This window comes from Mesocricetus auratus, unplaced genomic scaffold (assembly GCF_017639785.1).
Source record: "Mesocricetus auratus isolate SY011 unplaced genomic scaffold, BCM_Maur_2.0 Super-Scaffold_6730, whole genome shotgun sequence".
NCBI classification, from domain to species: domain Eukaryota; kingdom Metazoa; phylum Chordata; class Mammalia; order Rodentia; family Cricetidae; genus Mesocricetus; species Mesocricetus auratus.
The window spans coordinates 111,157,353-111,445,710 of NW_024429184.1; the positions used below are offsets into that span (position 1 = coordinate 111,157,353).

The following is a 288,358-nucleotide window of genomic DNA, read 5'->3' on the forward strand; positions in this document are numbered from 1 at the left end:
GAATGCAGCTCTCCCTGCTGAGAGCTTGGTTAATCACTGCAGAAGAGGAGTCCTGAGCAGCTAGGGCCCAGGCATCCAGAACTCAAGGGCTCCACAGTGAAAAGCTCCCCGGGAGGCACTCACAATTGCTTTGTGTCTCACACAGATGTTTCCATCACCAATGACTGTGCCTTTCAGAAAAATAAAGAGAAGTTTCAAGGGATTTGTGTAAATTAAATTTAAATAGAGAAAGATTGTACCCACCAAAAGACAAAAGGCAGGAGAGTGATTCCAAATTCAACAGGAGTAGTAACCAGTTATTGTAAAACCCTACAAATTCATAGAAATTGAACAATGCGCAATTGCACCATACCTGGGTCAGGGAAGAAATAATAAAAGAAATTAAAGACTTGCTGGGATTCAATGAGAATGAAGACACAACATACTCAAACTTATGGGAAACTTTGAAAGCAGTGCTAAGAGAAAAGTTCATAGCACTAAGTGCCCACATGAAGAAACTAGAGAATAGTTACACTAGAGAATTAACAGCATGAATGAAAGCTCTAGAACAAAAAGAAGCAAACTCACCCAGGAGGAGTAGAAGCCAGAAAATAATCAAACTGAGGGCTGAAATCAACAAAGTAGAAACCAGGAAAACATTGCAAAGAGTCAATGAAACAAAGAGTTGGTTTTTCGAGAAAATAAACAAAATAGAGAAACCTTTATCTAAAATAACCAAAAGACAGAGAGAGAAAGCATGCTAGTTAACAAAATCAGAAATGAAAAGGGGAACATAACAACAGACATTCTCACTAGAGGAGTCTAAAATGGCTGCACGACACTTAAGAAAGTGCTCAACATCCTTAGCCATCAGGGAAATCCAACAACTCTGAGATATCATCGTACTCCTGTCAGAATGGCTAAAATAAAAAACACCAATGACAGTTTATGCTGGAGAGGATGTGGAGAAAGGGGAACACTCCTCCACTGCTGGTGAGAGTGTCAACTCATATAGACACTTTGGAAATCAGTATGGAGATTCCTCAGGAAAATGGGAATCAGTCTACCATAAGACTCAGCAATTCCACTCTTAGGCATATACTCAAAAGATGCAGATTCATACAACAAGGATGTATGTTCCACTATATTCATAGAAGCATTATTTGTAATAGCCACAACCTGGAAGCAACCTAGTTGCCCCTCAACTAAAGAGTGGATAGAGAAAATGTGGTACATTTACACAATGGAGTACTACTCAGCGGAAAAAAAAACAATGAAATCTTGAAATGTGCAGGCAAATGGATGGCACTAAAAGAAACCATCCTGAGTGAGTTAACCCAATCACAAAAAGACAAACATGGTATGTACTCACTCATGTATGCTTTTCTAAACATGAATCAGGGGAGTGCCAGCCTACAATCCCACTGTCAGAGTCTGGGAATCAGGTAGGACCCTAAGAGAAATACGCATGGCACCCCAGATAAGGGGAATGAGCCAAGATCTCCTGAGCAGACATGGAGCATGGGGGGGGGGGGAAGCCTGGAAGAGGAGAGGGGGACGAGGGGAGAGGAGGACATACGGGAGCAGGAAGTTTAAGTCGGGGCAAGGATAGAGGAGAACAAGATGAGAGATACCATAATAAAGGGAGTCATTATTATAAGTTTGGGGAGAGACCTGGCACTAATGAGATTTCCAGAGATTTAGAGGATGACACCAACTGGCAAACTAAGCAATAGTGGAGAGACCAGCTTAAAAGTCCCTCCCTGACAATGAGTTTAATGACTACCTTATACCATCCTAGAGCCTTCATCCAGTGACTGATGGAAGCAGAGGCAGGCACGCACAGCTAAACATTGAACTGAACTCCTGGAACCCAGTGACAGAGACGGAGGAGTAATGAGCAAAAGCGTCAAGATCAGGCTGATGAAACCCAGAGAAATAGCTTACTTGAAGAAAGGGAAGCTCTTGGACCCCCACCTGATGGCTGGCAGACCAGCATGGGACTGATCCAGACCCCCTGAATGTGGGTATCAGTGAGGAGGCCTGAACAATCTGTGGGGCCTTGAGCAGTGGGTCGGTCTTTGTCTCTGGCATACAGATGGACTTTCGGTGTACCTCCCACAGTGAGGGAGGCTCTCTAAACCTGATCTCTTGGGAAAGGACCTGGGACCTGCCCTAGTCAAAATGGCATACTCTGGGGATCCCCCATGGAGGGTCTCACCTCCCTGGGGAATGGAGTGGGGATTGGGGAGGGGCCTGGGAGAGCTGGTGGGGGGCCAGGGGAAGAGGGGAGGGAGAGGGAGCTGGGATTGAAAAGTGAAGAAAGCTTGAAATAAAAAAAATTTAAAAAGGGGGGGAAGCTTACATTGCCATTTTTCATAATGAAATTTGCATGCAATATCTTATTGATTTCTTGTGATAATTAATGAAACTGTTTCAATTTCATAGTCCTTATTTCAGCCCAGATAAATATGACAGACAAAAATTTTAAATTTATGTTGTAGTTCAGATAATGAATGTGTCAAGAAATTTAGGATACTTATTTTCTTTGTAGACAATGATCTACTTAAAATGGTTTGCCTTGCTCATTAAACAGTGTTGTTATAGAGTCAATGCATTCCCGTATAGTCATTCTATTTGTCACTTTTATCACATAACTCTCTATCTACACACACACACACACACACACACACACACACACACAAACTGACTTAGTGCAAATTAATATCGATAGGTCTGGAACCCAGGACAAACTGCTGAAGTGCCTACTTCACATACCAAAGTAGACCTGCCACCCGATTCTCCTAGTCATCAGTCCCTACCATTGCAGGGTGTGGCTCGCATACTCCACCCTCTACCCTGAACTCTCCAGCCCAGGGGCTGGGCTGCCCTACCTCCAGATCTCTTTTCTATATAATCCGGACACTTTGGTTACCCTCCCCTTTTTGTATCTTTGGCCCCCTGGCTGCTGTACCTCCTACCCCTCTCTTCCTTCCTCTTTCCTCCTCCCTCCCTATCTCATGTGGCCCAACTCAGCCTGATTATGTCTTCTCTGGTCTCTCTCAATGTCCCTGTCTCTGCCTGTGCTCTCCCTTTTATCTACTGTAAACCTTCATGACCACCTGCAGACACTGGAAAAACATGTTGAAATGGCAAAATATGTGTTTGACCTTACAATGGTAGTGTTATAATATTTAGAAAAATTTATTGCATTCCCCTACACCTGGCAGTAGGTTTTTGTTTTGTTTTTATTTTATAAATTTTTATTTAAAATAAAAACAATCTTATTTTACATATTTTACGTACCAATCACTGTTCCCTCTCCCTGCCATCCTCCCATGCCCTGCACCAATCACCCAACCCACACCCCATCCACTCCCTAGGAGGGTGAGGCCTTCCATGGGAGATCATCAAAGTCTGTCACATCATTTGGGGCAGGACCTAGGCTGGGCTCCCAAAGCCCATTCCTGCACTACCAGAGGACCCATAACTGCCCAGGCTCCCAACTGACACCCATGATCAGGGGCTTAGATTGGTCCGTCCCATGCTGGTTCCCCAGCTTTATCCCTGGGGTCCATGAGCTCCGACTTGCTCAGGTCAGCTGTTTCTGTGGGTTTCATCAGCCTGGTCTTTTCCCCTTTGATCATCACTCCTCCCTCTCTACAACTGGATTCCAGGAGTTCAGCTCAGTGCTTATCTGTGGATCTCTGCTTCTGCTTCCATCAGCTACTGGATGAAGGCTCTAGGATGGCAGATAAGGTAGTTATCAATCTCATTATCACAGACTTAACAGCCCACCTGAAAGCTCTAGAACAAAAAGAGGCAAATTCATGACAGGAAATAAATACATTGAGTGCTGAAATCAATAAATTAGAAACAAAGAAAACAATACAAAAAATCTCGAAGAAACAAAATGTTGGTTCTTCAAGAAAATCAACAAGATAAATAAACCTTTATCCAAAGTAACAAAAAAGCAGAGAGAGAACATGAAAATAAAAAAATCAGAAATGAAAAAGGGACATAACAACGGGCACTGAGGAAAACCAGAGAACCATCAGGTCATACTTTAAAAACTTGCTTTTTCCTTATACATTGTTCTGAAAATTTCACTTGCCATCAAAGAGACTAAATTCTGTCTGGTGTGGTAACCAAGTTAACAAGCTCCCTGGGATCATTTCAAACAATGTACTCAATCACCTTTTCTATTGTGCACTCAGCCTGTTTAAGTTTAACTTGCCTTTAAGAAAACAATGAAAGCAACCTGACTTTCCATCCAATGTAATCAGCTTCACAATCTAAATTAAATGTGTAGCTTTAATTTCAAACTATATACTCTTCCATGCCCTTTGACCAAAATAATATATGTATGTGTGGTTTGTGGTAATCATTTACTGAAATCAAACAACAGGAAGGAGACAACCATAAAACAAATGTCTGATAAATATCGGAAACAATCTGTGGATATATCTCAGTAGATCAGCCTCCTTGATGCCTGTGATATGCTCATCTCAATGTCTTCACAATTCATTGTCTGTCAAAAACAAGTCTAAGGAAGGAGAAAAACAATCATTTCAACTCCAGTTAGAGTTATGCTTAGAAAAACCCCACTTATGTAAGGGATAGATTGGGGTATATTTCCCACACTCTTTAGCAGTCTTTACAGAGTCAAAAAACATGCTGGAAACAGCAAAGGAAGACATAATAGACTGATAACTACCACCTGATGTGCACACTATTAACAAACATGGGACAGTTGTGAAGGACAAAATGATGACAGAGGGGCCGGACGCATTATATAAAAAGAAAGTCCCATAGACGCAAGGTCCTGGGTGGTATTGTAACCGGGGTATATGGGGGATCCATTAACAGGTTCTCAGATTTGCAGATTAAGAAAATTTAAAAATCTCAAAAGGAAACACTGTATTTTTTTCTGAAAAATGGGTAAATTGTGGTTCTTGGCAACTGCCAGAAGGAGGGCGAAGAATAAAAGGAGAGGAAAGGTTCTAGAAATTAGGCAGGCTAAGCAACAGAAGTCTGTGAGCAGCTGGTGGAGGTAAGTCATCAGAGATACAGAGAATACATGTACACATTCTAAGCCTATTCTGCTACCAAGCAAATACATTTTTATATCATTTTTTATTTTAATTTTAAATAGCTTGTTTTACATGTCAATCCCAGTTCCCTCTCCCTCCCCTCCTCCTGCACTCCCCTCCCCCCAGCCTCCCACCCTGTTGCCAATTCCTTCCACATAGGGGATATCTAGAGTCTGTCATTTCACTCCGGGTAGGGTCCAGACATTCCCCTAAGAGTCCAGGCTGAGAGAGCATCCCTCTTTGTGTTATGGGCACACAATGACTGTTTGTATTCCAGGGATAGACACTGATCCACTGCTCAAGGCCCCATAGGTTGCCCAGGCCTTCTCACTGACACTCACATTTGGGGAGGGTCCAGATCAGTCCCATGTTGGCCTCCCCGCTGTCAGTCTGGGGTCCAAGAGCTCTCCCCTGTTCAGATCAGCTGTCTCTGCTGGTTTTGCCAGCCCATTCTTTGCCAATTTGCTCCTCACTCCTCTCTCTCTGCCACTGGGTTCCTTGGGTTCAGTTCAGTGTTTAACTGTGTGTTTGCCTCTGCTTCCATCAGCCACTGGATGAAGGCTCCCAGATGGTTATAGGCATCAAGTTCACTATCAGGAATGGGCATTCGAGGTGGTCTTTCCACTATTACTTAGCTTGCCAATTGGTGTTATCCCTTTAGATCACTAGAGGTCACTCTGGTGCCTGATCCGTCTTCTAACCTATGATTCCCTCTTCCCCCTATTCTACCCCCACCCACTCAACTTCCTGTTCCCCCATGACCTACTCTAGAAGAGAGGGGGAGAAGAGGAAGACAAAGCAAATACATTTTAATGTGTATCTTGCTGGGGAAATAGTGTCACGCCGCAGCTAAAACAGACTTAGTATTGGAACTCGGCCTGCCTTGATTTCTGCACAGGCTTTCTTCACTGCCTTCAACATGGTGCCACTAAAAGACCATTCCCATCTCAGTCCCATGGGCAATTTCTAACCATGGTAAGTAACCATGTTGTACCATTCAGAATCACAAGATGTCTTGGAATTCACACTGCAGTTAAATGTTTCCCAAGGCACAGGTGAAGACTGGTGAATTATAAATCAGAATAGAATCAAAATCCAAAGCCATAATGAAACTGATTTTTCTTTCCTCATGATTTTGTTTATCAATCCATTATAACATGATTTTTTCCCTACAGATTCAGAGTCAAAATGTGTGAAAATCACTGTCCAGACTCTAAAATCAGCAAGCCTCGATCAGAATGCCTCAACTACTGCTATATTACTTAAATAATGTCTAGGACAAGAGCCCAGACAACTCCCTCCTCCACACTGTGAGACATTCCTTTACTGAGTTGGAACAAAAGAATAATCCTTTTCTGGAGTATGAACTTTCCTTAACAGTGGCTGTTGAAACTTTCTTGCCAGCAATATGGCCACTACACAGTTGGTGAAATGAGATGAGAAGCAAGAGTTTTGCTGATTCAAGAAGTACTTCATGGTGGCAGAAAACATATCCATGTCCTAAGCATGCAAATGAAAGTGTACAGACAGAAGCAAACAATACTTTTATTATATCAAGACTTGAATGAATAAACTGCTAAATGAACCAAGAATGGAATACCCGATTGAAAAGATTGAAAACATATGGATAAACAAGACATAAAACTTTGATCTTTGGAAAAATCAGAATATTTATATGTTACTGAATGTGTATTTTCAGCAAGTATTTATTTCATACCCAACGCTTTGCAGGTACTTTGCTAGGTGCTAAATCAAAATGACCATATGTGTTCCCTAAAAGTTAAAAGATCTTTTCTAGCAGTCTTATAGGGAGGTATACATTTTTAAATTATTTCTTAAATTGGTATGTATGCAAGGTTTTTTTCTGCAGGCATGCATGTCTGTACACCACATGCAGCACTGAAGCAGTCAAGATCAGAAGAAAGCGTCAGAATTGCTATTTCCTGAAGTTATAGATGATAATGAGGAGCAATATGGGTTGTGAGAATCTAACCCATGCCCTTTGAAAGAGCATCAAGTATTCTTAGATTATTAAATTCATCTCTCAAGCACATACAACTAAAATCATTTTAAGTGATATGAAGAATACTATGAAATATATAACCAGAGAAATGAATGTAAATGAAGGATAAAGTTAAGGAGGAGTCAGAGAAACATGAAAGGGAACATTTGATAAGAAAATGCTTATTAATGGGTCTTCAAGTCTGAATGAAGGTGTTTGTGCTTTACTTCTTGTCCAGGGAAAACAAAGAAATTTCCAGCATGGCTGGGAGAGTAAGAAGGATGCCACCCAGAGATAAAGCAAGAGAAGCAGAAAGAAATATAAGTTCATCCAAAAGATGTTGATGAATGAAAAACTGGAGAGAAGTATGATTGTAGTTGCTTTCCGCAGAGACTGTTGCATGGACAGATCTCTGAAGAAACAAGGCATGGAGAAAACACATGGAGGAACTGGTGCCAAGCCACCATGGATGTGGTGGTGTCATCTAAGATGCAATAGCAGACATGAATGCAAGTATTGCATAAGTTTTGGACATAGAACCTAGAGAGAGACAAAGACAGAGACAGAGAGTGGTGAGAAAAAATTTCAGATGTTGGCAATTGGTAATGGAATCGTCAAAATGAATAGTAAGGTTTTGGTTGGAGCAATGGCTTTGAAATAAAAAGAAACAATGAGGAATATAACGAAAAAAATCTAACGGTGCTAAGCGATGAAAACAATAGCACAGGGCATGTTACATTTGAGGTACCTATGGGATGTCCTGAGAAAGCTATCAAACTTTACTTCCCCAAGTTCTCCCATTCACAGAAGTCAGTACCCTGCAGGCTCCTGACTCGGGCTCTACTGTATCCTTCACATCGTGCCCCACTTTTATCTCTCGTTTCCCTCAAAATGGACTGTCATGCTCAACGACGTCGAACACATCAGCTGATTCTGTCTCAGAGCCTAGCCCTGGACTTTCTCTCTGCCTGGGACGGATATTCATAGCTTTGCTCATAGTTCCGTTCCTCTCTTCCTTCCGTTTGGAAGCCACCTAGTCATCCATTCCTTTCCTAGAGGTGTGTAGCGGCTGTGCTAGGTGTCGTCATTTTCCGCTAGCATCTCAATACTCCTCTCCATACATTTGTCATAATCTGATTTTTATAATCTGTTACTCTTGCGTATTGTCTGTCTCCATCAACTGAAAAGTGTGGGCGCTCCATGAAGCATGGTGTTCCATGTCATTTGGTATATCCCAAAAGATGGGTAGTGTTTAACAGTTCTGAAGATGTGGAGAAGGTCTGGGAATTTACGCTACTGGCTAGCCAAAACATTACACAGCCACCATTTGGGGACGTTGACATAAGCCAGGCTCCAACGGTCAGGCAAATGACTTAAAAGACGATGTAAGTAGGACCATATGACATCTACACAGAAAGTGTCCTCGGCTGTGAGAAAAGGACACCAAACTTAAAAAAACGTCCAAGTTGTTTTCAGAGAGCAGTAACTCCACTGTAGTGCTGCTCTGATATATATTCTGTAGTACTCTAGATGGAAAAAAAAACTTACCCTTTGTGGCAAAGGGAGACGTCACTTCATTTGTCAAAACTGCTATTAAAACACCCTGGAAAAGATATTCTGAAACAAAATGATGAATATCTCTACTCACAACACAGGCAGAAGCATGAAAGAAAATAGAAAGTACCACCCAGTAAATACCAGTTAGTGGAGGATCCACCCTGTGAGTTAGTTATTCCTGTTACGCTCATTTTCAAATGCATAAATTGGCTATCAGAAAGTGCATCAATTTCTCTAGAGGTAGGCCACTGCTCTGGTCAGTATACACAGCCTCAGGACAGGGAACTGGGGAGGCAGGGAGAAGGGGAACTGAGCCCTCTTTATCTTTTACCCCGCCCTGCCATCAGCCTATCAAGCCTTGATGTGTGTACACGGTGATGAAAGAGAGAAACAAACGGGGGGATCAAAATGCATGGATGGAAGAGAAGAAGAAAAGGGAGGGATGGAACATGTCTTTGAGCTCTCCACTGTTGCTTATCCACCCAGAACTACAGAGGGCCTTTGCATTTGCCTACAAATAAGAAATCCAGGGCTCAGGAAAAGGGGGAGGATGTCTCAAAACCTAACTAGCTTTTCCTGTCAGAATGTGGGTCCAGCTTTTCCTGCCCTGTTTCCTACCCAGATGACATTTTCCCCAGTCTGGAGGCCTCACAGAGTCAATCAGTAACTAAGGATGTCTATTATACAGCACAGTGGGTGGAGCCTTGCTGCCATCTGTCTATAAGATCACTCAGTTTCTGCAGAGAAGGACAGTGCAGAGCTCTCCTGACCTTTGCAGCCATGAAGGCGGTGATTGTCTTTCTTAGTGCCATGGTCCTGCTCAGTTTAGCAGGTAGGTGTGTTTGCATATTCTCCAAAAGTTAGTAAAAAGTTTCCGTCTGTCGCTTTACTGAATGTATCTCCTGGAAATTTAGATAGTCTAGCGCTAGCTCCCTTGTATCAGTGGGTGGAAATGAAATCAATGGAGAGAATACCAAAAAGAAGAGTTTCTAGTGTGTATTCCAGAAAGAAGTTACTTCTCATATACATGAGAAAAGCATCCCTAGAGATAGTCATGACTTGATCTAAAGACAAGGCTGCTACGTCATTAGGGATGTGGTAGGGCAGAAAGGGTTTCAATCTGCAATCCTCTTCTAACCCTACAAATGGTCACTAGACGATACAAGGGCAACTTACAAGATCGAAATTCTTATGAACTTACATAGCAATGCCTGCCATTTAGTTCGCATAGCGGTCATATTTTTGAGTGATTAAAAGTTTTATGTTTGATCTAGAGGATGTTTAGAAAGAAAACATCATGATTGAACAGATGCAGGCGTCCTCAAACTTAGCATGAGAATGTTGGGAAATGGTTCTGGTTGAGATAGATGAGTTTGGCCTTTTGTAACTGGTATTAATGAACACTTTAACCTCCACCTCTGATAGGGCAGAGTTTTCGACTAGAGCCACATCTGTGCTAAGCTAAGATGTGGAAGGCCACTGCTTATTGTTTTAGATAAATATTTATGGAAGAAAGGAGCCCTTTGTTCCACCTCAAGCCTAATAATGAATACTACTAGATGCCTGTAATGAGCCCCTGCTCATCAACTTTTAGACATGTTTACATTCTGGATCCAAAGGGACCCCAGCAGCCGCATCTTCTCTGATGAATCCTAGAGATCTTTTTCATTCCTTCGGAGATCACTGACTGAAAATTAAGTTTCAGGAACATTTCTCCTTTGGGGGCTATTATATTAGATTCCTTTCCCTGGTAAACTCATCTAGATTCACAGTTACCATCGGCTTTTCTTAAAAATAATTTTTGAGAATACAATTACATAATTTCTCCCTTCCCTTTCCTCCTTACAAACCTTCCCATATACCTCCTTGCTCTCTTTCAAATTCCATTTTATTTCATTGTTGTTACATATATGTATCGTGTATCACGTGCTTTGATGTCAGCGAGACTTGCTTTCTGAAGAATGGAGCCGTTTCTGAACTATGTAAATACACAAAAGACAGTTTGAAACTCTAGTCAGTCACTATAATGCACCTGTGGGAAAAAGCTCTTTGAGAACTGATGGTGAGTTGGCAGAAAGGCCCCATTTTAAACACTATTTACAAAAGAAGCTTAATTACATCCCAAGACCTGATGGCTATTTCCCATACTGCCACCCACACTCACAGTATGGATATTTATGATTCACTGACTGAGATGAAAGTTCTATTGGATGCAGAGAGAACACTGATGGATATCCAGAAGGTATATTAATAACTAGCGCCTAAATGTTTCAAACTCTCAGAATATAATTTCTACTGTCAAGGAAGTGGATCAAATTTTCAGAAATGTCAAACTGAAATGCCTAGTAACAGTCAAAATTTTACTTAGTTCTTTGCATGATCTTAGCAAGAGAGTGGAGAGAACCCATCCAATGTCCTTGAGGGTCCGTGGAAATACAAGGGGCGGGAGGTGGACAGAGGAAACAAAGAAGACTCTATGAAAACTGTAGTTTTTGCTAAGCAAGGATGGATCTGGCCGATTTATTTGGAATCCTCGTTGACATGTTTGATTTATGTTTTCTAGGTAACACTTCAGCTAATTTAGTGGGGAGAAAGGTAAAGAAAATTTTATAATTTCTTTTGATGTATTATTTCTTAATTCTAGAATTTCTTGTGCAAGCTCTTAGAGAAGCGAAGAAAGGTCCCCCAAGTATTGATCCATGAAGAATGGATGAGTGTCAGCAAAAGAGAGCTGGAGGTCAATGTCCTGAAATGGAGAGGTGACATAACACCCAGGAACTGGAATTCAGGGTCCAAAAATCACTATATATATGACTTTAATTCGATCATCACTTCGTGTGACTCTTCCCTTGAGCAAGAGTGGAGTGATAACTTTACAAGAGAGTTATGGGGAGATCAATGAATGGGTAATTGACAGTCACAATTAAGGGGTGAGACTTTCCCATGGAATAATACATAAAAATAGGACAGTGCCCTATTAAAGGTGTTTGATGATAATCATCAAGGAAGACTAACTATCCTGTCGGTCGATGACCCTAAGGAAGTCAGAACAACAGGAAATGTGAGCTTGAAAGTTATCTTCCTCCTCTTATCCGACCTCCCCACAGCATCATGACTGAAGCATCATGACCTGATGTTTTCCCGATTTGCAGATGAAGTGGCTGAGACCAAGGAAAAAATTAGCAGACTAATCACGTTATGTAACTAGGAAATGGCCATAACCTGAGTTTAAATCAGATTTTCTAATTCTAGGGTATGTTGCTTTTATGGTTATTGTTATTGGTTTGTTATGCAGCATCCAGTGTCATAATCCTGATTGAAACAAAAACTAAAAAATGAATATTTCATTAAGATCAAACATTGAGAAATGATAGAAAAGTGACTGTACTTAATTTTACATTTAGGCTAGTTGCAATGATGCTCTTGGGGGATGTCCCAGAATGTATGACCCTGTGTGTGGGATGGACGGAGTTACCTACCCCAATGAATGCACCCTGTGTTCTGAAAACAGGTGAGGATAAAGTCTAATTTATAAGTATTTATTTTAGCTTACTTAGAATTTCACTTATGTTACCCTCTTAAAGCCTTGATCAATAAATAAATCTTTCTTTTCATAAATATGTAATGATAACATGACTTAAAATGGCTTAGATGATAAAACCCCTAATTTTCTTAGCAATACAACTAATAATCTAGATTTTCAAAAATCCTAAATATACAAAATACCTTTACTTTTCAAAACAATCTTGACAATAGTCAAGATTGCATTTTCTAATGTTCTGACATGTTTAAGGTTGGAAACAGGAATCAGACTCAGGACACTGGGACAAACAGATGTGTCACAGTTTTTCTCTTACACTATGACTGAGCATTTACCATGTGCCAGTCATTATGATAGGCCCTCCTTGTTTCCCATGAGCTTCTGACAGAAGCACACAGCAGCAACTAAGTCCACCTCATAGGCATGTGTAAGAGCTCCTTACAAGTCACGATGATTGACAGAAAACAGAGTATAAAGTGTTACACAATCAAAGCAAAGATATAAATATCTCCTAACTGAAAAGATCAATAAAGGCTTAATTAAAAGAATGCCATTTAAATGAGGCTCTGAGTTTCAACCAAACAATAGGGATCCCAGAAGTGACGGGAAACACTTGGATTTTCTAGAACTGACTCCATGTTAAAGACTTAAGCTGAGGCTCAAGTGGCAATAAATTGGCGTTATTCCTCTGCAACAATCTCTTCTCTATAATGTAAACTCTCCTGGGATGACTCTAAATGATTTCAGAAACTTCTCAGAGTTTATCCAGGACTGTAGACATTTCTAACCCTACACACTAGGCATTCAGCTTGACAGTGAGTGTGTTTCCAGTGTGTAAACGGTGCCAGGCGTGACAGCACATGCCTGCTATCCCCGCCCTACAGCCAAGGCACGTGAAACCTGAGTTCTAAGCCAGTCTGTCCTTTCATCTGTCTGCCTGGGCTACAGGTGGAGGCCCTGGCTCAGGGTTTTTGGAAAGAATCCATTTGAAACCATTTGTTAATTTTCTCATGACCTATGTTGTTGACACTAAGGTCAAGCATCATTATTTCCTTCCATGGGGAGGAGGAAAGTCCCATAACACCCTTGAGACTTGTGAAATCTCCAAATGTAAGCTCTAAACTCTAAAGGCCTCTATTTAGAGCAAAGCATTTGGAAAATATGAGCAAAATGCTGACCACGCTCTCCTTTGGCCTTTTCATTTACTGGTTGCAATCTGCTCTTTGTGTTCTTTCAAATACGTGTGAATATAAGAGGCACATTCAGCTGCCTGAAAGTACAATGTCTCACTGTGTTCTGAAATAACACTTAAGTCTACAGACAAGTTTGTCTTCCTCAAATGGAAGAGGTGTTAAAGGGTTTCTATGGTGCCTTTGTTTTGATTACCCATTAAAAGTCACACAAATAAATGGACTCCCCAGGTTGTATCTATTTGTATACACACACACACACACACACACACACACACACACACACTCAATAATAATCAAAGAAAAAGAGGCTATCAGTTTGAAAGCAAATGGGTAATGAAGGAATTTGGGAGGGCTTAAAGAAAGAAAGGGGAAAAGAAAAGTGATGTAATTATATTTTAATTAAAAATGTAATAATTCAAAGTAGCACAAAAGTTACCTGTGTGGTAACTATTACTAAGGCCAGGCTCTGATCCTAACTACTGGGGTTTGAGATGCTCAGAAAGCACCAGAAGTACCTTCTCTATGATAAGTCCCATGTGTAGCAGGTGCCTGCCTGGTATGCTAAGTCAGTACATTATATGTCTTCCGTACTTTCTCAGGGAAGCTGTTAACGATTTTTTTCTATAGGAAAGCAATGACTGCCATAACATTCTATGGTGCTAGAAGCATTTTCTGTCTGTGCTAGCCAATACATAACCACTGGTCAGATGTGCTACTCATTGGCTCTTAAGCTCAGATAGTGTACTAAGAAACTGAAGCTTTAATATTGTTAAACTTTTAAGTATAAATAACCCAACGTGGCTAATGGGCAGAGTGAACCCAAGTGAACAGCACAAGTGTGGATATGTAAGTGACTTTGAAATTGCCACTATGTAAGTTAATGTTAAAGTGAAGAAGCAATGGGTCCAGAAAATGCACGCGTGAAAACAGATGCAATAACAGGGAAATAGAACATTTCTTGTGTGCCAGTCTGTTAAAGGAAACATTGACTAGAAAGATAACTCCAGAAGCAGTCTTGTGGTAACTAAGGATTAAGGGTTGAGGGACAATTGGGTTTTGTGAGAGAAACTGGCTTGGTAATGGTAACATGGGAAGCGCAGAGATTTTCTCCAAAGAGGAAGAATGCTACTATGAAACCCGAGCTGGACTGACAGATTCAAGCCCCCATCTTCCAAGATGAAATGTTAAATACTTAGCAGGTCCCATTGTAGCCTGGGCACCAGTTAAGATTTCCATATGGTGTCTAGGTTTTCAGCATCTGCAGTAAAAGTGGCAGGGGTGAACTTGCGATTAATTTCAAGGGTTCCCAGTAACAACCCATGCGGTCTGTAAACAGTAATGATAGATAATGTTTCTATTCTGTTGTACCCCTTGTGAGTATAATAGAAAGCAACAAATGTTCAATGAATAAGTGAATGAATAAATGAATTGGAGAAAGAGAAAATCGAGTAGATTTATTCTTTTTTTTTAAGGTGCAATTATATTGTTTCATTGCCATTTTCCCATAGTCACTCATTTGGGCCAATAAATGCAAGTTGAACATTATTTATTTTCTTCAATTCTCATACAGGAAACGCCAGGTTCCTGTCCTCATTAAAAACTATGGGCCTTGCTGAAAGTCAAGATTTTGAACTCTCGTTAAGACTACCACGATGCTTGGAGAGCCTTTCTGTTGAATAAACGCCTCTGCATACACCTTGTTCTTCCCAAAGCTTTCTGCTCAAAGGCGTGGGTGAGGGCAGGGAACCCAGGAAAGACCAGGCTAGACTAAATTTCACCAGTGAGTTCATTGTGCCTGTAAAATCATCCGTTGCCGGTAATGACAACGCACAGTTGAGCACGAACATGAGCAATGAGTTGAGTTCTCGTCAGGATGATTAAGATATCCAATGCCATGTCCAGGAAGTGATCTGGTAGGGGGAAAGGGGGTCACCTACCCAAGGAACTGAGTGTGAGCCTTTGTGTAGCTCACAAAACTTCTACACAAGGAACTTTGTGAGCCATCGTTAACGCTGCAGGGTTTTTCTTATCCTGTGAGTAAACGTATAAAAATGAAAGCCTCTCGACTGAACACCACAGCAAGTAAGCTGCAGGGGTTCTCCTTCAGACTTTAAGCCCCGGTCTTGCCTTAAAGTCAGTGCTCATGCCTTGAACCACCGCCACCTCATGTGGGCTATGCCTTGACTTTCTCCAGTGGGAGATCTAAATAATAACCCTTTATTTAAAGATCTTCCGTGTCCATATTCAATAATAATAAATAAAATAGAAACAACGGAGTATTCCCAAGGGTATACACCTACTTAACAAAAATAAAAGAGAAGCAGCTTGAGATTCTGAGTTTACACAAAACTAGTCGAAGACGGAGAGGCAGTGGAGAGCTGACAGAGGCAGTGGAGAGCTGACAGAGGTGGGGCGGCTTCGAGATCTATAGCACACTGGGGAATCTGTTAGCCATTGAGCTGGAAATCACCATGGTGAAGTTCTTTACAATGTGGAAGGGGAGTTGTCTAGTTACTCACTTTTGGTGTTGTGCCAATGTTCCAGCCTGGAAATTGAATTCTGACCACTAGAGGGTGCTATGGTTCGGCAACTGACTCAGCTGAAAAAGCCTGACGCTATTCTGCCTGACAACTCTCACTAAATACTTTGCTAAATTATGGATGCAAGATGGCTTCCAGCATCCTATCTGTGATGCTAGAGGACATTTGAAGGGCACCAAACATTAAAGAAGTCTGTGATGGTAAAATTATTTTAAACATTGAATGTTCTAAGTTGCCATGTCTAGATAGACCAGTCTGTAAGTCCACAAGGAAAAAAATTGATTTGTGTTTTAAAAAAAATATATATATGCATATATATATAATTATAAACTATTCTCAAATCATATATCTTTGATGGCTCTGTTTCCTGGGCCCGTCATAAGGCTCATGGATTCTATGTCCATGTCTGGTGGTTACACTTCAAAAACATATCTAAAAAAGAGAGACTGTGAACTTTGATATGAATATAAAACTTCAACCTATGAAGAGCAATTCAAATAAGGAAAATTGGCTGGAAAGAAACTCCTTAGAACTGGGAGTGTCTTTTCAAACAATTCAAGGGTTAAGAAATATTGACCAGCTCAGGTCTAAACAATACATCTATATCATCCCCTCCAGAGTTTAGGGAACATTGAGGAAGAAGAAGGCAGAAATAATGTGAGAGCCAGAGAAAGAAGAGTTGTGTGAAACGCTATCTGTAGTTACCTACACAAGATCTGTACAAAGTTGCATCCATCAACATCCCATTAGGAATGAGGAAGGGTCTCATGCGGGCCCAACCCTCTCTAAGAAGCTAATGAGTGTGACAGGAAGGTCAACCAGTTGTTTAAACTTATTAGGTCATAAAAGTAAATATAATAGAGGTGTTTGATATAAGTGTTTTTAAAATATAGCATAATTATTAATTCTCTGAGAACATTGTGTATACAGTGTATTTTGATCATAGTCACACATCCCTAGTTCCTCCCTACCAACTCCTTCTGAGTTCCCCTTCACTAAGTATCCCCTTCCAACTTAGTGTCTTTTTGTTTTAATAACTTAAAGTCCAATTAGTGCTGCTCATATACCTAGGAATGTGGCACCACCCACTGGTACTGTTAACCTATCAAAGACCACACCTTTAAAGAAAATTGACTCTCCCTCCCCTGGGAGCTGTCAGCTGTCAATAGCTCATCATTTAGGGGCGGGTACCTCTGCAGCCTCCCATATTTATGCTGGAATGTTGTCTGGCTTGATATTGTGTAGGCAATCATGGATGCTGTGATTTCCTGAGGGCAATAACCCTGTCATGTCCAGAAAACAAGTTTCCTCTAATCTTTCCTGACCTCTGGCTCTTAAGATATTTCCACCCCCTTCTGGAATACTGAGTGTATCAACCTCATTCTAGGGGAGGTCCCATTATCAAGAGCACTTGATCACACATATAGAACTCCATGTATTATAGTGGCTCTTTTTTTATTTTTTTTTGTTGTAGTTGTTATTTTTAAGAGAAAGAAAAAAAAACCATGAAGTTGTGTGGGCATGGGTAGGGGAGGATCTGGGGGGAGTTGGGCATAGGGAAGAATGTAATAAAAATATACTGTACTAAATTCTCCAAGAATAAATAAAAATAAAACTATCCACCTACCCGTCCATGTTTTCTGAGCCTGGGGGAAGGAGGTGCAATATTCATGCCCCATTTATAGCAGAGCATTCCACACAACTTGTTCTCCATGCCTTCATCAGGTGTTAAGTATTTATATCAACTGCACAAACATGCTTCTTTGAGAAGGACTGAGAACTGCACTAATTATGGGTATACGTGTATGGTTTTGGAAATCAGTTTGATACTAGTAGGGTTATCCCTGGGGCCTATAGTTCCTCAAGTGTGCACTTTGGCAAAGTTTACAGTACCAAACATGATTAAGCTTCCTCCTGTAGAACAGGTTTCAGATTTTGTGTAAAGTGGTTGAATACCCCAGCAGCATGTGTGCTACTATTGTTCCTTATCATATCTTACCAGAACAGTAAATTTTCTAATTCCTAGTACTCATAACTGAGGAAGATGTTACCTTTTCTCCCCCAGCATCTGTATAACACTTTCTGGCCTCTAAAAGATAGCTAGCTTGAAAGAAGCTTCTAGGTCAGTTCTAGCCTGATTTCTGTGTGACTAAAATATTTTGTATTTTCTTCCATAGACTCTTACCACAAAGTTATGATGGGCAACCAAGATAAATGGCAAAAATCTGCATTATTTGGAAGGTCTCTTGGATCCTACTAACTGCCAACTTTTTAATTTAGTATCTAACAGACAGAAACATGATTCTTAATATATGGTAATTGAATTTAGAAAATATATGAAGTTTTTGAATAGTGGGTTTCCCTATGGTTTTCCCACAAATTTTATAATGTATGTAATATATATGTCACATTTTTATTTTTATTTTTATTGTTGTTATTATGAGACAGGGTTTCTCTGTATTGTTTTCGAGGCTGTCGGTCCAGCCCAGTCTTGAACTCACAGAGAGATCAGCCTGCCTCTGCCTCCCGAGTGCTGGGAATCAAGGCATGTGCCACCACTGCCCTGCTCACATTTTTATTATTAACTCATCTGTTGATGGACAAGTAGGCTAATTCAAATTATTTTATATAGCAAATAAAGCAAAAAATAAATGTGGGGTACAAATATCTCTATGGTAGGACATGCGGTTCTTTGGGTATATGCCCAGGAGTGAAATAGCTGGGTCATGCTGTATTTCTAATTTTGAGTTTTGAGAAATGTCTAAAATGATTTCCATAATTGCTACATTAATTTACACACCAACAATAGTGAATAAGGGTTCCTTTCTCACCACATCATCTCTAACTTTTGTTATCACACATGCTCATGATAGATAGCTCTCTGACTGGGTCGTATCTCAAAGTAGTCTGATCTCGCATTTCTCTGATGACTAAGAGTATTAAACATAAGTTTGTTGTTGGCCATTTGTACTTCCATTTTAGAAAACTGTCTATTCATTCAATTTACCCATTTATTGGTCTTTTGAAGACTCTCCTGCAAGTAAAGTCAGATTCTTTGCTTTACTGCAGAAAGAATTTCTAGAAGATCCAGTACAAGACAGTATGCTAAAAGATATTTTAATGTATATTTAATCATATCTCCTGCAAGTAAAGTCAGATTCTTTGCTTTACTGCAGAAAGAATTTCTAGAAGATCCAGTACAAGACAGTATGCTAAAAGATATTTTAATGTATATTTAATCATAAGGGTTAAAAGGAAGCACTAGGAAAAAGATAAGAAGCACATAAGCACATGAATGTATACTTCTCAAAGGGGGTAGGAGGGGCACAATCCATTGTTTGTACAACCATCACATAGGGGACATTAGTGACTTTTAAAGTTGTTGTCTTCAAAGAGTGGCTTAAGAACTAAAGTGAGACTACAGAGAAATTCCAGATATACACCCAGAAACAAGGTTATCCTTACTATAAACAAAGCTAATAGTCTACTTTTAGAGATTCCCAGAAAATATGCTGGGCAGGAATGAGGCTATTCCTGAGGTCATGCATGATCTGGCCTTCACCCTGATTTATCAGTATTTCAACATAAAAGAAATATTTTCCCTGTACTGAAATCCTTCAGTTAATTAGAGGCTTCATTCAGACTTTGCCCATGCTCATAATGTTCCCTGTCTTTTTGTCCTGCCTATAGCCAACTCCCAGAAGCAAAACAGGGCTCTTCTAAAGAGAGCTAGATACAATGGACTTAATACAATAATTTCATTCTTACTTGGGGACAACAGAAGTGATAGCCTGAATGAGAATGGCTCCCAAAGTCTCATAGATCTGAATATTTGGTCACCAGAGAGTGATGACACTATTTGAAAGGATTAAGAGGTTTAGCCTCCTTGGAGGAAATAAGTCACCAGGCAGGGGTAGGGGGAGGTTAACTGAGGTTTTTCAATAGATTTGTTCTGCAAACTCAGGCTGATGAGGAAGGCCATCTAGCAGTCGCCTCTTAGTGGATTTCCAACTGACCACAGGTGCCAAAAGGATGTAGCAGACAGGTTGTCCCTGAAAAGTCTGCAACAGTTCCACTGAGTTCTGAGCAAATGAACAAAGCTACACAACAATATATGCGTGAAATTGAAACAAAGATGTTTGCAGCTTTAGCTGGAGTTGTGGTCAGGAGGGCATTGACAAGGAGTCTGTGTTTGAAAAGTAACCTAAGTAATAGCCAGGATAGCCCTGCAGAAATGCATAGAACATATTTCTAGGCAAATGCAAATAAGTTCCTAAGACTGGAAGAAAAAGTAAGACATGCTACTGAAATAAGAACATTATGTATGGAGCAAGATGAGTACAGGGAAAGGCAACATTGGGACAGGAGACCAGGCAGAAGGGCAAGAGAAGCTGTATCATACGGAACCTGGTAAACTGTAGTCTCAACATTGGATTTCATCCTAGGCAAAACAAAAATTTCATGAGAGATTTTAGGAGTAAATAATATAATATTTTAACAAACAAACATTAGTTAAAAGTACAGATCACAGAAAAGATAAATAAAAACTTGGGTTGAGTTATTCTAAGCTACATAATGACTTCACATGGTACTGACTTTGAAAATGAAGGAGACATTTAGATTGTATTTTAGATACAAAAGTTGCAGGACTAAGTGATGATTTGGATGCACCAAATGGCTGAGGAGAGAGAATAATCAAGAATGCCTCTAGGTTTGAGCCAAAATCAGATGGATGAGTCATAAAGGAATACACTAAGAGTAAAAAAGTGGCCACCACGATTAAATTTTGATGATATTTCACTATCTGATATGGAGATGCTGAGAAGGCAATTGGCTATCTGTCTGGATGCAGTGTAGAATACACAGGGAAATAAAATTTCAATCTTTTAGCAGTTGGTGTTGCATAAAACCATGGATGAACATAACAGTACTTAGTGTATATGAATAAAAAGGCTTGATCACATAAAGATGAGATACAAAAAAGTGACCTGATAAAGGTATAAAAAATAACAATGAAATCATGAAGGACACACTAAAGAACATCAGGTTTTCTAAACAATAATGGTATGAATGGTCTGGTGGATATTTTCACAGAGAAGTCACCTGTCACAAAGCCAAGAATAATTTCAAAGAAATAATAAATTAGAAGACTACCATGCGATGAACTGAAGAATGAACAAGAAAGGAAGAACTGAGAACAGACAGCTATTTGAAGAAGTTTTTCTGATAAGGAGATAATTAGGGCTGTCTATGCAGGAAAGTGAAGTCACGGAGGACCATAGGTGATTTCAAAGCTTGTCTCAGTCTCCCATAACTGCAATTACATCCTAACATTTATATTTTGAACAGTCAATAAAAACTGGAATCTTCCATTCCATGTTGGACATTGCTAAAAGTTTTATTTAGTATCTCCTTAGCTGTTGACTTCTGAGATCAAATGGTTTGTGGGCCTTCAGAAATCCTGTCCATCTTTGCAAAAAGACTTCATGTAAAACATATGACACTAACCTCGAACTGTTTCACAGAGTTAGAGTAGTAACTGAAAAAACATGAAAGCTTGCCTAAAGGGATGAGGATAGAAAATTCATCATGCATTGTACAAGGGTCATGCACAGCTGGGAAAGTCACAGAAGATATATAATGAAGTGAATGAGGACAATCTTGCAACAGCCCATGCCTATAAGAGTTTAAACAGCAGAGTTTGAATGAAAATACCCTGCATTAGTGGAAAATATACTCCTAGAGATCAGGTCATAAATTTATTAAAGTAAAAGCATAGTGCCAGTAGTAGGATACCTACCTAGGAATTATTGGCTATAGAGGCCCTTTAGTCACCCCCAAAACAATAAAGCCCTTTGTCACCAATGTTGGTTTCCCATCAGAACTAGGTCTTACTACTGAAAATTGCTGCACAGAACATGGGGAAATTAAGTTGAGACTGAACTGGAGTTTTCTCACTCCTTTCCAGATTTCATAGTGTCAGAAGTTGCTTTGCAAGTTTCTGGGGGGAGGAGGGCATGGAATGAGAAACAGAAGAAGGACATATGAGCATCACTATAGTCTCATGATCTATTAACAATCATCATAGAAACGATAATGGTGGCTTTTGCACATAATTTATCTTGCCTTTTCTGTTACATTTGATGGGCTAATGTATTATTTCTTACTTCTTCTCTTCCTTTTTATAATCTACATTATCCCAGAAATGGGACAGTAGGCAATTTTACAATTTAGTATTTAAACTATAGAGTTTTTACAGTGAGATCATTTTGTCTTATATGCAGATGTGTTCATCTTATTACATTAAAGCATGACATCATTGTTATTGTTACTGAATGAAGTTTATATCAGGATAGAAGGGGGATGGCTGTGCACTGTACACCAAAGGGTGAGCTTTTTTTAGTGTAGTTTTTGTTTATTTAGTTGGTTAGTTTCTTTCCTCTTCTACGAAATTGGCAGAAATATGAACCTGTGAACTATATTTTCCAAGTTGCCTTTACAGTCAAGATTAAAATGGCATAGAATGAAAGGAGGAAGAAGAAAGTCATTTCATTTCTGTTGTCTGTGGTACACCAAGAAACACCATCAGCAGCCATAGGAGTGTAACCTAGATCCCTGACCAGCTGCAGTACTGCATGCCCAGTTGTAGAAAAGACAGCAACAACAGCAGCATCACAGGTTCCTGCAATCCTGTTCAAATGCAAGGATGCACTCTCAGCATCTTCATCAGACAGCTGCCAAGAGCAGCTAGGCTTCAGTCCAGATTCAATAGGAGCTTCTGGTTTTGAGACCCAGCCTTTTCTCTTTTGTTCTCACTTTCTGAGCTTATTGTCTGCACTAAATCCCTTTGACTTGAAGTATCAAGAATGCTGTATAATTTCTGTGGTTGACACCAACAGATACAGATATGAATGCCAGTTTTACAAAATACATAAGAAAACAATTTTCCAAAGCTGGGACCTCTTTGTGGTAAATATTACCTATCTGAAGCTTGAATTGTTTGTGAAACTGGCAGAGTGAAGGAGAAAATATGTGATCTTAGGCAACTTAAATTATTTTCAGGAAAAGCCTTCCTAAAAATAGAATAAAAACATAAGGTTGATGAAATAAAAGAAGCAATCACATAAACTGGAAAACATGATTACAATAATTTGTTTCTGTGAAATATTGAATGATTTCAGGAAACACAAAATCAAAAGGACAGGTGAAGTAATCTGACTACTATAAATGTTTAGAAGTTTCTATACCTCATTCATTACTCTCCCTTCTTCTTTTGCTATTTCTACCTCTGTCTCTACCACTCTACATTATTTTTCAACATTTTAAAAGTTAGCATGAAACTACATCTTCATATCATGTGCTTTGTTCATAGTAATCCTCTAGAACTGGCTCTTGTTTATTTTTTGAAATTGTATCCTTTCTTCTGACAGATAGTACCCCCTTGATTTCATCACACACACACACACACACACAAGAAAGAGAGAGAGACAGACAGACAGACAGACAGAGAGAGAGAGAGACAGAGAGAGAGAGAGAGGAGAGAGAGAGAGAGAGAGAGAGAGAGAGAAGCAAACATGTCATATGTTTCAAACCCTTCAGAAATGAAATGCAAATGTCACTTCACTAACTGGGATACATTTTTGACAGATTATACCAGGATACATTTTTGACAGATCTGGGAACTTCTGAAGAACATGACTAAAGAAAAGCTTGTTCATGAGGGTCCCAACTGAAGAGGAAGTTCTTGTGGTGATAGACGCCAAAATAGGCAAAAGCTACTGTTTCCTCTGTTGAATTAGAATCCTTTTAAGTAAAGATAGCAAGGATGAAAACTAAAGGAGGTGGTGGGTCTGTGAGACAGTACAGGGAGGGATATGCAAAAGCTAGCAGAGGAGGAAAACGCAGACTACACCTTCCCACCATGCAGAAATTTCCCATGCCTACATACAGCTAACGGGGTGTCTTGAAAGTCTTATGGTATATGTGATATATATGACACAGATTCTACACATGACAGCAAACCTGCTAACTTAATCTTTCTGAGTCTGACCCGCATATTAGCCCCTCCAGTCTCCTCTAGGATAACTGTGATAACTGCAGTCACAGCAACAAGTATTGAGTACCTTTGGCTGAGACTACTTACTCATTACAAAAGGAAGAACTTTGAGTTGGACGAAAGGACCACTACCAAGAGTGGAGTTGGGGGAAGGAGTAGTGTGGACACAGCAGTCAAAGGAGGAAGATGTGAGGGATCTGGGACTGGTGCTTTTTGGGGCCTTCTACTTCCAGAATAAGATGTCAATGTCAACAGAGCTTCTGAAAAGTCAGTTTAAAACCCTAGGCATGAGGAAGACCAGCTAAGCATCAGGGCAGATTATCATCAAAGGAAAGAAGAACATTGTTCTTTTGTGATTGATGAACCACTTCTCATATATCCACCATTCTCTCTAGTCTTCCCACATTTGACTATGGTTCTATTGTAAGAGAATCAACTTTGTCTCTAAAAACTAACACAGCTATTCTGCCTCTCCTAGAAGGAAGATATAGTTATCAATATATGGTTTTAGAAACTATGAAGATTTTCCTCTCAAGCATCAAATGTCAGACATCTTATAAAATAATCTATTTTTGAGTAGGTGGGTTAATGGAATAAATTATTTATATAGAATAAGGGCATCCACAATTGTTTTGTAGCTTTGTTCATTGTCATTATAGATAACATCCAGCCAACATAAAAATACTCTACCGATTAATCAATAAAAACTAATAAAAATACTAAGACAGAATTATACTTGCATGAATTCTTCTTACAGGTCACATCTAAGTAAATATGGTCTTAATACTTCAGATTACACTGGTGAAAAAGGAAGTATGAAATTATTTAATCTCATAATTTCTTTTATCTTCTATATCTCACTCACATGCTAAACTATAATTTGTAGTGATGTTAGAATTGCCTTCAACAGTTGATATGACAAGATGTTGTCACTGGTATAAAAGTGTCACAAATGTTATAACGGTAACCAACTGCTTTCTGGTTGGGTCTAAGGGCCACTTCATGAGATGGAACCATAACTGATACTACTGTTGGAATTAAAATGGTCATAGGCCCTAGGGGAGAATCTAATATTATGGACATAGTATCAAAACAATCCTTGGAGACTTATTGTTATATCCACAAATAAGTACATTTCTCAGTCCTCATCAGGGAAGCTTCTCCTTGCAGTCTATGGCAATTAGCAGAGACCCCCCCAACTGGCCAATATGCTGAGAATAGGAGACTGCAGAGCATTCATTTCTAAATGGTGTGTGCTCATCTTACACCTCCCTGAAATGGCCCAGCAATCTTAGTGGAGGAAGAAGTGGATAGATTGCAAAAACCAGGGATGATGGGTAACTTCAAGGAAATAGTGTTTACCAGACACAACATGACAACTGAATATATGAATTCACAGTTATTGTGATAGCATGGATGAGAGCTGTACAAGCTCAAGTCAGGAAAATAACAACAAAAACCTCCCAGCATGGAGGGAGTAGGCAAAAATGTAATGTATTTTCAGTGATATTGTTGAGAGATTTGTACCAAGAATGTTAAATTCCAATAGAGAAAGAGGAATAAGTGCTCCCTTTGAACAATCACTAAGGCAGGAGAGTGGGGAGCTGGGATGGAGTGAGGTTTTCTTAGCATCCAATTAGCACTTGATTTCTGGAGAGACTAGGAATCAGTGTCAGATGACAAACAGGACTAAGGGATAATTTTCACTATGGCAAAAATGCATTTATCAGTGAGGACATTTCTGAGTAGTAGTTAGTCACTTTTCATCTCCGTGACAAAAATACACGAAAAAGACAATTCAAAGAAGGAAAGGTATACTTGAACTCATGTTTTCAGAGTTTGAGTCCATGGTTGGCTGCCTCTATTGCAGAGGCGAGGCAGGAAATCAAGAAGCAGTGATTTGTGACACAGAGGCTGTTCATCTCATAGTGATCAGCAAGCAGACAGACAAAGAAGGGAAGAGATTGGAAGAAAATTATACTCTTCAGAAGTATCCTTCCAGAAACCTACCTCCTCCCATCAAGCCCCACATCCTACAGCACATACCATCTCCCAATAGTTCATGCAATTATGAACTCTTACTTGGATTTTCCCATTGATTATCCAAGTAACCTAATGATTCAATCACTTTTCAAATGCCCAACTTCTGACTGTTGTATTTGGAATCAAAACTTCAACACATGAGTTGAGAGGGATATTTCATATCTAAAGTATGACAGGCAATTTTGAACTGGCCTACAAGGAGTGAACTGACTTCGCAAAACAAAAAGCTAGTGTAACCCTGGAAATCCTTTATTGTCACAGTGGAGCTTCTCTTGGAACCCAGAGTTCTCAGGGGAAACCTTGGTGTTCTGTGTGATGCCTCAAAAGACCTAGACAGCAACCAATCAAATTTCCTTGTAACTTCCTACTCATCATTTCAAATGAAGGAACGTTCATGGATCACTTGTTTTTTCTTCCCATAACAGAGGACAGAGCCTTAAGCACCATATAGAGGTATCTGTTATTCCCAACTTTTTATTTCTACCTTTTGGAAGCCATCAAACTCTTAGATGTTTGTATTCTTTATGAAAAAATGAGATATATAGAATCCCTATTATGCCTTCACAGAGCAGAAGTCAATTAGGCATATTTTCATATAACTACCTTTAGGTGGGCAAAGTTCAATAGGATCAATTGTTCACTCTGAAGTGGGAAAGATCACTTTACACTGAGAAACCAAAAAGAGAGGTGTAAGGGTACTAGGACAAGACTAGCTGAAATACATACATAAGAAATAAGTCATAGGATAAGACAAATTAAGTACTATGATTCTTTGGGCTTAGATCACATGCTAGGTTCCAGGTTAATCTAGGTACTCACTTTTCTGAGTTTCTAAACCCCATCTTTACCTATTTTTCTTCTTTTCTCTCTTTCTTTGGGTGTAAATATCTCTTGTTCGAGTAGAGAAAGAGGGAAGTTATAAATATTTACATCTCTCTCTCCCAATCAACTAAATTTTAGTAGCTATGTCCCCTTGCTGCACATTTTTATCAACACTTTAAGAAAACTGTACTGGTCCAGTTGTCAGATACATCCGTAAGAATTGGTCAGGGAGGACCCCGAGCACGCAAACAATACCAGCTTTAACCAGTTTTCTTCTTTGACTAACAGAACTAGATGAGATGAAGACTGCATTCATGCTACTGTTATTTAACCAAGCTGACATGCTACAATTGCCTTCTAAATATCAATGCTTACATACATGAGCAGTATCTACTCTCATAAAAAGCTTTCTCTGAAGTAAATGGTAGTATGAGATAAAGAAAAAGTAGGCTGGTCCTGAGCCAGAAAGTTCTACCCTGGTGACTAGATTTCAAAGTGGCAGAAGGTAAAATTCTGGCTCCTGCAGAAGGAAAGACATCAATGTTTTACCTAGCTGTGACTCCTATGATAGAACCAATCTTCCAGGTAAGATATATCCACCTTATAAAATGATTTCATGACTGTTATGGAGGTAAGCAACTGTTCCAATTGGATTTGAGTCTTGCTACCTAGGAGGGAGCCCATTCCTAGTATTGCAAGCTCAATTAACAGCCCATACCTAGAAAGGTCCTAGGTCCAAGGAAACAACTTACTACTGTTGTTTTAACTAAGTAATATGGCATAAGATTTTACTATAAGTACGTATGCTTATATTCATAGATGAAAGATATTCTTGGTTTCAATCAGAGAGGCTTCTTTTTGTAGTATTTCGTGGTGAATATAGACTCAAGGTTCTTCAAGAAGCTGAGAATGACTGCTGATTGAGGGCTTAGCTCCATACAAAGCATTAATAGCATATCCCCCAAGGTATAAGAAACTTTGTGGAAGAGAGAGCAGGATGTAAGAGCCACAAAAAAGAGTGAATGGTTATGAAACACAATCCTATAGATGTACTATAATGTCTATAATTAGAAATTGACTGACAACTGCAGTTATGTGTGATGGACCTCCAGAAAACTGACCCTGTGAACAGTTTGTGCAAGGAGGAGCTTATGGAACTTACCCGTTACTCCTGGACTACTGGCTTTCAATAGATTCTTGGAACTAGGGAATCATTATCATCAGTTGTGTATTGACTGCGGAGCCTAGCAGGCTTCAAAAGACAGCTCCAAACTGATGGCCACACAGACAGCCTTGGTTAGGTTTGGTCATCACAAAACAAAGTTAATAGACATGAATGTGAGAAAGAGATTTGTAGGGATGGGGAGTAAACAGAGATGAGAGAGAGTCAAATGTGAGGGTGACCAGCATCCTTTATGGATATTTGTGACAATGTAAAATAAAAATACCTACCTAATAAAAATTTGGCAGTTGAAATATGGAAAACTGGACTGGAGTCACTTCTAAGACAGTGTTGTATGTTTATTTGCCCATAATAATTAGGAAATGGCAACTGGTCAACCAGAGTTTTCATTTTATCAAACCAAAGCCTGAAGAGTTTTCCATTGCATGTAAGTACATTGCATGTATTATGTTTCTGTGTGTAGAAAATAAGAAAGACAGTTTATTAGAATGAGAGAGACTTGCTTAGGTGACCTCATTTATTTTCCTTCTAATGTTGGCTGACAAGTGAATTCAGTCTCCAAGTTTTGAAAAGGGTGACATTCAACTATAAAATAAATGCAGCATTGTTAACTTCACGTACTTAAACTAGGGGTATCTAAGAACAGTGAAGCATATAAATATTTAGTTTTTATTACTAATACTAATTACCAGGTCTATGAGATAAGTACATACACAACAGGGAGGTTCTGTTGAAATGTTATTTGAAAGGATTTGCATGAAGTTAACATTTTATTTGTTCACTGGTAATTTCATACATGAATGCGATGCCTATAGATCACATTCACTATCACCTTCTGTGTTCTCCCTCCAACTCCTCCTAGTACCCCTTACTTCCTTACTGACTTCATGTCTTCTTCCCTTTCTCTCTATGCCTACCCCTCTTGTTTGATAACTCACTGAGTGCAATTAATGATGCCCATAGGCACATAGGTATAGGGTACCACCCACTGGAGAAGAGGAAACCTACCACGGGCCACACCTCTACAGAAAACTGACTATCCTCCAAAAGGCACCATCAACTGTCAATAGTTCCTTAGTTATGAGTTGATCCTAGTGATTACCTTCCCTGTCTATGCTGGAGTGCCAACTGGCTTGATCTTGTGCAGGTCTTGTGTCAACAAGCACAGCTTCTGTCAGTTCAGGAGTGCAATGGCTTTGTCATATTCAGAAGGTCTTATTTTACATCCATTTTGTTCAACCACCCACTCAGACCATCTTCCCTCCAATGCTCCCTGAACCTAGTTGGACATGGAATGTGTCAGAGATGTCCCATTTAAGACTGAGCACGCTACAGCCACTTATTCTCTGAAATTTTACCAACTGCCAAGTCTCTGTATTAACCACTACCCATTGCATAAAGATGCTTCTCTGATGTAGGGGAGGGAGGCACTAGCCTATGGGTATAAGAACATATAAAAGGCAGTCTGATGTGATATCTCCCTATAAAAATAGTAGTAGTAGGGACTTGCACAATATTTCCTCTGTGATGCTGTGTAATTAGCATCCTGAGAAAGCCTGTCCTCAGTTTTTACTTGCTCCCACCTCGTCTGCTTGCTTAGCTTTAGTGTTAGCAGTCAATGACAATTTCCTTCTGAAATTCTTAATTGCAGAGAACTCTCTTCCCTATTTAAAGAAACATGTTTTTAATGTTCTCATACTTAGGATATTTCCCTTGCAATGTGGACTAACAGAGAATCCTATCAGTGTCGATGCAGTGAGACTTGTGAGGGGATAAGAAAAGCAGAGTGAACCTATTTTTACAATTCTCTTACATAAGAATAAGTCATACAGAACATTTGAACTATACTTTTTTAAAGAGTAATTGCATTATAAAATTAATCAACATTGACATGACAATTTCTACTGGACCATGAGTGTTAAGCTATACTATAGTCATTCAAATCTTCAGCTCAACTCACTAGTGTGAGATTCACAACCCAAGAATTACATAAGCAGGGAGAATTCTCATTTCCTATCTCTTCTGGATCTTGCTTTCAGTTTCTTGGAACTAAGTGTATTTTTCATTTGTGCTGCTGCATCAAATTACCACAGGCTGAGTTACTGCCTTATAAGCAACAGAATTTGTTTTCATGGTTCAGCAGACTTGGAAACCCAAGGTTACAGTATAAACAAATTTGATATGTAATAAGGACCCCTTATCTACTTTCAAGGTGGTGTCCTGCAGCTCTTACATGGCAGAGGATAAAAAGGCAATTAAGAAGCCATTCTTAAGCCCTTTTAGCTCCCATGAAGGTCACCAGTCCCATACACAAGAGAAGCTCTATGACGTAATCATCTTCTAGAACAATACCTACTACTATTGATTATGCCTAATATTATATGGTTAGTGCTGACTTAGTTTAAGCACATGTATTTGAGACAAACACTTGATCACTTCACTGTGTTAGTGAATTTTATTTACTCACTAACTTATTCATTTTATTCAAGAATTTATTGGATGGCTTCATCATCTTTGAGAGGTCAAAAAGTCAAAGGTCTGAAACACTGAACAGGTGACTGCCCAGTGGTGTTGAGGCCTATATCCTGCAGAGGCTTTGAGAGGCAAAGAAAGGGGACATCAACTATCATGAAGAACATCCTGTATTTTAATCAAGATAAATAGTCACATCATTTAATACCTACAAAGTATCAACATATTTAAAAGTAGTTCAGCCTCTATTCTGGGAAGGTAGTAACAGATGTCTGTGAACAAACACTGTTTTAAATGCTATAATTTTATTTGATTGTACCTTTTAGCACAACCAGGAAGGTCAGAAGAAGTTCCTAGAGAACTGGAAGCCTAATTTCGTCCACAGCGTCAAATCTGAATAGTTCACTGAGGATTGCAAATGAAATATGGTTTATAGCATATGAGAAGAGTCAAGGAAAGACAAAACTAGAATGCTAGAGACCAGAGAAAGAAAAAAGGAGGTATGACTGGCTTTAAAATTGTGATGACTTAACTGAGTTATGAATTTCTAGTTTTAGAATATACATGGCATTAAAGATCATTTTCTAAGAGAAAGAACAAAAGCCAGTATAGTCCAAATATCTTTCTAAAATCAGTTCCTGAGATTCACTTTGGCACCACGCAGACCTACAGAAGGGTGTATTTGCTTTTCGTGAGAGGTGGTGAAAGCTTCTACTTTCACATATAATTGAGTTTCTAGTAGATCATTTGTAAAGGCTATGGGCTATGGTATTCCAGTAGATACAGCTGAATTTGAAGTGTCTATACTTTGCTTTGTTTTATGCCTAACCTGTGATATACTCTCCCCAAATTAATGAAGAATAATTAAGTATAAGATTTGGTTCTGGGGAATCACTAGGAAAACCTCCAGAGAGGGGCTCAAACATGAGTATTTTCTTGAATCCTGTTTCTCCAATCGGTTTTGATTTCTTATATTGGCTTTGAGCCCCAAAGACAGTATCAGTACAGCGTTCAGGAGTTCCAAACGATCTCATAAAATAATATTTTCCTTTCTTTGCTAAGCCTTATCTACAGCACTTCTGGACCACAAATTAGAAACAGAAATAGTAGAGAAGTGTCTGAAACAAAATAGAACCTTTTGCTCTACCTACCAATGATGTCATCTATGCTGAGACTAAAAACCAAGGACCAACTGAAAGCATGTGCATGCATCACATTCTTCTTAACTAAATGTGTTGCTCAGCTGTGACTCCTGGGCACTGGCAAGTTTTTGAAGCTCTCAGAGGGGGCAGTAGGGAAAAACATCACATATATTTGAGGATACAAAGAAAGGAGATGAAGACCTCTTTGTAGTATCATTTCTTACCTGGCCACAAAGGATTTTTTGAGTGAGCTCTATAGGCAAGCGAAACCTGCATAAAATCATCCTTTGCTGGGTTTCTTTAGTCCCTGTGTGAACCCTTTTCCATGAATCCGAGGCTAGGGAAACACTGGAAAATGAGAATGCCTTTCCCTTTTGTTCTTCCCTGGTTCACAGTGGGTAGATAACTTGAACTAGGGTGAGTGATCTGAAAGAATACATAGAAGTTTAGAGCACACATAACGTTCAGCTTCACTTCTTCAGGTTTCAGCTAAACTCTTCTGTGCTTCTGACAGCTGAAAGACTACCTGCCGTCTCATGGGGAAAACGAAGCATTGACTCCAGGATGCTAAATATCAACCACCCCAAAGGAAGTGACAAAATTAAGTAAATTTTAAATTTCTTTGTTTAACTTACAAAACTAGCTAGCTGTGGCTGCTATACCAGAGAACTGGAACACAAATGAAGATTTGTTATACAAAGATGTTTCTGTTTTGTTTTCTATTTATTTGTCATAATGGTGTTCTGAGAGGCTCCTGCTCTGAAGGTATAATTTGCTTCCCTAAGATTCAACAATACGGGCTGGGAAGATGACTCAGCAATTGAGAGTTCTTGCTCCTGGGGCTGGTTAAGAGCTCTGGCTATCCTTCCAGAGGACCAGCTCATAACTGTCTCTAACTCCAGCTCCAGGAGATGTGACACCTTCACAACAAGGTACATAAAATAAAATAAAATTAATTATTTAAAAAACAGCGCTTGCTGCTCTTCTAAAGAGCTCAACTTCAATTCCCTTCTCCAACATTGGGTGAACCACAATTGCCTATTACTACTGTTGTTACTTTGTAAAAGTTAAAAAATTAGAAAAAGAAAAGAAAAGGCAAGAGATGGAAACCTGGACCAGTAGATGAATGGGTTGTCGGCTCGAGAGAAGTATCCCCATGTCTATGGCATCCCAGGTTTCAGCACCAAAACGGTGTTCTTTTGTAAAAGTTCAAAAATTAGAAAAAAGGAAAAAAAAAGTGCGATGGAACCAGGACCCAGTGCGACACAGAACGAGCCATGGAGACTATGAGTCATAGTTTATTACAGCGGCTAGAGCGAGAGGAGGGGGACAGACATGAGAAATGAGAAGGGGTGTAGAGAGAAGAAACAGGAGACACAGTGGAGAGAGGAGAAGACTCAGAGAGTAAGTGGGCAGGGGTCTGTCCTTTTAAGGAGTCCTTCACACTTCCAAGCAGACTGGTTCTCATGGAACTCTGGGCTGGCCAGAGTACTACCTGAGTGCATTCTGCCAGATAACAGGGCAGGCCGCTATTATGCCTGAACCCTTCAACTACTGCTCCAGGGTAACAGATACCTTATTCTGACCTCAGTGGACAACTCCAAACATGTGACATACCTTCAGTCAAACACACACATAAATAAAAACATCTAGCAATTTTTATTCAAATAATAGAAAACTTGGATATGCCCAAGTTGTAATGGAGTCTTCCCAGAAAAATCTGACATGCTAGGGTCTGACTCACAAAGACACCTCGCAAGTAGTTGTTATAGACTTCGGAGGTTTCAAGACACAAAATGCTTTCTTACTTCTCACACACTGTATACCATGGTCATGAGCGCTGAATGCGCAGAAACAGCAAGAAATAAGGGCAACATTTGAGGCAAATGATTCTGTCCTATCTTTTCTAGGTATCCAAACATGTCATTTTGAGAAAAATTAAAGAGACACTTCTGAGGTTACAATGTGAAGTTGTAGTTTTCCTAATTTTGCTTCCCTGAACTGTACTTGTTAAAGCTTGCCTCTATTTTCACAAATTAAATGAAGAATACACTGCGGCTCTTATTTATGATTTATGATGTCCTTTCAGAAAACAGACTATATAAAAAGGAAAGCTTTCCTTAAGGTCAGTGTCTGAGAAATCTGGTTATACTCTTAGGATGGGTGAAATTCCTGTAATGGAAGCATCTGGTATCTAATAAAGTGTGCAGGTGATAATTAAATGGTATCTAATATCCTGTTTTGGAAAAGTTCATATTTGTTTACATAAAGTAGACCCACCACTATTGACTTGAAAACTTTTTGAGTATTTTATAGGAATTTTTAATTGAAAGAACAAAACATAGCATGTTCCCTATAGGATGGAATGAGTTCCTAGAAATTTTGGGCACACAGAGGTCATAGTCTTGCTTACCTTGAAAAAAACATTAGACTTGTTCTGCAAGATTGAATGTCATTGTGGCATAGACACCAGGAAGGTTCCTGTGAGTCTGCAAATGGAGGAGAAAGAGAGAGAGGGAGAGGGAGAGGTAGAGGGAGGGAGGGAGGGAGAGGGAGGGAGAGAGGGACAGGAGAGGGACAGGGAGAGGGAGGGAGACATCTCTCAACTCCAAATCCACTAGTACTCTGACCTGTAATACTAGGATAGATAGAATATGATCCTCTGCTGCTGCTTTGCAGACAGCCTACCCTGCTGATAAAGAACACTAAGAATGACTCATTCCTTGTCAGTTGCTTTTCTCTGAAGGTTCTTGTAAACATCTCTCAGCATCTTCACCAGGTCACAGCAGTTTTTTCCATGGTAGTAGATGGCTGACAATACAGTATAAAGGAACAGGCTAACCCTTACCGTGGCAGACAATCACACTAACTATCCAGTTTTTTTCATCAGTTCAAGTCAATGACACCATGGACAGATGAGAAGCTCACCTTTCTAAGAGACCTGAGTTTAATTCTAGCCACTCCTCCAAGACTCTACGTTTTAACACTTCCAACTCTTCCCATACTCCACCAGTGTTTGGGAGATAATTCTTGGTTTCTTCCTTTTGTGTTCCACATAGCCCTCTTATTTTCCTAACTGTATAACAGCTGTGAAGTACTTCGTTTTAAATTCTTTGTTGAAACAACCATGGTATTCATTCTCAAATGGGTCTATTACATGCTCAGCTTTTCATGTTTCCTCCACAAAGATAGTCTGAGAAGGGGACAGGATAGCTAAAGCAAAACACTATCCCTAGGAAATAAAGAATACTTACTACCTTCTAAGCACCTATCACATGAGGTGTAAGCAGTCACATGTGTATGGAAACCTGATGAGACCAATTAGTTTTGGAACGTAAAAAAATTAATAGTTAAAACACTTGGAGAAAAGAATAAAATCATTTGTACAGAAACATGTAAGATGTTAACTTTTACGCTCTATTAAAATCCAAATTCAATTCATAAATCTCTTAGCTTAATCTTGGACAGAACAGAAAAAAAAACAGCCTTTCTCCATAGCTATTTCTTGAAAGATCCTTGTGTTTTTTTTTCATTTAACAAAGTGTGATATTCGGAATTAATGGTCTGGAAACTAATGTACCATCCCGTATTCTTTTTCTCTCTTGTATCTCACAACCAGCTGACAGCCACACAAACAATTTGTATGTGTTTATTGTTCTGTGAATTCATCATTAGAAGCTGGGTGTTTTATAATCAGAATCTATCTGTGGAGCTTTTCATGGTCAGTCTTACACAGATCTGGGTAGTTGGGAGACAGAGGGTGTATAGGTAGTAAGAGAAAGCATTCTCTTGTGAGGCAGTTTAAGAGTGAAGCTCAGATTTGTGACTTTTACTGCAAGGCAGGGTAGGTGTTTCTGCAACCACTGTTCTTATATTCTATTGCCTATGGAAGACCAAAGAGGAGATGGTACAAACTGAAAAAGGCACATGAATCCCTGCCTCCAAGGATGGTCCTTGAAATTAGATAATGGAGTATTAAGACTCCTGCTAAATTTACAACATGTTCAAGTGGAACTAAATGAAAATATATCATTTCCCCTCACGTAGGAACTATAAAGAAAAACGTGAACACAATTTAAGAAAGGTGAAATCTTGAAAGGTGGGTGTGTGACATGAATGGCTATATTATGGTTCATTGTTCTTCCCTGAATTTTGAAATCTTGGCCAGAAGAAAAATGCTACTAATCTGAGAAAGAGGGTAGGGAGTTATGATCATATTTGTATCAAGAGGGAAAGCCAACTGAGCCAAAGGCCAGTAGTCCTCCTTCTATCATGCCCTTTTACATCTGGGCAGCTACCAGAAGGTTCCATCTACCTTTGGGGTGTCTGCTACCAAAAGGTAAGGCAATCAGCATAATTCTTCAATTGAGGATTCCACTCAGCTGATTTTATTCTGTGGAAGGTGATTTTAAAACCAACCATCACAAGTATCAAATGCAAGAATAAATGTGGGTCAAACACAGAACAAAAAGGTGGGTTAGCTAAAGCTTAAGAAATAGGAGAAAATGCATGCTTGTATGTCCAGCTACATAGGGGCCTGAGGTGAGAGAATCACAGGTTGACTAGACTGGAAAACTTAGCAAAATCACAAACAGCAACTAGAGGACTAGGGATTCAGCTGGTGGTAGAGATCTTCTTTGGCACATATTCAATCTCCAGTGTGAGAGAAGGGAAACAAAGAGGAAAATCACAAGTGGTATTAAGCACACACTTCATTTTTTCTCATCTCAAACTATTTGCTCCTACAGTCCTACTTATAGGATCTTACTAGATTAATCTGAGGGACTGGTATTCAAAAATAACAATTAAATTGTATCCTATTTTTGGTCCCAGTCATTAATAAAAAACTATCCCTGTATAACTTATTTTAAAAGTCTGGCTTTTGACATAGTGTAATTTAGATTTAAAAGGCCATAATTATGGATAAAATATTCATTCTAAACCTAATATGTTAAGCACAGTTCTGGAATATGAAGATGTCCACTTAGGGAAGAACCATGGAACAAATCTCTCATATCTTGCATATCACTACATGCAGTGGTTTGATAGAAAACGGCCCTCAAAGGGAGTGGCACAATTAGGAAGTGTGTTTTGTTGGAGGAGGTGTGTCACTGTGGAGGTGAGCGTTGAGGTCTCATATTTGCTCCAGCTACACCTGGAGAGACAGACAACTTCCTGTGAGTAAAGATATAAGACTCTTAGTTACTTCTCCAGCACCATGTCTGCCTACACACCACCATGAAGATAAAGGATTAAACATCTGAAAATAAGCCACCCTGTTATATGTTTTCCTTTACAAGACTTGCCATGGTCATGGTATCTCTTCACAACAACAGAAACTTTAACTATATAGCCAGATGTAGGCCATTTTTCAGAAAATTCAATGAAACTGGGACAATGTATCATGTAAAGCACTTTTATCCCTTGACATCATCATGATATAATGCCTTGGGGACAAATGATCATTATAATGGAAAATTCCAGACATGGTAATTTGTATCTATGATCATGGTTCTTGGAAGACACAGGCAGGAGGATGGTAGATGGACTCAAGACCAACTTTAGTCATAGAGCAGCCTTAACTATATTGTGGGGTCCTGTAATAAACGACAGAACACAGAGTACCCAGACAAGCAGAGTGCCACAGTATATGGGAGATGCCACAGACATAAGAAGGAGGCAGACTTGGCTGAGATTAAGATTCACAGTTGGGAAGAGTCCCACAGTATGTAGTGGATGTTGTAGAAGCAGGGAGGAAGCCAGAGCTGACCGTGGTGCTTAGGCACAGACAGCTACACTAGACAGCAGCACATGCTGACACCAGCCAGAGTCATGTTGACCTCTGGATGGACAGTTATTGAAGACAGTAGCCGACTCTCAGGGGGCCATTTAGAGATTGAGCCAGCAGTCTCGTATACCCCAGGAAAAAATGTTTACTCAACCCTAACTCTATTTACCCCTGTCCTCAGTGTTATAAAAACCTCTCTTGAAGAAAGAAAGCTGTCTTAAACTGAACAAGGACAGCATCAATGGACATGCTAAAGGTGATAAGGGAAAGCCAACAAGGTCTCAGCTCTATTCACAGAACAAGTCTTCCCCGGGGAAGAGTACACCAACTGGTTATTCAATACCAGAAGAAGAGGAAGAGGAGGAAGCTGCCACTGGCAGAAAAAAAGTTTGCAATAAAATCATAAAAGAAAATAAGTATTTGTATTGTTATCATAGTATGCCAAACCCTGGTTGATTTAGCAATGAATGACCTCTGATCTATTCATATGGACTGGCCACATGGCTCCTTAGTCTATTCCATGACTTCCTTCTACATCTTCAGGTCCAGTAGTTCTTTGAAATTTCCCAAGAGGTTATTATTGGGAATCAATACAGCAGCTGTTGGTCCCCTGCACAAGATGTTACTACCTCTACCATGTAGCCCCAGCTGTTTCTAGATGACCTCACAGAGGCGTCTGCCTCTCCTGTCAGCCTGAAGGAAGTCTAATCTCGGTGGAATATCAGTTGACTAGTTAACTTCAGCTACCAAACGTTTTTAATACTGACAGAAATTCTTAGCCATCTCTCTCAGGGTAGAAATAACCCAGTTAGACCTCTTCCTTGTGATATGTAAGAACTTTGCCTTCTATGTCAAACCTTAGAGAAGAGAAAATTCCTTTTGAGCATGATTTCTTAGGTTTCAGTGTATTGAGCATCATCAGCTTCTCACAGAGCAGACCCTATGCAACACTTATAAAGGAAAACATTTAATTGTGGTAACTTGCTTACAGCTCAAAGGTTTAGTCCATCACCGACATAGCAGGGTATGACAACATGCAGGCAGGCATGGTGCTATAGAAGGAACTGAGAGTACTTACATCCTGACTCAGAGACAACAGGAAATGGTCTGTCTCACTGGGTGTGGTTTGGGTATATATGAGACCTCAGAGCCTGCCTCCACAGTGACATTGACATACTTCCTTGACCAACACCACACCTACTTCAACAAGGCCACACCTCCTAATAGTGCCACTTTATTTGGGGGCAATTTTTTTTCTAACCACCACACACAGCGTGATTGATACCACCACTATGACTGGGTGAAAACTAGCTCAGATTTCAGCATCCTAGTCAGCCTAGGGGGAAAAATATTGTATCAATTCTTTTCTTGTCCTAAATTTTTTGTTATATATCTCTCTAACATACATATACCTTTAAAACTGGAAGACATTGTGAGAAATGAAGCATGGATAAAACACTCATCCCTAATTTGTCTTTGGGCCTGCTGTGAACCACAAAATGATGTTAAAACCAATTGACTAGATAGATCCAAGGAGAGTTTTGATAAAAGGCAGATTTAATTTCTCTGACTTTAGTATCAGGTCACTGTGGTCATAATAGCCTATGTGTAGTATCTCTTAGGAAGAACAAAATATGTTGATATTCACTCCGTCTGCTGATGGAGGTGACAGAAGAAATGACTTTTGTGTAAATGTACCATATTTTCTCTATCCACTCTGCAGTTGAGGGGTATCTAGGTTGCTTCCAGGTTCTGGCTATTACAAATAATTCTGCTATGAACATAGTGGAACAGATATGTACTATTCGGTGGGAAAAAAATGGAATCTTGAAATTTGTAGGCAAATGGATGGCACTAGAATAAATCATCCTCAGTGAGGTAACCCAGTCACAAAAAGAGAAACATGGTATGGAACTCACCTATTTATGGATTTTAGACATGGAGCAGGGGAGTGCCAGCATACAATCCCATTGCCAGAGAGTCTTGGAAACAGAACCTTCATCCAGCGACTGATGAAAGCAGAGAGAGAGATACCCACAGATAAAAACTGAACCGAACTCCTGGAATCCAGTGTCAGAAAGGGAGAACAGATGGGCAAAGGAGCTAAGACTGGGTAGGTTTAACCCACAGAAACAGTTGACCTGAACAAGGGGGAGCTCTTGGACCCCCAATTGATGGCTGTATGGAAAGCATGGGACTGATCCAGACCCCCTGAATGTGGGTGTCAGTGAGGAGGCCTAGGTAATCTATGGGACATTGGGTAGTATTTTTCCCTGGTGTACAAACAGACTTTGAGTGCCCATGCTACAATAAGGGATGCTCTTTCAGCCTGGACTCTTGAAGGAGGGCCTAGACCCTACCCTGTATGACATGACAGACTCTGGAGATCCACAATGGAGGGTCTCACCACTCCATCTCCCCTCCACTCCTCAGGGAAGGTAAGGCCTTCCATGACAGATTTTCAGTCTGTTATATAATCCTGGGCAGGGCTTAAGTCCTCCCCCATGTTTCCAGGCTGAGACAGCATCCCTCCATGTGGAATGGGCTCCCAGAGTCCATTTGTATGCCAGGAATATATACTGATCTATTCTCCAAGGTCCCATAGATTGCTGAGGCCTCTTCTCTGACACCCAGGTTGGGGGGTTATATGGATCAGTCCCATGCTGGCCTCTCAGTCATCAGTCTGGGGCCCATGTGTCCCCCCTTGTTTAGGTCAGCTGCCTCTGTGGGTTTTGCTAGCCTGATCTTGATTCCTTTGCTCATCACTCCTCCTTGTAACTGGGTTCCAGGAGTTCAGTTCTGTTTTCAGCTGTGGGTGTTTGACTCTGTTTCTGTCAACCACTGTGTGAGGGTTCTAGGATGGCATGGCATATAAGGTAGTCATCAATCTCATTATCAGGGGAGGGCATTTAAGGTAGCCTTAATGCCATTTGGTGTCATTTTGTAGATCTGTGAAGATCTCACTAGTGCCAGATCTCTCCTCCAACATATAAAGACTCCCTCTATTATGATATCTCTCATCATTCTCTCCTCTCTTCTTGCCCTGGCTCAACCTTCCAGCTCCCTCTGTGTTCTCCTCTCCCTTCCTCTTCTCTCCCTCTCTTTCTCCCATTTCCCTCTCCCCTGCCCTCCCCCATGCTGCCAATCCAATTAGTGTATCTCCTCCCATAACCCTTCTTCAGGTTACCATGCATATCTTTCTTACAGTCCTCCCTGCTTCCCAGACTCTCTGGCAGTGGGATCGTCGGCTGACACTCCCCCTGGTCCATCTGTAAAATCCATATATGAGTGAGTACATACCATGTTTGTCTTTTGTGACTGGGTTTCCTCACTCAGGATGGTTTATTCTAGTGCATCCATTTGCTTGTAAATTTCAAGAATCAATATTTTTTTCTGCTGAGTAGTACTCCATTGTGTAGATGTACCACATTTTCTCTATCCACTCTTCAGTTGAGGGGCATCTAGGTTGCTTCCAGGTTCTAACTATTACAAATAATGCTGCTATGAACATAGTTGAGCAGATGTCCTTATTGTATGAGTGTACATCTTGGGTATATGCTTACGTGTGGAATTGCTGTATCTTGTGGTAGGCTGATTTCCATTTTTTCTGAGGAATCTCCATACCGATCTCCAAAGTGGCTGCACAAGTTGGCATTTTCACCAGCAGTGGAGGAGTGTTCCCCTCTCTCCCCATCTTCCCCAGCATAAACTGTCATTGGTGTTTTTTATTTTAGCCATTCTAATGGGAGTGAGATGGTATCTCAGAATTTTTTTGATTTGCATTTCCCTGATGGATAAGGATGTTGAGCAGTCTCTCAACGGTTTCTCAGCCATTTTAGACTCCTTTATTGAGACTTCTCTACTTAGTTCTGTAGCTCATTTTTAATTGGATATTTTGGTGTTTTGGAGACTTGCTTCTTGATTTCTTTGTAAATTTTAGAGATCAGTCCTCTGTCAGATGTGGGGTTTGTGAATATCTTTTCCCATTCTGTGGGCTGTCGTTTTGTCTTGTTGCCTTGCAAAAGCTTCTCAGTTTCAGGAGGTTCTATTTATTAATTGTTGATCTCAGTGTCTGTTCTACTGGTGTTATGTTCAGGAAGCAATCTCCTGTACCAATTTGTTCAAGGGTACCACCCACTTTCTCTTCTAAGAAGTTCAGTGTGATTGGATTTATGTTGATGTCTTTGATCCATTTGGACTTAAGTTTTGTGCATGGTGATAGATATGGATCTATCTGCTTTCTTTTACATGCCAGCATCCAGTTACTCAAGCATCATTTGTTGAAGATGCTTTCTTTTTTCCATTGTATAGCTTTAGCTTCTTTGTCAAAGATCAGATGTTCAAAGACGTGTGGGTTGATATCAGGGTGTTCAATTAGATTCCATTGGTCTAACTGTCTGTTTTTGTGCCAATAACAAGCTGTTTTCAGGACTACAGCTCTATAGTAGAGCTTGAAGTCAGGGATGGTGCTGACTCCTGAAGTTCCTTCATTGTACAGGTTTGTTTTGGCTATCCTATGTCTTTCGTTTTTCCATATAAATTTGATTATTTTTCTTTTGAGGTCTGTGAAAAAAATGTGCTGGTATTTTGATATGGATTGCATTGAATCTGTAGATTGCCTTTGACAGGATTGCCATTTTTTACTATGTTGATCCTACCTATCCAAGAGTATGGGAGATATTCCCATTTTCTGGTATCTTGTTTAATTTCTTTCTTTAAAGACTTGAAGTTCTTGTTATGCAGGTCTTTCACCTGCTTGGTTAGAGTTACCACAAGATATTTTATGTTGTTTGTGGCTTTTGTAAAGGGTGATGTTTCTCTGATTTCTTTCTCATCGCCTTTATTGTCTATTTATAGTAGATAGGGCTACTGATTTTTTAAAGGTAATTTTGAATCCTGCCACTTTGCTGAAGGTATTTATCAGCTGTAGGAGTTCCCTGGTAGAATTCTTTGGGTCGCTTACATAGACTATCATATCATCTGCAAATAGTGAAAGTTTGACTTCTTCCTTTCTAATTTGTATCCCCTTGATCTCCTTTTGTTGTGTTATTGCTCTAGCAAAAACTTCAAGTACAATACTGAAGAGATATGGAGAGAGTGGACAGCCTTGTCTTGCTCCTGATTTTAGAGGAATCACATTGAGTTTCTCTCCATTTAGTTTGATGTTGGCTGTCAGTTTGTTGTATTTTTATTATGTTTAGGTATGTTCCTATTATCCCAGATCTCTCCAAGACCTTTATCATGAAGGGGTGCTGGATTTAGTCAAAGGCTTTTATCATGAGTGACATGATCATGTGGATTACATTGATGGATTTTCATGTGTTGAACCATCCCTGCATCCCTGGGATGAAGCCTACTTGATCATGGTGTATGATTTTTCTGATGTGTTCGTGGACTCGATTTGTGAGTATTTTATTGAGTATTTTGCATCAATGTTCATGATGGAGATTGGTCTGCAGACCAATTGTCTGCCTTCCTTGTGTCTTTGTGTGCTTTGGGTAGTAAGGTAGTTGTAGCCTTGTAAAAAGAGTTTGGCAGTTATCCATCTGCTTCTATTGTGTGGAACAATTTGAAGAGTATTCATATTAGCTCTTCCTTGAATTTTTGGTAGAATTCTGCACTGAAGCCATCTGGCCCTGAACTTTTTTTGGTTGGAAGGTTTTTTGTTACTACTTCTGTTTCTTTGGGGGTTATAGATCTGTTTAAATTGTTTTCAGAGTGTCCCATAAGTTTGGGTATGTTGTGTCTTCATTCTCATTGAATTCCAGGAAGTCTTTTATTTCTTTTTTTATTTCTTCCTTTACCCAAGGGTGATGCAATTGAGCATTGTTCAATTTCCATGAGTTTGTGGAGTTTCTGCAATTTGTTTTGATGTTGAATTCTAATTTTGAGCCGTGGTTATCTGACAAGATACAGGGGGTTATTCTAATTTTTTTGTATCTGTTGAGGCTTGCTTTATTGCTAAGTATGTGGTCAATTTTAGAGAAGGTTCCATGTGGTGCTGAGATGAAGGTATATTCTTTTTTGTTTGGATGGAATGTTGTATAGATGTATGTTAAACCCAATTGGGTCATAAATTCTGTTAGTTCCATTGTTTCTTTGTTAAGTTTCTGTGTGGTAGACCTGTTCAGTAGTGAGAGTAGGGTGTTGAAGTCTCCCTCTATAAGTGTGTGGGGTTTAATTTGTGATTTGAGTTCTAGTAATGCTTCTTTTATGAATGTGGGTGCCTTTGTATTTGGGACATATATGTTCACAATTGAGACTTCATCCTGATGGATTTTTCTTATGATGAATATGAAATGACCTTCTTCATCTCTTTTTGATTAATTTTAGTATGAAGTCTATTTTGTTAGATATTAGGATAGTTATACCCACTTGCTTCTTATGTCCATTTGATTGGAAAATCTTTTCCCAACCCTTAACCTTGAGGTAGTATCTGTCTTTGAAATTGAGGTGTGTTTCTTGTATGTAGCAGAAGGATGGATTCTGTCTTCGTATCAATTTTGTTAGCCTATGTCTTTTTATAGGTGAGTTAAGACTGTTGATATTCAGGGATATTAATGATCATCGATTGTTGATTCTTGTTTGCTTTGAATCAATGTGTGGTGGTGGTTTTGTGTGTGACTTTTCCCCTCTTTCTGACTTCTGGTAAAGTAAGATTATCTATTGCCCATGTTATTTTGAGTCAAGTTAACTTCCTTGGGTTGGAGTTTTCCTTCTAGAACTTTCTGTAGGGCTGGATTTGTTGATATGTATTGTGTAAATCTGGTTTTGTCATGGAATATTTTGTTTTCTCCATCTTTAGTGATTAAGAGTTTTTCTGGAAATAGTAGTGTGGGCTGGAATCTGTGATTTCTTAGTGTTTGTAGAGCATCGGTCCAGGACCTTCTGGCTTTCATAGTTTCCATGGAGAAGTCGAGTGTAATTCTGATAGGTTTGCCTTTATATGTTACTTGGCCTTTTGCCTTTGTTGCTCTTAATATTCTTTCTTTATTCTGTATGTTGTTGTTTTGATTATTATGTGGCAAGGGGGCTTTTTTTTTTGGTCCAGTCTATTTGGTGTTCGGTGAGCTTCTTGTACTTTCAGAGGCATTTCCTTCTTCAGGTTGGGAAAGTTTTCTTCTGTGATTTTGTAGAATATGTTTTCTGCACCATTGAGCTGAGCTTCTTCGCCTTCTTCTATACCTATTATTCTTAGGTTTGGTCTTTTCATGGTGTCCCATATTTCCTGGATATTTTGTGTTAAGTATTTGCTGGATTTAAGACTTTCTTTTGTCGACAAATCTATTTCCTCTAGTTTATCTTCAGTGCATAAGATTCTGTCTTCCATCTCTTGTATTCTGTTAGTTATGCTTGCATCTGTGGTTCCTGATTGTTTATTCAGCTTTTCTATTTCCAGAATTATCTCAGCTTGTGTATTTTTTTATTGTTTCCATTTCAGTTTTCAGATCTTGAACTGTTTGAATTGTTTCCTTCATCTGTTTGATTGTTTCTTCTTGGCTTCCTTTTAGAGATTTGTTGATTTCTTGCATTTTTGGTTTGTTTTTCTTCTATTTCTTTAAGGGATTTTCTCATATCCTCTTTGAGGACCTCTATCATTTTCATGAGGTTGTTTTGAAGGTCATTCTTTTCTGTTTTATCTGTGTTGTTATGTTCAGGTCTTGCTGGTGTAGAGTTTCTGGACCCCAGTGTTGTCATACTGGTTCTTCTGGTTTGGGCTGTGTTTTTATATTACTGTCTTCCAGTCCCTTCCTTCAGTGGGAGCTCATCGGGTCTCTTCCTATCCTTATGTGTTTGGGTCTAAGGATCTCTTCCAGTGCGTTCAAGCAGGTCTAATACTCTGATGGGTCTCACGATGTGTGCAGGTGGGTCTGAGAGAGACACTCTCGAGCACAGGTGGAGACCAGAGGGTACTGAAGACTCAGGCTGAGGTCAGCGGCCAGCCGGTGGGGACTAAAGGCTGAGTTGTGGCCTGACTCAGGGTGATCCTTTCCGGTGGGGTAGGTCCTCTTTAGGGGCAGGGCACACCCAGGGAGATGGAAGCAGGAGGATATAGGGAGTTGAGGCCTAGAGCAGAGCCCCCACTCACCTCAAGCACAGGGCAGGGGCTAGAGGGGACTCAAAAAGAAAAAAAATTAATTTGTAGTAAAAGAAGTTAGAAAGAGTTAAAATGTGAGAAGCTACCTTTCTGAAGTTTGACTACCATCTCTAGATTGTGTCTGTGTTTCCTTCATTATTTTTATCATGACCCAAATTCATCAGTCTAGAACAAGCATTTCTAATGTCTGTTAGGGCCTTTAACTTGTAAGAAGTAACTGGGATCATCAGTGAGGAAAGTTAAGGGAACACACACACCTACCTAAAACCCCTCTGTTGTACATTTTCTAACATGGAATTATGGACAAGCTCCAGCTTTCCAATTTCACACTTCAGATCAACAGTAAGAAACAAATCAAATAGTAATAAAGAATAAATTCAGGATATAAATATTTAAAGAAAGCTGGAGCATAAATAAGAGGCAGGGCATGAAATCCATGAGTCTCACATCCTTTTCCAGTTCTACACATGGCTTGGATCTCCCAGGTGTATAAGCACTCAGCTCTTAAGGACGCAAGAAATAATTTTGGAATCTTTACATGGACATTATTAGGGAAAATTTTCTTGAACTTGGGGGAAACTTAAGGAAAAGGCTGGACTTCCAGGAGTTTCACAGGGAAGTCAGAAACTGAATCAAAGAGTCCCAAGTGCCAGCCTTGAGCTCAGATTTTTTTATTTTCACATTTGTTTACTTACATACGGTGTGTATGAATGCATGTGTGTGCATGCCACGGCATATGAATGGAGATGGTAGGACAACTTATGGGGTTGGTTCTCTCTTCCTACTGTAATGTAGGTTCCAGAGACTGACCCCAGGTTGTCAGGTCTAGTGACTGAGATCTCTGTTGGTTTATGTCCTCTCACTGTGACAAATCACCTGAGAAAAGCGGCTAAGGGGAGAAAAGATGTATGTTGGGTTAAAGTTCCAGAAGGAAGGTGTCTCTCAAGGAGAAGGAGACAGGGCACAGTAGAGCAGTCATGGTGGTGGGATCAGGAAGCTGGCAGATGAGCCCCATTTCATCTGCATACAGGAAGTAAGGATGGAGAATGGGAAGTAGGGTATATGACTTCAAGGCCTGCCTCTAGCCGGGTTCCACCTTCTAAACGACCCATAATCTTCACAAAAAAGCAGCACCCATTGACAGTTAAGGATTCAAGCACATGAGTGTGTAGGGGAAATAACAGAAGATCTAGTTAGCAAGCCTCATAGTTATAGGATAATATCAAGTACTACAGAGAAATAAGGCGAGCTAGTTACAGCAGGGAGTGGAATTTTGAGACCTCGGGGAGAGGGAGGCATTTTCTTCTTTGCAACCTACTTTTCAAGGACCTTGGAGTTTTCAGAATTAAAAAAAAGTATCTGGTCTTCCAGGGTCCTCTTACAGTCTTCTCAGCCACATCATTCTCACTGGGGCAGCATAAGCTCAGTGATCATGTTTGCTAACCCTGAATTCTGAAAAGCACTAGACCTGGTGACTTAAGCACAGGAACCTTGAAAGTCAAGTGTTTGAAGCCCAGGGCATCCACCCACTTCCTAAATTCAGCTCTCTGAGTCTTTCACTCAGTGTGAAAGGAATCTTTGATACCTTCCTTACCCTTGACCTGGAAAGCCAGTCCACAGCCAATGCCTCACAATTCCACCTCTGAAACATACACAAAACTCCTCAGTTTTCTTTCCCTGCTCTACCACCACACCGGCCTAGGCATTACCATGCAGACGCAGCCACTTGACATGGGACTTGTTAATTTTCCTTGGGGTCCTCAGTCAAATCTAAACTTCACACCATGGTACATGGCACAGAATATTTATCCCTGCTCACCTTCCTAAATACCTCTCATAATTAATTTGTATTTCATCACTATACCGTGTCTATAATGTACTTTTGAATATGCTTCTTATTTCTGGATTTTTCTTACCCCAGAGTTCATCTTTCAAACCAGATCTCTTTTGTCGGATGTTATATGACAAGTACAAGCCAAATTTCATTTTTTTGACTCCACAATGGATGCCACAGTGTCATTATCACTCTGTCTGCTGTCAGTCCTTATTCCCCTCTTTCTTTCATTGCATCATGGCACATAAAAAACTTTGCCATGTTCTTGGTTATTTTTTCCTTACTCTCCCCCCAGACTGAAAAACTCCACAAGGGCAAGAAGTATGCTTGTTTTTGTTCCCTGTGATATATGTGTACTCATTGTACATCCAGGATTTTGATCTTATGTCTTGCATTGAAAAATGACTTTGAAAGTCTCTAGGCTATACAAATACTATGGAAAAATTGTCACTTCCTATAGATAACGAAAAGATGAAGTAAAATTTGCATATATGCTAGAATTGACCTTGACTGTTTATAGATTTTTATGGTTGCAAATGTTAGAAAAGGTCATTGAAACGGGAATATTCTTATGGCCTTGGTGTCTGTCTTGGGGTTTTTATTGCTTCACTGAAACAGCACGATCCAAAAACAGTTTGGGGAGGAAAGGGCTTACACTTCCACAACGTAGTTCTTTACTGAGGGAAGCCATGATAGGAACTCAAATGTGGCAGGAACCTGGAGGCTGAAGCTGGGGATGATGTTGAGGCCATGGAGGGGTGCTGCTTACTGTCTTGCTCCCCATGGCTTCCTCAGCTTGCTTTATTACAGAACCTAGGGCCACCAGCCTAGGGATGGCGCCATCCACCATGGACTTGGCCCTCCCCCATTGGTCACTAATTGAGAAAATGACCTACAGTTGGATCTCATGGAGGCATTTCCTCAACTGAGGCTTCTTTCTGTCTGATGACTCTAGCTTGTGTCAAGTTGGCACACAAAACAGAGTCTGTGCTGGCTTTAACTTGAAAGAGGATAGAGTGATTTGGGAAGACCAAACTCTAGGTGAGGAAATACCCCCACTAGCTGGCCTGTTGCTAACCTATGGGGCTTTCTTGATTAATGATGGATGTAGGCAGGACCATCTCACTAGGGTTGGTGCCATCCTTGGGTTCATGGTCTTGGATTGTATAAGAAGGAAGGCTGACCAAACCATGGGCAATGGGCCAGTAAGCATATATTCATCCATGGTTTCTGCACCAGCTTCTGCCCCGATTTTTCTGCACTGATTTCCCTAGATGATGACCTTCAAGGCATAGTATGACATAAGCTTCCTCCTCTTCAAGTTGCTGTGGTCATGATCTTTTATCACAGCAATGGAAACACCAACTAAGACAGAGTCCTTGGTTTGGTGGTATTCTAAACCCAAGTGTCATAATCTACCACTGACACCTCTGCAATTGCCCAGGACCTGAAAGGGAAATCTTTTTCTTGTTTCCATATCAGAGCAAAGGTTTGTGTTGTTAAATGCACTTTAAATCTATAATGGCACAGCTGTCTTTGTCCAGGCCCCAGGTCTCCTTTTGCATTGTAAGAAAGATAATCCTTTGATTGCTTTTATTCATTTTTATCCTGACAACATCACAGATTCTTAGATATTGATAACTTTTTATCTTCCAATCAAACTGATTGGGTAAACAGAGGGAAGAAGTTATAGGTGTGTTGAGAGTCACAGTAGACAGTATCTTTCAACAAAATTCAACCGGTGCACAAGTGTCAGGAACCAGGATGATAAAAGATTAGATGAAGACTAAGTAATAGGTGATGCTTTATCCTGCAGGTATGTACACACACACACACACACACACACACACACACACACACACACACACACACACACACCTTTACTTTCTCTGAAACAGCCTGCTCCCTCCAATAATATATCCCCTACTCTCCCAATGGAGATTATAATATTTCCTTATCCATTAGTGGAGCTCCCTGCTCTGTGCATCATTTTTAACTTCCTCATATAATTATCTTTAGACTTTAAGCTACACGGAGTGTTCATGTTACGATTTGTGGGTAGATCCCTGGGACTTAGTGCCAATACTCAGCAGCCGCTAACAGTAACACTTGCTAAAGCAATGCATCGGTAAACAAGTGAGCATTATCCTGACAGTAAAGTGGAAGAGAATAATCAAGAAAGGAAATGCACCATTCACTAACATGAACGCATTTCTTAAGATGTCACAGAGGATGACTTAAGTTGATGCCAGAGTTTGTGTGTATGTGTGTCCCCCTCTGTGATGATGGGGATACACCTGTCCATTTGACCACCTGTAGAGCAATAAAAACTTGCCCTCGACATGTCTTTCTTTGGTTGGGTCTTTGTCTTATTTTTTGAGGATAAAACTTTTACTGATCTTAGAACTATCTGTTAAAGCTAGACTGGCTGGTAAGCAAGGCCCTGGAATCTGAGATCTGTACCATCAACTCCTGCTCTGGATTTACAGATATTGATACCTTTTCCAGCTTTTATATGGTTACTAAGGATCAAGTAAGAGTCCTCACATATATACAGCAAGGACTTTCCTCAGTGAACTACCTCCTATCTCCTGTTGTCAAAGATTTTGTTGCCATTATCTTCTTCTTGTTGTCATTTTAAGATGTATTTGGGTTTTGAATTGTGTTATTCCAGATCAGGATGATTTGGATGTGACCATGTGTATGTTCTCCATGTGTGTGGTATGTGTGGGTGTGCACATGTATGTGAGGGCTTGCTCATATGTACAAACATATGTGAAGGTCAGGGGGTGACAGTGAGGTGTCCTCTTCTTCTCTCCATCTTATTTTTTGAGATAGGATCCCTTGTTGAACCTGGAGGCTGCCATTTCAGCTAGGCTAGCAGCCAGCAAATTCCCATGATCTGACTATCTCTGCCCTTGATGCTGGGATTACAGGTGAGTTCTGTCATATCCAGCTTTTATGTAAGTGCTGGAATCTGAACTCAGTTCTCATGTTTGTGCAGCAAGTATATTACCCACAGAGCCATTTCTCTAGCTGCATTGCTGCTTATACACTTGTTTATTTTGTGTAATGTGAGTTGTGGTTGTGGTGTGTGTGTGTGTGTGTGTTTCCTTGCTATGTCAATGTTATGATGCACATGAGAAGACCACTTGCAGTTGCAGAGGTTGGTTCTCACTTTTTACCATGTAGTCCTAGAGACTAGACTCACCTCATCAGGTTTGGTTACTGTGGTGGTCTGAATGAAAATGCCCCCCCTTATAGGGAGTGGTGCTATTAGGAGGTGTGGCATTGCTGGAAGAAGTGTGTGCAACTCAGGGTGGGCTTGGAGGTTTTAAATGCTCAAGCCATGCCCCTTCAGTTTCATTCTGACTTCCTGCTCATGATGGACTAAGCTGAAACTGTAAGCCAGACCCAGTTAAATGTTTCTATTTGTAAGAGTTGCCTCGGTCATATTGTCTCTTCCCAGTAAGAGAAACCTGAACTAAGATAGAAGTTGGTTATTAAAATTATATGGTAGCTTATATGAGCTATTATGGAATATACTGTAGTAGTTATATTAAACCATATAATATTTTGCAATTTTTATAGCATGCTATGCTATAATTATAAGACATTGCTATAATATATGTTATAGCATATTAAAGTAAAACAATAAGAGGGAGGAGTGACATTAATTTTTCTTTTCTTAATTAAAATAATTATACATTTAATTAAGATATTTCATTAAGAATTGGCCTTCGGATTTATTCTAAGGTGTCAATACTTTCTTTGCTTTTTGTTGTTGTTGTTACTATGCTGTTTGGTTCTTATAGCTAGGTTGGCTCTGAATTAATAATCCTATCTGAACATCTTTTGATGAGTTTGTTGGCTCCAGTGCCAGCATCTTTAGATTTTTAAAAAATTTCTCATGCTCTGTTGAAGTCAGAAACAAATTTCATTGAAAAAAAAAAAACTAATAGATACAAAGTAAAACATAAGTAATGCAAAAATGTTTAAAGCAAACTACTAACAAATAATGATAGCACTGTAGACACAGCAAGCAGGAGGATGGGGGAGAGGGGACTGGGGAGAGGAAGGGAGGTGGTATCTTAGAGTAGTTAAGTTGGAAAGTTGTTCAAACACCAAATATTTCCCAAGGACTCCAGAATCCCTCAGGCCTACCTGGTTAGGTCAGCTCTTGGAGCACATGGTAAGGTGCTCTGTCCATGGTCAAACTCTGCCCTCCATCCCTGTAGTCTTGGCTTTATAGCCAGCAGCTTCTTTCTCTCCATCTCTGAGGGGACAGAAGACAATTAAATGCAGAGGAAACAAAAAGAAACAAAATGTGCACAACCATTCCCGACAGTGGTACTCTACACATGTGTGGATGTTCAGGAATGAGAGCAGACTGTTATTGCTGAGGCTCTAGCAGGAGCTAAGGGTGGCTCCTGCCCAAACCAGGAGATGGGCTCTCCTTGGAGGGGACTCAGATATCAAATGCCAAGAATGAGCTGCACTTTCCCATGGCCACCTGGTCATCTTTAAGTCAGCAATGGAAGAACATGCTTGTGGCAGTAAGGTCTATCCAGGAAAATAAAATCCTCATACATGTTCAAATTCAATCCTATGTATAAGCAGCAATAATTATAAGTAGTATTCAATGCACAGGCACTATGCATTGGGCATTGGGTGTATATTTTGTATACATCAGCTTACTTAGTTCTCACAATTACTCATGAGGATTTGTAGTATTTCCTGAACACAGTTTTAATAAAGATCAGAGATGGAGCCTGGCCTCCTGGTTTCTCGGAGATCTGTGTCAATTCACTTGAACCTGCATGAATTAAACATAAAGATTAGTTTTGTTCTGTGGAGGAATGACAGACAGGCGGACATTGGAGCAAACTGAAATCTTAGAAGTCTCTAGTTTAACTAAAGTTTTCTCATTCATTTTATTGTATGCCAATTTTAAAAATTACATCTACTCTCCAAGATTTGCAGCGTTCTAACTTGTCAAATCTAAGAAAACACTCTTAGAACACTGCCACCATCACCATCACCATCATCAACCATCACAGCTATCATATAGTTAGCAACTTCTCCCCTACCTGGAATTGTTGTATCTTTCCCTTAAAGATTTTAGATTAAGTGGTGTCTACAGTGTACCTTTCTACCATTCTCACTAATAATAGTAAATGTTTACTGTATGCTTACTACAAGCCAAGGGCTTTTAGTGCATTATCTCAATCAATCTTTACAACTCCTGCCCGAGACAAATTCTAGTTCATCTATAATTTATGGTTTGAAGCAGAACGCAACACTGCAAATTCCCTTGCTTTTCTCCTGCCTATCACCCTCACTACCAGCTGGCTTCGGAACTCCTAAAGGGCATCCATGAAAATAGCATGGAATTGCTTGCCTATAACATTTCCTCCAGGAGTCTGAAGCCAGATGGTTTGGAACTGTCCACTATCTAGTGCTGCCGAGAATCTTGGCTGTTCAAAGGTATTTCCGGTTTGTTTTGCTCTAACTTCCTTTTCCTACTGTGTGAGCCCGCGGGCGGTTGGGGGGGGGGTTGCTGGTGGTGTCAACACCATTAGGTCCTTTTCAGGAGACAAGTTGGGAAAATGGTGATACCAAAATGACTTGTGAACAAACTGGCCCACAGTAAAGGAACGCAGCAGGCAACTGGTTTTGTTTTGTTTTAACAACCTTGAGTGGCATTGAGCAAAAGATGCTACCAAGGACGCAGAACTTTGGCGTGATAACAGCCTCCCATCACGCTACATAATCTTCTCATTTTATTTTTTCCAATAGAAAATGTAACATATTTTATCTAAAATTTATAGACAATGCAAGCAAATGTTAAACTCGTCGCTATATTTCAACTTAGATTCAATTTTAGCCGTTCTCTCCTGGTGTAATTTCACCCAGGGCACATCTCAGACTACCTGAAACTTGCCTTAGGAGAGACCAAGAGCACCTCAGAGGCAAAGACTGAGTTTTACTCCAGCCCCTGCAACTTGCTTAGCTCCTCTCCCTTCCCCCTTAGCTTGCCACTTGCAATTGGCCATTGCCATGGCAACCAGCAGCTGCCAGGCCGGCTGCCTCTACCGCAGCAGGGGTGGGGCTGTGGGGGTGGGGAAGGAAAGGAGGAGCCTGAGGAGGTGTCTGCTGCAAGTTCCTGGCTGGTTCTGAGCTCACACCATCCTCCGAGAGGGAGGAGGCTCAAGTGATGCTGCTGCTGCTGCTGCCTCCGCCACCGCCGCTGTTGCCGCCTCTGCTGCTGGTACTCTAGTGGAGCTGGGAAGGGTGGTTCCTATCGCACCATCGCTAACCAGAGAGGGAGGGGAAAAAAATCCCAGCAGCCGCTGCTGATGTTGGCTTCAGAGGCTACATCCGAGTCGGTCACAAGGAAAATGGATTCAGTTTGCAGCTCTCCCTCCTTGCAGCATCGTCTCCTCGTCTCAGCATGGTGAGTAGGAGGTTCTGGGGCTACCTTCTTCATCCAGCTGGTTATTAAATGACTTGTGTATATATTTGTGGCCTAGACTTAAACAATGACTCGCGTCTCTCAGACTAGGAGGGGGGTTGGGGGTGTTGAAACAGAGATGAGGATGGAGAGACAGCAAGGTTGCTGGGGAGAGAAGTGAGAGGCATCCTCTTGTGTTTTAGGAAAAAGATAAATGATGTTTTGATTTTTATCACGAACTGGCTCCGAATACCAACTGAACCACCGGGATTCCTTTTCCCTCAAGCTTAGCAACAAAATCAGGGGGTAGAAAGGACCTAGCAAGAAGAGGGTATAGTTGAAAGCAACCGTTTCATTTGCAGGTCTTACAAAAAGGGTTGGGCCTTCCCTCGAAAACACATTTAGTGTCTCAACCTTGTTGGCCTAATTATAAGGTGATTTTGCTTATTTGTTTCAGTGCTCAGGTAGTCCCAGAATTAGGCATCCCGGTTCACACTTTAACATATTCTTGTTGAAAAACCATTTCTGAGACCCAGAGTTCCTTTTTCAGGATGTGTATTAATGTATATGTGAAAACACACATCGGCATACATACACATTGTATGTGCACATGTTACTTGGCAGGTGTGTTCCATTTGTAGAGTGTATTTATATGCATGGCATGCTTGATTTACTACCGTTTTTATGGTTTATTTATGCCTTTACATTCTTGGAAGTAATTGCATGTTTTAGGCACCATGCTTGTCTTGTGCATGATTTTCATTGGCTTCATTTGGATTAATTTGACATTTATTCTTGTTATTGGCCCTTAGGTTCATTGTGACCAATTAGGACAGATGCTTGTCATTTGCTCCATGTTAGAGAACTAGATGCTAATTCATAGTTTGCTATTTTTGATTGGGTTTGTGGGCTTATGTTAAGGGCCCTGAATTTACAATGATGGGAAAGGGAGGCGGCTTGGAGTATTATTTAGCATATTGCATTTTCTCAAGTAAATGTTGAAACACATTGATTTGCTTGAAATCCTGACCCATCCTTTTCAAAGCGGTGTGGTGTGCCCCAGCCAGCACAGTTGTACTGGTAGAGGAGAGGCATTCGCTTTATTTAATTGTGTTGATATTTGTTGCTCATTCCTTCGGTGCCCACCACCATTTTATAGCTCTCTCTAATGTTCTGTCCTTGTATGTCTCCTGTAAGTGATTCAGTAGGGAAGTAGGATGGTTTTAAAAGCCTAAGTGTTCTCAAGGACCCCAGGCTAGTCTTTCCCGAATTAGCCTGCTCATACAATGAAATGAACAAGAGAGAGCTAAGCTTGCCAGGAGGATGTGGCTTGTCGCTGAAATGGGGGCAATTGTAGTTTATAAATGCTCTCAGATATCTGCCTGACCTTTTCCTGGGCTAAGGCTTTAAGACAGCTCAGGATACTAAAGACGTCTGAGACTGGGACATACAGGGCTCCATTACCACCTAGGATAATGGATTTCATTGAACTAAAGCCAGAAAAAAACCTTTCAGGTAAAAGTGTGTTAGCAATGTTACATGCATCAAATACATGCATTGTATCTTCCAATCTTCCCACCACTGCTGCCATTGAGAATGTATCTTACAATGCAAAATAATAGATCCCTTTCATCTTAATCTTTCATTTTATCTTACACACTTACCTCTAATTTATAATGTTATGTCATTGGGGATTTTAGTTTTATTTTCTTGAGAATTATATTATTTGGTTTGTAGACAGGAATGATGCTTAGTGACTCAATTTACTATGGCCATGCCTTATGTGTATTCACAAGTCTAAACTCTTGCTACCATGTGCCTATTTATAAGAACTATATGGAGTAGGTCAAGGAAGTAGTTATTGGGCTTGTATGTCATTGCAAAAAAAGAATTTATAGCACATTTCACACTGTAGTATTAAATATAAATTTTGACTTCCTAAAATAAAATGTCAAATGTCTACAGTAAACTTTTAAAAGTTAAGTCACGAAATAGCTGGACCTGTTTCATAAATGGAAAGCAAGTAGCCTGGTACTTTGGTTTCTTTCCTTTTTCCTGACTTTGGACATGGTTTTATGGACAAAGCTGGTACAGTCTGAACAGAAGTGCATCACCATTGGTCATGGCTTAGAAAATGCACTGTTGTTAGACTCAGTTATAGTGCCAGATCCTATCTCTGGAGAAGGATGAATAAACTAGTACTATTTAATCTGGAGGAGAGGAAATTGAGACATAGCCATCAATTGTTTCACATAAGCTTCTGCTTTTATATAGGGTATTGACAATTGCTACTTTTTGGAACCTGGAATATGGTCAGTGAGTTTCAGTTTCACAGAAAGAATTAAGATTAGATATGCAAAGCATAGAAGTTCTTGAAAGTGCGTGTAGATAGTTATGTGTGCTTCTCTGTCATCGAGGTTACCAGCTTATGGTCCAGACGTGCACTTTTCTGGGATGGACTATACTTCTTCCTAAAAGCACACACCTAGTTTACTAGAGTAAATTAAATCCTTCAAAGAGTTCAGATTAGCTGTATGGCATTGGATACTTTGACATTTGTTGCTGTAGACTCCATTTCATAATGTGCTCCTAATTGCCAAGTATGATTACTTTAAAATAAAGTGATTGGTCATCTATCTGGAAATTTATTATGTAGTCCTAACAGGGTACAGAGATTCAACTGTGTCTTTGCTTACCAGCAACTTCACAGAGAGTAATGTCAAATAATTGTATTAAAATGATTCTCTATCGTTTGGCAGATTTTGAAAACTGTAGTATTTCCTAGTGGGGTCTACTCTAACACCTAGTGGGGTGTTAGAAAAAAGTGAATGAAGGCTATATATAATTTATTGTTTAAGGTGTGTTTAAAGTAGTATGGAACAGTTAATTGCGTTTTGCTCAAACAATGTCTTGACAATACTGCTCTTTTTGGAATGTTAGAGTAAAATATTTTATTGGTATGTAAGCCATTTTGAATCTTGTAATAATTGAAACACACACTTAACTTACTGCTTTATGATATGATGTTTCCAATCTCTTCAAATGACCTCAGAGTATTCTGTAATTTTGATTTCACACTGTGAGTCTCCTTCTGGGTGGCTGAAAGTTTATATTTGGAAAGTCAAAAATATTTCATGTTATTGTTAATTCATAAAAAGGTCAATGCTTTTTATTCTCTCAAAAAAGAAACTTAAAAGACAATCAAATTTATCTTGGAAGCTTCAATATTAGTTAGTATTGAAATAAACAAACTAGGCTTATACTTGGTTTTCACTCAGAGAAATCAGTTACTTACCCTCCATTTACATATGCCTCTATATTTCCATTAATTAAATCGCCTTTTCAAGCAGAGTGAATTAATCAATTTACTAACAACTATTTGTAGAGCTCTTATCTGATTAGCAGAATCTGTATATACTAGCAACACAAAAATTCCTTGGAGGACATAAGATACACAGATGTAAAGCAGTTAATGATGAAACATTACTATTCAAATTACCATTACACCTTATTTGAATATAATCTCATACTTCTCAAAGTTACTTTAATCTTAAATCCAACAGTTTATTATGTAAAGAAATGTTCTTTTGATGATCATTTTGATTGGTTTTGATTGTTCATAATAAGTGAAAACTGATTCAGGGAAGCTAAACTTTGTCCAAGTTTGTGTTTAAGAAACCACCAACCAGGTGTTACATCCCAAGTCTTATGAGTCAGAATTGCTGCTCTATAGACCAGGCTGGCCTTGAACTCACAGACATCCACCTGCCTCTGCCTCCTAAATTCTGGGACTAAAGGTGTGCACCACCAGTGCCCAGACATATAGGTGATTTTCAAAAGAAAAGAAGAGAAAAGAAAAGAGAAACACACCACTAATATATTTTGGACCAAAATCTGAACTTCTTAATAATTCCCAGAAGCACAGAGGCATTGGCCAAGAGGAAGTCAGACTTTCACTAGACTAATATGCATTTATTTTATAACAAAGTATGGTTTTGGTTTCTAAGAAAATAGAGAATGGGAAGTAACATTGTTTTCCTTGCACCTGGGACCAAATTGAGATTGTCAAGGGTCCTGGATCTTAAGAGCACTTCTGCCATTCTGCCTATGCTTCTTCCTACCTGCTTGTTCTTGAGATAAAAAATGGTAGTCCAAACAAAAATAAGAGATATTAAGTCTGATAAATCTGGCATTTTCTTAGACAAACACTTTTATACATTTCAAAAGTATGCAATGTCAAAAATTTGCCTTAAATATTCTTGTATATGTATGTATATATATATGAATATATGTACATATACATCTGTGCATTTCTCATGAGTTAACCTAGAACTTGCTATACAAGCCTGGCTAGCTTTGAAATTGCTATCCTGAATGCAGGGCTGAATGCAGTTGGTGGGGAAGGGTAATGAAAGGCGACACGAAGCTGGTAGGTTTCCAATTCTGTCATGGGTATTTTGGTTTTGATGGTGGGTGAGTGCATAAAATATATTTAATACCAGAAGTATAAAATTTAGTGTAAATTTCCATAGCCTGTATTCCAATGGCTTATTTTAGCTATGTAAAATTTATTGAGTTGTATAGACTTCAAGTCTTGTTAATAGTAGTATGTGGTATTTTTATTTATTTGCAAGATTATTTAACAATAAAGTTTATAATTTTCTTTAAGTAAGAAATTGCTATCATCCTGGCCCAGTAATCTGGATTTTAAGATTATATAAATCTGCCACAAGACTGACTTCTCTGTTATCATTATTGTTGTTATTATTACTAATAACATGGCATGTGTTTTATGTGACTGTTGGTAATTCAGCTGTAGCCAAGTAGCAAATGGTGCTTCTTAAACTACCATTCCTCTTTGGGGAAAGTGCCCTTTGTATTAAATTATCTGTAATAGAGCTGAGATTATTGCAATGAAGATAGTCTACGTAAGGCACGCTTTATTAATATAGTTAATTTTGTCTTTCCATAATTTTGGTCACCTTAAAATTATATATCCTTATTGCAGAAGGGAAAAATACAGAAACATATAAAAGAAGAATGAAAAAGCATCTGTAATCTTACTATTAAGAAATAATTACTTTTAATGTATGGATATAGCCACTTTCCACTTTTTCCCATGAGTACATAAGCACACACTCAGACATACAATTTCACAAGTGGCCCACACTCTAAGCATTGTTTTATATTTCTTTGACATTATATATGGTAGCCATCTTTTCATGTCACTAAGTGTGTGTTAAATTTTCTATCTTTGTATTTTTGATAATTGGATCTGTCCCTCCTCCCCACTCACACACTCTTAGGAGTCATTACACTTTGCCTTTACATATTTCTTATGTAGGTAGGTCCTGCTTGATTTACAGCATCTGTGAGGCAAGCATTATTCTAGGAAATGCTAGCTCTATATCCTAACTGCCACTGGATCTTACAGTGGTGTTAAATTAAACTTGGTCATCTCTTGTCTGATGCTAATGAATGAATGTCTAAACCCCAGCCAGTGAAATAAATCCCTGCCTGAATCACTAGGAGATCCATGAAGTACAGGCATCAGCAACAATTAGAGAACAAAACGTAGAATATATCTCTTTCAGAACCACATTAATTTTTCAATGTAGCAATGCTACATACTGTAGCTTTAACCTCTCTGACCAGTTTAAGTGTTTTAGGGAAACAGATTAAAAAACACCCATCAGTTGTCACAGAGTTTCCAAAATACACTAGGTTGCATGTTAATCATTTGATTTCACTGCATTCATTAAAAGTATATAAGTTTTCCAATGAAAAATTGGTTATTTGACTCCCACTCTTTACAAAAATTGAGAGATTGAATCTTCCTACACTCACAGTTTAAATGTCAGTGGGCAATTTTTTTCTATACTTTGAGTCTGAACTGTATGTAGATCTGTTTGGACTTTTCCTGGGTATACCCTAGGTTGGTCCCCACACTCTGCTTCCTTTATAGTACAGTACAACCACTATGATTTTAGGAAAACTTGCTTTCCATTCACTTTGCCTTCCTAGGGAAAGGATTAAAATGTCATATTCGCTGATTAGTAATGTAATCTTTATCACTTATGTGCTCAGTAGTGACTGGTTGATTGGCAGACTAAGAAGCTGAGGCACTGGTAGACTTACAGACTGTAGAGTGTCCTGAAAGGTCTTAGGCCTCTCATTTCAGAAGAAATTTCTTCAGAGTCTCATCTAGTTAATGTGACCCTTAGTGCTTGGGATATTGCCCAGTGGGAAGCACCTTGATTGGCATGAATTCATTCTCCAGTATTCCAAATAAATAATCTGTATAAAAAGAATAGAATGTATTCATGTGAGTAGTAGTCTCAGACTTCTGTTAAGATTTTGAAAGAGAAAGTCAAACTGTTAAGTCTACAAAGCAAAACATTTAGAAATCCACCATGAAAGATTATTCATTATGTGCTGTGTGATGTAAAAGGGCCATGAACACTTCTGTGACTCCTTTTATTTCCCTTTGAAAACTGAATTTTAAGTTGAATATGACAGCATTAAGGCTATGCCTTTTAATTTTCTATAATTCACTAAAGTAAGCCAGTAATTTCCATCTACTGGTATGATATACATTCCCATTTCTTCTACTATTCTAGAAAGACACCCAACTAAATTCACTAATTATAAACAAAGTATGTTTCATATTTGTATTCAGAAAACAATTAAAGATAGAAATGTATGTTACAATATAAATACACAAAAGAAGCATTCTGCTTTCATAAAAGTTTTGAAATGAAATATGAGAGTGACCTCCTGGAAGAGATGGCTATAGTTGGCAGACAGAGAGAGACAAACCATCCAGCTATTGGAACTACCCATCTATGTTGGTGGAAACCAGTCAGTACAACAAAACTTAGGAAAAATAAAAGTTCTTTCTTTATGGCTCTTTTCAACATTTAAGGGTCATCTTTGTGATTCTGGAATTGGATGATAGTTAAAACATAAGCAAAAACACAACATCTAACCAAGTTTAGCTGACACTATCGTCATAAAACAACTCATAACTATTATTTTCAAGAACAATGTTTTGCTGAGAGTATTAAGTCTAAAAATACCTGTGAGTATGTGCTTATGGGGAAAAGAAGGTGATATTTGCATCCTGCCTTCTGCTGCAGACTGGAAATATTTCCCCTGGAAACTACTTCTCAGCATGACCACATTGCAAATGTAAACTCAGCAAATGTTTCTCACCCACGATCCTTACCTAGCTTTCCCATGCAGCATTTCATGGAGAGAAACACCTTCCAAAACAACAAAAATAATTTTTATTCTGTAGTCATCACTGACCCATACTCATGGCTATAAAATGAGTGTTAAGGTCAAAGGTAACCAGTTTGAACACACTGTCCAAGACAAAAGAGCATTAGGATTCAAATGTTAGAATGCTAATGGAAACATTTCAACTTTTTTTTTTGGTTTTTCAAGACAGGGTTTCTCTGTATTGTTTGGGAGGCTGTCCTGGCACTTGCTCTGTAGACCAGGCTGGCCTCGAACTCACAGAGATCCACCTACCTCTGCCTCCTGAGTGCTTGGATTAAAGGCGTGAGCCACCAACGCCTGGCTCGAAACATTTCAACTTTTAAAATGAGTGTCACTCTGCAAAATCTAGGCTGTGACTACCAATGAGTCTTTCAAAACAAATCCATCAACGAGTGTGTGTGTGGGGGGGTTATGTTTCAGCCCAGTACTTTATATATGGGAGACCAGTACCTGACCACTGAACTGCATCCCTCCTTGGCCCTTGACAATTACTTTTTATATAATGGTAACAAATGGGGAATTGATTAGAAGTCTATGCAGACTTTTGGATTTAACTATCCATCACTGACAAGAAAGAGGATTTGGATATTTTTTTTAAATGAATAAAATAGACTCCAAACTATATTACTCATGGAGCTCCTAAATATTTCTATTTATGAAAAGGATACTCTGAAATTCCAAGTACTTCACCAAAATCTGTCTTGACATAGTGATCAACTAATAAAACTCCCCCCAAAAAACACTCAACTCCATTGACTTCTGAATCTACTTAGCATAGTTTAAATAATAATTAATAAGCCATGAAGTGGATTTTGTATGTGTGGGGATACTTGGGTGTCTGCTCTAGTTGAAGAGACTTTTAATTTTGACTTTTGTTTGATTTCTTTATTTTATTCAGTGCTTGATGTCAAGCATAGGCCATTTCATGTATTAAATGATATTCTACTAGTGAGCACTAGCTTAAGCCCTGACCTCCACTCACTTCAAAAGAACTTCATTAAGAAGATCACCTATAACATTTAGAATTTGCAGTATTTTGAATCAAATGACCAAATAAATTAAAAACCAAAACCTAGATTTTAAACATGGAGTTATCCAAGAAGCTCCCTCCCTGGTTAATTTTCCATAGAAGGAATGGTTTGCCCCTTGCTGACTTGTTACCTAGATTGTGTGCATTTTACATCTGTGTGGTGCAATGCTACTCTTAGAAATGAGGGGAAGGGGAGTTTCACCATGCAGCAGAGGATACGGATTCTTTGTGACCTTCACGTTTTTATCCTGTTTAGCTTTGGAAGAGCTCATTGTCCAAAGTCAGGTTAGAAACATATCTGGCTCATTCTAAGGTGACTATGTCATTGAGTACACGTTCACTGTATCCTTTTTTGGATGGTGGCAGATGCTTTTCCGCTTTTCTGTTTATAGAGTAGAACACCAAGCCTAGGTGACTTAGCCAAAGACCCTGGAAGGTAGTGAGGAGGCAGGGTGTGTGTTTCCAGTCAGCTGCTACCTTCCTACCTCTTGAACTTTCACTCCTGTCTGGACAGTTTGAAACATGAGTTATCTCGATTTATTTTGTATTAATCCTCTTGCTTTGGAACATCAATCATTGACTGTATAGCCAGCTGCAATCTAAGTGGAATGGATCCATCCTCAGTTTCCGGGGTGCCATTGCAAGCCACATCCTCAATGTGCTTAGATGATGTGTGACTGCAGGAAGAACATTTTGATGTCACTAGTGAGAGCAGAGAGTGCATCCTCAAGGAGATGCGCTTCTTACAAAGATGACCTCTCCCTGACTCTCTGAAGACTGTTTCAGACTCAGTATTGACTCAACTTTTCTCTCTGGAAGAAGAAAGAGATCCATAGTTTAGAAAAATCTGGGTAATTCAAGTAAATCAATTCACTCCAACAACAAGGGAGGGCAGCTGTGGCTCTCTTACTAACAAATATAGCTGGCATGAAGTAACTGTAATCAATACTAACAGGAAAATGACTTCTTTCCCATAAGTTACTTGAATTGGTAGGAAAAGCATTAAATTTGTTGAGTACTTGCTTTGTGATTTTGTGCAGAATGTTTTCTTTTCTCTATTTTTTTCTTTTACTTTTTGCCAATGTATACTTATCAGGTAGGTCTACATGTCTGCAGGACAAAAACTCTGACCTATAACAATGGGAGTTTAGTTCACCCATATAAATATTATGTTGTACAAAAATGAAAATGCTTAGTGATATTTAGGAGACCATGTAAAACATAACTTTTAAATTTAGCATAACTTTTAAATTTAACATAACTTTTAAATTTAAAACTCAATTAAAAATCAAAAGGTAGAATTTAATCCCAATTTCATAACGGAGAAATTACACACACACACACACACACACACACACACACACACACACACTCATACACACACCCCACATTAGAAAGTAAGTAATATAAATAAAAATGTTAACAGGAATTAGTTGATGGTGGTAAGATATTGTTTTCTGTGATTTTTAAATATTATAAAGGAAATATTTTATCATTAAAGTATATAAAATTTGTAAAAAATTGTATATAGCAAATTTTCAGGAATTATGGAAGATGGAAGTATCATAATTCCTAGATCACAGGTTTCCAACCTGGTCCCTAAAGAAAGCCACAGTGTTCTGGCAAGCCACAGAGTTCTGGCAAGCCACAGAGAACAGAGGGCAGGATCCATGTTCTCTATGGTGTTACCACAGGGTGTCATCCTACAGTTTTGAGGAAAAAGATCCCTTCTCCAACATAGTTTTAATTCCAGTGATATAATTTGTATGATACTCTGCATGCCAAAACATTCAACTTCTTTAAAATGAAGTTCTTACTTTTGTTCAGCTTTCAGTTTCCTTTTTATGAGTGTTAGTGTCATGCGTTTTGTTGATAGTAGTTACTAAAACCCTGGGCGTAAAAGTCCCTATGTAACCCCTTAAACCTCAGTTAAAAATCCAATTTTATGGGTTTCTTTACAAGTATTTATTCATTATATGCATCATGTATGTGTGTGTGTTCAAATATTTTGTGTATTTAGCATGTTTTTAATCTGGGAAGCTAGGAATGAACTGCTGGTACAGGGTGAGGGAAAACCTTTTGGAAAGGGGGAATAGTAGAATATAAGTGAAATGGAAGTAGTGATGGAGCATACTGGGGCTCAAACACATAGCAGGTTGATGAAGATGGAGGAGTGAAGAGCCAGGGAAAGGCTCAGCTAAAATGAAGTGTGCATGAAGAGGTTACTTGGAAGCCTGCAATCTTGCGATTTAAGAAATATATACATGTACAAGAGGGTTTGGTAGAACAGAGCGTGACCTGAAAGAACAAGGAGAGAATGCTTACTGGTTAAGTGGGTATGGGGAGAGGGGAAGAATGAGTAACCAAAACTAAGTATGTGTGTCATAAGCCCATCATAAAATTATATAGAGTTTGATCAAAAGTATCCCACATCAGTGAGCCATGCTGTTCCCAGAAGACACAAGTTTATTAAATGAAAATCCCAGTAGCAGTCATGCTTTGCCTCCCTATGAGTCACTGGTCAAGTAGGTCCCAGAGGCATCCCGAAGAATGCAGGCCATTGTCATTGCACTAGGTTGGGCCCCACAGAAAGATGGTAAGACCTTGCAGCCAAAGAGACCATATATTTTGTTTGCAACACACAGAGAAATCAGCCTTTAAGTGACCGGGAAGCCATTCCTTTTGTTTAGACTTTATAGTGTTGGGAGGTGCTATGAAGGCTGAAGGAGGAAGAAGGATATCAGTGGTTTTATTCAGTGCTGGATCCTACATGCTATAATACCCACCTGCCAGGCAAGATGTATCCACTGCTACAATTGTGGCAAGACTTGGTGGGATTAACCCACCACTTCATGCCTGGTACTATAAATATTGTCAAAAAACCATGGCGAGGTAAGCCATATGCCTAAGGGAGAACCTACTGATAGCGTTTTTCTAGATGGTCATGCTTTCAAACTGCCTTCTAAATATTTGTCTCCATACCTGTAGATTTGTGATGTCCCCCGTTTTGGTCAGAGAGGGTAAGGAGAGTGGTTAATGCAGGGATGCACTACTGTTTAAAGCACTGTGTAGAAGCGATCGTGAGTTCTCAGCCCCAGATGGGCCATCTACACCAACCCACCACCATAGGGCTCAGGAAACATGCAGAAGAAGAGGCAGAAAGAGTGCAAGAATGCTGTGATATAATCAGCATCTTTTTACTCTACAACCTCCTAGTAACGTTAATCAATTATGAACAGTATCTGGACATTTTCAGCTAACAGAATTTTAAAATATTCTTTCAACCGAATTCAAATGGGTGTTTCCTAGATCTCTGCTCCTGGTTTATACTACACACAGAAATTGAATCTAAAAACGAAAATGATCCTAGCACCTAGCAATGCGTTCTAAGTTAGGTGTACTTGTGGAGGAGTAAGGAGTAAATGGGGAACCCACAAGGATGACTCAGACTCCAGCATCAAAGTACAACAGACAGAAAGCATTTAGGCACCAAAACTAAGAGACCTGGATTCCTTTACAAGAACACAGGAACATCTGCAAGTCAGGTTAGATATAGAGAATCAAATCACACACAGGGACACATGAGGAGCAGTCATCAAGGCCTGCGAAAAAGGGGCAAATTGAATTTGTGAAGATTCTGTTTACTGGTCTGAATGGGGAGAGGGATTGTAAACTATCTTGCCTTAACATTGAAGCAAGATGGCACAGCTACCCAGAATCAATCACAAATGGCCATTATTCCGGAAACCAGAGCCGAATGTGCCATTTAAAATAGAGTGACACCACAAAAACAGAGCTCTCGGCAGCCTTGGTGACTTGCCATGTTCTGAATTTCAGCATACTTGAAGCTCTGTCACATGGCTATGTTGGGAAACAGGCTGTAGGATTGAGACGAGCCAGACTGTCACATCCTACAAGAAAAACTCTGAAATAAAGTAAGTCCCCCCTTTGAAGCCATACTTGCATAAGAATCTAGTGAGAACACATGAGCAGTAAATATTAGAGGGCACATTAAATGCATTGATTCCAGTCACAGTCAAGGGACTCTTTCATTGTTATTTGTTTTCTTCATTTAACACGGAAAGCCTAACCCAGAAGGTGAGGAAAACCAGAGATCCAGAGGGAAAGAGGTCACGGGGTATTTAATAAGAGTATTGATCCTGACTCTTGCTCTACCTTACTGTTTTTTCTTCTCTAAGTTATGATTGTCAGCTCCCTGACCTCAGTTTTCAGTACTGTGTACCTCTTGCTCTGTATTTCTCCAAATATCCATAATGCAGCAGCCTGTAAAACCAATTACTATTTCTTAAACTCCTCAATCCTGCTTATGCCAAAAAGAAAATGTTGACTTAGTGTAGCTACACAGCTCTTCTAACTGCAAAAGTGTTTACGGCTTTGTAAGTGTCCAGCACAATTTTGGCTGTCCTTTGTCTTAAATAGATCATTCTTATGATCATCAAGTAGCACTAGATTTTTATCTTTCGAAGTGTGTGTGGGGGAGGGGTCTAGAGGGAGAGATAGACAGCAGTGGGGAGGGAGACATGGGGAGGAAAATGGAAGAAGCACAAATGGAGGGGAGAGAGAGAAGGAGGGAGAGAGGGAGAGGGAGGGAGGGAGGAGAGGAGGGAGGGAGGAGAGGAGGGAGGGAGGGAGAAGAGGCAGAAAGAAAGAGAGGATATTGCCATTGTCATTCGTTTGAGCAAACAGGATGTTTAACACACCCAAAATGCAGATTCCAGGCTAACTAGTCAATGCAATACTTCAAAGGAGCTTGAGCTCACTTGTCTCCTTTAACACATATACCACGTCCTTGCGCGTCCTTGTTGGCAGAAGCCTCCTTACGTAGGAGTTTACAGGAGACCATATTTAAGGATTCTTTTCCACTCCACCTTGGGCGCCTGTCATAAATGCAGCCTCAAAGCAAAGTATATTCCCTGCCCTGCAGAATATTTGTGCTTGCACAAAGAGTCACTCCCTAGCTTTTCCCTTTTAGAGGCCAGGTGGGAAGCCAGCTTAGCCATATGTGTGATGTTTTAATCAATGCTGGAGCATCACTCTGCCTGCATGACAACATTCAAGGATATGTTCATCCCCTGCCTTCCCTTGCTTCTCTGGACATGCATTAAGGTCGTATTCAGAATGTCTCTTAGAACCAGAGCCCCTTGACAGGGCTCTGACTTAACAGGGATCCAGTCCCTGTGGCTGTGGCCAAAGTACCAAGTTCTGTCCAGGTGATATTTTTCAGCTGGAGCAATGTGACAGGACAAGGGCACCACGGGGATTCTTTGGTCCTGGGAAGCTGGCTGGGTGGCTTGAGCAGACAGCCTATCTAGTCTGGTCTTTGTTTTTGTTCTGTTTGTTTTTCTTTTTTAATTGTGAAAAGACAGAAATAAATAAAAGATACCCCTTCTTTTTATAAACGTTTCATTTGGAAAGCAAAGAAAGATTTAAAACTGTGCGTGGAGGATGTCCTAATTCCTTGCTTTCAAGCATGTAGGCAGATTGGCTAGGTGACTGAAAGAATCAGAGTTTCCTATGGTAATTTTCCCAATGGCTGTGATTATCTGTGGGGCCAACTTATTCTCCCATTAACCTACAATATCCTCAAAGGAACTGAGGTGGGAGGGTGCAGGAAAAAAGAAGGGGGGCATGCAGTTCTGAGGAAGCTATGAGAGCCAGAAGCTGGTTCAAAAGACACATTGATCTACTCCCTCCATTTGTAATGTGCAGCTGGACGTATCGTGGTGCTTGTGTCAGCGAGACAGCATCGCCGAGGGGTGTGTGCTGTGGACGTCCTAAAGACGTCACTATGCAAATTGTTGGTGGCTGCTAAAAGTGATCAGAATGCCCTGAGTCCAAATGAAGATTCAAAATCACTGTGCTCACTCCGAATGCACTTGTCTATGCAAAGGAGGAGAAACACTCACAGAAAAGAAGAGAATTCAGGTGGTGGAAATACAGTTGAATTTTGTTTTTTGAGGTTGTTTTTCCTTATGACCCGTGCTTCTGACATTGTTCCCAGTGTACATATATTACATGGTTATTGAGGGAAAGAACGGGTCAGAAAGAACTCTTGAAAATGGCTTTAACCAAGCATCCTAGAAAGCTCTACATGGTATTTTTGTTGTTTCTGTTCCTTCAGCCTTTTAAAATTAGGTGTGAATTAACATAATGATCATTCATAAATTTGTCAGTCAAATGAGGTCCAGCAGCAGTGCTGCCCTCTCAGAATTAAAGGTGTGATAATTCTGGAATAAAAACCACATCAAAATCAATAGAAAAGAGCAGACTTTCTTGATGCTCTCCCTGTGAATCACCATGCAGATTACTATTGGGGCCATTTTTTTATTAATTCCTAAAATGAGTTCTGGTAAGCCGCTATTGTCATCTCTTAGCGCATATTCACAATGCAATCCTCCTCAGTCACTCCAGCTATTTTCTGATGCTGCTATTATGAGCACAGATCGCTTTCCCAATAAAGGCCCATTTGAATATCTACTTAGAATGTGTCTGCATATGCAGAGAGAAGAGGAGGTGAATAATCTCGTGTCGTTCTTTTGTATCATTCTCTATGAGGGCCATTTTTGTATATTGGCTCCTCACCCTGTCCTCTCTATGCCTTTTTTCATCTTCTCATCTTCGCCACTTTCTTCTGAGTCACTGTCCCAGACACCTGGTGTCTGTGGCCACACAGTTAGGTGAATGTCTCCCTGGCAGTGCAGTCCAGCCCACTCAGTCGTCCACTAGTCTGAGTTCCTGTGATACTGGGTCACAAGCCCTGCTTTACAGTGCACTGTTGTTCTTCTCACACGTCTTGAAAGGCCATTGAGGAACTGACACTTCTCTTCCTATTTCCAAGGTGGACAGAAACCCATCTGAGTAGTGGTCCCTGGGTGCCACACATGCTGCTATGTGTTCTGTGTATTTTCATTCATTTGTGGTGATGGGAACTCAGAGGGGTTTGATACAGTCCCTACACCACACAGCTGGTTACATCCAGGTATTTCTGTCTTGTTTTCATTCTTCCATGGTATCTGGTGGCTCGGTAACAAGTTTATCTAATTATCTACACTTCTGTGCTCTTGGGTTGCTTCATATAACTGGTGACAACTCAGTGATATTGTTTTTGAGTACCCTTCCTTGTTCAGGCTGAGAGTTCTTCCTTCTCTTGGTACCTCTACTGTGCTATTTTCCCGTTCTTTAAAGGGTCCCATACACATGAATCCTGCCCTGCCCCAGGAACCATGCTAAGTTCTCTCCATTCCTTGGGGGAAGAACCTACTTTTCCTATGTTTCAATTGGAGATTCTCATCCACTTAGAAATTAAAATATGCCCCGAGTTTTGGATACTGAATTCCAACAAAAAGGAAGTGATGGAGTAAGTAATGATGATGCATTTAATTCCCTGTAGTGCCTCAGGGCTACAAAGTAACCTAATGTCAGCAGGAGACAGCACACTAGACTGGTTTGCAGGGCTGCTGGGGATGCTGAGTAGGACCTCACTCACCTGTGTTAGCTTGGAAAAAAAGAACTTTCCTGGCCTCCCAGTCCTTGGTGCTGCCATATTTCTGCTTGTCAGTGTAATGAGCTGGATTTCATTTTCAGGTGGAGTCAACTGAATTTCAGATGATGCAGTGATAGACTGTGATCAGCTGAAAGAAAATAGCTCAGAGTGCAGATAGCAAAGATGTGAAGGAAGGAAAGCATTACCTACACTATTCACCCTGTGCCTTCTTCTCGGAGCTTTTGTTTTCTCTGTGGATTCACACGTAACTCAGGAGCAAACAAACCAGCTGCTATATGCTCAAATGTGTATGCCCCCTTGTCATTGATAGTCACAGCCATGGAGGAATTTCAGCTTAGAGAATTTCTCTATTTGTCTCTCTGTCTCAGTCTCTTTCTGTGTGTTTCTGTCTCTTTCTGTGTCTCTCTGTCTCTTTCTGTGTGTGTCTCTCTCTGTCTCTCTCTCTCTACACACACACACCATGCTTTGAAGAATGTCTGTGTCTTCATTCTCACATGCTATGTCCTAACAGTGTCTATCTTGGGACTGGCTGTGGATATCAAATTGTTTGTTGTTTTCAAAAGGCTTATAGTGATATGCTTATTTGGCCTAGGAATTACCCTGTTATGACTGCACTCCAAGAAAGTAGTTGAGTGAAAATCACTTTATGATTATCGCCCATACGATCTATAGGATCAGAAGGCTGCAAAGATATTGGGAGTCCTGTGAGAAATAATTAAGCCTCATTGAGGGCATAAAGTACTCATCTAGTATGGCAGGTATCATTTCAAGAAGGGGCTCCAGGGATGAGTACACACGTAGAAAGGATCCCATAAGAACTCAGTGAGGAGGACAACCTGTGAAAGTCCATGATGAAGACCACAGGTGAACCTGCTGTCACTTTCATCTTACGTTTAAATTGTTACATTAGTGTTCATAGATGAATACACAATACAACCAAAGGAATAAGTTGCATAGGCTACAATGCAATCTCATGACACAATTATAGGATACAAGGGTCTATATTAGTCAAAGTTTGCTGCATTACAAAAGGAGATGTGTAATGTACATCTTACTTGATAGAGGCGTGTTAGTCCATCAGTGGCCAGCAACACACTGGAGAGATGAACTGGTTCCAAATTCAGAAAGTGGAATGCCTTTGCCATCCAAGTTCAGTGCCCAAAGTGTGGAGGTGCCATGCTATTGACTGCCCATTGACGAGTCGAAGAAAATGTCGGAAAGAGCAGTAATAGCGCAGCTAGTGCTCCCGAATAGAGAGACCATTGCTGTCCCTGTGCTGCAATCGCACTTCACCTTCATTCGGACACCCCACCTATTTGAGAACTCCTCCCACTTTCTAGATCCACATGTCAGTCCTCTCTGGAAACACCCCCCAGATACAGAGTGGTGTGACACCTGTCCTAGGCATCCTTAATTAAATCAAGTTATACCCGAGTCTATCTCTCACAGGCTCTGTACAGTGCTTACTGATATGGGAAGTATTCAGGTATAAATGAGAAAACACAAAAGCACTGTTTGTATCAAGCTCTACGAGCCTATGTGTACAATGCCAAGTTTTGTATTTCAAAACTTTCTTGATCTGATTTTATTGTTGCCACCCTCTGTGCGTGGGTGCGCACTTGAGTGTGTGTGCATGTGTGTGGTGTGGATGCACTTGCCCATGTGGGCTAGTGTGGAAAGAGGAGACTGATGCTTGACATCCTTCATCACTGTCAGTTACCAATCTTCCTTTTTTTGCCTTTGTTCATGAGGCAGGGCTTCTCACTGAACTTGGAATGCCTGATATCTGCTAAACTGTTTGATTAGTAACAGATACACTCACCTCCCAGCAGAGGCTACAGACAGTCACCACAGTGTGCATACAACTGGTACTCATGTGGGTGCTGGAATCCAGATTCAGGTCTTCCTGCTCATCCAGCAAACTTGGATCTTCCTGCCTTTCTTTATAAGTTTGTCTGTAAAGCTTTTTTTTTCTTTAGTGAACGTGAGTTATTTTGGGAAATATCCATATGATGTGTGCATTTTAATCTCATGCTTTAAAATGCATTTGGAATAGAATAATACTTATCCAGATCATGACCTTTTAAAAGCCTGTTGCTACTAGCATCTCAAAACTCACGCCTATAATATCATTAAATAAAGCATCTTCATTATCCTTAGAGGTTAATCTGTTTTAATTCCCACAGTGGAAAAATTCCATTTTGACACCATTTGGCACACAGAACATAGAACCTTCTTACTGTTTCTAAAACTTTTCTTCTTCAAAAAATATTTAATTTTTATTATTTTTAATTATGTGCATGTATGTGTGTCTAGGGTCGTGCTTTTCAACCTGTGAATCACTGCCCCTTCAGCAAACCTCTGCCTCCAAAAATACTGATATTATGATCCGTAAAAGTAGCAAAATTATAGTTACGAAGTAGCAACAGAAATAATTTTACAGTTAGGGCTTACCCCAATATAAGGAACTGCATTAGAGGGTCACAGCTACAGGAAGTTGTAAGCCTCTTGTCATGGGAGCTAGAATATGACCTAGGGTCCTCTCTAAGAGTTGTAAGTACTCTTAACCATTGCATCATCTCTCCTGTGCTGAGAATGCACCCTTGCAGATAAAAACTCCAGATTTCATTACTTCAGAGTCACTGAAGTGTTGGAGAAAGCTTCTTAGCTTTCCTAAGTGTCGCTACTCTTAGCTTACGTAAAAAAAAAGTATTATACTTTTCCTGTAAGGTTGTAGTTACAGTGAAGATATCCTACAGCAGAGTCTAAGCACAAAGATTCTGGGATCAGAGCACCCACTGTCGACTTTGGCTTCCATGTCTGTTGTCTGTGTGTCCAGATATATGACCCAACCTCTGTGTCTCAGATTCCTTGGGAATTAAATGGGGAGAGTGATGGTACCTACACAAAGTAATCTGTGTGATCTTAAATATTCTAATATTTATAAAATTATCATAACAGTATTGACACATTGTAAGTCTGGGTGTTTAAGTATGTATGGATATTAACATAGCAAACGCATAGTATTTACAATCAGGAACACCATACTGTCATAACTGTTTGTTCAGAATTTGGTACACAAGTAGCTGTGAATTTGGTGGCTCTTCTCTTGCTGTACTGGTGGAAAAGCCCTGATTTCACAGATTCTCTGAAAGTATGTAACTTCAAAATGTATTATAAAACAGTTGGTAATGAATCATGAAAGCAGCAATATTCACCCATATTCTCATGCAGTTCTTCAGTGTCTCATATTTCCTTACAGGTTATGTCACATTAGCTGTGACAGCTAACACATGTACACCTTTGTGGATATGCCTCATATTTTCACCATGGGAACATCCCAGGCCAGTGAAGAGCCTGTGGGTTCTGACCCTTCACTCTTAAGTGCTTCTCCCCTGAAATTGCATTTTCATTTTCCCTGAATCACTTTCCTTGTGTCTGGATTATTCATGCCATCTAATAAATATTTACTTTATACCTTTATTAATACTCCCAAGACCTCGGTTCAGTCTTTCATGCTGGAAAAAAACCCTCACAAAACAATAGTACAATCCAAACACATGCATACACACACACACACACACACACTCACACACACACACACACTCATGAAGAAAGGCAAGGATACTTTAAATCAGATCAAAATTTCTTTCCCAAATCATCTAATAAATACAAAATTGTCAACATTTATGAAACCTAATAATTTACCTCATACATTTCTCCATTGTTACTCAAATTTTATCTGCAGTTCTTGTCTGCTCAAATGATAGAATTTAGCCAAGAGTTTAAGCAAAGCAAATTGATGAGAGAACAGGATTGATTTTTTGAGTAGATAGACCTGTTGGGGAAGTCCTGTGTATATGTCAATAAAGCACTGTTGACCAATAGGGAAGCAAGATAGGTGGGACTAGGAGTCCAGGATGATGCTGGGAAGGAGAAACACAGAAAGTCAAGATGTAACTGCAATAGGGATAAGAAGCTCGGAAACTGCTCCTGTAAGAGAAATACTTAGATTAACAATTATGGGGTAAATACTTAAGTCAGAGCTAGCCAGTAAGAAACAAGCAAGGCCAACAGCTTCATAATTAATATAGCCTCCTGTGTGTTTATTTGGGACTGATGTGGCTCTGGAACCAGGCTGGTGAGAAGGCTGCACTCTACATACACCTGACACGGAAGAAGTAGTAACCCATTCAGTTCCGTAATCTAGATTTCTAAAGAAGTGTTTATAGATATTATGATCATGAAGGTAAAGTTATTCTTAAACCCTATCAAGTCATGAACTGGATATCCCTTTTAGGGTATATTTTCCCACGGCCCTCTTGAAAAAGGAGAGGGTGGAAACCATGATACAAACGATGCCATGATGAACCCGGGCACCTTTGAAGCTACAGAGCTTCATTAGCTGTTCTGAGTGGCAGCTGGGAGGAGCCTTCTCATCTTAAGCAACCCTACCCACAGCTTCAAGGATGCGCTCTGACCATTGGTAGATAAGGCGGTAGAGTCCTTGGTCCCTCCTGTCTCATTCCTGCCCACACAAGTCTATGCTTCTCTTGAGTGTGTTGCTCCTCAGACACGCTTTCCTCTTGCTCCTCAGACACGCTTTCCTCTTGCATTCCTCTGTGTTCTCCTCTCTCTCACCTTATCTGGCTGCTTTCTTCTTGTCCTATGTGACTCCCTTCCCCCAGCTCCCCTCAGCTCATCCAGTCTATGGAAGCCGCTGCCCTCTGTTCCCACCGTGTGCCATTGGATGCTTCTCAAACTCTCACTGCCAATGCCTTAGTCTCCCTAAATCTCAGTACCGTGTCCTACAGTGGGCACACAAGTCACTTTAAATTAGTTTTCATGGGACTACAGCGTCCACAAAACTCACTTTAAACATGTGCTATAGCTGATGGACGTCTACTCTGTTAGTCATTCTGGAAATTTCCTTCTTTCTCTCTTCGTTATCTCTCTTGCTTCCATGATCCCCACCTCCATCGTTTCTTCCTTCCTTCATCTTTTATCATTGTTAAACAACATTGAAAAGAACATCTTTATCTATGCATTGAAAAAAAATAACCTTCCTGGTAATTGTCTTCCTGGGTTAATTTACCCAGTAATGGAATTCAGATCAAACAGGGTTATAAGACCCTGAGATTTGTAGCTTCTCTTTTCATCTTTAGAGACCTTTATCACTGAAAATGCAAGGAAGAGGTATAAAGAGAGAGAGCTTTCCAAGAGGGATAGAGCAGACCATACACTTTCCAGTAAGTCAAAGGGATTGAGTGTTTGTTACCAGGTGGGCCAGTGGCAGAGTAACTGTCATGGCATCTTAAACAGTACATCAGGGTTGGAGATGTAGTTCAGTGAGATAGTACTTGCCTAGCTTTTACAGAGCCCTAAGTTGGACCTTCAGCACCACCAAAAAGAACACAAAAATATATGTGAAAGACATATTCCATAGATTACACTCTTAGGACCTTAGGTTTTTCATGGGTTTAGTTTTTGCATTTATAGACTTGCTATCTTCTACAATTTTTAGATTCTATTATATTGAAATTTTTTTTGTGTTCTAGTTTTTCTATTCCTGAGCTAAAATACTGACCAAAACAAATTTGGGGAAGAAAGGGTTGACTTGTATTTCCCCATCATAATCCACCTTTAAAGGAATCCAGGGCAGGAATTCTAGGCAGGGGCATGGAGGCAGGAACTGAAGCAGAGATCATGGAGGAGTGCTGCTTACTGGCTTGCTCCTCAGACTTTCTCAGCCTCCCTTCTTATACAACTCAAGAATACCTGCCCGAGAGTGGCACTACCCATAGGAAGCTGCTGTCCCACATTATCATGTGTCAAGAAAATTCCCCCACAGACATGCCAATCTGATGGGGACAATTTCTTCATTGAGATTCCCTCTTCCCAAATGACTCTAGTTTCTGTCAAGCAGAGAAAACAAACAAGCAAACAAACAAAAAACAACCTAACAAACCCAAAACTAACCAGCACTTATTTACTGTTTCTTCGGTTTCCATGTTTGAAAGTCGTTGTCCCTTCAAAGATCTGGTAATCTGTTGCAACTTGGAGGCATTCTGACATATGGCATCTACTAAAGGTTATTTCAGTTTTTCAGAGTGGTTTTTCTTTTCTTCATTCCATATTAAATTTGTTCTTTCAAAGAAGTTATTTTTACCTCTCCTTAAATTACATTTCATTTACATCTTAGCAATTACTCACTGAGCCTTCCATTACAGATAGAAATTAGATAAATTGTTTAATTGCTATACTGCCAAGAACTATTCTATAATGATTTAGATAAAGTTGTAAAATTGGAAACCAGTGGGTGACATTCTGATTATCCCAGAACTTCTTTGCTTTCATTATTGGTCTAGTAACATCGTAGTTGGAGGGAGTAAGTATCAGGGCCTTTATTCTGAAATCTATAAAGCCGTTTGCTAATATACCCATTTTACCTAAATTCCATTATGAGCAATTTTAATGGATAAATTTACTTTCTTTTTCTTTTTTATTATTTTTATTTTAGAAGCACTCTTATTTACATAACAATGCCCCCATTTCCTCACTCTCCCACACTCCCATGCTCCTCACTGACCCCCTAACTCATCCCCTACCCAGGAAATGGGGGACCATCAAAGTCCTTTACATCATTTGAGGCAGGGCCCAGGCCCTCCTTCCCATATCTGGGTTGCAATGGTTTTGCTCCATAGGGAATGGGCTCCTAAAGTCCATTTGTGCTCTAGGGATAAACACTGGCTCCACTGTTAGAGGTCCCATAGACTGCCCTGACCTTCTAACTGGCACCCACATTGAGAGGGCTTGCTTCTGTCCAATGCTAGTTCCCTGACTTTACGACTAGGCTCTCCATGTTCTCACTAGGACAGGTCAGCTGTGCCTGCGGGTTTCTCCAGCACTGTCTTGGCTCCTTTGCTCATCCCTCCTCCCTCTCTGCAACTGGATTTCAGGAGTATGGCTCAGTGTTTAGCTGTGGGTGCCTGTAAATTTACGTTCTTTTAAGTTAAAAAACACCATGGTATAAATTATCCTTGACTATTAAGAATCCTGAGTGATGTTTCCTACTTAAAAACAAATTAATGTTTGTATTTGTACTTCACATATTTGCAAAAACAAACAGAAGCAGAACCTTTGTACTGAAGCAAATTCCATCGTTTTCAAATTTTCCAATATGTCTTTATTAAAAGTAATGAGATAGCATTAATGTATTTGTTGCTTAAGCTGAGCCTCAGATACAAGTTTATTCCTACCACAGTATTCTAAAAAATTGCGACTAATATAGATGAATGTGTTGAATTCTTACCATCGATCTAGCACATTACTAAGTGTCCCCAATTATCATCTCTTGTGGTTTCTACAGTTTCTCTGGCAGGCAAGTATACTAGACATTAATCAATAACCTCCCTGTAGGTGGAATTTTTCTGTCCCTTCACCCAGTTCCCAAATAACCACACAGAGACTAATTATCAATCATAAATGCTCATCTGATAGCTCAGTTTCTCACTAGCTAGCTCTTATAACTTATTGCTTACCTAGGCTTTGCCACGTGGCTCAGTTCCTTTTCTCAGTAGGGCAAGTTCTTCTCCTGTTGCGTCAGAGTCTCCTCACCACTCCCAAGACTGCACTTCCTTTTTTTATACTATCTTTTTGTCTGACAGTCCTGTCTAACCTCTACCTGTCCAGCGATTGGCCATTTAGCTTCTTTGTTAAATCACTACAGTGATATATACTCACACACTGTAAAGGGATATTCCACACTTCCCAGATGAGCAGTCAGGGTCTGGGGAGCGCACAGCCAGGCTCAGGTTAAGTGTCAGAGCCAGGATTCACACCCAGGCCCATTTGATTCAGTCTGGATACCATCCCTAACTGAGCTTATTTGAACAAGTCTTTTGTTTTGTAAAAACACTTGAATTACTCAAAGGTTTCCTCTAGATTTGTGTGCAAACATCAAGACGAACTTCAGTCCTTTGGGTACAGAGGTGGTCTCCTAACACCACGGAGATGTTCCACTCCTCCAACAGTGATAGAAGGAGCCTCCCTCCTCTCAATAGCACACCTCCCCAGAGGAAAGATCCATGAAGAGTTGCAACTGTTTGTCACAAGTGTGTGTCTGGCTTCTGGGCTCTGCATTTGTGATAGATTCGTGTCTTTCATCCATTCACAGGAACTCTTAGTGCAGAATACCCAGTCTCCTTTAGACAGACAATGTAAATTATGCAAAAGGAAGAAAACAGAACCAAAAAGCTCCAGAGCATTTATTGAGCAGCTACTGAAGAGTATGATGGTATCTAGCAGCTTCTGAGACACAGAAAGTGCAGAGCTTGCTCTGTGACCATATGTTTCCTGGCCTGCCTTCCCCACCTCCTCTCATGTCTTCTGTTTTGTTCACTGTTGCTCACCTGTGTTAACAGATGGTCGATCCAGAGACAATGGCTGCACTCGGGAGGGCAGAGCCCAGGTTATTTATATTCACTCATGTCTGCAGACAAGTGTGTTCAGCCCTGCTGGTCCCTGTTTGGACAGCAGACAATAGGACACCACACAATAGGTGTTTGCTCTCTTTTTCTCCTCCCAGTCTCATTTCCATTTACCTGTCTCCTTCTCCCTTCCCTTGACATGAGTTCCCAAGAACACCCTTCTTACCGAGATTTATTGCACCTTGTTCAGAAAGCTATTTCAAATCCTAAAACAAAGACTACATACAATGTAACATGCTGAGCAATATATTTTCTGCTAAATGTTTACGGACATGAGAGCTTTTTTATAAACAAAGCCCCCTTTTTAATAGCTCAGAAGATAAACATGCAGAGAACCTAGGCTATTTGGTCAGGATGCCCTGATCTATGTGTGCATAAGGGTGGCCCATGGTGGGAACCTCCCTGCCAGTTTTCCTTGGCTTTAACTGACTTGCATGACTTCTTCCTCTAACACAAATCAAACGTGTCTTTGATACAACTTTTTTCTCCCTGATACTTCAGTCATCGTGGAATATAAAAATTTATTTTCAAAGTAGTGTATTTTGAAAAGTAATCATTTCTGACTAGTATAGTTTAATCTGACTCACAACAGCCAAGTGGTAATCACAGTGAGTATACTTTTTATTCAAAATCCATTGAAGCAGGCACATTAGTCTCTTCACACTGATAAACTCACTCTTTATCAGACCTCCCCATGGATATCTGTATGAGCATCCAGTGAAAAGTAACTCACATTCCTTTTGTTAGCACACAGGATACACACACACTCAGACTAAGTTAGATAAACTCAATTTTCGTTCTGAGCCCTCCAAATTAAATAAGTTCAGTTTTCTTGTTGCTCTCATCACAGTCAAAACATTAACTACTGTGGATGTATTAGCTGTGAACACAATTATTGTCTAGATTCAATCAAAAAACAAATATGCTACTTCTTGGGGAGAGTACCAAATACCATAGCAATACCATCCATGCCCAAGATGCCCGGTGCATCTTGGATTTTCATCTCCACACTTCACATGAGTATAGACAATTTTTAAATTTTTTTGTGTTCTACAAATCTCTGTTTTAAAGTCGTGTCTCCATATTGCCAATTATTTTTGCTTTTCTGTTTACCTATCTGAATATTCATTGGGCCTTTTGCTTATGTTTCGAGTTTGCAGCACTCAACCAGTCATTCAACTTATAATCTCCTGCCTTTTGCATTCTTTTGGTTTAGTTTTGGTTTTGAGATGGTGTATAACTATGTAGGCCTAGCTGACCTGAAACTTGTTATGACCTTGAATTTAAAGTGATACTCTTGCCTCTACCTCCCAAGTATAGGAAACACAGGCATGCTTGACTTACTGGATCATTTTGAGAATGTGCTATGTGTCCATGATTAATAATGTCTTGTGACAAACTCTGTGGCTATTGGCTTCTGTCAGCTAGAATGTGCTCTTTCACCCACTTAGGTTCTGCAGCAACTTGAGCCAGCCTTAAAGCAGGAGCAATCCATTGGTGTCCCTTCCCTAGGCCTACACTTCTTCCAGCTCTGCGTTCACAAACTCACTGAGCCGATTCCCCGCACATCCTATAGCCTTTCTGTTATGGCATGTGTCTCCATATATTTATTTATGGGTTATCTCTCAATGGACATCTAGTGCTCATGGGTGGGGACAATGGCCCATTCCCTTTGTTTGCTGGAACACAGCATGGAATCTGGTCTATAATTTAGCACTGAATAATCATTCACCTAACTGGACCATTTCTCCCTTCATTACACTATATAGAGGTTGTTATGTCAAAAGGTAAATCAATAAACCAGCGATAGTGCTTTCTAATTTTCAATTGTTATGAAATGAATTTAAACTCCACCCTCCTAAAATCAAAGGTGGTGGCCAGAATTGAGTTGTATAAAGCGAAGATGGGCCAGTGAGAGAGCAGAGCAGTTGCAGTACAAGCCTGGAGACCCTAGTTCAAGGCCCAGAGCCCACATAAAGGAGGAAGGGAAAAAAAAAAGACTCCACAAAGTTGTCTTCTGACCACTACACACATGCTGTGGCAAGTGTGCTCACATACCCAGAATTCATAGATGTGCCCCCCTCCACACACACACACGCACACACACATGCACGCATGCACGCACACACACGCATGCACAAAACAAAGATGGGAGGAATAGGCAATATTCCTAGCTTGTAATTGTTTGGGAACATAGAGGCATCAGTGTGGTGGCATCCTTGTATTAGGAGTGCAAGCATCCATGAGCCACTTAGACGATATGATTTGATGCTTCACTGAAGCCATTAGTAAGATCTTCAGCCTCAGAGAATGGCTACAGTGTTCTGGACACAAAAGGCAAGTGCTTTCTACTCTTGGCTATTATGAGAAACATCCCCAGCTAACGATACATTTGGCAAAGCATACAGGGCAGTGACTTACACCAGATGTGCTAATATTTTATCAAGATTAATTCAGTTTTCTCCCACTAGAAAGGTGGTTGTTACAGAAACGCACACACACACACATGCACACACGCACATACAGAGTGAATAAAGAATGCTCGGGTCAGATCTTTAAATCTTGCTCAAGAATGCCGTTTTTAAAAATTTTTTTAATTAATAAACTTCATGGTGAACAAACCATATTAAAATTTCTCTTTGGAAAATGAAGGCTGGCAATTCTATATAACTCCACATTCACAAAGAGCAATGCTCAGTGGCCACAAGGGAGAAATTACCTGCGCAAGGAAGGCTACACCACTTCCCTTAGTCAGTAGCTGGTCTACTTCACTATTTATATGCCCTGATTTGACCTTGTAGAGAAAGCATTTGATTCCTTCCTCTAGGTCCAGGTTTCTAAATCTGTCAATTATCAAACCGTGACTGTAGCTAGCACAAGGGACTTGGTAAGAATGAAGTCATGAAATTTAAGTGCCTTACCTAATGTCTGATGCTATAAGTTTTCTGTAAGTGTTGTCAACTTCTTTTGGTCAAACCCAACATTTATTAGGCATCTACTATATGCCAGGTGCTGGAATATGTATGAAGATATGCGGTTGAGAACAAGCGTGGTCTCCTACTTTTAAGAGGTTGTGGGTGAATGTCTGGAAATGTGCTCCTCACAGTGCTCATGTGGCCTTTCTTGACGTTGTGAAGTAACCAGGTTAATGATACCATTGGATTTCTAGGCTGGAGTGTAAAGACAAAAACAGAGAAGCTCTACTGTGGGAAGGAGGAATACTCTCCCAGAGTTGCTTATACCCATCCTTCCCACAGCACTGCTCCTCCCCCAGAGCTCCCCATCTCTGCTCTCAGCAGATGGCTTTGCTATCTGATCAGTTGTTCTCGCCCAAAATACTTTGTCTCCTTTAATCCCCTCCCTTCTACCCCCCAACACAGTTAGTTAACCAGCAGATTCCATCATCCCTTCATGCAAAGCATGTCCTCGATCAGTCCACCTTCCCATATCTGTGCTGTCACAAACCACTGTGCTGCAAGTCCCCACCCCCTTTTATTGAATACCCAACTACATGGCCTTCTGATGGCTTCTGCTCAGTGAGCTTGCTCTGTGAAGGGCCAGACTGTAAATATTTTAGATTTGTGCGCCTCTGTATCACACCACTGAAATATCTCCTTATGGTCTCAAAACAACTATAAGCAGTTCTTAAAGGGCCAGGAGTGCCGATGTCCCAGTATTTATGAAAATAGACTGTAGGCTGGGTTCATGACGACAATCGTTGTGAAAACAGAATTCACACCCAAATCCCATACTTCTCCAGCACTGAGGAGGCACCCCAACCTTCCTGACCTTCTCATCTAGAGCCCCTTCCTGCACCAACCATTTTATCCTTTATCTTGAGATTTGGACCAAACAAGCTAATTCCCTACTAAAGGCTTCTATATTAATTTCCCTGAGTTCTCCTTCCCATGTTAGCTTGGCCAGTGACTTCGCTGAACATATCTCTCCTGAGAGGAATTCCCCATCACAACATGGTCTCCCTCCAAGTCACAATTTAAAGTCACATATCTCTCTATCTTCTCTGTTTTCTGTGCCTACCTTCATCACAAATGACCTCATTGTTAATGGTTTATTTTGTGCTGTGATCTATGTGCAGATCAGATTGAGCACAGGACAAAGACAGAGGCTGCTGTTGTGTGGCTCACCTGCAGGAGTCTCTCGCAGCACCAGGCACAGGGCATGTCTCCCAAAGCACTTTTGGAAAAGAGAAAAGTTCAGCACTGTCAGCCACGAGTCGAGCTCACAGTCTTTAAAGGGTCATGGAATCTCAGCCATCACACCAGACCATGTTTAACTCTGCTCTCTGTAACCAAAAATTGCCAAATATGACTTACCTAAGAATAACCAATGGGAGAAGCCACTGAGTGAAAAATTATTTGGGTTTTAGAAGAAACGGGGGTATTGTCTATCTAACAAAGAGCCTGTTTTACTGCTAAGTACATGGCTGGCTGTGTGGCTGTTCTGTCTCCTATGGCTCTTGTCCAAGTATGATGCCTAGAGGCAGGTACTTAAAGAAGACACTGCTAATAAGGAGAAACTATAAAAGGAAGGTTGGGTGTGTTAATTGACTTTTCTTTTTGTCTACACTACTAAATTACAAAGACCCAAATGGCATCTCTGTCCAGGCTCCTGGACTTTAAAAGGTCTTTCTCTTAGGAACTAGCTTGATTCTTTACTGGAATACATAACTGTTTATTTTTAGGATGGAGAGTAGGTCACTCAACTGCAGTGTGCCCGTCTGCCCAGGGCGCTATAATGCAATTGTACAATGAGCAGCTGCAGCAGCAGGAATGGGTTTCCTCACCGTTGTGAAGGCTGCAAGTGTCATACCAGCTTGGTAGCAGGGGTGGCTCTTCGGAAGAGCTAGCTGGCTGCACACAGCAGCCTTCTCTTTTAGTCCTTGTGTGGCCTCTTCTCTGTGGACTACGGAAGGAATCGCTGATGTGGCTTCCTCTCCTCATAAGAACAGATGTCAGCACCACTGTTCTCACTTCAAAAGTCATAACGGCCAGTTTATTCTGAAGCCGAATATGAGTGGTCATGGCCAATGCACACTGATCTAACTTATTTCAAGTACTTCATTCCATCTCGGTCAGAGTTTCTTGAAGCTTTGTAGTAAACCCGAGAACTATTTGAACATGGCTGTAGAACTTTATGTCAGGCAGGTTGCAGCAAAAATGGACACCTCTTCCATAGGCCTCAGATGCTCTGATGACACTCTTGGTCTTTGTTTGCAGAAACTAGCTGTCTGTTAGTACATTTAAAAACAATTTGCTTTGTAGTCATAAGGATGGATGTTAGGTTAACCCTGAAGGTAGATGGTGGAGGTGGAACTAAAATTACCTCATGATCATTTGTCTCTGGACTGTAACATTTGAGCTCTCCACAATAATTGAAGTTTTAATCAGTCAATTGATCTCTTAGAATCCTTAACACAGCTGAGGTGCTGTTCCTCGGGGAACCCAGTTGACAAGGTTGAGGTCTCATGGTTGTGACCTCCATGTAATCTTAAACTGCTTCTCTTTTGAAATGCATTCATTTAAGTTTATATACAAAATAATGGGTTTCGTTGTAGCCTTGGTTACATTCTTGAAGGACTTGTCTCCAAACACAGTCACACTGGGCATTAGGGATTCACATAAGAATTTGGTGGGAGCACAATCCAGCCCAACAAGGGAGCAACTTTCAAATGCTTCAGCTTCATATATTTTAGGTTTCTTATTGAGAGACAGGGAGGGAGACAGAGAGAGAGAGAGAGAGAGAGAGAGAGAGAGAGAGAGAGAGAGAGAGAGAGAGAGAGAGAGAGAGAGAGACTCTTGGGGAATGTCTGTGCTTACTCTTTTATTTTTCTTATTGGTGCTTCCTTTTCACGAGTTCTACACCTGTAGCTTTTTCCAAATTGGAGATGAAAATTTGTATGGAGTCGATTGCCACATCTGAAATCCACTCCCCTAGTGAGGTGAGAAGGAAGGACAGCCCTTACTGTGAGGCCTTTGCCTTTCTCAGGCTTCTTAACAACACAAAGGTGTCCACTGGGGATCAAGCCCCTTGGGGTAAGAATGAAGCTGTTTACCACAGAATGGCTGTGCTCTCTCTCACTGACTTCTCTCAAACTTGGCCCTTTTGTGACATTTTATGTTACTGCATCATCACTTACGTGTATTTTACAATATTTGTCCCTCACCTTGAGGGAGATCTTAGATGTAGGCAAGATTACTAGAATACTTTAAAACAAAATTTGTAATTATTTAACCTAAAGTTAATGTTTTTGTATATGAGCTCAGCATTACTAAGTCCTCACTGTGGATGTGTAACAAATCTAAGTGGTCTTTATAAATACTTTCACCAAACTCCATCAGCAATTCTATGAAAGGGGGATTTTTAAAAAATTGTGTGTGTGTGTGTGTGTGTGTGTGTGTGTGTGTGTGTGTTTATTTGAATGTATGCCAAATATGCTCAGTGCCATCAGGGGCCAGAAGAGGGCACATCTCCCCTGGAACTAGAATTGCAGGCAGTTGTGAAGCACCCTATATGGGTACTCGGACTTGAACTGAATTTCTCTTCAAGAACCATAGAATTAATTACTGAGCCATCTCTCAGTTGTTATCTTGTATTCATAGATGGAGAAGCTGAGACTTGTAACGGCAGCAAATCAGTAAACCATATGCATGGTACCAACTTAAGCCCAAGTTCACTTTACTTAATGTAAAAGTTTCATGTAATTTTTTAGTTACCTCTGTTTAGCATGAGTATGAACACCCAAGAATTGGCTAGGCATCCCTTGATTTATCATTATCTAACTCCCAGTGTGAAGTTTGTCTATCCAGCACTGACTAGGCGTTTATTGTGTAAAACACTCAGGTGGTGAGTTAGGCAGGCTCCCACTGTTGAAATGGGTTGACAAGTCCATCTGATCCACACGAAACTAAGAAAGTCCCCAGTGACACTGGGATTGCTGCCACTCAGAACCCTGGAAGAGAGCAGCAAGTCACTTCACCTGGGCAGCACCTTTGGACTAGCCCTGCCACATGAGGGAAGCTGTAAACATGTCTGAAACTAGAGTCCCTCCGTTTGTGGTGGTGGTCGCTGCTTGCTATAGCAGCTGTGAGATGTGGGATAATGCAAGATTGGCACTGAGTAGTATGTATGGCACACAGTAAAAAGTCAGCAAATATTAGCCACAATAATTGTTGCTCCTATCGTTTGACCCTCCAGAAAATCAGTAGTTCTAAAACAAAGACTCCAGTGAGGTCACATTACAGAAAATGCCATCCAAGCTTCAGAGCTCACAGCCTTAACATTGTGAATGTTGCATAGTTACTGTGTGAATGTGCACAAGTTTCCAACCTTCCTAAGCCTCAGTGGTCCCATCTCCTGCATGGGAATGATGGTGTCTACTGAACAGCATTCAGTGAGGAATAAACACCAGGGTTTATGTTATACTTGCACTGTCCTGAGAATTCTCAGGAATTGTTTCAAATAATCCTCATAGTAATGTTATCAAATACTGGTCCTGTTATATCACATATAAGCCATCAGCTTTATTAGGTTTTAGCCATCTTATCCCCATTCACAGGAGAACACAAAAGTCCACAGAACATAAATGTCTGTGTACTTGCAGCTAATCTGTGGTGGAGTCAGGATTTGAACCCTGGCATCCTGAAGTCTGGGCATTATACTGTACTCTCTTCCTTTGAAGAAAATCAATGAAATCTACAGCAGAGTGCTCAGGAAAATGCCAGCATTCAGCAAATCTCCTAATTGTTGCTATAAACAAGAAAGTGTGGGGAAATAGTTCCTTGGATGAGGCAACATACAGCTGCACCTTGGGGAAATGTAAGTGTGTAGTTAGAGAAGCCCAGGTGTGAGGAATGTTTTCACATGTAGATGTTCTAGACAGAGCAAATAAGGATGTAAAGACACAGAGGCAGGATAGCAGAGGGCATCTATGGCGAACTGTGAGAACTGAGTATGTTTGGAATGTAACAAGAAGAGAAAATCTGAGACAATAGGATTGCCTTTGGCTTTGGATTCATTTAAATCAAATGGAAGCAGTCTGGCAAGAAGTCTCTTCTGACTTGGAGGAGGAGTTCTCAGACAGCTGTCATGGCACCTCAAGCTGGCATGAGGGGCAGGGAGTCTGCCAAAGGGCAGGCTAGTCAAGGTCTACTATTAACTTCAGAGAGATGATGAACTCCCAAGGCAGGTCCAGCAACCTTGGTACTATTTCGGCAGAAATCCTCCCTCTGCTTAAGTCCACTCTTTTTGTAATTCTCAGTTGTCCACGCTGGATCCCGAGTTCCCAGTTCAGCCATGTCAGTTGTGTCCAGTACTGCAGTTGTGTTCTTTAACCTGTTTAATATACCCTCAGAAAAGAAACTGTGTGTGACTGGGTGTGGCTCCTTGCAAGTGATGTTTTAAGTATTTTTTTCTTGTGAGGATGTTTATATGAGTTTCATTTACAGTCTTTATCCCAGTGAGAATATCCCTCTGCTTTGATTGGCCACCCTTTATTCCGGTTCTAGAACGGCACCGTCTTAGCATAAAGGAACTCTTAGTATCTCTGTGGGGCACAAGATACATGCATGTGATATGTGGGCAACAAGAAGGCATCTACATTTACACATTTCCTCTCATCCTATGAATCCATGCTGCCTGCCTAGCCCTCAGGGAGGCCTGGATGGAGGATCACCTGCTGGTCCTGCTGAAGGCTGTGAGGAGACCAATTCCATCTCTTGCTTTGATACATTCACAGAGAGATACTTGCTTACTTTCTGATATCACTTTTTAGCCTAATCTTCTGTGTGTTTATGTGCATGGGCATATCTGTGTTATTTGTATATAAACACACCACACCTTTAGGTTTAAGTGTTTGGAGCTGTAGCAATCACTACATGAATTATGGTAAAGCAAACTGTTCTACCAGGTAACCAATCATAAAAAAATAGTATGTGAATAACAGTAATTTTTAATCAATTTTTATGGGCATTTCAAAGTCCTAAATATTTTCAGAGAAATGAAAGTGGGTTTAAAATGTTTTTAAACATGTACATGAGTGTGGGTTTGGTCTGTGTGTGTGTGCAGTCTCGTGTATGTGGAGACCAGAGGATGTTCTTAAAGTTATTCTTAGGAAACTACTAAATGTCCTTGAAGCTTAGCCAGGCAGGACCTGCTATATCACAGTAACATAGGCTTTTTTTTAAGTTTGGTGTTTTGAGACAGGATTTCTCTTTTCAAGACAGGTAGTCCTGAAACTACACATTCTGTAGACCAGACTGGCCTCAAACTCACAGAGATCTGCCTGCCTCTGCCTCCCAAGTACTGGGATTTAAGGCATGCACCACCATTGCCTGGCAAAACAGGAAACTTTTAAATGGTCTGCTGTAAAAACAGTATGTGTACTTTTAAATATTCCCATATTGGAGCATCTATATTCAACACTTAACAATTTGATATCAGGTTCACAGAGCTCAGCTCTCCCAAAACTCATCTATCTTGAACGTATCTGTTAATCAAAAGTGATTGTAATTTTAAAATACACACTTATATTAGCTTACGTATTAGTTACTTTTCAACGGCTGTGATAAAATACCGCGACCAAGGCAAATTGGAGAAGAAGGGTTTCAGAGGGTTAGTTGTCCATCATCATCTTAGTGGGAAAGTATAGCAGCAAGCAGGCATGGTGGCTGGAGCTGATTGGTGAGGGTTGAGGGCTCACATCTTGGACCACAAACAGGAAATGGACTCAGAAAGGAAACTAAACAGTACAAGTCTTTAGCCTCTTAAAGCCCACACCCAGTGACATAGGCCACACCTCCTAAGTCTGCCTAAACTGGGAACCAAACATTCAAATGTCCAAAAGTATGTGGGGTATCTATCATTCAAACCACCCCAGCACATGAAATCGTATACACAAGCTACATTCTTACAAAACTTTTTATCTGTTTCTTTTATAATATAAGAGCATATTGCTCCTCACTGAAATGTCATGCAAACTTTTAAGAATGAAAATGAAAAGCAACTTAAGGCTCAGGGAGTATCTGAATGGGCAAAAGTAAGTTCATCAAAGGCAGATAATGATAACATAATGACAGGGCCCTGGGGCTGTTGTGTCTCTCTGTAAAGGACATAATTAACCACTTCTTTAAAACACTTGGAAAATAAAAGTACAGACCAGAGAATGTTAATTATTTTCAGGGTCAAAAGCAGATATCAGAAATACAATCACTAGGAATCGAAGGAAAAATGACTAAAGGTCATGAGAAACCACAAAAGTTGAAACCTTGTTGACTGGGGCAGCATTTCAGGGGTGACAGAAAAAAATTGATGTCCTGTCCTTTGTGGTAGATTCCTCGTGTATAACATGGTCTCAGCAAGTGGAGATCAGGTCATGGGCCATTATCATGATGACACAGAGATGACAAAAGCTTCTCCTTTTGATATTCTCTATGCATTAAACAAGAAGTGGAACATCAAGCAAAATCCAACAACTCGAAAACTGGGAAGCATAAAACAGGTCTTCATAAAAAATAGGTCTTGAGGGACTGGGGGATCTGGTTCGGAGATTAAGACAGTAGTCTATTGCTCCAATTTCAGGCTATCTGACACCCTCTTCTGGCCTCCATGACCATGAGGCACATACATGGTGCTTATATATGAATGCAATAACATACTAATTAACACATGTAAAAAATTAAAGGAAATTTCTTCAGTTTTTAAATCATTTAAAGGTAGTTTTCACTTATTTTCGACAACATTTGTCTTCAGCTGGTGGGCTTCCTCCTTGGGTCATTGGTATCACCATGAGTCTGACTTTTTCCCCCATGGCTTATCTTTGTTTTGTCACAATACTTATATGTAGGAAGTAGCTCACAAAGGGGCTGAGGACCTCTTTCCACAAAGAGCCTCACATGTGAACTGCTGCTGTGTCCTCATAAGGATCAAGGTACCGCCATAGAGATTCTGTGACAGGGTTGAAAGCCATTCCCGATTCTGAGTCGTATGGTATTGACACCATTGTGAGCCTCTACAGCCTACAATGAACTATAATTAGTCCTGTATAGTAAATGCAGTGACAGTATTGGTAAGGAATATTGCTCTTCAGATTTTATATAAAATTGCTAACAACATTTAGATAATTATTTGGGCTCTTTTTCAATTTTAATACAACTAGAATTTCTAAAATTTAAGTGTCTCAGGACTCCTTTTGGACACCTATGCATTTTTTAACATCCAAACACAGTGAATACATTTTAGAGTATTGACATATTCTTAATAATATCATATAAAAGGTCAAGTTGGAAGTTGGTGGTTCCCTGTCATTATGACATCTGACAGGATATGTCAGAGAAGACACTCTTTCTCTTGCCTGGCATGCAGTTTTGTAAAACAATGCATGAGCCATCGTAGATCCTCTTTATCCATCATTTGCAAACAAGCCAATTTATTACGTTAGTCCACGTATATGCTTTGTACACTATACCAAAGATGCCTGCCCTTTCTCCATCAGTTCTAGGTTTGCAAGTGCATATGGCCAGCCGGGACTCTTTTTTTTAAATGTGGGTTTAACCAAACTCAGTTTTCAAGGAAAAACTCTTTATTACTTGAGCTATCTCCCCAGCCCCTGTGCAAAGTTCTGAATACAAACCTAGTGGCTGGAATGTGGACAGAGTCCAATGGTGGAGTACTTGGCCAGTACACCACACTTTGGGCACTGAGAGAGTAGCATTGCATGGTCCAATCAGGCAGGCTTCCCAGCAAGCATTTTGTAGGGTAATTAAGTGATAACCAGAATGAGGAAGAAAACTAATCCAGGTTTCTGTCTCATCCTGTTAATTGTACAGAATACCGAAGGATACCAGGGCCATAAGTTTCCTTTGAGCTCAAACTCTAATGCCTGTATTTTATTGGGAAGGATACACAGATTTGATTCAAATAGGTAATTCCTGCCACAACTACCCACTGAAGCTCCAGTATTCCACCACCATCAACAAGTTTCAAATTCTTTGGTAGGTTAGGCTCCTTCTACATACAAGTCACTTCCAGTTAAATGTGTAGCATTAGGTTCCTTTAGTATGCTTGGGAGTGTTGCCTCAGATCACATGGCCCGGCTCTAAGCTTATCACATCTCCACAGGCTGTGTGATGGGTAGCAGGTCAGGCAACCTGGATAAGCATGCTTCCTTATCTAAACCAACAGCCTGACCACCTGCTTCCCACAGTGTCGGTACAAGGATTCATACAAACACCATATGCAAGGCTAGCATGGTAACTCATGTATTTGGCACACAAGGCCTATAATTGATCACCACCCTCTCTTGACAGGTTTCTCTAGGGAGGAAGGGAAATATCACAAGACAAGATAGGAAGTGGTCTGTGAAATTTTCGAGAATGAACAAAAAATTAATCCTACTTCAGATTCAAAATGCTGTGGGTCAAATCTTCATAGATATGACTATGTGTCAAGCACTGTACTGGGCATCTTTCTAAGCCATTAACACACAAATTTCAATGATTGATGTGTTTCTGACACCCAGATAGTGTAGGAAGAATATGCTACTGGGTGAATTAACATGGAAACATATGGAAAATGATCCAGGCCATCATCATTTTCCTGAGTACACAATGAAGTCAGAGCATGAGACTCTGCAGCTGTTCTCACACATGAGCAAGAGGAATATTTGTGGAGAACCGGCACGCAGATTTCTTGACCATCCTGCTTTCTATTCCCTTATCCTGCATTACCCGTCTTTTAAAACTAAATTGTAATCCAAACTATGCTTTTTACTATTAGGAAAAAACTGGGGTATGTGTGTGGGCATGTGTACCACAGTGCATGTGTCAAGGTTAGAGAAATTGGTTTTCACCTTCAAGCATATAAATCTTGAAGAACGAACTGGAATCAAACTCAGGTCCTGGGGCTTGGAGACCCTTGTTGAGCCTTCTTGCTGGTGCCGTTTTACTCTTATAATAAGTATCATCCATTCTACTGTTTGTTAAACCTGTTACTGTTGTTGTCTTCACTCAGATTATAAGTGCCATGAAATCCAAATTTTGTGAGTCATTCTTACTAAACCAAGCCCATAATCAATGCTCAATGAATATTTTCTGAATATGTTTTGGTGGAGGAAAAGAAGACACACTTTTTAGTATACTGGAGCTCAAAAATCAGTTAAAATATTAGATGGCATGATCCTTGGAGGCCAGTTTGAGAGGAGACTGTCCTACGTCTGGCTGTACTGATATCAGGGACTAGTTTTTATTTCTTATGGTGTGTGTGTGTGTGTGTGTGTGTGTGTGTGTGTGTGTGTGTGTGCGTGTGTGTGTGTATGTGTGTGTAGGAATGTTGTATGTACACCTGCTTGAGTTGAAGTTCACCATGAGAATGCAGGAACCCATAATGGCCAGAGGGTATCAACTCCCCTGGAAATGTACTGTAAGTTTTGTACACCCATTGGTATGAGTGCTAGGAACCAAACCTATGTTCTCTGCAAGAGCAGTGAGCACTCTTAACTGCTGAGCCATCTCTCCAGACCCCTTGGTTGCCTCTTTAGACATGTGATTAGTGTCTCTTACATCCCTATCCTATAATTAGACATTAAATCTTAGTAATACCTGTGTTCCCAATTTGCACAGTACCCCCCCCTTTGAAGAACATAATGGGGTATGTGCAGCAAGTGTATCTTATAGGGGTGTCTGGCTTAAGCCAACCTGGCAGATTTGAAGTGGCATCAGAAGAGTCCTACACAGGCCTGTTATGGGTGAGAGGATGATGTCTAGCAAACAAGATTTTCTAGTTGATTTAAAAGAGCAAGCTTTTCATACCTGTAGTTCCCTTTATTTTGAGCAGGTACAATTTATGAAAAATGAATTTAAATAAGTTTTCCCCTATTGTTTTTGTTAAAATATACATATTAGATGTGAACATCCTGTGACTCTGTATGGAACGTTATCAGGAACCATACCTTTTCTGTTCAATCTAGAAAATCCTCCAGTCTCCTTAAACTATAGGCTTATTTTGGTGACTAGATTGCCTAGTCTCAGAGGATGCTCATGACTCAGACTTGACTTTGTGTGTGTGTGTGTGTATACTTGCATGTGTGTATGTGTATGTGTGTGTGTATACTTGCATGTGTTTATATGTGTGACTTTCTCTGTGTGTGTATTTGTGTGCGTGTCTGTGTGTATATATGTGTGTATATGTATATGTGCACCAGTGTATGTGTGTCTGTGTGTGCATGTGTGCGTGCATGCATTTGTGTGTGTGTCTTTGTCCATGTGTGTCTGTATGTGCTAGTGGACGTGTCTGTGTGTGGGCCAGTGTGTGTGTGTGTGTGTCTGTGTGTGTTTGTGTGTCTGTCTGTCTATGTGTATATATATGTGCATGTCTGTATGTGGGCATCTGTGTGGAGTATATGTTTGTTTGTCTCTGTGTGCATCTGTCTGTGTGTATGTGTGTGTCTGTATGTTTCTCTGTGTGTGTCTGTGTGTATGTAAGATGTAGAGGAACACTGTCTTTTATGTCTCTCTGAAGTCCAGTTACTGGACAATGAGGGCAGCAGTGACAGAGACAGCTTCATGCAGATGGCTCTACTTCCTCTGAGCTGCGTACTTCCTTCTGTCCACTGTCTAGGAGGAGGCACCACTGAGGTCTCCTGCCAGCTGCTGCTCTTGGACAGAAGTGAAAATGCTCCTACCCCAACCTGGGGAATTAAGGAGCAAATGTGACATGTGTTCCTCTGAGAACCTTTCCATGATGCAAACAGTACATCTCTCTCCTTTGAACCTGCAATCACTCATTGTCCTGTAGGAAGTGCTCAGTGGTCATGAAATTGCTTTTGAAAATGTCCATTTTAGTCTGGCATCCCCCTTTGATTTTCAGTATACCTTATACTCAATATTTAGTGCTCATGACTATCATGTAACCTCACTAACCATCAATGCAGTCATGTAAGACAGCTGATACGCTTACTTTTTCAGATATGAATATTAAAATTTAGAATGGAAGCTGGTTCACAGTCACATGTTTGGTAAGTGATCTAGGCAGGATGAGATGTTAAGCATTTCTCACTCCTCATCCCAATCTTTCTGTAGTGGGATGAATGAGAATGGTCCTCATAGGCTCATATATTTGAATGTTTAGTCATAAGGGAATGGAGCTATTTGAAAAGGATTAGAAGGATTAGGAGATGTGGCATTGTTGGAGGAAGTGTGGCACTGGGGGTGGGTTGAGGTTTCAAAAGCCCACAGGAGGCTCTCTCTCTGTCTTTCTGTCGTTCTCTCTCTCTCTCTCTCTCTCTCTCTCTCTCTCTCTCTCTCTCTCTCTCTCTCTTTCTCTTCAATAAATAAGCCACTATTCTTAATTCCTTATCAGCATCATAGGTCTAACATGCATGCTTTCTATTTCTAACATGGTGAATCTAATGTTATATTTGGAGAGTTCTATGGCAGTGACCAAATGGTACGTAAAGCTCTCTGATTAACCAGTATGCTGATTTCCATTCATCGAGTTTTCTATAATTTCTGACCTCTGTAGGGCATTTCAAAAAAGAAAGAGGATGTTCAAATGGCTGCACTACATATCAGATTGACTTGGCCAGTATGCTTATGGAGCCCAACTTCAAAAAAGGGAATGCTAACTGAACAGCATTTAACAGCAATGGGAGAGAATCAGGAAATGAAAGGTGAAGAGATAAATAGAGGAGGGCAATGTTTGTTTGTTTGTTTGTTTGTTGATGCAATGAATAATTTCTGATGTTCCAAGGCATGATAGAGTAAATATAATTAACAATAGTTCATCATGTGTTAAAAATTAGAAGGAAGAAATTTAAATGTGCCTACTATAAATAATGAAAGGGATTTTTAATATGAAACTAAAAGGCATATTATAGTGGAAACTAGAGAACATGGCACAGACTCTGTCTCTAATATATAATCAAGTTATAGAGCCATTTAACTAATTATTTATTTATGCAGTTGATTAAGGGACCTCTAAGAGTCCCTATGCCTTCATAGCTAATGGTCTTTAAATTAAAGTGGATTTCTATTACTGGAATGTTTTTTAGCAATCTCTGAAATAAAATGATAATTTTAATTAAATAGAAAATTAAATTAACTGGAAAATCTCATTTCTTAAAAGCTGTAGATGAAAGTAGTTGTTATATTTACTTTTAAGTCAGGTGAAGGGTGAATGATGGGAGAGAACATTTGTGTATGAAGTATTGTACCATTTAACCTTCCAAGAGTGCTAAGAAGTCAGACTCCATTCTGAGAATACTATAAATTCCTAATTTCCAAACTAACCCAAGCTCAGCCTACTTTTCTGACATTGTTTTCCTCTTGAAATTAAATCAACTCATAGAAGTACTCATGAGAATGTTCAATAGTTGAAAGACATGCATTTGTACATATATGTTTATAAAATATTGAGATGGTCAATTATTAACTAAGGTTAATCGTGAAGACATAATTAATCATTGTGTTCCTGAGGATCTTGGCAAGATGATGCCAATAACAGTAACAACAATGAACAACAAGTGAAATGTCATTTATGATGTGCAAATCACTCTGGTGCTTATGAAACTTTCTGATAAGAGTTTCATATCTCTTGATTTTGTCAGTTGAGGGATGAGGGCAGATGTAGCCATTTGACCAAGGTCACACTATTGGCAGAGGGAGGTCTGGCTGGAGAAAAGCATAATAAAATAGAGAGAGCACCCCTCTCGTGTATGCCCACCCTGTCCCTCTGCATCACCTGATGGTGGAGGTGTTTTCTCTGCATCATTTCTTCTTATGTAGGCATCCACACTGGCCCTCAGTGTGCCCCCTCCACCACTCCCTTAACACAGACTGTTAATCAGACTCTGTATTCACACCCATTAGAAACAGAAGGCCATTTATTAGCACTTATGATCTCAGTATTGTTAGAACATCTTACCCTCAAATCAATATGTGTTGTTCTTATTGGAAAGCAGGTGGTTATGCCAATAACTACATGCAAAGATGCTGAGACAGCAGTGATAGGTGAAGGAGTGGAAAGTTTATGAAGACATACAGGTATACTAGATACACCCAGCAAGTGATCTGTATATATTCCTGCATTCCTATGCATACAGCAACAATAATAAAACAGAGTTCATAATCTGAGATGTATTGAGTGAAGGAACATGGGAGGGCTTGGGGGGAGATGGGGAAGGGCAAAGTGGTGTAATTATATTTTAATTAAAAATTTTAATACAGTTAGAACAAATAGGAACTGGATTAGGTCTTCCAAGACTGCAATGCTAGCATTTAGAGGTGCAAGGATCAGAATTTTAAAGTTATCTTCAGCTACATAGTAAATCTGGGGCTAGCCTGGGTTCCATGAGACCCTGCCCCCCAAAGAAGAAACAAAAGCAAATGAAAAGAGTACAGACAGGCGAGAGCAAAAAGAATATAGATGTGGAGAACACAGGGGAAATGGCTGCATCAGAAGATAATTATTAGAGAAGGAGAGAGGGAAGTAGTACAGTTCCAGTAGACAGGAAGTCTTCTTTATCCATCCCTTCTCTGGCAGGACACAGCCAGGCATGCACTAAAGCTGCCCACTTTAGATTCTCTATGCCTGAACTAGCTGCTCCAAATCTAAGTGAGTGGTATCATAAGGAGTGTTTAAAAACACCTATTCAATAAGCATTACTTGGTGAAAGCTACCTGCAAGTTATTGTGCTCATCAATCAGAACAAGGTAACTGATGTCATCTCTCTACTTAAAAACACAAGGGGGGGGCGGAAAAAGAACCCAAGAGTTCAAGTGATTCTTAAAAATCCCCACCTAACCCACAGTTGCACTACAATGGGAACACGGTAACTGATGTCATCTCTCTACTTAAGAACACAAGGAGGGGGGAAGAAACCAAGAGCTCAAGTGATTCTTCAAAATCCCCACCTAACCCACAGTTGCACTACAAGTCACTTTGTGCAGCCAGCTCTTCTCAATGTAAAACTGTAAGCGCCACAGAGATATTAATCTAAGACGTTTCCCTGAGGGGGGCACACGGGTAGAAGAATTCTAATATGTTATAGTAAAAATCAAATGGCAAGGCAGAGTAGCAGTTGTGACATACTTCTAAAAGGAAGCCTCAGAGCATGGCTGGCGTTTCAAAATTGATCTTACTGGAAAGTATCAGCTGGTAGCACTGGGTATTGGTAGACCTTGGTCTCAAGACTCAGACTGCAGGCTTAACAGTACTTTCCTCACTGGATTTTTGTGGATTGATGATGAGACAGGATCCTCAGCACATGGCAAACACTCCCTGTCACTGTCATTCCTGTCATGTCATCTCCCATTATCTGGAAGAACACAAAAAGCACTGTATTTTCTCCTACCACTCAGGCAAACAGGAAGAAATATTTATATATAAATTTAACACACTTCATAGAGACATCTCTATTTTCTGCATTTATAATTAGTACCTGTGAGTAGAACGCAGCAGCCCCAAGCCATGGGGGAAGGGCAATGGCACCAAATGAAGGCACTAATCATTTTCATAGTTGTTTTGGGATTTATGGGAAACAGACGGAGCCACATGATCTGCTCTTTTCGATGTCGTGTAAGCAAAGCTTTAGACATGCAATTCAATGTGCTAAGAGTTATTCACTAAACATACTCTAGAAACCTAGTGTGGAAGGAATTTGAACATGTGCCAAATTAACCACATCTCTTAGAAGAAAATTAAAGGACGAGGTGGAGACTGCACAAGTAAACAGAACTTAACTTTGGACTGCTCATCGATATTTACTGTTTAGAGCCTGCATAATCCATTGCCTTCCAAGATTTTTTTCATTGTTTTTTTTTTTTTTACATGCAATGCACCTATCCTAATTGAAATGCTGAGTCGTTTGTTTCTCTGAGACTCAAATGCTTGGTACATCTTCTGAATATCAAATATCCAGAACAAAGCTGCAATGTTGGGGACGTGCAGACAGACCAACGTGCTATGAGAGTGATTGCTGTGAAACCAAGAGCAGCTCATTTCAAAACTGTCTTCCGCAGCAGATGGCTTGAAATAAAATAAGTTTGATATCTAGGTGACCTATTTCTCAAAACTATTGTTTGATTACCGCGTGCGTGTGTGTGTGTGTGTGTGTGTGTGTGTGTGTGTGTGTGTGTGTGTGTGTGTGTGTGTGTGTGCAACCTAGAGAAAGGGAAGAAGAGCTATGGCTGTGCTCACTGGAATTTCAAATCCTAAAGTCGTCTTCCTGGCTGAACAGGACCACAGATTTAAATGCATGTTATTTTGGGAAGTGCCACTTTCCCAGCTTCTGGGATGAACTCAGTTCTCTTCAGATAATCTCCCTCTATTCCAAAGGGTCCAGAAATGGAGACCATGTATGGTTCTGAACATGACCGAATTACAGAAGCACAGCAGGAGTGAAGCTGGCTTGTCCAAATGACCCAGAATATCATGATTGCTGTATTCAGGAATCTAATTAACTCATAGCCTAAAGGATTTCCTCTGTCTTTAATAGTCCTTTTTCCTAAAGATGCAAGGCGGTGCCTTTGATGACAAAAGAAATCTTTGTGGCCGCAGTGGATTCTCTTCCCTACTCTAGTGATCCCGGGAAGCATGTGTCTGGTGTGTTTCCATGCTCTGCCATTTAGGAACGCGCAGCACAGGAATGGCAAAAGGACAGGATCTTGCAAAATAAATAATAGAGTGTGAGGCCAATTGCCTTGTATTCTCAAGACTTGGTTCAGTGCTTTACAAATAATAGTAAAAGAGTAATATATTTGATTAGCTTCTTATATTTGTGGTTCTATCATCTGGCTGTGTGTTTGGCACAAAGTGTCAGTTTGAGTGAATGGTCCTTTATAATAAAAGGTATCTCTTCTGGATATTGAATTGAATCTGACTGATGTCTCTTTGGCATGGGAAATTCCTTTTATTAAGGACTGCGGAAGTTCTTGGTCATTCGAACAGTGTCTTCTAGACACCTTAGATATCTTTCCTTTGTGGTTTCAGATTATTTGCCATATTTGGGTTTATGTGGATTTTCTTTCCTTGGAATATAGAGGAAACAACCACAGGTGGACAAGACAGTGTTTTTAAATCTCTATTATAGTCCCTTCCTGCATGTCACTGGATGGTTTATACCTACTGCATAATGAATGAAGAAGGCAGAGAAGTAATTGCTAAAAATAACTGTCAAAGACATAAAAATATATGAAAGAATTATCCTATGAATATTAAGAAGTATCAGCTTTTCACTGTTTAACCAGTGATTTACCTGTTTTAAAAGATTGCCTGTAACAGGAGAAGTGAGGTGTCTCGGTAGATAATAGTGTTTGCTGCCCACCATGCCTGATGACCTGAATTCAAGCCCCTGGACCTACATGGTAGAAAAAGGAAAAATTGCTGCAAATTGTGCTCGGATCTGCCCACATGCTCCTTGATACAAGCACACACACAGACACACACACACACACAGACACACACACACACAATGAATAAAAAATAGATTTTAAATTGCCTATAATTAAACATAAAACAATGAAAGAAAAGGTCTTTGAAAGTTGATCAGCTCCCCTGCTTTAGTATTACCCCCAACTGGAGTTAATGATTCAAAGAGGAAACCATAATAGCACATGCCACTGGATGTGTTAGACTCTACTTATTCCATTTGAATTCTTTTTTAGCTATACAAATGTTTCTTATTTTAGACAGAGTATTTTACAGGATCTCTGTATTAATTTGAAAAGCTTCTAGTTAACACATGTGGGAGGTTACTGATTTGTAGAATTGAATTCTAATTTTTTTCGTTTAAAGATGAAATCTTTTGTTTCAAAGATTAAGTGAAGGAAATTAAAACTATTTTTCTTAGAGATGTATATAAGCTAGAAAGTAGAGGTTAGAATCACAGTCTTATACCAGTTTAGAAATTTTTGCAAGATGCTGGATTGCTAAATGCTGTGTAAATCATCACATTAGCATCACATTATACACATAGGGATATTGGTTCTTTGTGGATGAATATGTAGCAGGGAATATTTTTCTCACTCTAGTCTGATACACAGTACAAATTGATTAGAAATACCAGAACCAGAGGCTGTAAAATATAGTGGCTGTATCCTAAAATTCTCAATATCTCTTTCAATTGAAATAAAATATGATGTCATGCATGGTTGCATTTTTTTCTTTCTCAAAATTCAAAGATGTCATGAAGCACATAATGAGTGTATTTCATGACTCCCCAGATGCCCTTCTGATACCATGAAACAGTAGAGCAAGTTCTCCTAAATAGCAACATGAAACAGAACTGCAAAAAGAAAGAAGAAAAGAGAGTAAAAATAAGAATAAACCACGGCTACCTCCTCTGTGTGGTGTGTGTGTGTGCTGTGTGAGTGTATATTGTGTGACTGTGAGTGATGTGTGTTCATATCTGTGGTGCATTCATATGTATTCACATATGTGTGTGGTGGTGATGTGAGAGATGGAAGCTAACGTCAAGAAGTCTTCCTCAATTATCTTCTACCTCATTCGTTGAGGCAAGGTCTCTTAATTGAACTCAGAACTCTCTAATGACCAGTCTAACCAGCCAGCTTCCTCTAAGATTCCATCTCTGCCTTCCGAGCACTGGAATTACATACATTTGTATGAATTTGGACTGCCCTGGCCACTTGGAGTTTACATGGGTTCTAGAGTTCCAACTTCGGTCCTCACACTCACATACAGCAAGTGGTTTTCTGGCTAAGCTATCTCCCCAACCCTACCTATTATTGTTAAAGTAGATTTTAGAAGTTATCAAGATACTCTTGTTTCAGCAGACAAACCCTGAAACAGGAATTGTTTATATTATGTAGTTTTACCCTTCATTTTACTTTCATTCTTAACGAGACCAAAATATTGTCTCCTTCTGCATATGACTGGTATTGCTTCCATGATGTCCTTTTTCCTTAGCTATGATTTGATGGGGCTGTCCTTATATTTTAAAACCTAGGGGCAAATACACTTTATGTAACTTGACAAAATCAAAGTAAACTAATTCCCTAGTACTGAGAACACCATGAATTTCAGAAACAGGACACAAATGATCCAATGTAGATCTGGGCTAAAACTTCCTTCTTGAGTACTACCAAGTCTTCTAGTACTACTTTCATAATACCAGGAGATGCTATGCAACCTGCCAAGGGAGTGAAGCAACCAATAGTCCTATCCAACTGAGAAGCATGACCACTGTGGCAAGATATCCTAAGAGTACAATACTGCCACTCACATCTTGGCAATAACCAACAATTCTCTAATTGGACATAAGACCTACTCAAAAGGAAAGAAATCAAGTCTAGTGTTAAAAACCTATGAATACCACAAGCTAATGGTGATAGTCTTAAAAGACAAGTTACAATTGCCACTTTTGTAAACCATCATAATTCCCAAGTGCATTCAAACTACTTAACTTACACTCACAGATAAGTTTAGCTTTCACCATTCATCAAAAATGCTTCACTTTGTAGTGGACAGAGACTGGCACTGCTTCCACGATACCTTTCCTTAGCTATTATTTGATAGAAAACCACAACTGACTAAAATGCAGAAAATGAATGATCAAGTGGTACCTATCCCCAATGGATACATCTGTAGCACAGCTCCTGGACCAGAGATTCAGGGAGCATCAAGGAAGAGGGAGCTAGAAGATTGTAAGACCCAGAGAACCAGGAGATATGGGGTAAGATTATATATTCTAGAATTGACAGGGAACCTTCATCCTTAATACCTCAGCAATATGGCTGCCTCATTAAGATAGGAATAAGGACAACACCAATAGACATACTTATAGGAAAGGAGAAAATTTCATAGGACCCTACCCATAGACAAAGAATTACAGGCAATTAAGTAATGCTGAGAGCTAGAGAAAGAGTCTTCTTCAGGAATGATCCCCCCCAATCGGTTATTGAATACCAAGTCCTCTGCTCCATACACATACAAGCAACACAAAATGCACAGAGCAGGTTGTATTCACATACTTATGATTTACACACACATACACACACACACACACACAAGACAATAACAACAAAGAGACCACAGACTTGAGAGGGAGCAAGGGGGGAACACGATGGAGCTGGAAAGAGGAAAGGAAAGGGAAAAATGATGTAATTACATTTTAATAAAAACAAAAATGAATAAATAAATAAAGGTAAAGTAATAAGAAGACATATGACATTTCCAGGCTTAAGTTCTGGATTTTCTTAGTGAAGATGGCCAGTGTAGATGTTCAGGAAATCGTAAACAGGAATTTTCAACAAGAAAATCCCTTTGTGAAAAAATATACAATAAAGCACACAAACTACAGGGAGAGAGCTCAGAGGGGAGAGCAGGGGAGAATGTGAGGAAAGGGTAATAACTAAAAAGAGCAAGGGATAAACCTAGCAACTGCCATAGCAAGCTACATAATCATCCTTACACAGCTGCACAGGCATTTATAAGGGCATCGAGGTGAAAATTGCAGTAAGAAATGTTATGTTAAGGATGTGACTCAGTAGGGTTGGATAGAAAATACCAGCAAGTTCATTTTTTGAAGTGTATATAAGGAGAGACTTTAACAAATCATTTTGTCCCCTGATCAATCTGTCTGTCTGTCTATCTATCTTATGTGATGTTGTGTGGAAATGGAACCCAGGGACTCTGAAAAATTGAGTCAAGTGTTTTGCCATTGAACTGTACACAAGTTAGTTCATTAGCTTCAAAATATTGTTCTAACAAATGTCTTTTATATTATAGAGTACTCATAAAGACCTAAGACAAGCAACAGTGATAACAAGCAGACAGCTAGAACAATGTTCTATGATTACTGTGAAACACTTGTCATTTCTAGGGTGACTGCCTCCAAAGAAGTCCCAGCCCTGAGAAAAAAATCAGATGCCCATTTCCTCAAAACATCATTATGTGAATAAATGAGATCTTAAAATAATAGTAACACTAGAAGTCCTAAGGAGGCTATTTTTTTATTCAAAGACATTTTGTTGTTTCTACTATGATTGTATTTTTCTATTTGACTTCATAATTTAGTCGATCTTTGATTTGTATTTTCTGATGCTGTAGTCATAGATGTATCAACAGATACACAAAAATGTATTACTGATGTATTTCCTTGGGGGAGTTGAATTTCCTTGTTATGAAGTTACTCCCTTTAAATCCACTGAAATGTATTTTTTTCTGGTGTTCACATATCACTATGAGTTCGTTTAAAGTTTGCTTTCATATTACATATGCTAACCAAAGTTGACATGCATATTTTAAAACGATTTAATTTTATGCATTTGTGGGAGAGGCGAGAGGTATTAGCAACTGAGTTCAGGTGCCTCTGGAGACCTGAAGAGGGAATTGAATGAGAATGGTCCACCCAGGCTCATATATATATATATTTTTTTGGTTTTTATGAGACAGGGTTTCTCTGTATTGTTTTGGAGGCTATCGGTCCAGCCCGGCCTCGAACTCACAGAGATCTGCCTGCCTCTGCCTCCCGAGTGCTGCGATTAAAGGCGTGCGCCACCACCACCCGGCGAGGCTCATATATTTGAATGCTTAGTTTCCTGGGAGTGGAACTGTTTGAGAAGGATTAGATTAGAAGATTAGGAGGTGTTGTCTTGTTGGACTAGGTGTGACCTTTTTGGAAATAGTTTGCAATTGGGGTGGGTTTTGAGATTTTAAAAGCCCACACCAGGTCCAGTTTCTCTCTGATGCCTGCAAATCAGGTTGCCAACCTCTTAGCTACTTCTCCAGAGTAGCATGCCCATTTTCCTGCCACCATGCTTCTCATCTTGATGACAATGAACTAGCCCTCAGAAACTGTGAGCAGGTCCCCAATTCAATGATGTCTTTAGTAAGCGTTGCTTTGATCATGGTGTCTCTAAAGAGCAATAGAACAGTAACTAAGACACATTCATTTCCTGTTGCTTTGGGATGTGGCATCCCTCTCCAAACCAAGGACAGTTCGTCTACAGTCCAGCTCTTCCTGTGTCACCCTGTTCATCTGAAAAAAATCATGTCATCTTTTTAGCTGCCTATCCTGAATCAACCAATACCATAAAAGTAAACACCACAAAATCTTTTGTTCTTGGCTGAGAGCTTTAATCACCTCCTAGATCTTAACCTGGGCATTTTTCATAATCTTATTTGCTCTCTAATGTTTTAGAAACTTGCAAGCTTTTTTTTTCCTAGCCTTTTAAACTGGCTTTATTGGGTAGGGTTGACCTGGATCATCCTGTCTGTTGTTATTAAGTAGTGTCCTCAGTGCAGTTAGAATTGTTACTATTTTTTGTTAAGAGAAGCTTTTTCCTTGAGAGAATGCCTTCCCACCAGCCTGGTTCTAGAGCCGCATCATTCCCAAATAAACACACAGGAGGCTATATTCATTATGAAGCTGTTGGCCTTGCTTGTCTCTTACTGGCTAGCTCTGCTTTAAGTAATTACCCCATAATTGTTAATCTAAGTATGTCTCTTACCGGAGAATAGTTCCGGGGTCCTACCTCATGGCGTTACATCTAGACTCTCTTGTGTTTCTCCTACCCAGAATCCTCCTGGATTCCTAGCCCCTCCTATCTAGGTTTTCTATTGGCCAGACAGTACTTTATTGACAAATGCACAGGCAAATAACAGGACTTCCCCAACAATTTTTCCTGTTCTTTTCTCTTATGTAAAAATGGGGATTGCGTATTTGTTTGACTTATTTTAAGTTAATTGATGTACGCAGCTCTTCAAGAGGAATAACAATCATATCATGAATGTTCGTCAAAATGTAATATATGTTAGTTTTCTTAATATTTTTTGTTTACTAAAACGACCTCATGTAAAAAAAATACCTGGGTGGCTGCATCATTAAATTGCTAGAGATAGCAAATGTAAGACATAGCAACATTGATCTTACATGATGTGTTATTAATATGCAGGATTACTGTTCAGCTCAGGTGAGCTTTTATAGTTTTCTTTCCTCTCACTCTTCCTTTACCATATACATTTCCAAATCATTAGCTAGATTGCTTAATGGAATATGGCCTAAGTAGAATCTATTGGGTTTATGAACTCCACATAACTCAATGTATTTGTTTCAATACTTAGCATTCTTGACAGGGTGACTGCTCAGAATTTTTCTTGAAAGGGGGAATGGATGTATTTGTCTGCGAAGGGAAATGTGCATTCGTCCTTATTTTCCTCTTACATTCACAGGCATAACCATTATTTCCACCAGAGTAGAAGGGATGGGTGTTAGATGCTGTGTGGTTAAGATGTCTAAATCAAGATGGATGAAGGAGCAACCAAGTGAAACATCCAATTCCTGGCTGTGTGTGCAGCCTCCTCCTCCCTCCGCTTACTGATATTGGCAAGGCATTTTCTAATGCGAGGAAGACTCACAAAGAGAAGGGAATACACAAAGGACTGTGATGTTTGTTCCTATTGTCCCAATAGATTTCATATACTTTTAGAAGGGTGTCTATTAAGGCTTTAATTACGTTGACGCTAAAATTATTTTTAGAATTCAGAAGCAGAAATTTATGACAATGAAATTTAAGAAGTGTTATGTGATCAAATCTAGTCATTTAATAGATGTATATACTGAGACCCAAGAAACGTGAACTGCTTTGTCACTGACAGAATTGGCTGCATTGATTTCCCGATTCTAGGAGAAACTCGGAGAAGGCCTTGATTCAGTGGTCTGGACAGGGAGGAAATGTGACTTCCCTGTGCAGTAGTCACTTCTGCGAGGTGCAGCTGAGAGGGGAAACTGGAGGCCGAGATGACAGCACAGATGTGTGTCTGGTACGATGTGATACTGAAGACGTGACAGAAAGTCAGCGCCATAGGGGGAGGTTTCACATCTGAAAGCAGTTCAGTTTGCAAGATGGAATCTAGTGTTCTGGCTGGAAGTCATAGATAAAAGCCAAGTTCCTGGTAGGATGTTATAACATGGCATAAGCTCTAAAAAGTGTGTTTAACATGTGCGCAATATTTGCATGTGAGTGTGTGTGTGTGTGTTATGCCTTCTTTATAGTGTGATACAGTGTGCACATATGTTGTGCATGCACGTGAGTGTGAGGGTACACATGTGTGGAGGCCAGAACAGGATGTTGGATGGGAATGACTTCCTCTGCCACCATCTGCATTATTGCTTTGAGATGGGGTCTGCCCTTAGACCAGAAGCTCACTGTTCCAGCTGGGGTGAGGGGTGGGACTTGTCAGATCCCTATGCAGGGGTATCTGCTTCCTTTTAACTTTAAAAGCAACAGGCTGAATCTTGACTGTGTGTTTTCCTAGCCACAAGCACAGGCATCAACGTTTTTGGCCATAATAGTTGTATCTGTGTTTGCCATTGAGCTCATGTCTTCAAGTTATCATGAATTTTTTAAAGTTATTTTCAAGTTAGATCCAATCATGTGCTACTGTTACTAGTTGTTATTTAACATTTTATGTTTTCAATATCAGTCAGTAATATTCAGAAAGATTTAAGAACCTTTGACTTTGGCTTAAGTAAGAAATAGCATAGAGGCTTTCCTCAATTCTGTTCGGTACTGATTTGTTGCTGAGAAATTTCTGCCTCGGAAATCTGCATCAAGATGTAAAATGGTAATACTATGTATTTACATAATGTAATTATGTTTCAGAGTTGTTTTCCATCACATTTATCTTTTTATTTTATGTTTTCCTTTGGCAGAGCCTTTGTGAGCCCTAAATTCATGTTGCCATAATAATATCTAACGGAATACCATTCAAACACTGTTATGGGGATAAAAGTGCACCCTTCCTTTGCTCAGCTCTATATAAGCTGCTTGCTCATATATTATTTTAATATACCTTGCAACAGCATGAGAGAGATAGCACAGTTACCATCACCATAGTTTTGCACACCTGCAAATAAAACCTCAGAGATTACTAATAATTGACTTTTCTCAAGGTTGTTCAGTTTGCATGTAACTAGCCAAGATTAGATTTTGGTTCTCTTGATTTTTACACTTGCATTTTCAAGTTTTTCTTTTCCCTGACATTTTGCTTTATATTACATTTATACCTCTTGATCTTAGGATGCTTATTTGACTTTCCTTTTCTGGTAGCTCCTGCATCTGTTCCAAGGGGCATAAAAGTATACATTGCAGCAGAGTATCGTGTCTCTGTAGTATTATAATGTAACCACAATATTCTCAGGATTTATTTTCACTATTTTTGTTTATGCGTGTAACTCTAGGTGCAGAAGAGTCAGTCCTGGGGGTGGAGTTATAGGTGCATGTGACCTCCTCATGTGGGTGCTGGGAACCAAACTTTGGTCCTGTAGCAGAGCAGTAAATGTGCTCTTAACTGCTAAGCGGCCCCTCTAGTCCTAGAAATATCTTTTAAAGGTATTACAAATATCTCTTATTTTAAAAATAAATAAAGGTTTATTTTTGTGTGTGTGAATATGTATATCTCTGTTTGTGTATGTGGACATGTCTGTATGCATGAGGAGGCCAGAGGAGGGCACTGGATCCCTCAGAGATGGTGCTATTGGCACATGCAGCACACTTGGTGTCGTACTTTTTTTGTTTGTTTGTTTGTTTCCGTGATAAGACACCATGGCCCAGACAACTTGGAGAAGAAGGCATTTAATTTGGAGCTTACTGTTTCAGAAGGTTAAAGTCTATAATCAGGTAGGCATGGTAACACACAGGCAGATATAGTTGTGGATGGATAGTTGGGAGCCACATCTTGATTCATAAGCACAAGCAGAGAGTTCTAGCAGAAAATAGTGTGGACTTAAAAAAAACTCAAAGCCTGCCTCCAGTGCCACACCTCCTTTAACAAGGCCACACCCCCAATCCTTCCCAAACAGTCCCATCAACTAGGATCCAAGCATTAAAATATATGAGATATGGGGGCCATTCTCATTAAAACCACAATACTTAGCTTGTTATATGTGTTCTTGTGTCTGAACTCCAATCCTAATGTTTGCACAAGAGCTCATAACCACTGAGCTTTCTCTTCAACCCTCTGCTGGCTATGGGTAAAGGGCAATTGTTGGTAACATTCATCCTTGGACTAGAGGAAAACTGTTATTTCTCTGAGCCTCATCCAGAGGAAGCATTGCCATTCCCATAGAGCTGAGGCATAAGCCTTCTTGACATGGTCATGCTCTTGTTAACAATACACATTCACTTCATCTGCTCTCCACACAGAAGTCTCAGGGGAAAGTCACCATCATTTTTGAACCTATCTTTAATAAGCTATCCCAGTAATTTATTGCTGAGACTTCCTTTTCAAAAAATATTTTGAGATTTTCCTTTATAACTTGAATTTTAGGGTTTGTTGTTGTTTTTTTTTTTTTGGTTTTGGCTTTGTTTTTTTTTTTTTTTGCCACAGATACTCAATTAGAAATGTTGCCTTATAGGTATTGACAGTTATTTAACCTTCAGGGTTTGTCTATTAGAAACCACTATAAAGGTGAGGTTAGACTTAGTAAAAGATTTTCTCTACATGGGCTGTTATGCCTACAGCATAAATTCCTAAAAGCACCATGTCTAAATAGTTATGGAATATGTTGGCAGATTTCTCTACGTAAACTCATACAAGTTTACACTCCCACCAGAAAGCAGACATGTTTCTTCATATCTGCGCAAAAACAAGACATTTTTAAACACAGGACTTTTTAATTCTGTTTAAAAGTATGCAATTATAGTTTCTAACTGTCAGTCTCCACAGTATGCATATGTAATATACATTCATATATTCTTTTGATTACATACTCATGTATGTACATGCACATGTATACTCTCTTTTTTAATTTTTTAATTTTAATTTTAAATAGCTTGTTTTACATGTCAATCCCAGTTCCCTCTCCCTCCCCTCCTGCCGCTCCCCCCCATTCCCCCCAGCCTCCTATCCTATTGCCAATTCCTTCCACATAGGGGATATCTAGAGTCTGTCATTTCACTCAGGGTAGGGTCCAGGCACTCCTCTAAGAATCCAGGCTGAGAGAGCATCCCTCTTTGTGCTATGGACACACGATGTCTGTTTGTATTCATGGGATAAACACTGATCCACTGCTCAGTGCCCCATAGGTTGCCCAGGCCTCCTCATTGACACTCACATTCGGGGGGTCTGGATGAGTCCCATGCTGGCCTCCCCGCTGTCGGTCTGGGGCCCAAGAGCTCTCCCCTGTTTGGGTCACCTGTCTCTGCTGGTTTTGCCAGCCCATTCTTTGCCAATTAACTCATCGCTCCTCTCTCTCTGTCACTGGGTTCCTTGGGTTCAGTTAAGTGTTTAACTGTGGGTGTTTGCCTCTGCTTCCATCAGTCACTGGTTGAAGGCTCCCGGATGGTTATAGATATCAAGTTCATTATCAGGAATGGGCATTCGAGGTGGTCTCTCCACTATTGCTTAGCCTGCCAATTGGTGTCATCCCTTTAGATCACTAGAGGTCACACCTAATCTGTATTCTAACCTATGATTCCCTCTCCCCCCCATCCTACCCCCAACTCAACCTTCCTGTTCCCCCATGACCTACTCTCTCTTCCCCTCCCCCCTCTTCTTCCCAGCTCCCACTCCCCCCTCCACCTGTGTTCCCCATCTGTTCAGAGGATCTTGCCTCTTTTCTCTTCTCTTGGGTAATATGCATATTTTTAGGTTCTTTCCTGTTTCCCAGACTCTCTATCAGTGGAAGTGCAGACTGGCACTATCCTGATCCATGTCTAAAATCCATATATGAGTGAGTACATACCATGTTTGTCTTTTTGCGACTGGGTTACCTCACTCAGGATGGTTTCTTCCAGTGCTATCCATTTACCTGCGAATTTCAAGATCCCATTGTTTTTTCTGCTGAGTAGTACTCCATTGTGTAAATGTACCACATTTTCTCTATCTACTCTTCAGTTGAGGGGCATCTAGGTTGCTTCCAAGTTCTGGCTATTACAAATAATGCTGCTATGAACATAGTGGAGCAGATGCCCTTATTGTATGAATTTGCCTCATTTGGATATATGCCTAAGAGTGGAATTGCTGGGTCTTGTGGTAGATTGACTCCCATTTTCCTGAGGAATCTCCATACTGATTTCCAAAGTGGCTGTACAAGTTGGCACTCCCACCAGCAGTGGAGGAGTGTTCCCTCTCTCCACATCCTTTCCAGCATAAATTGTCTTCAGTGTTTTTGATTTTAGCCATTCTGACAGGAGTAAGATGGTATCTCAGCGTTGTTTTGATTTGCATTTCCCTGATGGCTAAGGATGTTGATCACTTTCTTAAGTGTCTCTTGGCCATTTTAGCCTCCTAGGTAAACACTGAACAGAACCCAAGGAACCCAGCCACAGAGAGAGAGGAGCGATGAGCAAATTGGCAAAGAATGGACTGGCAAAACCAGCAGAGACAGCTGATCCGAACAGGGGAGAGCTCTTGGACCCCAGACCTACAGCTGGGAGGCCAGCATGGGACTAATCCAGACCCCCTGAATGTGAGAGTCAGTGAGGAGGACTGGGCTACCTATGGGATCCTAAGCAGTGGATCAGTGTTTATCCCTGGAATACTAACAGACATTGTGTGTCCATAACACAAAGAGGGTTGCTCTCTCTGCCTGGACTCTTAGGGAAGTGCCTGGACCCTACCCTGAGTAAAATGATAGACTCTAGATATCCCCTATGTGGAAGGAATTGGTAGTAGGGTGGGAGGATGGGGGGATGGTAGGGAGTGCAGGAGAAGGGGAGGGAGAGGGAACTGGGATTGACATGTAAAACCAGCATTTAAAATTAAAATAAAAAAGAGTTTTATGGTTCAAATCTGCAAAAAAAAGAGAGAATTCTCTATTTAGATTTGTACCCCACCTTTTAATTGGATCCTTTGGTGTTTTGGAGACTGGCTTCTTGAGTTCTTTGTAAATTTTGGAGATCAGTCCTCTGTAAGATGTGGGGTTAGTGAATATCTTTTCCCATTCTGTGGACTGCCTTTTTGTCTTATTGACTGTGTCCTTTACCTTACAGAAGCTTTTTAGTTTCAGGAGGTCCCATTTGTTAATTGTCGATCTCAGTGTTTGTGCCACTGGTGTTATGTTCAGGAAGTGGTCTCCTGTACCAACTCATTGAAGAGTGTCTCCCACTTTCTCTTCTAAAAGTTTCAGTGTGGCTGGATTTATGTTGATGTCTTTGATCCATTTGGACTTAAGTTTTGTACAAGGCGATAAACATGGATCTATCTGCGGTCTTCTGCATACCAGTACCCAGTTATGCCAACACCAGTTGTTGAAGATGCTCTCTTTTTTCCATTGTATAGTTTTAGCTACTTTGTCAAAAATCAAGTGTTCATAGGTGTGTGGGTTAAAATCAGGGTTTTCAATTTGGTTCCATTGGTCTACCTGCCTATTTTTGTGCCAATACCAAGCTGTTTTCAGGACTATAGCTCTATAATAGAGCTTGAAGTCAGGAATGGTGATGCCTCCTGAAGTTCCTTTATTGTATAGGGTTGTTTTGGCTATCCTGGGCCTTTTTTTTCCATATAAAGTTGCTTATTGTTCTTTCCAGTTTCTTGAAGAATTGTGATGGAATTTTGATAGGGATTGCATTGAATCTGTAGACTGCTTTTGGCAAGATTGCCATTTTTATTATGTTGATCCTACCAATCCAAGAGCATGGGAGATCTTTCCATTTTCTGGTATCCTCTTTGATTTCATTCTTTAAAGACTCAAAGTTCTTGGCATACAGGTCTTTCACTTCCTTGGTTAACATTATCCCCAGATATTTGATGCTGTTTATGGCTATTGTAAAGGGTGATGTTTCTCTGATTTTTTTCTCAGTCACTGCATCATCTGTATATAATAGGGCCACTGATTTTTTTGAGTTTATCTTGTATCCTGCCACATTGCTGAAGGTGTTTATCAGCTCTAGGAGTTCCCTTACATAGTTTTTCAGGTCGCTTATGTAAACTATCATATCATCTGAAAACAGTGAAAGTTTGACTTCTTCTTTTCCTATTTGTATCCCCTTTATCTACTTTTGTTGTCTTATTGCTGTAGCTAGAACTTCAAGTTCAATATTGAAGAGATATGGAGAGAGTGGACAGCCTTGTCTTGTTCCTGATTTTAAGAGGAATTGCGTTGAGTGTCTCTCCATTTAGTTGGATGTTAGCTGTTGGTTTACTGTATATTGCTTTTATTATATTCAGGTATGTTCCTGTTATCCCTGATCTCTCTAGGACCTTTATCATGAAGGGGTGCTGGATTTTGTCAAAGGCTTTTTCAGGATCTAGTGAGGTGATCATGTGGTTTTTTTTCGAGGTTTGTTTATATGGTGGATTACATTGATAGATTTTCTAATGTTGAACCATCCCTGCATTCCTGGGATGAAGCCTACTTGATCATGTTGGATGATTTTTCTGATGTGTTCTTGAATCCGGTTTGCGAGTATTTTATTGAGTATTTTTGCATCGATGTTCATGAGGGAAATTGGTCTATAGTTCTCTTTCTTACTTGTGTCTTTGTGTGACTTGGATATGAAGGTAATTGTAACCTCGTAGAAAGAGTTTGGTAGTGAGCCTCCTGCTTCTATTGTGTGGAATACTTTGAGGAGTATTGGAATTAGCTCTTCTTTGAATTTCTGGTAGAATTCTGCACTGAAGCCATCTGGGCCTGGGCTTTTTTTTGTTTGGGATACTTTTGATGACTGCTTCTATTTCATTAGGGGCTATAGGTCTGTTTAGATTGTTTATCTTCTCTTGATTTAGTTTTGGCAAGTGATATCTATCCAGGAAATTGTCCATTTCCTTTAAATTTTCAAATTTTGTGGAGTACAGGTTTTCAAAATATGCCCTGATGCTTCTCTGGATTTCCCCAGAGTCTGATGTTATGTCTCCTTTTTCATTTCTGATTTTGTTAATTAGCATGCTCTCTGTCTCTGTCTTTTGGTTAGTTTGGACAGAGGTTTGTCTATTTTGTTGATTTTCTCAAAGAACCAACTCTTTGTTTCATTGATTTTTCTCAATGTTTTCCTGGTTTCTACTTGATTGATTTCAGCCCTCAATTTGATTGAGCACATGTATACTCTTAACTCATCAATATATTCAAGTGACTTGTGAGTGATCCTCCCTTTTCACCTCCCTAACCCTAGGATTGAAAGTACAAACAACCACACCTGGCACGTTAATTCCTTGAGAATTCCAAACAGTGTATTTTGTTTATATCCACCCCCTCACAATCTGTTTTCAGATCCATATCCACCCAATTTCATGTTTTCTTTTTAAAAATATTTAGCTTTGTATTTACTTTTAGTTTTGAGATTATAGTATAACTACAGCATTTCTCCTTTTTCTTTCCTCCCTCTAAACCTTTCTACATACCCTTCCTGGGCTCATTTTTCACTAGTTATTATTATTCCATGTGCATACAGGTATGTATATAAACATGTATTCTTAAATATAACCTATTCAGTCTGTATAATGTTACGTGTATGTATGTTTTCAGGACCAATGGTTTGGCACAGGGCAGAAAATTTTCATGTTCCTCCCCGGGAATGCCACCTCTCCTGCTCCCAGCTTTCTTCCGTTGCCAAAAGTTCTTTGCGCAATGTTGGGTCCTGATGGGCTTCTCTCTGTTTTGAGTTTTTCATGTTCACTGTGTCATCCCTGTTCAGCTCTTGTTTGGTCAGTCATGTTGATGAGACTTTGTGAGTATAAATTCTGTTACGTTAAATACCATCAATCTAATTTGTGTGACTCGACTACTTAGGTTTGTGGCCCACCCTGTATTGTGGTTGACCTATCAGGAGTCATAGCACTACAGAGAACACTTTCTTTTCCCAGAAGGTGCCACATGCCAACAGCTCCTCAGGTAGGGGTGGGACTTGATATTCATCTTCCCCACTCCATGCTCAACATTTGTCTGTCCTGAGCTTGCTCAGGTCTTTACCAGTTATCACAGTCTCCATGAGTTCACATGCATAGACTCCCTTTTGTATCCAGAAAACAGTGGTTTCCTTAAAATCATGAACTACCTTGACTATTGCAGTAGTTCTGTCCCCTCGATGAAGACCCAGGGAACCTGGGGAGACCGGTGTGACACAGATGTCCTCTCTAGGGCTGAACGCTCATCAGTCTCTTGTTGTCTACACATGGGGCAGTTGTGATTCTCTGTGTAATGTTGGGCATTCACTGTAAGACGTTTCTCTGATGAGAGTTGAGATATGCACTGATTTATGTGTATTAGCAATGTTGTTAGGGGTCTTTTTAATACTATGACCTTTTAGCAAAATCATAGTAAAAAGTTCTCTCCTGGGTCCTATGTACTCTACAGGCACTTATTCTTGGCCTGTTAACAGTCCCAGGTATTGTAGAACAGAGAAGAAAATACAGGGAGGAATAACTAATACTGAAGATCCAGCTCAGATCTCTGTACTTGCAAGGTAAGCACAGTAAACTGACATATCTCTTTGTCCTAGCTTTGTTTTTTTAACAGTGGATTTTTAAGATGCAAATTGCAGCTTCTTTATTGCATACAAGCTTGACCCTCTCCCCTTTCTATGCTCTGTGTAAAGCCAAATGAGAACCATCACCCCGCCTCCCGCCCAGTGCTACACTTTATCCTTGGGTCAGATAGTCACTACACTTCTGTCCTGGTATTGAGCATAGATCTCACTTTGCCAGACTTTCTCACTTAGACTATCTCAACGGTGAAAGCAACAGTTGCCAGGGCTCTGTCAAGAGCCACTGAAGGCCTTTAACATGTTCTCTACTTGGCAGGGGACTGTTTTGTCTCAGAGTGAGGTGTTCTCTGGATTCCCAGCTATGTCCGGGAAAATACTACCTAGGTGTAGAAAACAAGCAGCTTACAAAAACTTTGTGCAGTTCAAATTCAGCTTGATCAATAGAAGTCATTTGTGCATCTTAATAGGTTTATTGAGAAACCAAGAAATCAGAGGGCAATTATCATTAAGAGTAGAGAAATAGACTGTTTCAGAAACCAATGAGCATATTCCAAAGAGATGCTGCACACATATCCTGGGCATAGCTGATGAAGAGACAAAATTACCCTGGCTGATTAGTGTGCAGCTGTTTGCTTGTGACATGCCATTCTCGTGTGTTACACCATTGGTGCCTAGCTCTGTCGAGCAAACGCAGTACCCTTCTGAAACATGAAGAAAACCACAAGGCCCTGGCTGGCCTATCACAGTCAGGATGTGATAATTCACTGGAGGAGCTTCCTAACTCCACACTGCATCCTGTACTCAGAGTCACAAAAGCAATACTGTCAGCTACACATGATGAGTGACAGCCATATTTAGAAGTCAGAGAAGTGAGTCCCCTTTAAATGTCACTGTTGAGGAATAACTGTGCATATTGATTAGCAAAGGGATGCCATGAAAGAGCCAATTGATTACCAGTATTTAATGAAGTCTTTGAGGCCACTCGTTGACTGACACCTCAAACCTTGCCTACAGCTAATGCTGGAGACGTCCTCCCCCCATTTATTTTATTTTTCTTTTGTTGTTGTTGTTGTTTTTTTTTTGAGACGGGGTTTCTCTGTATTGTTTTGGACTGTTCTGGAACTTGCTCTGTAGACCAGGCTGGTCTCGAACTCACAGAGCTCTGCCTGCCTCTGCTTCCCAAGTGCTGGGATTAAAGACGTGCGCCACCAATGCCTGGCTCCCATATATTTTCTTAACAACATGGACCCAGTAGTGAAATTCTTTGAGAGAAATGGACATAGAATGAGTTGCTGAACATCCTGGAGACTGCCAAGCCCATGGTCACTGCACCAGAACATTTGTCTTGTGGGAGCACCTTCCCTCAGGTGACACTTCCTGCACGTTCACTCTCCAGACTGTTTCATTACTGACAATATTTATGAGAGTGGTGCACACTCACAATATAACCTCTGCCCCTCAAGACCTGACATCTCCCTACCGTGACTGTGGCATTTGGTTTCAGCATGTGAATGTAGAGTAGGGGATCCTAGCAATCACACAACAGCAGAATCCCATTGGGGTCACTGGAACCTACTTCTTGCTAACCAGCAGGCTTATGTTGAAGCCAAGTGTGCCTTTTCTGCGGCTAACACTAACCTAGAGGGTGACTGAAGGAATCAGCCTTCCCCTCCTCTAAAATACACTGACTACATCTCAACCACAAACCACTTTCTCTGATTGTAAGGTAAATGGACATACTCTTTGGCCTTCATCAAAGGCACACCCTGTTACACATGCCCCAACATCAAAGTCAAGTCTCCATCTTCAAATTCTACTTTCTCTGGAAATGAAGTAGTTACCAACAGTTGTGTGTTTTCCCTCAAAGCAAATATAGAAACCATATTTCTGGAAAACATCATTTTAGAGGATGAGAGAGTTATAGAAGTGAGTAGACTGAAGGACTGAAACCATAGAGAGGCAAGAGTTTGAATTTCCTTGGAGACTTGTTGATTCTTGGCTCTAGCTAGAGGCTAAACACCAGAGATTGACCTGGATCAGAAAGCAGTGAGGAAATACCAAAACTCTCAAACATGAGAAAGAGAGAGAGAGAGAGAGAGAGAGAGAGAGAGAGAGAGAGAGAGAGAGAGAGAGAGAGAGAGAGAGAGAGCTGAGTCTTCCCACACAGACACTGAATAAAGCTGCTACTGTCTCCTCAAATGTCATTTGCTTCAGTTCCTGATTTTCTCCTAGAAATTGCACATGGTGCATCTTAGGCTTTCTCAATCTGATTACTGTTTTAACTACTTATACTTATTGTTTCATCTCTGTGTTTTAGTTTATACTATCAAGCGATTTCTTCAGCTCCGTCTTCCAGGTCTCTAGATGTCCATGCCTCTGGATCCCACCCACTGCTTTCTGCTATGTGCTTCCAGTAAAGATTGTTTCCCTTCTAGGGTTTGCTTTGTTTTAACGCTCTTTGCTTCCTTGTTACTATTGAACTCTTATATCAGTTTGCAGCCCTAATACGAAAATTCTGTGCTTAATGATTTCCAAATATGAGTGTCCCCAAGTCTAATTTTGCCATCAGCTACTTTTATGCCAGTAAATTTTCTACTTTTGAAATTTATGTGGAAGAAGCACTTTGGACCTCTGTGTGAAAGGAGGGTTTTGAGCATTTTTTCCTCTCTGTTGTTGAAAAAAGTAGTCCTTCAAGGAAATATTTTCTATTGATACAAGCAGGATGCACTCTCATCAAACACCACCACCGTGAAGGAGGGTTTGTGGCTCCTTACTAGAAGATTATTTCTCCCTAATTCACACATCAGAGAGCTGGAAATAGGACTGTTCACCTCAGTGGTCTTATGGAGCAGGTTGGCTTTCATTTCTCTTTAGGTACAAGGTTTTACTCATCTTGGCCATCAGAAATAATTCTACTTTTTAAAAAGCATTAGGGTTTGTTTTCTGTCTCCAGTGGTCACTAGTCTGTACATCTTGTTTACTATGTAACATAAAACTATGATGGTTAATCTTTATTGTGAGTTTGATGGGATTTAAAACCTTTGTGGAAACATCTCTCTGAGTTTTCAGAAAGGTTGATGCCTGGTTCAAGGTGGTTCTTCTTTCTTTATTATGATCCAGAGAAACCGAAATGTTGGATACATCTGATTTAAGTGAAGAGTTAAAACCACTGTAAATGTGGGTGGCAGTATCCCATTGACTGAGGTCCTAGATTGAATAAAAGGAGATCCCCTGCTCTCTTCCTCGACCCTCATTCCCTTCTTCCTTCCCTCCCTACTTCCTGACTGTGGATGCAGTGTGACTATCTGTCTTACTCTTCTGCTTCCAGGACTCTCCACCATCATGGGCTGTACCCTTGAAGTGTGAGCTGAAATAAACCCTGCCTTCATTAAACTGCCCCCTTTTCATGCATTTTATCACAGAAATAAGAACAGCAACTAACATCCCATGTGTAAGATCTGTTTATGTTTCTGGAATCCTGTTCTGATTCTGTTATTGGTTGGCTAAAAGTAAACTTTTTGAGGTGAATAAAATGTTCAAGAAAACTTTTTCTCAATGCCTTCCTATTTCACAAAGCACTCCTATACCAACCATGGTTACCTCTTTCCAGAACCTCTTTTTCCTGTATCTATCTCCAATGTAAAGACTCCTTCTCTCACCTCACCCCATAAATATAGTAATTTCCAAGGACTCAGCCTCTGATTATCTTCTCTTTCCCTGGAAATCTCTCTTCATTTATCTTTCACCATTTTCACCTCAGGCTAGCGTCCGATTCTATCTTGTTTAACAGTTGTAGTGGGGCTCTGACTGCCGCCCAGCTTGACTTGCTAGCACACCATCTGCACGGCTCACACACTTTGGCAACCCTACAGCTCATTAAGTGAATCCTTTTCTTGGCTTAAACTATCTTTCTTGCTTTCTTCCTCCTCAAGTCTCCCTTATCCTACCGTGAAACATGCTGTTCAATTGTGTTTCCCCCACAATATGTAATGAGTGATTATATGCTTATGTGCTTTATTATATTAGGACCACAGCATGAACTATGGCTACTGGGAGTAAGGGAGTGTAGGCCAATTACAGGAAAAGCTATGCAGTAAATATATTCCATAGCATCAAATCTCATCAACAGGGGTTGTGATAAATGTGGTTCAATATGCATTGTGAAGAGTGTGGTAGAGAAGGGCGCCAGCGACAGCACATGCTGCATTAATGGTTTCATTACCTCTTGTCTATAACTTTAGGAAGCAGTAATGAATGACAGTCCCCTGAAGTAAGACAGCATGTCAGTCTCCATCAATTTTGCACTTAAACTTTGCCGGTACTTGGTTTGTGCCTTCTGGATTTTCCCAGTATCCCTACAGGATCATTTTTATATCATGTTTGTGATTGCTTAACTTTTATTGAAGCAGGAATGTGAAGAATGATAGCATCATGTATACTGGGAGGATCTCTATGGAATATTGTGATGCTCTTGTCTCCTTCAAAATGGAAGCTAATGTCATAATATTACACTCCTATTTTTGTCATTGGATATGCTGGGACTTTAAAATGTATAATGTTATACATAGAACTAAGGATTACTCTGTATAATCTTGCTAGAAAAAGTGTTTCAATTTATATATAACTTATGTCTCTATATAAATCAAGGAAGCATGCCAGGATTTAGGCATCAGCCTCTATAAATATGTATATAATAAAGTCTCTTAGCTTGTGCTACTCTCTCTCTCTCTCTCTCTCTGTATGTGTGTGTGTCATACACACACACACACACACACACACACAATTCATTTGTGTAACAATAGGGAAAGAAAAGAGAAAAACAAGCCTATCATTGCTGCTCAGAAGCAGGGAGGGAGCGTAAATGCTGGGCCTAAGGCCACACAAGGGACGCTGCAGTTGGAGCACTGCCGTTCCTACTGCATAATGCCTTCACACAGAAGCAGATTCTTCTGGCACTCTAGACAGGAAATGTGGGAACTGGTAAAACCAAACTGCAGACTAAGAAAAACCATTAGCCTGATGCCCATCATACACGACAGCTATCTTTACTTCAAGAAAATAAATCCCACATCCTTGACAGTGTTCCCTCTCATGCAGTGCTCATGGGAGGAAGCCAGGCAATTTGGAGTCATTTTACTTTTTCCTTTTTATCCTATCTACTGCTAAATATTGTTTTTTTCTTTTAGATGTTGTTAGAGAGCATTTAGTTTCCTTGGATCATCGGCAGTTTTCAGGAATGCTAAGTTTGGTCCAAAAATCATTCCATAAGCATTCTTGCCATTATCTCTCACCGTGTCTAGCCTGGATGGCTAGTAAGCATCCATTCTTTGAGATCAAGGGAAAGTCCTATGGACACAGCATCTAAAAATGGTCACATACAAAATAAACTGCACTGCTTGCTTGTACTTTTATTATTATGTATTCCAAGTCAACCAGCTGCAATTCAGCACCATAAACACAGCAAATGCCACAATTCCACAAGTACCCAACCCATAGGTGCATATTTTGGTCAAAATGACAGGAAGCATAAAGTTTAATTTCTGTTCCTTAGAAAAAGGTTTAGTTCCCCCTTTCTTGGGTTTTTGCTTATTTATTTCTTTGTTTCCCTGTATACTTCATTAGACTAACTCTGACTTTTCAAGAGCACCAAGAGTGACCTCTCAACGCAGAGAGAGAAGTGTCTGTGGAAGACAGGGGTTCTGAAGGAAGGCAGCATGAAGGCCCTGTCAGGGAAGCAGAATCACAAGGCCAAATTACATGTGACACCATCAGGGCTGCAGATGGCAACCGCCAGCCGTGTGGAGGGACAGAGGGAGGCAGGCAGGAAGAATGGCAAGCTGCAGCTTTGACAAACACTGCCTATCAATTTCACTCGGCAATTATGGGACCAGGAAGAATCTGGTTGGCAGCTCATCTGTCTACAGAGCCTCTTCAGCTTAGGAAGGCCTGGCCTGGCATAACGGCGGCTTGAGGTGGGGAGGGCCCTTGGGGAGTCAGGCTCATTTTATTTCAGTTGTGCATGATATGAATGTCAGCCCGTGATTAACCACACAGAATAAACGAGAGTCATCCAAAATGGGATCAAGCTGCCGGCATCCTCCTTACCCCCTTCAGCCAAAACAGAATGTTGAGGGAATGTTTTAAATCCTGGGACCTCTCCAGCAAGGGTAGCAATGGTTACTGACAGAATAGTCCACATTAAACTTTAGATTGGACAAGAATAATCATAATTTGACATCAAACGAGTCAAATTCTGGCCTGGCTGTTATGATCTTCAATATAAGCATACTAATTGGCCCTCAAATTGTTTAATCAACTAGGGTTTGCAATGGTTTTAAGAGAAGGCAATTACTTGAGAGGGGCAAACACCAAGGATATACTTAATGTTTTTTTTTTCAAACACAATTTACCTGATCAGAAATTCTACTCCCAATTGATTTCAATTTTGCATACTAACGGCCTTTAGGTAACTTGAGACTTTTACAGTCCCTAGAAATGTTGACTTCACAGGTCTACAATTGAAGTTAATTTATTTTTTCTGTTTTGTTACATTTTATTTAGTTATTTCATTTATTTATTGTGTGTGTGTGTGTGTGTGTGTGTGTGTGTTGTGGGTGAGAGGACAACTTACAGGAGTCATTTCTCTCCTTCCACCTCATCATCCCCAGGATCAAGCTCAAGTTGCCAGGCTTGGCAGGGAGCACTTTTGCTAACCCTGCCACCTCACTGGCCCTGTATTGAGTTAGTTATCACAAAATAAACCAAGGACTTTAAAAGAATGGAACCAAGTTGTGAGAAACGTTCTTTTTTTTTTTCTTTTTGATATTGAAGTTCTTATTTCTTTCTCTGTTGCCAAAACAAAAAGATAAATTAAGATAATAATCTTTTTCTATTTTGAAACAATGTGCACAAAATGTCTTTGCCATCCATAGTTCCTCATACCACCCACCTACTTTATTCACTGCTTTCAGAGTCTTAAAGATGAAAAGGAAAATAAATGCTTTGTAAATTGCAAGTCTGACATAGACCGGTGGATGCCTCATGACTACTTACCATGGTGTTATCATGTCAGACATGCAACTGTGAAGGTGATAACTAAAATGGGATCAAGACAGTTAATTCTTGCATGGGTTTGCATGTATTAGCCTAGTCCATCAAACAGCTCCCCAGCAGGCAGAGAGTGAAAGCTGGGTTGAAGGGAGTTAAGGTGTCCAAGGTCACACAGTTAGTAAGTGCTCATGGTTGGTTTTTCAATCTGCCTTCTGAGCCTAGTAAATTTTACAGTACTAAAATCTGCAATTATGTTTATTGTTACCTAGCTGCAGATGCAGAAAAAGCATACAACTTTTACTAATTCTAGGAAATAAAATTTTGCATAACTTTGCTTGCTGGGTGCAAATCAACGGCACAACTGTGTTCATAGTCTTCATCCGTTTTTAAATTAGTGTACAGTGTAATGGCCCCAAGTAATGGCACTTTCACAGATTTCTTCTTTTTGCCCCTCTCTCCCACTCATCTCCCTTCCCCCTGAATCCAGGTTGGTCCCATTTCCCCTCCCAGTAAGAATCCATTTGCTTTCCTGTCACATTTATTCTATTACCTAGCCCTCCCAAATCCTTCCTTGCCTCTCCTAGTTGCCTCCCAAATTCATAGCTTCCTCTTCTTTAACAACTGTTATTACATATACATATAAAAGTAACATAAATAAAACATGCCATGTCCCTTCAGCATCTCTGGGACTGACCACTTCATGTTGGATACCCAATCATGGTTCTCATCCTTCTTGGTAGTTGTTTATTGCCTGGACCTTTTCACCTAAGGATGAGACACAAAGATATTTTCTTCATCTGCAGCAGGGTGTCAGTTGGTTAGATTATTCAGGTCTCATTTAGGTAGCCATGATGTTGAGATTTCATGGGTATGACTTCTCTGTCATAGCTGAGAAGCCTGATATCACAGCAGACTTCGTGGTCCTCTGGATCTCACAATCTTTCTTTCCCCCTCTTCCTTGTTGTTCCCCCAGTCTTGGGTATAAGGGTTGTATTGTAGATCTACCACTTGGGGCTGGGCACCCTGCTAGCAGTTGTTCTCTGCACTTTGACTAGTTGTGGCTTCTGCAATAGTCTCCTGTCTGCTGTAAAAAGAAACTTCTTTGATGAGGAGTAAGAGCTATACTTGTCTGTTAAGCAGGCCTTGAGTTTAGTTAGATAGCTGTTGGTTACCATCAAGACACAAGTGCCACTACTACGCCTTTAAGGATACCCTGTCATGCAGGTGATTGTTGTGGGTCATAGGCATCACATCTCAAAGGGCTGTTGATTGCTCACCTTCCCTAGCAGTTTACATAGCGCTGGTACTATGAAAGCCAGTCTTGTGGGAGAAGGCTTCAGGCCAGATGCAACTCAAATAATTGGAATTCTATACTCAAAGTACATGAAAAGATTGGACAAGGAGAACTAGTTTCTTTCTGTGTCTACCCCCAGCTGGCATTCTATAGCATTGTCTTGTATCTCATGATCCCAACATGCTATCAGTAAGTAGTTCTTGGAATTGTTTCCAAATTGGTTTCCACTAGCAAGTTTATATTGTTTTGAAGAGATAACTTTGATAGAAATATTTCCTGAACATTACTTATATTCTGAGCTTGAAAGTAATTGTTCCATGCCTTAAGGGTTGATGATGAGAAATATGATGTTGTTTTGGTTTGGGTGGTAAGCTGACTTTTCAATTCGACATAAACCTCGGTATATCTGGGAAAAGGAACCTCATTTGAGAAGAAACCTCCACCAGATTGCCTTTAGGCAAGTCTATATGCTATTTTCTTATTTAATGATCGATACATTGGCCCAAGACCATGGGGTATGGTATAATCCCTGAGGAAGTAGTCCTCAACAAACTGAGCAAACTGTGAGGAGAAGGGCAGTAAGCATTACTCCTCCATGGCCTCTGCTTCGGTCCCCAACTCCAGGCTCCTTGTGTTCCTGCCCTCAGTACCCTTCGGGATAGATTCTGATCAGATGTGAGCAGATATAAACCCTTTCCTTCTCAAATTGTCAGTCATGGTGCTTTGTTACAGCCATGAAATCCTAAGACAGTCTGTGATTGGTAGTTTTTCCCTTACAACTTTTAATATTATTTCTTTGTTTTGTATTGTTGGCCTGTTGACTTATTCTGGAGAGATTCTTCTCTGGTCACATCTGTTTGTAGTTCTACATGCCTCTTGTGTTTAGACGTTCATTTCTTGTTCATTGTTTGGATAACTTTCTGCTTCATTGACACTAAGCAAGTTGATTAAGACACACACATATGAGCACACAAGCATGCTCACATACATGGATTCATGCATGTTGCGTACACCCAAACTCACCCAAAAAGAAACAGAAATTCTGAATAGCCTTTTGTCCTGATTAGTTATCTGTCAACTCAACACAAGCTACAGTTATTATGACCTTAGCGTTTATTTTAGCTCCTTCTTCTTCCCCATTGATTCTGAGACTTCATTGCTTCATCCCTTCAATATAACTCATGGTAAAAACTTGGTCATGCTCTATGTTGTTTTCCTTTATGTAAGTCTGAAATACTGTCTTAACTTTGCCTCCATCCTTGATATGCATTGCTCTGTCTGGTTTTCTTTATTGATGATGCTTTCTATTGTTGATTTTGAATTCATTGGTTAACTCTTTCATTTCCACACTTTCTGTTTAGAGTTTCAATGACCATGCTGAATTTTTCCTCCATGTTTTCCATGTTGGCAAATTATTGAACACTTCTTCCATCTTGCCAACTTTCTTTTCAAAGCCTTCACTGATTTCCCTATTTCATTCCTATTTTAGACATCGTTAGGTCATGAGCACCCTCTGAAATATTATTATCGCGATTTCAGCTATCTCGCTGTCTTTCTCATATTGAGGGTCTGTGAGCTTTTGTTTGCTTGGGTGTGTGTATGTGTTTCTTTATTGTGCTTGCACAGCTGTCGGAATGAATGTGCTCTCCAGATTTCTTTCCTTCTTTTCCTTACTCTTTTTGCTGGTGTGCATTATTTAACAGGGAAGCTAACTGTGGTAAGAGATGCAATGATTTTCCAGGATTCCTGGTGTTAACTTGCAGTGGAGGGCATTTATATATCCCAGTTACTATTCAGAGGCAGCTACACTACTGACAGGTGAAGGTGTCATTTATAGTTGTTGGTTGTTTTAAAGGTAGGAGTGTCAGTGATTAAATAGTAAAATGTGAAATGGTCAAGGGGAAAAGGAAGGATTGCACCATGGATGAGAAAATTAAGTATATGGGTCAGAGACCTAACGTACAGAAGAAAATGTATTGAAAAGTGAGTTTAGAGGGAGGAAGGGAGGCTCAAGCACCTATTTAGGTAGAATAGAGTGGAAAGAAAATAAAAGATAATAGGCTTGGAGATTTGGCTTGCACTCAGAATGCTTTATGCAAGGCCCTAGCTTTGGTCCCCATCACTGAAAATAAAGATAAACTTAAAAATAATAAATACAAATAAAAAATGAAACAAATAAATGAAACCATGGATTCATTTTAACCTCAGTAGTTTCTCTTGCTGAGCAATCTGGCCTCTGTTTCCCATGAACTCTTCTTAATCAGTCTCTACAGTTGGAAGAGAAGGCTGCTAGTCTTAGTGAATCAAACAAGTTAATCTATGTATCCTACCAAATGAGGAATTTCTGTGTGGAAAGTCTACTTTTTCCCAGAATTCCCTGGTATGAGGCCTCCATACCTACCAGTTACGATTTGGTCTCTGGTACTTTGTGGATCTTTCTTTCCATACACAAGGCTTTATATGACTGAGGCTCAAAGGGGTTGGTTATAGAAGGCCCGCCCACCACCTGACTTTTCAAGTCTCTTCCTGGCCAGGCCAACTCAGACAGTTTGCCACATTCAGTAGCTTATCTCCACATTCTCCTGTAGCTCACTCAGGCAACAGTGGGCCCGATGCCTCTCAGTTAACTTCAGGAGAAACTCTAAGGATCTCAGCTTCAGGCTTCTGCACCAGGAGATTTCATCTGTCCCCACAGCTTACTCTACTAAACCACTCACTGTGCCTGCTGAATCTGGCCTCTGGTTGCATCCTCTCTGCCGGGACAGTCTTGCTGGTGTCTAGGATGAGGAAGGGCACCTTGCAGGCAGCTACTGCAGATGCCAAATGTGAGCGATGTACACTGCTTCTTTGTGGAGAAAATTCCAACCCCGGCTCATGTCAGCTTTCTTTAGCTCTTTCCCTTCTAGGAATAGAGTCTGTTGTTTTTCTTTTAAACTCATTTCTTTCACTGAATCACATAGAGGTGACCTCTAGTCCTGTATTTCACCTGGGAATCCCTGTTCTGTACTTAGATCCAGTGATGAGGAGCACCCAATTCTTCTGCTTTTAGAGAGAAGGGTTTTTTCTATACTGTACTGTTTTGTAGTATGTGTGCTGACACTGTGATTGCATTGGCCAGTGTGGTCACTATGCCCAGCCTTCTTAAAAAGTCCGCTAAATAAATAAATAAATAAATCAAACTAAATAAATCAAACTAAATAAAAAGCCTGCCAAGCCTCCTGAGACAGAGATCTTTATTTTGCTTTCTAGTGAACTCTTGACTGTGTCTCCAGTCCCCAAAAGAGGACAAGTACTGTCTTCTCTAGTCTCTTACAGATTCACTGATACATTCAACTATTTCTTATGTTTGAGAAATATTTATTGACTACTACAATCCCAGGCTTCTATCTTCCTGGCAGCAACAGAAAACCAAACATCTGCTTACAAGCTGTGACAAATAAGTCATGCTAAGTAAGCATGCCTTGAGGAACAGGCCTTTATCTCGGAAACCAGGTGGGTTTCTGCGTGAATTTCTTACAGCTACAGTAAGAAATTACCACAAACTAGGTGGCTTAGGATGATAGGCATGTATTATCCTATACCTCTAGAAGAAAGTGGCATGAAATCGATGGTTCTTTCTACACAGACTGGATTGTAGACAAGTCGCTCCCATTGAGTTCTTCTTGTCCTCTGTATGTTTGTGTATTTCCTTTTACTTCTCTTAAAAGGACACCAGTCGGCCGGGCGGTGGTGGCGCTTGCCTTTAATTCCAGCACTCGGGAGGCAGAGGCAGGCGGATCTCTGTGAGTTCGAGGCTGGGCTGGACCAACAGCCTCCCAAACAATACAGAGAAACCCTGTCTCGTTAAAAAACAAAAAACAAAAAAACAAAAACAAAAAAAGGACACCAATCTAATATGTGCCATCTTAACTTTGCCACATGTGTAAAGTCACCATTTTGAAATAATATGACACTTCTGGGGAGCTGATAATTAAACAAGTCTTTGGAAGTCAAAACTCCTCCTCTTAGATTAGCTTCCTCCAGCCCATTGCATTTGAGATGACATACTAGAATCTAAGAAAGGGAGTTCACTGTGAAGGTAGTGGGCTTGCACAGGTCCTGAGGCAGGATGGGGTGTCTTGCTTAAATATGTGAAGGCAAACACATCCCCCAGGGAACACAGATGCAGACTCAAGCACAGGCTCTCATGTAAATACATCGGGGAGGTGTGAACATCACAAATGCGATTATCTCCATGACACTCTACTGCCAACCAATGGAGAAGGAAAACCCTGGTCCTTTTCTGGCTGGACTTCAGGAGAGAAGACCCCAGAGGTACAGCCTCCTTTGGAGCCAAAGCTTGGATTGTGCTGCATGAACACCCAGTTAAGACACAGTGGTTCTCAACCTTCCTAACACTGTGGCCCTTTAGTACAGTGCCTCATGTTGTAGTGACTCCAGCCTAAAAGTACTTTGTTACTACTTCAGAACTGTAATTTTGCTACTTTCATGAATAATAATATGAATATCTGATATGCAAATTCCATGGGGGTCGAGACCCAGAGGTTGAGAACCGCTGATTTAAAGGAAGATTGATGAGGTCAAATTTAGTGTTGTGACAATTCAGACAAGTGGTCACAGATTTTTAGGTCCTCACCTAAAACCCCAAATATTCACAATGAAAAACCTAGTATTCACAAAGTGAAGACAGCTGTATCTTCCTCAGTGTATCATTGTGAATATTAGATCCGAAAAAGTATATTCCAGTTTTTAAACATTTAATGAAGAGGAACAATGAGAACAAAGATTTAAAAAAATCACTGACCATTTAAACTTGGAACAATTTAACAAAAATACTTCCTCAATGAAAACAGAAGCTGAATTGGGGAGGGGATTACAGATAACCTTCTCAGTCTGTTATAGCACTGGAGGAAGAAGGAAGGTTGGTAATGACATTAGCGTGTGATCTGGGCACAGAGGATGCTGTGAGGGAGCTTCCAGGAGTCATTTTAATGGCTGACCACAGGCATGCTAGATTATGGCCAGCGGTCCTTTCTCACAGTCTCAGGCAGTTTTTTGAAACTTGTTTTAAAAATAAAACTGATGCAGCCGGGGGAGGTTTTAGACACAAACCTTATTATAGGTGGGCACATTGGCGCAAGTGGTGTGTCACATTAGCTGCTCTTGGGAAGGCTGGAGGGAGGAGGTGACAAGACAATAATAAGCAGGAAAGGGAGAAAGCAGGTCAGGCCTGAGCTCCAGCAGCCAGCCCCTGAGGCCTCCTGGACTGGAGACAACCTGGGCAGCACTTATTCTCACTCAGAACCAATCCTGTGTCTGCGAGGAGATTCAGAAACAGGGCCACGTGTGCAGCTGTCACAGTTATGGTCATGCAGAGAGCAGCCTGGGTCTATCATGCTCTGGCCATGAAGCTAGAAGAATGACACGGGACTAACCTGCAGGATTGGAACAGCATTCCTTAAAGACCTTCTGAAAGGGAGCATAAGAAAGACCTTTTGGTCCTGAGTGCAACGGAACACTTGGACTTTATGTTTTTCAAGATGTTTTTGTGTACTTATATAAACACACATACAAGCAGAAACATGCATGTATGTGTATATATTTATATAGGTATGATGTCATTCATTTTACATGAATGACATTATACTTTGCTTATCAATATTTGGGGACTTAATCATATACTTGGAAGTCCAGCTAGTCTGTTGGCCACTATAAATGAACTTATGTATTTTAAAGTCACGGCATAGTATGTTGTAGACTTTATACATATGTTCTCTCTTACATGGACATGGGCTCATACCTAATTTTTAACTTCTAGAGTACATAGTTTGGTTACCATGAAGTTTCTTTTTCTCACCTTTAATTTGCTATAAAATATACATATTTGTTTCATGCTACTAAATATAAATTCCATATGTACAGGGACCTTTATTGTTTTCAAAGATCTCCCTTTGAAAACTGTCTACCAATACAAGTATTCATTGAATTACGTGTCCTGTGGCCATACTTTGCCTCTAGAGACAAAAAGGTGCACCCACATTATCTTCTCTTTAGGCAGATACCACTATGAGGGTAAGGACAGTCACTCACCTCTTCTAGCTGCAGTGAAGGCACAAAGCCTTGCACAAAGCCTTGCTCAGTTGCTTTCAGAGGTGAACAGTATCATGCACAATTTAATATCAGCTAAATGGGACTCAGCACAGTCCAGTAACTGAGGATCCTGTTATTTCAGTGCAGAGCAGCCTAATGATGACTCCTCCCCACTTCCTTCTGATCCCTCTCTGCTCTAAGATGCTACAGTACTATCTCTGTGCTGGAGTTTTGCAGAAGCCTCTAAACCTAGCTCCTTGCTACCACACTCATGCTATTTTCTTTTTGTATTCTAACTAGCACAGATGGAGTAAGATGCTAAGGACCCAGTCAGATCAGGAGCTCCCCACCCTCTTTGAGTAGAAGTCAGAATACATTAAAAGAGTTCTAAAAGGCACAGAGCATGGTCTACACATTCTGCTCTTCCATTAATGCCAGCCCTCAGCTTGGCAGCTGTCATGACCCCTCCCTCATCCCAGCCTTCTGGTTTCCTCTAGTTCAAGGACTTGGACACTTCAGCCTACTCTGGAGTCTTGTACTAGCTTCCTTCTTAGGCTCCCCCATGGCCTGACCACTCCTTTCCAGCCTTCAGTTATATCCCAGTAGCCTAACTCTCACTCTCACCTACATAAGTTTCTTTTAGTTCAACAAAATGAACATTTATTCATTATACTAAATAAAACATACACTAGAATGACTAAAATGCCTAACATCTTCATAGGTTAACATAAAGTACTGTTTTTTACTCTCTGTTACTCCCTCTTCCTCTCCCCTCATCAACTGTATTTCCTGTTTCCTTTCTCTTCTCCAGTAGTTCACAGATCAGAAAACATACACTAGAATGACTAAAATGCCTAACATCTTCACAGGTTAACATAAAGTGCTCTTTTTTATTCTCTATTACTCCTTCTTCCTCTCCCTTCATCAACTTTATTTCCTGTTTACTTTCTCTTCTCAAGTAGTTCCTATCTGGCTTCTTCCCCTGTGCTTTTTTTTTTCTTAACCTGTTATGATACTCCAGCACTACATGCATGTAGTTGTGTGTGTATGTGTGTATGGGTGTATGTATGTATGTATGTATGTATGTATGTATGTATGTATGCCTATTGTGTGTTCTCTCAACTAATGTTAGTTCCATAAGGCAATGGAGTATGATGATAAATGATTGATTGACTGATTTGTGACTCTTTCATGCCAAGAACAGAGCTCGGCAGCTTTCTTAGTTAGGTTTCTATTGCTGTGAAGACACACAATGACCATGGCAACTCTTATAAAGGAAAACATTTAATTGGAGTGTCTCACTTATAGTTTGGAAGTCCAGTCCATTATCATCATGACAGGACATGGTGGCATGAAGACAGACATCCTGCTGGAGAAGTAGCCAAGTGTCTTATATCTTGCAAGCAACAGGAAGCAGTGTGTCTCATTGGGCAGTATCTTGAGCATATAAGACACCTCAGAGCCCACCTCCACAGTGACACACTTCCTCCAGCAATGCCATACCTCCTAATAGTGCAAATCCCTGTGAGACTGTGGGAGCCAATGGCATTCAAATTACCACATTCCACTCCCTGGCCCCCATAACCTCGTAACAATATCATAATGCAAAAATGCATTTAAGTCCAAATTCAAGAGTCTCATAGTCCATCACAGTCTCAACAATGCCTAAAAGTTCAGTTCAAAGTCTCTTCTGAGATTCATGGAATCTAACGGTAATCCCCTATAAAATCAAAGTAAAAAAAACTGATCACATAATTCCAACATATATTGGCCCAGGATATACACTACCATGCTAACATGTAGGGTAGGGAAAGGAGCATAATGAAGAAATACTGGACCAAAGCAGATCAAAAACCAGCTGAGCAGACTCTAAACTCTGTATCTGATGTCAAAATGCTCTACAGATCTTCAACTCCCCTCAGATTTGTTGGCGGCCACACACTTCTTTCTCTTGGGCTTGTCCCACTCCCTGTTAGCGGTTTCCTTGGCAGGTATCCCATGGCTCTGGCATCTCTAACATCTTGGGTCTCCAAGGTAATCCAGGCTTAGACTTCACAGATTCACACATCGACCTCTCTGTATTGTTTTGGAGCCTGTCCTGGAACTCGCACTGTAGGCCAGGCTGACCTCCAACTCAGAGATCTGCCTGCCTCTGCCTCCCGAGTGCTGGGATTAAAGGCGTGCGCCACCAACGCCCAGCCCATGGCAACTCTTATAAAGGAGAACATTTAATTAGAGTGGCTTGCTTACAGTTCAGAGTTTAAGTCCATTATTATCATGGTGTCACATGATGGTATGCAGATAGGCATGGAGCTGTAGAAGTAGTCAAGTATCCTATATCTTGCAGGCAACAGGAAGTGGTGTGTCTCACTGGGCAGTATCTTGAGCATAAATGAGACCTTAAAACCTGCCTTCACAGTGCCTCCAACAAAGCCATACCTATTCCAACAAAGCCACACCTCGTGCTATTCCCTGTGAGATTATGGGAACCAATTTCATTCAAACCACCACAGTAGTTATGAATTCAGTACGTTAATAGTGGTCAAGCTGGCTTTAATTTGGAGCATTCGCACCCTTGCATGTCTTAGATACTCTCCAACCAAATGCTTTGGATTCAGTCCTTACTCCATTGCTCTGAGCAGAATTTCTATTATATTTATGTTCACCCAGTTTCTTGTTACTTCATCTGAACAGATAAAATGGAATGTTTATGATGACCATGTGTTACTACTTATTACATTCTACCAGACTTGGTATGAACTAACCATTTCAGCAGTGTAAGAAGTTTATGAACCATATCCCTAGACTTGGGCATCTGAACCTGTCTTGTTTAATCCTCTCTAACAATCATTAGCAATAGCATATCTGTTCTATGTATACTGTTATAGAAGTAATGGATGCCCTTGTCTGTACCCTATTTTACATAATAAAATATTTAACTGAGAGGTTATAAGTACCATGAATAGAAGAATTTTCTATTGAACCACCTTAAACCATCAGGCCCATTAAGGCCTCTGAATTTCAGTAACTGAACTATTCCAAATGGTCAGCTGTCTAGAGACAAGGGTTGATTGAGTGGATGAGTTGCTCACAGACATATGAACTGTGTTATGATGGGCAAACAGCAAAACCAGACTTTAATTTCCATATTTGAATGATAGGATGTGTCTTCCTCACAAATCTGTTTTGACAAATTATTTGGGCAATGGTAAAAACTGGGTGTGTCCATCATATCACGGTGATGAATGACGTACAACCAATTGTAAACATTCTCTATACATTCAATAAGAAATGTGTATCCTAGCTGGGCACTGTGGCTACATCTGTAATTCCAACATTTGTAAGGGTGAAGCAGGAGGATTATCATGAGTTGAGGTCAGCTTTGGTTTCATAGTAATTTCCAGGCCAGCCTGTGCCATAAAGTGAGACACTGTGTCCAAAACCTGAAATAAAGTGAGACAAAAAGAAAGAGATGTCTGTAATAGAGTTGCTGTAAGATGCTTTTCAGCTGGGGGTTAAACAGAAGGCCTCCTGCATGCTTCTCTCCCAGCCCCCAACAGAGCTAATTTAAGCACTGTGCTCCACTTCACAGATCAGAAAATGGAACACTCCTCTCCCACACTAAGTATCTCATTTGAGGTATAAGAACACTAAAAACTTAAATATCATACATAAAAAGGGGCCTTCCAAAATCCCCCCTTTCTCCACCATACCCTCCATGCCCAAGTCAGGCAACAGCCTTGATCCATTCCTAGTTCTCCCTGACTCTTCTCTTGCAAGTTTCCTTCAATCTTTCCCTCTTCTCTAGACCACTAGGCAGCTCTGCTGCCATTTTCCAAGACACAGTTTGGCCATCTTTTTTGCCTGAAGTGTTGTTCTCCCCAGGGAGCAGATCCCCTCCTCTGTGTACCCCAATGTCGGGCATGCTGCTCCTTTGGCTATCAATGAATCTGCAGACGACAGTTTGCAACATTATTCACAATGGTCTCCCCTGTGTGTAGAGGAGTAGAGAGGATGCATAAATCATACACTCAGGGGTGACTGGATGGCTTTTCCCTCCCCCATCAGAGCACTGAGCAGATAATGCATGTCAATGGCTTAGCACAGTGACCAGCAGTAATGCATGGTCAATGGCCATGGTGATGATGATGACAAGCAGCCTGGGAACCCTATTCTTCACAGCCTGAGGTGAGTCAGCAGATGAGGTGCAGAGTTATCTTTACCAAACCTATTGTGGTCAAGGATATTACAGGCCAGGACGCTGGCACGTTGTAACACAGAAAATTGCTTACTACACATACAGAGCATTCTTGAGCCTCCTGACATTCTGAACTGTGCAGGAAAATGGCCCAGAGGCTTCATTTTCCCTAACAATGCTGTCTAGAGAAATAGATTAAAACCGAAAATGAAAAAGTGCCATTCCAGGTTTCTGTGCCAGATGGTAATAAATCAAAGAAAATACTGAGGGGAAATGTGTTTCTCAAATAGAGATTGCTAGCATTTGAAAATTTCTTGCTTAATTTTCTTGGGACTCACATACTATTTGGGCATTGCAATGCTTAATGAGGGGAAAGTAAGCCTCTGCCAGTCATAAATGTGACCTGTGCCCACTCCTGAACAGCTATGTACCTGAGGAATGACACTGAGATGATTGACAGAACTCAACATTCTTACATCAGCACAGTCATTTGGGCTCCATTCGTGTACACTTTCAACAAATCTTTAGTTTTTGTATATCTGTTATCAGATGCTGTGCCCAACAATACAAACAGAGTCATGGATAGGCACAAGGCATTCTTGCATCTTCAAGTCAGAAGAAATTGAGATATTAAGCAAGGAAGGTGAAGAGTGTAGGTAATGTAGTTTATTTTCATGGGAGGATGCAGGAAGGCTTCTCTAAGAAAGGCAGGCTGAGAGACAACAGTGTCGCTGGTGATTTCCAAAATAGTATCTATTTAAGCTCCAGCCCAGCTGACCTCTGACTATAGTTCCTGAGAGGGAGCCAACATGCACTTAGTGGTTAGCTGTACTCATTTGATTCTTAGCAAGTGAGACTTTTAGCAGGATGTAGCTCCCTGACTTTCTATGACTAAGGATTGTCTCTTGAATCTATGTCAGATTTGAAACAATACATCTACTTGTATCTCAGCTCTCACTTGTGTCAGTGTGTTTTATTCAAACTCGTTCCTGGCTGTATTTGCCTGCCTGTATTTTTTCCTCCTACCATTTCCTATTTCCTTCACTGTATTCTTTTGTGTTTTGCTTTTGTCTCCCTAAGCAATATTCAATTCCCATTATAGAAGCAACACAGTCAGCACTGTAGATATCTTTGGAATGGGGAAGAAAAACTTGAGGAAAGTTGAGATATCTCACCACCTGACATTAAGAAAACTGATAAATGGTTTCTCTTTGAACACTTACCTTTATATGTGTGTAAATGTGAACTCTATGGTTTGTCTCCAGTATCATGGATCCCATTACATTGAAATTTACTTCCTTCAAGTGCCTTGGCTTTCATTTCAAGGTATAAAAGTAGGTAAATATGTGAACTTGTAGGTAAATAAACCAGGATTAAAAAGAAAGCATTATTGTTCCTCAAACGTGAGTTTTCAAAGAAAAAGACTATTTCTGTCTACTAGGAACTGCAGGCAGGCTGACTCCTCCCTAGGAGACCAAAAAAAAAACCACAAGTCTGTTGACATCACTGGGCTAGTCCTGCTCCCACCCACCAGGCGAGGGAGTGCCTCAGACTCAGTGCATCCACCACATCACAATACTGGACTGGCTTGCACCCACCAGAAGAGAAGCTTGGACTCATACCCACCAGAAGGGAAAGAGACCCCACCTGCACCTACTGGAAGAAGGGACGGGAAGACTACAATATAAGAACACATCCAACAACAGAAAAACCAATATGATGCCACCAGAGTCTAGGGACTCCACACCAGCAAGACCTGAACATCCAAACACAGATGAAGCAGAAGAGAACAACCTTAAAAACAACTTCATGAGTGGATTTGCTGGATCTTGTGGTAGACTGATTCCCATTTTCCTGAGGAATCTCCATACTGATCTCCAGAGTGACTGTACAAGTTTGCACTCCCACCAGCAGTGGAGGAGTGTTCCCCTCTCTCCACATCCTCTCCAGCATAAACTGTCATTGGTGTTTTTGATTTTAGGCATTCTGCCTGGTGTAAGATGGTATCTCATAGTTGTCTTGATTTGCACTTTCCTAATGGCTAAGTATGTTGAGCACTTCCTTAAGTGTCTATCCGCCATTTTAGACTCCTCTATTGAGAATTCTCTATTTAGTTCTGTACTTCACTTTTTAATTGGATCCTTTGGTGTTTTGGAGACTTGCTTCTTGAGTTATTTGTAAATTTTGGAGATCAGCCCTCTGAGATTTCCAAGGATGAAACCAACTGGCAATCTAAGCAATAGTGGAGGGGCTACCTTAAATGCCATTTAGCAATAATGAGATTGACGACTACCTTGTATGCCATCCTAGAGCCTTCATCCAATGGCTGATGGAAGCAGAGACAGACACCCACAGCTAAACACTCTACTGAAATGAACTCCTAGAAACTAGTTGCAGAGAGGGAGAAGTGATGAGCAAAGGGGGTCATGATTGGACAGATGAAACCCACAAAAAACAGCTGACCTGAACAAGGGGGAGCTCATGGACCCCAGACTGATGGCTGGGAAACCAGCATAGGACTAATCCAGACCCCCTGAGCGTGGATGTCAGTAAGGAGGCCTCTGCAATCTATGGGGCCTCTGGTAATGGATCAATATTTATCCCTAGTAAATGAATGGACTTTGGGAGCCCATTCCACTCTCAGCCTAGACATATGGGGGAGGGTCTGCCTAGGCCCTGCTCCAAATGATATGACAGTCTTTGAAAATCCCTGGGGAGCAAAAAGGGAATGGGATAAGGGGAGGGATTAACATGTGAACACGCTTGTTTCTAATTAAAATAAAAAATAGAGAAAATAGAAAAAGACTATTTCAAATACAGTATTTTTCATATTTTTATTTAACTTTTTACACATGTCATTCTCAGTTCCCTCTCCCTCCCCACCTCCCCCACCCTCCAATCCTCCCAACCCCTTGCCCTCACTCCATCCCTCCTCTGCTCCCTAGGGCTTCCATGAGGGATTTTTTTGACAGTTGTATTTATGAACTCCTGGAGCAAAGCTGTTGAAGCTATAGTGACTTTGCCTCTACAGTACACACTCAAATGCAAGGTCATCATCTCATTCTTCATCTATCCTCTTCGGTCCAGTATTTATAATGAGCAGTAGTGGGGATGTGAAACACACTATGTAATTTAGTGCCTGACTTCAGTTTTAAAGTCCCTTAAGTGTTAGGTTAGGTTATTCCTAAACCACAAGGGGGCTTTTGGGAGCACACTTTCTGCATTCTTTGTTTTCCCATGTGCTAGTTTTGTGTTGTTTGTAACCTCCACTAACTCACTGGTGCACAACATTCAGCATATTATCTGGGCTTTCCCTATGCTACAGACCAGACAACAAGAAACAGCAGCACGCAGACGATCACCAAAAGTCTTAATGATGCTGTCCACCTTGCTTTGAGTTTTAGTGAGGGAGTTACCTCCTATCAACTCAATCCTTCTCTCTTTAGAGTGTTATAACTATAGTTGTAACTGTGTATATCTATAACCGAGTAGCTGTGTTTAAAGTTCAAATTAGGAGAATATGCATAAGTACTCAGTGCTCATCACCCAAATTCATAAATAGAAGATGTTCAGTCATAATAAAGAAGAATATGAGAGTGGGTTGGATTATAATTCCTTTAGGTTAAAGAAAAAGAAAACCCTGTGTGGTTCTCCATCCCAGTCCAAGCTTCTCTCTTGTGACTGAGCATCACAGTGAATTCAGTCTGGAACTGTTGCTGTAGTTCCTCTCTGCCCAGTTTGATACTACACTGAACATCAAGAACAGTCTTCCTTAAAGGCAAATGTAGGGGGATAAAATTAAGACTCACTCAGGGCCTAAACATTCTTACTGCTGAAGGACCTCAGTTCAGATCCCAGTACCCACAAAAAAAAGCCAGATATGACTGAGTGTGTCCCTGTAGCCCCAGTACAGTGGAGGTTGGAGGAAGAAGAAAGGGAAGAGACAGTCAGGCCATCAGGCTTGGTACCAAAGCATCCTTCCTTGCTGAACCTTCCTCCAGCCCTCATAATTACAAATTAAATTAAATTAAAAATAATCATTGCCAGGACTTACCGACCAACAGCCTAGCTCCAGATTCAGTGAAAGACCCTGTGTCGGAGGAATACGATTGAGAGTGTTAAAGCAGCACACCTGAAGTCTTCCTCTGGCATCTCCACATAGACCCACACACACACCTGCACACATGTATACACACACACACACACACGCATACACACACATGCACACACAGAGACACACACACGCATACACACACAGACACACACACGCATACACACACACAGACACACACATGCACACACACAGACACACACACGCATACACACACAGACACACACATGCACACACACAGACACACACATGCACACACACAGACACACACACATACACACACAGACACATACATGCACACACACAGAGTGAGAGAGACAGAGTGAGAGACAGAGAAATTTTCCTTTTAGTTTCCCCTTGATGGTGAGAATTCCAAACAGTGTACAATGAAATATGATTGTAATCACCCCTCATGTTTTTCTATCAAGATCTCTTCAAATCCCCCCAACACCAACTCACTCCTTTCCTGACTTCAGATCTTTTCTTATAACCCATCAAATCCAATTAGTATTGCCCAGATGAATATGGGGGTAGGGCCATCCACTGGAACATAGGGGAAGCTACCAGTGTCAACATATTGAATGATTCTTCCTCCCCATCAGCTATCTATTGCCAATGGCTATCTATTCAAGAGGGAGAGCATGGTCCTTCTGCCATTTGTGCTGGATTTTTGCTGAGTAGTTCTTGTACAAGTCATATACAGGCAAGCACAACTGGTGTGGAGAAAAGAGTGCTATAGCCAGGTTAAGTTCGGAGATCCGAGTTTCCCAGTGCTCAAGTTTCCCAGTGCTCATCCTCATGGACCTGCTCTTGAATTCTTTACGTTCTGCATGCTGACACTTTCTATATGTTCCCTAAGCCTTGCTCCAGGGAGGGACTGAGAAAGATATCCCATTTAGGACTGAACACCTAAGTCTCTTAATCTAAGCACTTTGCATCCCTCCACTGACTGTTGCCCTCTTCAAGAAGGACACTTCTGTTGGGTGCAGCCAAGATCCATGGTTACAATGAGATCTGACAATAGAACCATTCAGCAAAAATAACAATAGCAAGTTTTACCTTAGGACCAAGGACCTCCCCAGCCATGGGCTACAAAGTAGCACATTTAAAGCCCCTTCTTTTTAAAACAGAATCCCAGGAAGATTAGACAATATGTAAATCAGTACCCAGACCATCAGGACCTCCTCTTTTTCCTCATCTCTTTCCTTTTTGCTATTTTTATCTTTGTGTCTTGGGTTTTGTTTTGTTGTTTATTTGCTTGTTTTTGAGACAGTGTCTCTCTTTGCAGTATAGTTGGTGTCAAACACACAAAACCCCTCTTTCCAGTGTCATGAGTGTTGTGATTGAGCTGTGTTCAACCCCACCAACCTGAATTACATATATAGAGTGCCTAGAATGACCCACTCATATCAAACATAATAATCCATAAATTATTCCTGTCCATGTCCTACCTTCTAGGTTTTCCTGTTCCTTCCATGTTAGCCTTCAGATCCAAGCTTTTCAAAGTCCTTCCGTTTTGGGGAAGTCATCTATTAACTCTGAAATATTTATTTATTCTGAATCACTTTATAGCCACTGTTCTAAACAGGGATTCAACAAGAATCTTAGATTCAGGGCACAACCCTTCTTCCTGCGAGAGTGCATGTGTGTGTGCACCTGAAATTCTCACCATTGAAAACACCAGTTACTATTATATGGAGTACAGAAAATTAAATGGAGTTTCATATTAGAACTATGTACACCCATTTATAAACATTTGTAGCTATTTTGTTCAAATTTATGTGCTTTTGTCTAAATAGTATTACACTAGTCATTATAAAGATTTTGCATTGAAATTATTCTGCCTTTTTTGTAAAACAGATGAAATACTTGGGTACCTTCTATTTATAGAAATCTCTGTTTATGTTTGGTACTTCACAGAGGTGTCTTCTCCATAAGTTTTCTTTTTCTAAATTCAAGGTCTTTGGAAACTGTTACCAAGGAAACAGCTGGATAAGTTATGTATATTTCACTTATACCTAAAATAGAAAAGCTTGCTCTGGGTTATAAATATAATTCTATAAAACTTCCTCCAATGATCTATGTGCCTTTCTGTTCACACCATCTCGTCTCTAGAACAGTGCACATGTACAGTAATGCCTGCCTCAGGCAGAGGCTCTGAGCTTGTGTGTTCCTTGCTCTGTCTAACCTTAATCACTTCTTGCTGAGTCTGGGGGTTGCTTCCTGTGTCTAGGAGTTGATATTTGTTGCTCCACAACAGCTGTAATGCACTTTGAACCTAGAGAGAGAACGAAGTAAAACTACTTGTCTCACAGAGACTTACCTTTCCTTGTGAGACTCAACTCATCCCCATGAAACCTTTCTAAATCCAGACAAAAGGTTAACCCTGTGCTGAGGAGTGAAAGTAGGTTTGGGACTGTGATGAACAGTCATAACAATTAAGAACCTTTAGTGAGTTAATACACTTGGTAGCACACCTCAGTATTTCCAGCACTCAGATGGCAGAGGTGGGGGGGGAGTGGAGTTTGAGGTCAGCATGTTTCAGAAAACCAAAACAAGTCAAGAAACAAACTTAGTTTGAGATCTACATAAAACTCCTTTCATTTTATTCTTTTACTAACTCTGGTGACAGACTAACTTTTGCCTAAAATCCAGAAAGCTATTCAAGAGTGCCCACAAAGTAGTAGCAATATTCCCCAATAAATCTTAATGTAGATACCTGTACAATTGATACCTTGTGTTTCTCAGTCCTGGAATTTTCTATGGGTAGAGACCAAGGCTTAGTAAATTGCTTGTTGTAGTATATGTTGTGGATAGTTACTGTTTACTCTTCAATCACAGCTACTGCCTACTGAAGAGTAACTGTAGTGCAAATGGGACCGAGGTTGTAGGGAGAACTCAGTGGTAGAGAGCTTGTCTAATGTGGGCAAGTCCCTGCATTTGATATCTAATGCTGTAAAAGCACAAAAATAGAAATAAAATGAGTAGTTACATAACCATGAGCAGGCCACAGTCTCCTAACTCCTTAGTCATTTTCAGTGACAGGGTCCTAAGGGGGATGATGACCAGAAGGAATGAGAATATAAAGAAGAAAATAGGGAAGTTTGGGATGAGAAGGCCTTAAGCAGCTGATGATTCATTCAAGCAAGTTTATTTTTTAAAAAGTACACTATTTTGTATACATTTTGCAGGGAGAAAGTGGGACAGAATCAACAGAAAGCTATCTCTCAATGGGATGGTGTCAGCAGGAAGTTAACCAAGCAATGCTGCACAAAAGGAATGCAGAGTATCTCAAGAGCATCACGGATGCAGCAACTGATGACAACAGTCCATTAGGTAGAAAGACTTGAGTTCTCAGGATCTGAAGTCTCAGTTCCCACAAGGCCCTGGTCCCAGGCCATGACTGGCTGCCAAGCCCGCTTTGGTTACAGAGAAGGAGCTATGTTTGTTCTCTGCATATAGAGGTCTCAGAGAAAGTCTCTGACTCATTTAGCCTTCAACAACCCCTGAAGCCCATTCTGTCCCTCATTTTCAGAGGGTTATCATGAAAATCCAGTTCTGTCCGGTTCTTTTTATGTCTTAAACCCTAGGGTAGCTTTTGGCCCTCTAGTCCCTGTCGCCTTCTCAAATCTCATCTTTTGCTTATTTTCTGATCACTCATGCATCTCCTGCAGTGTTTTTCTCTCCACCATCTTTCATATTCCTTTTTACCTGGAGAACTTCATATCCAATACTTATGTCTAGAACGTTCCTTCCCATTCTAACGACTATATGGCTGACTTTCTTTTGCTTATCTCTCTCACCTTCCCTAGGTGCATTCTATGATTCTTATCTTCTGTTGTCTGAGCAAATGTCACAGTTATTAAGCTGCTGGCTTCCCCACTCCTCAGGAAGGACAGACATCTTTGCTTTCGAAGTATGCGTATGTCCTGTCCCAGGTACCTCATTAATCATTTGAAAATTAATGAGAACATAGCTAATGAGTGACACCTGCTACAAAACATACCTTCAAAGTGAAAGCAGAAATCCAGGCTTGGGAACAATTTATTTCACGGCAGGGTAGAGTGAAAAAGCGTGGAGAGAGGCAGGAAGTGACATTTGATCTGGTTTTGGAGGGTAAAACTGAAGGGATTTCACCCAGGAAATGAGAGAAGAAAGGGGAAGTCAAGCAGAGAACTACATGACCACACTGAAAACTTTGCAGTAGACAATTGTCACCTGCCTGGGCCTTGACCTCCCACCAGACACTGCTTCCACTGGACATCCTTGGAAATCCCCCTTAGAGAGAATAGATCCTTCTTACGTGTGTGGCAAGAGCTCTTTACATCCTTACAGTTTATAAATGTGATTCTAAAATGAAATTTTGACAGGACATATAAAAAACTCATCAACAATGCTGTTTGTGTTGTATGAATATAATATTCTTTGTACTGATGACATTGAACTGTAATTCTTAATATTTGCTATTGTATGTGAAAAAGAAGTCAGTTTGGTGAGACACTAGAGCTTAACAAAACAAACATAAAAGCCTAACAGTTTGCCATCCCGAAGATGCATAATGACTACTATATTAAGTATCAACACCTAACACAGGTGTAATGGATGCGAGAGCTACCCTTCACCTCCAAATACACAACAACAATCCCTACTCACATGGGAACTAGATCTCCAGAGTTAAAATGATTAAAGTGGCAGCCCTTTGTTTTACATTTTTGCGCCTAGCTCATGAGCACACAGTGCAACACATCTGTATTTGGGGAGGGGTTAAGGGGACGTAGCATGCCTCTGTTGGCTGCTAGGGATAATGTATTCAAGTGTAATGTGGACATTTTAAACACTGACACCACCTCACTCAAAAGCATCAACTTTGGGAAGAAGAGAGGCTGAGACAAGCTCTCCCAGCATCCTCGGGATGGACATTTTCCAGTATCAATTATGCAGAACTGCTGGAGCACTTGGCTGCACACATGTGAACTCCAGCTATTTCATATCACATTGCCTTCCAATCAGAACTCAGAGGCAGCAGCCTTAGTGGAAAGCGTGAGGTTAATTACGACTTTATTCAGCTTCTAGCTCGAGCCAGAAGCAGCCACAAAGCTAAAGACCCCTGGGAATACTTAGCCTGTCAATGACAGCCTCACTTCCCTGCAAGCATAAGCCTGAATTCCCTTGCTCTTTTCCAGGGTCTCTCCACCTTCCCTGCCCCGTCTTTTTAAAACAAAGGAGTGATAAATTATTTGGTTCCTCCCTTTATGGTTTAGCTGGTGTTTATCAAGGTGTTATGTCCTGGAAGAACCATAAATATGACAATAAGAGCAATATTTGCTGTTGTTCTCATCACACACTCCAATGCACTTATTCTTTGAAAGAGTCCAGTATGGTGAGTATGGTATAGTCCCAATTTTCAGAAAGAATGTAGAAGCTTAGAAAATTCAATTGCTCAAGAATATACAAGGAAACGTAACTAATAGCCAGTTTTTCTGATTTCAAATTCTAGGGTCTTGACTAACTCCTATCATTCCATCTCATTAAGGCTCAGATGTAATTTGTATTCTGTACTCTCTCTGTCTGTAGCCTGATGGCAGCTATGTCAGAATCCTGCTATCTCTTTAAGAAAGTATTACCTTAGCCTAAATAAGGTTCAGAGACTGATAGATATGCATTTGAGTGTAGGCTCTGTCATTTCCTACCTGAGCATCTTCCAGCTTAACTAAGCTTTTTATTGTCAGTCTAAAACATGGGTAAATGCCAAAAAGGGTTTGATTGGAGTAGATCAGTGAACTTGTCTGTGGAACAGTGCCAGGCATTAGGGAGAAGCAGTGCAACTCAGGCTTGGCTCCCATACCAGCTGATTTGGAAAGCATTCTTGCCTTCTTAATCTGGACCTGTGCTGTGACCATTCATCTGTTCATTGCTTCCTAGAATGCATTTTGTCTCTGCAGATGCAAATTCCATTATAAAAACTGGAAGCCAGCACTAGATAGGAGTGACATGGATGCTTCATAGCCACTTTTAAAAGCCAGCCTCAGTAAAGGTAGACTAGACAGTCTTCAAATAATATTTTATTAATGCTTGAGAATTTCATAAAATGTATTTTGGCTCTACACCTCCAACTCCTTTTAAGTCCATTCCCACCTCCATCATCTCCACTTAACCTTGTATCTTCACTTTTTAAAAAAACTATTAAGGCCAATTTGTGTTGCCTGTATATTCATGGTGTTATGGCCATCCACTGAAACATTGCTCACCTACCAAGGGCTGTGCCCTTAAAAACAAAACACAAAAAGCAAAAACTAAGTTTCATTTTCCTAGTAGATATCAATTATTTGAGCTCTGCAGCTAGCAATGGGACTTTGTGCACCCCACCACCACCACAACAACTGGGATTTTGTCTGGCATGAGCTTGTGTGGGTTTTTGCATGCAGCCACAACCTCTGTGAGTTCATATATATGTCCTAATTAAGGGTTGTCATTGCTGTGATGAAACACTGTGACCAAAGCAAACTTGGAAAGGAAAGAGTTCATTTAGTTTGCAATTCCAAATCACTGTTGATCATTGAAGTAAGTCAGGACAGAAACTCAAACAGGAGCAAGATCTTGGAGTTAGCAGCTCATGCAGAGACTATGGAGGAGTGCTGCTTACTGGCTTGTTCTTCATGGCTTGCTCAGCCTGCTTTCTTATAGAATCCAGCACCACCAGCCCAGAGGTGGACACATACACAATGGTCTGGGCCCTCACCCATCAATCATTAATTAAGAAAATGCTCTACTAGCTTGCTGTACAGCACGTCTTATGGAGGTATTTTCTCAATTGAGGTTCCTTCTCTCAGTTGACTTTAGCTTGTGTCAGATAGACATTACACTATGCAGTATGATATGTAATTACCCCATTGTGTCCTAAGTACATGGTTTTATTGGTGTGGTACTGATGTCTCATTTAATGCTGAGCACTCCACAGTCTCTTATTCTGCACTCCTGGACTAGTTGTGAGTCTCTGTCAATCACCATCTCCTGATAAAACAGCCTTCCCTAATGAGATCTGAGAGATGCTGGTGTAACAGCAAATAACTTGGGCTCAGTTTAATATTATGTCCTTTTAACAGAGCAATTGCAGTTGATGGTCTTCTGGGGCCTATAGCCTGTATAACCACAGGTTCTTGGCTCTCATAAAAATGCCATTGTGGAATGTGCTTTATCATTCCATGGTTTGTGTAGGCGAGTTTGCTCTCTCTTGCCCCAATCCCATCTTCTCTGAGTGCCCCTGGATGCTGGGGACACTCCAAGGGGCACAGCTACAGTGTTTGTAAATGATGCCACCCAACTCAGGATCCCAGTCCTTGAAGCCAAATACCATGATGTGTGGAGAGCAGCAGCTGCTGGACCACATGGAAGATTGGAAGAAGTCTCTTAGTTCTCATTGAGATCTCAGTGCACCACCACCCAATCACTCACTGCAAGCATCCTGGAGAAGCCCTAGTCTCCTGTCCTCCTCATTGATGGTAACAGTTGGATGTTCATGGTTCTCTCTCCGTTCCCTTTCTTCTAGTGCAGCATTTAAGGACTGGTAGTTAAGATGAACCTCCCTGTACTCTCTCCTTTTGTCAGGGTTCTTGTTAGATCTGCGTTACCTGAACAAACTGAGCAACCTCTGCTCCAGTATCACATCTCTGTCTCTCCCCGCTCTGTCACCAGAATGACCTCATCTGAACCTAGATACTCAACAGAGACATCAGCATCCCCTGCACTGCTTACTGGAAGATGAGTCCTATACCCCAAAATTGGAATTATTCTGAGTCTCCTACCAACTACCATTTCCACCGTTAGTGCTTACTAGCCAAATTAGGACCATGCTTAGATCTTCTTCCTCCCCACAATAGTCTCTGTGACTTTTTTCTGTTATGTGACAGCACCTGCCCTTTTCTTGACCCAGGGTATTTAACCTGTGCTGACATATGTTAGCACCCATCCACTCCTTATGTATTAGGCTAAAGATTCTGTCTTCCAACACACTTCCTTACAGGTTGGGAAGGTAGAAAGAAAGGTACTTTTCTATACTTGTAAAATACTTTATGTCTGTTTTATAAAAACACATATTAAAGTCAGGCATAATGCCACACACCTTTAATACTAGCAGTGACATTTGGGAGACAGAGGCAGGTATATCTCTGTGAATTTGCAGTCAGCCTGGTCTACAAAGCCAGTTTTAGACTAACCAGGGATATATAGTGAGACCTTGTGTCAAAGAAAAAAATGAAGCAATCAAAACATCTACCAGAGAGATCAGATAGATATCAGTGCTGATGCTGAATGTAGGTAGGTATAGATCAGATAGACAGATGATACATGGATGGATGGATGGATAGATGGATGGATGGGTAGACAGACGGACAGACTGATAGATGTAGACAGAAACTTGGTAGACAGGAGATAGTAGGTAAATGGGGCGTTGACTTATTTTTCTGTCATAGAAATCTGACTTAAAAATATAACATATTGTACTAGCAAAGCATTTAAAAGTAACTGTAACAATAGTAACTGAGTGAGTGACTCAATGCAGTAATCCACTTAGTTATTCCTCACTGTTCAAATCTTAACCAGTGAATACTATCCAGCTACATATATATTATTTTCTTATTTTTGAGGTACAAGTACCAAGACATCTCCAGATCTGTGCCTCCTTTTAAGGATGTTTATCAATGAGTAACACAGAGAAAAGACAGAAGAATGTGTTGGTGTTCTCAAACAGGCCACTAGGCAATGAGAAAACTCTTCAGGTGAAGGATTCTAAGTAGATGGTAGTGTAGTTGGAAAGTCACTGTGAGTTAGCTACAAAATATAATGTAGAATAGGTTCTAGACACAGAAAGGCCTTAGGAGATGGCATTTAGAGATGGGATTGGATGGACTGGTTCAAATTCATTTCTTCACCAATCACTGTTTTCTCTATCTCTCCCTAGGGCTTCTGGGACAGCGGCTGAGAAGACCTTAGCAAGAAACACCACGCAGTAGTTTCTACAACATCTCACTCTGCGAAATGAAACAGTAACATGGCAGTGCCTGTTTGAGAGGATTAAAACCCAAAAGACTCCGTTTAGAAAGGAACAATGTCCAAGAAAGGGCGAAATAAGGGCGAGAAGCCCGAGGCCCTCATTGTCGCCCTTCAAGCTGCCAACGAAGACCTCAGGACCAAACTCACAGACATTCAGATAGAACTGCATCAAGAGAAGTCCAAGGTGAGCAGGGGCTGCTTGGGGGTCATGGCTCCAGCCAGCCCTGACTGTCTTCATGGGCAGAAAACTCAGCAATTCCTTTGAATCGTGGGCTCTGATGCCTGCATCCCAGAGATAGCCATGTCCACAGATAACTGTTACTCCAAAAACATTCTTGATCACCAACTCACAAATACCTTATTTCACTGTCTCATCATCCTCTTCTATCAATTTAATTTTACCCCAAGCCTGTTTTACCCCACTTCTATGAAATAACGAATGAGTTCCGAGTCAGCTGGAGGCTGTTTCTTCCTATGTCAGCTAAGTTCAGGCTTTATTAGTAAACTCCAGTGTAAACTTCATGAAGGAAACATTTGTATCCCCATGGAACAAAGAGAAGCATGTTCTAACATTTAGAAAACACTGATGTGTGAATCAAAATTCTGGGCATTCTGCTTTTTCCTTCTTCTTGGAAACAGACTTGGGTGTCTCACTGGCTCTAACTGTCACTTTGGTGGCTGTGTCTGTTCCTGTCTATCCGTTTCTCACACATCACTGCAAAAAAGTAGCCTTGGAGAGCCCAGTAGAAACTGAGGTCCCTCAACCCACAACTCATGATATGGGTTAAGTAAGTGACATAGGGAAACAGCGTTGGAGATTCAGATGAGAGGGACTGGGTTTTGAGGGTTAGTTCCTCACTGTAAGAGCTTTTCCAGGTCTTGCCAGCATCTGGTTCATTCAGTTTCATTTTCCCTGGGGCAAAGTAACATTGGAAGGGAGACAGGCTCCTTTTAGTAAATAACAAATGGAGGTTACAGGAATGCTTAGGATAAGGGAAACACACACACACACACACACACATACACACACACACACACACACACACACACACACACAAGATCCCAAGAGATCCCACCACTGCCAGTATCCCAGAGGTCCAAGCTTTTTAAAATGCGCAACTCTTGAATTTGATTAAAGCTGCCTGTTTTCCAGTGCCCGGGACAGCATCCACTCACGCAGGCATGTGTCATCCCTCTTTCTCTGATGAGGCTTCGGCAGTAGGCCTCTTAGACAAGAATGAATCTTCTCATCCCCTCTCCTTGGTACCCTGCCCTCCTCTCCTTCCCTCACAGTCAGTTACAACCTCAACATTAGAGCAAAGCCTCTCTGCAGCAAAGGGACAGTGGAGGGCAAACGAATCATAAAGCAATTTCATTATAGATAAATACAATTGTGTTTTCAAAGGAGCAGGCTCTAGGGGAGAAAAATGATCAAAGCCAAGGTAAGAATGTACACTCCTGGTTTAGCCCTGAGGCTTTTACTAGAAAATGACAATTCAGCTACTGGGAGGGAATGGAGTAAAGCCTGAAAACATTAGGGGTGATGGGCCATTACTCATTTTCCAAGCAAATCACAAAATGCTATTGGCATTTGCAGAATGCCCAGGGTGCAGAGAACAGAGTCCATCGTAAGTGCTTTGGTTGATATTATAAATAGCTGGCTACAACTTGCCCAATGTACACTATCCATCACACGCTCCAACATGCACACTTCATCCTGGCACAGTTCCAGCTCTGACACTCAGCAGCTGAGTGATCTTGTGCAGGTCTTCGGGACACCCTTTGCTTTTTTTCCCTCATCTGTCAACTGGGACTGCTCCAGGTGAGTGTGCCAGGGAGTGAGGGCAGGCAGGAGGAGTTAGCTGGTGTCAAGCATGGAAAGTGTGCTGTGCCATTATCTTCTCTGACCCCCAGTTCCTCCGGCTCAGGCAGACATTGTTGCTATTTCCGTTTGTATGAAGAAAGTACCTACCTGGTGTGCATGCCATGTTCAAAGCTGCTCCCTAAATGAACCTGCCTGACTCCATTAGTATTGTAGTATTTGGGTAAGAAAGTCCAGACCTTACTGGAAAAAGCCTGTCTTTTCTTTGAGCCAGTACTGTTAAGCCACCAAATACATGGCCATCTTCCTGTCTATGGATACCATGGGGCCAAAATCCCATGCTCACCATGGATTGCTATGGTTTCACCAGGGAATGTGCCTTCCCTGAGAGCTAGGATACCGTTTTAATGAGCAGTATGGGTGAGGTGACAGAAGGCATGGGCGTAGAGAACAGGGTTCTGAGGCACAGGCTGCAGCCAGCCAGCCCCAGTTGCAGGGCCTGGGAAGCCATGGTTTCAAATAGAAGCTGAGCACAATCCCTCAGACTGCAAAGCATGTGATACCTGACCTCTTGGTCGTCACAGTACCTTGGGACAAAGACAGCCTGTGGGTACCATTCTGATTTCACCAGGGGAAGAAAATGAGCTTAGCTCACTTGCTTCATGGTGGCACCACGTTAAGGCTGCCCACCCCCACCTCTTAAAAAAGCACATGCAGCCTTCTCTATCCTCCATTCTCAGAGCCTCTGGTTCGAGGTTCAAATTTGGAGTAACAGTGTTTCCTCTCTGCACCTCTGCTTTTGTTCTCAAGAAGTATAACTGTGTGGAAGAAGATACTAGAGCAGAGGGAAGGAGAGGAGGGGAAGGAAGGGGAGCGGAGATAGGAAGGCAGTGGAAGAGGAAAGGAGAGAAGAGACTTGAAAGGTTTTCCATAGAAGCAGCCTGCTTCCTGCTGCTTCCCCTCTCAGAAAGCCTAGGCCCAGTGCTAATCCCTGCTGGTTGTGAATTTACTCTCCAGGAACATGCAAAGCAGATAATCCAAGCCTTGGCTTCAGATAGCTGGAACCCTCTAGATAACCCATAGCCCTTTCCTGCCCTTAACTCCCTTCTGAGTTTTAAACCCCGACTTCTAAGAGTGCATTAAAACTCCCGTCACTGCCAAGTTTATCTTGGCAGAATTTACACAGGCATTTCTGAAGGCTAGACTGGAATTACTGACAGAAAACACAGTGTGAACTCAGCATAAAGCGGTCATGACTCCTCCTTGTGTCCCATTGAAACCTTTAACACAGGGATTAGCTTTTCTTAGTAATCTCTTCCTCCCATAGAATCTCCAGGGCAGAAAGGATTTGAAAGTTCATCTTCACAGCCTTGTTCACGATCCCCTGTCCTTGCCTTCCCATCCCCTCCCCTACTCCTTATGGCCATGCTCACTCTAAATATCTTTCAAGTCAAGACCCTATGTCACCAACACCAGGGAACTCAAGGCATCCCAAGGAAACCCATGTTTCCCTTTGGACATTTCTTTCTGTTTGGGAAGCAGTTACTACAGTCTTAATGTGGTATAGCAATGTTAGTCATACATATGGGCATTTGCATTTTTGTTGGTGGTGGCTAGATATAACACTGTATAATCTATTACCATATGTAACAATATTTTCAAAATGAACATGATAGTGTCTACTGTTGCTTAGTCACTAGCCCTTGATACATTGAGTAATCTTTACCACAACCAGATGAGAAAGAGAACATCATCCCAATATGCCAATGGGAAAAATGACTGACAGAGGTAAAGGAGTTTGCCCAAAGATTGAGAGGAGTCAGGCCTGGGCTGTAGGCTAGACTTGGCTCTTGGCCACACTGGTTTAATTTCTGTGCCCATGGAGAAATTGTTCACCACTTTCTCCCCTGAGATTGTGGGGAAACAAATATCACAGGACTGGCCTGGAGGCCAGAAGTACTAGTACGTACAATGCCTATTTTGAAAGGTGACGACTACAGTAAAACACTTGAGGACGCCATTCCCTTATGGTTGAACTTAAGTCATCCATGCAATATACCCTCACTGCTCAACATGATTTCCATTCACTAAATAATTTTCTCCTTTTCAAAATATCACTGTGCATTTTACTCAGCAATAGCTCTTTTGTGTCATCATACATATCAAGATTTATATTAAGAGATTGAAATCTTCTGCCTTAATGCCTAAATCTGTATAAGTAAGTTCCGAAAAAGACTTCATCCACACAATTGTTATGGCTTCTCATGTCCATCCCCCAAATTGCATCCTTTGGCTCTCCCTCAAAATGAAGCACTTTCCCGGAGGAGCTTAAAGGGAAAACAAGTCATGTCAAGAAATCCTGCAAATAACGCAGTTTCCGTGGCAACTGAAACAAATGTGAACTGTTTCTTTGTTTTGTGAATTCTCCCAAGTGATTGGCACCATGACCAGCCTCTGTTTATGTTAGCTTTCTCTTTTGGGTTGGAATATATTCTCCACACAGCTGTATTTTCATAGTCTTTTTTCTTCCTTTAATCTTCCTTCTTGCTGACACACATGAAAGATTACTATTTATAATATGGGAGAAACAGCACGGTCACAGACAGAATCACAAGGAGATGCTATGTTAAGTACCTGGAGAGAATCTTACATAAGTCATTTAGGGTAGAGTGTCTCCTGTCATATCTAATATTGCTTTATACACCATAGCGCTTTATAGCTGATTCTATTTCCCCATGCATTTTTTAAAATAACTTTTATCTTATGTGCATTAGTGTTTTGCCTGCATGTATGCCTGTGTTAGGATGTTGGCTATAACTGCCTGAAACTGGTATTGCAGACAGTTGTGAGCTGCTATTGCGGGTGCTAGAGATTGAACCTGGGTCCTCTGGGAGAGCAGCCAGTACTCTTAAACCCTGAGCCATCTTTCCAGCTCCTTTCCCATGCATTTTAAACAGAGTCCTGGAAATATCTATTGCAGGTATTTTTAACACTTTTCTTAGATGGTGAAACCTTACCCATTGTCCATTTTCATTATAGTTTGTCACTGCCCTATGAAGCATTGTTTCCCTTAGTACCTTGTGACGCAGCAGCCTTGTAGTCATTATGCTCTTCCCAGTGCTACCGCAAACACTTACTGCTAAGACTCAGGAGGAACAAGCTCTCCTCACTAAAGTTAAAGGCGTATTTCTGATGTCTTATAGGGAAGTTAAACTGAATTTCTAAATTAGAAAAAAAAACCTCCCTCTAAAAATAAATACATTATCTAGAACAAAAATCAACAAACCTTCCTACAAAGTGGAAGACACTGAATATTTTAGGGTTGTGGGCCAGACAGTTTCTCAAAGTTCTCAATCACTGTGTTATTAAAGCAGCCCTAAGTAACACGTGAATGTCTGTGTTCCAGTAGATCTTTATTCATAAAGACAGAGACAGTTTGGTTTATGGGCTCCAGTTTCCTTACCTCATTCCTGGTAGATATCATTTTCTGTTTACTCTGAGAAGATTGTCAAGAACAAAGAGGTAGCTGGAAGATGCTGGGGCACACCTATAATCACAGCACTGGAGGTAGAGGTAGATGGATCTCTGTGAGCTTGAGCACAACCTGGTCTGCATATAGAGTTCCAGCACAGCAGAGATGGCAAACACAAAACAAGATGAACAAAAAGCTCAGAGAAACAACAAAAAGAGGCATTGGGAACACTGTTAGAGATTCTGTGCTTTACCATAGTGTTTTAAAGAGGATGAGTGAGTGGATGCGTAGTTACCCTGGTAACTCCCTAAGCCTGTGTTCTCTAAACTGTATGACAGGGTTATTATTCATGACTCTGCTTGTGGGGCTAGCTAGGCAACAGTGGCATATGGCCTTTAATTGCACCTGTGCCTTCTTGCTCCTCATTGTGCTATGCCAGCAATCAGTGGATATACAGCGGTCGTCTCTTAGGAGTTTCTACTGGGAGCAGGGTAAGCGGAGGTGGGCATGAGAGATAGGCATGCACAAAACCTGTAACATAAACAAAAGTGGACTAAGACCCAACAAAGTGCACAGAAAAGACAAAGGCGGTAGGCATGAGAGTAATCCTAGGCAATCAGGTCACATGACAGGAAAGGATGCTGTGTAGCTGGGCCAGGAGGAATGTGAGACTCCCAAGGACAGTCTCACATTCTCCCAAGGAGAGTCAAGGGAAGAGCCACCAGGGAAAATAAACCGTGGGCAGATAGGTGCAGATATATACTTTGTGCAGAAAATAGCATATTCTCTCGTATCTGGAGCAGGGGCAGATAAGGGGAAGGGATTAGAAAGTGCTCCAGCCCAACCTGTGTAGGGACTTGATTGGCAAGGCTGAAGTACAGGGATTCCAAACTCAGTGTGGAGCTGAGGAGCAGCTACAGTAGTACTGCCAGGGCCTGGGTTTCCTAAGAAAACATCACTAGTAGTGAGAAGGAAGTCAAGTTCCCCAGAAGAACCCCAAAGAACTCTGGAGCAACAGTGGTCAAAAGGAATGGAGTGTGGACTACAAATAAATGTATGCCAGATAGGTGACCTGATTTCCTTCTGGCTGAAAAATTAAAAATTGAAAGCAATCCATTACTTTCCCTAATTGAGCCTGTTTAACTTAATTCATGCAAATAGTATCATTTCAACATATAGTTATTAAAAAAGGATCAACAAAAAACTCTGTCTTGTGATAAATCTTCAAAATCCAGAGTGTGTTTTGCACATGGAACAAATCTCAAGCTTGCACCATTTCAAGTGTTCAGTGTAGCCAGTGGCCAGCATGCTGGACAGCAAGCTGAGGAGAGGTCAGAAGACAGTCATCTGAAGATGCCTCTCTGCTGCTTTACCAAGTCCTCCTGGGGTCTCCACCCTTACAGGATGACCGTTGTGAGATTAATTGCTGTGCTTTAAAAAAAATCATATGATCTGCAAACACTACTTCACTTAGAAAATACTGTTCTAGCTGAAGATAGGTAAGTGACTGAGGTAAGTGAAATCTTAAACACTCTGTAATGTAATTACAATGATCCTAAAAGGCACTTTGACTCTTCAAACATTTGTAGGTTGAAACTCTCTCAAATTTTGGGAAAGGGGAAACCACAATCAGAATGTATTATGTGGGGGAGGTAGAGACTCTCTGTCACTCAACTGGGTAATGCTGCTGGGTTTTCCAAAAATGAACTGAGTGGATGAGGGAATAGCACAGACCACAGAGGGACCTTTTTCTGCTACTGAGGTGGCCTAACCACATCCTAGTGACCTGTTAAATTAGAGATTTAAGTAGCACAAAATGGTAGGAATAGCTAACATTGTCAGTGGAAAGGTTACAAAGCACTGGAGATTATTTTCAGCAGAATTCTTGAAAGGTGAAAGATTAGAAGAAATTCTTACAACATCACTTGGAGTATTTGGCTCAGGTGGCAGTGAGGTCAAGGGATAAGCGTGAGACTAGAGAATGGTACAAAGTGACCTTCTGCAGCATGCAGAAATAGCTTCCCTGAAGCCCTGTAATTACAACAGAACCGGACAGAGTAGGCTCTGGGGGTGTGATCTAATTGGCTGCCTAGTGTGCACATATGTGGATATATACAAGTCAGGGAACGGAACACAGTTACTATACAAAGAAATATAAAGTCATTGCTTGTAAAGAGAAGCTTTTTCTTTGAGAAGCCTTCCCGCCAGCCTGGTTCTAGAGCTGCATCAGTCCCAAATAAACACACAGGAGGCTATATTAATTATGAAGCTGTTGGCCTTGCTTGTTTCTTACTGGCTAGCTCTGACTTAAGTAATTACCCCATAATTGTTAATCTAAGTATATTTCTTACCGGAGAATAGTTCCAGGCTTCCTACCCCATGGCGTTACATGTTGACTCTCTTGTGTTTCTCCTTCCGAGTCCTCCTGGACTCCTAGACCCACCTATCTAGATTCCTACTGGCCAGCAGTGCTTTATTGACAAATAACAGGACTTCCCACATCAATTGCTATTGTAATTATCTTCATTTTTTTTACCTTCTCCATTATCAGCAATCTGTTCTCCCCTTCCTGTAAGATAAAGAGAGGTGTTGTATAATAACATTTTAGACACCAATTAGTTCACATTATTGCAGTATCAAACTTTGAACTATCCAGAGATGCCTACATTTATGGGTTGGATGGAGCCAGAATTGTACAGTCAGTAGGTATAGACTCTTTTCCACCAATGGGAGAACAACCCCAGCAAAGACTCCCAGTTTGACTGGGTAAACCAGTCACCTAGGGAGTTGTTAGAAGGCATATTCATTATGATTTATGGGTTCGGTGGGGAACCTGGGATTCTGCAGTTCTAGCAGGCTCCTCAGTGTCTCTGGAACTGCTAATGTATGGATCACGTGCCGATTAACAAGGCCCCAGGACATTCAGTATTTGTCTGAACACGTTAAGAAAAATATCTTAGTTGTTTCCTTCTTTTACACACCGTAGTCTCTGCTTCAAGGCCTGTGCTTCCTTTCCCTCTGAGCACACAGTAGTTTGGACTTTTTTTTTTAATAAATAAGGTATTAAGAGATCACAGCATCCTAAGCTGCAAGATCCCGCCTGGGAGAGCGAGTTCTCTTTGAGGCTCATGCTTTTTCATCCTTTCAACCCTCTGCCTCTAGGTATCAAAGCTTGAAAGAGAGAAGACTCAAGAAGCAAAGAGGATTCGTGAGTTGGAGCAGCGCAAGCACACGGTCCTGGTGACAGAGCTCAAAGCCAAGCTCCATGAGGAGAAGATGAAGGAGCTGCAGGCTGTCAGGGAGAATCTCATCAAGCAGCACGAGCAGGAAATGTCAAGGACAGTGAAGGTCCGGGATGGGGAGATCCAGAGACTCAAGTCTGCCCTGTGCGCCCTCCGGGACGGCAGCAGTGACAAAGTAAGGACAGCTCTCACCATTGAGGCCCGGGAGGAGGCCCGGAAACAGTTCGATGCAGAGCGTCTGAAGCTGTTGCAGGAAATTACAGACCTGAAAACTGCCAAGAAGCAGGTGGACGAGGCTCTGAGCAATATGATCCAAGCGGACAAAATCAAGGCTGGGGACCTTAGGAGTGAGCATCAGTCCCACCAGGAAGCCATCTCGAAGATCAAGTGGGAGTCGGAACGGGACATTCGAAGGCTGGTCAGTAAAAATAATGAAAGCGGGGCAGAAACTGTTTTCTGCCAGGGTTCAGTGTGATTTGCTTTGCTGAGTGTTCAGTTGTCTGTTACTATAAACAAACACCCTGGCTTTGCGGGCTGCACTATTCCAAAGGCAAGGTAGATTGGTAGGTAGTTTGGTAGAAACTGGAATTATAAAATGTAAGAGATTTTACAGTCCCCATTTTCACAAGTATTCATGCAGCGACCTGAGTTCTTGGGCGGTCCATGAAAAGACTGTAAATTGTAAGCTGTTCCAACCTTGGCTCGTTTTTGTGGGTCTCCCAGTTGTAAAGTTCCCCTGAGTATTTTGCAGGACAAAGGGATGTTTCTACAATTTGTCTGAAAATGTTCACTGTTGAAAAGATGCTGAATGATTCATCAGTGCAAATGTGGATCTATAAAATCCCTGGTCTTTTAAAACCAGGTTCCTTTCCCCCAAATAATCAAGGAATATTTATCATGAGCCATCCTATTTTTTTATTGGGTGTCATTCACAAATAGCTTCCTTGCTGCTTGCAGTATTCTTTAGTTCAACCCACACAGAAATGGTTTGTTTTGTTTTGTTTTACATACAAAGTCAAAAGCCATACAGATATCTCATAATGCTAAAAATAAATTAGTTAATGCACGGTCTAATGCATTAATCTAGTGCTGTCCTGTAATGTTCTAGGTTAACCTTGTTCCATGATCTTAGAAGGAAAATCTATATTCATCTACATACAAAAGTTGAGGATTAGCTTAAAACATTTAGAAAGGATTTAATACTATGTTTCTCTAAGGCGGTGATTCTCAACCATCCCAATGCTTAGACCCTTTAAATAGAGTTCCTCATGTTGTGTTGACCCCCCAGCCATAAAATTGTTTCATTGCTATTACATAACTGTAATTTTGCTAGTGTGATGAATTGTAATGTAAATATCTGATATGCAGGATATCTGATATTTGACCCTATGAAAGGGCCATTCAACACCCCTCCCAAAAGGGGTTACAACCCACAGGTTGAGAACCACTGTTCTTAGTAGAATACTGTTCAGGGAAAACCATTCTTTCCTTCTTGTGTCTACCAATCCTCAGGAACCATTTCCTAGGCATTTCACTGTTGTGCTTTGGGTGATATCTCCAGGATTTCCACTTAAATATTCCCATAGAACATTTTACATGTTAAGCATGTGTCACTTTTCTTAGTAATGTGGTATGATGTGACTCTAAATGTTGCCCTGCTTCCTGAGGGATTTATTGCCGTTCATTCTACTGCACTGTTTGACAATGGAGGCCAAAGGCAGTGCAGAAATGGTGGTCTCTGCCCTGCTCTTGGCTTCTGAAATGACCGTGGTTGCTGAAGGATTCAAGACTGTGAACTGTGGAGCCATCAGGTAGGTGAGTTTCAAGACCACCTTGAGTTAAATATTGTTGCTTGCCTTTTAGCGTGAAATCTACAAATTAGTCATAATTTTCCCATTACTTCTTTCCAAGAACCTTGCTGAAGTAGACACAAGATTCTCTTGAATAACCAGCTGAGGTCCAAGCCACCCAAAGAGTGGCTCCAACATTGAGTGCAAACAGACTAAGATGGGGGAGTGTTTCTTTACATTTGTGTCCCTGACTTCACTTTTCATTTCCCTTTCCCACACCTGCCCTCACCCTCATAATGCACTTTTGGACCTGGAGGGAAAGAAATGAGATCTGTTCTTTCTAGTCACCAAAGAGTTCTGCAGTATATTCCTTCTCATCTACAAACTGGAACACTGGTTAACTATGTAACATTCTGATAATCAGATTGTGTGTTCACAACCATTGTAAAACAGAGCCAACCCCCTCTGTTGCTAGGTATTCAACAGTGACCCACTTTGGAAAATTCTTGAGAATGTGTGAATAATCTTGGAGCTGGTATAACACAGTGTGTGATAAACGGGTTCTGAAAGAGGAAGTTAAAGTATCAAGATTTCATCACTCACAAGGCAGGGAACAAAGACCAAATGATTAACCTTTCAGGTTCTCATATGGCACATGGCGATTTTGGAACCTACTGAACAGGACACTATTAGAAAGTGAGATAACTTGCATAACTCTAGTGCTTCCAATGCTATAGAGATGAGATTTCATTTACATTAATAAAGATGGTATTTATAATTTATAATTTACAATACTAGAGATGACTCCATGATGGTTTAACCAGCTGACAGCCTAGCACCTGCCATTCACTAGAGAGCATCGCAAGCAACAAGCAATGTGCAGTTTATGAGCTGCTTTAAACTGCAAGAATACTGTGTTTAACACTGACAAATGAATGAGCTCTCAGTTTAACGTGACTCAGCCATCTTCGAAGAGTAAAAAATGCAGTTGCTGTTCTATCCCAAATCAATAGAACACTCTTTGAATCCTCAGCAGAGCAGACTTTAGTTCAGTGGTCCCACAATATTAACCTAAAATTTAGCTTTGTAGCATAAAGTCAACAGCCAGGCATTAGTGTGTGAAAAATGAGGAATTGTGTAAGAAGATGATTTTCTGCTCTTCTCCTCATCTAAAAGGCACAGAAGAGAAACTCACAAAGTGAGTATTGAAATGTGAGAAAAGGAGAAAGAATGACATTTGTGTTAAATGTCTTTTCTTATTTCTGTTTTAAGTATTTACATAGAATATAGTGAAATGAGACGCAAGGTTCCACCCAGTGTCTACCAGTGTCTACAGTCTCTTTAAAATTTGTTGCAGTCATTTTTAGCTTTCTTTTTAACTCTTTGGGGACCTGCTGCCCAGCTCCCAGAAACTTATTCTTACTTATAGATACCAGGCCTTTGTTTTGCTTGCTTCTAGACAGCTGTTCTAGCATAAGTTATGCCATTTCTCATTAAGTTATACTATTTTGCCTCTGGGCTTTTTACCCTTTATTCTAGGTATCTTTCTTTTCTTCTTACTATACTTGATCTTAGCCAGAAGACCGAGAAGCGATTCTTTCCTTCTTACTCAGTGGTTAGTTGTGTGGCAGACTCCTCTCCTTCTCTTTCTCTTTCTCCTCCTCTTCCTTCTTTTCTTTTTCTCCGTCTATTTATTCTTGCTGCCTGACAGCCCCGCCTATGCCTCTCCTGCCTAGCTATTGGTCATTCAGCTGTTTATTAGACCAATCATGCATTTTAGGCAGGCAAAGTAACACAGCTTCACAGAGTTAAAGAAATGCAACATTTAAAAAATGCAACACATCTTTGCATCATTAAACAAATATTCCACAGCATAAACAAATGTAACACATCTTAAACTAATGTTCCACAACAGACATTCATTTTATTTATTGTGTGTTCCCTATCTATGGACAGAAAATTTGTTCTAGTCCAGTAGACCTCTAATCCATTGGTACCTGATACCTCTGCCCTAAGTTGAAAATTAATGTATTTGAGGCCACATCCAAGCTTAGCATAAATGAGTGCTAAAATCAATAATTATATGCCACAGAGAGACAAGTAAATATTTGGACTAAAATTAACAGGCATTTTTAATCTCTATTTTAGTCACAATGATGCTTTTCTGATAGTAATGGTAGAATGATCACTAACGCTGTCTGCCTGGAAGTATGGGAAGGAAAGGGGAGGGAAGGGAAGGGGAGGGGAGGAGAGAGGAGGGAAGGGGAGGAGAGGAGAGGCCACACAACAGCAATGTCTAGAAGAACTGCCTCCAGACACCACGAGAATTGACACTGATAGAAAATCAGTAGACCAGTACTAGGAAAACTTCAGAGTCTCCATTTGCAAATGACTGGCTGATAGTATCCATCAGTGCTAGGATCAAGATCAAATGCTTGTTCCTGAAAAAGATGGTGACAGTTTTTTATTGTTGTTGTTTTGTTTGTTTGTCCTGAGAAGCATCATAGTATAATATTCTGCATGTCACTTTATTAAAGCAAGTGGTCTATTTTAAACTGGGCCTTTCCTAGCCAATCCAGACCATTTCAAACACTACATGGAAGGGCAACACCTGTACAGGGTATACCAGAGAGGATAGAGAGAGATAAACAGAATGTCTTTTATTATTCAGTGTTTGCTTCATGTTATTCGTGAGTTTCAGTACACATGCCAGATTCCTTAGGGTGCTTTTTTTATGAATCATCACAAGAAGAGGTGAGCTTCCCTTAGTGAAAATGGGATTTATTTATAGCATAGTTAAGTGAAGTGTCCTGGTCTCATTTAATTCAGATGGACGAAATCAAAGCCAAGGACAGGATCATCTTTTCCCTGGAAAAGGAACTGGAGACTCAGACAGGCTATGTGCAGAAACTCCAGCTGCAGAAGGAGGCTTTGGATGAGCAGCTCTTCCTGGTCAAGGAGGCAGAGTGTAACATGAGCAGCCCGAAGAGAGAGATTCCAGGAAGGGCGGGAGATGGCTCCGAACACTGCAGCAGCCCGGTGAGTTGAGGTTGAATAACTCCGGAGTCGTCTTTTATTTAGCTATCAAGTTCTACTTTTTCACTTAAGCTATTTTCCTATTGATAAGTACAAAGAAATAAATTCTCCCGCCTACTATAAAACCAGCAAGTATCATGGGAACAGACTTTTCTAGACTCACAAACAACAAAGTGGGAAGGCATGTGCCACCACCACCTTTAGTCCCAGCATTCAGGAGGCAGAGGTAAGTGGATTTGTATGAGTTCAAAGCTAGCCTGTTCTACAGAGAGAGTTCCAAGACAGCCAGGGATACACAGAGAGATCCTATCTTGAAAAAACAAAAACAAAACAAAGCAAAATGAACAAAAAACAAAAAAAAAACCCTTAAATCTATTATAAGAATCACAAGTTAAATGAAAATATCTGCCTATTGCCAAGATTGGTAATTTCCCTATGTGTGAACAATTAGACTCAGGATTTATAAAGAAAGTTATCATCTACAGAGGTGGGGTGTCTGCCTATAAGAAAGACAGAATCATCCAGAGCCATAACTCAAAATGGACTTTGATACTTACTTCACTAGATTATAATCATTTTATATGAGAAATTATTTTTCGAGGTATAAAGAGAGACATAGCCTGCATGTAGTAAGCTATCAGATGATTTTTCTGCAAGAAAAGGTGAAAATACATTGTTTAGGAACAAAAAATGAGTTGCAAAGTACTACTTAGACCAAAGACATGAATAATTCATGAATTGTTTTTCAGGACTCACACACACACACACACACACACACACACACACACACACACACATCCTAGTAGGTGGTGGGAAATATATACTGATCTAAGATGCAGCACACAGAAATTTTAGTTCTTCTATTAATACCTATATGCAATACAGCACAATTACCCCCAAAATATGGACTTTAAAGTTAGACCCCTTGGTTCAAATTCATTCTCTGAGTGGCCTTATGCAAACCACTTCCCTGTTAATTATCCTTGTCTGTAGGATGAAGGCCATGGTGGTTTCTGCAAGGTTGGCCTGTGTATTAGAAGATGTGATAGAAGGAATACATTGTATTTGGTACATCGTTAACGTCCACAGCTCTGCTTACTGCTGTCCACCACAAGACCTGGGCTGACTCAGAACCACCCTCAGTTTAACCTGTTTTGCTGAATCCTCTAGGATATGACTCCAGGGATGCAACATGCGTGAAATTGCTCCACCAACGGTGAACCACTATCAAAATGAAAACCAGTGATAGAATCACAAGCATGTAATTAAAGTAGGCCTATAGCACAGAATTAAACTGTGACTGCTGTGTGTAAGGTGATTCATACTAGTATTATACTGTACAAATATTTTATTCTAGATTATAAACCTGCCTTTTGCACATGAAGGTAATGCATATTTCTCTCCAGTGATCATTTCTTCAGGAGTGTAGAGAAATTCCCAAAGCCCCATGTCTACTTCCTAATTGGCCCACTGTGTGGCTAAGATTGATAGCAGACAGTCGTCTGAGTCATGGGAAGCGATGGCCATTTGCAGCACAAGGATAGTCCCTGAACTTCACACCTCACTTTGGTCCTCGGGCAAACAGCTCTGCTAAACTCAGACAGTCGTCTGAGTCATGGGAAGCTATGGCCATTTGCAGCACAAGGATAGTCCCTGAACTTCACACCTCACTTTGGTCCTCGGGCAAACAGCTCTGCTAAACTGCTTCAGCCTTCTGTCATGCTCCAAGCTACAAGTCTGGGCTCCAGGGTCTGCCTGCCACATGGAATTCATTTGTCGTTTTAACCAGGCTTCGTCATCAACCTAGCAGTAAATGTTGGGAGTTAGGGAGAGTAACTAGTCTTCTCTTAATAGAGAACATTTATCTCCCATTTCATGGGCCAAACTGGAAAAAATGAGCCTATAAGGTTCATGAATGGTTTTCCAGTCTTTGTAAAGTATTATTGAAGAGATAATTGTTTTAATTCTCATGTATAGGATTTGCGAAGAAATCAAAAGAGAATAGCTGAATTGAATGCTACTATAAGAAAATTAGAAGATAGGAACACCTTGCTTGGAGACGAGCGAAATGAGTTGGTAAGTCATACACACACTGTTTTTATTGTATTTTATTAGATGCTCGGCTAGAAGACTGCATCGTGTTGTGTAGTTTATCACGAGAGAAAAATGAGCAAACAATAAATTCTCACACAGTGGCTGCCCCACAGAACTACTTTCCAGAGACCCCTCCCTCCCAATCCAGCACCCACCTAACAATGGCACCCCTTTGATTTCTGTGTAGGTATCTGTCATAATTTTAAAAATGTAATTGCATATTGTGCCTGGATGCTTTAGCTCAGTTAGTGTTGCCTGTGAAAGTCTCCCTTGGGCTGTGTGTGAAATTGTTCTCTTTGGTTACTCTATAGCATCCAGTTAACACATTGCAATACATGCAGCATATCTAAGGGGTATTTATGGAGCTTCTAAATACATTAAGGCTGTTAAGACTGGAGTGGCTAGGTATCAATGATGGAGAAAAGTGCCTGTTGCCTTTGGACATAGGAGTTTGGATTCTGCAATGAGGTCAGCTGGTTCCTGAAGTTGCTCTAACACTTTAGGTTCTTTGCCACTGAGTGAGGGCCTCACTGTTTCCAAGTCTTTGCCAACACTCGCAGAAAACCATGCACTTCAGCTGTTTCAGTGGCCATGCGGTGTATTGTTATTCTGACTTTTGTTTTTATTTTATCTTCTGTCAAGTGTCTGCTGGGCTTCCTTCACTATCTGTCTTCAGCACTTTGTTCTTTCTCTACTCTGCTTTATTCTCTATTAACATTGGAACATTTTGAAATTACACATTAGACATACTACTCTGTAACTTATATTTTGATGGTGCTGTTTATATAAAGGTGACTTTAGCCTTTCCCTTAATTTTGGGCCATTCTCTCTAGATCTTATTTTTAGTAACCTCTCACAAGTTTTTTTTCTTCTTTTAAATTTAAATTAAAAACAAGCTTGTTTCACATGTCTATCCCAGTTCCCTCTTCCTCCCCTCCTCTCCCACCTCCCACCAACCACCTCCCCAATCCCCCACCCAGGCCCCACTCTGTTCCCCAGGGAGGGTGAGGCCCTCCATGGGGGGATCTCCAAAGTCTGTCATATCATCCGGGGCAGGGTCTAGGCCCTACCCCATGTGTCCAGGCTGAGAGAGCATCCCATCCCTCCATGTGGAATGGGCTCCCAAAATCCATTCTTATGCCAGGGATAGATACTGATCTACTACCTGAGGCCCAATAGATTGCCAAGGCCTCCTCACTGACATGCATGTTCAGGGGGTCTGGGTCAGTCCCATGCTGGCCTCTCAGCCATCAGTCTGAGGTCCATGAGCTCCCCATTGTTCATATCAGCTGTTTCTGTGGGTTTCACCAGCCCTGTCTTGACCCCTTTGCTCATCACTCCCCCCTCTCTGCAACTGGCTTCCAGGAGTTCAGTTCAGTGTTTAGCTGTGGCTGTCTGCCTCTGCTTCCATTAGCCACTGAATGAAGGTTCTAGGATGGTGTATATGGTAGTCACCAATCTCATTATCGGGGTGGGGGGCACTTAAGGTAGCCTCAATGCCAGTTAGTGTCATTCTTGTAGATCTCTGAAAAATCTCACTAGTGTCATATCTCTCCTCAAACCTATAATGGCTCCTCCTATTATGGTATCTCTCATCCTGCTCTCCTCTATTCTTCCCCCGACTCAACCTTCCTGCTGCCCCATGTCCTCCTCTCCCCTCCATTTCTCCTTCTCTCACAAGTTTTAAGTGTTATAATATATTGCTATTTCATTCTGTTTTTAAAATAATATTGTGCAATTTCTTTTAGAAAGTGTGTAGCTCAATTTCCAAACATCTACAGATTTTTAGATTATCTTCTGTTACGAGTTACCCATTAACACTCACCACACTTTACAATATTTCATTCCCTCGGGATTCTTACAATTTTCTTTTTGGTCATAGCACAGGGTCAGTATCTTCTTTTGCTTTCTACTGCTATAAAACAACATGACCAAAAACAGTTTGAGGAGGAAAGGGTTTATTTGACTTACATGTGCTTCTCACAGTCCACCATGAAGGGAAGCCAAGGCAGGAACTCGAAACTGGGGCTGTGGAAGAATGGTGCAAACCTGCTCGCTGAGCCCACCCTGCTCAGTTTGCTCTCTTACACAGCCTAGGATCATTGATCAGGAGTCGGTACGACTCACAGTTGGCTGGGTCCTCCCACATGGATCGTTAATCAGGAAAATGTCTCACAGGCTAATATCCAGGGGACATTTTCTTAATTGAGGTTCCCTCTTCTCAGGTAACCCTCGTTTGTGTTGAGTTGGCACAAAACCTACCAGAGTACAGTCACTTTTAGAAATATCTCATATTCTCAGTAAAGAAAGTTTTGCTCTGTAATCTTAGTTATAGTTTTAGTCAAGTTTGTTGCCTTGTTTTAAATTTTCTGTACACTTCTAATATTTTTGTCTACTGTTTCTCTCAACGAAATTGTCTATGTCTCTTCTTAGCTCTGTCCATTTGTTATACACATTTGAAGTTATGTTACTTGATAGGTATAAATTAGTATTTGCTGATGGTTTTGGCATATCAACCATTTCATGATTATAAAATGCTTTCTCCCCTTGACCTCACATCTATCTGTTATTAGTTAAACTATAGCAGGGCTTCTTACAATTTACACACATCTCAGTTTATTAATGTATATGCATATGTATGCATGGTTGATTATACATGTATAATTTCAGTCTTTTCCACATATTAAGGCCTGTCTTAATGAAGAAGCATTCTGCTGGGTGCCTTCTAAACTCTGATAATTAAATGCTATCCTAAAAGTGGGCGGTTCTTTCTCTTCATGCTTATTTGCATTTTCTATGAATAGTATGCACCAAGTAGACCTGAATATTTAAATCACAGGACATTAACCTCCAGAAGAGATCAAGATTGCAATAATAAACCCAGTGAATAATTTTTCTTTACATGTCCTCAAAATTGAAAGTTCAGACACCAAAACTCTAAAGGTGTTGTGCCAGATCATTTCTGAAAAGAAAATCCCATTTTTTGTCATTGCCATAGTACTGTAATTTTCAAACTGAGATTAGGATAGGACCGGGGTAGTACGAAGAATCACAAATGGATTCTTGTTCTTTTCCACCACATGTCATTTTCTCATTGATCTCCCCAAGTCATAGATTCCCGTAAGAGGAGTGATGATTTTTGAAATTTCTGATATCCCTTTTCCTTGTGACAGGAATAGAATAAGCTAATCCTTAAAATGGAAATGCAGTCTATACAGATTGGCCTATAATCCATCAACTAACCAGAAGCGTTTTGAAAATGAAAGGAAAGGCTGATGATGGGTACAAGACAACATTCATACCTTTAGCTTCTAAACTAAAGGCATCGTAGGCAACCTGCGTAGTCATGGCAGGGGTCAGGGTGTTACTGTCATCAACAGGCCACAGGTAGGGATGCTGCTCGGCACCCTGTGAAATATAGAACAGGCCCCAATAACAACAGAAAAGCATAAACTGCCTCACTGAGAGTAAGGAGATTTCAGCAAGACCTTTTAAGGAGGCGATGCAATTGGAGAGCCTGAGGCTTGGAGCTAGGTTCTGTGACGTGAGGTTCAATGTGCTTCTATGTTTGTGAACCAATGAGAGGTCCCTCCTGGTCCAGGGGTGGATGCAGACATGCATGGGTGAGTGAGGTGAAGGAAGGAAGAGGGAGCAAAGAGAACTTTGGTTAATTCTGGCCACTTCCAGCAGCAGCAGCAGCATCTGCAGCACCTCTGCTAAGGTAACGGACAGGACAGGATGTGAAGACTATGCTGAAAAGGCACCCAGGCCAGGCATCATGGCTCATAGCATTTAATCACCACTGGGAAGGTAGAAACAAGATGATTCGTGTCTGTCCTGTGCTGGTTAGCTTGCATAGCAAGTTCCAAGTCTACTAGCACCCCGAAGCAAAATCCTATTAAAAAGGAGGGAAGGAGGGAAGGAAGGAGGGAGAAAAAGAGAATAACCACTAAATGAAACTAAAATGGGTTGATTGTTTAAATGGAAGACAGAAATGTAATGGTCTATCCTGGGATACGTGGGGTGACTGCAGGAGTGCTTTCCCTCTTTTACGCTTGACCCCTCCTGCCCAACTTCCCTCAGGATACCAAAAATAAATCTCAATGTGTTCATTTCCAGCTAAAACGTGTGCGGGAAACTGAAAAACAATGCAAACCTCTCCTGGAAAGGAATAAGTGCCTCGCCAAGAGAAATGACGAACTGATGGTGTCTTTGCAGCGCATGGAGGAGAAACTAAAAGCTGTAACCAAGGAAAACTCAGAAATGGTGTGTATCGCAGACCCCACGGAAGCTCCTGCTTCCTCCTTTAGAGCCCTGTGACCGACTGGTTTTCCTTGAGGTTGTTTCTTATACGCTGCTTACATTTCCAATGCAGTAACAAGGAACCTTTAAGAAGAAAGCAAGAGAAGGGCCTGCCTCTGAATCATACAGGGTTTTAAAACCTTGCAGAATTGGAAGAGTCCTTCCATGGATGTACTCACTCTTCAGAAGCTTGCAAATGGAGAAGCAAAGCCTCAGTGTAGTTCCTCAGGCCACAGAAATGTGGAGTGAGCTCACGACTGCCTTCTAATTTGCTTGACAGTTGAGAAATCAGCATCATGACCAGTATTGTAATTGGATGACTGATACGATCACATTCTTGAAAAGACGTCTGAGATAGCTATAGAAATGTCCAAAAATGCTGCCCAGGGCTTCAATGTGTTAGAGCAGATAAAATTAACTTGAGGGTTTTAGTTCGTCTATATAAAAGTGTGGCACCGAGTGGAGACAATATTCAAATTAGCTGGGGCTCATTTTTTTGCAAATTTACCAGTGACTGAAATTGGGGAATTTTAAGCTTTCCACTTGTAATTTCTTCTTCTCCAATTTAGAGAGAAAAAATAACATCTCACCCACCCTTGAAGAAACTGAAGTCTCTGAATGACCTTGACCAAGCTAATGAAGAACAAGAGACAGAGTTTCTGAAGCTGCAGGTGATTGAGCAGCAGAACATCATTGATGAGCTCACAAGGGTAGGTGAACCCATCTGCAAACCCCTAGCTATTCTCAAGGATGGGTAGCCAACAACCAACATGTACGGAATTCAGTAATCTTGGTTTGACTCTGAAATCCCATATTCATGTGTCCAGCATGTAATTATGTACAGGAAACTCTATCCAAAAATGTTAATATCTTTAAGCTGGTTTACACCTTTCAATTACAACCTTTTTTCAACTAATCGGGCACATAAATATGAGCCACATTAAAGGACTTTTCAGATGCATTGTTACGCAAGTAAACAGCATAGGTCTGCATGCCTTGTGGTTGTTCTCCACTGTCAGGCTCTCCAGGGTACCCAATTCAATTTTTTTGCCTACAAAAACGGGACCATATATGCCTTGCTTCTAACACCTAATCAGTGCATAGCACATCTGTTAATGGCTTTATGGGTAAAGAATAGTGTCAGGATTCTGGAATAGAGCAAGAATTCCAGTCTACACTTGATTGATAGACACTTAAGTACCTGTTGACTGGGTGATTATTGCCATCCCCTTTGCATCCAGTTTAGGTTTCTATTAGCAATATGGCAGAGTACGACCTCTTAAGGCCTTCAGGCTTCCTTCTTCTCCTCTCTGCCTTCGTTCTACCAATGGCATCTTTATTTCTTCTTATTTCAAGAATAAGCCAAGAGCTGGAAAGATGGCTCAGAGGTTAAGAACACTGACTACTCTTCCAAAGGTCCTGAGTTCAAGTCCCAGCAACCACGTAATGGCTCACAACCATCTGTAATGAGATCTGGTGCCTGCTTTGGGCATGCAGGCAGGCAGAAGACAGTATACATAATAAATAAATAAATAAATCTTCACCAGGCGGTGGTGACGCATGCCTTTAATCCCATCACTCAGGAGGCAGAGGCAGGTGGATCTCTGTGAGTTTGAGTTCGAGGCCAGCCTGGTCTACAAGAGTTACTTCTGGAACTGACTTCAAAGCCACAGAGAAACCCTGCCTCCTCAAAAAACCAAAAAAAAAAAAAAAAGAGCCAAAGCCCATAGACTTGAACTAATTATGGGGGGCAGGTGGGCTGGTACACAATAGTCTCTAGAACAGGTGAACTTAGATTCACTGTCATTGAGAGTAAAGGCATCTACTTCTGTCTGCAATTAATTACTACTCACCCTTTAAAAAAGTGTCCATTGTTGCTGTGTGTCAATGCCATACAACTTTCATCCCAGCACTCAAGAGGCAGAGGCAGGAGGACCTCTGTGAGTTCGAAACCAACCTAGTCTACAAAGCAAGTTGCAGGACAGCCAGGACTCTTCCACAGAGAAACCCTGTCTTGAAAAAAGAAATTTCCATTGTTCATATCTGCTGTACTGTGCACTGTGGGGAGTTCTATTGTGCTCAAATACGCAGAAAAAAACCTCAGAGTACTTAATGTTTAAATCCAAGTTGTGCCGGTATCTATGCTCACAGCATGGAGTCAGGAAGCTGATCACAGTTTGTAGGTATTCACCAAGTTCTTCAAAAAACCACAGCCCCAAATAAAACAGAAGCAAATCTAGGTGACTCCAACAGAGTAGCTGCTCTGCTTCCTGTCCCATCCTCACTAGGTTCCAAAACTAGTCAAGGGACACCTGCCTATGCAAAAAATAACAAAATGTAAAAAATAAATGTGTCTTCTACTTAGAAATAATATTTTCTCACCACAAATACAAAGTAATCATGGGCATTGGAAAAGATAACAACTACTTTGTGGGACCCAGTTTTCAGGTATAAAGTGAAGAAATACAGCACACTTCCTGATTAAAGAGCAGGAAAATTATAATATACATACTCTGAAAATGTTGGCACATTATAGTCAAATGTTACCAAATTTATAAAGTAAAATCACACTCTAGATAAAAATATATAATCTCTCAGGGGAGAGCAACTGTCTCTGAAAAACAAAACATCCCAGGCCCCCAGCGCATGTGGCTCAGCAGGTGAGGTCTGTTCCCTGAACTACCTAGAGGCTCTCTTGGATCCACGCCCTCTACCCTCTGCTGGCCTTTGTGGGCAGAAGAAAGTGACAACAAAGATATTGGGAGATGTGTGGCAACTTTGCTTCTGAAAAGCCCTTATCTGTTTTACAGGACCGAGAAAAACTCATCCGCAGGAGAAAACACAGGAGAAGCTCAAAGCCAATCAAGGTAACCGGGAAACTTTTATACGGCATTTGCCAAAAAGAGCCAGGAAGGGGAAGCGTACCAAGGAATCTTCCTGCAAAGATGTGATAAATCAGACGCTCTTGAACTGTGGCAAACCATAAGCACTACTCTTAAAAAAAAAAAAAAGCTCTTGATGTTTCTCAGTCTGAAAATGGCTGTGCTGTTGTGCACTAATCTGAAAGGGTATGACGTCCTCTAATAGGAAAGCCAGTGGATTTAATGTTAGAAGGTTTCTCTGACAAGTGAGCGGGTTACATTCTAAGAACATGTAAGAGATATAAATGATTGATATCTTCCATTGAATCATATTAGTTTCTGTTATGTGTCCTATAACTGATTAATGTGTTTGCATTATTATCATTTGGGAAATATTATTTGTAAGGACATTCTCAGGCCACCATTATTTTTATAGCCCTTGCAATGCACAGCATTTCATGGTTTTGATTTCTGTGATTGTTAATATCATGTATGTCACTTGGTTTGGATGTGGGATTAGATGACATGAGTTAGGACCATGACCTCCTTTACATGGATGCCTCCATCTTCAAAGCCCCTTAGGCTAATTTTAAATACTAAAAAGAGTAGGATGCTTTGACTCATTGTGGCATAGAAGGTAGTCTGAACAGATTATGGTGGCTTTAGAACACAGCCAAATTGTCTGATATTTCCTTTGAGTATGTCAGAAATGAGAAACATGAGGAAGAGATGAATTGGCATTGTGTTCCTGCCTAGTGTTTGTACTTCACTGAGGAACCGTAAAGGAATCTTAAAGAACCCATGACCTCTGTGCTTATCTGTATCTGCTATAGTGAATAGAGTTTGAATATGGCATTCTTCACTGTGTTTAATCATATTAGTGAGTTTATACTTTCTCTCTATTTAGAGGCCTGTTTTGGATCCATTCATTGGATATGATGAGGACTCCATGGATTCAGAAACATCATCCATGGCTTCCTTTAGAACAGACAGGACACCTGCCACACCCGATGATGACTTAGACGAAGTAAGCCTTTTCTTTTCTCTGGTCCTGTATGATATTGTCACCAAATCTTCCCTCTATGGGGAAGGAAAAGCACAAAATGTTCTTGTAACAGTGACCAACCTTGAGATCACGCTCCACTTTGGCAACTCTGGAAAGTGTCACCTATATCATAGAATCTCTCTAGAGACTTCTCAAACCTGCCGTGTAGCTCTTTAATTTGATTACTCATCTCAAAATAAAATTTTCATCTGGCAAAGGTATGAAAGGGAGAGCAAGCCCAAGAAGCTTCTAGATTCAGTCTAAGACAGTGTTAAAGTAAACATGTTCAGTGGTCCACCTTCATCAGAATGATCCAGGGCCTTCAGTCACACTGAACACAGCTACTAAGTCAGGGTTAGGGGAGCAGAACCTTTCTATCCATACTGTCTTATATAGGCAGGATTCCATGGATTGTGAGTTGTCCCCACACCTCTTAAACAGCTAAAGGTGAAAATAAACTTCTGGTCCTCCTGCTTCTATCTCCCAAGTTCTGAGATTTCAGGTGACCAGAACTCCTCCATATATATGTACCTATGTATGTATGTATGTATGTATGTATGTATGTATGTATGTATGTAGAATGCTGGGGAATGATCCAGGACTTTGTGCATGCTAGGCAAGCATTTTACCAACTAAATATCATCGCCAGCTCCCCATTCCGTGTTTTTGAGCAAATTCTCTTGTGATGATTGAATTATGCCTGAAATCTAAATTCTGAGGCTGAGAAGGGGCTTCATGATTTATTAGAGATTAATTATAACCATAAATTAATGATTTATTTATGTATCTTAGAGCCTGGAAAGAAATGGGAGTAGAAGTTTAAGTATACTTGCCTCAAATTTAGATACAAATTTTGGGTATGACTTCTTATTTGTAGCTAAAATTGGGTATTATTCAAGGCCAAATGGAAAGTAAGCACTAATGTAAAAAAACAAGAAAAACTTTCTTTTACTAAAAAAAAAGTCCTACCTTTTTTCCAACTATGTTGAACATATTCTGTATTCACATTTTCACTAATAATTCAGAATTTAAAAAAACAAATAAGTCATATTTCTTTACAAAAGTAGGCAAATGCCACTGTTCACACAGAACACGGGACACAGACACAGCATAGTTACTTTTGGACTTTTGGCTTTTCAAACCCCAGAGTCTAGCTGCTGAAGAATCCGAGCTACGATTTCGACAATTAACAAAAGAGTACCAGGCCCTCCAGAGAGCATATGCCCTCTTGCAGGAGCAGACGGGAGGCATCATAGATGCTGAGAGAGAAGCCAAGGTGAGTGTGTTCCTGAAAGGGGGTCTGGAGTCAGCTTGCAGGTGGTGTATCACAAAAGGGCCAAGGACTTTAAAATGTCAGCGGCACAGCTTTCTGTGTTCCCTTCTATCCTCTGAAGCTATTGTTTCTCATTTAATTCTAACAAACTTCAGATCTACACACGTAAGAACCAGCACAGATCAATGAATTTGTTCCTTTAAAAATAGTGGGTGTGTGCTTCTTATTTTCCATTCTTGAAAACTTACATCTTTCTAACCCGTATTGGACTTTGATGATCCATTTTTTAAGTTCCTTGCTTAAAAAATAGTTATCTTATTTCTCAAAAGTACTGATTGCACCATTTTCTCTTCCTAATTAAGATGTGCAAGACATTGCATTTACAGCTCACTAAGAATTTCACAAAGTTTGAAGGAACTCTTGTGTCAGCTTCCCAAGGCAGATGTTTTTATGAGAGAAGAATTTAAGGCCCAGAGAGATTAATGGATTTGCCCAAGGTCACACAGCTAATATGTGGTAAAACTTGGATTATTACTCAGTTATTGTTAGGTCTACTTTATTTCTAGAATGTCATAATTGTCACTCATAAGCCTTTCTCCAAAAGAAGGAAGAACAAAGGAAGGGAGGAAGTGAGGGAAGGGAGAGAGAGGGAGGGAGCGAGGGAGTTAGGAAGGGAAGAAGAAAGAAAATAAGGAAGGAAGGAAAAGAGGGAAGGAGTGAGGAGGAAGGGAGGAAGAGAATTATTCATTCAGTCATCCAGTGGAAGTTATATTATTTGCCCAAGGTCTTGATACTAGGACATGATCCTAGCCGTTAAGCTGCAGAATCAGAACCAACAGAAGAACCTGCTTTAGGAACTTTGGCAAGAGAAAAGAAGGAGCAGGTCTCTGCAGTGCTGGTGCCCACTTTTCTTTCTGAAGGGATCACAGCATGCTGGGAGGTGCCACAGCAACTACTCTTAGTCATTTAGAAGTTAGATAGGTACTACAAGTCTATTTTTAAGTTGTAGCACAGACAAACACACACAAAGACCAAACTTTGATGTGGAACAGACTGGCAAACCATCATGAAAAAGAGATGCTCTCTTATGCTCATGTATTTTCCTCAATTCTATCATATTTCAGGTTCTCACTGTCAGTATTTGTTAACCCTTCATACTGCATAGTGTAGTATTATATATATATATATATATATATATATATATATATATATATATCCTATGATGAATAGTAAAATAAAAAGTTTTCAATTTAGATTTAGGTAAGAGAGCACAAAGTTGGCTCTGAAAGAAAGAATCAAACCTGAAGAGGAAAATAAGTCTCACCCCCCCCATAAAAGAAGCTCATTTAGATAGAGAGCAGTGGTGAGTTACCATGGAGGATTTAAAAACAGGGATGTCACCTGAGGTCAGAGGTGTAGTCTAGGTGGAGTCTGGAATGTGGCCAGAATCCTAACTGGAGAGCATGCATGTTCATGTGATGACAAGTGGGACCACAAGGAGGTTTATTCAAGAATCTAGATCTTCTTTATAATGAAGGAGACTTAGAAGAATACTTCTGTTCTTGAAAATCACTCCCTTGTACAAGCAAACTTGCTGAGCACTAGTGAAGGACATGCTCATGTTACTGATTGAACTCTGGAATTTTGATCTCACCAGGCACAGGAGCAGCTCCAAGCAGAGGTGCTGAGATACAAGGCCAAAATCGAAGACCTGGAGGCAACGCTAGCCCAGAAAGGGCAGGTAGGTGCTTGGCTGCTAGCTCTTCCGCAGATGCAGCTGATCCAGGCTGCCTCTCCTCTGGCTCACCCCATGCATGGGCCACACCCAGGACATGGCTTGGCTCGCCACAGTGACCTTTCTCAAACTGTGTCAGAATGTGAAGTATTCCTGTCCCTGGTGTCATTCTCCCAGAGTGCAAACCCAGCCACAGTGGTGAGTGAAGGTGGGCAAGAGAGAGGCCAGGGGGGGGGCACCCAGTCTAGACAAGGCGTGGAGCTGTCACTCACACACTGCTCAGGCAGTGCCTCCTTTCCCCAGCGCCTTCTTCGCCTCCGTGCTCCATATATGGTTCTGCATTTTAATGTTTTCCATTCATATGTATCGAGCCCGTGTGCATTCTGACCTGTTTCACTTTTTTTTTTTTTTTTTTTTTTTGCCTGTGTGGTCACTTCTGAGTCCCCAGAAGGCTGGTCCTGGATTATTCAGACTGGAAAAGATAGAGATAGTAATGGGCTAATCTGTCTTGACAACTTTGGCCCCAGAATCCTTAAAGAAGTAGCTGGCAAGGGTGGGTGTCATTTATCAGAACCAGTTACTCTGTGCAGGCAAACCGGGCGGAAAGAACACGGCTCTGGCCAACTGGTTTAAGGACACATACTCCTTCCTGGCACTCTGAAATGCTGACTGCGCGATATTCTTTGTCAAACAGGATTCACACTGGGTAGAAGATAAACAACTTTTCATTAAGAGAAACCAGGAGCTTTTAGAAAAGGTATGTTGGGCGCACCACCCTAGTGGGGCAGAGGAGCAAATGGTGATCCAGGAGCAGCAGGGGGTGCTCTCAGGAGTGGCACAGGGGCCAGGGAAGGGGAGGCTTTCCTGCCACCGCTCTGTCCTCCACGGCGTGCACGACTGCATCTCATTATGCCATCACCATCCGTTACGTGGTACTCGTGCATGGCTGCGGACTTGTGAGGACGTGATTCCTGCGCCCCACCGACTTGTTCACCATATATATGTACTGTATGTATGCTATGTGTATATATATGTGTGTGCACAATCATACCCATGAGCATTGCCTGTGTGGCTGTCCACCTGCCTCCACCTAAAAAAGGGGAAAAAAAGAAATCTCACTGCACATGTTGTTTTGTGTAAGAAAGTGACAGAATATATCTGTGCTCTGACTTTCACAGACTATATTCTCACTTTTAGACGTATTTGCTAAGCTTGGCTGCTTCTTTTCTTTTACTTTTTAAAGGAAGGGGTTGATTTTTTTTTTAGTTACATTTAAACAAAACAAAAAAATCGTATCTAGGAAACTGGTTTAAAAAACCAAGATATGTTTGTAACCAATAGATTCTAATGAAAGATTTAAAACGTAATCTTATACTTAACAGAAACAGGCTTTAAAGCTTTTGAATATAGAAAACCTTTCTGTTGGTCAATTCAAAATTATGTAGAAATTATTTTAGAATTCTTCTCCCCAATCTTTTCTGTCATTGACAACTGGTAAAAATTGACCACTATACTCTGGTCATAGTTGGAAGGAAAATGCTTTCCTCTTCCTTCTGGTTTGGCAAGACTAGTGCATCCTGTCTTTCTCCAGGTGTGGCAGGACTGAAGTCCGGAGGGGGCCAGTACCCGAAATTCAGACCTTAAGGCTTCTATACAAAACATGATTAGGTGTGCCTGGTAGCCCAAGTGGCTAGCTACTCAAGGGGCTGAGGCAGGGGGATCAGAACTTGAAGGTCTCCCAAGGCTGCACAGTGTGAGCTCAAGACTAGCCTGGGTAACTTAGTGATATCCTTCTGGAAGAAAAAATAAAAAGAGGATTCAGTGGTAGAGCACTTGCCTAGCACACCTAAATCTCTGTGTTCAATCCCTGTTACAAAACAAATAAAAAGTTAAGTAGAAACATAAGAAGAGACCAGAAAAAAGTCAGTCACACAGAGAGAGAGAGAGAAGGAGAGACAGAGACAGAGACAGAGACAGAGACCGACAAACAGAAAGACAGAGAGTTTGAGAGGGTGCAAGGCAGGGGAAAAAGGCCCTCACTGATCATATTAGCAAATGTCACATGTCGCAAAGCTCCTCACCCTTGCTCTGTTGCTGTTGTCCTTTAATCTCAGAGATGTTCCATGATGTGTTGTTACAATCCCTTATCATGCAATTGATTCCAGTATGCCTTCTGCTTTCCTTTAATCTGATTTTTTTTTTGTCAAAAAGAAATTTTTTGGACTATGTCTTCTAATTCGTAAATAGAAACACACATACCCACCAAATACACACACACCAAATATTTTATTTTCAGTTACATGTTTTGGAAAATATTATCTATATAATTAAAGCCTCTGTGTTTGTATTTCTACACTTAAGCTTTTAAACTGCCACTCTGCATAACGATTGCTTCATACTTAATGACAAGAAAAACAGTACATAAAGACTATCAGATTCCTTAAAATCCACAGAGGGCTCAGACTTGATCCCTGCCTGAGGGGAAGACACATTGGTACACATCTGAGCTAACCCTTGTCTCATGCTTCATCAGGTTATACAGGATGCCCTTGAGAAAGTCTCATAGGACAATAGTGTGGCGCTACGTACCTGTAGTCCCTATAGAAACACTAGGGCAGGAGGATCAGTGGTGGCCAAGAGTTGGAAGCCAGCCAGATCCACATAGAGAGACCCTGTCATAGAAAACCAACTAATTGGTAGCAAATAAACAACAACAAACAGCCTCACAGAACAATGGAGAAAGAGGTACCATTTGTGAATGTTTGGACGAGAAGAGGTACACAGAACTGCTTGGCATTTGGTGAAGTGAACGATTTCTTTGTAGTATAGAAGATAGAGGAGTGTTTTCCAGGTGGATAAGAACAGAGGAAGCTCCTGGAATCACAGGGTAGATAAAGACTGCTGTGTGTGTGTGTGTGTGTGTGTGTGTGTGTGTGTGTGTGCATGTTCACATAAGCCTGTGCAGAGATGACACTAATAACGTTGAAGTCTGAATGATCAAGGGTGAGCAGTTTTCTAAGGTTTATAATTCCGTATTATGGAATCTCATGTCACTCTATTCAGCAATTGAAACTTTCAGTTTTGTATGTACCAGCTGTTTAGAGCAATTACTGTGTGTTTCAGAATTCCTACGAAAGTTTACATCAAATTTTATCACCGTACAAAAGGTTGTTTGAGGCGATGGGCATTAATTAGACTGCAGCCACAACCTTCTATAATTGTGAGCTGTACATTAATGGTGAAAATTTTCCTGTGACAACTGGTGTTTTCAGAGATAAGCATGTTAATTGCCCTCATAAGCACCCTTAAATCTGTCCCCAGCACACTGTGTCTGACCTGTATGGGACAATTGAGTGTTTCAAATTCACTGTCTATAGAAGCTCTAGTCTTCATGCTCAGAGAAAGGCTCTCCTTGACATTTGTCTCTGTGCCTTCCAAAATTAGCTGAAAGATGGCTACAAGGAAAGCCAAGCCTATCTGAACCACATCTCCTAATGGATGGTTGTCATGGTCTAGAACAAACCCTACTCCCTGAGTGGATGAAGGCTGTCCATGCTTTCTTTGCCAAAGTGCTCCTTGCTGTGTTCACCTAACTCCAGGGTTTACTTTATCAGATAGAGAAACAGGAAGCAGAGAATCACCGGCTACAGCAGGAACTGCAAGATGCCAGAGACCAGAATGAGCTGCTGGAGTTTCGCAACCTAGAACTAGAAGTAAGGAAATGCTGATACTAATGATGCCATGATCATGATATGCACAGAGTGTGATAGGGCTGGGGTCTGAAGTAGGCTTTTCAGAATCATACTCTCACTTGGACCTCAGAGTGAGCTCAGGAGTCTATAGCTGTGACAATTGAGACTAAATACCTTCAAATTGTTGTTCACGCCATGCTGGCTGGTAATGGTAAGTCTTGAGGAAGCGTCAAACTGTCCTCACACAGCCTGCTTTTCCAACAGCTGGGCAATTGATTTTAGGAAATACCTAGATTTATCAGGCCAAACTTGAGGTGCCTGCTTTGGAGGATTTGTTTTTTAAATAAAACATACTCATGCCACACCTTCATTGTATTCTACAAAATGTGACTAAGGTTCTGGGTGATGGCAAATTCCTGTTTGAGTCTTCTGTTATTTGTCTACTGATGTTTGTCTTGAGGTTATTTCAGATTAGGTCTGGGGGTGAAGTTAGAATTGCTGTGCTCCAGGGGAGGAGAGTGAGGCCTCCATGCAGTCTATATATATAACCCTTAAAGAATGAGAGGATTAAATGTGCAGAGGCTCTTTACTACCATAAACCTTCAGAGCAAGCCCACCCTCTGATATCTGAAGAGAATAAATATTCATACTGTTTAAATTGCACCTCCGCTTGCCCCATTTCCCTGAAAAGGAATCTTCAAGGATGGATGACACCATCTATAAATTTTCTCCCTTGTTTTTAGTTGACTGACTGCTTAATTCTCTTCCATTCAATTTAGGCATGTACATCTTGAGTTTGATAATTTTTTTGCCACATGACACATTGACAAACCACCTTACCAGTATAAGGAGACAACTAGCTTAGTGTTTGATAGGTTGTCACTTCTTTTCTCTTCTTGCATTCTTCAAGGAGAGAGAGAGGAGATCGCCTCCATTTAACCTACAAATTCACCCCTTCTCCGACGGTGTGAGTGCTCTGCAGATCTACTGCATGAAAGAAGGTGTCAAGGTAGGCTGACATTGGATCGTCTGTGCACGCAGACATTAGGAAAATGGGGACTGGGAAAGGAACAGCTGCTCACAGCCACTCTGTATGTCAGTGCCTAGACAGCAGGACAAAAATAGTCACACATCTATTGGAAAGTCAATAGGATGTAAAAATGAATGTTTGACTGGGATATAAGTAATAGCAACGAACAGAGAGGGGCCATTTGGATCAGAGTAACACAGTGGATGGTGCAGAATCAAAACTTGCATTAAAATAAATACTATTAATTACCTCGGGGAAATAGAAATAAACTGTGTGCTTCAAGAAACACAATTCAAGTCAGGCAGATAGAATATGTCACCTGAGTCCCTTTATTGTGGCTTCCCAGGTGCTACAGAATTCATTGTCGTGGATTACTGAGTGAGATTTCTGAAGTCGTCCAGTTCTTGCTGCTTTTGATGGATTCAATTAAATTAGGATTTTTGTCCTTTAGGAGGGATTAGGCTTTATAACATGCTGTTTACTGGATCAAATGTGATTCCTCCTTTAGTGCTTAGTGGAACACATTTCATGTAGAAAGGTTGAGATGGCTGGTGTAGTTCTGTTCTCCACAAAATAGATTGCCCAGCAGTCCTAATGAAAAGCATGAGGACTTCCCCCTGAGGGACAGCTGGGGTGCCTCCCGCTGTGCCTGGTTGGTCCCTCTCCTTCTGCCTGGCTCTTCCTGGTTCCACTCTGAGTTACCCAGAGTACCTGCGTCAGTGCCCTTCTCTCTGGCACACCTGGGCCTAACTTGAATTCATCTCCTTGATTTTGCAGGATGTCAACATCCCCGATCTCATAAAGCAGCTTGATATCCTGGGCGATAACGGGGTAAGTAACACAACGATTACATGTGACAAAGGTGTAGATTGGCCTAAATAGAGTTAAGAAATACTGGCAGTGTGCCAAGTATAAGACAATGACAAATAGACAGCATACCTACCTAAGCATGTACCTCCTCACAGAGAATCTGACATGCCAAAGCATCTATAGGCATGACGGGAAGGTAACTGCAGAAAGGAGATGTGGAAGAGGGCTTCATAGGAAGGGTTCAGGTTGGAATGCAGACCACATCTGCAGTGATTAAAGTTAATTACCTCCTGACTGCAGTTCACAGACATCCAGTGTAGAATTAATCAGCCAGGCAGTCGGAGAGACTGCTAAACACTAGGGTTGTTGGCAGCCCTATAAAGTGAAGCAGGAAGCTATAATTTTTTTCTTTTTAGAAGCTCCCTCTGAGCAGGGCCAAGGGCTGTTAATTCAGGGGCAGCACAACTCATAGCAGAATAATGTGAACAGCATGCCTAGTACATTGGGGAATGTATAAGGAAAATGGCACACCATTTTCCCCTTGAAAATGAGAACCAACGAAATCTTGTCAGAACGAGTTGGCTCCTCCTTTATTCCGGGTTTCTTAGTGTGACTCTAATGAGGTGTGTGTACAGTCACACAAAGCACTAGACCTTGCACGAGGATCTTTGTGAGGAATTATTAGGAGCTAGAATGTGCAGAGGCTATTTGCACACATGTTGTGTTCACGGCACACGTATTTTCCATGGTGCAAATGTCATGAACATTTTCTCCTTATTGTCTTTCCTTTATCTTTCACAGAACTTAAGGAATGAAGAACAGGTGGCCATAATTCAGGCCAGCACTGTGCTGTCACTGGCAGAGAAGGTAACGAATGAAGCTGACATTTCTAGTCATCCAGTGTTGATCTTGGTATCTGAGAGCAGGAGAGTGAAACACCTGCCCTGTGCACCCAATTTTCTGTCATTGGATATGTAATAAGTGATTTGACCCAGGAGAGAGAGAACTAACAGAAGTCTATATACCACTCTGGAATGGATGGATTTTTTTTTACATTAAAGTCACTTGCAAAATACATCATTCATTATTCAAGCATTCCCAGCAAACTGGGAAGCCAGTAAGAAGGGTTTTGTTGAGAGCTGGTGAAACTAGAGTTGCTCTAGTCACAGGCTGTCCCTTTAGTGAGTGTGTGCACACCTATTGTTCCCCATAGATTCTGTGGCTTGGTCCTTACTGACTACAGCCTCAGCCTCAAAGTGCAACAGTATTGGTGTACTGCTGACCTCTTGTGTCTGAACCTGGCAAATGACCTGACAGATGGAAGAGAACCAAGACAGAAGCCAGATTCCTGATTGTGTCCAAGTCTATGAATCCATAGCCAGGTGTGGTGGTACACTCTTTTTATCACAGCACTTTGGAAAGACATAGGCAAGTTCAAGGCCACCCTAATTTATATAGCAAGAATCTGTCTTAAAAATTTAATTATAAAAAAATGAATCTGCACATAGCAGAGAGTCATGTACGCATGTTTCAATAACATGAAAATTTTAATGTATATGTTCATTGAGATGAGTTCTCAATTCTGAAAGGCATGGCCATAATGTTAAAAGTTATATGAAACCTTGAACAATACTCAGCTCTTTTGAATTTGAAATGATCAAATTCTACCGGTCCAATAGCAATGTCTAATTCTCAAAGTAATAACATAAAGATGAAGGAGCTGTAGGGTCTTATTCCAACCATGGAAGGCTGAGCCGGGTCTGAGAAAGGGTAAATGCACCGCTCACCCATTCCCCAGCCTCCCAGGATCCTGGAAACAATCATATGCACTGGGGAGAATAGTCAAGCAGGAACTCCTTTATTGCCCCACAGCAAGCACCTTTTAAAGCAAAAAACCCACAGAGAGGGAAAACAGCCTGTCAATGGTTTTAAGGGTCAGTCTATCATATGCCTAGGTGCCCTATGCTTTACCTAGTGAACACTAACTATTCATGCAGTGAACTCGTCTGGTTCCATCTTGGCAATCAACCACCCTTTTTTGTAAAAATCTCAGGACTCACCCTCCTGACTCCCCCTCAGTGCCATCTTTAACTGGTTCATGTGCCCTTCAAAGGGAGGGAAAGAAAGAAGTACTGTTGTAGAACTAAAAATACAAAATATTGGCACAATCCATTGACTGGTATCTATTTAAGCAAACCACTTTCATATGATCTTACTTCAAGCATTTTGCTGATAACTTGGAAAGTTTTAATATGGACCAAGTATCAAATGATAAAAGAAACGAATGTTAGTTCTGCGAAATGTGAAAATGGATGTTTTGTTTGTTTTCACCTGAGCATCTAGAAAGAAATGATCAGTAAGAGCTTACTGAAGAAGTAAATGAATGAATCCATTGACACCCCAAGAAATAGCACACTTTGTATCAGCCATTCCAAGTGTTTATGTGGCAACAGTGATCAGAGCTTCTTCCTCAGCTGAAGGCATGAGGGATGGCAGTCCTTTAATGCATGTAAAATTGCCTTTCTTTGGGGCTGCAAAGAAACGTAGGCTGATTCTATGAAAGGTGTGAACTAGGGAGGTAAGAAAAAGGAATTAGCACTATATGCCTCGTTTGGTCCATCACTCTTGCCCTGGTCCCAGTGTCAGTGCGCTGTAGTCTGCTAAAGCTCAGGGACACTTGTGGACTGCTTCTTTTAAACTGGCCTCTTCTAACCACTGAATATAGATATCATTATCACATTTTCCACACGGAAACAGAATCATAGAGAAGGTCGGTGCTCTGCCCAAGGTTGCTGTAGGTTTCTGTCCCACCATGTCACATGGCCTTGTTAGGCCCAAATAAACACACAAAGACTTATATTAATTATAAAATTGTTGGCCAGTGGCTAGGGATTCGTACTGGTCAGCTCTGCCTTAACTATTAACCCATTTCTATTAATCTATGTATTTCCACATGGTCTTGGCTTACCAGAGAATGCCCAGTCCTATTACTCCTTTGTGGTCTACATAGCGACTGTTTTTGGCAGGCTTTCTCTACCTACCTCTTCCAGAATTCTCCTCATATCCTCACCCCACCTGTTTTCCTACCTTATTCACCAAACAGCGTTTTATTCATCAACCAATAAAAGAAACATATATACAGAAGGATATCCCCCATCAATTGAGATAAGACCCAGAATCAGTCTCCTTCATCTATTCACCAGATGCTTATGTAGCCCAGAAAATCCCTAAGCAGGCTGTCAAGAGCTGGGCCATTGGATCTGTGGTGATCTAGTACCTTCCTTTCTTCATGTCTTTCTTGCATGACAGTGTCCAACTGTACTAGGTGGTAGCTGTAAACACTGGTAGAAAGTAAGGGGATGAATGCATAAGACACATACTTGCCCTAGGAGCTTATGACATGTGTAAATGATTTTTTTGCAAAGGTGTAGACCTTTGCAAATAAGCTTAGAGTCATCTCCTCCATTAGAGACTCTCCTTTGGTTCAAGTCTTAGGTTATTCTCAATGTCCTCTTTGATCTTAAGACTATAAATCTAACAACAGTTACTAATTTGTAGACGATCATTGGTCAAAGTACACACCTAGACAAAATTCCAACAGTGGCAGTCTGTGTGTCTTTATATAAAAAGGTAACTGCAGGGGTTTTAAGTAAGAAAGCATAGTGGACTCAGAACTGTGTCACCGTAGGTATCATCATTTTTCAAATATGGGCAGAGACACGAGAGACTGACCACTCTGGTGTCATAGTGTGGTCTCAAGAACTGGGTGAGGGGTTCCAGTCACGCTTTGTCTCCAAAGGCTCTAGGGCGTAGAATTGCTTCATGTCACATGCCGTATGTCAACACTAAAGAGAAATAAATTCTGACAGTGCAACACTTTAGTGACTGTCACCTCACACATTTTTAAAAATTTTTTTCATTGTTATTTACACCACTTGACATATAAAAACTTGTGATTCGGGGGACATCAGGCTGCCTTTGAAAACCACACAGCAAAGAAAAGCTAAACCTGAGCAGGAGCTTGAGAGGCTCTCTCCAGTACTCTCACATAGTTACGCCCAGTTGCCTCCATAAGATCTAAGCTGGCATTCACCTTGATGGACACCCATTCTGATCACTGGTTCTATTGAGCCATGTAGAGTATGCTCATATGATAGGACCCAGACACAGTGTGGTTATTAATAGAACATCAAAATGTGCAGTCCGAGTACTAAGAAAATACTTTCACTTTGTGTTTATTTAATGTCTTCACTTAAACATTATTCTTCACCACATTACAGAAATAATTTTCATTTTACTCTTTCTCATAACACCCACAACATTGATCTATTAGGCATGGTATTCTTTGGAATTCCCTTCCCTTATTCTTCCTTTAGACTTCAGTTCCCAAGAAATCCTCCCATGGGGTGTGAAAGCTTTGCTACGCTTAGTCACCACTGAAGTCTTAGTAGCTGACACATAGTAAACATCAGAGGACATTTGTTGAATTAATGATGCATGGGAGATGACAGCATTTTGTCTAAACTCCAGGACATAAGTATGCTTAATGTTGTCACCTAAGGTTTCAGTCAGTATCAAGAGACACAAAGGGAAAGACCAAGCACTCCAGTAAACAACACACAGAATTCATGCCACATCCCACAATCATGCCCAATGTCTCTATCTTCTTAATCCTTTAGTGGATCCAGCAAATTGAAGGAGCAGAAGCCGCCCTGCACCAGAAAATGATGGAACTGGAAAGTGACATGGTAAGCATTAAGAGGAAAGCATTATACCATAATGGAAAATGAATGCCACTTCCACCACTTTCCTCCAGCACCAGTGGAAGTGTGTGACTGCCCTGTCGGTCTGTGTACAGACTAGGGGCTTACTTTTTCAGAAGTAGCCGATGACATCAAGCTCTAGTCTTCCCCCAAAGCATACCGTGCATAGGCAACATTAATAAAACTAATGTTGAAGGAAATTAAGTAGGGTATTTTCTCTCAAGCCAAATGATTTTTTTCTGCTGTGAATAATTACCAAGTTAAAAAAATTGCATACTTGACAGCATGTCTGGTTTTAAGAATCCACAAGCTATTTTATCTCAGTTAGGATAGCTACCGTTGAAAATAAAAATAATAGTGACAATAGTTGTCAAAGGCATGTAAAAGCTGGAACCCAGGGCACTGCTGAGGTATGAAATAGTATGAATATGGAAAACAGCATGGGAACTGCTTTAAAAACTCAATAGAATTATCATATGACCCAGAAATAGAATGGAAATTGGGGTGTGACAGCTTACTGTACACCTATTCTCATAATGACATTATCCACTAAAAGATGAACATAGCCAAAATACCTATTGAAGATTGAATGGATGTGCATAGTATGTTGTGCATATGTGTTGGTTGAGTCTAAGATAACTGTTGGACAGAGCCCCTCTTTTATCTGGGGCTACCTCTTCATCTTCTTTCCAAACATCTCTCACTCTTGTTGCAGCTGACATCTCCAAACAAGTATCCCTGGTGTCTAGTGAAGGGTGCAGCATAGATAACAGCGTTGAAACAAGCTGTCACAAAATAACAAACACTATCATTCCATGCATATGAGTGGCTAGTGTCATAACATTCATGAGAAAAGAAAGCACTCTGTGGCTGTTAAGAGTTGAGAGAAAGGAAAAAACCACAGGGTTATTAAAGGAAAGTAGTTTCTCTTTTGCAAAATTAAAGAGTTATTGATTTCATAACAGTTTGGATGTATTTCACACCATGAATATGTACTTTAATGATTAATGTGTTAATTGTATTTCATGTGTATTTTCACCCAATTTAAAACAATGTATCTCTAATCATAGGAATTAATAGGATATTAACTTGCAGCATTATATATAATCTTATAGCAAGATGTCATTTAAATGATAATTGTTAAAACAAAGTTAATAGGTTCCTATTAAGACATGAAATTCTATGATAACAATCGTTTGTATCTTACAATACTTAACAGTTTTGGTTATCATAAATAGCTTGTACAGTGTTCATGTTTAACGAAGAAATTAAGATGGATAGTGAAAGCATGTAAGAACTGTTTGTGTTTAAGGTGCCATTGGAAGCCCCTTTGATAGACAGTTACTAACACAGCAGCCAGCCTTTATGGGGTGCTTTGAGCAGTGGGACCCAGCAGTGGAAAAGGAAAACCCAAGCAGCATTACTGCACAGTCTCAGAAGAGAGCACAGCTGGGTTTTCAACCTTCCAATCACCTGGAATCCCTCTCCACTTAAGAACACAAAGAAATGATTGACTTGCATATGGAAATATGCTGTACCCAGAAACAAAGTTTTAACTAATAATGGCCACGCAGTGTATAAGAACTGAGGATGTATGAAGAAACTTCAGGATTATGTACCCCAGCTCAAACAAGCTTTGCAACAGGGGCTAATAAATATTCATCAAATGGCTCTGTGTGTGTGTGTGTGTGTGTGTGTGTGTGTGTGTGTGTGTGTGTGTGTTTGTGTAATCACCCTGGCTCTTTAAAATGTCCTTCATCTTTGTATTTATTAATTTGAATAAATTAAGTCTGTTTATTATATAACATCCCTGTGTTAAATTTCATGACATTCTTAGGAAAACATACTATAACAATACACAGCTGTTTTCTGTATTCTCAGGAAACTGGTTTCAGGCCTCCCTGGAAATACCAAAGTCCCCAGATGCCCAAGTTCCTTTTTATGAAATGCCACAGCTCTGTATATAACCTACACAACCCTCTTATGAACCTTAAACCATCCCTAGATTGTGATTATGTATTATTCACATTTATAATGTAACTGCTTTCTAAGCTATTATTATACTTATTCCTTGTTTCTAAGGGATGATGAAAGAAAATGGCAAAGTCAACAGATGTTTCATTCCAAAGATGCCTGAGTCTCTAGGTGCAAAACCAGGAGAAACAGAAAGACAAATAGACTTACAACTTAGTATGAACCATTTCAAAATCTGTCCTTAATTACCCACTCTCAGACTGGCTGGAAAGTCTTTACGAACATTCCATGTGACTCCTTGTTATACCTTTTATGCTTCTTGCTATTGATTTTCACTTCTGTATGTGAGGCTGTGAAAGCTACACTAATTTCTTAGAAGAGAACCACAGTTGTACAAATGCTAGTGATTTGTCTTGTGTTCTAGGGAAAATATTCATCTGTGTTGCTTTCATGTATCGCTTTCTAATTAACTGAGCTTGCTCTCTCAATTTGTCAATGTGACCCTTTTTTATAGGAACAATTCTGCAAAATAAAAGGCTACCTGGAGGAAGAACTAGACTACAGAAAACAAGCTCTTGACCAGGCGTATATGGTAGGTACCCTAAGTGGCCGACACTCTGCTTGCTCATCACACTATACCATAGAGCTAAGATGTCCTGTCTAACTTGTCATTTCGTGTAGTTGAATACACACAGCATGTATGCAGTCATTAATTGCTGCCTCAATTTGGGAACAGAAGCCCCAAGATGGTTTCTGCTATAATATTCTATTTTATACATAATTCTAATTCATTCTTAAATCAAATGTGTACTGTCTGGTAATATTTAGATGAAAGACATACTGAATGCTATTGTACATCCAAGAGGATTGTATTAAACCAAGTACCATCATTTGAAACTCTAATATAATAATAGGACAATAATGGATTTAATGTGTGTTACGCAAATTTTAATTCATTTATTTCTTAAAATAAGCATATAAATCACAGACAATCTTGTTATTCCTACCTCACATGTGAGAAAAACAAGGCTTATAGAGTAAAGTCTTTGCTCAACTTTGTAGAAGGGTAAGCTGTAATGTAGCTCTTACTCCAGAAACTGTAGCCTACTTTAGGCCCATAATGCAGCCACAGCAAGGGAGGCCATGGTGGTAAGTGGACGGTGCCTTCTTCTCCCCATACACAGCTGTACTTATAGAGGCTCATGACTGATCCCCCTGCTACAAAATGCACACTGCCAAATGCTTGACAGTGGACTCCACTCTTCTTCTCTCCTTATGCCCACCTTCATGGGTTCATAGTAACAAACCAGGAGACACAGAACAAACTAATGGAAGACTTTAGAGCTTGCTAGCAGAGGTTTTTATGGTGCTCTCATAACTCTGGGGGAAAGAGTAAAATGCTGAACCCCTGTTTGTATCAAAGATGGTTAAGTCTGCCCTCTCCCAAGCGAGTAAGAGATCTTGCTATAGACTAGTGGGGAAGCAAGAGAATGAGAACTGGTCACTAATAAGAAAATAAAACACCAATTTATTTTCCCCATGCCTTATCCTTTTATCCTTGTCTCTCCTGCCTTGAGAAAATAAAATTAAGCTAGGCTCCTGAAAGAAACTCTTGAGACCTCGTTCAGAATATCATATTTAATTTTCAAAGGATGAAATATGTGTTGTCCAGGAGAAGTAGTAGAAAAGTATGCCCTATTGGGGTTTGGAAACTCACTTCTCTCAGAATTATGGGGAATGAGCTGGGCATTGGTGGCACACGACTTTAATCCCAGCACTCAGGAGGCAGTGGTAGGAGGATTTCTGTGAGTTTGAGACTAGCCTGGTCTACAAGAGCTAGTTCTAGGACAACCTCCAAAGCCACAGAGAAAACCTGTCTCAAAAAAAAAAAAAAAAGAAGAGGAAGAAAAAAAATTACAGGCAATGGGATGGGATTATAGATTTCGGCAACTGTGTTTGACATAGGTCACACACACACAGAGACAGAGACAGAGAGACACAACAGTGAGAGACAGAGAGACACAAAGAGAGAGATAGAGATTAAATATAGTGGATAATTTATCTATTTGAGCAACTATAAACCCCAGTCAAGCATAAAAAAGGGGAACTAGGTACTGGGAAGGTGACTCAGTCGCTCAAGCGCTTGCCACTCAAGCATGAAGACCTGATCCCAGTGCATCAGTTAAAGCCAGATGTAATGACGAACACTACAGCCCAACTGCTAGGGAAGCCAAAGCAGGAATAATTAGTGAGCCATGGAGTCGTTGAGAGATACCATCTCAAATACTATGGTGAACGTTGTTGAAAAGGTACTGATGCTAAGCTCTGGCCTGCACGTGCGAGCACACACACACACACACACACACACACACACACACCACCCTACTAGGGAAACTCCATGATTTGAGGCCATTTTTTAAATCATATTTCCCATTTTTTCAAGGAAAAAGCATGGAAACCATAAGATATCTTCAGTTACAGAGAGTTGTCCTGTGAATGAGAGATGGCGTTTTATGTTTGAAATAGCTCTCCAATTTCAAGTACTTTCCCCCTCCTTACACTTATTCCTAATACTACAGTCACTATGGCATGCTGTTTCAACCAGCTGTGGGGGCGTCAAGTAGGAAGAATAAGCCCATTCCCAGCTACATTTGAAAAATGTAGTCATTATGCAGAGGGACTCCTGAATGAACAGGATCCCAAGAAAGAAAGAAAGCTGACTTACAGAGAAGTCTGTGCATTGTGTGGGTTCCATTTGTGGCAGCTAATAAAGGGAATGTCCAGAGAGGAATCAGGCAGGAGACATTCCTGTCTCACCCATCCACACACAGCCTCCCCACATCACGCCCAAATGCTCAGTCCCAAAGTTAGACTTTTCTGATTCTATTTGCCAGAGAATCCAGGAACTAGAGGCTACCTTGTACAATGCTCTGCAGCAAGAAACTGTGATCAAGTTTGGCGAACTGTTAAGTGACAAGCAGCAGGAGGAGCTGAGGACGGCTGTAGAAAAATTGCGGCGACAGATGCTGAGAAAGAGCAGGGAGTACGACTGTCAGATCCTCCAGGAGAGGATGGAGCTCTTGCAGCAAGCCCACCAGGTGAGCACCAAGCCCTGCATCTGTGTAGTCAACCCTAAGCGCGTGGGACTTAGTAACAAGCTCTGGATGTAAGAACACAGCAGCTCCAGAGACCAGCGGTGAGTGAAATGAGTAACTCCTTCCCGCTGTCACTCAACACAGGGTGACAGGTTGATCATAAAACTTGGTCTTGAGGAAAATGACCTTTCAGAGGTACTGAACGTGGCTATCATTTTTTAGCATGATTTTGTCACAGGCCCCAAATCTATTGATTACTCTCCTGTGCGAGGGGTCAGGGAACTGCCTCTGCTTTCCTTGTTCCTGACAGTAACTGAGCCAGAGGCAATCATCTGAAAAGAGAAAAGGGCATCAGAGACCATCTCTTCATTCTCAGGACAAGCAGCAATAATAGCAAAGCCTGGAGGCTGCTGTGTGCTGCCTGGCTTTTGCTCCAACTGGATCTGAAGGTTGTATTTGCAGCTGGAACAATGCTCAGTGGTTAAGAGCATTGGCTGCTTTTCCAAAGGGCATAGGTTCTATTCCCAGCACTCACATAATGGCTCATAACTGTCTGTAACTCCAATTCCAAGGACTCTGATGCCCCCTCTGACATCCTCAGTCACCAGGTATGCCCATGGTATATAGACATGTATGAAGGCAAATCACCCATATTCATAAAAATAAATTAAGAATGTAAAGGCTGTAGTTGAATCATTTTACCTCATCTTCACAGAAGCTCTAAGAAGTAAGTGTTCCTATGATCTCACTTGTGGGAATGAAAAGTACTCAGACGATTTATTAAACATAGTAAGTAGGAGAACAAACTCAGACCAGGTATGCAGGCCCCTGAGACCCAGGCGCTAACCACTGCAGGCTGCTGTCATATACAGCTTAAGGCATTTGTGATTTACGTGAACCATGTAGACTGGCAAGCCAAAACATAGGCACCCATTACCAACTTTCAGCCAAAACTCTTGGTAATTCTTCATTCGTATTGTACCTTGACCAATGAGCAACAGTAGAGTCCTGTCCAAAGAGCAAATTCAAAGGAATTTCAGAATTCCTATTTCCAGTTTGTAGTATGTGGTATTCAGGCTGTGACAATCTGCTGAAATATATAGGAGGTACAAGGCATGCATTGAAGTCAATGCAGTAGTAAAGGAATTGTGGTTTTTATGATAGCAGTAAGAGCAAGCCATGGAAGTCTGAGAGCACAGACAGAACCAAGGGCTTTGTGTTCTCCACACCAGCAGAGCTCTCGAGTCATTGCCCCAAGATGATATGCAAATTTCTATTAGGAAGCCCTCAGGATTACAAAGCTTTGCAGTTTGACCTGTGGAAAGTTTTTGAAAATGGGTTATTTTGGGGGATTTTGTTTGTTTGTTTGTTTCTCTGTTTTTACTTCTACTGGGGGATAAAAGTGTCTTCTGTACAAATTCCTTTCAATTGCTTACATTGTTTAACAAATTGAGGACTTTGTCTTGTAAGTGCATATGAGATTGTTTTAACATGGACTAATAGTTATCTAAATTTGCTTATGATAAACTCCTGGTGTCCCAGTTTGAGTCTCTTGTTAATCTGCTAGCTAAGCTACCTCTCTTGAAAGAATTTCACTTTTTATGTGACTCAGGCTGAGTTGAAAGAGTCCCCCTCTCTAAAAATTGTTCACATTAAATATCTTTTCTAATTATTTCTTACTGTACTCTTCCCTTTTAATCAGTAGCTTAATAGCAGAGTTACTCCAGAAGGCACTGGCCGGGATGTATCAAAGACAACTATGATATAATTATGATGTGTAAATTCTAGAGACCATTGCTAGCTATGTACTAGACATTTATGTTTGGAAGTCCCAAAGTGAAAACAATATGTACTCCTTGTCCTTGTCTCATCTCTCCTTCCCATCTGCTTGGGTCAGTAGAAAAACCTTATCTAAAACTCACTTATGCCTTCTCTGTCCTCTCCCTCAGTAAAAGTAGGTGGCACCACATCCAACTGATATTGGTCCCCACGTGCTTTGAAGTCAGTCTATTTTGTTCACACCATTACAGGCATTTGCAGGATTTCATTATTACAGTGGCTTCCAGGTGTCCCCCCTCCCCCCAGTAGCTTGACTTTTGTCATCTACACATGTATTCAAACATTTCAATGCATTTCCTAGTGGTAGATTCCATGTGCTGGATATCTGTATATACTCACTTCAAGACAAAGGTGATTAGCATCAAGAAAATAATTAAAGTGTATTTTGTTAAATAGCATTAACAAAGGCCCATGGTTCCCCAGGAGCCATGGAAACCACATTGTAGGAACCTCCCACTCTACACCCTTCAGTTTACTACATGAGTCAACCCTGGTTTTGATCACCTTTCCTTAAGGTAATTTCTTGCTCAAGGGCATCTGTGGTCTCTCTTTCCCAGTGAATCAAGTCCTGTGTAGTCTCTTAAGGTCTATCATTAGCTGGTCATCCCTCTCTTAAGATGTGACTGGAGACACATGAGTTCTTTCCAGTGCAAAGCCTAGTGTCACTTGCCCAGAGTTTCTTATTCCTAAGCCTTTGTTTGCCTAATTTTCTACCAAGAATGGCATTCAAATATTCCCATTGTTTGCCTTTTCCATAATCCTCTGCTGGATGAACAAAATGTACCAAACACTCTTGAAAATAGGTTTAAAACCTTGTTTATAATCAGTAAAATCCATGTTTTAAGGGCCAACTGTGTACCAGATGCTGTGAATATGATAGTCACTGAACACATCTGATGTGCCATATAGATGAGAAGGTACAAAGCCACAGCACCAATGAACCATCTCTAAGGAAACCACTAAGTGCTAGGAATAAGCTTAGACAATGTATAAGGGTGCTCAAGTGAGTCAGAAAGGATCAAGCATGTTAGGCCAGGTAGTCATTGGACACCTCTAAAGATCCATGAAAGCCAGATAACCAGCCACACAAAGGTCTCAGAAAAAGGAGCAAGTACTAAGCCTCAGTGTACACCCAAGAGCCCCAGAATAAGTCGGTACAGCTGGTGTGCACAGTCAGACTAAGAGGTGAAGCTGCAGACCATAAGTGATTAAGATGAGTGGAGGGACCTTGCAAGAACCCAGGCCTTCGTTTAATACAACTTTTCCTTTCTCCACCTCTTAGACCCAGGACTGCTGTGACCTTGCTAACCTTATGAAGCTGAGAATAGTAGTGGGGGTCTTATGCATACCCCAACCTGATTGTTTCACATTTCAAGTTCATACTAGCTATATATTGGTTAATGTAGGCAGGACAGAGTTTGATATGATGTAGGGTGGACCAAATAAGAGGCAGGAAGAACTAGTAATAAGCTGTCTCACCAGTCCCAACAAGGGGTGAAGATGTTAACCAAAGAGGGAGGGAGGAAAGGAAGGAGGAGGAAGGATGCAGAGAGAGTATATGAGAATATGTTTGGGTGTCTCACAATGTTTCCTCTTGGTTGGATGACAAGTGTCTAGGAAAGAGAAAGAAATGATCTTACAACAGGCAATGAAGAATAATGGATTCATCTACTGTGTGGATTGGTCTGTCTATAGACTATCACAAGCCTAGGACTTGGAGATGGGTGACAGTGTTTTATATCTTAGCCATTTTCCACCTTTGCTACTTAATTCTGTTATTCTCTGTTTTCCATTCCACCTTATCAAAAGATATCATAGCCCTTTTGGATCAGGAATTAGTTGGTGCTTTAGCTGTATTCTTCAGTACAGGTGTTACAGTCATAGACAGGAAACTGTCAACAAGCACAGAGTTGATGGCTGAATAAGCAATCTCATGGTTGTCTAGTTCTCTGAATCAATATTTATGTCTGTATACAGACACAGGCCAAGGAATTGTGTGCATTTACAAGATGGAAATGCCTGGCACATTTACTGTTTTGTTATGTGGCCTTAGAACGTATGCAGTACCACCGAAGTGCACACCAGCACACATATCACACATATGTCACACACATGTCGGCGCCACCGTATTGCAGGCTCACCTGCATCTCCATCATTCATCAGCTTGTCATGGGGACAACTGGAGCACAAGCCTCCCCTCCTTTCTTTGATAGCAGGGTTTGTCTATCTCAGCGGTATTAAGAGAGATCATCCACATCATTATTAATTTGGGGGAGTAGGAGACTGTCTCCTGCATTGTAGGATCTACTAGGTCTAAGTCAGAAGAGCTGTTGGGTATCTTAAACACAGTTGTGACAATAAGAAATATTTACACAATTAAGTACTGGTGATAGGTATGCAAATTTGCTACTATACTAAAACCTGAAATAATTATGCTTTATAAAATAAGCATACCAGTCAACCTGAAAGATTCTCATACGTTGCCAAATGCCTGCCTGCAGGAGAGTTGAAAATCACGTCCGGCTGACACTTTTTAGAGAGGAGGCTTGACTTCCATGTTGAAACAGTTTTTTCTTATGGCTTCCCTTATTTTCCTCCCCACATTGCATTATAAAAACCTCTACATATGTTATCACCCTAGCAGGCTGAAGGTCACTGTTTCAGCCCCTGCAAGCAGTGATCTGTAAATAACAAGCTTACTATGCGTTACAAGGCACATGAGTACCAAAAGCCTTTAGGCTGTCAAGAGGAATTGTGAGGCTTCTTTTTCTCCCAAACACTTGTCTGTGTAATGCCCTTATCCAATCTGTGTCCTCTCCCTCTGTGGAATGTGGTTGCATAGGCTTTTCTGCATTCCTGACTGCTGTGGTGTTTTGTTACGATTGCTTCATCCCAGCTTATCAGCTTACTTCTGAGAAGTTGTATTAAACTGTACTCGCTGCTGGCTTTTGAGAATTGGTCAATCATGTTTTGTGAGGAAATTCCATCCCCAAAGGGGCTTGAAGCAGGGAGACAAGAAAGACCAACCACTGTCTGCTGTTGCACAGTCAGCTTCAGCCATTTTCACAGCACAAATAAGCAACCAGAACATCAATCCAAAGGGTTGACAGGGACACTCACTTCGTGCTCACTAGTTCTGGGAAATACCACTCTCTTACAATGGCATTCCCACATTTCATCTAAGCTCACTTTCCCCAGGCCAGAAGCAATCTAGCCAAACCCAGTGGTTGTGAGGTCGAATACACACCTCCCCCCTGGGCTAGGACTCCCCTGGTGGTAAGAAAGGCGTGGTTAGTTAGTGGCCTGTTACTGTGTTAAAATTCATTACAAAACCAATTAAATCAAAGCTAAGATTCATTTGTGTTCATGCTTTCAGAAGTTTCTGTCCATGACCACAGTTGTCTCCTTACCTTAGTCATGGAAGAAGCCGGAGTGAACAGAGTTGCTCGCCCCTGAGGCAGTTGGAAAGCAAAGGAAATGAGATCAAGGGAATGGGCAGATGACCTCAACCGCCTTCTGCAAAGCTCTACCTCTCATCAGCCACACAGGCTAAAGACCATGTTTGTAGCATGAGTTATGTGGGGAGGCATTTAAGATCCAAACTAAAGCAGGTAGAAAATATTCTGCTCAAAAATATTACCAGTGACTATATTTTCTCACTATAAGTCTGGATCAGCTTTCTCGAGACAAGCAGAAACCCTGTGGATAAGGAAAGTGCATTTGTGCTATTTCCATGAGCTGGCACCAATATCAATGTTTTCATAGAAAGTTATGTTTTGTGTAATGAACAATTTCCTCAACAACTTAGCACCTAATTTTCCCCATTTTATGCAGAGAATCCGTGACCTAGAAGATAAGACAGACATCCAAAAACGGCAGATAAAGGACTTAGAAGAAAAGGTATGCATTAAACTCCTTTGTTATAATCTTCTAGTGCTGCCGATTTGGCCGCTATACTTTCTTCTTGGTTGTTGTGTCTGGCACAGGCAGGCATAAGTACAGGGAAAGTGGTACCCACGTTCTGTAGGGCACCAGGCAGGCATAAGTACAGGGAAAGTAGTACCCACGTTCTGTAGGGCACCAGGGTTTGGGGTGATGCTGTCCCATCAGCTGCCTTGATAGTTTTACTATATGCAATTTTGATTCCCTTCACTCTGCCCTCCTCATCTCAATTTCCAATACTTTTTTTTCCAAGTTACTCTAATTTCCTTTTTCTTTCAAATGTGTTTTAGTACCTAAAACGAACAATCAGAAAAATCATTTCCCATTATTCATAAAAATCCCTTCCATCCCTGGGCTTCAGTTTCACTTCAACAACTAGTTCAGAAACAGCAGGAGGTGCATCTTCCTGTCATTTCCCCAGCAGAATGAGTGGTGAGACATGCCTTTAATCCTAGCACTCAGGAGGCAGAGACAGACAGATCTTGAGTTCGAGGCCAGCTTAGTCTACAGAGCAAGTTTCAGGACAGCATGGGCTACACAGAGAAACCCTTGTCTTGAAACCCTCCACACAGACACCCCCCAAAAAAAAGAGAAAAAGAAAGAGAAAATTCTCCCCAGAGATTGTTTATGGAAAATAAGTAATGTTGTTCTAACGAGAGCACATGGAAACGATTGAGTTGGAAGAGAAATGGCTCAGTCTGGTGCAGACCTGTCTTGCCTGACAGACCAGAAGCATTCTGCTGGGGTATGCAGAAAGAGAGTAGCATTCTCTCCCATGTACCTGTCTCCCTGACTGGAAATAGCTACCCAAACCCCTGGATTGGAACAGGATGTTCTGCTGTAACTTCCATGCAGTTCAAGAAGACTGCAGCAAACCATCTGCCATTCCTGAGACAGCGGTTACAATTAAGCTCCTCCAAAAATGCATGTGTCATGGTCCATATGTGTGAGGTCAGAAGTTAGTGTGGTCCAGAAGCACCATCAATGGGCACTCACATCCCTAGATTGGTGAGCTTCAGACTGTGATATCACCTTTTGTGTCTATCAAATGGGAATGACAACGCCCACACTGATCTACTGTTACGGGTACCTTGAGGAATAAAATCACATGTGAAAAACAGGAAACATTAAAAAAATAAAGATCAGATTTAATAATATTCTTGTGAAATTTTCCAATCCTTGAAGTAAATGTCGTCCTTCAGATTTTATATCTGAACTTCCCTTATTTCAGACCATTTGGTTCTTCAGAATTGAGTGAGGCAAAGGTGAAATACAGTGACCCAAGAACTACATTTAGTTTCCTTGCAGTTGGTGGAAAGCAGGGGTTGCTCCCAGCTTCCCCGATTTCCCTGTTGGGCTGCGGTGGCTCATTTCCACGCATACAGTTGTGATAAGTCAGAGGATATCAACAAAGCAAGGAAAACAACCTCAACTGTCCATAGCAGTTCATGTGGCCAATGCACTCCACTGTTGCTGTTTCCTTTGCTTCTTATAATTATTCCATGAGGGAGACACAACAGATGTGATAAGCAATGCATCGAAGAAAGTAAACCTCTTACTCAAGATTATATAACCAGTCTATGCAAATCAAGATGAAAGGCCAGAGTGACCCACTTCAGGTCCCACCACACCTCAGAAGCTAAGAATGTTGTAACAAACTGAATACCTCTCATCGCTTCATGCTGAGCTATTATGCCCAACCTTCTCCTTGAAGGAACAGTGAGAAGCCTCCCATTCCCCCTTATTCTCTGTTCCTCTTGTGATGGATGGATCTTCAAAAAATACTTTTGAAAAGCCAGGCTTGGTGGTACATGCCTCTAATCCCAGCACTCAGGAGGCAGAGGCAGAGGCAGGCAGATCTGAGTTCCAGGCCAGCCTGGTCTACAGAGGGAGTTCCAGGACAACCAGCGTTATTACAAAGAGAAACCCAGTCTCAAAAAAAAAATACAGATCCTCCCAAAGCAAATAAAAAACTAACCCACCAAAGTTTCTTTTACAAAATAAGTCATCTACTTGTAAACATAAAATATGAACAAACATATAAATATATAAATAAATGAAAAAATAAGTCATTGAAGACACATGGGCTTTCAGCATGTTATATTTATAGACATATGTTTCAAGAATCTTATAAGTAGTGTCACAAAAGAATTACACAAAGAGCATTTGCAGTGTGTGAATGCCATCCAAAACTCTATTCCAACATGCTGAACGCATAGGACATTCCTAGAGTGACATAATATAAATGTAAACTACAAAGGAAACTCATATTTTAAACACATACCTGGCTTGTGCCATTTTTAAAGTAATACATCATTGGTTTTATTCCATACTACATAAGCATGAGTTTAATCATCTAATTGTTTCTCTAATGAAGGATTATGTTAAAGAGGTCAAATTAGACTATTTTTTAAGTCAAATATAAAGAGGTCTATCTCAAGGTGAGGAGAGCTGGAATGTAACTTATTCATTATCTGAAATGCCCATTGAAATAGAATTATCTTCCATACCAGTAGGAGGAACACACATTCAAATTTGCACAGGACTGCCCAATTTATACTTTTCACCCCTATGCTACACCTTAATACTCTTCCTACTGGGTCTTGGCTCTAAAACCTGTTACATTAACTAAGCAGTGACAGCTTAATAAGCATATATCCCTGATTACAGTTTTGAAATTCCCTCCGATCTCTGAAAAAGAGAGACAATGCTCACAGTAAAGTACAACTCAAGATGCCCACACTCTGGCTCTCATTGCCCTCCAAGACTATATGGAGCTAGACTGCTGCTTTACTGCTCTGTGCTCAGTCTTTCTACGAAGCTTGCAGCCTAAAGCCTAAAGAGTCCCTTGTCACTACTTCTAAAATGTATGGCAGTAGGTGAATGAAATGGGGTGTTTTGTTAACGAGGTAATCTGGAAAGCTGAGGTTTCGTGCTACCTGAATGCTGATGGGCATTGAGACTTACATGATCTCCCTCGTTTTCTTCTGCAGTTCCTGTTTCTGTTCTTGTTCTTCTCTCTGGCCTTCATTCTATGGCCTTGAAGTCAAGGTGCCTCTTAAAGGTAAGACTGCTTTTAACTCAACAATGCAGCTCCAGGAGGCAGCTGATAAGAAGGATGTCGCACCTGTTACTGCATTACATGCTTTTTTCTTCCAAACCAAGCACTTTATTAGCCATAAAATGAAAACTCAGTCCAATCTAGGTTGACTGCTTTTAAAATTTATAGTTGTATGCCATAAAAATGATGTTCTAAGTTTAATTATAGTACCTTAAGAAGTTGCAAAGTCTGTGAGTCTTAGTGTTCTTATGGTGACTGTGCCTCACCCAGAAGCAAGTGTGTCTGTGTATCTACCACGTGAGAAAACCTCATTGCGCCTTTAGTATTTCTCCAGTTTGGAAATGGTAATTCTAAGACTCAGGGAAACCAATTCTGACCACCGTTGCACATCTGTCCCAATCTGTCCACATCAGAAGTCGGGAAAACCTGTTGTAATTTAAGAAAAGCAGCACCCGAGAGAAAGACACCATTCGACAGGGTTCAAGCAGAGTACTAACAAAGCATGAGATTAAGTAAATTCAGATCCTATTTTAAAACAAGATACTTTTTAACATCAATTCAAGAAAAAAAATAAGTTGATGTCTTGTTATGGTCATGCATGGTCTGATGAGCACGTGTATCATCAGTGATTCTAGCTTGTGGTTCTCCGTGTTCTCAGTTCTCACAGAAGTCTTATCATGCATTCATGAGCCAGACCATTTGAGCTAATAGAGTTGATGGGAGGTAGGAATGATCGAGAGCAGGGACTGGTCTTCAGGTCACAGCATAGCAGGTGGTTCTGATGGCCAATCAGCAGTGGAAACCACAAATCTCAACACTCCTGTTTATAAAGGGGGGCTTCCCCTGCATTCTAAATATACTTTCTATAGACCACTTCCACTTTGGTTTACCCAGGGAAATTACATTATGCAGAGTTCCCTTCCAGGCTTCATATTAGTTGTTACTCTTCCAGCAAGCAGAAAGGAGAGAGACACTTTCCCTCTCCACGAATGTCAACCTCATTGCCTCCCTGAGAAACAAACACGTAAGAAGGCATGACCTGAAGTGAAACAAAAGGCTTAGGAAGTTTATGCCCTTGATTATCAGTCCTCTGGCTGTATTTCTTCTTCCAAAAGATTCTTTTTTTAGTCTGAAAACGATCTGTCCGGTGGTAATTTCCCCACACACTAGGAAGACTGAGCCTCCTAGAAGGAGAGCGAGCATAGGGTGTGTAGGAAGAGAAGACACTAGCACAACGCTAGCAGGGCCACAATGTCAGCAAACAGTTCCTCCTCAAAATAAACAGAGTCCATAACATTATTAAAGAGGCAATGCTCCATGGAAATCCAGAAAAGACAAACTAGATCTCGTCAACATCAGGTAGAAAGGGAGGAAACTTCCGTATCACTAACACTCATGCTGTCATGTCCTGGGAGTTGTTCTGAGCAACAAGTGCTTTCAGTCCTCATCCATCGCTCTCCAAGGTAAGTAGCGCTTTTATTCACACTTTACAGTTAGAAACATGGCCTCAGGTGACTGCCCATACCACACAGCTGTGCTAGACAAGAGTGGGGGTGCCCCCTCAAGCCTCATGCTACAGTCGCTTTGAATGGGCGAATCGCAGGGCGTCTGTGCCGCATCCCAAGGACGTTCACATTGCCATGCAGGGGCAGCTTCTTCCACTGTCTCCCGCGTCATTCAGCCGTTGGCTTGTAAAATCACGCTGTGCCATCTCCATGGTTTCTGCTAAGTTTTTGGAGGTTCCTGGGGGAATAATCAAGATTGCCTAGGGCTTCAAGACAGCACGTAATTGGTACTTAGTCATTCCCTCTAAAATGAAGGAATAATGTGGAGAAGCAGCAGCAAATGAGTGTGACGATTAATCTGGTCCCTATAAAATGTATGCCGGGAAAATGACAGCGGTCGAGAGTTGCAGAAGTCAATTACAGTGTGGATTCTGCTGCAGACCAGAAGTGTGACAGTAGACCATTTATTTCCTCTACATGAGTCTTTAAGTATTTACCCGAAGTACAGTGGTGTGTTGAGAGAATAAGTGATGTCATACATGAAAAATACCTATCAAATTGCCTACAAAATAATTAATCTGAAATTCTTATCTAGCTACTATTATTTTTAAAGTTAGTTATTACATTTGTTGATTTTTGTAATATAAATGTGAAAGTGTAACTTTCAGTATTTCTAAACAAGTTATGACATAAATCCAATGAAGATGTTGTCTCTTTTCAGAAAATAATATTTTCTTGATTCATTTATGGAAAACCAGCAACACTACTGAGAGCTGAATGATGTTATTTGTGTCTGAAAAGCAATTTAGATAAAATGGAAAGACGAAAAATGATCAGTCACAGATAGTAAAAGCATACTACAGATAATCTTGTATATACTAAATAAATAATTTATTCTGTTCATAAGCCTGAAACTAGCTTATGTATAAAGATAAGTATTGTTTAAAAATCATTCATAGTTATACATGTTTTCTTTGAGCAGTCCTGTAAGTGATCCCTGGTAGTTTTTAAAAATGCATCATCCTAGCATTTACATCACCCTGATTTTAATTTCTATCCCCAGCCAAAATGGATTAAGGGGGTGGTCATAACTATGTTTTTATCTAGCACTAATAACAGCCCTGTAAAATAAATGCTATTCTCTTATTATATCTTATTATTTTGTGGATCTGCACTCCCATAAAAATTATGCAGATTGAGTGATTTATAAATTTTAAAGTTACTTTTCATAGTTTGGAAGTTAAGAAGTCTCCATGCAGTGATTGTCAGGATTTACGTTCAGTAAAGGCTCAATTTCTGCTTCCAAGGTGACACATTGCTATGTGACACTATGTCCTCATATAAGAGAAGGAATAGAAGGACAAAAAGAATCCACTTAGTTCCCTCAGGCATTTTATGGGATAATCATCCAGCCCAAGATAGTATTACCTCCTATGTCAGTAGAGAAGCCAAGGAAGCCTCTACCCTCTGGCTTCAATTGGGTCTCATTCAATATTATGTTTTCACACTCATACACCCATTGATTAGTTACAAACAATTCTCAATGTCATTTTCTTTATCAGTAAAATAGAGATAACAATGGCTATCTTTTATTGAATATCACATGAATTTATTGAATAATAAATTCATTTTAGTTCTGAAAGAATGAAAAGTATGAGTGCTGTCCCTAGGTTTCCAAATGATGTGACTGGTTGAATGATAGTCCTTTAAGATATTACAGGCTTTGACAAATGATAGTTGCTAAGAGAGAGGCAATTTTCTTTGAGAGTGTGGTCCAGTGTAGGTCAGCCACATTCCACTGGATAGTCACCATCCAAGAGTAGAACAAATTGAACTCCACAGGTTACAAAAGTATTTGAGAACAAAAGTTAGGGAGGTAGGGATTGGAGTTGGCATGGAAGGAGTAGGAGAATTGAAGTGAATGTTATCAAAATATAGTATATAATACTAAAATCACAAATTAGAGGTGACATGCTCTTGTTTCAGAGCCTGGTGACATATAGGGGTTCAGAGTGATAGCCTCAAGTAGTGTGCTTCAAAGAAGGAATGTAAAGGTTGACACTTGTAAGTACTTGCTTAAAAGAATTTCTGTGACCCTCAGTGTGATTCTGGATAGTTGAAATTATTGAATTTGATAGCAATAATAATTTCCTTTAAAGATTCCCCTTATTTGAAGAAATGTAAAATCCTAGAAAATTGCTTATAAACTAATTGTTTAAAAAAACTAGCATGTTCTAGCTGCAACAAGTGTTATCTAGCTAACTATGATAGGCAGAAATTATAGCTATTATGGTGGCGATAGGTACGGTTCCAACACTAGGACAATTAGAGCAGGAGAATTGTGAGTACAATGACAGCCATGACCAAAATTAAAAAGCAAAGAAAATGAAAAATGATATATGCCTATGATCCAGAATATATAATACAATCTCTCATAGATTATAAACCAAAAGCTTTCAAGTAAATGCCTTTGGAAGAGAATATACTTATTTATTCAGACACAAAAACATTTCTCTAAAATATTATGTATAGGTTAGGATGCGATCTCTTTGCTGGGGAGTAATGATTACTTTTCTTTTTTTAAAAAGGATTATTGCATGTTATGTGTATGGGTGCTTTGATAGCAAGTGTATTTGTGCACCACATGCTAGAAGTAGAAGCTAGAAGCAGGCACTGGGTCTCCTGAAACTGGAGTCACAGGTGGTTGTGAGCCACCACTACATGAGTGCTGGGAATCGAACCTGGGTCTGTTGGAAAAGCAGTCAGTGCTCTTAACCAAAGAGCCATCTCTCTGGCCCCACAAATGCTATTCTTAGAACTAGTTGTTTGAGGCTCTGGTAGTAGTGAAATGGAAATGTGAATTGAGCCCTCTCTTTTCAGTTCAGTCTCATTTCCTTCTTCATCCTTTAAATAATTCCTCAGTGTATTCTCCCACTTTCCACTCACTTCTAGTACCTGAAAATCCTGCCCAGTTTAAAACTTCAATCTCAGATTCGATTTAATCTCACGTCTTTTCTTATCCTATCTTAGTCAAGGTCAGATACCCCTGAAGACAAATGGGCTCATGATTTGGCTGTAGATCCTGTGCCTTCCTTCCATCCATGGGGCTCAGTGTTTACTGAGAGGAGAGAGCAGCAGCAGAAAAGAGATCCTGCTTCTGAGTGATTGTCACAATTTCACTGGCTTTGATTGACCAGGTCTTTGAATTCTTTTCTTGGAAAGGTGACCAAAGATTGGCCATCCTGAGAGTATGCATCAAACATGCATGAACTCTTCAAAGGGCCATTCTAAGAATACCCAGTGTGTTTGTCTCAGCCTATCTGAGACCCAACCTTCTCCAGTGTTGTTCTGGATCCATCAGTGGCTCCAGGCCACAGATTCTTGCTGGGAAGGTCATCTTTTGTTGAAGCATAAGCAGAACTAATAACACTTCTGCTCCCTTCTCTACTCTATCCTCCACTCAATTCTCTCTTCTGAAAAACAAGAGAAGAGACAGAATTATGTATATCACCAATCTTTTAATTGCCTGTTGGCAATGCCCCTCCTTCCAGTGTATTCTCTTTCATTTTTTATTCATTCATTCATTCATTATTATATGTGTGTGGGGGTTGGTTCTTCCTTTTTCACATTGATGAGGCAAAATTTCTCTTCTGTGGCTTTACTCTGTACTACAGGCTAGATGATCTGTAAGGTTTTAGTAATTCTCCTGTTTCCATTTCCCATATCTTTATAGAAGTGCTGGTGTTACATATAAGTGCCACAAAATCCTGCTCTTAATGGGTTCTGAGGATCCAAACTCAAGTCATCAGGCTTATCCAGCAAGTACTACTTTTACCCATCTGCTCATCTTCTGTGCCCTCTCTCATCATACCCTCACCCCCTCATTCATTGTATATCTTCCCCATGGTCTACTCTGTGTCTACACACTCCTTTCTAATCTAAGTCTTTGGAGAAAAATGTTCACACAAACATACATTACAGATACATCTAACTTGTACCTAAATCAAGAGTTTGTCGGTGCCTCTATGCTCTTGTGTGCCTCTATGTGGTGATTTGAAAGTGTGATTGAGATACAAAATGCTTCATAATCTTTCAATTTGGATCTTGGTCAACATTTCTGGGGCAACAGCATAATCTCTCTACAGAATAAATGTTTTCTTTGCTTATTTAGATGACAAAAATCCTTGCTTAGAGAAACTGAATAATTTTTTGCAACAACAGAGAATTTCTTTCTCTATCCATGTCATTCAGAGTGAAGGCCTGTCCTTAAGCAGGGCATGACAGCATGTCCTCTTGTGCCATCTGTGGCTTTCGCTGGGAGAGAGAGCATTATAAACGAGAGTTCTATTTAAGTGAAAAATCCAGACAGTAATACTTAACTTGGAACATGGAGAGACCACAGCTCATTTTCAGGGACAGTTGAGAATCAACAGAAAGTCTGTACTGCAGAATCCTCAGGAAGTTCTCCTGTCAGTCTCTAGGGTGAGAAAGTCTGCCAGCAGTTGTAATTACAGAATAGGAAGTATGACATAAAAGTAAGTCATAGAAAGTTGTAGATAACATAGCTTTTACTACATTAACTGGAAATAATGGTAATAGCTAACATATCTGAGTACTAACTATAAAAACCTGTTACTTCTTTATATGTATCTTATTTCAATAAATCATGGATAAATAACCTTTTTCTCCCTTAAAGCAACTAAGCCTAGAGATATTACATGATTTTTCCAAAAAAGCATTCAGCACAAAACAGACAAGAAAAATATTGTTTGTGTCTTTCTTTTTTAAAGTTTGTTTTGGGTTTTTGCTTGGTCCTGGTGCCAGAGATTGAACAAAACTTGTCTTGTATAAGAGTTTGCTTTTTTTTTCTGACTTAGCTATTAACACAGATGATGGTGGATAACTTCTTTTCCTCTGTCTTACAGAAAAATCAAGAACACAGATCATACCCCCAGAAGGCATATGCTTTTAAACCTTCAAAGATGGCAAAATTGTTTACACCAATGTAAGGGAAATCAAAAATAAGAACTACCCTGTAGCCAAGACTGTGCGCTTTAAAGCCATTATTCAAGGTTTCTTACTTGACAGTTTATAATGACCCTGTTGAAAAATCTACATTATATGCTGCATTTAATGAAACGTGTGTATGTTGAACCAGATGAAATGAACTATAAACATATATTGTGTGAAGGAAAAATTCAGCAATGGAACCAGTTTCAGCAGATCAAGAGAAGATGTGTCTTGGGCATGGAACCAAAGTTACAATGAAACATTCAACTCCTGCTGTGCAGGGGGGTCATTTTAATGTAACACCACACCCCATGGAAACACTATTCCTGAAAATATACATCATTTTAAAAAAAAAAGCAAAACAAACAAAAGAAAAAAGTGAGGGTGGGTGGGGAATGAAGCACGAGGAATACCTATGAGGAGCTATTTACAATAAAATGTTTCGTTTGAAAAGTCTGGTTTCTTACTACAGGGATTTACTTTTCTGTCCTTATGATTGTTTTAAACTCAGGAACAGAAACGTCTGTGATACAGATGGAAGAAAAACACTCTCCGTTTTGTTTCTCCAAATGGTGGAGTTGGGGATCAGAAGTGGATCCCAGTTACGCTACAAGCAACCAAGTCAAAAGACTCTGGGGAGTGAAACATAGGATGTAAATGGAAATCTGATGCTTCCTGGTATCACGCACCTGCATTTCTCCACCGTGGATGGACTGGTCTTGTCTATGTTGAAAGTGATGAAGATGATATCCACAAATCACAAACTCCCTGACTTAGCTCTGTTTAGAGCATCAAGATCTATAGGGAACTAGGGCCAGAGAGCACCTCTCCATCCTCCCGTTTCAAGTTCAAATTGCCTGCAGATGAATACGCTATCCAACATGGGTAGCATCATAGATGTGATAAGTCAGATACCAACAGTTGGGTTTGTCAGAGAGCTGTGGATATTGAGTATCCCGCTATACCCAGAGCAATCTGAACTCATGTCATTTAGGACAATAACATTATTTTCTGAGATAGCTGACAGCGACAAGATAGGTTTACTTTCTTTTTTTGTTTTTTAGAGAGAGGTAGCATGTTACTGACACTGTGGTTCTCTACCACAGGCGGATAGAAGACTGGTACTTCTCCCAAGTTATGTATTGCTGGGTCTTGACAGTAAATGTATTTTCCTGAAAGGCTATTGTTACACCTCATTTACTGTAGATAACAAGACAACCTCAAGTTTTCAAATATTCAAAGTTTTCTTTCTGGGGCTGGAATTCCCATGCCTAGGGAATGTATGTAGGGAGCCAGAAACTCTTTCTATGAAATGTTATACAAATAGTTCCAAGTGTGAGTTGAGCATATTCTCCTTCAGTTTTAACACTGGTATTTTCAAAGCCAGAACAGCAACTGAAAGGTCTCCAAGGCAAAACAAAATTCTGGGGTCCCACATTTCTGTCCCTGTTTTTAATGCTTAACCAAGTATTTGGCCCAGTCACTGAACCTCTCTGTGCCTCAGTTTCCTCATCTGCAAAATGGGGGTTAAATGCTTTTTTTATGGTTTTATTTGCAATTCTGGAACAAGAGGTGCTTAAAGAAGCACAAAGTGCTTTGTAAATGCTATAAATGCCGTATTGTTTGACCTCCCTGTATAATGAAATGAAATAGTTACTGATTTTGGTTCAAACAGCATAGCATTACTGAAGCTTCCCCATCAAGCTACTTAGGACATCACTAGCAATAAATTGTCGGATTCAAAATCACAATGTTGTATCATCTATAACAAATACTATGTCATTTCAATGCTAAGCACCTCCTATTCTCTCCTGATTGCATAAACACACCATCAAACAAGACCCCGTTGTCAACACAGGAGAGCCAACCTCACAACCAAGGGTTGGCAAGAACAGAAAGCAACTGAGAAACCCGAATATTTCTTTCAAGGAATGCCAGATGATATGAACTAATGCAAACATAAAAATCAGAACTGTCTGATGGACTCTTTGTGCAACTAAGGTAAGTTCCATATCAAATGCAATTAGCAGGTTCGTTGTTCAGTTTATGTGAAACAGGGTACTTCTATTATGCCTGCCACCTAACTAACTCTCAGTTAATGGAAATGGAAATATACAATGACTTTTTACCTCTTAATTATACTTCACCTACCATTATGGGGCCCACGTGAGGAAATCTGCTCCAAACATGCCTTCCTTCTCTCCTTTTGGCTTTCCCTACTACTAAGAACTACTTCTAAATTATCATATTATTAATATGTGCCATATCTGCTTCCCTGTTGTTAGATGAATTGCGTCAATCCCACACTGAAATGTCTGAGAGCAGCGACTGATTGATCATCTCTAAAACTTAGAGGTGTGTGTGTGTGTGTGTGTGTGTGTGTGTGTTGGAGGACATTCTTTCTGCTTAATATCCAGAATATCAAGGAAATTTCTCTAGATTGTAAGCTCAATGGTGATACCTTTACCAGGTTTTGGTCATATACTCAAAATGAATGCTCTAATATTTAGACTAGGGAAGTTTAAATATGTTGACAGATTCCATAACATCTGCAATTAGAGATTGAGAAAACTGCAGATGTGTGTTCCGCTTATTCGCAGATCCATGAAAATGCAATGCTTCCTTGCGTATGATGTTCAGAATACCCAAAAGAATGTAACGTTAGTAATAAAGAGGTCTACTATGACTTCGTTTTTTATTTTCCAAAAAGATAATCCCCATTCCATCCTTTTAATTTCCATGTCTGTACTGTCCAGATGCACTTGGTCAGAGATTTAAGGGGAATTAGCACAATAAGAGTCCATTTCCCTATGTTGGCTTAGCCAAGTATGCATCTCCTTGAAATTGGCTGAAGTATCGTAAGAGAAACAAAAGCTCCTATTTAGCTCTGTCAGGATAATGAAATTTCCATGAGGGAAAAGAAATGCACAGACTATGTGATAACAAAACGTCATCAGCTTTGCCATCTATTTTTAAATGACACCTAACTTTTTTGCCATCTAACTTTTATTTCAGATCAAGAATTAGACTATTGATCCGTTTTGCTTAGGTCTTATCAGTTAAATTGCTGATAAAAAATGAGGTTTTAAGAATGAAAGCATACACTTTGCTTTGATACTTTTTTCCTTTAATCCAGAGGCAACTTCTTATTCAAGTACAAGGTTCTGCCCAGCTTAGGAGGTATGGTCATCACTGGAGTCAGAAAGGGTCTCTACTTGCCGTAGAAGAAATAAAATTTGCCAAATCATTTGTGCTGCAGTATTTTGTTTCAACCTGTCTATTTGTTTTTTTTTTACTTTAAATAAATCTTGCCCAAGTTTTATTCTGCCTATCTATTGTTAACTTTTTCTATAAACCCACTGTAAAATTTTTGTATTCATATCCTCAATGAAATTGATAAGTACCTCATTTTAAAATGATACTTATTGTTTTAACCTGCCTGGGTTTTCATAGAAACTGTAAAAAGAATGAATATCTGTCGATTATGTGTTGATATTTAAATAACTGAACCATCTCTGCAATGTTACATCAAAGTAGATGACCAATGCAATCTACATTAAAACATAGTTGTGTTCTTTTTATCTGTCAAAGAGTGGAGTGGAACACACACACACACACACACACATACAGAATGAGAATTGTAGGAATGAGTTACATTGCCTTTGTGACAATTTGACTCCCTGCCTCCTCTTACTTTATTTTTTATGGCGGTGCTAGAAGTCTAGGAGTTGATTGAGTCCAGGTGCCTGAGTATTCTAGACAGCACAGAGCTCTTTCTCACCAGATCCTTGCCCTGGTAATTTAGTAAGTTTATGGATTAGATTTCATCTACTATTTAAAAAAAAACATTTGAAGTATCAGTAACGGAAGTAGATCTTCCAGGATGTACCTACACCCCTCTCCAGTGGACCTCTGTTATAGATGGGAAAAGGGACATAGGAAAAAGATCTCTTCCTTTCCAACTACTTTATAAGTTCCATATGGAATACTGCCTAGACAGTGATTCCAGACATATCTACAGAAGGACTCAGCATGGTGAAGAATGGAGTTGGTCCTCAAGACCAAATTCTATCATATTCCATTTCAGAGCTGAGCAGGGTAGGTCTTCACTCCATCCCTGATTTTAGTAGTTGAGTTCCTCCTAAATAAATCTTCTATTGCTTGGAAAGCTTGAGTCCAATTCTTAATTAATAATTTAAAAGATATATGTAAAGGACAGTACAGGAAAATGGGTTATAATTTACCACATTCAATCTGTGTCAAACCTAGAGGTACAAATGATTGACTTAATGGAGCTTTCTGGTAGTTTGGTCTTTTATACCAAAATCTTTACACCCACCATATTTCCATTTTTTCAATATACAGTCCTACAGGGTGGTAGGGTGTAGACAAATGATCGTGAGTGCTCTTTGCCCACAATGAGGATTCCACATTCGTACTAAAGAACGAATGGTCTAATTTCCTAATCAGAAAAAACCCCAGAACCCATTAGAAACTGCAACCACTGAAGGTTGACAGACAAAATGCGCCTACTAACTGTACCATCTCCCAACAGTAAGACAGGTCAACATCCAAACATGAGATAAATATATTCACACATAGGTATTATGTACAGAGTATGATGGTGCAGGCATTAACAGATATGTCCTTCAGACCTGCACAGAGGATTTTAAAAAGATGCTTTTCTGGTGTTGCTAGGCAACTTGGTTTTGTTTAGCATATGGTGTCTAGAGTCACCCTTCATTGGCTGCTTCTTGGTCCAGCTGTCCCACCTCCTACCCATTACCACTATTTCCTATTGCCTGCGGATTTTCAATGACTCAGTAATCCTGAGCCAGAAATTTTTGTTCCTAGAAACTCAATGAAGCACCCAGCGCAATTTACAGTATTAACATCAGTCAAAGGTCCTATGTTTTTATCAACTAAACTTGCATCTCAAGAAGCTTTTGTGCATGATCTAACCAACAGTGTCTAATCCTGTGGGGACTTAAGTTTAGAACGAATAGGTCTGAATCCAAATTCCTTGTGTGTCTACTGAGTTAGTGTAGCCGGGGGTGGGGGGCTGTTTCCAAAGCATTCCCACATTCACCTGCATTCATCAGGATGTTTCCTGTCTCATCAGCATGACTCTGTAGGCTGCTTCACTGCTTACTAATGAGAGGTAGAACTGGACTGGTTGCAGCAGAGTGGTTATCTGAAGTTCACGGGATGTGTACATGTACTGTATGTATCATCACAGAGACTGGAATCCATTTATTGTATGTAAAGTTTTATGAATGGTTATTTTATAATTTATGTATTTAATATAGCAATCAATGAACTCTGGTGTTTTAGTTTCTATGAAAAATAAAACAAACAGCATTTTTAAGAAAAACTCTTACCTTGTGTTATTCCTAAGATTAAAACAAAAACTTATAACTCAGATCATAACTTTTTTTTTGTAAAAGCAGGGTGAGGCAAACTAAGATTAGCAGTGTAATTTTGTAAAATTAATTCAACACCAAGAAAAAGAAGCATGCATCTTCTCGTCAGTCTTCTGAGCCCTCAAATTTATGCTGTGCTTGGCACGGACACAAATGCAAGGGGACGGAGGCAGGATTTACAGCCATCTGCAAAGAGCTGTGGTTCTTAGGATCCCTTTTCCGATGATTCTGCCAGACACTTGCTATCTCCATTCTAGATCTTGCTTCCTTGTTCCTAGCTGTCCATCCTTGCCTACTGCTTTGGAGAGCCACCAGACTCTCCAAAGTGTGCTCAAGCCGGGCATCCGTGTCACATTCTATGGCCTGGAAGTCCTAGGTGAAATTTCACAGGACTTGCAGTCTGATGAGGTGGAAAACCTTGGCAGGTTTGAGGAGCTGGTAACTGCACAGGTTTGAGTCAATCCCTGCTCTAGATTTTCCTTAGGCTCTTCCTAGTTGGGAATGCTCTCTCATTTTCCCCTCACCTACTTAAGTCTTACAGCTGAAGCTGCACCTCAGCCATCACCTTCTGTAAGAATTGAATGCATTGCTGAGGGCAGGTTCCTTATAGATACATAAAACCACTTATATGTATATTAGTATAACAGTGAAATTGAAACCAGGAATGGAAAGGGTGGCAGCAAAGGAAGGAATGAAGGGAGAAAATGATAGGAAAAAAAGACATGAATACGGTCAGAATTATCCTTATGAAATTTAGTGCTGTGTTCAATGAGTATGAGTCAGTAAGAAAGTTAAAAACACGTTTTGATAGAATAGCTTTCACATTTTCCATGTGCCAGTTATTGCACTTTCCCACATAAAGTTACTGGTTTTGTACCTTTTCACCCAATTTCCTAATTAAACCCAGGGTAGTTTTAAGCTTTGCATCTAGGACAGGTCCTTGTCCCAAACAGAATCTTACTAAGTTACTCTCGTTCTGCTGTTCTCTGTATTGGACCATTTAGAGAGGATTCACAAACCATTTGTGTGATCGGAGAAGGCTCCAAGAAGGAGGAGAAAGCTAAACAAGGAGAGAGCTTTAATGGACATAAAATGGCTTTTGTTTGTTTTGTTACTCTCTTCCTTATACTATTTCTTTTTCTTCTTCCTTCTTTCCTTCCTTCTTCCTTCCTTCTTTCGTTATCCCTTTCTTGCTTTGCTGCCTTGTGCTTAAGAAGAATTTGTTGTTTTCATGAACCAGAAAGTATTTCCCAAACGTGCAAATAAACTACTGTGCTGTGAGTCTGTTCCTTCTGGGCACTATACTGCACTGTGTGTCCTGCCTTCTGGGTACCACACTGTATTCTATGCCTGCCCCTTCCTGAGTACTATACTGATGCCTGCATCTTCCGGGGCAGTACCTTACACTCTATACCTGCCCCTTTCGGATAGCATGCTGTACTGTATGCCTCCACCTTCTGGGGACTGCACCGTACTCTGTGCCTGCTTCTTCTGGGCATCCTCTCAGAGAGGTTCTGTTCTTTTGTATTCTGCTATCTGACCACCAGAGGGAGGATTTGCCCAGGAAAAAAACATGCTTCTAAAGTTGCCTTTATGTGGTATTTTTGTGGGTTTTGGTTTGCATTTTTTTTCTTTTCTTTTCTACATCCATCTGAAGAGACAGCCTAAAATAAAGTGTTGGAGTGCTCACTTTTCTACAATGGTTCTCACCATCTGACTTTGCAGTCTTTCATGCTGTGGAAGGGTTCAGTTTCTTTCATGCTGTGGAAGGGTTCAGTTGCTATTTGCGCTTGGGCAGCAAATTCTTCTGCAAACACAAAGCCCTACCTGGTGACCAATTACACACCCTCCAAATACCCCTAGGCTAGCCCCAGACACAGACACACCCTCCAAATACCTCAGGCTAGTCCCAGACATGACAAAGAGGTCAAGGCAGCTCACCAGATTCACTCCCTGAGTTCCTATCTCAGAAATAAAATCCCCCAGGGGATAGAGAGCGACAGAATATTATTGTGTCTAAGATTCTCATACTATGTAGAGCCTTTGGTTGTTTCTTTTTAATTACAATATTATGTTTTAAATGTCATTGCCAAAACACACTCTGTTTCCCTAAAGGAATGTTTAAAGTAAGGAATTAAGGATGGATCCTTAAGACATTGGCTACCCCCCAAGAAGGACAAGCATGAAAGCCAGCAGTAATTTCCTTGTACAAATGTTGACTTCGTACTCTTGAATTCCAGAAGTCCACCATGCCTAACGATCCACGGTACTGTAACAGACACAGTACCCTGGCTTCTGCCGCTCCCATTTCCTCAGTTACACAAGTGCGCCTGCGGGAAAGCACAAGTTCAAGCATGCTGGGAGCTTCGACTTCATTTAATTTCAAATGGACGAAAAATCGTGATCCACTAACGTCGACTTCTTCAGGACTTTCTCTCTACCCTATTTCAAGAGGTGTGTCCATAGCAGTTCGTCACCGGGGTCGCATTCCTAGCTATGCCATTAGCCGTGTGTTATTCATCGAGAAACGCAGCCATTCTAATCCTTCGTTTTCTTCCGTGTAAAGTGAAGAGATAATGCCATGTGCTTCATTGGGCCGCGATGAGAACTAAGTAAGCAACAACAGGGTCAGAACGAAAGAATAACGTGTGGCTGGAGCCCAGTAAGGATGCACACGCTTGTGAGTGTGTTTTGCAGTTTGTTAGTGCAGAAGGGTGCAGCAGCTCACAAGGATGCTGTGGGAGCTCATAGCACGGAGGAGCGGGAGTATAAAAGCAAGTTGCTTTCCCCTGACATCTGTGCCTTCAGGATCCCTCCCAGCTCCTGGTGGTTTGGTTCCCTGTCAAAGCCCAGAAAAAGCAAAAACGCTTCTCAATAGTAAACAGATATGCAGTGCTTTATGCTAAGTTTGTGCAGAGACTAGGAATGCAGCCGCATGAGGAGAGTGTGAACATGACGTGTCCAAGACCCTATCGCCTCTCAAAATCGCAAAGGACAAAACTGCAGTCTTCCTTTTTAGACGAGGGTTATAGGAGGCAGAAGAGAAGCAAACAAATGGTCAGGGAACCCAGGCAAAATGCCAAGAGCCGGATAGGACTTCAAAGCCTGTGTGACCCCTCTAAACTGCCCGGTGTCATACAGTAGGTGCTGAGGAAGAAACAACCCTCCAAGGTGTGTCTGACTCAGTCATTAGTGACTTCATGAAATAAGTACTTCTGACCTGGAGTAGAACTTAATGTGCATTCATTTATTTTCTTATTTGTTCATTTCCAGTAAATATTTATTGAGCAGCTACAGCAGGGCAGGCGGCTGTGCAGAGAGCGAGTGGCTTGTGTAAGTGACTCACAAGTTGGGAGGGCACTAGGAAGCAACAGAGCCAAGACTGGGGTCAGATCCTCTGATTCCAAAATTAGAGAACTTTTTGCTAGAAACAATAATGAAATCAACTTATTTAATCATAGGATCTTAGATGGTGTGATACGTAAATGTGCTGCTATGCTTACTGCTATGAACGACATGTACAATCTATCACTCATCCAATCAACAGCAGTGTTGGAATGACAGAGTCGCTGGTGGGGGCAGGAAGTTTCCATGCATTTTCTTTTTCATGTCTTTAGGCAGTCTTCAGCAGGATTTCCCACTGTAGGCTCCCCGTTGAGTCCCAGTTTCATTCCCCATCCCCCCATAAACCTCCAAAGCCTTGACCTACTTCTTGAATATCCCTGAGGCTCAAATGCCTTACAATTTGTGCAATTATTTCTCCTTAGGATTATGCTGAAGATTCAATATTAACTAGCCACAATGAAACACCAAAACTATACAAAAAATGCTCCCTACAAACCTCATCATCATCATCTACAGTCTTAACTCCCACAACCACATTTCACATTATGAAGTATTCATTCAAATCTTCTTAGCTAGCATGTGGCTAAGTCAGAATCTGACTCTGATCTAACCCTCAAACTTATGATCTTGACATGATTGTCTGGCAGTTGTCACGTAGCCTCCACACAGTTAATTGGGTCTTTAAGGTGACAAGAACATGTAATTCACTAGAAATAGACCATACAGTTACCTTTGTCTAAGCATATTCATTGAATGATCTTTGAATTTTATTTGTTCGTTTTACTCACATTTGTCATCTGCTGAGTTCAGTAAGGTAGCAGGAATATTACAAATATTTAACACATGTATCATCAATGAATATGGACAAGGAGATTGTACAAGTAGAAAGGAGTTATTTTGCTTTATTCTTCTGTCTATAACTAATATGCTCAGGTTTAAAAGGAAATAGCTGTTCTCTACCACAGTTAAAGGATAACTGGATATAGAGCTTCACTATCTAGAGGCTTGGAGACCCACTTTACTAAAAGTTCATGTGGCTTTTGACGCTGTGCTGGTTGATTTTATGTCAACTTTTGACACAAGCTTGGGTCATCACAGAGGATGGAACCTCAACTGAGAAAAATTCCTCCATAAAGCAAATAGGGCACATTCTTAAACAGTAATTGATGTGGGTGGGGCCATCCCTGGGCTGGTGGTCCTGGGTTCTATAAGAAAGCAGGCTGATCAACCCATGGGGAGCAAGCCAGTAAGCCCCAGTTTTCCATGGCCTCTGCATCAGCTCTTGCATCCAGGTGGCTAGCCTGTTTGAGTTCATGCCCTGACCTCTCTCAATGATGGCCTGTGATATGGAACACAATATCAAACCACATAGGTACTGGTTTTGACCACACGAAGGGGTCATGGACAGCAGCTGAGGCATGGCACTAGGAGAGGCCACTGGTGAAGGTGTTGCCTCAGTGGCAGTTGAAGGTCCAGGACTGAAGGGGTCATGCACAGAAGTGGAGGCTTGGTACCATGAAGAGAGCACAGGATCTACTATTGGTGAAGGTGCAGCCCCATTTTGTATCAGGAGACCCCAGGATTTTGGAGATGCAAGGAGTGCATCTCCAAGAGATGACCACCAGGAACAATAGCAGCAGTGGTGTGAGGCCAGCTGGAGCCTAGAAGAGGAGCAGTGTGAGCTGCAGAGGGTGGACTCAGCCTTAGGAGGGGCCCAGAAGACAACATTTGGATCCCAGACATTGGACATTGAGTTATTTAAACAATTTGAGTTTGGATTTGTTTTGATTTGACTGTAACTGCCTTAGCTCCTCCCTCTTGAACTAAGAAAGTATTTAACTTGGTTTTGGTTTTATAGGAACTTACAATTGAGAGACTGAACTTTTAAAGAGATTTTTGGAATTTCTCAAAGAGACTGAATCTTTGAAAGAAGCTGAATTTTTAAGTGGTGGAATTTAGAAAGATTGTGGAATGTTTATATTGTGATGTTGATATTCATGTGCGATCTTGATATGAACAAGAAAGGGAAGGTTGTGACTTAATGGTGATGTGTTTGTGTGAGTAGCTGACAAAGGGTCAGTTGTGTATGGTAGTTTTATGTCAGCTTGATACAAGCTAAAGTCATCAGAGAGGAGAGAATGCCAGCTGAGAAAATGTCTCCATAAAACCTGGTTCTGATTAGTGATTGATGGGGGAGGACCCAGCCCATTGCAGGTGGTGCCACCCCTGGTCTGGTGGTCCTGGGTTCTATAAGAAAGCAGGTTCAGCAAGTCAGAGGGAACAAGCCAGCAAGCAGCACTCCTCACGACCTCAGCATCAGATCCTGCCTCCAGGTTCCTGCCCGCATTCCCTTCAATACTGGCCTGTGGTGTGGAAATGTAAGCCAAACAAAGCCTGCTCTCCCCAGTTGGCTTTGGGTCACAGTGATTCACAACAATGATAACCCTGACTAGGACAGAATCCTTCTGAGGTTCAAACCAAGGTTCTCCTTTCAGATTTCACCATCTGCCTCAGAGAAAGAGCCCAGTGAGTACCAGAAGTTTAAAAAGAAAGGGATTGCTCTGGCAGGGAAAGACCCTGTATGGGCAAGAAATCAAAATATGCCCACTTGGTGAAAACTAAGGGTTAAAAGTACTTCCATCCAACCCTATACATGTGCATACATGCACACACAGAGGCATGAAGACAGACAGACAGATTGACACACACACACACACACTGAAACTGTATATATATATATATATATATATATATATATATATATATAATTTTCCAGACAGTCCCTGGGATAAATGGAAATGAATTACTTCTAGGAAGGTCATTTAAGAAGATATTAACATCCATTAACAGAGAGCCTGGCTTTTTCAATTAGATTATTTAGCTGTCCTGTTTCATAAGCACACAGGAAATGAAGTATGATGAGTGATAAGAGAATGAAAGTTCCCGTAGATAATGAGGATTTACTGACAGACCCAGAGGGAAAGGAATACAGGGAGCTGGGATTAATCAAGACAAACAGAAAATGCTTGGCCATCTGCAGCAGGCTGAGGAGCGACTCTAAGAAGGAAGACAAACTTGGATTTATACCTTGCAGATTGCTCCACCCATTCAAACTACTGATAATGGGATCCCCAAAAGCCTCACAGCTGATTGCCAGTGCCAGCGCATCTCAAGGCAATGGTTTGGGGGGAAGTTTGGCACCACATGGGAAATCCACGGTAGGCATTTATGCCTGGGCAGTTAGTCTGATATGCTTCCCCCATGCCTCACCACAGCTTGGAGGGAGGACTCGGGGAGGGTGGAATACCGCCACAAGTGCGTGTGAAGGCTGGTGAAGTGTGGATGGGGTTGCTCCAGAGTCTACTTCCTAGGTTCCCCATTATACTACAGTTGTCAGCTAGAGGGGCATGTAAGTTAGAGAAAGGTATACAAGACATTGTCTGCTACCTGAGTGTGCCACAGGGCTTATCAACTTCTTGAAATAGATAGTTTAGATGGAATAATAGTTAATTTTAGATTAAGGCTGCGGGCCTGGAGAGGTGCTCTTCCAGAGGACCCAGATTTCATTCCACATAGCAGCTCACAGCCATCTGTAACTCCAGTTCCAGAGGATCCGGTGCCCTGTTCTGTGACCTCCACAGACACTAGGCACACTTGCGGTGCACAGACACGTATTCAGACAAATCACTCACACACACATAATTAAACTGTTACTTACTGCATCTTTCTAGTATATGAAAAATTGTGAACAGCCAAGAGGAAAGGTGAAGCCAGAATGTCGAACAAGACAACAAATTCCCCCAAACAACAGGTAGATATAAAAATAAGTGAAAATTCACCTCAAAATCATATGACCAGGACACAATCTTGATTATGTCATTGTGAATATCTTTTCAGGAAAATACACAGAGAGTGAGGTGGAAATGGAGGTTACATTTAGAGAAATGGTTCTATAATTGGTTGTAATTCAAAATATACACAGACAAAATTACACGTAAATACTTTAAATGTGCTTGAATTTAACATCACCTGATGTTAAACTTTAAAGTCAGTAAATTTCAATGGAGCTTGCTGGCACACACACAGCACGTGTAGCATGCACTGGCCCAAACATTTTTTGGCACACCCAAACCCAGCCTGTGGGCACTTCTTTGCCCTTAAAATTAAAGCTTTTCAAATTATGAGCTGAGCTCATGTGCTTTTGTTCTCAGAGACCATGACATTCCGAAAGGATCCAGAGAATCAGGTCTTGGAAGTTTCAGAAAAGGATGCCAAACACACTGAGTACTGACTCTTCATCCAAACCATCATCCAAAACTAAGATTTTTATATGTGACTCCCTGCTCAATTTCATAGTGGAATTTTTAAACAAATTCTACTGTTTTCTGCTTTATTTTGAGGCCGTCAATACAGTATTAATGAAACAGAAGGCCAAAATTAACACTGAGATTTTTGTCACAGTTTATACCTGTAATTATATCAAGGGAATAAAAAAAACTGTTTCCAGATATAACAAATTTAAAGGTTTTAAAGGCTCAGTACTTGTTATTGTTTATTTTTCATGTTTATTTGAATTTAGAAAACATGTTTAATTAAAAGTATCATTCACTACTCCCTTTCCTTTTCCATCCCCCATGTCTGTCCCCTCTCAGACAAACTACATTAAATTCCTTGATGAACTTTATCATTAAAGATTTACTTTTATTGTTTTTAATTCCAGGTGTATATGTGTGTGCAGGGTATGTGTATTTGAGTGAAAGTGCCCACAGAGGTCAGGTCTCCCTGTAGAAGTATTTACAGGCAGTTGTGACTCAACACGAGTTCAGGAAATCAAACTCAGGTCCCTGCAAGAGCAATACGTGCTCTACCCATTACTGAGCCATCTCTCCAGAGTCATCATGAAGAACTTCTAAAACAAAAAGAGAAGACTCCAACTGAAAAATGACAAATGATCTAGACAGTCTCCTAAAGAAAAGAGACAAACGACCGCTAAGATATGCAAATAACCTATAAAGCGAGCAGATGATCAAGACAACATGAAAAGATGTTCTTATCATCAGACAGGATGAAGCTAAGGTCAGAGTAACAATGACATCAATTCACACTCTTTGGGAGAGCTCTAATCAGGAATAAAGACAACTGTAGACAAGATATGATGAACTGAAACAAAAACACGTGTTAGAGAGAATGGAAAATGGTTCAGCCATTTCAGAAATTAATCTGGCAGTACATCAAATAAAGCTACCCTAAGACCTAACAATTCCATTTAAAGGTCTATATCCAGAGGGTCTGAAAACTCATTGACACAAAAATGTATATTCATTTCTTCAATGTTCGTGGAAACAGCATCAGTTATCAGAGCCTCAAGATGGAAACACTTCACTGTTTGTCAACCGACTGAAGGATAAACTGAACATGGTATGTCCATGAGTTGGTGATGGGGAACGGGCTGTGTATATGATGGTCAGCTGGGCAGAAACTGCCACTGGCTAGCCATAGAGATCTGGAGGTCTGTACAGACAGGCAGGAAGTGATGTAACTGGGCAGAATCAGAATATAAGCAGGACAAATGGGAAATTGCTCTTCTCTCTTCTCTTCTCTTCTCTTCTCTTCTCTTCTTTGCTGAGATGCTGAACAGTCACTATGTGGGATGCCAGAGGAGAAACAGGCCCGGAATCTTTTTCCAGTAAGAGAAGACCATGTGGAAATACTTAGATTATTAGAAATGGGTTAATAATTAAGTCAGAGTCAACTAATAAGAAACCATAATCAATGACCAACAGCTTTATAACTAATATAAGTATTGCATGTTCATTTGGTGCAGAGAAGGGCAGCTGGACCTAGCCGGGTCAAGAAAACCTCACATTACAAGTTGGAATAAATAATAGAGATTCAGTATTTATACTTGCTGTGACAGAGATGAACTTTGGGAATGTTATGCTAAGTGACAGAAGCCAGTTTGAATGATTTACTTTATATTTCAAGTCCATAATAGACAAGTATTTAGAAATAGTGAATGAACTAATCTACGGCTGAGGTGGGATAGTTTGCTTTGGGGAATAATGGTCAAAACTAAAAATTATGCTTTTGAGGGAATGAAAATATTCAGATGTGTTACTCATTTGACTACTTTATATAGTCAGCGAATTAACCCTACCTATTTTAAAGGTGGGGTTGTATTGGGTTATATCTCAATAAAGCTGTTTATATAAGACAACTCAGCTGTTGGAAATGTACAATAAGACTATGGCTGAGGGCCAGCATAAGGCTTAGCAAGTAAAGTGTTTTGGAGTGTTTGCTGAGCAAACCTAACACTCTGAGTTTGATCTCTGGATCTCAAGATGGAAGGAGAGACCCGTTTCCCAAAAGCTATTCTCTGATCATGCATACACATATGTATATGCTTGTACATACCACACACACACATGCACGCCACATGCACATTTTTTAAAGAGTGTAATTGTACTATCCCTACATACATGTCAGAACTGGGAGAATAAAATGGTGATTGAACAAAATATTAAGTATGTGAGCAACCAGGATCCAAAACAGATAGCTGACTGGAATTCTCAATCACATTTTGGTACTTAACCTGTATGTGTGTGAGTGTGTGTGCATGTGCCTGTGTATGTAAATTGAATCAAATTACTAATTGTCATATTTTTTGTATGTGAAAATACATGCACCTAACAGACAAGCAACTACATTCCTGGATATTTATCCCAGATAACTGACATACACATGCATTTTGTACATGAATTCTCCAAGAAGGTTTATTTATGATTTCCATAATTAAAACAGAAATGCAAGAGAAAGTGATAAACCAATCACCGTCTAGTCATACTGTCAAATAGATAGTATTCCTCAGCAATAGAAAGGTACTGTGCTACCAATTCAAGCAATTTGGTTGGACTGCCCTGCAGTCCCATGGAGTGAATAGAACCTCTCTACAGATGGCCTGCTATATGGTTCCATGGATGATGGAAAATGGTAAGATCAAAACCAGTTAGTTGCTATTAATGGGGTGGAGGGGAAAGATGGGTGACAATAAGGGGATAACAGGACACTGGAGAAATGGAGCATTTCTGAAGTTTGTTTGAGTGGACAGGAAACTACTACACTTACTCAGTGCCATTTTTAATTCTGTAGTTCCAATAGTGTAAGAAATTTATTTAGGGAGGATTGCTTTTGAAAACTGATGAGTCTTCAATGGAATCTTTGTATACATAATCAGTGCAGCTGGTTACTCACTCAGTAACTGTTACCTAGGCTGGGAACACGGGGGACATGTATAAATGTACAAAAAACACAGCAGAAAACTCAGCACAATTAACCTCAGTGTTCCTCACGTCTCCTAGACAACTCATGCAGGATAAATCCCAGGAGAGATGAATCATCTTCTGGAGAAGTTACAACTCCCCCATGCCTTGTCTATATTGAAAATGTATGCATATAAATACTAAATAAGCATAACACACCCCCAAGTGTTGCCAGCTCCTAAATATTCATTGAATTAGGAGATGTCTAATCTCTGAGATTCCCCAGTCAGGAGGAAATGCTACACTGCAAAAGCTATGACTTCATTTCCTTACACAGCTATTTCCCCTTCAGGTCTGTACAGTCCACAGAGCAGCTGCTTCCCACCTTGGAGTCGGTTCAAACCTTGTGGTCCAGATCATGCCAACAGCTGCCAAAAGTGTCCTGATCTTTCAGTTCCTGGACCCGTGTGAAGAAGGGATTTTGGCCAAGCTAATCAAAATGGACTGAGCCAGAAATCAGGGTGGAGGGTTTCCCTTGTGAGTCAAGCTCCATTTCTCATCCTAGAGCACTCCTCTCTCAGGGTCTCAGTCACATGGGCCTCATTTTTCTTGTGTCCATGTATTGCCAAGCAAGACTGGGAAAGTTTAGCTTACTTTGTAGCCAACAGACTAGAACCCTGTATCTCCAAATCTGTCTCTGTCCACCACGTAGGACAGACTGAGCAAGGAAGTCCTTGTCACCTTGGAACCCGGACACTCTTCCAGTTCTCGTTGCAATCCATCAACCCTTAGCATCCCGTGTCAGCTCCTCATTTCTTACAAAGTCCCGGGCAGCTGGAACACAGTCCAATTGCTGCAGTTAGTAGTATTACCAACAGTCACTATTTCACAAAATCATATTATGTTCCAGTGCTCTAGGTACACAATTTAAACATGACAACAACCATGAAGGTTATGCAGTTTTGCAGTTTCTATCCTGAGTAAAACAAAAGCATCATTCACAACAGCTAAATTTATGTATATGATCTTTGGAGATATGTCCTTCTGATTAATTGTAGTGTCTCCCACTTCCAATGGAAGACTTGGGCATCAGCAGTCTACAAGGCATGTCTAGCACTTAATAAAGGTAAGTGACTCACTTGTAGGTTCATCGCCCTCTGAGCATTATTTTCTCACTTATAAACATTGGGAATTAAATGAAATAAGATATTTAAGGATTCAGTATGATACTTGACAAGTAATGGGTGTAGTGGTGATTGTCAAATGAACTAGAGAATTAGTGATTGATAAGGTCCCCTAGTAACTGTTCTATCACTGTGAAGAGACACCATAAGCAAGGCAACTCTTATAAAAGGATGCATTTAATTGGAACTTGATTACAGTTTAAGAGGTTTAGTCCATTATCATCACGGGTGGTAGGGCATGACAGGATGCATGGTTCTGAAACATGAGGACTACATCTAATCCACAGGCCTAAGGTGGAGAGAGAGAGAGAGAGAGAGAGAGAGAGAGAGAGAGAGAGAGAGAGAGAGAGAGAGAGAGAGAGAGAGAGAGAGAGAGAGAGAGACAGAGACAGAGAGAGACAGAGACAGAGAGAGACAGACAGAGACAGAGAGAGACAGAGAGAGACAGAGACAGAGACAGAGACAGAAAGAGCACACCTGGGCCTGGCATGGGCTTTGGAAACCTCAGTGCCCATCCCTAATATCATACTTCTTCCAGCAAGGCCATACCTCCTAATCCTTCCCAAATACTGTCACTCCCTGGTGACAAAGCATTCAAATATATGACCCTATGAAGACATTCTTGTTCAAACTACCAAATGGAGGAAAAGAGAGAGGGAGGGAGAAAGAAACTGCTTCATTTTGACCAACAGGAGAGATATCATAATTCCTTTGTGATGTGCACAGGCTATCTGAACAACAAAACCATGGTTTCTGAATGTATTGCCTGTTTCCATGTGCAGAACTATAGTCCTGATAAGACCACAGTTGTGAGTTTGTGTCCTTGCGACAATTCCCTTCACTCTACTCTGACAATAGCAATGGTATCTTTAAGATGGCCACTCAGAAATACTTAGAGAGGGACTGACCACCTATCAGTCATATCTGAAGAGGGATCCCCATCATAACTTTACTCCTCCCTTCCTCTGTCCTGCTGGACAAACAGTTGAAAACTAACAGTCAGCCAGTATCAAGGGAGGAATCTCTCCATCCAGAAAAGAGAATTCCAAGGAATGCTTACATGTAGCTCTGCCGGGTGAAGTAAGTAATCAGCTCATTGTCTGAAATACTGAGATTTCTCTTACTTGTAAAATACTAGGGGGAAATGAAGAGAAATCTTGCAAAGGTATTTCATATAAAAATGATTAAGTTTAATGTCAGCGACTAAATATCTTCATTTTTCATCATAAAAGTCCATTAATCCTCATAACACTGATCTTAGTTTTCTTAATTTCCCATAGATCCACTAGAGTTTGTTATGGATCTAGTCCACATATAGAGAAGTATTTGAGAACAGTAGTAGGATTTGTTTCACAAAGAGCAGAAAATGAGTTTGCAAAGGAAGAAATACTATAAAAATGATGATATAGGACTGGAGTTTTATCACCATGGTAGAGCACTTATCTAGCATGTGCACTACTCTAGGGCAGAGAGAGACACAGACAGAGAGAGAGAGAGCAGAGAAAGAGACAAGAGAGATTCTAAGGATACAGTATCATAAAGTACAGCGACCCATTCAGTTACAGGGCTACAACACTTCACAAGGATCTGAGCGAAGGGCTAAGGATGTAAATAAAGACAAAGACAGTGGCTCATCCTTACAAGGAGAATGGCATTTATTTTAACAAAAGCAGAGCATTATATACCAATAGCAGGCATGGTGGAAAACTACCAAGGTCACAAGCCTACATTCCCATGGCCCTCCGGCAAAGGATAGGCCGATAACAGGAATTAGCATTTAGACTTTAAGGATGGACAGAAAACAGGAGCTTACATTCAGGTTTAACTGGAAGGAGGGGACAAGAGGTATTTTGCTAGGAGCTCCTAGTCACAAGCTGGTCAGAAGACCCCCATGGGGGAAGGGTGCAACAAATCCCCCTTTTTTATATAAGTAAAAAAAAATGAGCATCTGGCTTAGGTTGCCTGGGATGTTAACATCTATCTTACCTGTTATTTAGAAGCCTACTCAGGCGTCCCCCAAGTCTTACCTGTCATTGAATACTCATTTGTCTTGCAGGCTCAACCAGGCCTACACTGAGGGGTTATCTGCTGCCAAGGAATTCATAATCTGCTTTGTATGAAAATGGCGCTGGGCTTGTGGCCTTTCCATGCGGAAAACGCAAACTAGGGCTAAGACTGTGTTGCCCAGAGCCATAATCCCGAGGGCTAGTGACCTACTCCATTCCTTAAGTAATAGACCTATCAGCTGCAGTCCTGTTAAGAGGTGTCTCCCAAAAGGGGAGGCACCCTGATCTCAGAATAGCCAATTAAGTGGTATAATTTATGAAATTGTCATTTGTTAGTTAAAATTTAAAATACCCAATTGTAATTAATATAATTTTGGGAACTCAAGGTAGAGGCATCCTCCCCGGGGAGTTTATCCAGCATGCCTGCCATGGCAACTGGCTAAGAGATAGGGAAGCCAGAAACTGTAGCCATCGTAAGGACGAGTAGTTCTCTCCTATGTTTTCCATTGGAATAGGCATGACACCTGGAACACAGACCACCAAGGCTTATATTTCACCATTCCAACAGCTTCTCAAGTGGCATTCCTGGAGGAAATAATTAAGCATTTTTTGTATTATTTAATATAGCAAATGTTTAAGCAGGCAAATCCATCCTGAGAAGGTTGGCGTGACCCACCTCAAAAAAGGATTGATTAAGCGGGTCCTGCCAATACCTAGAGTCAGGCAAAAAGTGTGTGGGGGGGTGATCTTACGGCCAATAACAGAGGCACTAAGAAAAAAATCAGAAGTGGGTGATCAAGTAGCTAGGTATACCTGACTCTGAAGACCCGCCAGCATCAGGACAGGCAGGTTCCTCATTAAAGCCTAATGGGTCTATTGGTGGCTGATGTATCGACAGGAACAAAGCACACACAACTCTCCGGAACCCAAATTGGAGACTTACCATCCTGTTGGAATACACAAACCCCCGGGCCCACACCAACCAGATCTGGTCCTTTCCAAAGACCCGAGGTTAGGTCTTTCCATTTAACTAGAGGTTTTTGCTGCACAGCGGACCACCAATGATGGTCTGCTGGGAAGCTGCCAGAAGCATCCAATTAAAAAATTTAAAATATAGAGGATGAGTAATAGAGTAGAGTGAGGGGAGTCAAGGTGACCCCCAAGATCCCCCTCCTTAACTTCAGTTAAATAAGCTTTCAGAGTGTGATGATCACGTTCCACAATAGCCTGCCCTTAGGGGTTGTAAAGAATTCCAGTTTTAGGGGAAATATCAAAATCTAGACAAAAGTGATTGAAACCTCTGTTGACATAGGCAGGGCCATTATTGGTCTTAATTTGTTTTGGGACCTCCATGTAAGTAAAAGCCTGTAAACAGTGGCTTTTAACATCTTTTACTTTTTAAGGTGGTCTGAAGATCCCCAAACACGTGGCCAGCAGCCATTGAGATCTGCGCACAAACAGCTGCATAGGCTCCTGTGCCAGCAAGCACCTCTAAATTTTCACCAGGGAAATCAGCTGCTATGCCGCACGGCACTGTCTGGCCACACAGTTCCTGGCACTCACCCCTCCAGGCCAAACAATCCCCCCCACCAGGGGGACACAAACTGCAGCAAAGGATCAAAAAACGGCCAGATTGAAAAGGGCAAGAGGCCCACACACCATAACTGCTTTAGGATTACAGGCATGGAGATGCGGTTTAAGGGAGCATTTTTTAAGCTTATGTTTTGTTTTAATTTGAGGATGTTTTTCTCAAGTTGAGTTTTTTTGCTTTCCTTAGTCTTATCCCCCGAAGAAGAGAAGAGTACCCGGAAAAGGAAGCATTGGAAGCTTGAATTGATCTAACAGATTCTTGGTCTTGAGCCTCTGTGAAGTCATTTTTAGCTTTTTTGGCCTGTTCTTTTACTACCGTATTATCACTAACAAGCACATCCTGAACTAGACACCACAGAGAAAAGATAACAATTGGTATGGTGTTTGGCCCTTCTTTATGTAAAGCTCTTGAGGTTCACTCTAACCTGTTTCCAATCAATGGAATTAAGATCACCAGAGACCAAATGGTGATCAGGAGTGGGATGATGAATTTCCACTTAGAATGACAAAAGCTTTAAAGGAATTTTAGAAACAGAAGAACGGAGAGAAGCACAGACTTTTAGTAGCAGCATTTTCTCAGGTGTGCTCTGTTTTGCTAGCGACAAGCAAAGACTCACACAGCTGGCTTAAGGGGTCTTCCTGACTCAGCATAAAAACCAAAACAAAACAAAACCAGAAAAACCAAGGTTCTTTTAAGAGACTCTGCTAACAATTGAAAGGTGTGTACGAGCAGCTGGAAGTGGCAGTGACCACATCTCCAAGGCATCAGCTGGAGTCACGCTTATGTCCGCCATCTTGGAAAAACAGCAGTTTAAACAGCCGCGGTTTTAACAGATAAGACACATGGCCAGAAAAACATAAAGATTTACAGTAAAGTCAGACTTGGATGAAGAAAAACTTCTAAAGGTTTACAGTGTGTTTAAAAATATACTTAGGATTTAGAGAGAAAAAGAAATGGCATACAGCCGGTTGTGGTGGCGCACGCCGGTAGGAATTGCTCCAGAGGCAGAGGCAGGCAGATTTCCAAAGAGAAACCCTGTCTCAGAGAAAAATGAATAAAAATAAAAGAAATAGAGTAATAATAATAGATAAATAAATAAGCCACATAAAGATGGAAAATACACAGAGAGTCTGGATACTGTATGCTATTGTGTTTTTCAGTTTTTTGATTGCTCAGAAAGAAACAACTGCTAAAGTACACTTGATTATAAATGCTGCTAAATTAATTCAACTTATATCTTTTGAAAATGCCTTGACTTCAAAATTTAAGTATAAGGATATGTTACTTGGAAAAAGAGTTTTTGTTATGTTTCTACAGAAAATGAAAAGCTGAGGATTCCTTCCAGGCTTCTGTGGTTTGATGAACCAAGACCCCCGGAAGCAGTGGACCAGGTGTTCCAACAATTGAAACAGCTAAGATGATGCAGTCTTACAGACCCCGAAAATATGGACTTATATAGGTTTCTGAGTTTTGTCATGATCCCCATGACAAAGCACCCCCTTCCAGCACGAAGCAGTTTGGAATGAGCGACATCCTAATTCCCATCTTGTTTATAAATCTTTGTTTTCATTTAAATATGTTCTTACTTGATAATGTTCTTTTATATATAATTTGACTATGTTAAAGTTAAGACCTTTCTTTTTGTTTAGACAGAAAAGAGGAGATGATGGGGGAAGTCCTGTGTATTTGTCAATAAAGCACTGTTGGCCAATAGGGAATTAAGATAGGTGGGACTAGGAGTCGAGGAGGACTCTGGGTAGGAGAAACACAGAGAGGCAAGATGTAATGCCATGGAGTAGGAAGCCCAGAAACCTCTCTGGTAGGAGAAAAACTTAGATTAGCAATTATGGGATAAATACTTAAGTCAGAGCTAGCCAGTAAGAAACAAGCAAGGCCAACAGCATCATAATTAATATAGCCTTCTGTGTGTTTATTTGGGACTGATGCGGCTCTGGAACCAGGCTGGCGGGAAGGCTTCTCTCAAGGAAAAGGCTTCCCTTTATACTCTTGGTCTTGAGCCTCTGTGAAGTCATTTTTAGCTTTTTTGGCCTGTTCTTTTACTACCGTATTATCACTAATAAGCACATCCTTAACTAGACACCACAGAGAAAAGACAACAATTGGTATGGTGTTTGGCCCTTCTTTATGTAAAGCTCTTTGTAGGTTCACTCTAACCTGGTTCCAAACAGTGGAATTAAGATCACCAGAGACCAAAAATCAAGGACTGACTTTATGTATAGTTTTTAAGAAGTCTTTAGCTGTCTTATGTCTGATATTTGTGCCCTGACTTTTCAACTATTGGATCAAATAGTCCTCCAAAGAGGGTAGGAACTAGTAGCACCCATATTTAATACACTCACTCCTAATCTTAATGAGAATGCTGGCTGGATTTCTGTAGGGGCTGACTCAAAACTGCCCTTCAACGAGAGCTTCCCCTCAGTGACTCCTCACTTTCTCGGTGCTAGCAGACAGAGCGAAGGCTGGGGGAATAACACAGTACCCCTAACTTGGTACCCCTATCCAGTCACACCCTCCTACCTTACTTACTGGCCAGCATTCAAGTGTAATTCTTCAGCCATTTCCCTTCTTACCCAATCTCATTGGAACCTCCATCTGTAGTGACCATGTTTGTGGTTATGGGGCTTCACAAAGATCCGGGCGAAGGGCTAAGGATGTAAATAAAGACAAAGACAGCAGCTCATTCTTACAAGGAGAATGGCGTTTATTTTAACAAGAGTGGAGCATTACATACCAATAGCAGGCATGGTCAGAAGCCTACATTCCCAGGGCCCTCTGGCAAAGGAGGGGCCAATAACAGGAATTAGCATTTAGACAATAAGGATGGACAGAAAACAAACTTGCATTCAGGCTTAACTGGAAGGAGGGGACAAGAGGCATTTTCCTAGGAGCTCCTAGTCACAAGCTGGTCAGCAGACCCCCATGGGGGAAGGGTGCAACAGTGAAGGAAGTAGATGAGCTCAAATAAAAAAGTTGAACCTAGCAAGTATCATGAGTCAGTGACAGTAATGAATGACATGCTCATTAGTTTGTGAAAACCTAATAAGATTTTAGGTTACTGTTATTTTGTTTATAATTACATAAAAGAAAATTGAAAATACTATCAATTTAAGGAATTTCTAATTCCAAAAAGATCAGGATAGGTAGTTAGGAGGTTAGATAGATGATAGATAGATAGATAGACAGATAGATAGATAGACCGACAGACAGACAGATAGATAATTATACAGATGAATGTTTATCGAATAGGATTTTACATGGGTATAAAACATGACAATGGTTTATTGTAAGGATCATGTTTTAATCCATATATTTCATAGTAATCAAGAGTTCACAATATCACTATTCCCCCTCTTCCTTCCTCCCTCCTCCACTTTCCTTCCTAATTTCTAGCCTCTATTCTCTGTCAGCTCAATACTATGCCTTCTCATAGGTTTGGTGTGCTTTGAAAGGAAAGAGAGCTGAGTTATACTTTCACATACATTTTCAGGAAGAAATCAGTAATAAAACTGAAAATTTAGCTCATTCGAAGAACGAATATAATTTTTGCTTCAAGGTCCAGATATCATGACAACATATTTTCTCCAGACATGTTAGCCTAGCTGTAACATGTAAGATTTCTCAGTCTTCAAGTCTTTGGAACTAGTGTTTTTTAGAGCTACTACTTAAGAGCAGTGCTAGTTATCACTGTAATTATGAAAGCTATTCTTCTGTGAACTAGACACCCTACATGTGAATGCTAGCTCTGACCAGCATGTGAGCCCATCCACACACCGGTCTGTTCTTGGGGGCCATCAGAGTGTTGTAGCTAGCTGTGTCTTTCAGGCTGTCACTGTGTGTACGCTTCTAGGAACAGTAGCAACATAACAACCGAAAGGACCAGGAATAGCATCCGTATCCAAATTCATTTGATTGGCACTGGCTTACATTTTCTTAGTACAAGCCTGCTGAGAATCTTTGTCCTAATGGTCATTATGAGTTTCCAAACATTCTAAGTTTTTACAATACATTTGGCAAAATTACAGAGTTGGAAGGAGGCAGCTTAAAAATGAAATTCCTAGACCATTAGTCTTAGGACTGTGGTTTGAGAAATTACATCCATGCGCCAGTGAGTTACCCAGTATAATTTACTTAAGACTTTTAGATTTGTAAGGCTTTTTCACTGATCCTGTTTGAGAAAAGGATAAATGGTTGATTTGTTATTTATTCCCCCCAAATGAGAACTCTCTGGACCTGAAAAGACGCATTCTAGCATTTTTCTTCTCTTCAGCACTTAAGGTCACCTCCCTTCAAAACTCCCTCCTCCGCTATAAGGATATAAAAACAAAATTTAATAAAAGCTCATAATGGGCCAACAAGCACAAGGACAACCATCTTTCATGTAATCTTGTAGTCAATGCTGACAGGACTGTAATTACTCTCCTCATTTGTAGATAAAGGATCTAATTCTCACTGAGTTAAGGCATGTGTTCAAGACTGAGTGGACAGCTCTTGGAATCCAAGTCCCTAGTGTAAAAGCGCATCTCTCAATTCCTAATGCTTCTCATCAGTCAATGACAAGCCCCTCTAGAGCCTGTGACCTCAAAAAGAGTCTGTACAGGACCATCCCATTTCTCCCATGTCCATGACTCTGGGCCTTACTATTTCCTCTGCCTCTGTGCATGTTAGATATTTCATCAGTATTTTTTTATTTGAGACAAAATTACCTTCAAAAAGATCAAAATGGCTCTTTCCAGCCAGCGCTGAGCGATGGGCATCTTTCGGGACAACTGGCATAAGCGCTGCAAGACGGGGGGTAAGAGAAAGCCCTACTACAAGAAGCAGAAGTATGAGCTGGGACGGCCTGCTGCCAACACTAAGATTGGCCCTCCTCGTATACACATAGTCCGAGTTCGAGGAGGCAATAAGGAGTACCGTGCCCTAAGACTGGATGTGGGAAACGTTTCCTGGGGCTCTGAGTGCTGTACTTGCAAAGCAAGTATCATTGACGTCGTCTTCTACAATGTATCCAATAACGAGCTGGTCCTCACCAAGCCCCTGGTGAAGAACTGTATCATGCTCATCGACAGCACACCTTACCGGCAGTGGTACGAGTCCCACTACGCACTGCCCCTGGGCCACAAGAAGGGGGCCAAGCTGACTCCCGAGGAGGAAGAAATATTACACAAAAAAAGAAAAGAAAATTCAAAAGAAATATGACGAAAGGAAAAAGAACGCCAAAATCAGCAGCCTTCTGGAGGAGCAGTTCCAGCAGGGCAAGCTTCTTGCCTGCATTGCCTCAAGACCAGTGTGGCAGAGCAGATGGCTGTGTGCTAGAAGGCAAGGAGCTGGAGTTCTACCTGAGGAAGATCAAAGCCCGGAAAGGCAAATAAGCCATCCTTCACAGCTCATGTAATAAAGCTGTTTATTGTTCTATATTTTAAAAAAAGATCAAAATGCCTGCAGAAGGACAGAGGGGGCAGATTGTATGTCCATTCCCAAACAAAAGCTGTGTGCATCTTGTGCCTATGAGCTGCTCCCCACTTGAGAGACCCTAGAGGAACACCAAAGACTTGCAAAAGGGGAAGAGCAATCCAGTCAAAGGATAAAAGCCTTCTTGTGTCCTCTCCTTCTAACTTGGACTCCACTGAATGCCATTTGTTCAAATGATGATCGGGACATAATAGATATGAGAAGGTTGCCAAGGGCCCAGTCATTCAATTCTGCTCAGCTAAGGAGGGAGAAGAGAAAGAAAGAAAAATCTGCCTTTCATGTGGCTGTGGTATGGCTCACTGAGCTCAGATTTCTATACACTGTTGTTTGAACTGGAATCCCAAGATCCCTCAGTTATAGAGGATAAAGAAGTTGGCAAACAGACGGGACCTCCCTCCTTCACAGATAAATGAGGGAATGAACAGAATGGAAGAGAAGGGACTCCTAACTACACAGCAATTATCAAAACTGTGGCCAAATGGCACTCCTTTTCTGTTACTCCACAGGGTAGGGAATGGGGAGGGTATATTGGAATGGCAGAACTAGATAAGGGCTGGGAATGGGATCGTTGGCATCCTTAGGTTAAAGTTTGAGGTCTAGCTGTCTGACTGATTGTCTGACTGTGTTAAAGTTGGTATGACTTCTCTGAGCTTTCATGCTTAGCTGCCTCAATGGAGAAAATAGCGACAGACTTTATAAAGACTAAACTATTGACTGCCCAAGCTGAGAACTCTTCTCTGCTTTAGCCATAGGTCCCACTGAAAACAAAATCCAAGGATGGGAATGTAACTATCCTGGCATATACAAGACCCTGAGTTTGATCCCTGACCCTACAGAAGAGGAAAAAAACAACCAAAACCATGCCATAGCTAAATCTAGTATAATTCTTGCTGTTCGCTCTGTGTGAAATCCACTGCCATCCATGACACACCATGAAGCCTGGCATGCTAACCTACACAGTCAGAAACACATGGTCTTAACCTCAGGCAGAGGGAATTAAATTGGAAGAATTCAGAACTTCCCATTAAAGAATGAATGATCCCCTATCAACCCTTCCCATATAATTATCGAATAAAACCAGAATCTAGAGCAAAACGTGGTTGTTGAGTAGTAAGGAAACAACCATCTCTCCCATCACATTGTGGAGGGATTCCCTCCCTACTCAATAAAGAACTGAAGACTGCCAGGCTCCATGGGAATAAACCAGGATTGCATTATTCCTACCTCCTAAAAATTTCAAAGAAAAGGATAATATTTATTCACTCAATATTAGTACACACTAGCCTCAGAATTTGATGTTGGTTTGATTTGGCTAATTATTTAAACTATTTTATTTCCTTTTTTCCTTGCTTAGCTAAAACTATTCCCAGGTTGAGCCCATGAGTGTTGATCTTCAAAAATTTGTAACTGAGCAATTGTGGTCTCAATGTGAGGCCTTCAAAAGTTACTCCCAGGAGTACAGACTCGAGAGGTTCTTAAAGTTGGTCCTTTCATTTTTCATACAAAGAGATGGAGGAAGGCATCAGACAGACTCAGAGCCCAATCTCTCCAGTGCAGAACTAGACAAACTTTCTTTGTTTCAGAAGGCTCCCCATGCAGGGAGAAGCTCTTCCCACAAACTGTAATGGCTCTTGTTGCCCCTTCTGTAAAAAGCCAAGCTGGATTGTTGATAGCCTCTTCTTCCTGTGTTTAAAATAAAAGAGCTGTCAGCACAAAAGAAAGACAGACAGAAAGAAAGAAAGAAAGAAAGAAAGAAAGAAAGAAAGAAAGAAAGAGAGGAAAAGAAATATCTGGAAATTCACTACTTGAAAAGAGAAAGTTACAAGGCTTATTTTAGATTGTCCTGCTTTTGAGAAAAGGGAGAGAAGGAATTGAGAGGAAGGAAGGAAGGAAGGAAAGAAGGAAGAAGGAAAGAAGGAAGGAAATAAAAAATAATCATTGCATCAAGACAACACAAAGTCCCAATTCCTGAATTCCTGGAAGGGAATCTCAGGATAGGGAGTCACACATGAACACGAAACCTAGAGAGACAAAGAGCATTGTTGGGCTGGAGCTGTGCAGATATTCAGTGGAGAATATCTACAAGGAAAACTGAGCTGAAGCAGCAAGATGGGGAGGCCATGCAACACACAATTATTACAGTGAACATTTCTGCCATGCAAACAGTAAAGAAGGAAGAAACAGAACATTAGAAAAGTGACTCTTCTGTCATAGAATTGCCAAGAAACAAATACGCCTTCAAACCATCCTGCTATACACGGGGGATCCTGTCAATTTGGGTTATAGTTCCTTTTTTATTACATGCTCCAAAACGGCAAAATGGATCCATTTATAATCCTAAATTCAGTGCCCGTGGGCTTCTGCAGCACAAGAGGCCATTTCATAGGCATTCCTGTATTGATGGTAGACTTTATTCTTCTGCTGGAGTGAAAGGAAGAGACAGAGGATATGAGGTAAGAGGATTCTTCCCTCATGACTGTATTTCAATTTAGCCATACTTCTTTAATAAATGTATATTTTGTGCTAAATGTTTGCAGAATTTTAATAACCATTGCCTGATATATAAGAGACTGAACACTCATAAATTCACCCTCAACACATATAGCCAAAATTTCAGCTCCTGTATGGAGTACTTTTCATATACCTGTCACTTGTGGATTCTACAAAGTATGGGTCATGGGCCAACAACACCTGAAGACCTGGTGAGACCATGGAGGACCAAAGGTCTCAAGTCCTGATCCAGACCTCATGCAGTATGATTATTAACAGCACCAAACACAAGGGTACCTAAGTTCATAAAAGAAACACTGCTTCAAGAATAACATGTATTAACCCTCACACAATGACAATGGGTGATGTCAATACCTCACTCTAACCAACAGACAGGTTATCTATGCAAAACTATACAGAGAAATGCTGGCATTAAATGACATATATAAGTCAATGTACCAAGAAGATATTTACAGAATATTTCACCCCAAAGCAAAATAAATTATCATCTTCTCAGCAGCTCATGAGTCTTCTTGAAAATTGACCACATACTTAGACACAAAGCAAATAGTAGCATCCATCCTTTCTGACCACCATGGATTAAAGCTGGATACACAAACTCATGGAAAATGAACAAATCACAACTGAATGAAAAATGGGTGGAGACAAATTAAGAAGAAAATGTAAACTTTTTCATAATTGAGTGAAAATGAAAGCACAGCATACCCATACCTAGGGAACACACAAAAAAAGCAGTTCTAAGAGGTAATAAGTGCCGGAACTAAGATTGACAATTAATAAATGGATTCTCATGGACCTCAAAAGCTCCCACATAGTAAAAGACATGACAGACAAATATAATCTTTGGGTTACAGAGTGGTCTAGACCTTTTCCTGTAGGAGTGAACCCCAGAAAGCAATCCACCCATGAGGGCGGAGACATGTAAACTGACACAGGTAGATATAAAAGGAAATGAAAGAAGAAGGAACCTCCCTTTTTTCTCCTGGAAGCCAGCCACGCTTCTGACTCCTGGTCAGTGCGTCTTTCTCTCTCTGATAAATAAATATATTGTTTTCCCTTTATAGCCTCGATATTTTCCAATTACACATCTGATACAGGGCTTATATCTAAACTATATACATAATTTAAAAAACAGACATCCAGTAAACAAACTAATTTAAAATGTGGTACAAAATAAACAGAGAGTTCTCAAAGCACGAAGCACAGATGACCAAGAAACAAAGAAGTGTTCATCATCTTTAGTCATCAGGCAAATACAAATAAAAACTACTTTGAGATTTTACTTTACATTAGGAAGAACAGCCAAGATCAATAAAACAAGGATGGCCACGCTGTCAAGCATGTAGAGTAAGGGGAACACTCATCCATTGCTAGAGGAACGACAAATTTGCACAGCTACTATGGAAATCATTGTGGCAGTTTCCTCTGGAAGCTGGGAGTAGGTCTACCACTTGACCCAGCTGTATCACTCTACACAAAAAGAACACAAAAGTATTTGGGGAGTTTTTTTTTTTTAACCTTGATGGTCTTTTGCTTGTATAATATGGTTTCCAATTTTGTACTTTTTATGATGTGTGTATGTATTCCTTGTGCTTTTCTTAGTTCCTTTGTTAGCTTGTTCATTTTCTTTTATCCTTGTTTGTTTCTTTTTGATTTGCCTATTTTCTTAAGAGACAGACAGAGAGAGAGCAAGGCACAGAGTTGAAAGTGTGGGAATGCAGGGAGGATCTTGGGGGAGATAAGGGAGAGGAACTGTGATCATAATGAAAAGGAAAAAATCAAAACACTGAAAAAAAATGAAGAATTCACTGGCATCACTCTAAACAATAACCGAAGGAATGTGTTTGTGATTATAGGAAATACCTTGACCCCACCCCCACGCCAGCCCTGGAACATGAGTTTACTAAAGAGAGTGGAAAGTCCCGGCCTAAACAGGAACCCACATCTTCTCCAGGATGGATGCTGGGGGCCATGTCCACTGGACTCCAGGAGAGAATATTTTCCGTCAGGCAAAGATAAAAGCCTTTTGCAACCCCGCCCCCGTTTTATAGGCAAAATCCCCCATTCTGTTTCACTCGGGTTTTGTTTCAGTTTATGGGCTGTTTGCAATGTTCTGGTTTGAAGCAGCAAAACGGAGACGGAGAAGAAACAGTGCAAAAGGAGTTCCTCCAAGTGCCAAGCTGGGAAGTGCCAGGACAGCTGGGCCTGGAAGCTTGTGCCCAAGGAGGGGACTGGTGTGGCTGGGAGCCTGGGAGCGCAGCCTCATCTGTCTGGTTTCTTTTAAAGCTCCCAGCAATGGTCTGAGTTTTGGCATTCTTTTCTGATGTCTTACATAAAATCAGATTATTAAGTGCAGAGGCAGTCAACTGTTCTCTGTCCTCCTGGACGGTTTTTAGTATCACCATGGCAACACCAATAAACAGAAAAGTAAATTAACCTCTGAAGAACAAGCATGCTGGCTTTGCTGTCCAAATTCCTCCTCCTTTCCCTGCTTAAACTCACATCTACATGTACACATACATTCTCAAGCATGTGTGTGTACACGTACACATGTGCATGCACACACACACACACACACATGCTTGCACACACTGCTTGAGTTGTGGTTGTTGGTTTTTGCATGCTGTTACATCTATGAACCATCTGACCATGTGTTAATAAGACCTTGGATCACTTTTTGTTCTAAAAATATCTTTATTCATCTTCACCTACAGAAGTCAGTCCAGTTACTTGGCATGGCTTCAAAATTCTCCCTCATCCCTTTCAGAGTCATTTATCCATTACTATTTGTAAATCTATCCTTAAGCTTTGTTCAAGAAGAAGTTAAATTGCCTTTGAATATTCATTCCTGTTTGACCTTGGCATCTCTGTCCATGCCCAGCTGTCAACTCCATTTAGACAAAGCAAACTTTAAACTACCTCCAACACGGAATCCCAACCTTCTCCCCATGTCTGCTGGAATCACACCATCTCTGGGGTCTGTCTGGAGGAAATCTGCACAAGCCTCATATCTGGGCACACATTTTCACCCCTGTCCTATATGATCAGATCCTTACACACTTAAGTCTCATTCAGTCACTGTTCTGCATAAAATCTCTCAAATGCACATTCCTGGCATGAAGATTAATTCCAAAGATATTACACACAAGTCCTGCTGAGTCTTGAGTAACCTGGCCCACATCTATTTATCTGTATCTGACTATTTCATATTCTTTCTCCTAGACTTGGCTTTTACTCTCCATAATCCTGACCTTTACCAATCCCTGAAATAAGAACAGACTTCCCTAGTATCTGACCTTTGTATTTTCAAGTTTCCCCTGATTTTGGGGGGGGGGACTGACACTTGTCCTTGCCATTCAAGGTTCAGCTTAAATATTTTCTCCTCAAAGAATTTTTTGGATTGCTCTGTCAAGCATGTCCCACCTCAGCATACTACCAGATTCTCTCATGTTCTTTAATAAAACATTTATCAGCACGTGACATTATCTTGTTCATTCATCTGATAAGCCATTGTCAGATTCTTGCCATGAAAAGTTAAGGACCACTTTTGATTTGTTTAACACAGAAACCCTAGTGTCAGAACTAGCATACAAAAAGGCAACAGGTGAAGAGTGTTTTACATGAATAAATAAATACACGTACACTCTGATTCTTTTGTAACCCTGTCTTAGTCACTGTTATATCTCTGTGAAGCAACACTTTCAAAATAAAGCATTTAATTGAGGCTTGCTTATAGTTGCAGAAGTTTGGTCCATGATCGTCATGGCAGAGACAGGGCAGCAAGTGTGGTGCTGGAGAAGTAGCTGAGGCATACATCCTAATCCACAGGCAGCAGGCAGAGAGAGAGAGAGAGAGAGAGAGAGAGAGAGAGAGAGAGAGAGAGAGAGAGAGAGAGAGAGAGAGAGAGAGAGAGAGAGAGAGGTTGGGGGGGATAAGAGAAGGAGATAGGAAGGGAGGGAAGGATGAGCTTTTGAAACCACAAAGTCAATCCCCAGTGACACATTTCCTCCAACAAGGCAACACCTCCCAATCCTTCTAATCCTATCAAAGAGTTCCACTCCCTAGGGATTAAACACTCGACTACATGAGCCTATGGGGGATCATTCTTATTCAAAACAACACACCCATTACCATGAAATGCCTCTCCTTTTATCTTTTCCTATATGGTCTCATTTTCTCCCTTACCTCCCAAGACTCGGCTTCACGCATGGTAATCTAATTATCTATCATTGAACTATATCTCTCTCCCACTTCACCTTTTTTAAGAGGTGATTTGCAATTTTGTCCTCTCTGGAATTATAGTTCTTTACAGAATGTCTAATTCATTTTATAGACCCACACACACAATACCCATACTAGCACATGCACTCATACATGCACACCAGCTTATGTCACAAAGGCTAAATAAAAATAAAACAATGCTGTGTTCCTTTTCACTACAATTGCCCACAGGCACAGTCTTGGTCCTATATCTAGCTCTGTGTAAAATGTCTCCATCAGGTTGCCTGGGCCAGGTTACCCACAAGACTAACTTTTTTCCTTTAAGAACTCCAGCTATTTTCAGCTACTGATGTTGATATAGTTGTTGATATATGGAAAACTTTGAAGTTTGACTTCAGTTTTACACCATATACAATAATTAACTCAACATGGACCAAAATTTTAAATATATGATCATAAACTATAAAATTTTTAGTAGCAAACATAATGTGAAATCTTCTGAATTTGAATTTGCCAAGGATTTCCTGAAAATGGCACCAAAAGCAAAGACAACAGAAGAAAGTGCCAATAAATTAGATCACACGAAAACTTAGAAAGTAAAGGGTTCATATCTTAAGAGTCAAATGGAAACAAAGGGGATGGGAAAGTATGTTTGCAACCACATATAAGATATGGAACTAACAGCTACAATCCATGGAGAACTCTGTTACTCAATAACAAAATAATTAAAAAATTGACAAAACATTTTGTTAGACATTATCCTAAAGAAATAAGCAAGTGGCTGTTGTTCACAATAAAAAGAAGGCTCAGATCCTGTGTCTGCCTGCTTCTGCTTTTCAATGGGTGGCCCAGATTCAAGTCTTCAGTAATACATCTCTATATCCTTTGTGAAGACTGCATGTGACATACTTGCTCACATGCCCCTCCTCTTCAGGTAGGGACGTCAGAATGCCACTACCAACCTCACCAACCCCTGCTGCCTGCCTGAGAACCACACATCCTGCACCTACTTGCCCCTCCTCTCCAGTATGGACAGAAAGTACACCAGATCCACATACCTCCCATCTCCTGTCTGACCCTCCTTTCCAGGTAGAGACCCAAGACTTCCATTGCTATTCTACCTATCTCTGCAGGGTCCTCCCTGCAGGTAGAGCGGGGGAAGGGCTGGTCCAGCCAGCCTCTTCCAGGGGGGCTGAGTGGGATAGCAAGTGTTGATGACTCAGACCCTCCCCCTATTAGTTACTGGGAAAAAACACACACTGAGCCAGGAGTCTGTCAAAGCAGGATCTTGATTTATTCCAACACTCGGGAACTTATATAGGACTGAGGTAGGGGATAGAAATCTTAGGATAGCTTAAGGTAATGTGAAGAGTTAAGGGCCAATGGTATTCCACCAAGCAGGCAGGTAGCTAGGCAAGGGGCAATCTTGCATCAGATCTGGCTGAGTCACCACCACCACGTGGAGGTTACAGGTTAGAGACAGCTTGCTAAACTCTAGCCAGGCTCAGGAGGTTACACTGAGCCTCTCATCCAAGCCTTTCTTAGGCCCAACATATCTCTGCTGCCTGAGGATCAGTTCTGAGCACCTTGTCCAAATTCTTGAGGATGGGAGGAGAATCCTCTAATTGTACAAAAGTTCTGGTCCTGGGCTCAGAACCTTCACTTAGCTCTAATTGAGTTGAGCCCACATCTCATACTCCATTTGAGCATCAGCATTGATTTCCTCCAAGACGGAACCTTAGATCCCATTCAGCTGGTCTTCAACCTGGCAAACTGAGTGACAGTAAATAGAGATTCAAATACACACTCAAAAGAAAAGGCCAATTATACCAAGAAACACTACCAATGCCTTAATGCCAGATGTCTAGGCCCCATCAAAAACCACAAACAATAGGTAGAAATAACCATCACAGTATACCTTCTTCAAAAATTAATGTTCCCATAGAAATGTTCCCCCCAAAGCTCAACTTAAATGATATACAGAACAGTGATTTCAAAATAATAATGATAAATATGTTCAAGGAAAAGAGGATATGAATGAATACCAGGGCCAGAAAAACATACAGTTGAGTGGAATAATCAAAGCAATCCAAGATGTGAAAACAGAGTTTAATAAATAGAAAATCGGTAAAGAAAAAAATCAAACTGAAATAAAACTCAAAAAGAAAGATTCAGAAAGTCAAATAAAAAGCTCTGGGAAAAGTTTCACCAATAGATTGGATCAAGTGGAAGAGTGAATATCAAATATTGAAGACAAGGTAAAATAATTGGATCAATCAATCAAAGAAAATATTAAATAAATTTTAAAAACACATGACTAGAACATCTAAGAACTCTGGGACAGAATAAAGGAACAAATCTATAAATCATAGTTATAGAAGAAGAAGAAGAGACTCAGGTCAAAGGCACAGAAAGTATTTTCAAGATAATTGGGAAAGAATACCTTTTTAATTGTAAAAGTATTTTCAATAAAATCCATAATCTAAATAAAGATATTCCTATCAAGGTACAAGAGGCATAGAGAACATCAAACTTACAAGAACAGAAACTAAACTCCCCACAGCACATAACAGTGGAAACACTTAATGCCAAATATCAACAAAACAATTAACAAATTTCTAGCAAGGATATGGGGGAAGGGGAGCCCTCATTTACTGTTGGTGGAGCTGCAAACTGGTCCAGACACTCTGGAAACCAAAAGCTAAAAATGAATCTACCATACCACCCGGGTATACCACTCCTCAAAATATGCCCAAAGGACTTTACAGGCCCTTGCTTAGCCATTTTCATGGATGCTCAATTCACTATAGAAAATAGAAACAACCTAAATGTCCTTCAACCAAAGAATGGATAATGAAAATAAGAACACATGCACTGTGGAATACTATTCAGCTACAAAGAAAAAGGAAACAATGTAATTTTCAGGTAAATGAATGGAACTAGAGAAGATTACATTGAGGTACCTGAGAATAGAGAGACAAGCATTACTGGCGTTCTCTCATCTGTAATTTCAAGTCTTCAGATATGAATTCATAACCTAGAATAATACAAATCCAGGAAAGGAAAAGTGAACCCTAGATTAAAGAGGAACAACAGGGAGGGGAGTAACAGTGTACATGTGGTTTGAAAGGGGAAAACCGGGAAGAAAATGGGGCAGGGAGTTAATTAAGGAGGGAGGAAGGAGATCAATCAAAACAAACAGATTCAAGTGTAGGGTACACCAGCCAGTCAAAGATGGCGCTGAGGGGAACTCAGATGGGCAAGTCCTGAGTTGTTTACAAAAAAAATAAAAGGTGATTGGTTGCCTAGATGAAACCAGATGAGGTCACTATATGAACAGCTCGTGTTCACTAGGTAAAGCCTAGGGCACCTAGGCACATGATAGTCTGACCTTCAAAACCATTGGCTGGCTGTTTCCCCTCCCCTCCCTGCTCTGCAGGGTTTTTTTTTTCCTTTAAAAGAGGCTTACTGTGGGACAATAAATGAGTGAGTTGTTTCTTAACTAGACTCTCTGCTGCATCTGACTGTTGCCGGGATCCTGCAAGGCTGGTGAACCATGAGCAGTGAACTTACTCTTCCTCAGACCTAGCTCACCCTTCAGTGGTTGGGCTAAGACCCTGCAGTCAAGGACATAAATCAGTGCTCATCTCAGATGCAGAATGGCCTTTGACAAATCCTATATTCTTTCACAATAAAAGTACAGAGATACAGGGGGCATAACATAATTAAGGTAATGTACAGTTAGTTTACAACCAACACCTTTCTAAATGGAGAAAAATCTCAAAGCATTTCCACTGAAATCACAAGGACAAGGATGTCCACTGTCACCCACCCCACTCAATACAGTATTGGAAATCATAGCCAGAGCAAAAGGACAAATGAGGGGGATAGAAGGGACACAAACAGGAAAGGAAGTAGTCAAGCATCTCTACTTGCAGATGATACAGGCTATAAGTAACAAACCCTAAACACTCCACAAGAAAACTTATATGGCTAGTGAATACATTCAGCAAAGTAGCAGGATACAAAATTAACACTCAAAAAATCAGAAGCCTGCATACATACAAATGGTAAACATACTAAGAAAAAAGTAAGGGAAACAACCCCATTCACAAGAGCCTAAAAATGTTCTTGAAATAAATCCTACGAAAAGAGTTGAATGAAAAGCTCCAGCCACTAGGAAAAGAAATTGAAGAAGATAATAGAAGATCAAAAGCCCTCCCATGTTAATGGATTGGAAGGATTAATATTGTGAAAATGGTCAGCCTTCGGTAGTGGTTTGAATGAGAGGTCCCTGACAAACCTCCAGCATTTGAATACTTGGTCCCCATTTTGATGACAGTTTGAGGAAGGATTAGAAAGTGGTGTTACAGTGGTTTCAAAGGCTCTTGCTATTTCAAATCAACCCTCCCTGCCTTCTGTTTGAGGATCAAGACATGAGCTCTCTGCTGCTTTTGGAGCACCACACCTATCTGCCTGCTGCAATACTTCCTCCCTTGATGGCTATGGGCTCTTGTTTCTCTAGAACCAAATGCCCTAAATAAATCTTTCTTCTATAAATTTTCTTTGTCATGGTGTTCTATCACAGCTATAGAAATGTAACTAAGACGTTTATCAAAAGCAATTTACAGACTCAACATAATCATCATTAAAATACAAATTCGACTCTTCACAGAAACTGAAAAACATATTTTACATTTCACAACAAGAATAGCTCAAACAATTCTGAACAACAACAAAAACTGTTGAAGGAATTACCATGCACAGGTATTATGTTCTGAATGTTAGATGCTGGCTGCCGATTAGACTCATGTGTTTTATCATTTAGTACCCAGCTGGTGGTACTCTTTTCTGAGGTTGTGAACTTTCAGGATGTTGACCCTAATTAGGAACGTGGACCCTGAAGAATGGGTCTTGAGGTTTATAAACCAGCCCTGTTTACTGTCCAGCCAAGATGTAAGGTGGAGTCCTAATTGCATGCTCCCACCACCATGGAGCCTGTCCTTATGTGTGTACTGTATTCCCTTTAACTGTAAGCCAAAACAAATACCCTTTAGTCTAGGATTGGCTGTGACAAGAAAAGTAGCTAATGCCATGGTTTCTTGTTTCTTTGGGTGTTTATTTATGGATCCCCACCATGTCACTTGTAAACTCATTTTGAATAAATCTGTGCTTTTCTGTTGTTAATATGCTTTTTATCATAGGTGTCTGAGCCACAGATCTAGTAATGGGTGAGAAAGTAAATGTATTTCCCCCCTTACAGTGGTGATGGTTACAAGCTGTATCAATATTAGAAACAATTGATTTGTATCCTTTAAATGGGTGAGTTGTATGGCAGTTAATCCTATCTCAATAAAGTTGTTAAAGAACACAGAAGAACATTTCTTTGCTCTCTTATTTGAAACCATTCAATAAGACAAGTCTTCTACTATTTTTGTTAGCCATGATATGTGTTGTGTCCCCAAATTTACCTTACTTTCTTTCTGCCTATTAAAACTAACCATTCTCTGTCCCATTTCTTTTTCATCCACTATTAAAATGAATGTGTCATGAACTTATCATTACTAAATGCTTAGCATGAGGCCTGTGGACATACTAAACATTTGATAATGAATGTGATTGTGATGTGCTACATTAAAAACTCAGGAAACTGGGAAGACAAGCATGAAGGCTATATTTTGGTAAATGTCATAGTCAATAGGCTAGAAATTTTTCATGAGTGCTTTTCTTTTAGTTGCCAAAAAGGATAGGCTCAGGGCTAAATCTTAATTTCCAGATGGGAAAAATGAGGGAAGAAAAAAGGCAGTTGCCCAACAACCTGAGTCACTGGGGTCACTTAGCCTTATGGTAGTATCTGGATTGGCTTGGTTTCCTGGCAGTAAAGTCCTTGAATTCATTGCAGAACTCCAAGTTTGAGAGAGCAGCAGAGTTGTCCAACAGTAGTCCTGGGGGGAGTTGCACATAGGGGGGATGCTCCTGTGTGTCGGAGATCAGACAGAATCCTTCCAATTCCATTGCCTTCTCCAGCACCTAACTCCTACCATGGACACTTATTTTCCCCAAGGAAGAACATGTGGTCTGAATCTTATTTCATGACTGATGAACTTGGACAAGTCAGGTAGTCTCTAAGTTTTGGGTTCCACATCCTTAAAAGGACAACATGTGACCTTTGTACAAAAATTGTATCTGTGGCTCTTGCCTCACTATGCTTTCTGGAATATCCGAATAGTCTATGTTGTGCCCAGGGGGAGCCCAAGACCTCTGAGGAGCTAATGAACACTGACTGACTGCAAGAGCAAAAGGTTTTTATTAATATCCAAACCGACTGGGACCCTACTCTGTAAGAAGAGCAAGGCCCCGTCTTGTCTTACAACTACAAGGCATTTTTACAGAGAAAAAAAGGGAGGAGGATCATGAGACAGCAAGTCTCAGTTTGCAAGTTACCATGGTTACAGAGATTAATTATCATACAAAGTTTCCATATGAGGTTATCATGAAACAAAGGGCCTTGAAGAAGGCAGTAACTGTCACCTGGTTAGGTAAAATTAACTGGTACATCTTGTGATCTAAAAGTTTTACAATAGATAGGGCAAGAGGCCATCTGGTTCCCAGTTTTCTCGACGTAAGGGTTTAAGCTTCTGGTCATGTACTCCATGGTCAGGGGGCTCTCTCTCTTCCTTTGTCACAGCCTAAATGTTTATGTCTTTTAGTTAATAATTTTTCCATCATATGTCCCCCTTTGCTATGGTCCTTTCTAATTTTTCCCACCTCAGTCTATAAAATCTTAATTGGGACATTTGACATTTCACATGACAGGGTGAAGGTTCAGAGAACTCCCATATCCTCGTGTAAAGCATAGGCTAAGTTAATGATGGGCAGATAATGATGCAAAGCAAAAGCTTAAAATAGACCTTTGTAACAAATGTACAATAATTGCCAAGAAACAAAAACTGGGGAAATCAAGTTGAAGGAGAGATTCATTAGTTAGAGGTCATTTGAATTCTTACTGAGTAAAAGTATTTATATAGCAAAAATCTAAATATGTTCATATACATTTGATGTATCCAAAACTAAGGCTGGATTTCAGGATATACGTGGGTGCTGGGGATTAACAGATGACTTAAGTTTAAGATTAATATTGATGAGATAATCTCTTACTTCCTCCTTACAGACCAAGTGGCATTATACCAAAGTACTTTCCTAATTTTTTCATATTTAGCAACTCATTTAATAAGGCAAGAATGCCAAGAATGCTGGGATAGTTGTTATCGTCATTATTATTCTTTCTTTGCAGATGAAAACTTTAGGCAAAGAGAGGCTGAGTACCTCCCTCAATGTCACACTACTGTGAAGTGTCAGGGCCACCGTGGTACTGGCTGCATTTTCCCCCTCTTTTGCCAACATTTATCTTAGCTAATGACCCTGAAAATTAAAAACATAGGCTTGTTACTAATTTCTTTCTTTTTCTGGGTGAGGGGCAGATGGTGTAATACTGAGAATTGAACCTAGCACCTCATTCATGCCTGAGAAGCAAGTGAGCACCCATGGATCCTATGACCTCATCTGCTACCTTTAGCACCAAGAAACTGTGACGTTTGGTTGTGGTCAACTTGAAATAAATCTAGATGTATCTGGGAAGAGAATATCTTAATTGAGAAATGACTCCATCAGATCAGCCTGCAGGCAGCTCTATAGGGCATTTTCTTGATTTGCAGCTGATGCCAAGAGGACCTAGCTCACTGGAGGTGGTGTTGCCCTTGGGCGGGTAGACCTGGATGGTGTATAAAGGCAGCTGAACAAGCTGCAGAAAGCAAGCCAGTGAGCAGCCTTCCTTCATGGCTTCTGCTTCAGTGCTGTTGTGAGAACTTCACCAGAGAAGACCACTTATACATGAGTTCAAGCCAACAATATCCACTGGTACACTTGCTCAATTCAAGTCTTCAATAGCTGGCCAGGGACTATATTGTGCTTTAGGATCCAAGTGCAGTCCCGGGCCTTTCTCAGGGTAAGCTTTCAAGCACATAGACCATATACTGGTTCAACAATTAGCAGTAACAATTATTCAGAAGTGGAAAAATAGAAGCCGAAAATCAAGGTTAGCTCATCACAGACTTTCTCAGAGCTATGGTCTTTGATTTATGTCTTTGTTCTCATTTTGGCAAGCCCATGCTGGGTTTCACTGCCTGAATGATATTTCCATAATGGTGTCAATTATGTTAAGGTCTGGGGGATGATTCAGTGCCTCTGTCTAAGTTTCTTTCCTGATTTCTTACCCTGAATTCTCTCAGTGACAGAGTGTGATCTGGAAGTATAAGATGCATTAGACCATTTCTTTCCCAAGATGCTTTTGGTAATGGTTTTTTTACCACAGCAAGAAAAACTCTAAGACAGATGACTGCTCAAAGACTTCCTCTGTCTCAGTCAATGATAAACCTTTCCCAGCTAGAAGTCTGAGTGTTGAAGGAACACTAGTCCATATCTTATTAATATTCATTGGTACATTTGTTCTAACCAACATGTCATTTAAAAATCTTCAAATTACCAGTGTTAGACACTTTCATCATTGGGATAAGACACTTAAAATGGGATAATTTAAAGGATCAGAGGTTTACTTTAACCCATTGAGGCTTTGGTTCCTGGTCCACTGGACTGAGGAGAGACATAATATTCTAATGGAGGATAATGTGTCAGGGGAAGCTCCTGTCAGCACAGCTCAGGAAGGAAACAGAGAGGAAGGGAGGGCCATAAGATTAGCTATGTACTCCAAAATGATGCTTCTAGTAACTTAACTCCTCCAATGAGGCCTCACTAACAGTCCATTTGACTATGAATTCATCATGAGATAAATCCATTGATGAATGGATTTCATTCATCTGTACTTGCCTATACTATGTAATCTGTACTTGCCTATACTTTATTCCTTTGCCTTTAACAGTCTAAGTACAAATTAAATAAGTAAATCGCAACCTATCCACAATACAGAATGCCCGGGAGTTTTCATCAGCCACTGCCTGACAGATAACATGGGCATGGGAATAACTGTTTCAACGTTTAACTGAAACACAGTTTGCTGGTTTCCAAAGATGTTCCAATAGAAACAAAAGCAATAATCTGGGAAAGCATCAGTTCTAGCTCATAATCTTCTTAGTTAATTCAGTCAGTTTTCTTAACAAAAGGACTAACGGTGGCTTGAACAACAAATAATAAAGAAGGAAGGAAGAAATAAGACATAGTGTAAGGAAAAGGGACCAGGCAAAGAAACACACCCTGAGCAGAGCCAAAGAAACACACTATAGCCCTGCACCAGAGTCAAAGAAATGTATCCTGACCCTGAAACCAGTGCCAAAAGAACACACCCTGTCCCTGGAATCAGAGTCAGTGAAAGAAATACACCCTGGCCCTAAAATTGGAGCCAAAAGGCTAAAAAGGACCAGACAAAGAAACACACATTGGCCCTGAAACCAGAGCCAAATCGGACCCTAATCCTGTGCAAAAAACTAACCAATCCTCAAGCAGAGCTCTAGCCAATCTGAGCTCAGCACTAAAATCTGACCAATCCCCACCCTGAAAGCCCTATATAAACCCTGTGTCTGTTCAGCTTGTGGCTATTCCCGCTAACAGGCTGTCCTCTGCCACTCTGGCAGAGGGCAGCCACTCTCCTGGATTCTTCCCTCCCAATAAACCCCTTTGATGAGCTTTACGTGAAGATCTTCTTTTGCCGGGCAAAGCAGAGGGGACCCTGGGCAGAGCAGAACGAGCAGATAGAGCAGAGCGAGCAGGGCTGTAACACTTTTGCCAGGGAAACCTTTCCCTGGCAGAGTGGAGTTATTACACTCCACTCTCTGCTCTCTGCTCTCCACTCTCCAGGAGCAGAGCTGAACTGTAGCAACTTCGCCCTAGAAACCTCCAGGCCAACATCCCCAGCTGGAAGACCCTCTCCTGCTGGAGCAGAGCTGATACACTGGGGAAGCCTTTCCCTGAGGCAAGGCTGTAAGCTGCTAAGCTTGATACAACCTGTGGTGGTCCTTGGCTCCTGAGTTCCAGGATAACTTTCCATCTGAGCTGTGTAACACTCAGTATTCTGTGGCTCCCGAGCTCCAGGATACCTGACCCATCCCGATCCACCTGAAATGCCTACACGTAGTACCTCGCCAAAACAGACAGACAGACAGACAGACAGACACACACACACACACACACACACACACACACACACACACACACACACACAGGTATAAGAATCACTATAGTGATTACAGAAAATGAACAAAGTTCAGGTTCCTGTTCAGAATCCTTTCACACCACACCTCTTTGAAATCTTATTTCCCCCATTTTTGAAATCACATCCTCCTGATTTTATTTCTCACAGGAAACAGCTGCAAACTATCATCGCTTTACTGAGTACTGTGAACGTGAAGGCATTATAAATAGAAAGAAACATTAATGAAAACTAATTCACTGGCACTATTGATCAAGTAGGCTGCCTTCCTTCCCCCGTGTTTTCTCTTTTGATCAATATGAATCTCTGCCTCCTGCCCCATTCACTACCACCACCACCACCATCCCCCCCCACTCTGCATCCTGGCTCAGTTGCAGCTGAAGCCATATGTTACCTGTTTCAAATGAGCATTCTCTGTTCTGTGAGTAAACCAAAATGCTTCTTAACTATGAAAATGAGTGTTATTGCTTCAGTTCACTGAAGAAAGGGGCTGCATGCAGCCCACACCCATCTCCTCCTCTTTCACGGCCCATAGTCAGTAGATATTTCCCATTTTTTAAGACATGATTTTTTTTTCATGTTGGACTACATGTTAAGTTAACTGGTTAATAATAATTCTTCTATTTTGTACTTTGGCTCAGAGAACACACAGATTTACAAAGTGGGCTCAAATATGGTTTTAAGATATGCATTGCAGGATGTTAGTGGTGGCTCAGTGGTTAGAAGAACTGGTTGCTCTTCTACAAGACCTGGTTTCAATTCTCAGCACCATCATGGCAGCTCATAACCATCTGCAATTCTTGTCCTAGAGGATCTGACACCCACTAGTGGAACTCCATGATGATACGCATACATACACTGAGGCAAACACTCATACTCATAAAGATAAATGAAATATAAAAATTTATGCTATGCACTGTAAAATTAGGTTGAATAATTTCATAGCTGTTGAAGTACACATAACAATAATAATGCTGTCTAGGAGATCAGCTCTCCCATAAGTTTAACACTAGTCCTAAGGTGACTAAATGACAGCTAAGAGCTGAGACTGTGTAAAAGACACCCGCAGTCTCAATAACGTCCCAAGTCTATATAAGGACATCAGTAGCTATATGCAAGTGTTCTTTCCTGTACTTTGTAAAAAAGGATGTATTTTATAACATTATAATTGCATGTATTTTCTATTTTTCTTTGTATACTTTACTTGTAAAATCCTATTAAACAGAATATTTTAAAACATTTATAGACTAACTTATAGAAGTTATAATGTGTTATATCTCTATTGATGCTTAGTACATGTGATTTCTTTGTAAAATAGATTATTTATGCTCTGTTCTGTAAATTTATTTATTTACTTAATAAATTCAGCATATATTTATTATATCTCCATTATGAATATGGTGCTATTTGTGGCATTAAAGTTACAGCTTTTAAAATGGAAAAAAAAACTCTAAGTGCCGTAAGAAAACAGGCATAAATTAAAACATGAGAGAAGCTGCCAAGTACTATGGATAAAAATATAAGTGAGGAAAGAGAACGAATTGGTTATCATTTTAAAGATAGACCAAAGAAGGTCTCATGAAGGTGACATTTTAAAGAACTTGAGTGGAAAAACCATGAACTCAAGTAGAAAAAGTGTTCTCCAGGCTGAGAGTATGCCATGTCCAAGGATCCGAGGTAAGACAGTGTTTGACACTTAGGAAATAAATAGCGATAAGACTACATAACCACAGCAGACTGAACACAAAGGAAATTTGGAGGAAATGGCTCTATAAAGTATTGTCTTTACTGCAGCTTGCACCGTGGGTCCATAAGTGATTCAAAAGAAGGAGACATACGTTCAGATAAGCAGAACTTAGCAGTGCCCCTACCCAGAGTGGATTGCGAGGGTTAGTCATCAAGTCACAAGAACTGATATCATATCACTTGATCAATTAGAAATACTAGAAGCCAGGCAGTGGTAGCACATGCCTTGAACCCCAGCACTCGGAAAGCAGAGGCAGGCAGATCTCTGTGGGTTTGAGGCCAGACTGGTCTACAGAGTGTGTTCCAGGAAAGCCAAGCCTGTTTTCACAAAGAAACCCTGTCTCAAAAAACAGAACAAAACAACAACAGCAACAAAATAATAATAAAACTAGAAAATATAATAGAAAAATTGCTCTCTGGAAAAACATGGATGAACTATGAAATTCAATGGAGCAACTATGTTTGAATCAATTCTCAACAGAGAAAAAGCATGTAGACTTTGTGAACATGAATGAACTTGTAAAACTGAATGTAAAACGTGTATTGAACTGTCCTAAACAACTCTCAGTGTACCTTTACATCACAGAAGAGAAATTTTGCAGCAAACAGTTATGAACTAACCGTAGCATAGTTGATCAAATGGAAGGAATAGGTAATAGGTTCACAGTCCGTGAAGCTTCAGGACTCATTTGACTCATCAAGTCACCAGTGCCAGGACCCTTCCCTGGGTCCTTGACGATACTTCCATCCTGAGGAAGGCCTTCCTCATGGCAAAATGTCTGTGTAGGCAGGATTTAAGGTCTTCATGCCAAGTGATCCAGATGATGTGTTAACATATGTGATAGAAATTATTTCAATTACAAATAGCTCACCATCTCCTTTTTCTGATTGATGTGTTTTAAACCACAAGTTCATCACTGACAAATATGGGGAAACACCACGCATGGATTAAAAAAATGCTTAATGAAGGCCAAACACTCAAGAGAAAGGACGGAGCTATAATGATAATTGATTAACTTATTCAATACTTATTGGATATCCAATATGTCACAGCCACTGATCTAAACATCTGGAATAAAGTGGCAAATAAAACTAAGGTCTACATCATTACACTGAGACAGATATTAGTATAGCAGATTAATGAATTACAGAGCAGTAAAAAGACAAATGGTATGGAACTCATAAAAAGAAAATCAAGCAAGAAAAAGAGAATTGGAGAATGAAAAGATAGCTTCAGTTTTCAATGAGATTGTCAACACAGGGCTCATCTTGGTTTCTATTGCTGTGATTAAAAAAAAGCACACACACACACACACACACACACACACACACACACACAACCAAAAACATCCAGAGGAGGAGAGGCTTTATTTCGTGACACACTCCCAGGTAACAGTCCATTGCCTAGAGAAGTCGGGGCAGGAATCAGGCAGAAGCCTGGAGGAGGAAATGAAGCAGAAGCAGTAGAGAAAGGCTTGCTCCTCATGGCTTGCTGACTCTGCTTCCTTATACAGTTCATGGTCACCAGCCCAGAGGTGGCACGGCACACCACAAGCTGGGCCCTCCCACCTTTATTATTCCTCAAGAGAATGCCCCCACAGACTTGCTTACAGGCCAATATTATAGAGGCATTTTCTCAACTAAGATTCACCTTCCCAGATAACCCTAGTTGGTATCAAGCTGACAAAAAGCCCAACCAGGACAGGACTCATAAGGAAGATGACAATTGAATAATGTATTAAGAAGAGGAGATGAACTGTCAGAATACCTCCAGGACAGAAAAATAATTCCCTGCAAATCTTAATGTGTGAATGTGTATGCCACATTGGTGCATGGAGTCACCACAGGCACGATGAGTTTGGAGAATATGGAAGTGATGTGTGAGTCTCCTGAGCACTTGTAGATCTGCAATAGATGCCTAGTGTTTGAAGTCAATTTTGAAGCCAATGCAGGTTTTTCAGTGGAGGTGTTAGAGCAAATGACTGGCTTCAAAAGATCATTCTAGAGGGTAAAAAGGTAAATGTGGGTAGTGCCATCTTATGGTCTGGGGGGTGTGGATGGGACAAAACGGAGGATCAGAATTCAAGATCTTTAATTTTGAAATCTTGAAAAGTGGATCAGAATACCACCAGCCATTCCTCTGATTTCTGATCTATGATGGGACTGATATGCTCTACCATGCCATGATGGACTGAGCTCCTGAAATTGTGAGCCAAAGTAAAACTCTCTTCCTTTAAGTTGTCTGGTGTTCTGATCACAAAAATGAAAATAAAAATTGCTAATGCAATTCTCTAAGTGGGATCTGAACACTAACATCACAATTATTATCACTAGACACTAGACTCTAGGACAGAACTGCTTAGATAAGCCCAACAAGCCTGTTAGGATTGGGAAAGGAGCAGGAGTAGGTACGCAAGGTCCACAACAGCTGATAGATGGATATGAAGAGATTTGGAAGAAGAGTACTGGCTATTGTAAATAAAGACAATGAAACCATCAGTAAAAGGAGGGGGTAAGGCTCCTCTAATTTGTCTAATGTGGACCTCTAGACTTTCAAGCTCTTCTTCATCTCTTCTTCTGGTGAGTTCTAAGTAACATAGACAGCTTCAGGTTGTTCATTCAAGACTCCTGTGATGTTTTGGTTTCCAGATGAATTAGTTTACTGGGCTCAGGGACAGGAAATTTGGGGGAAGGAAAAAAGTCACATGGGGGGGCAAATCAGAGCGTTCTCCCTCTCCTTTTCTCAGGTGGTGTCTGTGACAATGACTGTCTCATTCCTGACACCAGCTTCAACTAGACAAGCTCTGGCATTGTCCTAACTTCTGGTGGATCACTCCTGCCCATGTTTCTGCTCCAGCTTCATCTCCCCAGATCCCATCAGTCTTGGTTGTCAAGAATTCCTCTGAAACTGGTCTCCAAGTTGCTTGAGCATGACTTTTTCAGATTTATTATTCATTCATTCATTCATTAATATCTTGTTGTCATTGAGACCCTAAATTAAATCCCTTCCGGGCAAATACTGTGTTTGCTTTTAATATTTTTGAAGATCCTGATAAAATGGTTTCCTGGAAATCAAGAGAAATATATACAAAGGAGGAATAATAAAGTAACCAGGCTAGATGACTCTATAAAGGTTAGGAAGTAAAGAGTAAAAATGGATCATATGGTTTAACAAAAATAGGATTGCTGATGCTGCAATTTGAATAAGTACAACGACATGCTGAGCAAGTGAGATAATAATTAATCTGTGTGTCTTCATTAGAGTTTCTATTGCCATGAAGAGACACCATGATCATGGCAACTCTTATGAAGGAAAATATTTAATTGTGATGGCTTACAGTTTCAGAGGTTTAGTCCATTATTGCCGTGGCAAGAAACAAAGCAGCATACAGGCAGACATGGTACTAGAGAAGAAACTGAGAGTTCTTGAATTTTGACTCACAGGCAACAGGAAGAGGTCTGAGACACAGGGTGTAGCTTTAGCATATACAAGAACTCAAAGCCCACCTCCACAGTGTCACACTTCCTCCAACAAGGCCACATCAGCTCCATCAAAGCCGCACCTCTTAATAATGCCACTCCCTTTGGAAGCTGTTTTCTTTCAAACCACCACATATGCCCACTTCTGAAGCTGAAGTAAGGCTATTTTCTTAAGAGACTCAATCAGGAAAGATAGCATAAATATGAGGAAATAACCAGTACATGTATTTCTACCAGGAGACAAGCAGAACAATAGGATTCAAAGAGGCAGCTCAATTAGGTGGAAAGAGCAAAGTCTTTGAGTGAGTAAATCCAAGGACCTGGGTATATAGTAGTATCCCCCCCCAACCACTGGGCTTCAAGACACATAAGATCAATTCAATCTCTAGTTAAGGCTTTTAGGAGAAAATTACTTTCTACTTTCCCAATTCCTTTCAGCAGTTGAACTTGCCTATGAATAACATATTATGAGCATGTTATTATAGAAATGGAGTATAAGTTGATAAAATAGATTTAGTTTTAATAAACCTCATGATACAACATTTGGGGGAGATGATTCTACCAGAGAGATTTTAACCAAAAGAAATAATCCTATGAAGGAAAATGCTTAGTTGTAAATGAGAAGGATAGCTGGGCTGTAACTCAGTCATACAACACTTGCTGGGAAAGATTCCCAGACCTGGAGATGGGGAAGGTGACTATTGAAGTAGTGTTTACTAGAATTTAAAGGTTGGAAAATGGCAATCTTGCCAAAAGCAATCTACAGATTCAATGCAATCCCCATCAAAATCCCAACACAATTCTTCACAGGTCTTGAAAAACCAATACTCCACTTTATATGAAAAAAACAAAAGACCCAGGATAGCCAAAACAACCCTGTACAATAAAGGAACTTCCTGAGGCATCACCATCCCTGAGTCCTGAAAACAGCTTGGTACTGGCACAAAAACAGACAGGTTGACCAGTAGAATCAAATCGAAAACCCTGATATTAAGCCACACAGCTATGAACACTTGATTTTTGACAAAGAAGCTAAAATTATACAATGGAAAAAAGAAAGTATCTTCAACAAATAGTGCTGGCATAACTGGATTCTGGCATGTAGAAGAATGCAGATAGATCCATACTTATTCCCATGTAAAAACTGAAGTTCAAATGGATCAAAGACCTCAACATAAATCCTACCACACTGGACCTCTAAGAAGAGAAAGCAGGTGGTACCCTTGAACATATTGGTATAGGAGACTGCTTCCTGAACATAACACCAGTAGCACAGACACTCAGATTGACAATTAATAAATGGGACGTCCTGAAACTGAGAAGCTTCTGTAAGGCAAAGGACACAGTCAACAAGACAAAAAGGCAGCCCACAGAATGAGAAAAGATATTTACCAACCTCATATCTGACAGAGGGCTGATTTCCAAAATACACAAACAACTCAAGAAGCTAGCCATAAAAACACCAAATAATCCAATTAAAAAGTGGGGTATAGGGCTAAATAGAGAAATCTCAATAGGGGAATCGAAAGTGGTTGAAAGACACATAAGAAAGTGCTCAACATCCTTAGCCATCAGGGAAATGCAAATCAAACAGCTCTGAGATACATCTTGCTCCTGTAAGAATAGCTAAAATAAAAAACACCTATGACAGTTTTTGCTGGGATGTGGAGAAAAGGGAAGACTCCTCCACTGTTGATGGGAGTGCCAACTCGTAAAGCCACTTTGGAAATCAGCATGACGGTTCCTCAGGAAAATGGGAAACAGTCTACTACAAAATCCAGCAATTCTACTCTTAGTCATATACCCAAAAGACACACATTCATACAACAAGGACATATGTTCAACTATGTTCAAAGCAGCATTATTTGTAATAACCAGACTCTGGAAACAACCTAGATGCCCCTCAACTGAAGAATGGATAGAGAAAATGTGGTACATTTACACAATGGAGTACTACTCAAAGGAAAAAAATGGAATCTTGAAATTCACAGGCAAATGAATGGAACTAAAAGAAACCATCTCGAGTGAGGTAACCCAGTCACAAAAAGACCAATATGGTTTGTACTCACTCATATATGGATATTAGACATTGAACAAAGGATTACCAGCCTAAAATTCACACTGTCAGAGAAGCTAGGAAACAAGGAGGACCCTAAGAGAGATATGCATGGTCCCCAGAGAAGGGGAAAATGGACAAGATCTCCTGAGCAAATTGGAAGCATGGAGGAGGGAAAAGGGAGTTAGGAGAAAGAGAAGGGGAGAAGAGGAAGGGAGAGAAGGACTTGAGGGAGCAGGAAGATTGAGTCAGGGGAAGAATAGAGGAGAGTAAGAAAAGATATACCATAATACAGGGAGTCATTATAGGTTTAAAGAGAAATCTGGCACTAGAGCAATGTCTAGAGATCTACAAAAATGACCCAAACTAAGAATCTAAGCAATAGTAGAGACACTACCTTAAATGCCCTTCCCAGAAAATGAAATTGATGACTGCCTTATAAGTCATTCTAGAGCCTTCATCCAGTAGCTGATAGAAGCAGAAACAGACATCCACAGCTAAACACTGAGCTGAACTCCTGGAATCCAATTGCAGAGATGGAGTAGTGATGAGCAAAGAGGTCAAGACCAGGCTGTAGATACCCACAGAAACACCTGACCAGAACAAGATGAAGCTCATGGACCCCAGAGTGATAGTTAGGAAACCAGCATAGGACGAACTCAGACCCCCTGAACTTGGGGTGGGAGTCAGTTAGGAGGCCTGGGCAAACTATGGGGCCTCTGGTAGTAGATCAGTATTTATCCCTAGTATACAAATGGTCTTTAAGAGCCCATTCCACACAGAGGGATATTCTCTCTGCCTAGATACATGGGGGGAGTGAAATATTCAGGCATTATGCTGGCCTGCCCTGTTACCTGGCAGAATGCATGCAGGCAGCACTCTGGCCAGCCCAGAGGTCCATGAGAACCAGTCTGCATGCAGGTACAAAGGACCCCTTTAAAAGGACTGACTTTCTCTCTAACTCTTGTCTTTCTCTCTCATTCTTTCTCACTCTCATCTTTTTCTCTCTTGCTTTCCTCTCTCTCTCTCTCTCTCTCTCTCTCTCTCTCTCTCTCTCTCTCTCTCTCTCTCTCTCTCTCTCTCTCTCTCAGCTCTGCATGGGTTGGTTATCTCTCAACCCCTTTCCTTTCCTGTCTACCAATAAAACTCCACATGGGACCAGTGACTCACGGTTCGTGTTTCGTTACTGGGTAAACACAGACAATTTTACAACATTGGTTCCCTGACAGGGTTATAGGCTCTCTCTGCTACTTCTCGCCGCCTGCCGCAGCAGGTGAGCACACAGGGAACCTGTAACTTCAAATCAACAGCCCACTTTCCATCAACCTGAATGCTGGACTTCCCAGCCAACAGCGTCTACGATTCAGGAAGGACCCCCTCTAGGTCGGTGTAAACGTTTCCCTGAACCCTAGGGCTGACCGTTGAGCTTCGCACATCCTTATGGCATTCTTGGAAGTGGGGAGATGCACCCAACCACGATCTTAAAGGTTACAGTTGACACCCATCGCCTGACAATCACTTTGGTTTGTTTTCCACTGGCTCGGCCTATCAGTAAACTTTTTTGACTCCTTCGCAGCTCACTGAGTTTTCTGAGCCTTTTGGCAACTTTTCACTGTCTTCAGACTCTGGGTCCTCTTTCGGGTGGTTTCTTCTGCCCTGGCTAGACTCTCGTGCGGACAAGCTCTGGAGAGTTGATTTTGCCTTTTTTTTCTCCTTTAGGCGTCGCTCATAGGTAACAAACCAACAAAAGAAATCGACCGATCCTCTGTTCTGGGATGCCTCTTAGAAAATCCTTTCACTTAATGCCTTAAGGCATCCAGACTCACTTATCTCAGCACTAAAAAATGACTCTCTACATCTGGGTATTTTATGGGACCTCTCTAGTCACTGCCAGCGATCTGGTCGATTAAGGAGTTACCTTATGTTCAAGCTTTCTCTACCTCTCTGCTAACCATTCTCTTTCTTCTTCTAAATCTCATTCTTCTAGCTTTGGAAACTAAACCTGAGGAAGACTTCTGCTGGTCACAGAGGTTTCCTGCTGCTTCCCACAGTGGCTAAACCTGTCTCAGGGCAGGAACGGCCTGCCACCCGGGAGTGCCCTTTTTTGTCTCTCCTGTTCATTCATCTTGGAACGGCGAATTCCTCTTTTCTATCCAGCTTTGCTTCTACCGTATTTCTTCTCCATACAGATGCCAGCAGCTCACAATGGCCTGGCTTGTGTTAGCATCTGCTCGAGATGCTCTGAGTTTTTCACTTTCCCCCCCCACAAATGATGTTTGAGGCTTGCGGATTTTTTACTGCTCAGACCCACGGGGTCTCTCGGATCTTATACCATGGCACTGGCCATTCATTCGTTTCTTAGACCTACAACGGTCACACATCTTTCTGCCTCACTCATGGAGAAAAAAGGCCACTTCTGTTGGCAGATGAGAATGTGCTTATGGAGGCTGCCATCTTGGCCGTCTCAGCCATGTGGCCTAACCTGGTGGCCACCATGTTTACTGCGTGACCTAGCTGTAGACACCCCCACTCGGTCTAGCCAGCTTCTGCCGGCGAAGCCTGCTGACAGATACAATTCATTTACTTTTTGTCTCTTTTGTGCTTTTATTTTTGTCTCTAATTTCATCTTTCACTGGCCCTGTTACACATGACTTGCTTATGGAATACTGTGCCTTTCCAGGACCCCTGTTCTATCTATAGAAAATCTGCCTTCTTGTCACTGATTCTGTCTCTTTTAAATCTGTCTCTTTACTACAAGTACAGATCAAAATTTACATTCTGGTTCTGCCATTTACTCTTATCCAGTCCTGTTTAATATATCTACTTAACTCTGTCAATTTAAATTTAATTGTTATGTTTAATCAACTTAAATTTAATTAGTATGTTTAAAGTTATAAAGGTCTATTTCAAATTAACAAAACATTCATAGCACCCAGTCCTTCCTGTAAGCTGTTTACAAAGGTAATGCTTCTGTTACAAAAGGGGATTTTTCTCTAGTCACCTATGCACTTAAGGCAAGTCACTAAAGATAAACTTTGTCTACTGAGATATGTTAAACAGACAGACAGTCCTCAAATGCTCAGAGATCTAGAGAACATGGCATTTAAATGTTTTATTTAAAAGCTTTTCTACAATAGAGAGACAGGCTAGCTGCTGACACTACCCCATTCCCTCCAAGAAGACTGGTGGACACTGAGGAAACTCCACCCACAAAGTGACAACACTGGCCACTGAGCAACCCAGCCCTTCACCTCAACTACTAAGAAGAACTCTTCAGGCCATAAACAAGAGGACATTGGAATCGACTTTCTCCATATTGCTTGGGTCAATGGTAGGAAAGCCTTCCTAAAAGTCCCCAATCCACAGGTCTCACTATCAGCAGAAGGCAGGTGTCCTTGGAACCTCTGACTTCAACAGTTGTGGAGGACCTTGGGAGTGGTTGTCCATGCAGTCAGCTACTAAGTCTCTCATTCTCCAATCTCAGGTAAAATCTTATTCTTCTCAAGAACTCTGATGCTTTTGACAACGGATAGTTTTGCCAGCTTAAACTAACAGACAAGGCAAAGCTCTAACTGTCCAAAACAGATTTCAGAAACACATGGTCTAAGGTTACTATTTTCAGCCAAGTCATTTCTAACATAAAATATGCTGCTAATATGTCTAATACTTGGGTTTTCACAAACTCAAAGGATTCTTGTAAGTTCCAGGAAGCTGAATTGGACCCATCCAAACAGGTCAGATTCACTCCAGGTAATATTCAACCTCTCCCTGGTCCCGGAATTCCCTCCCTCATCTTCGGATCCCTCGGGAATGCCTCCCTCATCTTACAATCTTCCCCTCAAATACCAAGACCCAAGAAAAATAAACTTTAACCTAACTTTGTCCTCTACTCTGCTAACATCTTACCAGATCTACAGAGGCACCAGAGTTCCATACAGCCTGGACTGTGATGGAGCAACCAGCTACCCCAGGATATGCTAGGACAGACTTTGACGATCCTCCATGGAAGGCCTCACCCTCCCTGGGGAGCAGAAAGGTCATGGGTTAGAGGGTCAGTGGGGAGCAGGGGAGGAGGGGAAGGAGAGGGACCTGGGATTGACATATAAGACAAGATTATTTCTAATTTAAATTAAAAAGATCTTAAAAAGGAATTTAAATATTGGAAACACACTAGTTCTTTAGAAATTAAAGGACTAAGTGAGTAACAGAACATTCAATTGGAAGGCTACTGTGAAAAAATCACACAAAGACTTAGAATGTGTAAAACGAACATGGTTGTAACTAAAGTATTATATCAAATTTTAGGTAGTATGAGTATGAGCATTTCTACTTTTTAATGCTTTACTCATGGATCACATATCATCTTCCAATGGTGGAAAATAATCTCGAACTTTATAGATTACAAACACAAATTCCCTATTTTATTAAAGTATACTACAAATTTTTTTCTACTCTCAGGAATCCCTTAAAAAGTACTAAACTAGAAATTATAATATATATACACAAAAGACATGTGGGATTTATATATATGTATACATATATACATATATGGTGCTGTAACGATAAACAGCACACTTACTGAAAGTAAAACTAAGTATTTATTGTAGAAATTACTCACAAGATACCAAACAAGTAACCCAGATGAGCCGAGTAGTTTTCCTGCGGCCGAACCGGAAGCCGAAAGCCGGAAAAAGAGACCAAGACTTCCGTTGTTCAGTCTTTTATACCTTCCCCTGTAACACCCCTAGACATCCCCAAAAGTGGGCCTGGCTAGTGATGTAGTTCACTGCCTACGTCCATATACGTCTTTAGTCATGCCTAAAGTGGGTGTGGTTAGCAGTGTGGTAAACCACTCTTTTATTACCTCATCTGTATGCACCTCTAGTAAGTCACATGGCTAATGGCAGCACACGGCTTCCTCCTACACACACACACACATACACACACACACACACACACACACACACATATATATTGCATAATTAAATTGAAAATAATGAGGTAATTCTTTTAAAAATGAGAAGCCCTGACACGAAATTAGGAGCTAAGGAACCTCCAACGAGTTTGTTTTCTGTTGGCTATCTACTGCTGGGTGTGCAGCCTATGCTTTAGATTAGTTTGCTTCCCCAGTGAGAGACTCCCTTGGAGAAAACTAAGTTTTCATTTGCAGTAGTTAGCAACTGGAGAGAGCTTCTGGGTTGGGGATGGCAGCTCCTGATTTTAGTGGAATGGTTTTGAGCTTCTCTCCATTAAAGTTGATATTGGCTATGGGCTTGCTGTAAACTGCCTTTATTATGCTGAGATATGTGTCTGTATTCCTAGTCTCTCCAGGGCTTTTATCATGAAGGGGTATTGAGTTTTTTTTCAAAGGCCTTTTCTTTATCTAATGAGAGGATCATGTGGTTTTTTTCCTTCAGCTTGTTTACATGGCAAATTGAATTTATTGATTTTTATATGTTGAAACTCCCTGCATCTCTGGGATGAAGCTCACCTGATCATAGTGGGTAATCTTTCTGATGTCCTCTTGGATTTTTTGGAAGTTTTTAAAATTGTGAATTTTTGCATCTCTATTCATAAGATAAAATTGGTTTATAATTCTCTTTCTTTGTTTGGTCTTTATGTGGTAGTATATCAGGCTAACTCTGGCTGTGTGAAAAAACTGGGCAATATTCTTTCTGTTTATATTTTGTGAAATAATTTGAGGAATATGAGCATTAAGTCGTCTATAAAGGGAAACCTTTTTCCTTGAGAGAAGCCTTCCTGCCAGCCTGGTTCTAGAGCCGCATCAGTCCCAAATAAACACACAGGAGGCTATATTAATTATGAAGCTGTTGGCCTTGCTTGTTTCTTACTGGCTAGCTCTGACTTAAGTAATTACCCCATAATTGTTAATCTAAGTATTTCTCTTACCAGAGAATAGTTCCAGGTTTCCTGCCCCATGGCATACATCTTGACTCTCCGTGTTTCTCCTTCCCAGAGTCCTCCTGGACTCCCAGTCCTACCTATCTAGATTCCTATTGGACCAACAGTGCTTTATTGACACAGAACTTCCACATCATCTCCTCTTTTCTGTCTAAACAAAAAGAAAGGTCTTAACTTTAACATAGTCAAATTATATATAAAAGAACAGTTATCAAGTAAGAACACAGTTACAACATTTTGTCTATCAACATTTAGCAAGATTTAAAGAAAATATCATCCATCCCATCCTTCTGAGTCCAAAGTTCTATATGTAGCTTATCTTTTATCATAACTAAGGAAAACTATAATTATCTGTCTTCAACTCCATCAAAGACCACAGAAGGATAATATATAACCACTAAGATTGACAGAGACATCTTACTGCCTGGACAGTCACTGGAAGTTCCTCTGTATTGTCGGGGCATCCATCTTCAGCCCATAGGCCACAATGTGTCCAGAAGATTTCTCAGCAAAGCAGGAAAATTTCAAACTGTGCATCTGCATTGGCAGTCTGTCAGTCATTTTTCTGTGTCCTGCAGAAAGTCTCGTAGACTCTTCCATGAAGTAGGAACCCTGTAAGACTGAGTTCAGCAGTCACTTTCCTGTGGGTCCTGCATGTCCAGATTGTACAACAACAGTCAAGCAGTACAGGCAAGAGCAGTTTCTTGCCCAAATAGCTAATCTTGCCATGTTGAAAGCAAACTCCATAACGAGTTTCTTCGATGCCTATCTTCCTCTCAGACATAATTGGTGCTGCCAGGAGCAGACATTTCTCACTGTCAAGAAAAACCCTAACCCATTTTAAATGCCATTTTCTGAAGGTCTTTGAGAGGTTTGAAGACTATCTATCTGTCTCAAATACATCTCTATATATCTAGAAAACCTAACTTACCTAACTATAAATTCTGACTATTATAAGTATCTATAATCTGTATTTAATTACACATTGACCTTGAATTTGTATCAATAAATGGAAAACCATGCCCATACCATAATTCTCCTTTTTACCATTAAAAAGAGATTGGCTGTGATCACTAGCCAATTATAAACAATCCCATTTAAATGAAAACAAAGATTTATAAACAAGATGGGAATTAGGACGTCGCTCATTCCAAATTGCTTCGTGCTGGAAGGAGGCGCTGTTAATACCATGGGGATCATGACAAACCTCAGACACCTGTGTAAGTCCTTATTTTCGTGGTCTGTAAGACTGCATCATCTTAGCTGTTTCAATTGTTGGAACATCTGGTCCACTGCTTCCGGGGGTTTTGGTTCATCAAACCACAGAAGCCTGGAAGGAATCCTCAGCTTTTCATTTTCTGTAGAAACATAAATAAAAGCTCCTTTCCCAAGTAGCATATTCTTATACTTAAATTTTGAAGTCAAGGCATTTTTAAAAGATAGAAGTTGGATTAATTCAGCAGCATTTATAATCAAGTGTACTTTAGCAGTTGTTCCTTCCTGAGCAATCAAAAAACTGAAAAACATAATAGCGTACAGTATCCAGACTCTCTGTGTATTTTCCATCTTTACATGGCATATTTATCTATTATTATTCTTTTTCTTTTACTTTTATTTCTTTTTCGCTGAGACAGGGTTTCTCTTTAGAAACCTGCCTGCCTCTGCCTCTGGAGCAATTGCTACCGGCATGTGCCACCACAGCCGGCTTCTCTACTTAACACTTTGCCGTTTCTTTTTGTCTCTCAATCTTACGTATATTTTTAAACACACTGTAAACCTTTAGAGGTTTTGTTTATCCAAGTCTGACTTTACTGTAAATCTTTATGTTTTTCTGGCCATGTGTCTTATCTGTTAAAACCGTGGCTGTTTTATACTGACGGTTTTCCAAGATGGCGGGCGTAAGCGTGACTCCAGCTTACTGTCTCAGTCTGACATCCAGCAAAAGCTGCCGGCTCAGAGATGTGGTCACTGCCACTTCCAGCTGTACGTACACACCTTTCAATTGTTAGCAGAGTCTCTTAAAAGAACCTTGCTGGGTTTTTTTTTTCTTTTTATGCTGAGTCAGGAAGACTCCAGTAAGTGAGCTGTGTGAATCTCACCTTGTCACTAGCAAAACAGAGCCCACCTGAGAAAAATGCTGCTACCAAAAATCTGTGCTTCTCTCTGTTCTTCTGTTTCTAAAATTCCTTTAAAGCTTTTATCATTCTACGTGGAAATTCATGATCCCACTTCTGATCACATCAGTCTTCTTTGAAGGTTTGCAAAATTCTGTTCTAAAACCATGTGACCTTGTGCTTTTTTTACTTTTAATTACTGCTTCTATTTCACTTAGGGTTTTAGTTCTGTTTAAATTGCTTACCTGCTTTTTATTTAACTTTGGTAGGTGGTATGTATCAAGAAACATCCATTTTCAACTTGGTGAATAACCAGTTTTTAAAGTACATCTTTATGATTCTTTGGATTTCCTTGGTGTCTCTTGTTATGTCTTCCTTTTCATCTCTAATTTTGTTAATTTGTGTAATCTTTCTCCACCTTTTAGTTAATTGGCTAAGGGTTTGTCAATCTTACTGATTTTTCAAAGAACCAACTCTTTTTCTCATTGAGTCTTTGTTTTGTTTTGGTTTCTTTTTGTTTTTTCTTTCTGCCTTCTTCCTTTCTTCCTTCCTTTCTTTCTATCTTCCTTTCTTTCTTTCTTTCTTTCTTTCTTTCTTTCTTTCTTTCTTTCTTCCTTCCTTCCTCCCTTCCTCCTTCCCTATCTCCTTCCTTCCTTCCTTTCTTTTTTAGTTTACTGACTTTGGCCTTGAGTTTGGAGGGGAAGACCCATGTGACCTGCTAGAGATGGGGCAGAAAAGGGGGGAGACTGCAGCAGGTAGTCTGCTACATTGGGGATGAGACTGGGGGATAGGAGAGAAGGGACTTGAAGGTCTGTAGCTAGGGTACCTGTTTCCCTGGCTGGAGTGGTCTGTGGATTCTCAGGGAATGTCCACTGAAATTGGGGACTGGGATAAAGCAATGAGTGGGCAGAAGAAAGTTTGGAGGGGACGATCTGTGTGATCTACCAGAAACGGGGACAGGAAGGGGAAAGTAAAGCTGCCTCAGTCAGTCTGCTCTAGAGCAGGGAATAAGACTGGGTGATTGGATTTGAAGAAGCAGAGGGAGTTGTGGAGATCTGTAGCTAGTCCACCTGATTCCCTAGCCAGAGTCATGCTCTGTTGTTTTAAGAAATAAAAGGATACCATAAATGTTATGCTCTCTTTATATTGTTGGAGAGTGTTTGCTGACAAAACAGAGCTCTGAGTATTAAGTTAAGCTCAGAAGAATGTTTGTATGAAACAGTATAATAATGCCACCAAACTCTATAACAAAGAAATATCTGGGATTCCATCATAAAAGAAGAAAATCCAATAGCTTTGTTTTGCTACCTTTAAAGATTAAACAAAAAGCTTGAAGCAATATTATCCTTTTGCTTTGATCATAATAAAAATGTCCCAGATATTTCATGCAGGCAAGAAGTCACAATCTGCACTTCATTCTCACATTCCTCCAAACATTTTCAAATACAGATCATTAGTTTGAAGACTAATGCAAAAAGGATTTTTTTGATTACCTCAGAAATTTCTAATCAGACATCAGACACATAGATATATTAGTCCCCTTCTCCAAATTTGGCATTCCTTCTTCCCCTAAAGTTCAGTGCGGTTTTATTTCTCATGGTAATTGATACTTCTCTTTCCCCACTTATAAATTAATATGTCTGATACTTTCAATGTTCATTATGTCTTGGCTTGGCAGCAGGGTCTTAACTAGGGTCTTGAGTACTGTATTGTTTGAATGCAGTAACCAAAGGTTAATAGTTCCTACGTTCAAATCCTGCTACCACTTACTGAGTGACCATAGACAGACCATTTGCTTGATCTGAAACTCAGTGACTTCACTCAAAATCAGGATTAACCTTGGCACCTACTCCAAGGATTGCTGAGTGACTAAACATGTAACATACCTAGTTACTAAACACATACAGTGTGCTTACAAAAGTCCTAGCAGTGACTACAATCAGTGACCCTGGTGACAATTTCAGGAAATTCTTTAGTGATGACTTTACTTACCCTTCAAGATAATATGGCTGGACTGATAGTTAATCTCTCTAGTTCCTTTCAGGAACATCTGGTCTAGTTTTCAATCCAAACAGTATCAGTCAGAATGACTCAGTCAGGCCATGACTAAATAAGGCAAACATTCTCTAATTCGACTTTATTGCTGACCAAAATGTTTATTTTTCTCTGCTTAGGGCCAGAGACAACGTTAAATCAGGTTGGTTATTCATTTTGTTTCACAGACGAGGAGTGTTTAAGCTAAACACAAGGATTCTAACGTTCCAATATCTAGACAAAATATTTTTAAGGAGAAAAAAGTCATCATCCTTAGTCTGCTGGAGTTTACCTAGCAAATCCCAATTATTTTGTTTAGTAACTCCCCCTCCCACAGGGAGGAAAGATGGAGCCAATGTAACTGATCTCCAAGTGGCTGTCTACATTGCAATTGGGCAGCATTGTTTTCTGTCAAGCCATTGACCCCAGCTGTTAAGGATCCAGAGACTCTCCAGTGAGTACAGCTCCTTCCGCACCCAAAGAATTATAGAGATAAGGAGATGTCTAAGGATGTCTGTAATCCAACCACAATATCTGAGTGAGAAGATCATTTAAACACCAAGCTGAGAGATGACTTACTGAAAGTCATATAACATATTTAGGAAAAAACCTAGACCAGGACTGTCTCAGCTAACTCCCAAAGCAGTGTGTTCCACAGGATTCCAGCATTCCTAAACTCCACTTCCTGCAATAACAGAGAAAGTCTTGGCATCGTGAGTTCAGATATGGAATTGAATTTTTCTTCTGTTGTCCATTTGCAGATTGAAAAGTAAAACCAAAGTTCTTCACCACCAAGTCCATCTGGACACCATATGTAGCAATTTTTAACACAGTGAAACAATTTGTAGGTGTGGCCACACACAATCCTAGGTGAGTTGCAACTCATTGCATTTGGGGTGATTTTTAACAATTACTGAAGATTTAGGATAGTCATGGGCTGAGTTCTCTAAAGAGATTATTTCATTTATTGCTAGAAATAACTCATGCCTTGGCTAATATTTTGTCCACTCTTGAATAGGGAAGAAAACAGAGTTAGAGAACTCAAGTGAATTGCTTTAAGTCTCACAGTTGTGGAGATCAGAGTCCTTTGATCATCGTTGGTACTTTTAACCCAAACCTCTGTGTAGGTTTGTTTTCTGGTTTGAGGTTTTTGAACCCTTGGGAGATCTGTCTGTTTGTCTCCTTGTTTTAAAGTTCACATGAATGTACTAGTTTTGTTGTCTGGACAATATACCTCCCATTATTCTAACTGATTTATTTCTAAAATACACAACAGTTAGATGCCTGGCATTGTTCTAGTGATATATATCTTCTTAGTCTCCACTACCATCCAGGAAGTAGGGTAACATTAACTTATACATTTTATAGATCAGGAAACCGAGACACTTACCCTTTACCATGCGTAATGAATAGCATATTGTTCTAGTTTGCCTTCTATTGCTGTGATAGACACCAGGACTAAAAGTAGCTTGAAGAAGAGGGCATATTCCATCTTATGGCTTACAAGCCATCTGAAAGAGGTCAGGGCAGTCACTCAAGGCAGAAATCTGGCGTCAGATACTGAAGTTGAGACCATGGAGGAAAGCTGCTTTCTGGTTTGTGCTCCATGATTTTGTCATCTTGGTTTTCTATTACACAATCCAAGACCATGTGTCTAGGGGTGGCACCATCCAAAGTGGGATGGACACTCCCAAACTCATCATTAATCAATAAAATGCCCCACAGACATACCTTGACGCCAGCCTTATCAGGGCAAGTGAGGTTCCCTTGAAGTTGAGGACTCCAGCTCAATGGTTCTCAACCTATGGGTTACTACCCTTTCACAGCAGCCACATATCAGATACCCTAAATATCAGCATTTACATTATGATTCACAAAGTAGCAAAATTACAGTTATAAAGCAGCAATGAAATAACTTTATGATTGAGGGGTCACCACAACACGAGGAACTGTGCTTAAGGGTCACAGCATTCACCACTGCTATAGCTTGTGTCAAGTTGACAGAGAAATATACACAGAAAAGAGAGTGGGAGACCCTCTTTTGGTCTCTGTGGGCAAGTATGCACGAATAGTGCAAATACATGCACTCAAGCACACACATGTAAATCAATCAATTGATCATTCTTTTTTTGAGAAAACAAAATCACTCCCTTAGAATTCAAACATGGTGGCTCGCCTCTGTAAATCCAGCAATAGGAGGATGCCATGAATTTGAGACTAGTGTGGTCTACAGAGCAGGACCTTAAAAGGAAGGAGAGAGAAAAGCAGACAGAAACAGATACAGAAGAAAAAATTTAGAATATTCTCAAATACTTCCTTCTCCAAATATCCTGTGTAATTTTCAGCTGTTCACAACTCAGAAGAATTGTGTTACTGTAAATGCTAGCTGATGTGTGATTATGCAAATATTACATTAATAATAAGTACTAATAATATTACAAGGTGGTAATAATATAAGGGAAGAGGAATGGAAAATTGCATGCAATGTCTTATATCTGTATGGAAGTATAGGAATTGGGGGGGTTGGGGAAGCAAGGGGAGGAAGTGAGAAAGAGGGAGCTGGGATTGACATGTGAAGCAAGCTTGTTTCTAATTTAAATAATAAAAAATTAAAAAGTATAAGAACATGTTCTTTGGAGTGGCTATATGAGAGCAGAAGAATTATGGGTATTTTTCTTTCTAAAATTTCATGCTAGGGTGATACTGATTCAAGATGGTGGGGGCCAGGGGAAGGGGATCTGCTCTTTAAGGAGCCTGAGAGCCCTATGGAGACTTCAAGGGTGGAGAATGAGCCCTCACAGCACCTCTGAGGCAACTTTTAAAAGGTAGATATGAGAAGAAGCTTTTAAAATGTGGTGTCATGGAATTGGGAGAAAAAAGGATGACAGAACAGAGCAGAGTGCACAGTGGAGAGCAAGCAATAGGTGTGTGGTAAAGATGCTGATGGCTGCTGGTGGAGGAGGCTGGGGAAAGACTCGGTTTTCTTTAAGGGGCTCAGAGGCTGACCGTGCTCCAATGAGTGTACGGGCAACATAAACTGGACTTGGTGTTTTTGTTTGTTTATTTGTTTGGGGGGTTTCACAGGGGTGGGGGGATGGATCTGGAAGGAATGTGGGGTGTGCTAGTGGTGCGTTGTATCAAATTCTCAAATAACTGATAAAATATTATGTTATGAGAAAAATAAAAAGATAGATATAATTTCATCTGAGATTAGTCTGTCACCAAAATTAGGAATAGCTACAATGAAATATTTTTTAAAGATATTACGGAGAAAGTATTCTTTCTGTAACCCAAGGAAATTCTTTGGTTGTAAGTGAACACTCAGTACAGTAATGCTTCTTTGGATTGTGGTTGGGGATATCTATCTTCTAATGAAAAAGTATCACCTGTAAGATTACTAAGCATTGTTTTGATAGTTGATCAAGAGTTGATTGAGTAATTTAAGCTTACACTATAAATATTATCAATATGTCTTGTCGTAACATAGGAACATGCTAATTTTACACACTGGTTTAGTTAGTTGAGCAACAGAACATTCTGTTGTAATATAGTTGTGACCATATAGTATGATCAAGGTTAGAGTCTCTTTTTAAGATATATGGGAATAGAAAAGCAGTTGATCAGAATATAGAGAAGAGGGAAAGAATATTTGGTGGGAAAGAAGGTAATTTGGGTAATATTTTGATTATTTTTCAAGTGTTTTATGATAAATATCAATTATTTTGTAATAGCAAACCATGAACTTGGTTTAGGAAACCAAGAACCTGCAGTAAGAAGCAAGCAGAATCAGTGTCTTAACTGAGACTCCAGTATGGAGGGGCTGTTTCAATCTGTTCTTCAGCATTTCTCCCTAGGCTTGCAGAGATCGCCCAGTCTCACTGTGGCCCTCAAAACCACAGAGCTGGTGTTTTAGTTCATTCTGTCTGTAAAAATGGATATGACCACAGTGAAATTTTAAGATGAAAGCAGGTTCTTTCCTCAAAAGAGCTCATTAGATTTACTTGTAAATACGGTTCAGCTCAGATATTTTATTAAAATTTTAAAAAATCTATTACATCTGTTGTAGTCCCTGTTTTGTAACATTTGTAACATACCCACAACAACAAATCTGTTCAGGAATGGAGCCTATTGTCTGATAGCCTGTCTGCACTGCTTTCTACAAAATCTTGGAACTTTCAAAATAGTATCTGCCTCCACACTCACTCCTAGGACAGTAAATACACAAAGGTCTAAGACTGTCTGTTTTTTTAAAGAAATATCTGTAATCAGGTTGGAAAACACCACCCAAGTGTGAACGTCACTCTCATTTTCCAGAGTCTGTCCTGACCGTGGCACTGAAAGTCCCACAATTCTCAGTGCTGGGCACCTAGCACACTTGGTCATCCTAAATCATGAATCATTTAATGGGACAGAAACTTTACTCTGAGTAATGGAACAAACAGAGAAATCACTCCAGAAAAGAGTGGAACACCATACCCTTGAAGAATGGAAGCTGTCTTTGCAGAGCATAGAAACCATTGTAAGAGCCATACTAGAAAAGGAAAAACAATTAGATTACCTAATTTCAGAAAAGTTTCTCTTTCCCAATGGGCATTTTATTTAACAGAATATAGTAGGAATTCCTAGCTGTTGGGACTCTACTCTAAAAATGCTTAGAAAAACCTGAAAATAAAAACAATTTCATCTGAAATGTAAGTCTAATATCCAGTCACTGTGGGGACTATTGTCTCTGTTTTTCATTCCTTTCAAATTTTCACTGGGAAGATAGGAACCCAAATATTGAAAAGTAAGGAATTCCTTCCAGAATCAAGCTGCCTGGGTCACTTGTCCTATCTGTTGAAACTGGAAGGTATGACAAGTCTTTCTCTGTCCTGCCAGCTCCCAAATAATGAATGACACAGAGACTTACTATAAATTATGAAAACTTGGCCTTAGCTTAGGCTTGTTTCTAACTAGCTCTTATGAATTTAAATCAAACCATTTCTATTAATCTATGTGCTGTCACATGGCTTGTAGCTTTTACCACTATTCTCTTCTTCCCAGAGCTCTCTCTCTCTCTGGAAGTCCCACCACTACCTCATGCCTAGCTATTGACTGTTTAGCTTTTTATTAGGTTTAATCACACTGACACATCTTTACACAGTGTAACCAAGTATCTCGAAACATTTCCCCCTTTGCCTAAATTAAAAGGAAAGGGATTTTACTCTAACATAGTAAAAGTACACACAATAAGAAAAATTAATAGGTATGAATTGCTTTTACAATATCCAGTCCATTTGTATTTGGCAAAGTTGGAGAAATTACTCTGTCCTCTATCTTATCTTGATGAGTTCAAAGTTTTATATCTAAAACATTTTTGTCATAACTAGTGTTATCGACCCAAAACTATCTTTTTAGACCTCCAAACATTTTTTTAGACAAACAATGTAAGCTTGTATGTCTCTCAAACTTATACATTTTATACCTCTTTCATGAGTTTCTTTGTGGAATTTGGTATCAAGGAAATCAGCTATAACTATGTTGTTTTCAACTCCATCAGAGACCTGAAAAGGGTATAATATTACGTGAGTAAACAGGAAGTGTAGAACAAACAACTACCAAACTTTAGAAACGAATCATCTGGCAGCCTGGATAGTCACCTAAGTTTCCTCTGCAACATCAGAGCATATGTCTTTGGTCTACAGGCTTAGAATATCTGGCATAATTTCTATAAAGAAGAAATGCGGAAAGACTGTCCTACCTTGTCTTGGTAAAGTTCAGTAGTCACTTTATTTTGTGTCCTGTTTGCCCAGTTTGAACAGCATCCTGTCAGTAGTTGAGGCAAGGGCAGTCTCTTTGCCCAGTATATAACTTTTCCCCCAACAAAAGCAAACTCCATGTGGAGGTTCCTCAACATGCCTCATCCTTCTTTGAAGTAAATTGGTGCTGCCAGGAACAGACATGTTTCACTCTCATGAAAAGCCTTGTGTTATTAAAACTTTTTAAAGGCCACATTCTGTAGGTCTTTGAAGTGTTTGAAGATCACTTATCTATCAATGATATATCTCTGTATGACCTTCAAAACATGCCTAACATGACTTCAAGTTTGAAATGTATGGATAACTAACTACCAACCTGTATTCCTTTATTACCTCAAATAGCTTCCAAGGAGTAGAACTTTACATTACATTGTTAAATGAGGTACACAGATATAATACCTTAAACAAGAGTAGAAATAAATATGCAGTATAACAAAAATAACCTTAAATTTGTATCAATATACACAAATCCATACCAATGTAAAATATTTGAGACTGATGGTTTTCCAAAAGTAGACTCAACAATCCACCCTTTGAATCTATCATTCAATATTATATCCTCCCTTTTTCCCTTCAGAATGAGATCCATGAATATAATCTATGTTGACCATAACCAGTAACAACTTGTAACCAACCCCACTAAATGATGACAAACATCCACAACCCACTGAATAAGCCAAAACCATCTACCCACCTCTTGGGAATGTGGGTGTCATGTTCTCTAGACTGATTCTTGCTGTCTTGGGGTGATGGGACCTTTAGGGGACCCTGAAAATTTGGGACAGTGGTTAAGTCCTGGTGATGGCATCTTTAGGGGACCCTGAAAAAATTGGGTAATGGTCAAGTCCTGGGAGAGCTAGCTGTATCATTGGTTGTCTAGTTCCTGTGTATTGAAAAGTTCAGGGCTTACCTGAAGTCCTGGCAAGAGTAATCTATGGGGCTGGACCATCTCAGCTAGCAGCTTTAAAGATATTCTGGGCAAAGAATTTTCAGGAAATAGCAATCAAGGCATTCTGAAAGGCTGGATCACCTGGGATACTTGTCTTTATTAGTATCTGGTCTATTTTTGAGAACATACAAACTTTTAAAGGTAGCATGTATATTTGCATTAACACAAGTATGGAATGTGCAGTGTGCACAAGTCAGTTACAGATGAATTTTTTGTTTTATGTATTAGCAGGTAAAAGGCATCTATCAATTTTGTAAGTATTTTTTGGATTGTATAAACTAACATAAATCTTTATCCATGCCATAGGAAAGGATGGCATGTAATGATAAGTCATGGGAACTCTGTAGCCAACATGTTGTATCATGTCTCATCCAGTCTTAGAGCTGTTCCCATGTCAAAGGATGACCTTGGACATCACCTGTCCTGTAGTTTTCTTTTTTTTTTTTTTCTTTTTAATGTTTGTAGCCAAGATTTTCGGGAGGTCTTCCCCAGTCTAATCTAATCTTGATTAACTTTGAAGAAACTCAAAGTTTTTTGTTTCCAATGGAAACGAAAGCACAACCTCTACCTAAATGCAACATACTTTTTTACTTCATTTTTGAAGTTAAGGCATTCTTAAAATATACAGATCGGTTTAATTTAGCAGTTTTCATAATGCATTTTCTCTCAGCAACTGTTGTTTTTAATACATCCGCATTTAAAAATTCAAAGTCAACAAAGCACCATTCAGGATTCAAACACCCTGTATATTCCCCATCTTTATTGGATTATTCTTCCTGTATAACTTTATTCTTTCTTTAAAAGCTTTATTATTTCTAAACTATTTTTTCTATAATTGTCTATACCCATTTTCTTTTCTTTCTTTAGCACCTAAGCACATTTTTAAACATACTGTATCTGTTTTAGATGTTTTTCTGTGTCTGGACCTGGCTTTGATAAGCGCCTGCAGTGTTCTCTGACTCTGTGAGACAAATCTTAAGCAAGTCAGCCACCACGTGGTTCAGCTTAATTCATGGCACTGGCACATAGCCCTGGTGGATACCACAGGCAGCAGCTGGGAGCTGCACCTCTGTTTGCCAAACACTGGCCCACCTGAGAGACTGCACAACTAGGATCAGCATCTGCCTCCATGTTTGAAACTTATTTTAAAGTGTTCTCAGATCCTGTGTGGAAACATATGTTCCCACACTGGATGCCCACATGTAGTGAGTCTACCTCTGTCCTGCCAGCTCTCAAATAATCACTTGGAGATGTCTTATTAATTATGAAACCCAGTCTTAGATTAGGTTTGTTTCTAATTAGTCCTTATAACTTAAATCAAACCATTTTTACTCATCTATGTGCTACCACGACATGGTAGTCTAACAGTAAACACTGACCAAACAGATGCTTTCCAGTTCTCGTTCAAAACAGGGTTACATTATTTTCCCCGTGTAAAATCAAAGTTATTTTTTTACCTTTCTCCAACCCTTTAGAGAGAATGAAACCTTGTAGCAAGGCTTCTTGACATACACACTCCCGATCCAGGATCTTGATCAATGCTGTCTTATCAAAGCTTGGTGCTATTCTATCCAGTGCTGAGTTCCTTTAAACAGTAGAGTTCCTGGCTGGGCAGAGAGCAGTCTGTGGCAACACTCTAATCATGCCCAGCCGCAAGGAGGAAAATCAAGGCGTGCGGATTCTTCAGAGATGCCGAGATGGCTGGTGTGTGGTCAGCCGACAGGATTGCCAGTGACTTACACATTAGCCTCCGGGGAACACTGATCCCATTCTAATCCAGCCTTGTTCTGCCTCATACTTGCCCTGTAACCACAGGGATATTTTAACTTGAATCTCTTGTCTGTGTGTGTAATAAGGAGTAATGACCGTGACTCCCTGAAGCCTTTGTGGGGCTTAACTAGGCAGAGGCCTCCAATCACGTGGGTAGTGAGGAATGCAAGCGTTCAGCTGGTAGTGCCCACTGAAGAGTCTTTTCTTCCTTACGTGTCCCAGCTTCAACAGCCCGATTCCTTCCTAGAAGCCACCACAGGGCTGATCACAGCCTTAAGCAAACACAGAATTGATTGTAGCCTTAAGCCCCTGTCCTCTCCTTTAGGTGAAGAGTCTAACGTTGCCTTCATATGCATATTCTTTTCCTTATCATTGACCTATAAATGTGTTGCCATTGATAGTTTCCCTGCCTATATATTTCTATATCCCTCATTCATTTGCTGAGTAAAATGTCTATCTTATGTATAAATATTTTAACCTTAATCAGTTTCGTTGCAGTGTTAGTCAGCTTTAAGCCACTGTAACAAACACACAGCAGTCAATATGCAGGAAAGTGGTTCTCTTGGCTCACAATTTGGAGGGCTTGCTTTGTCCTGTTGCTTCTGGTTCTGCAGTAAGGTGTCTCATCATGGTGAGAGTGCATGGTGGAGGACCCAGTTACTTCTGTGAGGAAATACTCCAGTGATCTGAAGTCCTCCCACTAGGCTGGATCTCTAAAAGTTTTACATTTCAATAGTGGCCTACTTTGGAGTTTGCTACCAAACTTTCACTACCTAGACCATTTAGGGAAATTTATGAGCCAAACATAGTAGTATCTCTAGAGGAATCATGATTTTACCTAGTTTGGAAAATAATATTTCAACAAGGTATTGACATAGAATTGCACAGAAGTCCAAATCACACTGTGGGAAAGTACCATAGATATGAGTTGTTTTATTTAAGGACCCCGGATCTGAGTTCTGACTCAGATCAAGGTCAACTACTTCCCCAAAGTTATAAGGCCTTGGACAAAACAAAAAACAAATAAACAAACAAACAAAAACTTGCACTTTTTCTGCTCAGAGGAGGTAAAAACATTTATTTTCAAATAGTCGTTGAAAGAATTATAGAAGGTGACCTACCAGAAGAACTCAACAATTATTATCATTATATTATTGTTCAGTAAAGAGACATGCTGGTACATTACAGAACCCATGAGATCACAGGTTTTGATTATTAGTTACAGCTTTATTGGCAGAAGGAAAAGTTGAAGAGACCCAGAGAAATAGGGATCAGGCTCATTAGAGACATCATTCTACAGTTTTGTTCGACTTTGCAAATAAAACACTACCCTCTGCGTGCGGGTGACAGTTGTGTAACATGGTCTGTTTGTGGGGCTCTTAGCAATGGGATCAGGACCTGTCTCAGGCACTTGAGCTGGCTTTTGGAAACCTATTTCCCAGGTTGGGTTGCTTTGCCCAGCCTTGATGCAGGGGGAGGAGCTTGGTTCTCCCTTAACTTGATATGTCATGCTTTGTTGATGCCCTAGGAGGCCTGCCCCTTTCTGAACAGAGGAGGAGGAGTCGGTGGGGGAGAGAGGTGGGAGGCAGGGTAAGGGAGGAGAGAAGGGATGGAAAACTGTGATCAGAATGTAAAATAAATGATAAAATAATAAAAAGCACATAAAATATTAATTGTTACTTGTGTGACTTGGATCAGCAGGTTGTTTTTGTTTGTTTGTTTCTATGTGCATTTTTGCCTGCATATACATGCTTGTGAAGGGGTGTCAGGTTCCTCAGAGTGGGAGCTACAGACAATGTAGATGCTGAGAATTGAACCAGGGTCTTCTGGAAAAACAGCCAGTGTTCCTAATGCTGAGCCATCTCTCCAGCCCCTAGAGGTTGCTCTTTAGTGGCATGCTCCTGAGAAAGAGGACCAGGAGATCAGAAGGCAATGAGAATAGAAGATAAGAAAGTTTGGGATCAGGAGGTCTTGCTCAAGCCATATCTTATGCCAAATGCTTTTCTGGTTTTGAGAAGGAACTGCGTTCCTTTTCCATACACTGGGGCTAGGTAAAGGCTCTGTTGATCATTCTAGCTCTCAACAATGCCAGGGGTTCCAAAACAAGGCCTTTCGGTGGGCGTTTGGGTCCCCTGGGTTCCTTTCTAACTCCCTGCTCCACCTCATTCACACAGGATTCCCCCTTGTCCCTTCTGTGACCTGTACTAATGGACCGTTGTGAACTGTCCATTTCACAGTATCAGTTCAGAATCTCTTCCTACACAATTTTGGATAAAGTGTTTTCAGAAACGTTCTGGGGTCCTGCATGACCTCACATTTTACTATCTCTGTTTTCCACCTGGATGGTGGAGAATCCCCTTACTGAAATTTCTGGATATCTCAATTATAAAAAGAAGACTAAGAAGCAAGAAAAAGTACAGAGGAGAAACAGAAATGGAGACCTCTCTGAGGACCTCCCCATGGAGGGGAGTAGCAGCAGGAGCAGCAAAGTCCTCATAAGCTCTGAAGGTCATGACCTGGGCTCAGCTCAAGGTTGGTGGGTTCTCAGAAAGTAGTCCAGGACTTTTGTATTTTTTTGCGATCCTTTTCTTTTTTTCTTTTTCTTCTGTTTTTGAGAGAAAGTGTATTTTTATTGCTTTATTATTTGTTTCCTTGTTGTGGCTAGTTAAGTCTACATCAGAATAAATTTTAAATATTTTCGTGAATAATTTCACTTGTGAATTATCTCTTTCACCCAACTAAGCACCCAGGTCCACAGGCAAAGATTGAAAGCTAATTTTTTTTACATAGTTTCAAGTTTCTTAATTATGAATTTTGTACTTTTATAGGTCAAGATGGGCAAATTTTTGAAGTTTACTTAATAACACTTTCTGGGGGCTTTTTTCCCCCTCTACATCAAAGGATCTAAGATTTCCCCAAATATAAAACTCACTGCTTTAGAGGACTGACAAAGAGGTCATTTTTAAATCCTTTCCACTCGGTGGGCAACAGGGTCATTCAAGTTTAAAGAATTGCTTTTGTTCCATCTCTCCCAGAGGCTTGCTCTTGTGGATGAGGGTCCTGCAGGGAGGATCCCAAGGAGGAATTTCCAAGAATGACAAAGGAATACTGCAAACTCCCCTATCTATTGAGTGATGTGAAATAAGGAGAGATTGTCTCTTCCTTTCTTTAGAGAGGTGACCTTCTAAGGTTAACTGGTTAAGTGATGTGACCACGTTGACTCACGCTCTGGATAATGCCCTGATTATTCAGAACACTCACAGGCAGCTGTGGCCTGTGTGATGAGGCTGAGCAGCCACCACAGTGAGGCTATCACTGACATCACACAGGTCAGGAGGGGACATTTCTCCCTTCCCCCAGTGTGACATAGTGGTAGAACAGTCCCCTTGTTTCTAACCTATTTCTGAAATGTCTCGAATAAAGGAGATAGGAGTGGGTAGTTATTGTCTAGTTTGTTGTTTTAGTAGACATTACTAAATATAAAACTTGTAAATACTTATTTAGAAAATATCTTAAAAGAAAGTTGTTTTGATAAAGAAATTTCCCATTAAGGGATTAACTCTGAAAAACTATTCAAAATCTTTGGAGCCGATGCCTGGGTATTGTTAATGTAAAAAGCTCAATGATTCTAATGTGAAAACCATTCGAATCAGATATCTTGATTTTAATGGCATCTCACTTTCCTAAGAACAGCCTGGTCCCTTTGTAAGTCCCAAATTGATAAGCTATATTCTTACCCATACTGTATGGACACAAAACAAACATTACACTAGGCTTCCATCAATACAGAAAAGGAAAAAAGGGTATATCTGAGAATTACATGTTAAACCTTTTCCATCCCACAATTCCCCAACAAAGAGACATAAAAGTGACAAATGTCTCATTACCATATTCAAATGGAATGAGTTTAAAGTCATTCAGCTTTTTAGATGATTAATCCTGACCGAGCTTCTTTGGCTCTTTGGTGACTGAAAATTATTAATATACAATAAGCGGGTGATTCGCATTCTACTCACACTCAGATGTCCTAGCTAGCACCACTGCAAAGGATCAGGCCATGCTGGCCAGTTTCCCCATTCATCCACGGATTATTCTTTTACAAGCAGGCCCGGCACAGCAAGACTGATTCAGGTCCAGCTGAGACAATTGTCTTCCTTGCCGAGCCTCTTCTGGGAATGCCCCCCATCCCCTCCATATGTCCAATGTCTCCTTTTGTAACAACACAAGAAGCCATTTTTGTGTGCTTTCTCTGTGCTAGTTGAAGTGTGTTAATTATTTCACAAATATCACTGGGCTTCTGCCTCTTAAAGTTCTGCCAATGAGATATAATTATCTCTATTTTACAGATAAGGAAACAGACATAGTGAAGTTTAAAAAACTTGACTGTGCACAAATACGTAACTAATATTTAACACCTGGATTTATGTCCACATCTGTCTGGCTCTAACCCTTCTTGTCTTACATAAAAATTAAATCCCATCCAGATTCAGCTTTATTCTAGTTCAAATTAGGGAGACAATGCACTCCTCGGCTGCCTTAGAAAATCTCACCTTAACATTTTGATCACCAATAATAACTGACACCTACTAGGAAAGTACCAGGAACTAAATATTATTTATTAACATCATTTTTCTGGAAGTATCTATTCTAGACTTCTAAGACATATATTTATTGATCTTTCTACTGTTTGTGGTGCTGGGAGAAAAAAAAAAACCAAACCCAGGAGATTCTGAACGCTAGACAAGTGCTTTAATACCAGGCCATATTTCTGACCCTATGTGTTTAAACTGATGAACTATTCTACATGGTCAAAATTGTGTATCCATGCCTCGCTATGTACATCATACAAACTTACTTGATTCTTTATATTCTTAGCACCTGTGCTTCTGATCACAGCAGAGTGTTTTCTGGTAAGATTCACCTAAGTTAACCCTTTCCTCCCGGCCTGTTTGCATATAGTGTTTCCTTCCGTGGTGTGATTCTCTGGTACACTCCCTTCTCCACTCATTTGTTTGAGAATTCATTTGCCCTCACCCTCTGAAGATGTGTTCCATGTTCATTTATCCTCTCTGTAACATTTACCAAGATTCAGTCTTATCTTCAGTTTCCTGTTTTCTCCCATAGTGTTGGGAGCTGCTTACTACACTCCTAGAAGCATCAGATGGCAAAGTGGCCGTGCACAATTTTTAATTGTAAAATTAATTTCAGTTTCTATCATCTGTACTCAATTACTGAAACTGTACCTCAAGTGGATTTGTTAATCCCTCTGGTGGAGAATAAGACCTCTACCACAAAGTAAAACCAAATTGGAAGTAAGCCTTAATTAAATACTGGCCAGGTGGATGGACTCTGGCCAGATCCGTTCCAGGGTTCCCAGGAAATGGCTCTGAGTGGCACCTTGCAGAGGTTTAAAAAGGCAACCCTACAAGGCCACCTTGATTCCCAGAAGGTCCAATCAGGGGCAAGCATATTTCCTGCCTACATACCTCTAGCCACATGTGATCAAGCACATTTCACCAGATGGGTCAAACAAACACAGGATAAACAGGAACTTATTCTTAACTGCAAACAGAACTCTTAATCTTCAAGAGATATTTTTCTTGTTTTGGTCTCACAGTTTCGATGCCCTCTACCAATTTGGTACAAAATGGCAGGAACATGCAAAACTCTTTTAGTTAACCAGTGACTTTCTCCTTTCTTTTTTACTTACTGTCTTTACTGGGGCTGTAATATGGGACAATGCTCTTGTTCACTGTAAAGAATTGTTACTCCTATTGGTTTAATAAAACACTGATTGGTCAGCATCCAGGCAGGGAATATAGGTGGGGCTACCAGACTAGGAGAATTCTGGGAAGAGGAAAGCAGAGACAAAGTTGCCAGCCAGATGCAGAGGAAGCAAGATGAGAATGCCTTGCTGAGAAAAGGTACCAAGCCATGTGGTTAAACATAGGTAAGAATTATGGGTTAATTTAGGTTGTAAGAGTGTGTTCATAATAAGACTAAGCAATAAGACAAACAGTTTATAGTTAATATAAGCATCTATGTGTTTATTTGGGGCTGAACGGCTGCAAGACCCGGCCAGACAGAAACTTTCGTCTATAGGGCTGTCCTCAGACTTGGTCTTTTGACATACATAGAACACTAGGCATGGTATGTGTCGAATTTAGAAAGAGGAGTAAGTAAACTTCTGCCTAGATTCCCTGCCATTCACATTTAGACCATGATTTCAACCCTCTTGAATTAATGTTAAAATTTCAAGTAAAGGTCTTTTGTTTTGTTTTGTATTTTGCTTTGTTTCTTTAAAAAGCAACAGAGCTAGGCTGACTGGGCAAATGGCCCCTTTGGTAAAGCATCTGTTATTGGAGTAGACATAACTGGCCCAGCTGTAGACCCAACATTCTAGTTAGGTTGGCTCAGTCACTTTGGCTAAGCAACCAAGCTTCAGAAGGTGGGCTCATCTTAGCAAAGCTAAAGAGATGGATGGAATAATTAGCCCTTTAATGAGATACTGTAATGTGACACCTTCCCAGAACCCCTGCCCTTGGGGCATAAGCTTACCAGACCTGCAGCTAACAGGGTTCCTGAATCTGCCCAGTTTTCTGAATAATTCTGAAAACATGGCTTCTCTTTTATTTCATTTTATCTCTTTTCTAATCATGTTTCCATAAATGTTTGGGCTTCCTTTCTCTGTCCCAAGCTTTCCTCCATGCTGTGCGACTGCTTATTGCCCACATGTCTGACATCCATGCCATCATTCCCATGGCTTTTTCTCCTTCCCTGCTTCATTTGCCTCTTCCATCCAGGCAGCTGCTGAGGTTTTAGAGTTTTCATACCCTGTGAATTTTCTTTAAAGGTCCAATAAAACTGCCCCTGTGTTTTGATTTGACTATATTCTTAAATTATGTTATTAATGAGATTAAGAGCCCCAAAGGAACCCACAATTTCCCCTGTATCCCTACCATGCAAGCATACTGACAGATCCTCACCATTCACATAAAGTATGAGAGAAGTACTGATTCTCTGTAGACTCAATGCAAGGGGCTCTCAGACACAAGTGATCCATGGAGCTCACTAGCCATCCAGCCTGGGTGAATTGACGAGCTCCAAGTTCAAGGAGAAATGCTGTCTCAAAACATGAGGTGGAGAGCTGTTGTGGGAGAAAGAAGACATCCAATATTAATCTCCCTGGGCCTGTTCTCGCAAATGTATGCACATCTACCTGCACATACACTGTAAAGAGAGTTCTTAAACAGTCTAGATAATAAAAGGCTGGAGTCAGACTTAGAGGGAAGCGCTGAGAGATCAGAGAGAAGGAGCAAGCCACAGCACACCTTACCTCCTACGCGTCTCAGCAGAGAAGAGAGCTATTTCCTGATGGTTCCTGCTTACACGCTGTTTCTGCCCAGCTATGTCACCTCCTGTTGTCTGTCTGTACAGACCTCCAGACCTCTATGGTTAGCTAGGGGCAAGCTCCATTCTCTGACCTCCAGACAGGCTTTATTTGTGCAAGAAAGATATCACCACAATACAAACCACATGTACAAACCACACAGACATGTGTATACCACACACACACACACACACACACACACACACACACACACACACACACAGAGAGAGAGAGAGAGAGAGAGAGAGAGCAATAAAACCAAGACAAAAACCCCTTATCATAAGAACTATGGCCAGTATAATTTTACTAACAAAATATAAGCCTTTGGCTCCCCACAAGAAGAATATAGTCAGACACTTCAAATTTAAAAAAGTTAAATTTATACTATATTTTGCTTAGCTTGATCCTGTGTTCATCTTGTACATGATGCCTCAATCACTGTGAGTTGTATATGCAACTGCCTTGTTGTATCCAGAAAGCAGTTTCCTTGAAGTCTACCACCGCTGACTCCTAAAATCTTTCCACTCCTCTATCATAGATTGTTTCTGAGATTTGGGGGAAAGCACGCTACGGATGCCCCATGTAGGGTGGAACACTCCATGGTCTCTTATTCTCTGCATATTTACTATTTGTGGTGGTCTCTGTGTTGACTGCTGGCTGCTACAAGGAGAAGCTTCTCGGATGAACTATGAGAGATGCCCAAATCTATGGATGTAGTGAATTCAACAAGAACTTCTCAAGTTCAAGCCAGACCAAATCCTATTAAGGAGAAGGGAGATAGCACCAAGTCCCATCCTTCGCCGAGGAACTATAGGCTACTGAAAGCTGCTGGGAGGGGGAGAGTCAGTTTTCTTTAAGGGAGGGACCCATCACAAGTCAGTCACACTCCAGGGAAGGCCCACACCCAAGCGTATTTGGGCATCACAAATTGGACTCAATATTTTTTTAAAAGAAAGAACAGAAATTTGGGTGGTAGGGAGGTGGGGTAGATCTGGAAAGAGCTGCAAGAGGGAAGGGTAACTATGATCAAAACACATTGTATGACATTCTCAAAGGAGTAATTAAAATATTATTTAAAATACTTAACACCAGCACATTCTTATACTTTTGGAAAGACCACAGATGGTTGATTTGCAACCACCATAGGGCCATTGCCTTTGCCTAGGGGATTCTGAGACTAGTTGTCTTTTGAAGATGGACCTGTGTGAATCTCATCAATAGACCCTGAAGGGTGTGATGCTGAAAGGAGAGTTCCTCCAGGAGATCTCACCCACAGCAGGGTTGCTTAGTAACACCTGGGAATCTTCTCTGCATTAAGACACACCAGCAGAGGGAATATTTCAAAGAGCTTATGGCACACAAACTCTGAGCAATAAAAACTCTGCTGGAGATATCAACACGGAGGATTTAAAGTTAAGGATTTAAAGTTAATATAGCGATGAGGCAGCCTGGAGGCTGGGAAAAGAATATTTACCAGTTATATACCTAAAAGAGCACAAAGACCTAGAATAAATAAATAACTTAAAAAACTAAATACCAAGAAAACAACCCAATTTAAAAATTGGCCCTAAAAAAGAAACATGTTCTCAGGGGAACTAATAAATGCAAGTAGCTAATAAATATTTTTATTTATACACTTTTTATATTTCAAATAAGACTTTCACTAATTTTTTTGAGAATTTTATTCAATTGTATCTCCCTCAAATTTTCCTAGATTCACCCCCTCCCTACCCACCTAAATTTGTGTTTTCTCATTTCAAATTCACATAGTCCAATTTCTGCTTCTCCAATTTATTCTTCTTTTTGGGTGGGAGGATTGTCACAGAATAGATCTATATATCTATATATCAGGGATCATAATCCTTAAAGAAAATTAACTTTCCATCTTGCATCAGCTCTCATCTGCCAATAGCTACTCAGCTAGGGTAGAACATAATACCTATTTACCCCCTTCACGGTTAGCTTGTGCAAGTCTTGTGCTAATAAATATTTTTAGAAGTATATACCATCCTTATCCAAGTACATTCAGATTAAAACAAAATTGAAATTTCATTTTGCCCTAGTCAGAATGGCTAAGATTAAGAAAACAAAATGTAACATATGTTGGTGAGTATGCAGTGAACTGGGAACTCTCAGAATCTGTTTGTAGGAGTGCAAATTGGTACAGCAACTATAGAGATCAGTATTGAGGCTTAAAATAATTGCTAGAAGTAGATCTACCATGAATCCTCCACTCCTAGGTGTATGCTCAAAGAACTTTATTTCCTATAGCAGAGACACAATGCAAACTGCAATGCAAGGTATTGGATACCTCACCTACAGTTGTTGGACAAAAGTGTCTCAGACACTCTCAAAACAATGCAGACAGGGTTCTTGCTGTCCACTAGAACTTGATGGCAAGACACTATTTCTGAAGACATCACATTGTTTGGTCATCAGACATGGAGTGATCAAGTTGATACTGACCAGAAAGTTTCCTCTTTATTGAGCCCTCCATAGTAGTGGAAGATGACATGGATGCTGCTGGAGGCAAAAAGTCATTATCAGTCTAAGCCATGGTACTAAGAACAGCATGGTTCTGGCACAAAAACAGACACATTAATCAATAGAATAGAATAAAGGATCCTGATTTAAATAACGACACATACAGCTACCTGCTTTTGTCAAAGATGTCAAAAATGCCCACTAGAGAAAATACAGCATCTTTAACAAGATATGACCACGGATGCAATAGTGTCATGAATATTTTGGAGGTAAGTAACCACTCCTTCATTGGATTTGAGACCTGCTTCCCAGGATGAAATGCATACCTGGTACTGTAAATCTGGCCAAAGACCCACTATTGGGAAGTTCACAGACCCTGAAGTCAAACTGCTAGTATTATCTAGCTAAATAGATTTGACATCAAAATGTTCTCTAAATTCATATCTCCGTACACAGAGAATAATGCAGCTTTCAGGCCTCATCAGAAAAGTGTGTGTACGTGTGTGTGTGTGTGTGTGTGTGTGTGTGTGTGTGTGTGTTAGTTGTAATTGTAGACTGTGGTTAATGGAGAAACTCACAAGGGATCAAATGAGAATCAGTGTACTGCTCAAGCATGAATGAAACTCTATATCATCCCATCACCAATCACCACGACCACAGCCCAAGGTTCAGGTCCTTTGCAGAGAGTGCAGAGTAAGACCGTAAGACCCACAAGTCAGAGAAGATCAGAGTGGAACAATGTCTTCTCATCATGACAGGGCCACTGTACTGGCCAACTCATGCTGTGAGTGCCTACACAAGATCAAACCAGTCAGCAATGTGTCATGGTGGGGGGAGAGGTTCATAAGCCCTGATCCCTGACTTTTGATGGAGTCTCAGAGGGTATTTTTTCTCAATATATATTTTTATTTAAATTAGAAACATGCTTGCTTCACATTTCAATCCCAGCTCCTTCTCCCACCACTCCTCTCTTGCCCCTTACCACTCCCTGAACCTCCCACCCAATCCCCACACCATTCCCCAGGGAGGGTGATGCCCTCCAAGGGTGATCTCCATAGTCTGTCATTTTCATCGTGGGCAGGGCCTAAGCCCTCCCCCATGAGTCCAGGCTGAGAGATGTTCCCTCCATATGGAATGGGCTCCCAAAGTTCATTCGTATGCCATGGTAAACACTGATCTACTACCCAAGGCCCCAGAGATTGCTGAGGGCTCTTCACTGACACTACATTCAGGGGGGTCTGGATCAGTCCCATGCTGGCCTCTCAGCCATCATTCTGGGGCCCAAGAGCTCCCCCTTATCAGATCTGCTGTCTCTGTGGGTTTCACCAGCAGGGTCTTGACCCTTTGGCTCATCACTCCTCCTTATCTGTCACTGGGTTCCAGGAGGTCAGTTCAGTATTTAGCTGTGGGTATCTGTCTCTGCTTCCATCAGCCATTGAATGAAGGTTCTAGGATGGCATATAAAGTAGTCATCAATCTCATTATCAGGGAGGGGCAATCCACTGTTGCTTACTTTGCCAGTTGGTGTCATCCTTGTAGATCTCTGTATGAATGTGCATCTTTTGGGTATATGCCTAAGAGTGGAATTGCTGGGTCTTGTGGTAGACTGATTTCCATTTTCCTGAGGAACCTCCATACTGATTTCCAAAGTAGCTGTATAAGTTTGCACTCCCACCAGCAATGGAGGAGTGTCAGAGGGTATTTTCTTTTTTTTTTCCTTCTTTTTTTTAATTTTATTTTCTAGTTTAAATTTAGATAAGAAACAAGGTTGCTTCACAAGTCAGTTCCAGGTCCCTCTCCCTTTCCCTCCCCTCCTCCCGTGCCCTCCCCCAACCCCCCCCCCCCGTTATCCCCTCATTCCCCCAGGGAGGGTGAGGCCCTCCATGGGGGTGTCCATAGTCTGTCATTTCATATAGGGCAGGGCCTATACCCTTCCCCAAGAGTTCAGGGTGAGAGTGCACCTCACATTGTTCTATGGGAGTCCAAAGTCCGTGTGTATACTTGGGATGGGTACTGATCTGCTGCCCAAGGCTCAATAGATTACCTAGGCCTCCTCACTGACACCCAGATTCAGGGGTCTTTACCAGTCCCATGCTGGATTCCCAGGCTGATGCCTGGGATTCAAGAGTTAACCTTTGTCTGGTCAGCTGTTTCTGGGGGTTAAACCAGCCCAGTCTTAATCTCTTTGATCATCAGTCCTCCCTCTCTGTTACTGGCTTTCTTGAGTTCAGCTCAGTACTTAACCAAGGGAGTCTGCCTCTTCTTCGATCAGGCACTAAATGAAGTTTCTGTTTCCCAGACTCTCTGGCCATAGGATTGTAGGCTGGCACTCCCCAGATCTATGTCTAAAATCCATATATGAGAGAGTACATGCCATGTTTCTCTTTTTGTGACTGGGTTACCTCACTCAGGATGGTTTCTTCTAGTGTCATCCATTTGCCTGCGAATCTCATGATTCCATTATTTTTCTCTGCTGAATAGTACTCCATTGTGAGGATGTACCGCATTTTCTCTATCCACTCTTCGGTTGAGGGACATCTAGGTTGCTTTCAAGTTCTGGCTATTACAAATAAAGCTGCTATGAACATAGTGAAACAGACATCTTTGTTGTATGAATGGGCATCTTTTGGATATATGCCTAAGAGTGGAGTTGCTGGGTCTTGTGGTAGGTTTATTCCCATTTTTCTGAGGAATCTCCATACTGATTTCCAAAGTGGCTGAACCAGTTGGCACTCCCACCAGCAATGGAGGAGTGTCCCCCTTTCACCACATCCTCTCCAGCATAAATTGTCATTGGTGTTTTTGATTTTAGCCATTCTGACAGGAGTGAGATGGTATCTCAGAGTTGTTATGATTTGCATTTCCCGGATGGCTAAGGATGTTGAGCACTTTCTCAAGTGCCTCTCAGCCATTTTAGACTCCTCTATTGAAAACTCTATTTAGTTCTGCAGCCCACTCTTTAATTGGGTCCTTTGATGTTTTGGAGACTTGCTTCTTGAGTTCTTTGTAAATTTTGGAGATCAACCCTCTGTCAGATGTTGGATTAGTGAATATTTTTTCCCATTCTGTGGGCTGCCTTTTTGTCTTGCTGACTGTGTCCTTTGCCTTACAGAAGCTTCTCAGTTTCAGGAGGTCCCATTTATTAATTGTTGATCTCACTGTCTGTGCTACTGGTGTTATGTTCAGGAAGCTGTCTCCTGTACCAATTCGTTCAAGGGTACCACCCACTTTCTCTTCTAAGAGGTTCAGTGTGGCTGGATTTATGTTGAGGTCTTTGATCCATTTGGACTTAAGTTTTGTGCATGGCGATAAACATGGATCGATCCGCATTCTTCTACATGCCAGTCTCCAGTTATGCCAGCACCATTTGTTGAAGATGCTTTCTTTATTCCATTGTATATTTTTAGCTTCTTTGTCAAAGATCAGATGTTTGTACGTGTGTGGGTTAATACCTGGGTTTTCAATTCGATTCCATTTGTCTACCTGTCTATTTTTGTGCCAATACCAAGCTGTTTGCAGGACTATAGCTCTATAATAGAGCTTGAGGTCAGGGATGGTGATGCCTCCGGACGTTGCCTTGTTGAACAGGGTTGCTTTGGCTATCCTGGGTCTTTTGATTTTCCATACAAAATTGATTATTGTTCTTTCAAGGTCTGGGAAGAATTGTGCTGGGATTTTAATGGGGATTGCATTGAATCTGTAGATTGCTTTTGGCAGGATTGCCATTTTTACTACATTGATCCTACCTATCCAAGAGCATGGGAGATCTTTCCATTTTCAGAGGGCTTCTTTAATTTCTTTCTTTAAAGATTCAAAGTTCTTACGATACAGGTCTTTCACTTGTTTGGTTAGCGTTACCCCAAGGTATTTTATGTTGTTTGTGGCAATTGTAAAGGGTGATGTTTCTCTGATTTCTTTTTCAGCCCTTTTATCATCTGTATATAGTAGGGCTACTGATTTTCTTGAGTTGATCTTGTAGCCTGCCCCTTTGCTGAAGGTGTTAATCAGCTGTAAGAGTTCCCTGGTAGAGTTCTTTGGGTCATTGATGTAAACTATCATATAGTCTGCAAACAGTGAAAGTTTGACCTCTTCCTTCCCAATTTATATCCCCTTTGTCCCCCTTTGTTGTCATATGGCAATAGCTAGAACTTCAAGTACCATGTTGAAAAGGTATGGAGAGAGTGGACAGCCTTGTTTTGTTCCTGATTTTAGAGGAATTGCGTTGAGTTTCTGTCCATTTAGTTTGATGTTGGCTGTTGGTTTACTGTATATAGCTTTTATTATGTTTAAGTATGTCCCTGTTATCCCAGATCTCTCCAAGACCTTTATCATGAAGGGGTGTTGGATTTTGTCAAAGGCTTTTTCAGCATCTAGTGAGATGATCATGTGATTTTTGTTTTTCAGCTTGTTTATATGGTGGATTACTTTGATGGATTTTCATATGTTGAACCATCCCTGCATCCCTGGGATGAAACCTACTTGATCGTGGTGAATGATTGTTTTGATGTATTCTTGGATCCGATTTGCCAGTATTTTATTGAGTATTTTTGCATCAATGTTCATGAGGGATATTGGTCTGAAGTTCTCTTTCTTAGTTGTATCTTTGTGTGGCTTGGGGATCAAGGTTATTGAAGCCTCATAGAAAGAGTTTGGCAAAGACCCTTCTGCTTCTATTGTGTGGAACACTTTGAGAAGAATTGGTATAAGCTGTTCTTTGAATTTCTGGTAGAATTCTGCACTGAGGCCATCTGGACCTGGACTTTTTTTGGTTGGGAGACTTTTGATGACTGCTTCTATTTCCATAGGGGTTATAGGTCTATTTAAATTGCTTATCTGTTCTTGATTTAGTTTTGGCAAGTGATAGCTATCCAGGAAGTCATCCATTTCCTTTAAATTTTCGAATTTTGTGGAATACAGGTTTTCAAAGTATGACCTAATGATTCTCTGGATTTCCTCAGAGTCTGTTGTTATGTCCCCCTTTTCATTTCTGATTTTGTTAATTTGCATGTTCACTCTCTGCTGTTTGGTAAGTTTGGACAAAGGTTTGTCTATCTTGTTGATTTTCTCAAAGAACCAGCTCTTCGTTGCATTGATTCTTTGTATTGTTTTCCTGGTTTCTACTTTATTGATTTCAGCCCTCAACTTGATTATTTCCTGGCGTCTACTCCTCCTGGGGGAGTTTGCTTCTTTGTGTTCTAGAGCTTTCAGCTGTGATGTTAATTCTCTGGTATAACTGTTCTCCTGTTTCTTCATGTGAGCACTTAGTGCTATGAACTTCCCCCGTAGCACTGCTTTCAAAGTGTCCCATAGGTTTGGGTATGTTGTGTCTTCATTCTCATTGAATTCGAGGAAGTCTTTAATTTCTTTTTTTATTTCCTCTTTGACCCAGGGATGGTGCAGTTGAGCATTATTCAATTTCCATGAGTTTGTAGGTTTTCTGCAATTTGTGTTGTTGTTGAATTCTAATTTTAAAGCATGGTGGTCTGATAAGATGCATGGAGTTATTCCAATTTTTTTGTAGCTGCTGAGGTTTGATATGTTGCCAAACATGTGGTCAATTTTTGAGAAGGTTCCATGTGGTGGTGAGAAGAAGGTATATTCTTTTTTATGTGGATGAAATGTTCTATAGATATCTGTTAATCCCAGTTGGGTCATTACTTCTATTAGACCCTTTGCTTCTTTGTTGAGTTTCTGTCTGGTATTCCTGTCTAGTGGTGAGAGTGGTGTCTTGAAATCTCCCACTATAACTGTGTGGGGCTTTAGATGAGATTTAAGTTCTAATAATGTTTCTTTAAGGAATGTGGATGCCTTTGTATTTGGGGCATAGATGTTCAGGATAGACACTTCATCTTGGTGGGTTTCGCTGTGATGAGTATGTAATGACCTCCTTCATCTCTTTTGATTGATTTTATTTTAAAGTCCAGTTTGTTAGATATTAGGATTGCTACCCCTGCTTGTTTCTTGGGTCCATTTGATTGAAAAAATTTTTCCCAATCTTTAACTCTCAGGTAATGTCTGTATTTGAGGGTGAGGTGTGTTTCTTGTATGCAGCAGAAGGAAGGGTTCTGTCTTAGAATCCATTCTGCTAGTCTGTGTCTTTTTATGGGTGAGTTAAGGCCATTAATATTGAGGGATATTAATGACCATTGATTGCTCATCCTTCTTCGATTTGTAATGGTTGTTGTTGGTGGAATTATGTGTGGAATTTCACCCCTTTGTTCTTTTGGCTGTTGGTAGAGAGGGATTCTCTAATGCCTATGTTTTTCTGGTTGTAGTTAGCTTCCTTGGGTTGGAGTTTTCCTTCCAAAATTTTCTGTAGGGTTAGGTTAGTGGACACATATTGCTTGAATCTAGTTTTGTCATGGAATATCTTTTTTTTCAGTCTATAGTGATTGAGAGCTTTGCCGGGTATAGTAGTCTGGGCTGGCATCCATGGTCTCTTAGTGTAGGTAGAATATCTATCCAGGACCTTCTGGCTTTCAGAGTTTCCATGGAGAAATCAGGTGTAATTCTGATAGGTCTGCCTACTTGATCTTTTTCCTTGATCTTGTTACTTGATCTTTTTCCTTAGCTGCTCTTAATATTCTTTCTTTATTCTGTATGTTTGGGGTCTTGATTATTATGTGGCAAGGGGATTTTTTTTGTGGTCCACTCTATTTGG

General features: G+C 40.6%; 2 protein-coding genes, 1 long non-coding RNA gene and 1 pseudogene across 5 annotated transcripts; all 4 read left to right on the top strand.

Moving 5' to 3' along the window:
• The first annotated feature begins 9,344 nt into the window (after positions 1 to 9,344).
• Spink1 (serine peptidase inhibitor Kazal type 1) lies at positions 9,345 to 15,060 on the top strand. The gene is made up of 4 exons (XM_040741991.1): positions 9,345 to 9,463; positions 11,195 to 11,226; positions 12,036 to 12,142; positions 14,936 to 15,060. The coding sequence occupies exons 1-4, from the start codon at positions 9,412 to 9,414 to the stop codon at positions 14,979 to 14,981; spliced, it is 237 nt and encodes a 78-aa protein (XP_040597925.1). The 5' UTR covers positions 9,345 to 9,411; the 3' UTR covers positions 14,982 to 15,060.
• Positions 15,061 to 26,344: 11,284 nt separating this feature from the next.
• On the top strand, positions 26,345 to 32,293 carry LOC121139003. 2 transcript variants are annotated; one of them, XR_005875875.1, is made up of 4 exons: positions 26,345 to 26,457; positions 28,369 to 28,436; positions 30,808 to 30,981; positions 32,106 to 32,293. It is a non-coding gene; the product is annotated as an uncharacterized LOC121139003 (long non-coding RNA). The 2 variants fall into 2 exon arrangements; XR_005875876.1 differs by lacking the exon at positions 26,345 to 26,457 and adding an exon at positions 27,232 to 27,411.
• A 21,201-nt stretch (positions 32,294 to 53,494) lies between these two features.
• On the top strand, positions 53,495 to 196,193 carry Jakmip2 (janus kinase and microtubule interacting protein 2). Of its 2 annotated transcripts, XM_005069166.4 has the most exons (21): positions 53,495 to 53,800; positions 145,221 to 145,496; positions 153,769 to 154,266; positions 158,468 to 158,677; positions 160,652 to 160,750; positions 164,888 to 165,034; positions 165,640 to 165,780; positions 167,881 to 167,937; positions 168,839 to 168,958; positions 170,124 to 170,252; positions 171,907 to 171,990; positions 172,679 to 172,741; positions 175,599 to 175,697; positions 176,587 to 176,685; positions 177,484 to 177,537; positions 178,318 to 178,383; positions 182,196 to 182,264; positions 184,768 to 184,845; positions 187,148 to 187,351; positions 193,022 to 193,087; positions 196,123 to 196,193. In XM_005069166.4, exons 2-21 carry the CDS (start codon positions 145,368 to 145,370, stop codon positions 196,171 to 196,173), a joined length of 2,463 nt encoding a protein of 820 aa, XP_005069223.1. In that variant the 5' UTR covers positions 53,495 to 53,800; positions 145,221 to 145,367; the 3' UTR covers positions 196,174 to 196,193. The 2 variants fall into 2 exon arrangements, with proteins under 2 accessions (XP_005069223.1, XP_012968190.1); XM_013112736.3 differs by lacking the exon at positions 172,679 to 172,741.
• Positions 196,194 to 228,280: 32,087 nt separating this feature from the next.
• On the top strand, positions 228,281 to 228,926 carry LOC101840261 (annotated as a pseudogene).
• The last annotated feature ends 59,432 nt before the right edge of the window (positions 228,927 to 288,358 follow it).

Bases quoted from the DNA above. Each gene is read 5' to 3' on its own strand.
- Spink1 (XM_040741991.1), top strand. From the start codon at position 9,412: ATGAAGGCGGTGATTGTCTTTCTTAGTGCCATGGTCCTGCTCAGTTTA. The intron at 9,464-11,194 runs GTAGGTGTGTTT...TATGTTTTCTAG, and splicing joins GGTCCTGCTCAGTTTAGCAG to GTAACACTTCAGCTAATTTA. The intron at 12,143-14,935 runs GTGAGGATAAAG...ATTCTCATACAG, and splicing joins ACCCTGTGTTCTGAAAACAG to GAAACGCCAGGTTCCTGTCC.
- Jakmip2 (XM_005069166.4), top strand. From the start codon at position 145,368: ATGTCCAAGAAAGGGCGAAATAAGGGCGAGAAGCCCGAGGCCCTCATT. The intron at 165,781-167,880 runs GTAGGTGAACCC...TCTGTTTTACAG, and splicing joins TCATTGATGAGCTCACAAGG to GACCGAGAAAAACTCATCCG. The intron at 177,538-178,317 runs GTAAGTAACACA...TATCTTTCACAG, and splicing joins ATATCCTGGGCGATAACGGG to AACTTAAGGAATGAAGAACA.